The sequence below is a fragment of the Pseudopodoces humilis genome, chromosome 7 (genome assembly GCF_049639895.1).
Source record: "Pseudopodoces humilis isolate 2021_Gansu_Grassland_sample_001 chromosome 7, ASM4963989v1, whole genome shotgun sequence".
NCBI classification, from domain to species: domain Eukaryota; kingdom Metazoa; phylum Chordata; class Aves; order Passeriformes; family Paridae; genus Pseudopodoces; species Pseudopodoces humilis.
The window spans coordinates 40,276,974-40,519,419 of record NC_142206.1 but is presented as its reverse complement, the minus strand read 5'-3'; the positions used below and the strand labels follow the sequence as shown (position 1 = coordinate 40,519,419).

General features: G+C 43.5%; 5 protein-coding genes across 15 annotated transcripts; 1 reads left to right on the top strand and 4 right to left on the bottom strand.

Annotated features, from left to right (window-relative positions):
- Positions 1-8,139: 8,139 nt before the first annotated feature.
- On the bottom strand, positions 8,140-134,426 carry TTLL5 (tubulin tyrosine ligase like 5). Of its 8 annotated transcripts, none has more exons than XM_014249818.2 (33): positions 134,328-134,426; positions 133,056-133,185; positions 129,260-129,369; positions 127,363-127,445; positions 126,375-126,481; positions 125,711-125,841; positions 125,054-125,136; positions 123,019-123,088; positions 122,640-122,724; positions 111,325-111,426; positions 111,112-111,203; positions 108,936-109,043; positions 100,096-100,177; positions 99,150-99,211; positions 98,365-98,456; positions 92,543-92,656; positions 92,077-92,168; positions 91,411-91,473; positions 90,447-90,485; positions 89,381-89,511; positions 88,112-88,403; positions 83,890-84,073; positions 82,176-82,322; positions 79,991-80,085; positions 77,035-77,168; positions 76,339-76,452; positions 75,557-75,955; positions 73,884-74,071; positions 58,900-59,054; positions 32,787-32,961; positions 25,423-25,643; positions 18,371-18,456; positions 8,140-8,701 (listed from the first exon to the last, which is right to left on the bottom strand). In XM_014249818.2, the coding sequence occupies exons 2-33, from the start codon at positions 133,133-133,135 to the stop codon at positions 8,661-8,663; spliced, it is 3,957 nt and encodes a 1,318-aa protein (XP_014105293.2). In that variant the 5' UTR covers positions 133,136-133,185; positions 134,328-134,426; the 3' UTR covers positions 8,140-8,660. The 8 variants fall into 8 exon arrangements, with proteins under 8 accessions (XP_014105293.2, XP_087914309.1, XP_014105294.2 ...); XM_088058183.1 differs by lacking the exon at positions 134,328-134,426 and adding an exon at positions 133,706-133,808; XM_014249819.2 differs by lacking the exon at positions 134,328-134,426 and adding an exon at positions 133,706-133,808 and having other exon boundaries at positions 83,953-84,073.
- Positions 134,026-136,548, top strand: ERG28 (ergosterol biosynthesis 28 homolog). Its single transcript, XM_005520251.3, has 4 exons — positions 134,026-134,249; positions 134,439-134,529; positions 135,762-135,880; positions 136,028-136,548. The coding sequence occupies exons 1-4, from the start codon at positions 134,117-134,119 to the stop codon at positions 136,105-136,107; spliced, it is 423 nt and encodes a 140-aa protein (XP_005520308.1). The 5' UTR covers positions 134,026-134,116; the 3' UTR covers positions 136,108-136,548.
- A 756-nt stretch (positions 136,549-137,304) lies between these two features.
- Positions 137,305-170,844, bottom strand: FLVCR2 (FLVCR choline and putative heme transporter 2). The gene is made up of 10 exons (XM_014249735.2): positions 170,303-170,844; positions 159,532-159,673; positions 158,190-158,330; positions 153,225-153,292; positions 152,387-152,490; positions 146,311-146,421; positions 145,778-145,883; positions 145,194-145,305; positions 144,720-144,775; positions 137,305-138,787 (listed from the first exon to the last, which is right to left on the bottom strand). Exons 1-10 carry the CDS (start codon positions 170,813-170,815, stop codon positions 138,731-138,733), a joined length of 1,410 nt encoding a protein of 469 aa, XP_014105210.2. The 5' UTR covers positions 170,816-170,844; the 3' UTR covers positions 137,305-138,730.
- Positions 170,845-171,697: 853 nt separating this feature from the next.
- Positions 171,698-195,215, bottom strand: BATF (basic leucine zipper ATF-like transcription factor). 4 transcript variants are annotated; one of them, XR_001331281.2, is made up of 6 exons: positions 191,705-195,215; positions 190,546-190,719; positions 185,510-185,861; positions 183,608-183,712; positions 180,866-181,185; positions 171,698-171,724 (listed from the first exon to the last, which is right to left on the bottom strand). XR_001331281.2 is itself a non-coding variant. In XM_014249745.2 (5 exons), the coding sequence occupies exons 3-5, from the start codon at positions 185,573-185,575 to the stop codon at positions 180,979-180,981; spliced, it is 378 nt and encodes a 125-aa protein (XP_014105220.1). In that variant the 5' UTR covers positions 185,576-185,861; positions 190,546-190,719; positions 191,705-195,215; the 3' UTR covers positions 177,105-180,978. The 4 variants fall into 4 exon arrangements, 3 of the variants coding, with proteins under 3 accessions (XP_014105220.1, XP_014105221.1, XP_087914388.1); XM_014249745.2 differs by lacking the exon at positions 171,698-171,724 and having other exon boundaries at positions 177,105-181,185; XM_014249746.2 differs by lacking the exon at positions 171,698-171,724 and having other exon boundaries at positions 177,105-181,185; positions 190,546-190,693.
- A 5,511-nt stretch (positions 195,216-200,726) lies between these two features.
- On the bottom strand, positions 200,727-217,765 carry JDP2 (Jun dimerization protein 2). The gene is made up of 4 exons (XM_005520253.3): positions 217,657-217,765; positions 207,228-207,451; positions 202,583-202,687; positions 200,727-201,813 (listed from the first exon to the last, which is right to left on the bottom strand). Exons 2-4 carry the CDS (start codon positions 207,426-207,428, stop codon positions 201,628-201,630), a joined length of 492 nt encoding a protein of 163 aa, XP_005520310.1. The 5' UTR covers positions 207,429-207,451; positions 217,657-217,765; the 3' UTR covers positions 200,727-201,627.
- Positions 217,766-242,446: the final 24,681 nt, after the last annotated feature.

Below are 242,446 nucleotides of genomic sequence, written 5' to 3'. Positions count from 1 at the left end.
TAATGAAAAATACACTTAGGGATAAGAACCTTTCTATCTAGTAATGAATAATGGTTTCTTTACAGTGGTGATTTATGGCAAACCATTCCTCCCCTCCCCCTCCAGCCCCCCCCATTATTGGTTTCCCACATCCTGAAAACTTAGTGAACAGCTTCCAGGCAGAAACTCTGTCCCCTGTGCTGGTTTATGCTGATACTGTTAACTTAAACCAAGCAGTATCAAGTGGTACCTTCTGAAGACAAAGACTTATTTCTCCTTCTTTCAGGAGGGTTGTGATCTTTGTGCAGGGTGATATTCTTTGCTTCTCATTCCACTTAATTGACTAGGAAAGTTCATAGAATGGTTTGGGTTGGAAGGAACATTAAAGATAATGTAGTTCCAACCCCCTAACATGGACAGGGACACCTTCCATTAGACCATGTTGCCCAGAGCTTCATCCAGCCTGGCCTTGAACATCCCCAGGGTTCCAGCATCCCCATCTTCCCTGGGCAGTCTGTTCCAGTGCCTCACAAACCTCACAGTAAAGAATTTCTTCCTAATATCTAATCTAAGTTACTCTTTCAGTATGAATCCATTCTTTCTTGTCCTGTCACACATGAAGTTGTAAAAAATCTTTTTGTCTTGTAGGCTCCCTTCAGGTACTGGAAGGCCCCAGTTAGGTCACCTCTAAGCCCTCTCTTTTCCAGGCTGAACAAATCCAATTCTCTCACTCTGTCTTCACAAAAGAGGTTCTCCATCCCTGTGGTCATCTGGGTGTCCCTCCTCTGGACTTGCTACAACAGGTCCCTGTTCTTCCTGTGCTGGAGTCCCCAGAGCTGTACACAGCACTGCTGGTGGAGTCTCAGCAGAGCAGAGCAGAGCAGAGCAGAGCAGAGCAATCCCTTTCCTCACCCTGCTAGCCCACACTGCTTTGGATACAGCCCAGGACACATTTGGCTCTCTGGGCTGTGAGTTCACATGACTGGCTCATGCCCAGCCTCTCATCCACCAGCACCCCCAAGTCCTTCTCAGCAGGGCTGCTCCGATCCGTTCATCCTCAGCTTGTGCTGATACCAGGGTTGCTCTGACCCAGGTGCAGCACCTTGTACTGGCAGCTGTTAAAGCTCATGAGGTTCCTTATGGCCCCACTTCTTGAGTTTGTCCAAGTCCCTCTAGATGGCAACCCATCTTTCAGGTGTGACAGAAGAAAAGGAAGATGCCTTATTGCTGTCCACATGGGGCCAATACAGGAAAAAATTAACATGCAGGCATTAGGTGTGTTGCAGAAAGCAAAGTGGACTTCCTTTTTCTGGTCTGCCAGCATTCAGCCATTTCTCACTTGCTGTTTAGATATTCACTCATCAGATTCAGAAATGAGGCGTTATAATAATATATCATAGCTAGTGCATATACATCACTTGATGAAAGAAACCAGCTGGGTCATATCAAACCAGATTTCCTGACATTTTTCAGGAAAGATTTATTTTTTCTCCTGAAGTTATTATCCTCTTCAGGAAGCAGACAAAACAAAGATTTGCTGTGCAGGCAGGGGCATATCTTACAGGATTTGTGCAATGCATGTAGTGTAATGACCAGGGAATGTCATGGTAGCCATGTCCTCGCCCTTTGTTGAAACAAAATTTTGGCCTTTTGAAGTGCTGAAATCCTCTTGCAGGTTGACTAGGTGCTTGGGAGAAATCCACTGTTTTCAAGGATTTGTAAGAAACTCCACTTGCAGAGGAAAGCAGTAGCAGACAGTCTGACTCACAACAAGAGTCTCTGAAAGACATCCAGCTTGCAACAAGCTGCCTTGCATGACACAATTTGACGTCTGCCCCCTCAGAAGAGACTTGCTACATAAATCTCTAAGTATGCTTCAGGATCTGAAGATCTCATTTAGATACTATCATGCTAAGTGCTCTGTGTCATGCTAATCTGAAGAACAGGAAAAAAACCAAACAAAACAAGCAAAGAGAAACAAAATAAAAGAGATGGCAATAAAATGTCAGGAAAGTGTAGTGTGGCAGCAGTTACATTGTGCTGAATACACATTTTAAATTGTCTTAATTTTTGTCTATTTTACCTGCCTTCATTCTAAAGACCTGGGCCACAATTTGGCAGAGCAAGCCACCAATCTTTATTCTTGTATCATTTTCCAAAATTTTACTACACATATGAAGACATTTTGTAGGTTTGTGGATAAGGAAAAAACATCCAGGCTGGTATCACAGAAAAAATGTATTCCACATTGAATTTCTGGAATTAGAAATAGTGGCAAGAACACTTTCAGGAAGGAAGACAACCCCAGATTGAATGGGGGAAGCATCATGCAACTGGAAGCATTAGTAACATAAGTAGTGGCATCAATGGGATGCCTAAAACTTCCCAGCAGATTCAAACTATCTGCACCTTGAAGAATGGTGTATTAAGACATCCTAGGTGTATTAAATATATTATATTAAATATATCTGACACAGCATAACTTTTTCAGAAGATCATATAAATAAGGCAAAACCACATTAAAACCATGAGGTAAATCCCATACAGTAATTACTGGAAACAGTGTGGAAAAAAATCCCTTGTCATTTTTCTTCCCTAGACTCAGAAAAAAATGTTTTATAGTAGAATGAGGAAGTGAAGTCAAGCATTTTGACTTGTCAGTACAGAAACTTTTCAAAGACTCCCTCCCGACTTTTGACATGATAATACTCAAGATATAGGGATCAGCTCAATAACCCCCAAATATTCTTGGGGGAGATTTTATGACTTTGGAACATAACTACACTGAGTATTGTAATTTGTCTCCCCTTTGTGTGCGAGAAGAAGACTACACTTTACCATTGTTATAACTACAGTGAAATAAGATTTTCTAAAATATTCTTGCAGGGGCACCAAATTGAACTAATGTTCTGGGGTTGCCTTCTGTTGCACATCCCAGAACAGCAGAAGGCAAAATGTCAAATAGTGTTGAAATTGCTTTTAGAGATAACAGCACCTCTTTCACCTGCCCCAAACAAATGATAAAAATTTTGTTAATAAAAGATGCATTTTTAACAGCCCCTAAATCGTCAACAACTGAATCAAATTTGGTCTTTGATTTGATTTGTCTGATAGGTCAGATAGAGAAGCCACTCCTTTTCAAAGAATACAAGATTTCTCAAGCTCACTGTCTGTGCTGTAGGCGTGGCCTTGTAGAGAAGAGGCCCTGTTAAGTATAGTCTTTTCCCTTGGGAACCACTATGATTCACTGAATACCACTGACAAAGGCTTCATAGCAGGGTCTCCACAGTGATCAGTGATTCTTCCCTTTTAATTCAAAACAGCAGTGAAAACTCCTTTCCAATGAGGGCCAATAAAATCCTTTTTTGGTAAGGTAATAGAGCAGACTCCTCAGGGCAGACTTGGTGTTACATGTCACCTTCAGTTCAGTGGAGTTGTCCTTTTGCATTGCAACTGTAAAGGAAGACTCAGAATCCAACAATTTTGAGACCAGTCTGCACTTCCTAACTACTCATCTCTAAGTCAGCAGGGAAACTTCATTCTTTGGAAAAGGACAGCAGTGTTCTAAAGCGGGAAGGAACAAGTTACCAGGTTAAGACATGCTGTGGTTGTTGTGTACATTCACCTTGAAGGTGCTCTGCACTCAAGCTCTTTGGAAGACAAAGATGGCAAGAAGTGAAATGTGTTTGAATATGATAACTTAAAAGCTACAGTTAGTGAAAAGTTTTTTTACCATATTTATGCAATTAACCATTTACAAGGATCATATTATGGAAGCCATCCATATGGCAACCTACTTTCCTCCAAAATCCCAATTAGTCTAGAGGTAGATCTTGGTGTCTGTTATGTTCTTTTAAAAGAAGTTTCATAACTGAAAGCCTCTGCCCACCCAGGTGAAAGCAAAGACAAGTTGCACGTGACAAGTTGGCATATGTCAGCAATAAACACTTTTTTTTTTTTTTTCTTAAGAAAACTCAACACCACAGGATGAATTCTGGTGGAACATGCCATTGTCATGAAAGTGGCTTTGTCCTGGCTGTTCTAGTAGTCTGTACTGCAACTGTCAAAATAAAAAAACCCATACAAAGTCAGACTACAAGACCACCTAGTCTAGCTCTTCTTGGACAGAGGTCAACAGCCCATACCTGATACACTAGTAAAAATTTGTAACAGCCCATTGTGAGACTCCCCCAGAATAGTAATTTGAAAAGTCTTAGAAACTTCCTGGTTTTCAGTTTTAATATTTAATATGCCCTAAGAGATTACTTTTTCATGGATTTGTCTACTTGTCTTTTCAAACCACATACTCCTTCTCGCATTCACATCTTGTAACAAGAAATTCCATAGGTCAAGTACATACTGTGAAAAGGAAGTTGTCATGTCCCCCCCACTTTATTTTTTTTTTCTTGGAAACTTGTATCAGTTTCATTTGATGCTCCTACTTCTAGTGAGTATGATTGTGAACAATTACTCCTTTTTCAACTTTTCCCTTATATACCTTCTTGCTCAACTCTTTTCCAATTAACCACTTTCTGCATGAAGAAAACTATGAATGTTAAGCTGTTGGTATAAGCAATCTCAGTTCTGCAAAGGTAAATATGGTTCTCCTGATGTTTGGGGTAAACAAGGATGTCTCAGCTCTAGAAACATCAGGTTCTAAAAGGAAAAAAAGCACAGCCCCAGATTCAAGTAAAGCTCAGAAGATTCTTTTGGAAGAAACTTATGACAGAACCACGAGAATAATGTGTTCAGAAGGGAAATAATTTGAAGAGGATCAACCAGCCACTTACTGCAACCAAAAAAATCCAACTATTTACACATCAGCAAATAACCAATTCAGATTCAAATAGTGAGCCCAGGATTATCAGCAAATATAGGACTGACTGAGGAAAAAAGTCCTTGGCAGTTTTATCAAATAAATCTTAAAAAATAAAACAGGAGCCAGACTACTTTTTTTTTTCCAGCAAATAATCCAAAATTACTAGAAGTGTTGTATTAATACAGGGTACAGGCCTTAGAGAATGCATGCTGAGAATCCAAGTCTGCTCTGTAAAGTCATCTGTATATCACTGAGCTCCTCAGGTAAAGAACAAGTCTAGCACTGCCAACCATTCAACTCCATGCACATGGAGAGTATCTGTTAAGAGGAAAAGGCACAGCATTGAGATTCCTACTAGTAAACAAAGGTCTTGATACCAAAAACTTCCTTCCACAATGTGGAACCAGTATCAGAGATAAATCTGTTGACTTTGCAGACATCATAAAAAGGAACATTTCCAACAAATCATGATTGTCCAAAAACATACCTAGTCTTGAGAACAGAAATTTCAGTACATCTTGTTGGCATCCAAGACTAAGCGGTTTGTCTAGGGTCACAACATAATCTCCCTCTGATGGCACTCACATGCCTTGTGAGGCTGTTTTAAAGGTCAAGATAAAACATATTAAAAGGAAACTTGATACTTGATGTATTGAGCACAAGTCAGCTCTTCTGGAAAGGAGAGAATCTAAAATCCCTTCCCTTAATTTTTATGTAGTGGTATGCTCATCACCTAAAACACAGCACAAAATGCTGTATCAACTTGTCATCAGCTCAGCCTCCAGAACTCTGATGTGCACATTACTGCTATCAAGACTAACAAGCTTGATTCTCTGTCATTAAAACAGGCTCAGTAATTTAGAAGTGATACAAACATCAAAGAAGAGGGAGATCCTTTGACTACAATATTCACTGTCACCACTGAGATAGATGCTGAATGATTGTTGGGGCTTTCTATTAGTAATTTTCATGCAGTGAAGAAGGACACTTCTGATGGAACCACTGATGAATATAGGGGGAAAAAAACCCCACACTTGAGGAACACATATAACTGTACTCCCCTTGTGCAACTATTATATATCCAAAATGGTTTGATATTCTACTTCCCTCCCTCATAGTAGAAAACTTCCTGTAAATTCCTGTAAAATGCCTTCTCTCCCAAGATGGGTGGGAAACAGTTCTATGCTTCCCCACTGACTCTCTTAACTGCAGCACTGAGAGGCTTATGGAAAGGGACAGACATGGAGGTAGCAGAGCTGCAAAGAGACAAAATATACATTACCCTTCAGTACACAGTACCCACCATGCACAAAGACAGATGGACTCCAGGCTGAAGAATACAGAGGAACAGAATATTAAGAGGCTAGAATAGCAGAATTTGTTCCTGATTCTCAATTGCACATGTTCCCAGTATATCAGCATTTGTCTTCAGAGATGGGATCAGGAGATGCTCAAGACAGAGGAATACTGCTATGTCGTCTGATGCTCTGGATGAGCACCTCCTGAGAATAAACAGGAATTCAAGGTCTACGTGTTTGGCTTCAGGCTTGATACTCCTGGGTTGATTTTTTTTATTTGTTGGAAGCAGAAGAAAAATTTTCTCAGGCAAAAAGATGCAAGTCTTCACTGCTCCTGACAAAATTCATCCCTTCAAAATGAGTGTCTTAGACTGCACTGTGCATTTTTCTGAATATTTTAAAAAATCTTACAGACAGGATATTTAATATACTGCTACAAAGTCATCACAGTTACAGATGTGGGGGTTGGCTACATCTAACATGCAATGCAAAGAAGTTCAGGAAAAATGTCTGTAACCAAGTTCAAATCATTATCCCAAAATGAGTGGGTGGGAGACTGTCAAAGCTGACAAAACAATTCCCCTGTGTTCATAATAAGCCAGCACTAATTGGTAATTTTCTTCACAAAGATGTAAGAATGTTGCTTCTGACAACGATTCTTACAAGACAACCACCTTTCCTGAGCTAACTAAATCTCTATCCCACAAACCTCTCTACAGTTTTCAGCAGTGGCTGTGATAATCTGAACAAACAAACTATAGAACAAATGCAGAGATGAGAGGTCCACAAGGATGTATATCCTACAGCTACTCAATCTTGTACATAAAACCCAGTGGAATAAGGATAACTCAGATCCTTTGGGAGGAAGAAAGGAATGGAATTATTTACTGAAGCTAAATCTTCCATGGAAATATCCCCTCCAGCTGAGCTGGAGATGATAGCCAATACCACGCAGAGCAGAGTAGGCTGTGAGAGGACAGACCTGAGGTCTTGAAGCCCACAGCTGCTGAGAATGTGCAAAAGTCTGAAGTAACAACATCTGCAACTAAACTTTCACTAGTCATGAGCCAACAAAAATGTGAAGAAAGTGAATGTGATCGTGACTGTCTAATGGAAATGAATGATAAGGGAACAGCTTTATCAAAGAGCTGCATTTCAGACAAGTGAAGTATTCAATGTGCCACATGTGTGAGTGTACCAGAAATAGAAAAATGAGTGTTCTCTCCCCTGAATTCATGCTTGAAGCAAGTGATGGTGAAACTAATATGAACATAATTATTTAACCTTCTCACAATTTATCTGGTCTTGAGTGACAAAAAATATGTGGAATCCAAGAGTGAACATGAACATAATCATTTCAAGAGAAAACACCTTCCCCCTCTGATACCGTTTCTTCTGTCAGTCCTCTGGGTTGATCACTATCTACTTGTCAACACATGTGAATGATCTCTTAACACTGACTATACAAACTAGAAAAGACAGGGGGAAGTGGAGGAAGAAAAGAGATCAAACAGGATGTTGAATCCAATCTCTGAAGACTCTGATACAGGCAGTCAAAGATTTTTTACCTTTGAGAACTATCAATCACACTCCTTGCTGTTGGACAAGGCAGAAGTTGTAAAATACTGCGTTTTCCTTTAACTTGGCACCAACAAAGAGTCAGAGCTGAAGCTGCTTCCTGTTCATTTTAAGGATGGATAGATCTTCTCTCTCCAATACAATTTCCAGCTGCTGACATTGTTTTCTAACACAAGCAAACTGATTTTCATAACACTAGGCAAATTTTAACTGGAGTGCTTCACCAAGACACTATTGCAACTGATAAGAGCCACCTGGGCCTTGGGGTTCAAGCCTGGGTCTGAAAACATCAGCCAATTTAAAAAGTTTACGAAGTCTAAACAAACAGAAATCGAAATACAAAATAAGCCACACAGAATACAAGTATCCCACAGTGAAACAAAGACATATTTAAAATCCTGTCCAGTATAACAACAGCAAATATTTTGGGCGTGTGAATTAATAACTGAAATTATAACCAAAACAAACAAATGAAAATACTTTATTTAAACTGTTAATTTCTATGGCTCTGTGCCAAAATTCAAGATGGCAACCAACACAGACCTCTCCAGTCGCATGTTGTAATATTTTTCTCTGCTGATGGTTGCCATGTGATGAAAGCATGGAATCTTGGCTATTACCAGACTAGAACAGATTGAAATGGCTGAGCAGGTGAGACTTTTATGTTCAAACCTGGACTTTAGGAAGGGCACCTGCAGGAAAGGTCTCGTGTCTTACACAAATATCTCACAGTTAGTGATCAAGAGGAAATGGAAGGAAGGGACAAAGACTCAGCAGCAGAAGTTCTCAGCAGCATTCACTCATTTCAGCTTGCAGGTACATCACCATAATCTGTTTTCACAGTTGTTTAGACACTCTTCAGTGGGCTGCTCTCTCACCAAAGCCTCCTCTTCTCTCTTTTTTGGCTGATACAGGAATGTGATGGTGTGAAGTCACTGCTGCTGCTTCTTCCCTCATCCCATACCTGAAGCAACTCCTGGGATTCCTCACCTGGAGTTCTGTGTTAATCCATCTCTGTGAGAAGAAGCTGGGGAAAAAAACCAAGGTTTTTTCACTCAAAGATTTCAGGTAATCATGGAGGACTGTTTTGTGGGAAAAAATTGCTGCATTGCTCTGCAAAACTCAGCCATCACCAGAAACCTGGCTGTCCCTATCACACAACCTCTCTGCCACAATAGATGAGATCAAAGACCAGTATAACAAAACCTAACGTAGTAAGTTGCTGTGTGAAAAAGTACTCTTAGTATTCCTTTCAAGCACCAGAATACCTTCTTCACTCTTGCTTTCAACTCATGTGACTCATCTCTTCACAAGCACCCTCCTCTAAATCTTTCTTCCATATCAGTATGCTTTATCTCTTTCTTTGGGTCTTTTACTCATTTGCTTGCACGGGAGTCTACTTCCCCACTCCAACACATGCTGAGGACCTTGGTGCAGAAGAGCTAGGGGTGTGAAAAGGTTGATCTTTAAAAAGGAACAAAATCAGAATATGGAATTTCGACCTCCCCCCACCCCATTATTATAAAGATACAGTTTTGACTTCTACATACTGCAGCATTTTACTATTTAGGCACATTATGGGAAAATGTCGATGTCATCTTCGCTTCTTTTACTTAAACATCCTCAGACAGCCCTTTAAAAAGAAAAATCGAAAACACTTAGAAATGTACCAAGTTTATTTTGGACTGCTTGCATTTTACAGCTAATCTAGTAGGTAAAGCTTGTCCTGTGTATTTGGCACATCAGCTTGCTCCTAAACATGAGTGACATTTGTTGAGAGCTGTTTATTAAAAATATTGCTATATTTAAAGAAAATACACTCTCCTTGAAAGTCCAGCATAGAGCCAAACATCACAGAGCAGAGGATCTGGAAAGATGTTTAGAAAGTGGAAATGCCAGCTATATTACTGCACAGAAAGTTTGAAAACTGAATTAGGAATCAAACTGTCAACCATGTGTATTAAGACAGGATACCAGTCCAGAAACGTATCCCTTGGCAATATGCTGAATTTAAGGAAACAAAGGCACATAAGAGTAGGCAGCCAACTTCAACCTCATTTTCCTGTTTTGAAGATGTTTGAGCCTTCCTATTCTGGAAGAAATGCATAGCACAGTTTGTCTTTTCTCACAAACAGAATTAAAATCACTTTCCTTGTGTTCTTGCATGATTACCTTGAGGACTCAACACAGAGAGGGGCATTCTTATGTCTGCAAGTAAATGTGTAAGTTCCTAACAAGGGTGTGGCTCGTTGACAAATCAGTAATTTCATAAATTTTAATATATATGATTCTCTGAAGTTTTATAATTTCAAAGCTACTGGTGAGCATTCCACCTCCTTGTAGTTGAGTAGATGGAGGTTCCAGTTTAGTAGGGGGAACAGAAAAAGAGTTCATTGCTGACAGCAGCCAGCATTAAGGGTTGATTATCTCCACTGATGGAGTCATTGCAGTGAGTCACCACATACAACAGCATGAGCCTCCTTTATTCTCTGCCTGCCAGGAGGTGTCAAAGTATCTGCCTGTGTGTCTGTCCCCATGTTTACACACTATTATGTCATCCATGACTGCACCTCAAAAACTCAGAACAGTCACAGTGGGAAGCAAAGGATTAACTCCCTTTTATGGATATGATTTTGAGTCACAAGAAAATCAAAGGAGTTGCATGAAGTCATTTAAGAGATATCTGCACACTAAATTCAGTGCCATACAGTGTCATACAGACTTTCCCAGCATAGATGTACATTGCCTTGATCACAAACCAGCACCTAATCTACTGTGCTTCCAAGCTGCAGGAATAAGACAGAGAAGAGCACAAGGCTAGATGATAGTACTGGGTCAGGAATCCATTTTTTACAGCTTTTTACTTACATTTTTTACAACCCATTTGTGGGATAACTGAGCAGCATACTGAAGCCTCCTGAATCTACTGTTGAAAATAGGAACTTATTTTCTCCCTGAAAAGCTAAGATGATCCTAGAAATTCAGATTTTTTTTATCCCTGAATGAATTTCTGATCTCAGAAGGATGCCCAGCATTCTCTTGATAATATACAGTATAACTAAGAAAGGCAATAAATAAATGAGGTTTATTTATATCTATGGGTGACTGGCACTAGCAAGCCAGGACAGCTGACAACAGAAAGCCAGCCTTCCCTCCCCCATATTTTGGGCACAATTTCAACCTGACTTGCTGGACCAGGAAGGTAAGGGAAAGCAGCAATTCCAAGTCATGAAAATTTGCTTTGGGGGTGGGGAAGTGTGGATGTCTGAGTGTGTGTGGGGAGTGTGATGTGTATGTCATGAACAGTACATACAACTGTATTCCAGATAAGTCTTCCTGCATAAAAATGCAGTGAGCAGACTCACTGACAAGTAGAGAAATACCAGTAGCATGAGCCTTCCTGCTTTCCATGTTAAAGACACCACACACTCATCCCAACTGCTAATGCCCTTCTGTACTTGACAGCCTTCTTTCTGATTTCTCTTATTCACCTCTCTACTCCCTGGTTCACTGTGGCTCTTTCTTCTCTGGCTTTTCCCCACATTTCATTTCATAACTTCAGACACACATTTCAGCCTATTCACACACATTTTGGCTTCTATTTTTAGCCTCAATAAAACAATGCCAGATTAAAACAAAATCCAGTTTGGATGGGCAAAGTCATCCCCTCTATAGGTAGCTTAATGCCAAAGTACCAGATGTGAGACAGAAGCAGCCAAAATATTATATAACCTCTCCCCAGTCTTTGCACACCTGATCTTGAATGACATTTCCAAAACAGCAAGGAAACACAGGCAGTTAGCCATCACTTCACTGCTGAGAACAAGCAATGCCCAGCCTCCAGTCAGGCAAAAATGCCAACTGCCTGCAATCATTACTTATCCTGCTTCAGAGTTTGTCAGAAGCAAAGGCTCCTAAAATTCAAGCTGAATCCTAGCTCTTTGACAGGGAAGCTGATTTCTAAAGACTGCTCTTTCCATTTTCTCCTGCTTTCTTGGAAGAGTCCTGAGATGTGGAATGTCCTTTCAGTGGCATAAGACCAGCAGCAACAGGAAAAAGCTCCTTCCTTTCATAAAGGAAAGGCAGAAAGTTGAGTAAAAATGTGAGAGGCAGGCTGCTCTCACAAGTTAAGGAATAAATATAATTTCTGATGATTATAAGTGAACACTGACCCTCAGTTCTATCCGAGAGCTGATGGCTGAGTTGGGTATCTTCTTAACATCACCTAAGAAGAGCCTGGAATGCTGCTTCTGGCAGCACTTTACACTCTGCTGAGACTTAATGAGACTTACATTCACTTTTCTCAGAACTGGGTAAACTCAAACATAGTCATGTCCTGTTCATAACTTGTATCTATTTTAAAGCTACTGATTCGAAACATCAATATTTGCTCATTGTTAGTCATAAGATAATGGTTCCCTGCCCCTCCAAAAAGTACTAAGAAATGGGGCAAAAAGAAAGCCTCTTCACCCTTCTCCTTTCCCTTCTGGCCCATCTGGTACTACAGGTTTGTGTGTCATTATCTGACCTGGAACTGATTCATCAACTAAAGCAGGGAGTGAAAGTATTTTTCCCCCCTTCCTGTATGCCCTCTTTATAAAACTGTGGAATTCAGTAGGGGTAAAAGAGAAATTATTCAGGATGCTTTTGTGATGCATAAAAAGACAATGGCTTTAGGAAGATAACTGTAAGAACAAATGTGCAACTAAATGTCCTCCATTGTAATTGATTCTTTGCCCTCCCAAAAAGGGAGGCACAATAGTAGGATTCAACTCAAGCTTCACTACTTTCCAAAGTATGATAAAAGGGACGAATTCTGTTTCTCAATGATCCTTTCTCAGCATGGAAACACAAGAGAGATACTGACAGAACTGCTATTAACAAAGGCTATACACAGGGCAAGAAACTGCACCAGAAAAGTTTGACGCAAAGTGCTGGATATCACACAGCTCCCTCTTCAATGATGCAGCCAGAGCTTCTCAGCCAGACAGGTGGTTCTGAAAGGATTTATGTGGAAGAACTCATCATGACTCCATTCCTGGACTAGCATAAGTAATGAGGTGACATCAAAAGTTGCTCTTTTGTGTCATAAGATACCTTCTACCTGAGTAGTCAAAGTAGACTGAGGTAGAGGTTACTCGAGGTGCCCATTTGAAGGTCATCTTTTAAAGTGAAGACCATTTGTGCAGTCAGTCACAGCAACAACATAGAGAACCAGGAGGGTGGCAAATGAAGACTGGAATTAACAGGATTAGTGGGAGGGAGGAGGCATACCAGCAATGTGCTGTGTAGAAACCTGAGTGATTTCTTTTCCCAGCTGCTCCTGATGAGGGATTTGGACAGTGTGGTGAGACCAGCTGAAATCATAGTCAAGGTTCCTCCTGGGAATGTGGTAACAACATAAAAATAAATACATTGGTGCTGAACAATCTATTGCTTTCCAAGGCTGCAGGGAACCTGGCAGAAGCTGAGGAAGCCTGGACAAGACTGGGCAGCTGGGAATTCCACTCCACTATAACAAATGGCTGGAAGTCTCACACAGACCATGCACAGTGGTAACAGTACATATTACATCCCATCCCCACCCTTTATGCTCCAAGAGAGTTGAGAGATACTCATGGATAAAATAATCTCCACATTCCACACCTTTTTTTTTTGTTTGTTTAGGTCTGCCAAAAAACACGAAATGATTGTATGTGTCTTGTTTATATGCCTGCTGTGTTTACTTGCCTTTTTTTTTCCTGGACCAGGATAATTTAGAAGCTTGTACCTTTGCATACCTGCTAAAGGAATCTAAAGAGGCTGCATTTCAAGAATAACATTCAAGCAGTAGGTAGACCATGGCCAATCAAGACTTAGCACTTCCAATGCTAACTCTAATTTCAGGTCTCCAATAACAAGACATATAATAACATGACCTTGTTTTGAAGGTCCATACAATAATCTTGGATATAAAAAACTTTAGAAATGCACAGCCTACTTGTAGATTTTCTGTAAAATTAAAAAAATCTAGAGTGTGCTAGATGGTGAGAAAAGTACAGAAGTACTGTCACTAGTTTACAAGCAGGCTCCATTCATTGCTCCATACTGGACCACACTGCTTACACATTCATCATATTTGGATGGCATCCAGACACTACTCTCCACCTTAGCCTAAAGAAGGATATCACTAGAAAATGAAGAATAGCAGCCTGCCTTCTACATGGATTAGATCCAAACAATTTTATTAATCCCCATATTCTTCTAGTCTATTTGCAGCTCAGGATGCAGTTTTAAGCCCTTGAAGATGGTAACACACTATTTCAAAGAGTTGCATACTTTCTGGATGTGGCATTCATGCAGATATGGGGGCAGGTGAATGTCCAAAATAAACAGACAACTGTTCATCACCCTGCAACTAAGCACAGCTACAGAACTGAGAATCATGGGAAATAAAACCAAGTCTTTACCAACTAGCTCAAAATGTTTCATCCTAGTTTCAGACTGAGTTTTGACACTCACTCTCCGTATCAAGTTTAGTTCTCCAGAGAACTAAAACACAAATAAATTAGTTTTGAACTCATGTTTTCAATCCAACTAGGTAGAGATCCAAGATTTTGCATGAATTAGTGGTCTTCACTGTCAAACTTGAAATGCATGTTATTAATTTTTACTTCCCCTAATTCTAATGGGTTTTTTACTCCTCTCAGCAGACACTGTGGAAATGTTATGTGGACACTAGTAATGTAAACATTAGCACAATAAAAGTGCATTACTGTCAATCAGTCTGATTATGGAAAGATGAAGGTCCTGTCAAGTTTGGAGCCAGGCCTCAGTCTTGCCCAGTTTTAATCATGATTCATGTTTGTTTGTGATTATATAGTTTATTAGTACATTATGGTTTTGTCACAGCAAAATAGAACCCCAGAACACCCCAGAGGTTTTCTGTCTTCTGAAGCTTTTAAAATAAAAATGTCACAAACTGTCAAGAATCTGGCAGCAAATGAAGGAGAAAAGCCTAAAGAACATAGGTGTCATTTATACAGCAACTCAACAGTTACTGTTAACCTTTGTAAATCAAACCAAATAAAATCATCTTGAGTGCCTACTCTACAGCTGCACTGAGGGTTTAACTATACTTTCAGATTGTTCCTATCTCCGGGCTCTTGCGCACAGGAGTCCAGTTCAGGAACAGAGAAGCTGCTTGGGACTATGATGTTATGTTTTCATAAAGGGCTCTTCACCTCCTAGTCTCCCTAAAACCTCCACTGTGTTAGCATTTGCAAAAGAAAAATAATAAATAGAATTAATTTCTAACTTTGAGATTTTGACACACAACTACAAAAATTCCTTGATACTTCTTGCTGGCTTGTTCAAAAGCTAAATTCTGGTGGAAAAATGACACCTTTTTTTCTAGATCTTCACTTTCTCAAGAAAACAAATTCACACACTATTCACCTAATGCCACTAGAGAGAAAAGGAAAATAAACCAGCAAAACATGGCAAAATGTCTCCATACACCTTACATTCTTAAAATATACAGGAAAACAAAAAAGACCAGCCTGACCATCATTTGAACTCAAGCACAGCCTCCATATATCAAGCACAGCCTCCTAAAGACAACCTGGACCTGAACAACCTACCACAGTACTTAGCTGTTACTCAGCAAGCTATACTCTGAAGACTTTGAAAAGAGAACTGGTTCAATTTCAATTCAAAACCACCCTTGCTTCAATAATACAAATTGAATTGCTAAATTCCATGAAACAGGAAACAATCAATGTAATGCTGAGGGACCCTCAAAGTACACTGAATAAAAGCAATGTGATAATGGCTGTATTTTCAGAAAGCCACTAGTGGCTGGGTGCTCAGTGAAAACTCAGGTCACAAGCAATTTAAATGTTCCCTAGAGGTAGTAATTTTTAATATTTCTTTGTTAGAATAAATCCTGCTAAACTTCCACAAATTTTGCTAAGAACCTGTCTCTTCAGACACTACAAATAACCCCCATTTGCTGTCTTGCAAATTTAGCTTCCTGTCTGTATAGAGTTATGGGGGTCTCTGCCTTATCTTTTATTACACCAGTGACAGACAGCTCCCACAAATTCTGCCTATGAAATGAGGATGAGGCTACTTTCATTGTAGTGGAGGCTTGTTTCAGAATCCTGATCTACCCTGCAGAAATGTTGACTTTTATTTTCGCTTTTATTTCAAAGGATCTGTTCTTGAGAGCCTGAGCTCACAGCACAAGTGTCTACAACTGCTATTTTACAATTGCAGCGCTAACCACTAATGAACTGTCTTCTGAACAGTCTAGTTAAAAGTTTCCATACTGCCTGACTCTCTCTTCCACTGAGCATCATCCTGGCTTGAGGTAAGATCACTTGTGACATCTTTATGCTTCTTCACAGAGGCCCATAACTATTCTCAGACATGCTGTTAGAGGAGAAGGCCTATTCAAGCTTCTCAGATATTTTTGAATATCTGTATGTTTATACAGAGGTTCTGTCAGGTTCCTCTTTTATTTCTGAAGTTTTTCACAGTCTTCTGTCTTTAAATGCTTGCAGTTTAGTCTGTGATTTTCTTTATGACTTGTGTATCCAACCTCTCTAGTTGGTATCTAAGATACTAAATACATGTGAAACAGTAACCCCAAGTAAACTGCTGCTGAGGAGAAATTGGGGCCCTAGTATAAGCAATCAATGGAGAGAGTGAAGAAGAAAAACAGCTGTTCCTGCAGCAAGGAGTACTACTGCAGAGTAGTTTCTGAGACACATAAACTGGGCACAACAGCCTCTGACACATACCAGTGGCTTGGTGCAAAGCTGAAGAAAATATCTTTCCCCAGTTTCCAAGAACAAACGTTTTGCTCTAGTTAGCTTAATCATGGCAATATTTAGTGCTCTTCTTGGAGCTCTTTTAGTAGCAAGGAAGCTTTGAGTGACCTACCCACCATGGTTCTACTAGCCTACCCCTAGCGAAACCTGGGCTTAACCTAAGCCCTAATACTCCTTGTTAAATAGCAAGGCTAACCCTTTGTTTCAGCTTCAGAGAGGGTAGTTTAACACAATGCAGCTAGACCAGTTCTACAGAAGGAAACATGAGCTGAAGTTCTCAATACTCACTGGATTACAAGTACTCACAGAGAAGTGGCTACCCTGAATTTTATAGTTGTTATCTAGCCTCTATTATTCCTCCAGCTCTGGCTGTTGCATACCATCATTAATATTATCATCCATCTTCATGCATGCACTGCACAGGTATTCATAGAAATGGAAAAGGATAACAAAATGCTACCTACAGTTATCACAGACGCACATAAAGTATTCAGAGGGGATGGAGAGATTCTCTTGGAACAGTTAAAATTACAGGGTGGCAACTGTAACAGTACTCTTGAAAATGTGAAAAAGAAGGCAGAATTCAGCACACAAACACCTTCATGTAAGTCCACTCAACAAAACAGTTTGTCAATACATTGAGAACTTGATTTTTACATTTACTTTTAAATTTATCTGTCACCTTGCTTTATACACTTACTAAAAACTTAAATTACACTATGCAGTAGACCAAAACTTTTGATTCAGCTATGCATATAACACAGGGTTAACAGAATTTTATTTATTTTGATAATCATTATATGCCAGAGTACACTATCACATTCCAATGTACTATAGTGTGTTTTATATTGTCTATGGCCATTCATCCTATAAAATTTCTGGTAGGATAACTGGAATTTTTGGCAGGTGGTAAAGTGTGGGAGGCAGTTTGGAACTGTATGTTAAGTGCATTAGCTGAATGTTTGTGCTAGCAAATCAGCAAAAAAATCACTGACATAAAAAATTGAAATGTCATATTTTAAGTTTCAGAAATAAATATCCAAGAGATGAACTGGGTAGTTCACCTCTCCACAAACTTTTCTTTTCTGAAAACACAGAGGTCACTGCACTAGTGATACTTAAGTCATGTTTTCACAGTTCCATTGCAAAACAGAAGGTCAGAAACATAATTTTTCAAAGCATTCTGGAACATAATGTGTCCGTATATTCCATTATAGCACTACCACAAATTACTGTGAGCCACAGGTAATATGGGTTTACAAGACTATGCTCTACCTGCCAATAGGCCTGCATAAATGAAAAACTGATTGGGTCCTCATTTGCTGAGAACTTAACAGCAGATAAACCTGTCTGAATTAATTAGCCACTAGGGAACGACAAATATTTGATTCTGTAACTCTCCGATTTTCCATCGGATACTTTCACCTCTACTGATTGACTTCACTATGCAGCTGATTCACAAGTCTCAGTTATGTCTTTCTGCACTAAGAGCTTTTCTGCAAGACCAAAGAAAAATGTAAAGAATGTCCTGGCCTTTATTACAAGCCAAGCTTGAACAAGAGAGCATCTTGAGCCGAAGTCTAAAGCAAAAAGGAACCATTTGAGCCAAGGTGGTTTCTTTTCTCCCCAGCCATATTTTAAAGGGTCTTCCAACTCTATGAAACTCAGCCTTTGCTCCCTTCTGTTTAGTCTTTTTAATCCCAGGGGGTATAAATTCCCTGCACAGCTGAACCCAGACTGTTACCTAGGAACCGCTACATGTAGAAGAGGCAGCTGTGTTTCTTATTGCTGATAGTTTTTTCCCTGCCAGTTCTTGAAAAAGATGAAAGCATCCCAGCATGCCCACCCCCACTTTCACAGTCTTTGGCACTGTCACTCACCTGTGGAATATGTTCCCGGCTCACAGGATGCAGCACTGTGAAGGCTGTTCTGGAATCCATTCACTTGCTTTTCAGTGGAGGTGACCCTAAGAGGTAAAACCATAAAATCAGACAGAGATAAGAAGTAATAGAGCAAGGAAGAATAAAAGTCTTAAACAAAAAAATGAGAATTCCCCTAGTTTACATAATCTTACTGGCTCTGTAACCATGAAGCTGTGCCTGAACGTGGTATGAAAAAGGCAGTGACAGCAACTGACTCCAAAAAAGCAGAGCAGGACAAATGAACAGTCAAGCCACCAGGAAAACTTCAGTGTGACTAAAACACTTAATTTTCTCATGTACCTTGGAAGCTGATTCTGGAGAATAAAGAAGATAGTAAATTGTATTGGACCACCAACATACATCACAACTAGTAATGATGTAGTCACCTTAGTCCAATGATTTGAATTAAAGTGATTAGGCAACTGTTGCACAGAAATGCACATGCTGTCAAAACATGCTAAATTCAAGAGTTAATCTTTGCATCTTGCTGCAGCAGAGAGAGCTCATTTTGCCAAGATTTCTCACTTATCTTGCAAACTGAGACACACAGGATGCATCTAATTTTCAGTAATCCAGTGCCATTCCTCAAGCAGATACCTTATGCAAATCCCTCTGCATTGATCTCAGCACTTGACTTACAGCAAAACTATATTCTGGAGACAACTGCATTTTAACGCACAAAGATTCATTACCAAACTGAGACCATGTTCTCCTGCAGAAAAATTTGGTCTACTCACAAGAGAAGGGCAAGCTATACAGCTGTAAGTGTCTATCCTGTCCTTAAAAATCTATACAATTATCCATCTATTCCTGGTTTGTCCCCTCCTCCCTTACTCTTTCTTGCTTTTCTTCCTTCTGGCCCAACTCATTTCCAATAACTACAGACTTGGGTATGTGCACTCATGTCTGCCAGAGTTGTTCTTCACTCTTTCACCTCTGCGGTGTTACAGTTGCTCTCAGCTCTTCTCCTGAAGAGCATCATAATCTCCAATCCCCATGGGATGCCCTGAAAACTAATGGACTGTTATTCACTGTTTAAATCGTTGTTTAAACACGTGCAGTTTCTATGGTTTTATCTGAAACCTTTTGCTTACATGTTTCAAGATCAGCAGGTTGCCTGTAACCCAGGTGTTTCTGACAGCTAAAAGGTCTGTGAGGGACCCCTGAATTTTATTTCAGCTGGATTTCAGTGAAATGGAGTCCACACATGAAGGGAGAGGGATGCAAATACATTTGCATACCACAACCCCTTACTTCAGTCAGCCTTAACTGGAAATGCTATTGTCAAATGAGGTGCCTGTTTCTGTGTTTGTTGTCTCTTGGAGAGAATTATAGATTTGTACTTAAGGGTTTTTTTGTGCTGATATTGCATGGTCCTTCTGGGAGCTGAGAATCCAGATGGATCTTGATGCTTTTTACATAGAAGTTCCATGCTCATAATTAGCTTGTCCACTTTAACACAGCACAACTGATAGCCAAATTCAGCTCACCCTTCTGTAAGCAGAATGCAAGACTAGTAATTGAAAAAGTAATCAAGAATGCCAGCAAGTACAACAATAAGAAAGCTAAACAGGGAACTGTCACTCTTCTACCATATTGTTCAGAGAATAGCTCTACAGACTTGCCCTTCTCTTGTCTACCCACAGTGCTAGGTACCTTGATTCTTGCAGTTTCAACAGTCACCTCATTCTGAGAGCTCATTCTAAGGTCTGCTCCTGGGATGTCCCACCATTCTAAGCTTACTTCCTCATACTCTTTGTGCTGTCCTGGTGGAAGCTTCAGTGCCAGAACATATTCACTGTTTAAACTGATGTCATCCCTTTCCACTTTCTTCCTCCTTGGGTTGGCTGAAATCCTACTGCCTTTTCTCAGTTTCCTACTTTTAATGTCTGTGTTGTTTTTGCTTCCCCTTCTCCAGTGCAATCCATTGTTATGTTCTCTATTTATTCTTCAATACTAACAAAAAGAGTCCCATCTGTCCCCTCCATTTAGATATCTGTCATTGCTCTTTTCCATCCCCTATACAGCTAACTCCTCCTCAAAGCTGATACTGGCTTTCTTAATTTAGGTACTAGACTAGCACTAAGCTGCCCAGCCTTGGACTGCAAATTCTGCTCCACAGGTGAAAGAGAAATACTTTTTTGACTGAATTTTGAACACCTTTGTTTTAACAACCTATTTCTGGGATGCTACAGATCCATCTAAAGGTCCAGTGGAACCAGACAGATATGACACTAACATATTCACATCACAAAAAGCCCAGGCTTGACAAGAGGACAGCAACAGATGTAAAGATGCAGAGCAGTTTACTCCTCTGTTGTTCTTGGATGGGGTACCCCTGCATGCGTAACGTGTGTATGATCTGAGGCTAGCCAAGGGCTACGAGCTACAGGTCTAGTGAGCCCAGCTGTGTCAGGGTGTTAAATCAAGACATGTCTCTCAGATGCACTGCTTTTACTGCCGAAAGTGTCTAAGGGTCAGGCAGCCTGATTAACCCAGACATTCAGGAGCTGAAAAAACAAGCATGCTGCAGTACAGCAGTAGCAAAACAGTCAAAGGGGTTCCAGTAACTGTTAGATGTGTGTCCTACTGCCTGTCCTCTTTTCAGTGGGCACTCAGTTTATGTGTGTGATGTACCTGGCTCACTAAAGACACCTCATGTATGGGCAAGACAGGATACGAAACAGAGCCACAGTGTTTTACAGGGCTCATTCTGTTATTATCATCTGCTTTTGGCACATTTGCTAGGCTTGGCCAGCATATCCTAGAAAAGCTGGCTACTTCTGTGTCCAATTGCAGTCAGGACTCATCCCCACTCTGGGATAGCTTTCCTGAACCTTGAACCCTCTACCCTATTTCTGTACTAGTCACAATAGAGAATTAACTTTGATTCTTCTACTGTTAGCACCATGTAAAACAAAAGAGAACATGGTAGAAAGAAAGAAAGTGCTGTGGTGGTGGGACTTGAAAGGAATATTTAATTCAAAAGGCTTCCTGAACAGAGTTGTTATGACATTTACAGAGATGTTAAGCACAAGAAATTATGCCATGCTGATCAATATCCCCAACAGTTTGTAATGTTCCAGTCTACTGCTGGTAAACTTGGCGATCTTCTTGGTCTCTCCCTGATAATATCTTGAACAGTATATTCCTTTTCCCTACCTAGCATTTCTTCTCCTTATATACAGTGGTCTAATATTGACGGATCAATTTTTCTGAGATGTTTTCTTTGACTGATGGATCTGTTCACAGGTTGTTTAAAGCCTTATTCTTCTTGACACTGTCAATGAGAGGTTTTGAAAAGTTACTATGTGAATGATAGCACAGAAATGTGTATTTATTACGACTTAGTCATTCCTAAAAGCTGAAAGATTTTTCATCTACCACCAGTACACTCTGGTGAACAGTTGAGCTAATGTATTTTTTTACTTTGCATGCTGTCATCTGTAATGTGAAGATTCCATACAACAAATACTGCTTCCAGGGAACATCTGCCTCATTCCACCGCTTATAAATACTGTATCTGTGATTTCTATCTCAAAATATCAGCAGGTCTCTTCATGGTTCACAGACCTGTCAATAGTAGTGGCAACATGAGCAGTGGGAAAGACCCAGTCTGACTCTGGGGAAGAAAAAAGAGCTTGTTGTGTTAGCTGTTCAAAAACTATCTATTAGTGATATGAGCACATTTAATCAAAACTATGGAGCCCCATGAGACCATTTTATGGCACCATATTTCAGCACAGAGCTGCATACTAAACCATTTCTCTCAGTTAGTCTTTTTCCCCACTTTAATATGGGTCCCAGTTTTCCACTCTGTTAGTTTAAGCAAGGAGCCTGCTTTGGACACAATCCATTACAAAGTCAACCTACCACCTTTCACAAAAACAAGAGAAGCCAGGAACTGAAAAGACAAGCCTGAATTGTCTGACTGTTCCATTACTTTTTCCCTTTATACTTCAACCAGGAAAGCATCCAAGTTACTAGACAGTTTTTCAATTAGTCAGTAATGTTCATCTTTAGCATCTTGTTCTGTTTGTAGTTGAGTTTTCTACTTCTTGTTTCTTCCTTTTCTGGAAGCCATGTGTGCTGGCTGGGAGAGAATTGATAACGGATGCAAGGAAGAGATAAGTCAAAGAGACAAAGCTGATTTTAGTTTTGTCATCATAGTCCTGTCTCTGGAGAAATTCTAGAAACAACTTTAAAGAGATGATCTTTATCAAGATGTGAAACAAAAGCCAGGCAGTGCAAGAGCAAACAGAAATAATGTCTGGCTTACTGAAATATACGGGGGGAGAAAGATACATGAGAGCTTTAACAACAGAATGGGATTAGTTTCAATGAGTCTTGTAGAAATAATACATAGCCTTGAGATCCTCTTTGAGGAAAGAGATCAGAAAAACAGCCGAGAAGTATTAGCGAAAGAGAGAAGACAGCAAACCAAAAGTGACCTGACAGGCAAATGAAGCAGCCAAAAAGATGTTATGGAGAGGGATATTTACCATGTCATAACCTATCGGCATGGTAGTATCACTGGAAAGGCACAATTTTGGGTGCCACACTCCAAGCACTCTGCCAAACTGAAGAAAATACAGTAAATTCAAGACAATTAAGGACTTGGCAGGTAGAACTACTATCTGAGGTTAACAAAACCTCAACAAGTCTAAGCAAAATTAGATTACTCCAAGAAGTAAAAGGATATTCAAAAGATGGAAAGTATTTACATGAGAAAGTGTTTAGGGTTCAGGAAGGAGAAACAAGGTACAACAGGCTGAAACAAAGGAAAAATTCAGATAGCACATCAGGAGAAACTAGCTGATTAAAAGGTTGTCTAGATTCTTAAATAGATTCCTAGAGCACACAGTAGAGTTTCTACCACTGGACTTTTTTGAAAGCAGACTACAAAATGTATCCGAGAATACTCTGTACAAATTATCCGGGACTGCACAAAACAGGCTGGAGCATGCAAGACATCTTTTCCCTCTATATTCCTTTGACACATTCACTCCTCTCTGTAGATGTCTATCTGGTCTTTTCCTGACAACAATGAATGGATTAAATTAGCCTGAGACACAGCAGTTTTTAAACTATCAGCTCTCAGAGTGCTGGAAATATAGCTAGGCACTGTTGTTTTCCATGTAAGTGAAAAAATGTTACTGCAAGATCCCATGAATGGCAAGAATGGGTTTGGAGCCTTGTGCTGGAGACTGAAAGGCAACTTGGAAAATATTTCCGGAGTGGTTTCTTGCAGCCTTCAATACTTGGATTAGTTTTCTGAAATTCTGAAGGAATCTTTTGCTTTTTTTCCCCCTTCTGTGCATTTTTGGTGCTGAACTTTTTCCGGTTTTCCCACACTCCTGCCTGTCACAGAGCAGAAACCACAAAAATGCAGCGAAGTAAAGTCTGTCCAAGGAGCTGCAATTCCATCTCACAAGGATAAACATTTCCTTTGCCAAGAAGTGAGCACAGCACACCGGCATCTTCAAATACACATCCCTGCTGCCCAGCAGAGAAACCCACTGACACAGTCTGTCACCTGTACTAACAAGAGTCACCCAACATGAAAGAAGTCAGATAGCAAAGCTACCAGAGCATACCTGCCAGACCTGATGCTCACATCTGCATTTGCTGAGCTGACAAAATTTACTAACATCTTGTTTTCTTTTTAAATAGTTTCAGGGGATTAATTCTGAGTGCTATCTCTTAAGATAGCAAGGGTACAGGCAGCAAACACACAAACTTCCCCAAAGCAGCTCTGTCCAAGTTCCCTAAATACGCCTTGCAATTCCAGATTTGATTCACACACAGTGACTGCATCTTCATAAGGTGTCTTTCATCAGTAATCTAAAACTAAAACTTCTCTCTTTAAACAGGAAGTGAAAACAGAACCAGGAAACCTCACAGGAGCTTGCTCTGAAAGCTTTACAGCTCTTCTGACTGTAGAATAAGTACAAGGAAGGAAGTTATGAAATCAATTTTTCAGGATGAAACAAGTCTGAGGATATATGAGGAAAAACCTGATGAAGGATTTAGACTAAAACATTTCTGCCATTTAAGAGGAGATAAACAGAGAGTTGAGGAAGCTGAAAAAAACCCAGAAGCCTTGCTCACATTTTCTCATAATGCACAAAAGGGAAGACATACCAAGAAATGGTAAAGAAGGAAACTTACAATCAGTAAGCAAAATTTAATGATGAATATTTTTGTTTGTTTTTAAAGATAGCATTTGTTTTTAAAGATAACTGTCAAATCCATCCACTTACCTTAAAATAGCAAGCATCATTTAACTAAAAGCTTACTAAAAGTTAAAAGAAGGATTTCTACAGTTAATGAGAAAACTATCATTACATCAGGCATAATATAAACATTTCAAATGAAATAAACACTTGTGCTTGAGGTCCTAAATACAACGTGGTGTGTTAAATTTATGGGAAAACTTGGCTCAGGGGCAGATTATCTTGTTAAAGGTATTGAATTGCTTTGTTGCTTTGCTTTGGCTTTTTTTTGGCACCCTTTTCTTACCTACCAGATTCAAGCCCCCATCAAAGATTACACAGAGGGAGTGACTTAAGTGCCTCAACATAGATGTAATTGGTGCTCTTAAGTTGAGACATCTGCATAGGACTGACAGATGCAACACAAGATCTACAGAAGACCTGTACTCATCTGGAAGAGCAGTTGGAAGTCAGGTGGAATAGCCCTGGGCATCCAAATGCCACTAGCAACTCGTATTTACCTTACTGAATCCCACTCTGGGATCAGTCTGACAGTTCCTATGTCCTTACCTTTGTATGATGTTACAGTTACCTTCCACACCCTTGTGTAACACAACTGCAACACAGTGCAATGCTTATTTCAGTATGCACAACTCAGGTTATTCTGAGATTTATCCTGGACAGCACAGCCAGAAGGATCTGTCAGAGTCAGATGTAGACAGTTTCCTCTCCAATATTCATTTTCAGAGGAGGCAATGCCAACTCCCTATTGTGGATGGAAGAGAGAAAACTTACTTGGAAATCCTCTGGGCTGCAGCCTTTCTGATCACTGCCTGTCTGTGGTTTGTTGGAGGCTTTGGAACCAGCTGAGGAGCTGTACTCTGGGATGGCATCACTTTGTGCAAACTGGATGCCTTCTGGATACTAGAAGTGGCACTTGACGTCTTGTGGGCATCAGAGACAGCTGGCATAGATATATGACTGGTGCTCGACTGTGAGTAGTTGGCAAAAGCAGCCTGGGTAAAAGAAGAAGAAAATCCCATCGTAATTGGTGATTACCTCTGTGAACATTGCTGAGAATGCTGATGGAGGTGGGTGACATTTTTGTGAGGGATAATATTTGCCTGGTGAAGGCATCCCAGGGCTCCAGGGAAAGTCCCACACATAAAAAGTTAAGTTGTTAAGTCAGTGAATTTTATGCCCTTGGAAGCCAGGACTAGCTTCTAGGAAGGTAGACCACCTCACTACTGCCACAGAACTCTACTATTCTGGAGTTTAAAAACAAGCCAATCCTCAATCTGCAGTGGGCTTCCATCCAGAAAGAAGTAAAGAATTCATTACATTGACTTTCTGCATTATTTTGCTAAATTATTCTTTATGTGGGAGGTAGGGTTGAGACACAGTTCTAGGAAAGAGAAAGGTTATGGGGAAGATGATACAATGCTACTTATTTGGTTATTGAACTTGGAATAGCAGAAAAGCTCTAGGGCACCTTCTTCTGAAAAAGGAACTTAGGTCCACCACTGACAAAAAGGAAATCACCAGTAATATCAGGGAACAGAAAAAAATTTCCATTCCTATAGCATGTGGAAGAGTAAGCATGTTGGAAATATGACACAGGGAACAAAAGGATCTGCATGTTATGAGACACTGGAGAACTGAGCAATGGCCTGGCAAAGCAGGGACTGGGGAATATTCCTCTATGGGAGCTCTGCAGACTGCTAAACTCTTCAGAAAGGAACAACCTGCTGGAAGTTCTGTTTTGTCTTTCCTCAAAGTCAGTCAGATTCCCAGCACAGAGGCAATACTTTAACCTTATAATTTGGCATCTAGAGGTCAGTGATAGGAGATAAGGGGAAGAGCTGAGCCCTCACTGTGACCCTGGGAGCAGCATCCTTCACTGAGTTTGTCCTCAGTTTCTCCTCCTGTGGAAAATACACAAAGCCACAGCAAATGGGCTCCAGGCTCCAGAAAAAACCACAGTCTGAGAGCTGGCTGAGTCTCAGCACACAGACAGGAAAAGCCCCTCTCCCCCGCAGTTCTCTGGCAAATGGCAGAACAGTGGTGTGTGGGAAGGCGTTTCTGACAGGCAGAATTCTAGGGAGAGAAGGAAGTGCAGGAGCCAAAACAGGCCTGTTTCCTAACTAGAACTCACTGACAAGACACCCTTGAGCTCCCAATCCTTCTTAACCTCTCCCTTCCCTAAAGCTCTACCTTGATTGCAGCTTCCAGATTCTCAACAAGGAAGCTAGTACAAGTGCAGAAGTCTGGAAAATAGCAGCCACACCCCACCTCCCCCCAGAAAAAACAAACTAAAATGTAATTTGGTTTAGTCTCTTGCATCTCAGAGCCTGACACATCATAGGGTTGGGATAGAGACCCTCAAGTCACTGCACCCACTTCTTATTCAGTAGTGACATTTCACTGTGAAATTATATTAACCATCTTTCCTATAAATTCTTTTAATATTATGCATTCTTCATGTGAGTTCTTTTTCTTGTTACGAAATACCTAAGATCCTGGAGTTCACAATGCATACGGTCATAACCCTTTCCCTGTGTTAATATGCCTTGATAAGGAGGTCCGTGACTCTAAAGAAATAGCAAGCATGGATGCTCTAATAAAGTCTGATCAGCAAAAACTATTTTGAAACCTGCCTAAAGAAAGGTCATGGATGTTTTTCTTGGGGGTTACAGACTTCTGAAAATGCCTTTGTCTCCACACTGTGCTGAGATTCTGGCTGTCTTCCATGCAAGGATGGGGAGACTGGAAGCTGACAAGGACCACAGCTTCTGGATTCAGCTATACTGCCCTTCTGCAAACTCCACAGGGACAGAACAGGAAACCAGGAGAAGCTTCTGTGCAAGTAAAGAGGACAGCTGAGGAGAACAGAGCCTCACCACACAAAGGAAGAGTTGGGAAGCTCTAAGCACATCCAAAACATAGGAGACAGACCTTATCACTCGGGATTCTTAAGATTAAGGGTCTAGGGAGATCAGAAGCCTAGACAAACCCTGATAGATGCAGTTCTGAAGCAGGTAGCACCCTACAACTACTGCTGCTTCAAGTGAAAAACTTTCAATTACAGTTCCCAGGTTGGCAGATTTAACTTGATATTGAGGAGACATTTGCTACCTTAACAAGTCTCTAGGGCTACAAATCTGAAAAATACTAAAAAAGCTGTAAGATGTTTTAGCTAAAATTTCCATTAACAGCATTAACCCTGTCTTGTCTATGAAGAAAGCTAGCTCCGATAGAGAAAGTATTTTTCCCTGTGTCACAGACTGAAGCAATATCTCCTTGCTTCAACATCTTTAACAACACCATACACAAAGTATTACCTGTACAAATAAAAAGAAAATTTTTAATTAGAAAATCTCAATGTGTACATCTTGTCAATAAGGACAATGAACATCTTTGAGTATTAGTCAGTAGCAGCTATGTTTAGGCTGTTAGTGATTAAAAGCAGAGAGGTATTGTAGTACTTTGAAGAAAAGCTAGATATATTAATGATCTTCAAAAACAGAAAGAATGTTCCTGGCACTTACCACCCCTGTATCTAACACCCATTCCTAGCACAGTAATGGAACAAACATTGCAAGCAAAGACATGTTCATTGTGTGACCAGAGGAGGTAATAAAACTCATTTCCTGTGAATCTGTCTTACACTATCTAATATAAAGCATATCCCAAATTATGCCTCCCTTCATGGGTCTGGACACTCTTGTGTTGATTTTGTGCTGTCTAATTAGGAGTGGTCTCAGCCTCTGCCTTAATGGGAACAGTAGTTGAACCCCCTTCCCAGATATATGGCTCTTGATTTTAATGAAATTGGTATGAAACATAGCTGTGAGATTTCTATCCCACAGTCATTTGCATTCAATTGGATCAGCAAATCTGAAAAAGATGAGATACTCAGTAGTGTACGAGAACTGACAGATGCACGCACATATGTATTGCATAAAGATCCATGTAGCTAGTTCCCAGTCCCTAGGACTGCAAACTGAGATGTTTATAAGCAATAAACAATAATGAGGTTTTAAGTTAAAAAAAAAAAAAAAAAGCAAACCCAACAAAACACAAGCCACCACTTTTAGAGAAAAAATTGTATTTCAGAAAACATTGCAAAAATATAAAGAATCAAAAGGCTTGAAAGACCTTTCCAGTCATAAATTGTTTAGTGGAAATTCTTTTTAACACATACTAATGCATTCAGTTAAATCAATTTGGATACAATGATCAGTTGAATTGAAAATTCAAAAAGTGGCAATAAAGAGCAGGTTCAAAATGTACTATTAACTACCACAGTGTTAAACTGCACTAAGGAGAGTATCTTGGGGTCTTAAAGAAGAACAAGCTCAAGGTATGCACAGACTGTCCTGAACCATGTCCTCTTTGGTAAATTCTTCAGAGCAAGAAAAAAATATACTATATTCAGTTGACTTGCTGCCCTCTGTTTTATTTCTCTTGGTACTGCTAGCTCTCTAGGGCAAGGATTGGGCTGTATTATTGCACTGGAAATATAGTTAATACATCTGGGCGTTACCATAATTCTAATAATAGTGACAGGATCAGAAACACAGGGACAAAGTTTCAGCTGGTATAAATCAGCTCAGACTACTGCTTTCAGAATGGTTGTTCTGTTTTACTTACACTGAGACTTTGACTCATCAGTATCACAAGACTCAAATAGGAAAAATTGCAATTAGCACATTTAGTGGGAAAACAATCTGAGAAAGAAAGCTGAAAACAAGAATGAACAAGAAACTGAAGGAAAAGAGACACTGCAAATCTGACAGCAGTTCCATATATAACAGTTTAGAAAAAAGTTTAATGATGTTTGAGGCTGCATTCAAAGATGCCCTGTAACCACAGGCAGCAATAATATAGTCCTAGGAATACTAGGACTATTATTCACAGCACTCAGCATTTCCAGTCAGATCTAAATAAATGGTAAGGATGTCAGAAGAGATTCACAAATATTAAAAGACAAAAATTTGCTGAACTTCATAAAATGAGGAATATTTCGGGGGACATACAATTTTTAAATGACTGAGAGGAGAATTATTTAAGATTAATTTAGCCTAATCTTCTACAGCATAAAATGTTCTTAAATTTGTAATTGAAAATGCGATCACATAACTGCCCACACAACTCATTAACATGATTCATGTCTTATTTAACATGAGCCTTTTTGATGTAAGCAGTACTGACAGGGATCATTCCACCATACAATTGTACTTCCCTTGTTTTAATTTAGCTTTTTTTCCCATGTGAAATGTTTGGCATGAAATTTTAACCCCAGTAGATGCTAGGCTAAGCAGACAGAACATAGCCACACAAAGAAGGAACCTCCCTAATAGCTGATGGCATCTTTCCAGTACAGGAAACAATTAGAGAATAAACAATGATGGTATATTAACTGTCTTGCCAACTGCAGCAGTGATAATAACATCTAGGTCATAAAGTGTCACATGAAGTCTCCTTTAAACATTAAAAATACTGTTATAAGCCTGTTTTTCTTGTATTTTGGTTTGATTTTGTAATTCTTGTTCCTTGATTTTACTGATATCAGATTTAAGCTTCTTGTCTCTACTTTCAAACTCTTCCCCTTTCTATTTTTGCTCACTTTTCTCAAGGTCTGTACTGTGTCTGTTCCTTGTCCATATCACTCCACCTATGTGTTTGTTAGATTCTCATCCAATCAGTTTGGTGTTTTTCTTTTTGTCCAAGTAATCAAGTACCTATTCTATCAAAGGTCTATTTCTATGGCACTACACTGTGTGAACTAGCTTCTGCATACAGTGAGTGAAAACTATTCATTATTATTTCTCTTCCTCCACCCACACAGTATTTGATATTCTGCAGATTGTTAAATGCCTGGAGAAATCATCATCATTCTTACATGTCTGGAAAGTGCTCAGCCAAGAGTGGGTGCTGCAACAAAGCACACAACAAGCCTTCATGTTAACACACATGGTAGGATAGATCTACTGCATGGTAGATAGAGGGATTCTTATGACACAAATACTTGACTAGAAAAACCCATGATTTCCAGTGCATTCATCTCATTTCTAACATACTGAACTGGTTTATGTACGGGAGAAGCATTTGCTGTGCTATTAATCACAGTGCTTCTGTTACTTGATCACATATATATAGTCATACATGTAACTAGCCCCTTTGCTAGAGACAGAAGGAAAGACTGGCATCTAGTTAAATTGCGTGGTTACACCACACCCAGGGTGTACGTCAAGATATATTAATTAATAGATGTACTTCAGCTACTGACAAATGGCTAGTCTGCCTTCTAACCATAACAAGAATTTGAACAATCAGATGAAACAGTCTCAGAGATATTCTGCATGCATTCCCCAAAAGAGAGAGATGACACTCTTTCAAGAGATAGGCCTTCAGTCTTGGGGAATATATTTCTTCTGCTGAGGGGAGACTGACACTTTGAATGTAGCAGGCAAGACAACAAAGGATGGAGCAGATCTCAACACATGGGAAGGAAGAGAAACAAAACAGCAGGCAATGGGAGATAGGTAGCATAGGTGACACTGACAAGGAAATGTGGTAAAGCCATGCAGGCTAGGATAAGCTACATGAACTCTAGCTAAAAAGGAAGGACAAATGAGGGTCAACATGAAAGGATGGTGCAGAAGTCAAAGCAATTTGAGAGTGAAGATGTAGGTCAGTGAATGCATAAGCAGCAGACAAGGGAAGGCAGTTCTTAGAAAGGCCAAGTTAAAGGACAAAAGTCTGAGAAGCTAACTAGCAGAAGGAAGAGGTCAGTGACAGAAAGCTAGAGAGGGTGTAGGAGAAGACAAAGGTAGTGCCATGACTGGCAGAGTAGGCATCAGAGGATTGATGCAACTTTGATTGGAAGAAGAGGGATAGCTGGCTCCATACAGTGTCTTGGACAGGAATTGTCCAAGAGACAATCATTTTATTAAGATCATATTTTATTCATGACAGAAAGTCTGAAGGTCCCCACGTTCAGCAAGTTTTTTTCTTCATTAATGTCAAACTCAGTGCAGCCTGAGTCCTGCAGCATGGCAATAGCCTCAATACAGCAACTCCAAAATGCTTGGCTCACAAGAATGGAAGGAGAGAAAGGAGGGGGGGCACTGTGGGGGTGAGAGGAGGTTTAACAAAGAATCATTTTAACAGAAACTCCTGAGTAATGGCTCTGCCCTAGGCCAAGAATAACATCAGCTCAATGTCAGCAGTTAAGAAGGCTCAGCCAGGCCCCATGGCCAGCTCCAGCCTCCTCACAGGCACAAGCCAGTTTATGGCACTTTCCTGAGCTCATGAGCAGCCACATCTGCCCACCCAGAGCCCAGTGGACAGAGATGAAAGGAAGACCTCCTGCACTGAGTGGGAGCAAGAAGACTGTAGGTGAGAGAGGCTGAGGATGGAAACTACATGGCGAAGTAAGGGCCTTGAAAGAAGGAGAGCAAGAAGCAAAAAACAGAGGGCCTCTCTTTCAAGATGTTCCCAGAAAAAGATGAGGGCAACGTGCCTATAACCTATTCTCAAGGACCCTGACAAATGAATCATCTGCTTCACAGGGGGGAGAGTGGATGTTCAGACCTCCACATGTTAGGTCTGTTCATGGGAGTCCAGTCATGCCAGACTGCTAACAAACAGCTCCTTGCTATTGAAGACAAAGCTGTTTTGAATGTAGGTTTGTTCACCCAAAGGTTTCCTTCTCCTTTTAGCAAGGAAGCCTTTAGGACATCACTCAGAATACATCTCTATCTCTTTCCCTCTCTCTAATAACGAAGTAAGGTAACAAGTGTATCAATTAAATCATTGTAGCCTTGAAAGATTCTCCCCACAGAATTGAAATGCCGTTCCACACACCATGATCTACCTTTGGCATCTATGAGTCATCCAGAACACCAATAATACAAGCCCTTTTTCATATTTCCTCCAGCTCTTAAGATGTCAACATAATGGAAGAAGCTATTGGAAACCACAGTATCAAAATGCTATCAAAATCACTGCGAGTAACATTGTTTTTCTTGCAACGCACTTAAGAGCTACTTCCTTCACAAAATCTCTGCCATATGTACCGTCTCCAGGTTTGTTCTGCACATCTAAGACTCAGACAGCACTGCTACATCCCAGGCAAGATTTTTTTTAGTTACCTGTTGTCGTGCTTGGCTTTGCTCCAACAGCTGTCTTGACTGAAGTTTCTGCTGCTGAAGTTGTTGCACAGCAAACTGAAGCTGATAGCTGGGATGTGCCAGAGGACCCCGTGTTGTCTTGTAGACACTGGTCTCCATCTCTCCTTCCAAGCCAAAATGATGATTCTCTGGAGCCCTGAGGAAAGAAGAGCCACCATGTTTTTCACTCTGCATATAAGGACTCCTGCCTATAAGGCACTGCTGCTTCCAAAAAATTTCTTCATATTTAGCCAGCTATGAATTTTTATTAAGTGGCTTTAGCAAGTACAACACCTGCTAAAGGTGCCATGTGCCAACTGCTTCCTGCTAAGCACTTCCATGAATATAGGCTGGACTATATTACTAGACATTCTCTTGAGGACAAAAAAGGAAAGGAGAATAAAAACTCTAAACTGGAACATTTCTGAGGCTGATTAGCATTGAAAACAGGCAGAATAGCAGCAGGAAAAAAGCTGATTCCCCCATCACTAGTGAGATAATTATTTATTTGGATTTGTAGAGGCTTTAATACAGTAACACAAGGCTTACACTAAGCACATGCATGCTGCAGTGACAATGGAATAGAAACAGACATGCAGTACAACATACAGAGAGGATGAAGGACTGGTTGGGTGAGGCTGGAACTAGGATACATACTGACTCCATGCAGTTACAATCCAAAAGGCCTGGGGGGAGTGAGATAGGCTCATTTCTTTCATCCTCAGAGAAATGCAAGTTTTTCTTAGAGGACAAAAGGCCTCCTGCAAAGAGACAGGAAGCTCTTACAGCCCAGGCTTACATGGTAGGAGTTCAGCTGTGGCCTGCAACATGGTAAGTACCAAGAGAAGCTCACTAGTTTGCTTTGAAGTTTCCAAGCCTTGGCGAGAAGGCAGCAGCCCCACACTTCTACACAAGGCTGAGGGGCTTTGCAGAGAGCAGGTGGCAGACTGACAGGACCACGAGGTGTCCTGAAGAGGCCATAACAGCCCAGCAATTCACACATTCTGTGTTCACACGACAGATGTTGTACGACCCACTGAATCCTGACACTGGCTAATATAACATTCAAGCCTCGATGCCCGAGCTTCCCAATTGTCTGTTATCTCTGACATGTTTCTCTCAGCCACTCCTTCCAAATATTTCCTTTGGATTCCCAGGGCAGACTTCCCTTATATTTCCTATCTACATCACACGTAACTGGGATGTAAAAGATAATTGGTGTCTTTCGTGCCACAATTTAGAGTGTAGGTCATGGTTTTGGCAAGAGAGTTAACAGCAATCTCTTTGCTTCAGGAACCTATCAAAACTTACAACCTAGATTCTTTAAACGTAACACAGTTTGCCTTGAGCGTGTTGCTTCTTCCCCCAATAGTTTTGTCATCGCAAACCCTTAAAATATTCAGAAATAAGAAAATTCACTCAAGCACTCTTTAAGCTATTCATTCAAGTTCTATTAATTCTAGAAACTAACACCTGTTCCAACTCCTCCCATATCTACCTCCAGCTCAGAACCTGCAATACGTAAAATTCATCCTTTGATTCAAAAGAATGCTTAGAAGCTCAGGATTGAGCAATTATTTCTAAAATGTAACAGTCAAGATAAAATGGAGGAAAAAAACCTGATATAAATGAAAACTCCACTAAAACTGGACCTGCCAATAGCCAGATTTTGTGCCACAGAGATAACATGCAACGACTGCAGTCCACAGTACTGTGTGGGCCACTATCTAAATGGCAACATTTTAGTAACATTTCCCTGATTCTCATTTCTTTTGTTTTGAGATATCTAGCAAACGATTTACTGTTATGAAATTAAAAATACTTAAGTCTGACTTTTTAAAAATGCACCAAGATTGCTGCCTTTCTCCAAACTTTGTCCAGTTCAGTGAACTCTCAGATTCTCTCACTGGGTTTCTTACTTGCTTTAATTCACTTTTTCAGTTTCAACCAATATACTGGACATAATATTGCCCAGGTAAACTTGGCTTAATTTACGCAGGAAAGCACTGTTGAAACTACATTATTAAACCTTTAGGAAGAACTAAATTTAAAAACACCAAACAAAACCACAAATCTCTGGCTAAGATTTTCTTGTGGCACAGTCTTATACACAACTCCCTGCAGTTCCAATACCTTCTCTCCACATGACAGCAAAACAACACTTTTTTTTCTGTATTGCCTATATTGATAACATTGTTGCTTGGCTAAGCAGACTTTATCCTCATGGCCAGCAGAATCATTCTGAATGTGCCTCTGTTGGCTTCAATGGGTTTTCCTTATTTACAGACAGAAATCAAAGTAAATGCATTATTCTGCATTTATGCATTATGTTGCAAAAGACAACTTCAACCTTCTATAATATAAACATACAATACTTGACAACAGAAAGCCAGTGTATTTGCCAATCTTGGGGCCACTTTCATATCGAGATCTTTCATCTGCAGTTTTGTAAAGTCCCCACATAACAAGTTATCAAGTGCTGATATTACAACTAAGGTGATGTTGCCCTGGTACGGAACAGGCTTAGGATCTGAGACTCAAAACAGTGCTGCCAGAGACATGCTCCAGCTCTCAGTCCATTTGCCAAGCTCATGGGAATGCACCACATAGCATCTCCTATTTTCAGTCTCTGCCTGTCGGATGATTTATTAAAGCATGACAACACTTTTGCACCCTGAAGTAGAAATTAGTTCTGCCTAAGGAAATTACAACAGGTTCAGCACCATAATGAAGGCTGCAAAACAACTGTAGAGGACCTCACACCTTAATGGATATTAAAGAGTTCACTTGTTAGGGAGATTGCATAAATACCCCAAACTGAATTAAAAGCTTTCTCAAAACTTACACTGTTTTAGGGAAAGCCAAAAATAACCAGAAAAAAATCTCCACACCCCTAAAGGAAATGAAGATTGTAGAGTCAGTACTCATCGACCTGCTTGTTTTCAATTCAGGATTATTGTTTGAACGCTAATGATTGAATATTCATTACTTCACATGTACAGACAACAGATTTAGGCACGGATGCACACACATGCAAATTGGAAATAGAAATTCCTGCCTGTGCCACCAAAAAAGATTTGGTTTCATTTTGTCAGCCAGGCTGGTTGTGAGCAATCTTCTCACAGCTTGCTCAGAATTATTTATGAGTTGCTTAGTTTAGAGACCTGGCCAGGATTCAGGCCTTCGCTATGCACAGGAAATCTCAGCCTTTGGAATTATGGACCATCCTTTGTAAGCAAGATTCTGTCTTTCCAGCAGCTCTTCAGGCTACTCAGTGCTCTTGGCAAGAAACCCACTGTATGCCTTTCTTTCAACTGTAGTTTTCATAAAGGCTAGGCCAGAATTCTCTCTTCCAAATCACTGACAGCATAAAACCTCTGTGCTGCAGTTTTTTGTACCACAAAAGATACAGGTTTGATTGCGAGATTATTTTCAACAAATCACAATGTGATTATGATTGGGATCCAGTCCAAAAGGGCTGGAACACAATAAATTCATCTCCAGGTTTTCTGGTTCTAAACTACCTTTCTATTCTAGTTCCCTTTTCCGATTTGTTAGCTCTTTTCTGATGTAAGCAACCTTTATGCAGTTAACTACTTACACCTATACTAGAAACTAATGTCAGTGTACTAAAATACTAAACACTAATAAAATTTTAATGCATTTTTTCATTGATGACAGAAAAAAGTCTCTATGACATCCAGTCTCCAAACAGAAGGGATGTGATTATCAGCTCTTACAAGAAAGGAGAGAGCTGTCTTCTGTTTCCATTTCAAAAGAATTTGAAGGGAATTCCAATTCTTGTAGACAAGCCCAGACCCCAGAACACCAGTCACTGAGGACCTCATAGTTACAAAAACTATAGGACAAACAGCAAGTCTGTACTAAAAGAATGACACATCAGGCTTATATTTATATTTCAAATGAAGCCCTCTTCCAATGGCACAGCTGGGCACTTGCTTGATACTAGTTCCTGTGTGGTAGGCAACAATACCAATTCATGAAGTACTCTGATGCTTTCCATATATCACTCACAAAGAAGGCACTTTTGAAATACTTGAAAAGTGTCTACATCTCATTGAAAGGCAGTGCAAACTAGGCTCAAATTACTGTGTAAATGAAGCTTCATCATTCATGAAGAATATTCCTGTTTAACCCTTCTTAGTTTGTGAGAACTGATAGCATCATAGCAGAAATCAGTATGTCTGGAGGTCTAGCAAACTGAGAAAATAATTATTTTCCTACTAAACAAGGAAACAAGCTGACAATGAAAATACTTTGCATCCTTTCCTGTAAAGGCTGGAGCTAAGGAGGAACAAGAGCCATTGCTGGCAATAAGGGAACCCAGTGCATTTATAAATCAGTGCTCTCACCTTGCCATAGAATGCAAGACAATCTTGGGCAGCAGTTTCCTTCCCAAAGGGCATTCACATGGTATGACAAGTCTAGGAAGTTTTCATCCTTAAATCCTTAGTGAGTACCAGCTGCTAGAAAGTAGTTGGCATAGTAACTAATGATTTTGTCTAGTGTGGCAGTTCCCAGCATCCTGCTGACTTATGTTCAGGCACTCAGAAAAACACAGAACATTTTCTTTGGCACACTGTGTGCTTCTTCCATCCCTAACAATAGGTCCTAGATTGGGACTGGCTACAGAGTAATGATAAACAGAGTGGGATGAAGCCCAGGATGCTGGGGTCCTGGCTGGGATGCAGGAGTTTTGGGCCTCTCACTTGCCTTGAGGCCTTTCTTTGTCTTTTTTCCTCTTTCCTTCCCCTCAGCTTCAAAAGCAATAAATTAAAATCTGAAAACCAGAGCAACAAGTCTTTGAGAGTGGTCCACTCCTGGCCTCTGCTGTTATCAGGAGTGTCTATGAAAGAGTGATTTTGGCACAGTTTAGTCAGCAAGAGTCTACATTTTAGCAAGGACTGTAGCTCTGATTGCTGGAACATGTAAGCCTCTAAAAATCTCCTGCTTTGTAACATAGCATGAGCTGTGTTACAGAAGTAAGGAAAAATAGTTTCACAAAACACCAGGGGCGAGCAAAGCATTTTGAATATTCCTAAAAAAGCTAAGCCTGGGAGTTTGGAGATCTGAAGCACTGGGAGCTGTCCAGAACTTGCCATGGTACAGGTACTTGGAGACAGGGAAGGGGCAGGAAGCAGCTGGCCTGTATAAAATGAGGATGCCATCACCTGACCTGCAATCTCCTTTTGTACTCTTCGAGAGAAGCCAAGGAAAAGCTTTTAAAGTTAATGAGCTGCTTGTTAAGGCTGCATTGGCACAATAAACCTGCAGAACTGCATTTCGGGTTCAAATCCAGTTCAAAGTGAAAAGTATGAATGATCTCCCATGGTAGATGTAGTGTAGAGATGCAGCAGAGTTTCTGTCACACACCATCAATCAAACTTTCCTCTATTATTGACGAGGCATCATGAAATAGTTTCAGCCTTAGTTCTTCAGCTCCCCCTTTTCCCAGTAGCTCAAGCTACTTTTACCTACAGAAGGGGCTCTTACCATCAGTATTTTTGTGTCACAAGAAGACAGAAGATGCATAATACCCTTGCACAAAACCTTAGGACTGAGTTGGTTTAGGCAAAAAAACATGAAAAGTTTTGTGCATTTAACTACAATTTCCAAATCCATTCACAGGTTAATGGTAAGAGCTACCAGAGGCACAATTCAAGCATTCCAGAACATTTTAATATGCACAATATCTACAAAATGTCTGGAGTCCCCCTCTGCTATTCTCACAATTCCCCCTTTCAGCTGAGAGAACTGATATTGTTACAAGAATTTTACTCAGAAACAAATTTGTGAGCAAAAGCATCCAGCTTATCTCCTTGTGGTGCAGGATCAACACGTTTCAGTGGCTGTAGGAGTCCACGTGTCACGCTCAGCTGCACAACTTCACAAGCAAATATGCATTCAGGATGAAGAATTTTCCCAAACATTCCCAATTAAACTTTAGTTTTCACTGTTTTATTATATGACATTCCTCTTATTTCAGGACTAAACCTTCACTACTAGAACTATGCCTCCTTTGAGCTCAGCCAGCCTTGGCACACTCAGGTCCCTTCTTTTTCCTCAACTCAGTCCCTTCTGGCCTTGATTGCAAATTGCTTTTCTCTGAACTTTTTCCACTTTATTATTCCAGATGTGCATCCACAATAGCTATATAAGGAAAGCCCACTGCCTCCTTGCTCCTTCACTTTTTTTCTACAACTATTATCAAAATCCACAGGCTTCCTTCTTTTCTGCTGTATGTTGCTGGATAATTTCTTTCCTGCTCCCTAGCTTCTGAAAATTATTCTTGCTGTTTCCTCGCCATTGATAAACCTGGGTTTTGGAACATACCTTCTCATAACAAAGGCAATGAAGATCAGGAATTAAGTGCCTTTGACATCCTAGGTCTTCATATACAGGCAAGGTCATGAGTGTTAAGTGTCTAACCTGCTAGGTTAGAAATGAGGTGCATCAAAATAGCCTTCTGGTAGTCTAGGAGAGGAAGGGAAGAATGAGATTATGGAGCACTGGAAAACCTCTTCAAGAAAGGCCTAACCTATCTCAGCTACTCTTTGATTTAGCTGGTATTATCAATCAGAAGCACTAAATGTGCCAGTCTCAGCAAATTAAATCAAGTATTTACCCTTCAGTGGAGACAATTTTTGTTGGGCCCCTAGTAGCATCCTTGGCCTCATGCCTATTACAAAATACTGTCAGTCTCTCTGATCTGGGAAATACTTGGCAGGTAAACAACACCTTTTTTCCCCCTTCTCTTTACACGTGGCAGCTCTGAAACTCACTAGCAGAAAGGCTGAATCAAGAAGACAACCAACAGCCATCTGACCGCAAAGTTCAGTGTCTTCATCCTATTGTGGCTCACATAAGGTCACTGGAAAGGTAATGAAGATAACTGAGCACATCTCCTCCAAGTAATCTAGACCAACAAAATCACACAGCCTTTCTCCTCTCAATTAGTGCAAACACAGGGTTGAGCTTTACTGAGTGGAAGGCTCTTCTGGCTTCATGTTTCTTGCACCTATTTCCACACTTGCAAACACAGTTAGAGCCTGCAAAAAATATTTTAACAGCAAGAAATACATACAGTAAGACTAAAACAGGCACTTGGTATCATTTTGTTGTCATAATCAAGTTTTGGGGAGGATGACCTGCTTAACTCTGACATGCAACTGCCTGAACTGTGTTGTGTGGTCCCACACACCCTACCCCCAGTTTTAAAGTATTAATTAATTAAGGAAGTTCAGATAGAACAGGGTGGACCCAATTAATTTACCTCACTGTACTGTCTTGATTTTCATTTATTAAGCTAAATCATTCAGACTAAGAACATGTATTAAGCGCCATCTTAAATTTGATCACTTATCCTAGTCCAGGCAGAGTTTCTGGTTTGACTATACACACTTCACAGAACCCAAAGTACAAGAAAATTAGATGTGGTGTTGTATCACTTAGAGGTGGGAAAGGTACTCCTCATTGAGGAGGTTCCATTCTAAAAAAAGCCTAGCATGAATCAAGTGGACCAAACTGATGAACATGAGTTGTAACGACATTCTTCTACTTTTTCTCCTTCACTGTAGACAAGTTTATTGAAAACCAAACTGAAAAAGACTTACAGGCTCTATTTATTTCTAGACATAAAGCCTTTTCTAATGCTTTATGCAAGCAGATTCTGCATTTTACGGGTGGATAGCAACAGTAGCACACAAGGATGAAATCAGTAAATGGGCACTGTTATCTGTCTAGACTATGCTTTTGACTGAGCCTGTAATTAAAGTCACTGATCTCCTCTGAAAATCCCATACTCCTTACCTCTCTCTAGAGAGGCAGGAGTTAAGTCAGGACCACTAAATTAGCCCTGCACCCTGTAATGCCTTTGTAAAGCCGCTAAAAAAGAGTTTACAGGGAAAGAGTGAGACTGTAGCTGCTATCCCAGCCAACATTTGGTTCCTATTACAGTGAATAAATCTCCCCCTCCTCCTTTTCTTGTCTTACCCCTTTTTGTATTAAAAGTCCATCAAACACATTTTTTTCGCTTTCATATTTTCCATTAAGCTTCCTCCTGTGTATGCTTTCCCGGAGTGTGGTGCTCTTTGCTGTATGTGCTCAAGCAGAGCACAATGAGTAAGAAAATGGGGAATGAAGAAAGGAGCTCAGGCTCCTCTCTAAATCCCAAGAGGCAAGTGAAAAGTGACAATTGGGCTAAACTGGTGAAATCTAGAGCATTTGAGAAGAATAAACAAACAAACATAAAACAGGCTGTTGAGTTTTGTAGGATTAGGATTCATGAGATGGGGGAGATTATTCAAAGCCCTACTCCTGCCCAGAGCTAAACGCCCCTGCCACCATTAGTATCCCAAAAGACATAGCACAGGATGGTGTTACACTAGAGGGCCTTCAGGATTCCTTAGGGTTGTGCTGTCCAGATCTCACACTACTTGAGGCCCAAACAAAATTTGTGCCATATGACCAAGTAGTAGAGACATCTCATGCACTTTGGCTATTTTATTGTCTAAATATTAAATATCCAGTACACTAAAACCTCTAAGGAGCATGTCAAGCCTCTAAATTCTACAAAATTTGCGCTGTAATTAATTAAAGCAATTAACTTGGCTTGATATCCAGTACAACTATCACCTTGCTATGTGGTAGATGAATACTCTCTTATGAGTGTCTCTTAGAGAAGACTTGATAAATCTGGCAGTTTAGATGATCTGTCTACGGGGACAATGCAGCTAAAGTATACAGTTGCCTGACATTGTGACTATACATTTCAAGAATTATAGCTAGGTAAGAGAACTTCACATAAGAAGCAATAACTCTACATTTATAATCTATATACCTAAAAGGAAAGCTAGAATTTGTTTGCACTTCCTGAGCAAACATCTACAAATTCACCTAATCAGGGATTGTGGAAAGTGTCACCTGAAAGTCAGCTGGCCACAGTTATATTAAGATAAATGTTCTAGGTAAAAAAAAAGAGGTAGAGAAATAGCATGGCACCAGTAAGATGCATCTGCTGTGCCACCATTCAGTAATATAACTGAAGCTGTGTAATATCTAGCTGCTGAAATCAAGTAAAAGACGACAAAAAATACAAAACAAGAACTGAAGGTCACTTCTCCGGATGTTTGCTGTGAGGCTGGAGGCTTGCAGTTAATAGTCTCTTGTTTCTGAATAATTCACCAAGCACTGATACAAGGGCAAAGATCTTAAAGAGACCTCTACCCTTAAACAACTGAATTTTATCAACCTACATCCAGTGCAATGAAGCTGAGTTAGTTTCCCAATAGAAAGATAGACTCGCAGTCCCCTAAGCCTGACAATACTCACATGCTAGCAAAGTGGTGCCTCTAGCATATGCATACCTAGTCTCTGCTTTCCTTGTCCCTCGAGGGCATTCCTCTAAGGTAACAAGGTATAACATGAAATAGACTGTATCTGAGAGTTATCCCACCTGTTAAACTGAATTTTTTTCCTCCTCAGGTTCCTTTTGCAGCAGTTTATGCTGGAGCTAAGGGAGAATTCTTTTACCTCCACCTCCTGTACAAAGATTGACTCACCTGCTGTGGCTCCCTGAACATTTAACAATGGACTAGAGGAAGAAGTGACTGTGTCTATGACAGCACACACTTTCTAAAGCCTGTAACAATGTAGTTATGTTAAACATAATGGGGATCATCAGGGGATGGTGGTGGAATATGCTCAGATACAGAGAGAATCTAGCAAGGGTTGTTACTTATTGAAGAAGCTGGCCCAGTGACTGTACATGCTACATAGCTGAGACCATCCTATCCCACACATTGCAGGAATTTAAAAAATATAAGAAAAAAGGCTACTTATGCAGAGACCACAGATAGATACTATCATGATACAGACTTTCAGCCACCCTAACAGCAGCATGGCACAGTGACACCAAAGCAACACCAGGTATTGCTTTGTTTTACAGCCTTTTTTTTTTTTTTTTGCTTTTTTTTTAATCACTACAAGCCCTCATTGATGGCCACAAAGTACTGTATTTGTATTGTCAAAAGTAAGTGCTGTTTTTCCCTCACTCCACCCAACTTCCTTAGAGGTAATGGAAGATACTTTACAAAAGTGCTTATTGTTTCAACCAAGGTAGCACAAATTCCTAGCAATAATTTTCTCAGGCTAAAAGTGACAGAAGTTTTCCAGGTCTGTAGTGCTCCTTCTAATAATCCTCAAGAGGCACCCTACTTGGAGGAAACTACTTTTCAGAAAAGAACAAATATGTTGTGTTTTGTTGATAGCTAAAATGCCTAAGAAAAAACTTCAGAGAAGAATGGCAGGTTTAATTTTGATTTAGGTGTTAATGATTTTTAATATGGGAAGATAAAAAATTTACAAATTCTATAGCCAGAACTGGAACAAAGACACAAAAAAAATAGTGACATTTCCTTCCCAAAAATTTCTATGCATCTGTCCCCCTTTATTGCCTGGGTGATGACATACCAGAATTGTATTATAAAGAACTGCAAGAAAATACTAGAGAGGCTTGTATTTATTTATATAGCCTTACCTGGAAAAGCTAGTACTGCAGAGCGAGAATCTTCCCATTTTTTTTGGACTTTGTCCTCCAGAGATAAATACCACAGAAGTGTATTGCCTTGCTAAAAGAGACCATTCCAGTTTACCACAATTTTGGCCTCCTCGTTTTAAACTACACAGAATACAGTCCCACTTCCACTCCTACTATTGGGATCTATCTGCCACTTCATCTGAAAACAGAGCTCAGCCTGAAGCATTCCCAGTAAACCAATATTTCAACAAGCAAAATCAGAGGAGTTCACATTACCACCAAGCAGTTCAATATTAGTAGAATAAATTGAGTCACAGCATCTTATTTCTGGCAGTGAAGAGTTAAGTGAGAAAAGTGGAAATTCCCAGCAAAGTGCCTTCAGCAGATACAGCAGACTGTTGTCTGCTCCTGCTTTAACAGAGGCTTTATATGAAGCCTTGGTTTAGCCAGCACATTTCTCTGTCTCCCTCAATCCTTACTGGAAAGATGATCCAGTCCCTCTAAACTCAGCAAAGAATTCTGGCGCATAATATATGTAAATCGCTGCTTATTTTATGTCGTCATTACAGAACAAAATACTAAAATTACTACAATTATTTTGGAAGCAGACATAAAACAGAAGAGGTGAGGAAAAAACAATTAAAAAGGCAAAGAAAGCTGAAGTGAAATAAATTTCTTACTCTAATAGGCCCAGTTAAGTGCAAGGTACTTCACTGGCATGAGACACAAGGCACTATAACTCAAAGTGCACAATATTAGAAAACAACACTATTGCTAATGCCCATACTCTTGGTTTAATTTATTTTATTTTCTTTTCTCCATTCTGGCAATGTAAAGAAGAATACAATGCATGAAATGCATTGTGGCCTGGGGCCACAAGTGCTGCATAGGGCTGAGGTACTATATCTAGCAGCTGCTAAAACAGAACATCAAAGTCTCCGCTCCCTTTGAAAACCCATCAGGCAAGGACCACTCCTCCCCTTCAGCTTCTTTAGGAGCTGGTACACGTAACCACTTCAGCGTGTTTGGCAATTCTATAACCATTTCCAAAACAGGTGGTGCAGTGGAAAATCATGGAAGAGCCACAAATCGTTCAGTGGTCTCCTTTTCCCCAGCAGGCAGCAACACACGTGCTGACCAGGAAGGCCAGCTGACAAAAAACAATTGAGCATTGAAAACAGGAAATTTGTAATTAAACCTCTGAAACTACAGAAAAGGCTCAGGCTTATCTTGGTAAACTGGGTCAATAAAATCTTTCTCCAGGAAACGGATACATCTGATGACAGACAAAGTCTTTCATTAGAGGAAGATGAGTAAAAGGATGTCAAGATAATTATATTGTATAGTACCAAGGGATGAGACAGCACATTTTAAAACGCAGTTCCCAGACTTGTCCAGCATTCATTTAAAGATCCCTCTCTGTCAGATCCTGTCTACGGAAGATGTTCAAGTTGCACAAAACTCACTTGATCACCCAGTGCCTAAAGTATTTTTTATGATATTTCTGTCTCTACCTACAACTGTAGGATACGAGGTAGATACTGTAAACACTAGTTTTGTTTGCAACACCTAGGAAAAAAGCTTTTAGATTATCTCCATTTGACCAGGCACCTGCATTTGTCATGTTTTCTCTTTCAGCATGGGCAGAAAAGTCTATGATGCAGTTGTACCAGCTCTGCTGGACATTCCAACTGCATGCTATGTCCATCTTTTCCCCTTGGGGTTTGAGAATAGGCATCTAGGAATGGTGCTGTTTCCTTAGAGATGCACGTTTGCTGGATTCACTAATGACAGATTTTGGGTAAGCCTTTCAATTGATAGGTCTTTTTGTACTGTATATTAGGGTTGAATATTTCTACCGACTCTGAAAACCAAAAGCCAAGAGTAGGTATCTTCAGAGGAAGTGCAATAGCTTTTATTTCCAGAATTTGCGGTTTAACATGAAAAAAGTTATGCAATCCTATATTCCATTCCAACCCAATCCCTTCTTCTAGAGCCAAAATGAAATTGTTTCCTACAAGTACAGAGAAAATTGCATAATTAGTCAGAAGCTCTCAAACTTAGGAACACAGATGGGAACCACAGAATCTCTACCCCAGGAATTCCACCAAGTGATTGCATGTAATTCTGAGCATGAACACATCAAAGATGCAGATGCAAATCCCTTAAAAGGGCAGATTAAAATACCCACACTACTCATGGAACAAGGTCCTTTCAAGACCTTCTTCCTATCACAGATAAGAAGCATCAAGCAAGGAAAATAACAGTGTCCATCAAGAAATCTCCATTATATGCTGCTTCTTTATACTTCATGTCTTTCATGATGTTTCAGCAGATTCCTAAATAGAGCAGACTCAAAGACCACAACTGGTACTTCTCAGAGAAAATTCATCTGCAGTACAGCCAGATAAGAGTCCAAACATGGCCTCCAGAAGGCTTAAGGTGAACACAGAAACATTTGCGAAGAGGTTAACCTTCACATTGTATACTCTGTTCAATGCTCTAGAGACCACTTGGAGTATAAGACAGTAAGCAAGCCCTCACACAAAGGTAAGTGTTAAATGACAGGAGTAGTCAGTACCTGATTTTGCTACCAAACAATATTCACATACAACACCATGAACACCAGAGTGAGATTTTGACAAACAATACACAAACAACTATGCCTTGTGTAGCAACAAGCATAACAATTCACAGTGCTACATGATACCAGAAGTTTAGGTAATCTCAGAGTGAAAGCAAACAGCAAAATACCCAGCACCACAGCTCTTTTCCCTTTCACAGAAATGCTTCTCAGTAATGTCTACACTCATATTCAGGATCTGCAATGCTTTAGAGAACATACAATGTTAACATTTTTTTTATATTAAGAAAATATCAAGAGAGAAAACCTCTGTACTACATGAACCACAGTCTGTCCTCTATACCTCAAAACAACCTAGAAACTGATGTATAAATTTTGTTCTCTTTACAGTGGAGGATGCTTTCATATTTAAATCATTGACGTTATTATCAGCAGCAGGAAAGCAGGATTTCAGAAACAAATGAAAACATTACTTGGACCTTTGAAAAAAGCAAAATCGGTTATGCAAACAATGTCCTGAACAGAAAAACAAAATATTTAAATGAATGAAGATGGATTGGATCCAAGTTTCTTTAAATATACCAGAATAATCCAACTATTAAAACTGGGTTTTCAGAATTATTTTACCAGTACCTATTATTTTACTTAATACTTTAAAATGTATTATATGTGCTTACTTACAGAAATTAAAATAATTAAAATATTTGTGAACTTTGATAAGAGAGAAGTTATTACTCCCATTGACTTTTTAGCAAAACTAATTCCACATTAAAACGCAGCTCCTCCTTGAGGTTTTGCAGCTTTGAAGAAAGATAAGCAAATTGTCAATAAGCAAAACCAGACTCTATGAAAGACAGCTGCTCCAAAATAATTTAACTGGCAGCCTTTGTTGAAATTGTTCCTAAGGGATAACTCTAAACTTCCTTGATTTTCTGGTAAGGAATTTTGAAACCAGAAGGCTAGGGGGAACACTGATAGTAGAAACCTAAATCTCACTCTCCTGGAGAATATCCTGGAGAAATTATATGTAGTTCCTTTTTGGAAAGGGATGTGTTCATCAAAGCACTGAATCTTAAGAACAGCAAAGTCTATGAAGAATCACTTTTGGGGCTGAGTCTTTGGGCTTGTGCTTAAATCTCTAACATATATGGTTCAATTTACTGATGTCTTCACAAAAGATGAGATAGCGTTCTCTTTGTCATGTTGACTGCCTGAATCAGAAAGCCTTTAATTGTTGTTATTATGATCCACCCAAAGATATTTACAGAGAAGCCAGAATCTTTAGTATTATGAGACTGTCAAAGAATCACACCCAAGTGTCTAGTAGAGCTGAGATCAGAAATTTATCGAACAGAACATTCTTTCTTACAAGTTATTTCAAGCTTTTTCTAACACCACAGCTTGAGACATTTTAGGAAACTGCAATGCAAAGTATAAGTCACTCTGCTACGAAGTACATTTTCCTTAATAAGTAACGAAAAATTCTCATTTGAAATTCAGAATTTGAATATGAAAAGTTTTTCTGAACTAAGTACCAGTATACCAAGAAACAAAATTCCTAAACTTACTCAATTTCAAATCTCTGCATCTTCACCTTTTAAAATGCTAAATGAAGGTAAGTTGACAACTCTTTACCCACCAGCATCTTTATACCAACATCAAAAAATAAACAGACGATCCACACTTGAGATTTCTTCCTCCTTTTAAAATAGTGTCGTGGTTTTAAAGCACTAGCTAAAAAAATCACTAGAAAACTTACTTATTTCTCACTGTGAGATATGGATTAGAAGAAAGGTAACAAGCTTAAAACTTAAAAGGAATAAAGTTTATTAACAAAGCAACAAGAATAAGAAACCAGAATAAAACCTCCAGAAACCCCTCTTCCCCACCATCCAACCATTCCCTTGTCTAACTGACAACATTTACTAAATACAAAAATTTTCTCAGCTGAATTTTGAGAAAACTCAAATTTTCAGCACTGAAAACATTCATGGCCCAACTTGGCTACACTCTTCACAGAGAAGATTCTATTTTTTTTTTCCCAGCAGCAAGCAAATAAAGAAATTTTTATGTATACAAAAGGTTTGGACCAAGAAAGTCACAGCCCTTTTGCTTTAAAGGATGAGTTTTGCCCAGGCAGCTGCCAATAGCATGTGCAGCACTGCCAGATCTTAGACTTTTCAGTTAAGTCCCATGTGCCAGAGAGCAGAAAGATAGAATGGAGAGTGAAAGACATGTGCTGAGCCAGATGCAAACTGAAATTCAAACGAAGAAGCCAAGCAACACAGAATCACAGAATATCCTGTGCTGGAAGGGCCCCTCAAGGATCACTGACATCCAACTCCTGGCTGTGCACAGAACACCCCAAGAGTAACACCATGTGCCCAAGAGTACTTTTCAACCACTCTGGCAGGCTCCCCACTTCCCTGGGGAGCTGCTCACATGCCCAACCATCCAGCAGAGCTCTCTCAGTTTTAAATTCCTTTTACTAAAGGTTTTTGTCTCAACGCCAGTTTTAAATAGATTCGAATCAGCCAGGCTGGCCTAGCATCTCCCCACCTGGTTTGCTGTGAACAGTTCTTGGGTAAAAAGTATTCATAAAAATGCCATGTATGCAATAGGAGAGTGTCTAGAAACTGGTATCTTTTAGCACTATCTAGGTTTTTTTTGCCCACATTCCTCTGCTTTAAAAAAAAAAACCCATACCTTTCAACTACTGTTACAGAATGAAATCCTAGAAATAACTGCTTGTAATAAAGGATTCTTGACATTTCCATCCTGATACTGCGCAGTCCAGCCTTAACATCACATTTAAATATTCCTGTAATTGGCACTGGTTCTGGACAATCCAGCAACAAGTTTTTTTTGAATGAGCTTTCTTTGCTCTGTACCAATCAAAGTTCTTGTACCCAGAGCATTTTGGTCAAACTACTCAATGGCTGACAGTATCCAGTGCTGGGTAGAGACTAAAAAAGTGCTAGTAACCAAAAATGTTACTCATTATTATAAGCCACACTAGTCCCTAAACAAAAAGTTGGTGCTCCACAGTGGAGTTCTGAGTGCTTTATCTAATTCAGACTATACAACACACCTACCCCTAGGACCGACTGAACAGGATCACCAAGCAAAGCTGTCACCACATACATAGGGGAACTGAAATAATCCTGACTTCTTTACATTTTTCCATTCCCCTTTTTCAAAAGACATTCTTGTTAAACACTGGATCCCTTCATGGTTCACAAAAAGCTGCTGCTTGATACCTGCAGCCCAGAGAAACCCTAGAGAATAACAGACTGACAAAGAGCCAATAGCATGCAATTTGCAAACTCTGGTGTCAGCTACTAAACTTTACCAGTCAGAAAGCTAGGGGAAACTAGGTGAAAGCAGAATCTTCACAGGAAAGGCCAACTAACACTTCCAGGGACAGGAAAGGGGTTTCTTCGTGCTTTTGCAGGGATTTCCCATTTATATCACAGTAAAAAACACCAGAAAGAAGATTGTTTGTCCTGAAGAAGCCAAGCTCAAGCATGACCTTGGTCTAGATGGAAAATATGAATGTGCATTGCTGGTGGAAAGCTCACAGTACAATGGAAGATAGCTCCAAAACAAAGCCTAGTAGGAAGGAAAACCCTTTGGCCCCTTTTGCTACCTCCTGCTCTGGCATTTGTACTTGGTCACTGAAACCCTTAAACTCAACTGAGCTTGATTCCAGGCCCTTTGGCTGCTGACTTCGAAGGGTTGTCCAGAGACTGCCCCACAGGAGGGCTGCCTTCTGGAAGTCTTTCTACATGGAACTCAGATCACACCCTACTCCTAGCATTGGACAGGCTTACTGAGATAGCAGTATAATCCTAATTTAATTTCTCTTCCTCAGCTGTACAACACCAATGCCTTCAACACAGCTGTTCAAGACCTTTGCTCTCACAAGCAACCAAACTTCCTTTCCTCACATACACTTCCATTTTCTTGAAGTGAAAAGGTACAGGGCAGACTTAGAAATCTCCAAAATATTCACAATTAGTTCAACTTCAGGACAGTCCTGGAGAGCATGAGGCAAATGAAGGAAAAGTCACTAACCTTATCTTGTCTTTCATAAGCCTGGCTTACAAAGGGGATCTCCATTTCTATAAAGCAGCACTCTGTATGTCTGATAGGGAGGATACAGAACATGCAGCCCCAAGATTTCATAGTGCCTCACTGTAACACACAGGAATAGCACAGTTCAAAGATGGGCCCATTCAATCCCTCTGTTCTTAGGCCAGATGGACCTGCCCTAAGATCAATGCCAGAAAGGACATTCTTCTGGGAAAACTTCCCAATGCCCTTCTCAGCTGCACAACTGTGAACTAATTCCAACAGCTATGGCATGGTAGCACAGCTTTCACTTGTATTTCACTACGTGCAAGACAGATCAATGGATAAAATTTGAGATCCTTGTGTGAGGAAGAGTCACAGATAGATAAAAATATTGTTAAAAGAATTAGGAAAGGGGAAAAACCAGACATTCGTGGGATTCCCTGACAGCTCTGTGCAGAAGGAAGGGCTGGGCTGGAAAAAACAGGGCCTCAGGTTCCTGCCAAGCTGTCTGAGGCCCGTCCTTTCCAAATAGCTCAAAGAAACAGCCAAGGCTCCCCTGTAACCCTTTCAGAACTCCTTAGGAGAGGAAGCCTACTGTAGCCAGAGCCACTCCTACAGAGCACCAGAATATAGGGTCCCCTCATTCCTACAAGAATGTATGGAGCAGAGTAGATGTCCCCCATGAGAACTACAGGAACATTAACCCTCTGAAAACCACCCTGGAAAATGACTATTGTAATGGTGAATGGGTGGTTTAAATAAATGTGGAGGAAAGGAAGACGTGCTGGTCACTTTGCAACACAAAATATCTAGAACTGATACAGTGTATTTCAAAGACCTCCAAGATCAGGGATAAGTGGGGGAACATTATGAGTCAGGCAGTGCAAGGCACTGGAAGATTTCAATTTGTTCCACATTGAATGAGGCGTTTAATAGAACAGAGAAGATCAAGCAACTTCCATCACAGCCAACAAAATCCACCAGTGCAGGAAAAGAAGAGGTGCCTAGCAAGGAACTGGGAAAGAAAAAAATATCCCTGAAAAAATGAACTACTTATACCTGTTGCTCACTTCAACATTTACTGTAATAATTAAAGGAAAACAACTATGCATAAATAAAAATCTCAGTGTTTAGCATGATCAGAAGCCAATAAGATATTGCTATATGTAAGTTGAGCTAGAAATTAAAGATACACTGGTGTTATTTACATGAAATTAATGTTTTATCCCTTCTTGATGAACTGTTTTCATTTCTTGTCATGTCTATAAAGATAGCCAGGCAATTATTAGAGGGCCAGGAAGATTTCCATTTAGAATTTGAAAAGAATGGAACTGTTTAGTTTAGGAGAGACAAACAAGAAGGGAGATGATAAAAAGATAGAGAATAAATAGTGCAGAAAATAAATCAAGCATTTCTGTTTGCCTTTGTGTGATCTTGTTACAGGTACAGAGATTTTTGGCAAAATTCGGGAACAAAGGAAACTTTTGCATAATGTGCACCACCTGTGGAACTCAAAGCTACAACTCAATGGGACTACATTTTTTGCAGAAGGTAAAACGCATGATTAATGACAATATCTACACTAGACTTCACAGAAAAAAGTATTGCAAGAAATAAATGCCAGCTGTTAGTAGTCTGAGGGCAAAATCTATCTCTCCCTCCAGAAGGGAATTTCCTCTGCTGCCCCCTCAGAAAGGGAATTTCCCTGCTGCCCATCAGAACATTTTGTGCACTGATGACAGTGGAAATAGTTGCTCTGAAGAAGAGGATGGAAGAATTGAGGAGTTTAACAGCCCAGTCCAGGATAGCAAATCCTGTGTTTACATTAAGGTAAGGTCAGAAAAGAGGAAACCCAAAATAATTATGCAATATTGGTCTGGGAGAAGATAGGTGACTCCTGTCACTCCTCTCCACCTGTCAACATGGGCTGCTTGCTCTCCATAGTATGCTGTAAGGAATAGAAGGAAAGATCCTCCTATCTCCTCTGGAAGTCATGCACTCAAAAAGAAGCCTGGTCCCCCTCAAATTTTGAGTTATTTGCAGAAAATGTAACTGTCCAAGGCTGGCAGACAAAGGTAATGCAGAAGCTGCGCCCCCTGTGCTCAGCCAGGGCCCACGCAGGGGAGGCAGCAGGCCGCAGCTCCAGCAATGCTTCCCTGAAGCAGCTGAGCAGAGGCCACACTTGCACAACTCCACTGGTGCCCTGCTCCGCCCTGCTGTGAGGCCCCAGCTTTCGCCTCCAGCTCACAGCCCCAGCACTGGCTCCTACGGTCTCTCCCTGCACACAGCACAAACCTCCTTTGCCTCTGGAAAGGGTCCTGTGATTAATCTCACTTATTACCTCGGAAAAGTAACAGTGTGGCGGCTGCCAGCCAAGTCCGACTCAACAGCGTCTGGGGAGCTGAGGCTGCAGGGCCAGGCCTCAGACTGTCTGGGCAAGTCACGAGCTTTCCGCCTTTCCTCTCCTGGAGGCTCCAGATAGACAGAGCCAAGGCCTAGCTGTGGGAAGCAGAGATCCTTGAGGACTGTGCCAATCCATGGTGCTGAGGCCCAGAGCGATTTCCAAGCAGGAGGGAGAGCAATTGGCCCTGACAACACAAGTTTCCTTAGTGTGACCAATATATATATTAAATATATATATATATGTGTGTGTGTGTGTATATATATACAAATATATATATTAAATATATATATATATGTGTGTGTGTGTGTGTGTATATATATATACACACACAAGGCAAGCCATTAATTTCTGAAGTAAGTCAGCCATCCCACTTCCACACTTAACAAGTTGTCACTGGTGACCCTGGGAGACATGTGTGGGAAAAAAAAAAAAAAACCAACAAAAAATAAGAGGGTGTTGAGGCAGGAGTTACATACACAAACATGCATGGATGCAGAGGGAGAAGAACATGCACAAACTGAAAACAGGGTGACCTGCAAAAATGTACAGCTACCCAGGTAGCAGTTCTATTTTCCACCTGCCCTCCTCAAACCTCCTCTTAGAAGGAATTAATGAACCCCAAATTCTGGGCTCTCAGAAATGCTGCCTCTCAAGGACCACATGTAGAATCAGCATGACAGAGCTGCTGAGGCGATGCAGACAGATGTCACAGAAAAATCACTGAACCCACCCTCAACTACTTCTCCACCTTGAATAAAAAATTTAATTAATTCAGGCATTAAAGTACAGAGAAAAGAGAAGAGAAAAAGCACTGTGGAGAACAAGGAGCAGATATGTGGCTCTGCTAGCACAGGGATAGACTCAGTGCTGTTGGGCTGTGGCTCTGGCACTTCTGTAGTGCCTAGCCAGGGAGGTGTTAAGGTCACTGCAGTTTGCTCAAGCTGAACTGAAGGCCTACTGTATAACCCTCAGTGCTTGCTGCTTTCTCCCTTCATTTCCCCCAGAGGCATCAGCATAGCTGAGCCTCCAAGGTACCTTACACCTAGATGCAAAGATGTGCAAACAAATAGGCTCTGAACACTTGGCAAATGCAGCACCAGAAAGCAGTCAGGCAGCCTCCACTTTGCAAGAAACTTCAGGGAGCTTTAAAAAGTGATTAGGAAGAGAATAAAGTTACCACCAACCCAGAACTACAAGGCAACACATACATAACATACAAAGAGGTTTATTCTTATAAAAACTTGGTGTTTGCTGCCAACGTCCCAGGGAATTTTCTTGTGCTTACTTCTTGCTGCAAGCCCATACATAGTTAACTGTCTCCCACAGCCCCAACTGCAACACCCATGTTGCTTCTGCCATGCTAAACCCACCCTAGTCCAGCTCAAGAGCCTTGCAAAAATGCAAGACTGTCCCATCAAGTGCTCACCCTCTATTCTTGTAAGAATCACCCTGCACATCTTCTGTCTATTTCAGTCTCCCTCTTCACATTGCTCTTCTGAGCCTGTCTAGTCAGGGTCCAAGCATGATTCTTTCTCACATTCCACAACTCCAAAATTTAAAATAAAAACTGAGGAAACAACAAAGCCACTTTCACCTTCCCTTCATGTCAAACACAGCCAACTGCCCCTTTGACACAAAGGATTGAGACCAGTGAACCATAGCTGGTGATTGCTGTCTGGGGTCCTTCTGGCAAAACTCAAAGATTCAATGAAACTACAGAAGCCAAATATTAGAAAAAACTCTCAAAAGAGACCTGGGATTCTTCCTCAGAAGTCCAAAGGATATATACTTGGCGTGATCAGAGCATCTGAAACCTAAAACACATAGTACATGTACCCCTTGCAGTAAAAGGAACTGGCATGAAGCAGCAGTAGGCACCACATAGGGAATAAGGATAAAAAGTATCCACTACCCAGCCAAGGCTAAGGAAGGCCAGCAATTAAAAGCAAGGTCCTGATTTGGGATACTTTCAGAGGATGCAGCACAGCAATCTTACTTTGTGAGCTGGGGTGTGCAAGAGAGGAGAGTGTACAATCATTTTGCTGTAGAATTTTTGGGATATAAATTAACCTATATTTTCTATTAGAGCAGGCGCAGGAAGCTTTTAAAGTAGTACCGGATTTCCTGCACCTACATTGTTCATTTGTACATGAGCAGTAAATATATGCAATGCAACCCAGAAGCATCTGAGATGATAAATGTCGAGACAGCATCTTCTGGTTTTCCACCCTATTTGATACTTCTAGGCAAGGAAAAATAAAAATGAAAATACCCAAACCAGAGATTGTTTGGGAACCTGGAAATACAGCAGGTACGTGCACACAGCTTGCAAGGCTCTAAGAGCTGTTGCTATTACTATCACTGAGAGTGATACCGGAGTAAATTAAACTTAAAAACCCCTTAGATCAGAAAATTGAAAAGGCATGTGTTTATATAAATTTAAACCAGATTAGACAAGTCTACCAACAAAACATTTCTTGATGAACCTGAGCACATTGGCAGAAATTATGAGCTAAGAAGTATTTCAGACACGTCAAGCAAGGAAAAGAGGAGATCCCTTTTCTCTGACTGCAGTAGCCATTCATAGGCTCTCTAATATAAATTTGACTGCCATTCTACCCACTGACTAATGACAAGGAAGCTTGCCTGCCTGCCCTAACCAAATTAGCTAAGTCTGTCAGAAAATCCAAGGAAAAAATATGCTGAGCAGTTTAGAAGTGCAAGGTCGGTCTTCAGGTTTGAGATAGACGTTACGAAAGAGTGAGAAGCTAATGAAACAGAGATCTGAGAAAACACTGACCATTTCACTGCTGAATTCTTGCCAATTTACTGTCCCTATGAATTCTACAAGATGAACATGAGCAAGGATAGCTACTGCTGAATCCAAGGTGCCCACTGAAAACACAGAAATCTGTACTAGCTAGAAAGAAATCTTCCTTGATAGTTTTGGTCCAGGTCTTAGAGATTTAGTGACCAATGGAGCCCATCCTTGGAGACAAAATCCACTGTCTTTTTCAAAGAGCAAGCGGCATAGCAGCTGCAAATTCCAGTGCCAGAAACCTCTACTAACCTCCATCTACCATCCTCACAACTAGGGATTATGCAGCTAGTTGCTAACAGGTACTGCAAAGCTAGTTTATGTTCTGAATCGGCAAGTTTCATTCTGTTAAACATCTGATTTTTTACCTTTATTATGAAACCAAGAATGCTTTCAGGAGAATGCTTTTTCAAGAGCAGCTCTAGTATGGTCTTGGCTTCAGTTGACTCATAGTTTCACTGAATAATGAGGAATTGCTTTTATGGCTGTGGGTCTTAGATTACATTACTAAAATTGTGATAAAAATTATATATGGTAGTCTTTAATAACTCTACTACAAGACATGTTAACTGCATTTAATGCCTTTACAGCACAATGTGAAGGAGTGACAATCCTGCCCAATGGACTGAGTGAGAGGCTGAGACGGAACTGAGATAGGGCACTGAGACAGGACTAGGATTAAAGGAGAGAACAGATCTGGCATAACTTAATTGATATACAAAGGCAGATCTCCAGCAAATGTGGCAGAGGTTGACAGTCATGTCACAGGAGTCAGAAGTAAGGCCACAAACTTGGAACATATCACCTCTTGTGCAGCCCTGCAGGCCTCTCTGTCTGAGGTGCAGCAACAATCTAGGCCATCATTTGAGTGGAAATAGTACCAATGCTTATAGGAAGTGGCAAAAAGAAATCTCAAAATGCACAGCAGCGCAGACTTATAAAATAACATTTTAACATATCTAGAACAGTCCTCTGTCTCTGTATTACAAACCCAAGACCTCCTTTGCCTTTTGGCAAGCAGACTACTAATTTGGCACCTTATCTCATGCAAAGAAAAGGAATCAACAAAATAAAGCATACCTTCTTTTGAGATACATTTAGGTAAGTCAGAACTGGGAGAGTGAGAATTAAAGGGGAAGATGATTTGTCAAAAAGAATAGCCTGAATCCTACAGATTTGCAAGCATCAAGCCAAAATTTTCTAACAATCTTCAGCAGCACTAAAACGGCTTAAATTTACCACACAGGCATACAAATAACAGTGAGGACTGCACTTCAGATACACATGTTGGAACTGGAGCTAAGTGCAAGCCAGATAAGAGATCCATTTACAAAACATTTCCATCCTTGCTGAATTCTGCAACTGATAGACTAGAATCTCAATGGAACAAAACAGGAAGCTTTTCTTCAGTCATCCAGCACTGAGCACAGGCTGACACCCATTAGATGACCCTCTATGAATTGCTTGCTCCAATGTAACAAATCAAGTAGCAAAAAAGGCATTTATAATACAAGATAGCCATCTCCATGTATCATGACCTTGATTTTCCTTTTGGAATTCTCTCATTAAACACAAGTTCACAGACCAAGTAATCCAGCACTGCCTCAAGAATTTTTTTGCATTTCCAGATTTACACAAAACTCTTAACTCCCAGTATTTTGGCCATTCAATAAAAGCAGACATGAATATAAAATAATTCAATAGGGAGTCTTAAGGAATCTTTCTGACTCTTGTTCTGAGGATAAAAACAGAACAACTGAAGTAATGAAAGACTAAATGACTCGTAAAAGGTTTGAAGTTGTAACTGGAAAATTCTGAAGTATTTTCAGATTACTGTACAAAATAAAACAAAAATTTTAACTGAAGACATTAAACTATACACACAATGCTAGATGAGGCACCGCCCTGGAAGTCATTCAGAGTGGAGTTCTGGGCATTAGTGGTGGGGTTTACAGCTCTGTCTGTGAGCCCATGCAAAGGTGCAAAGAGAGCTGAAAAGGGAATGGAAGCTCTAAGACAGCCTGCATGCTGCTGCTCTCCCAAGCCATGTAGGAGGGGAAGGCTATTTACACCTGTTGGATAGGTTCTTTATTTGGATTGGGTAATAGCTTGCCTGGATAGGGTCCAAGAACAGAATCACCACCACTTCTCTCAATAATTTTAAACCCCTGAGGCAAACATTGTGCTGGAACAGAAACCGGCCAGGAATTAATTTCTCACATTCCTCTTCTTTAGGCAGGATGAAAAGTAGTGACTGATGAAACAAGAACAATTTTACTTGAGCTTTCCAAATCCCATTACAATCTTTCTACTGAAGGACCCATTTGGGAAAGGATCATCACTCAGATCACGTGCCTTCTGCACTGTGTTTCTAACTCTCTCACTTCCCTGCATTTTCCAGTAGCATTCAGGCACCAGTAATAAAAATCAGTATTTTCATGCACACAGTGCTTTCCAGACCTAAACTCATGTCTTGGAGAAGGCTCTGCTTTATTATTCTGTTTTAAAAGACAAAAATGAACACTTAGGCAAAGGAATCAATATTATTTACTGGAGTGGCAAAGGAAGAAGTCAAATCTCCACCAGTCTTGGGCTTGTATTCCTGCCTGTGTACTGCAGCAAGTTTGCCTTGTTCCTAACTTCCAAGATTCAGACTCCTGCAAGTAAATCTTGCTGCTCTCTGAATCACAGGAAGAATGGCTTTACTGCAGAATCAGTCCTCTGCCCTGATTCCCAAGAGTGTATAAGCTGCAAATACAAATTCCAATACCCAAAATTAATACAGTATATAAAGTAGACATCTGGAAAATAAACTGTGATAAACACTGCTCTATCTTAGAACAATCTAAACTAAAGCATGAAGATGAGGACTTAGTGGAGATTTCTGCAGCATCAGGTCTAAGTTTGCATTCTGCACATATGTCTCAATGCCAGCAAACCTATACAGATGCAGGGATGGGAAATAATCAAGGAAAAACAGACATTTCCCTCTTATCCACCATGTTCATCTGCCCTTATTTCACCATGAACCTGACAGCTCTGGGAACACAGCTATTTTCATAGGGCTAGTTTCCAGACCTAAGAGGAACCATTACTAAGCCCTTAGAATCATAGAATTGTTTATGCTGGAAAAGATCCTCCTTTTAAGATCCTCAAGTCCAGCTGTTAACCTTAGCACTACCAAGTCATTAAAACATGTCCCTAAGTACCACATCTACACGTTTTAAAAACCCTCAGTGACTCGACCACCTCCCTCAGTAGCCGGTTTCAATACTTGAGAACCCTTTTGGTGAATAAATTTTTCCTAATATCTAATCTAAACTTCCCCTGACTGAACTTGAGGTCATTTCCTCTTGTCCTATCATTTGTTCTTTGGGAGAAGAGATCAACACACACCTTGCCACAACCTCCCTGCAGGGAGTTGTACAGAGCAATATTAAGCCTCCCGCTCCCCAAGACTCCTTTTCTCCAGGATAAACAACCACAGCTCCCTTAGCTGCTTCACATAAGACTTGTGCTCCAGACCCTTCACCAGCTGTGCTGCCCTTCTCTGGACACGTTCCTGCATCTGAGCAAGAAGCCAAACACAAATTACAAACGAGCTGAGTGCATTTCATTCTTCTTCAAGACGCTAGAGCTGTAATTTTAACTTACCTGACTGCTGAAGAGACAGATCTTTTGTCATCTCTATGAGTGTCTGACTGAACAGGCCACAGTGACCCTCTTTTGTTGAGTGGTGACCAATAGCTCTGTGGGACAGCTGCATTCCCTTTGCTTATAGCTCCACTTGCCAAGTCCAGGTTTGTTAACTGGAGGAAAAAAAAAGAAAAAAGAAAAAAAGAGAAACAAAACAAAAACAAATCCAAACAAACTATCAGAAACAATTAAAAGCCAAGAAAAGAAAAAAAGGTATCACTAAGTAAATAGGATAGAGTATGTACTAAGAGAAGTGAAACTGCTAGCAAATAGAAGTACACAAATGCAAAAACACTGTGCTAGTTGCATAAAGCAGTGAGAGATGACACCAACATCCACCATGCCTGAGATGAATTCAGGGGCTAGCATGAAAATTACAACCTTTCCATTCACAGAAAGACACAGGAGGAAAAGGACAAAGATGGGGCAAAAATCCCAAAGTGAAAAAGTTCCTGACATGTGAAAAATGAACTCCACATGCAATGATCAAAAGCTAGAAGCTTATATTACACTGAGCAGAGACCAGAGTACCTCTCCAGTCATCGTGAGTTGTGTCAGGAAGCCAACCATATGCACCTGTCCTGTCTCTACCCGCTCTATACATATAGGCACAACCCAAAAGCTTAAGTACCTTGGATACAAAATTCAAACCAAAACTCAACCAAACATGAAAAAAACTGCTCACACAACCACTTACAAAGTACTGTGTTCACACAAATGAATGCACAAAAAACATGTTAGGTGTACATTTGCAATCTTAAGGTCTAAAACCTGTGAGTTTTTAAGCATATAACATGTATTTCATTATTTCTTTCTATGAGCATTCCTCCTGCATTGCTTATACTCTTGAAAGATCAAACTATGCAAGCAGACACTACCTGTTGATGTACCGAAGAAATACATAATGCAACGGATCTACTACAGCAGTATAACAGTTTACATTTTGGAAAAAAAAAAGTAACAAAACAATAGAAAAGTTGAAAAGCAAACTTTGCAAAGGCCTCCCAGACAGACGCCGACATACAACTACCTTAAATTACATGATCACTTTTTCAGGAGCAGCAAAAACATCGGGGTCTGCATGATGCTTAGGATCATATGGTGAAACTGACTGACTTACTTGGCCCTCCTCACTTCTGTAGCAACTGGAAGGCACACAGACAATGAAACAGGACACAGACAGAAAGAAGAATCTAACAACTAGCCCTGCATCTGCTCCAGATCTCAAAGGTGATGCTTATTAAGGCACCTAAAGTTTGACTTAAGCATAGCTTAAAAATGCTCCTTTAACAGGATTTGTGTGCAATTACTCAAACAAGCACATACCATCTTCATTGGAATACACTACACTCATACTTAAAATGGGCTTGTTGAGGACTTCAGACAGTCCTCTCACTGAACTCTGGACTATAAGCATTGCCATTGACAACACAGCAGGCTGTCCCTCCTGTGTTTTAGTAGTACAAGGCACCTAAGCATTTTGTAAATTCAGAACTCCTACTTGAATTTCTCGACAGGATTAAATTCTAGCGGCTATACCTTAGGCTTCTGCCCACTTCTCCAAAAGCAGCCACTTTCCTCATCCCTTCTCAGCTCTATCCTTCCCCATTCTTGCTCCTCATTTGTGTGTCATTATTCTCAGTCAGTCTCTGCTTCTGTATTTCAGGCGTCATTCTCCTTGTTTTCTTCAGTACAGTTTCATTCTTACAGACTTCCAGCCCTAGCTTCCCCACCACTCCTGGACCCTGATCCACACTATTTCAGGTTTGGAACTTTCCACAGGAGTAGTTACTTGATCCCTCTTTCCACACTTCCATTCTTGGTTTCTCACATGTCCTGTATCCTAGTAGTTCTGGTTTCATTCCCCTCCCCAGCCCACTCCTTTTACCAGCCTCTTTTCTTCATCCAGTCCTTGAATGTGGGCTGCTCACTGGACCACACTTACCACACTACCACTCCATCCATGTCTGTTCTTCCATCTGAATGGTTCTTAGTGTCCTCTCCTAAATTATGTCTAGATATAAATATCACAGCCTCCCTATCCTAGCTGTTCTCCACACCCTGGCAGAACTCCTACTAACTCTGCAGTCAAGTCAGAGAGGTCCCCAACCCAACTTGCACCAAATTACTGAAAACACAGAAGAACAGAAGCTCAAGCCAAAGTACACTAGAGGTGCAAAAACAGAGAAATTCAGTTTAGCATCCTCAGTGTGGAGAGAACTTTCAGGAAGCTGAGAAGGTCTAGCTGAGCATACTACACCTGAAGCTTTTCAAACAGTTACTCTGCAATCAAGCTTCAACAAAATTCTGAATTCCAAATTGCTATTTCAAAGCATGGGAGATGAACAGATTTAAAGGAAAAGTTCTGTAGATATTAAAATGCACAATTTTTTATTTTTTTTTTAATCCAGCCTTGATTTTGGCTGGAATACTTCACCTTGCCTGAAGTATTCTGAAAACTGAATAAGCATAGAGAACATTAATTCAAATGAATAAAGTTTCAGAACACTATAATCAATTTAAGACAAGATCTTACAGTGGGACATTATCAAGCAAGCTTAGTAACAGCTAGTGTTATTCACCTTATATAGAAAACAATATTAGGTGTCATTTTGGTGCTTCTACCTCACCCTGAATGTTGCTGTGTTCTGTAGAATTTAATTAAAATTTAAAGCATGTCCATTGCAGTAACAGAAAGCTTCAAATTAGATTTAGTTCTGATTGTGCCAGGCACTATACAAATACCTAACAATGGCAGTTGCTGGTCACAAAGCATTTATTGTCCGAAAAGAAGGAAGAATGGTAAATGATGCAAACACAGAAGGCAACATGGTAAATAAAATAGGTTATATACAATTCTTAGCTTGTCAGCAACAGTGATCACAACTTTAGCTAACACATCCAATGTGTGAAATGAAGATGACTTCATCCAATTTTCTCTCCTCGTCATCTTGATGCCAAGAACCATTTAGTTTGATGAATTACCACCTCAATCCTACTCTATTGCTGGGACATGCTTTCCTTTTCAATTACCATTGTATCAATGCACCATTGTTTATTTGAAAGCTGTCTTTTTAAGCAGGTGAGCAAATAGCTTAGCATGGGTAATAGCAACATTTCACACATTCCAGATAGACAGGTGTTTAAACTACAGCAGGATTAAACACAGGCAAAGGATTCAGAAAGGGAGAGAACACCAGCAAGAATATAAGGTTTAGCTGCACCCAGCCCACCCAGACAGGTGTTACTGCTTGCTCCTGTGCCATGCTTTGAGACATTTCAGCTGCTATAATTAGCTGGCCAGGATGTTGTTTGGGAGGATTACTGAGGCTCCCCCAACACATCTGTGCTTAGCAGTGGCTTCATTTTCTAGTCTTCCTGTGCACTTGATGGGACTGCATTCTTCCCTTTACAGAGGCAAATAGCAGCAAATCAGTTGGTACTTTAGAGTAAAAGGTAATGTAGAGCACCTGGACCAAAATATCCATATAGAAGAGCTTGTAGCTTCAGAAATAGTACTAATGGAGCAAAACCAAACAAATAAAAAAATCTCTCCAAAACCAAGAAAGGCTAGTGGGGCTCAACAGAGAATGTAGGTATTGGTGTGCATCACAAAGAATTAAGTTAATTTTCAAACTGAGTTGCAACAAGATGGGTTCAAACTCTCCTGCTTGGTAAGATTCCTGTTTTTCATTAGCAGTGATGGACTTGAGAGTATTTTTCCTCACACTGACTGTAAGACAGGATACCTGTGTGGGCTGCACTGCACACTTCAAACATCCAGATTTTCAAACATCTCTTGTCACATCTACACATTCTTGGTGGACCTTGTAAAAGGCAAGACAATACACAGCTAATATCTCTTACGATAGAAGGATTCATAAAGTTTTGCTACAGTTTTTAAACTGATTGAGATAGCAAAGATGTCAGAAGCTGAAAGGAACATGCTGACTGAAGAACACCATGATACAGTAGATCCCCAAAAGCTCTCACAGAAGGAAAAGAACTCACTTGATGTACTTCCATTTATGATACAACATGAAAAAATGGGGGGAGAGGAGAAGAACATGTGGGCTGTCACAGCCATATCAACAGAGACCTGTGTTAGGAACAGTACGTATATGTACTGTTATATTTACTTCAATATAATGCTAATTAGCCAAAAGACAAATTATTGCATAATGCTGAAATACTTTCCTACATTTATTTTTATATTTAAATGTTGCAAGTTAAGTTCATGACTGCAATACACTTGCCTTGCCAACAGAGACACATAAGCTTAAAATAACTGATTTCTATCATCATGCCTTATTCAGAGAAATTTATTTCTGAAAAATCTTTGATACAGAAAACAAGGCCACAACACAGAATGATACCCCAAGTGCTGAATATAGGAGTTGAGGGGTTTTTGTTAATCCGCTTTAAAAATTCAATATGAAATATGAATTCTCCAAGTACAGATAGGAATAAAAACTTCAGGATTGAATTTACTTCCAATTAACAGCAGCCTATAGACAAAGATCCACTGAACAGTAATTCAAAGAAATCACAAGCAAGAGTCAGAAAAAGAGCTTAATATCTTTCACTTTTCTGATTCACACTGTACTAGTCCTTCAGGAGTTTCCCATTATCATATTCAACAATCTTTTTTTCTATAATAAAGTTAGTATTTTCTTTTTGATCTTCTCTAATGGTTGAATTAAGCTAAAGCCATCAATTATAACAATCAGAAAAGAAAATAATAATGAATGTTGCAGATCAGCCTCCATGGATTCAGGAAAAGCCTCCTGAAAGCCTGAATGCTTCTCTTGCTAGTTTGTAGGAGTTAGCCAGGGTGAAACAGGGACACATCACCACTAGAAGCTGTTACTCTGCCCCTCTTGGCAGGCAGTGAAAAAGTGACTTAAATTTTCATTACCAACATCCTGAACAGCAGATCCAAAGTTTCACTGGTCAACATGTTACAACAAGCAATACACTACAAATTGCCTACTTGATCCTCCTCCAGTTAGCAGTACTAGCACTTTTCTGTGGCAGAAGCCAGTCATATCTTGTTGCCTAAAAAGTGGTGGAGATTGGAGATCTACAAAGTCTAAAGATCATTTCTCGTACTTGGAGCCACACTGCATCCTCCGCAGTTCACACATCTCATATTTCCATTTGGATCTTTCTGACTGGTGAGGAGGAAAAGGAGTCCAGAGCTCAAGCTGTATTTCACATGTTAAGCCTAGAAGATATGCCAAAAGATGCAGTAACCATAGGCCTACTTTGTCTCTTCCAAAAAAACCTTCAAAATGATAAAATTTTCAGTCAGAAACAGGAGGAGACAAAGCTTTCAGCACAGTGTACCCTATCAACAGGTTACAAAGGCATACATGAATAAACTGTTTACTGAGAAACCTTTTTGCTTAAAGAAGGATTGGACAAGGATCATGATGAGATACACATAAGATCCTCTGCCTTAAGATCAAATGAGAATCCTTAAATTTTGATGAGTCAGACAGGACAAAATGACACTGTATCATGAGCTCAAAGAGGGAACCATTCCACTTGAAAACTGCAAATGTGCAAAATGTTTCATTATTTTTAGTGCATGTTCTCCTCTGCCTTTCAATCTATTTTTACCCATATGCTCTGTAAGCATATGTATCCCTAAGTTTATTCAGTTTGACTCCTTCAAGACTCTTCAGTCAATCTCTAATTCTCCATTTTATTACTTATTATTCAGCCAGCAATGCCAACCTTATCCAATATCTTGCAAATGAAATGTGCTGCTTCTTTCGTTACCTGGCTTTCATAGTCACATGTATTTTCACTTGCCAAGCCTTCCTCAAACACAGATACCCCTAAGGCTTTCAGAATACATGAAATCTTTAACAGAAGGGAAGAGCTAAGAACTTGCCATGTGGAGGAAAAAAAAAAGAATGAAATTTTGCTCTATTACTTCAGTTATTTTTCTTCCTTCAGCCTTCAAAAATGACTGACTAGATGCTACTGATTACTAGATGTAATACAAATACTCACTGTTAACCTGTCCTTTCCCTAGTGTGTGTTGCATTTTCCTAGCTTTACCAAAGAGCTCCCACGTACATCTGTGATCCAGCACAGGCTGACATGACTCGGTCTAACACAGCTCGCAGTACTATCACTATTGCTAGTACTACTGGAAATAGTCCAGCTGCCTCGACTTCTTTAATGAATCAAGATACTGGAATCCAATAGGCTATCCCAGTATTAGGGGGGGGCGGGAAAGGAAAAAAACAAAAAACACAAGATCTTAACCTGCCTCTTAAGAGGTAAAGGAAACCCCAGATCACAAATAAGACACACAACCACAACCGCTTTCTGAACAGTGTAACAAAATGTACCACTACAAATGCCATGAGGAAATCATGTAATACAAACAGATTTTTCTAGAACCACCTTTATGTTACCCAGGCCATCTTGCTGACCACACCCCATACTAAAGCACTTTCATTTTATGTACAGATTTGAATTTGCAGTAACAGCTGGCCATGTGGGAAGAACCAGGGCTAACAAGGCTAGGTAGTGTGAAATCTATGTGTGTACCAAGGCTGATCTGGCCAAAGGCCTGTGACATTCCTTCTTTGCTCTCTGAGCTTACCAGCTTACAGGATATACATATGCATACAGAGCACAAGTGTTCCAGTCTCCAGAAAATGTTCCAGACAAAGACCTGCCAAAGACATTCCTGGGAAACCTGACAAACTTGCAAATTCCTTTGTAGTGTCTCCAGCATATGCATCCATTTAACAATGAAAAAAGAAAACTCAAGTTAGTGCTGCTGCTGTGGATGGTTGAACTCCCCCTCTTCCTTCTCCTGAAAAAGTCAGGCTTTCATTTAGACACTCTGCCTCAAAACTTCCAGTGGGAGTGATTTTTACAAGGCACAATCCTGCCAAAAGTTTGATGATCAGGGTGTAATCTTTCCCATAATATGAGACCTAGCTGCACAGCCTGGCCTGTTTGGTGACTATCTGCAGATGTTGCTGCAGTATAACAAAACCCTCTGCTTATATTCCCTGTGGAGCCTCAGAGCAGAAGGAGTTCAACATGAGCACTGCAGAAACTACAGTTTCTGTACTGTACTTTCACTTCTACAACCTCTGCTGAGACCAGCCAGTTACACTATTGCTGCTGCTACAAATCAGTAGTAATAAAAGTATTCCAGCTTCTGTGTGAGGACAGCTGGAGTGAGGCGATGGGGCCCTGCAGCACTGCAGAAGTGTGTGAAAGAGGAAAGAAAAATGCCCCTCAGAGGTGATTGCCTGCTTCTTGCTCCTCTTACTAATTACAGTAAGATGCCTTTCTTCTTTATACTTCCCCTTCTCTCCATCAGTGGAAGTGTAAAAACCAAAGAAATGGTCACATAAAGAAACTAAAACTAAGACTCAGATAAAGTGGGTTGAGTCAAACCAAGGGATCATCACCGAAAATCCCCCAAAACTCCTCAGTGGGGAAAACAGCCTCACCAAATTTCTCTAAGTATTTGCTGCACCCTAAATTTAATGCTCTTGTTGTGCTGTTAGATCTAGACAGGAAAGAGCTGATGCCCATTGGGACCTGCACAGTGCATTTGGGCAGACTGACAGTTTGCTCTGTCAAGGACAAGGCAGACGAGGGTACCAAACTGTGTAACTGAGACAGCTAAATGAGGAGTGGTGGGGCTTCCAGTATCACTGCAGCTGATGTTAAGATGGAGCTCACTATTTGGGGATTCCCATAACATATACAGGGTCCCTCTGGGACACCATAAAATGCTCCATTCAATTCTTCCTCACTCCCTCTCCCTGGTCCTAAGGTTTAGTAAATTCATCTGCTTCTTGCTCATTTCCACCTTCTGTCTAAATGAAAAATGTAGAATAAGACAAGTGCGCCATCCTCCACTGGATCTGTCAGTATGTTTGCAGGAATCCTGGCTGCTGGATCTTGGGCACTGACTGGCTGCATAGCACAGAAGGAGGCAGCTCTGTATAGCCCTTGCCTGGGTGGTCTGATGTTATCCCTGTGATTAAACTCCCCGGCTTCAAGAACTGGAGCTATTCCTGATGATAGCTGGGACCTGAAATCTTTCACTCTCCCACACGCACACACACAGAGTCAGAGCTCCCACCAGGTTTCCCCTCCTTCGTCTTCCTCCTCCTCCTCTTGGTCAAGCTGGCCAATTCAACACGTTCTTCAGCTCCCTAGCATTAATAACTACCAAGTACTACAGCCTGCTAGATATCAGCTGCGGCCCCCCTTCAGCAGGCAGTGATAGGGACCTCACACAGATACAGCCTTGCAGAAGAATTTTTACCTTACAGCGTGCTTCAGAAAGAAGCAGCAAGTTATTCACAAAGAAAAACACTCATATGCATCTAGGATCCAGCCACCTGGCTCTGGATGTACACAAATGCTGTGTATTTTCATGTCCTCCTTGCAGAAAGTCTTGAAATGCAAACACATAGAAATATTTTATGCTAAACACACGTGAAATAAAGACTTTGGATTAAAGCCTGGTATAGAATACAACAAAAGGAAAAGTACTCTGGGTAAATCTTTATCCATCTGTCCACCAGGGAAGGCCAATGGCTTACAGTAGGTACAGGTGAAAAAAACCCTCTTAGTTCAGCTGTTCAGAAGACACAAAGTAGTCAGTAAGATCTCTACATCACAAATCAAGGCAAGAAAGGCAATTAAGTTCCTCTCCAATGAAATGGGCTTGCTGAACTGCATCTTCAGGCCTCATTCCCCAACTCAACACCAACACACCTGCCTTGTTTCCCCAACAGTATTGCTGCTGTCTTAGGCTCATGTATGGCAACGGGCAAACTGAACAAGAAAATTTTGGAAAACTGAAAAATTGTATTGTCAACATGCACCATTAACCACTACACTACACACATTGACAAAGACATCATCACTTTGTAAAATTATTAGCAAGCATCTGATTGACCTAACTAGGGAAACCATCAATTTCAGCTACTGAGTTCCTCACAAGTGTCTTGGTAACCCACTTATCATAATGAAAAGACTGACTACAGTAAAGCAATGTAACAAAGAAAATCTCATAAGTATGGAAGCAGTAGCATAGCACATGTTCTTCAGTACAAAAGGTCAGTTCAGATCAATGGCTCAGCAAACTCACTATCCTGTCTGACATAATTCAGAAGATGGAAGAAATTTTGGTTACCATGCATATAACAAACTTCTAATTGATAAGGCAAATGATTTTTTTTATTTCTGTATGATAAAACCTAAGGATCTATCATTTGCAAAATGCTCATTATTCTGTCTGAGGAAACTATGGCCTACTAATTTTTCAGCCTTAATGGTATCCCATTTCAGAGAGTTTCAGAAGGTAAATAAATTCTGTGACAATAACTGTCCACTTTTATTGTAATTTTTTACTCCAATATCTTCCTGCTAAACTGAGTATCCTCTTCTTATTATGAGAAGCATGAATAAAATAAACTTTATTCACCTTGTCTTTCACTGCTCTATGTAATTCCTTCACACTTTACATAATTGATGCTTACACTAAAACATATACTATATATATATATCCTATCCTGTTCCTTAAACACACTAATCATTTTTCTTTGCTGACTTTACCGCTTAACTTGAAACAGCTATCTCCACTGAGCTTTCAATTAATTTTTTTTTTCTTCCCTAATGAAACAAACTTTAGATTAACCATTCAAGAGGCTAAAATTATTGCTAATCATATAGTCAAGTATTTGTAAACACTGAACTTCATCTGCCAGTGTCTTGCCCAATTAACACAGCTCTTAAATTTCTACTGGTTTTATTCCTAAAAATCAAAAAAAGAATGCAAACATAGTGACAAATTACCAGGAGATAAGCTCAAGTTTAAGTTTACAGCACACACCTCACTTCATTGTAACTGAACATGGGACTCTTGCAGCCCACATTATATTGAAAATAACAAGAAATTACCTCATATAGTAAACATGAGCTGCACAAACATGGATGAGCACTACACAGTAGTTAATCTACTGTAAATTCACACCCTATATTACCTTGCAATAACTTGCTTTTTTATTCATTCTTTAAGTAATAAAATGCCTTATTAATGTCCTTATGAAACTCCTCCTTTCAAACCTTTAATTTTAAACTGGATCATGTACATTCTGTATTATGCATCTTCAGTTACCCATTTGCTATACAGTAAATCGACTAGTTACTTTTTTGTTTGCTTTTTGTCTTTTTTTCATCTGTAATAAAACTTTCTTTATCATCCTACAGACACCTGTCCATCTTAACAGCACTTGCTGAAACTTGTCAAAAACTTTTTTGGAAGTCTGAATATGAACCAGCTACACTCAGGGCTATTTTTCTGAGTTCAAAGAACTCTAATAGATAATAGATTACTCATTTTCTTATGGCCATTTGAGATCCTTATTAGTCTACTCAGTTACCGCCTTACCAGATTAATGCTGGACCCTCAAAGGCACATTTACCATAGAGATCTCTGTTGCTTGCTCCCAGACACATTGGGTAGTTAGAGAGGCACACCTTTCTATTTTTGGATGCAGTGGAGTACTATAGTTAGACTGCACATACTGCAAAAAAATAAGGCAGTGTCTGAAATAGTATGGATAGAGGTACCTAACTCCCACTGTTGTCATAATCTCAAAATGAGCTCTATTATTAGAAGAAAAATAGAAATAGTAGAAAAACACAACTTAATGAAAAGCAAATGTTCCTACACATGTTGTGTGACAATCTGCAAAGACTGAAAACTGAGTAGAACAAAACTGCACATCAGTAAGGCTTTACCTTCCTACATCTCCATCTCTCATATGCTAAGAATTGTATATTCTATGAGTATCAGTGTGGAGTTCCTATCTGATGTTTCAGAAGTGAATGGAGAAGACTGACAAGACACAAAGTTGATGTAAACACAAAAAATCTTGTTTTCTTAAGAGAACAGATCTTAAACATGTTTTTCAAAGTTCATCAGATACTTAAAATTTTCCCTTTGGACATTAGTATTTTAGTAGTAAATAATAAAGAAGCATCAATAATATCAATAAAATTATATCAATAAAATAATTCAATAATAAACTAATTTAATAGAGAGGCTAGAAAACAAGAGTGTAAAAGAGGAAATTCGAAACAGGTACTTTGGGCATGGGTAGAAAACAGTGAAGACCAACAGGGATTGGAGAGGGACAGAGGTGGACTCCCAGCCAGAATGACAACGCCATTCCAAGCCCAGCTGCTGAGGCTACATTCCTGGGAACCCCAGAGACTCACACTACTACATGGATACCAGAAGCAATTCTCACAAAAATGGGAATGGAAAATGAGCTTCCCAGCTGCTTTTGGAAGGAGGTATGAATTCAGAGTACCTCAGCCTCCAAGACACAGTTTGGCACAACACAGGGAACCAATGCACGAAGACATTCAACTCTCACATAGAAGTTCTTGCCCTTGGGGAAAAAAACAAAAAAACACACAAACCAAAAACCCCCACAAAAATACAGTCCACAGCAATACCAGTATTTTCAGAAGTCACTCTTTCATATACCACTCCAAATCAATGGTCCTAATCTTATCATGAAACATAATTAAATCCATATATCAAGTCCTTTTCATACCAGCCAGGTACTTTCCAACAAGGTAGACTAACTCCAAGTTTCTGGAATGGCTTTAAACAATTGTACTATTTTTATTATTAGGTAAGTAATGTTCTAATCTTCATGCTAATTTATTTAAGAATGCTTTTTAAAAAAAATACTATCACATTTCAAGTGGTTTAAACACAGAAGTGAAAAGGGGGAAACTAACAATTCAGTTTCCAGTCTAGAAATGTATAGGAAAGTAGTGCCCTATTTAATTAAGTGACCCTGATATGAGCCCTTTCTCTACTCTCCTCTGAGTTTTCAACCCCTTAATTATCCTGTCCTAAAGCCATCAGAGTTTCATAACCCAAAACCCTCCAACACTCCCATCTCAAGCCTTTCCCCCTTTCATCTCATACCAGTCATCTTCCCAGTTCTCTCCAGGTGTTTACTAAATCCTCTCCCACATATTTCTCTGTCTCACCTGCTTCTGCCTTCCCTCTCCTGATTCAGGCTAAATCCTGGTCTGTCTAAATCTAAAACCATGCAGCACTCCCAAGTAGCTTCAACAGTACCTATTCTTCTGCAAATAATTTTCCAAACTGCCAGCCTACTCTGCAATTCCTGCACTTCTATTTATTCAATGCCCCTGCTTCAAATCCACATCCATGTCTAGCCGTTCAAAGTCAGATATCCTGGTTCCAGGTCCCTCAGCAATAAGCCCAAGCCTTGCTGCACTACTATTATGTTTTACTGTATGCTGATACCTCTTATTGCCCTTGTCATGGCAGCCCTGTCTTCTCACAAAACCCCTGTGTCTTTCTTCCAAGACAGGCTTTAAAATCCAGGCTGGATCAAAAAAATAATCAGAGTGACTCTTTAATGACTGACAAAAGAATAGAATGTGTCCATGTGAAAAAAAACCAAAAACATAAGCAGTAATTGCATGCTTTAGTTATGATACATTGGGCTTTGCAGATATATCTGAACCTTCCAAAACATCACTGTTTCAAGTGTGCTTAAAATAATGGTCTCAGCCTAGAAATTGTTATGTGCCATAAATTCAGTACTGAAGAAACAGATTGCCTTAAAAACTGTTCTCAACTAAATCCAAATTCTCATACTAAATTGAGATGAAATTCAGATTTAATCTCTCCAATATATAAATATATTTAAAATATATAATATATAAAATATAAATATATTTTAAAAACATAGCCAGAAAAATCACAGTGGAGAGTAGATGTCTAAAACTGAATGGACACAGGCTCAGGAAGGAAACTCACTGTCAGATAGAACTCCAGCTCTAAACTTCTCATTGACTGGTAAATTCCTTGCTACATGGATCTTTTTCATGATGACAGAAGATGACAAAAATATAACCCAACACATGCTTCTGTATTTCACTACTGAAACAAAGCCTGTGCAAACACTGCATAGATGAATACAAAACATAGCAGTCAGAAAACCAGCAGTGTCTGCTAGGAGCTGAGCTGTCTTTTGCTTGCTTGTTGCAAAGAGAATTAGCACCATCATTTTCCTGCTATGCAATTCCCACCTCTTCTGTGGGAAAGTATCTTGGAAAAACCCAGAAGCAAAAGCAATGCAGACACATTTACTACAGCGAATACATTTCTAGGCTACCCTTCACAGCCACTTTCACTCTTGAGTATACCTACCCCGACTGACTGACTGATGGCTGAACAGATTTCAGCTGCCACCACAGTATGCTCCTTTGCCACCCAACACAGCTGTGCTCAGGAAACTGCACTGCCCTTCCTATGCAGATCTTTCTGAATTCCTCTCAATTCCCCTTTCTATACTTCCAAATTTATCTAGGAGTAACCAGCCATGGTAGGAATACAGGAGTTTAAAAAGTATTTAATAGCTACACAAATGGCTGCAAGAAGACACATTGAGTTCTCTAGACAGACCTAGCAAACCACAGCAGTTGAAGCAGAATGGGTAAGGAATGATTTTAGGGAAAAAGTCTATGAACTTATTTTTCAAAGTTCTTTTCTGGAAAGATTGAAATGAAACAGATGTATTTCAATTTTTTCCCCAAGTATTTGTTTTAACCCTTTTATCCAAGGAGGCAGTTTTCACCATATATTTAGCTTTCAACAAATCAGCACTTCCTGAATGAAAATGTTTCACTACCAAAGTTTTTTGAACAGTTTTACTGACACATTTCACTTAAAACCAACTGAGAACCAAACTGACAGCTCTGAGTATTACTAGACAAGCAAACAAGAACAAATTGTCTAAATAGCATCTGGCTTTGTGCAAGACCAGGCCTCAGCACCATTAATATAGCCAGCACTCACATTCTCTCCCAAGTCCATCAACAAAAAGGGACTTTATTTTTTGACATACCCTTTAAAAATTGAAGGCCTATCTACAAAGAAAAATCTATTCAGCTTCCTAAAGTTATAAATGTACCCTGCATATTGAAATAAATATACTGCCAATAGCACAACCAGATATTCAAAATCCAAACATATAAAAATAAAATTGAAAGAAGCAGAGAAGCAAATACCAGCAGCTGTTGCAACTATTAAACATGCCTCAGAAAACTTAAAACAAACGAAAAACTGTTGAAACAGTCATTCCAAAATACAGGAATCAAACTAAGACATTCAAATTGTTTGTCTCCAGCAAGTAAAGAGAAAAAAAATTACTGTTCAAGGCAAAGTGCCTACGTTAGAAAATCTGCAGTTGGCAGCTTAATTAACTGAAAAATGTTCAACTTGAACAGCTTTGATGAGCTCAACTATAGCATATTAAAAATAAAAAAAATTCTTCGTGTGTAGCCATTTAGGACATAATTTAACAAGAAACATGAAACTAAGTGGAATTCTACGAGAACTCAATGTACATTTCACGTGCATCATGTTTGACAGAAGGATTATCATTCCCCATGCTAGTAAATACTTCATTATGTCTTTAGAGTGTTATTGGAATATAGAATTTACATCAGAACCCATTCTGAAGACTTTCATTGCCAGCACTGTGATGACACACTGGAGGAATGAGGAAGCAAATTGAATGGAAGCACAAATCTAAGACTTGGGTTTATTGTCTAGTAAGACAAAGCATGGATTCCATTTTTTATAACTTATTTTCTAATCCTCTGCCTTTTCTCCTATAAAATGACTTCAAGATATTCTTGTCATCTCACAGAAAATCAAAATTTTAGTGGCTGTAAACACTTGAAAACAACAGGACGGAGATGAATTTTCGTGAGATTTACTGCTTGCACTGTATCTCAGTCCAGCCCAGTGCTCACACAGAAACCTGTAACAAACTTCTCCCTTGCACAGGGACTCTACTTCAGTGCTTACATACCTGCTGTGTAAGGACACTGACGTGGCTTGGTGGGGAATGCTGGCAGGCTACTTGCTTTTCTTCCAGCTGCTGCAGTTCTGCTGCTGCCACACTAGGGCCATGACTCTTGCCCTGGGAAGAAGTATGTTCTGCATCTTTGTGCATCCTGGCAGAGCCCACACACTGCCCACTTGAACTGCGATGGAGACCTACCAAACAAACATTTCAATGTGCTTAATGAGCAGTATGTCAGACTCTCAGCCTGCTGATCACACACACAAAAGCAGGCAAGATACCAAGAAGAATGCAGAATACATCTATTCTGCATGAGTATTGTCCATATGAACAATGAGCAATTCCAAACCTGCATTCTCTTAATTACAATATATCTAATGGCACCCAATTCCACAGACACTGGAAGCTGTTACCCAAGTTAAATCTGTAAAGTTTTTCCTTTACAACAAATGGATCTCTTTAAGTAAGTGTGGTGGGTGCCAAACCACCACATTAAGCTACTCAGTTGAGAAATAAGATGTATTTTAAGGCTAGAAGGGTTGTCAATATATATATACAGCAACTCTAGTAAACATGTGCTGACCCTGACACACAACCTAGAACAAATATACCATCAAAATACAAAAAAAATTAGTATTATCAGGATCACAGCTGTTAGCCCGTGTGTGGTTCCCAAAAGTTTCCAAATTGATTACAGTCTGCATGCAAATTCCTACAGTTTCTCCTACCATTCAAGCTCTTTACACTCTAAAGCTCCATTGCTTAACTGTGTTCTACCACAGCATGACAGATGAAAGGTCTCTAAATCTTATTTTTGGGATACCCTTGGATATGGCAGTGCTGAAACATCCTAGAGAATGAGATATTGTAATGATTCATTCAGATTCTTCTTTTCTGGAGGTCTTGACACACCTTTAAGTATCCAATATGTATGAGGTTTCATTACAAGACTTCTATGCTTGATAGGCAACCAGAGAACTAAAAACAGCACACAGGCTGAGACAGGACTTCTGCTAATGAAAACAACATTAAACCCACTAAAGAAAGATGAGATCAGTAACATAATAAAGAAAATATACAATACTTAATTTCACAGCTCTTTATGAACAAGTTCAAAGGCTGACCTCAAAGCACAAGGCTGAGGGGAGACCTTGTCACTATAACTACCCAAAAAGAGGTTTTTGCGAGGCAGGGGTCAGCCTCCTCTCCCAAATAACAAACAACAGGACAAGAGGAAATGGCCTCGAGTTGCACCAGGGAATGTTTAGATTGAATATTATGGAAAATTTCTCCGCCAAAAGGATTGTGTTCAGTGTCAAGCACTGGAACAGGCTGCTAGGAAGCAGCTGAGTCATCATCCATGAAGATATTTAAAAGACATGTAAATGCAGCTTTTAGGGACCTGGTTAATGCTGGACTTGGTAGTGTTAATTGTTGGACTTGGTGACTTGAAAGGCCTTTTTCAACCCAAATGATTCTATGATTGACTGTTCATTTGGTCAATAACAGGGTGTTTGCCTAACAAGGGCTGCATCCTGCACTCCTGCTTTCTGTGACAAATTTAGCACCATCCAACAAGACTCAATTCGGGAAATGTAAAATTTCTACCTACTCCACAACAAAAATTACACAATCTCTGTACTGAACTAGCAGGTTGTTATGAACCCCAGTACACTTACCTACTTTTGTAGAGGATGGTTGGGACAATCTTTGACTATAGATCTGAACAGCTCTCTGAAAGGATGAGAATGGGCCAAAGCTACCAAAACGACGATGTAACCCTGCAAGGCTACAAGTCTCAGTGGACACTGGGTTTGTGAGGACAGAAGAGCTGTCAGGAGCTGTGCTCTGCAAGGAGGGTAGTGGGGGTGGGGACTGAATCAGTCTGGGACCAGCTGGAGGAGCCGGCAATGAAGGGTGACCAGCCACATTTAAATTTTCAGAGGCTGCAGGCTGAGATGGCATCCAAGAACTGGTACTTCTCTGGAACATGGCAGCAGGAACAGAGGAAGAAGAACCAGGAGGGCTGCACTGAGGTAATTTCACTTCAACATTTGAGGAGGCGAGTCCTTCTGGAACTATACAAAGATAATGAACATATTATATGAGGAAAAATCTGCTTTTTAGGTCCTTTGATAATATCAACACACGAAATGCCTGTATTCAGACACACTGAAGCCAAAATGACCTCATCTACCAGCAGAGACAAGAAGAGGCTCTCCATAATAAATATCTTCTTTCAAAGCCTTCCACATCTAGATCATCCCCCCCCAGGGAGGGGCAGCTAACTCTTTCCCACTGCCTACCCTACAGTATCTGCTCTTGTGTTTAAAAGTAAAAATTGGGCATTTTGATCTCTCAGTTTGAGCCCAAAGGTTCTAACCTTTGTTTAAAACAGTATAAAAACAGTATATGCAGTCAATATTTCTTTTTTTATGATTGTTTAAGTCAGTTCACTTACAGCTTGATTTAGCTTCTTTGGGTTTACAGCCTTTTAGTGCTCCTTCTGCAGACAAATCTGCAACTGAACTTTTGGGTTGATCATCTTTTATTTTCTTCACCATCTCAGGTTGCTCTGTAACAAAACCAAGGAGTTAGGAAGTAGAACATTGGAAATCACCAGAACAAACCTGCAGAATTCACCTGTGTTATAAATGACCTTATTGCTAATACTTCCTGTAGACCACATAACTTCATTGGTGACAATTACGCTGTCATGTACAGGAGCATGAACTACTTGATACATATGGCTAGCACACCCTTCCATGGAATGCCTAATTAGGCTCAAATATACAGTCTCTGCCCTCCCATGGATACACTCACTGCAGGCAGCTTGATTTCATTCATCCCTCACTTTTATTTCATGATTCTCTGCTCATTTCAATTCTTACTGCCTTCAGTTGCACATTCTCATTTCAATCATGAGCTACCATCTCCAGTTCTTTATAAATGCCAGTCTAAGTTCAACCCATTTCACTTCAGGCAAAGAAGGCAGGAGTGAAGTTACTCTAGTCTTCACATAAGAATGAGTTAAGAAAAAGACATGCAACCTCAAAAAACCTGAGTAACATTGTGGAGAGGTTGTTCTCTTTTCATAATTTCAGTTAAACTAGATTTGTCTGGACAACATCATCTCAGAACTGTCTGCAAAACTTACCACCATGGGGCTGCTTCTCTGACTGGTGATTGGTGTTGCTGTGTTTTGTGCCTGTGTTTTTTGTTCCTAGGAAGACACTTGCTGATTTGTTTTTGTGTGTGTAAAACGTCAGTACTTCCTCCAGGTCACTTTCACTGCAATAAGGAGAGAATGGATGTAGATGAGGACATTAAGCTTTTCTGCATTCATGTAACAAAGACAATAAACAGTAAGGAAAGTGAAGAGTGGAGAAAGAAAAAGTAACACTAGACAAACTAATGATTTGCTCAGTTCTACAGGGTAAGAGCAAAGAGCAGAAGGAAGGCAACATGCCCTGGTTGAACCTCAGATTCCCACTAAAACACCATCTTCTTATGCAGTAGAATATTCAAGGCATTCAGGAGCCTTCCCAGGACAAATAAAGAGCTAGTGAATACTCCAAACACATCTGGGGAGATTAGCTCAACATGAGAGATTCCATTCACAGCTGATTTTGTGCATCTTCTGCAGGTGCTCTTTAGAATGAGCAGCTACTTTCTCACAAGTGTACTCAGCTCAGTCTCTATTTTATATTCACCATCAGCAGTTTGTATTCAGCCGTAGGGGGAGAAGAGGAAAGAAGGCAAAAGGTGTTAATTAGCCAAAACTCCAAGACAACCAGAACAGTCAATATTTTTGTGAAACTCACAAAACTTGCATATGTTTCTCATTTTCTTTACAAGAACAAAGTGGGACAGCCCCAATATCCTAAACATCTACCAGTCCCAAACCAGTATCAATTAGTTGGCCATTCTTATTAGAGCTTGTGCAAGCCGTAGCTCCAGTTGTTTGGTATCTAACATGCTTTCCTTTTGCTTTATAGTGTTGCCTCAGCATTAATGAGTGGCTGTCTGGCATGGCAAACACCAAAGCAAGTAGTATAGTGCCAGCAACACTACAAGAAAATGTAACACAGGAATATAAATTAGCAGAGCAGCAGGCAGAATCTTTCAAAATATCCTCTGAATATTATATATTATATCACAATTGTAACTAGTATTAACTAGCCTAAGCTTTGGAAAAAGGCCATGTCTAAAGCTGACACACTGAAATTTGCAGCATACCCTGAAAATCCAAACTTCACTTTCTCTCCCAGAATAAAATTGAAGAGGAAATATAAGAATGAGAAGTTGTTGATGGGAAGGTGCTTTAATCTTTTAAATTAATTTACCAGTATGTATGTGCATTTACAATGCACTGAGGACGTCTAGAATCAATGGTCACAGCATATGCACAACTAAACACAATGACATCCACGCGATATCAGTTAGAGAATCAATGAGACAAAGAAGAAGCAACATTTATTACCCATTTTCTCCACTGTTGAATTCACTGTACTGAAAAATGAACTCTTAAAGTAGAAATCTATCCGCTTTGGTTGGCTCCAAATGACTTGCTCACTGATTTAAACTTGAAACACAGTGCCAAGTAGTGTCAGATATCAGAGTTTTCAAACACACCTCATACTTCATAAGAAGCTGAAAGATCATCACTAGAAATTGTCTGATCACTGGCAAACTATTCTGTATCTCTTAGTCAGACAAACCAGCAAAAATCTCCAGCCCCAGCCTAGACTGCGCATCAGGCCATGATGGCATGGCGGCCAGTAACATGGAAACAGAAGAATTTGCAGTTCCGTTCCATGCAGCTGTCTCTTAACATTTCTGGCAAAAAGCAAAATGACCTGCCCAGGACACAATAGACATTTCAATGGCCAGAACAGTCAGAGAACCAAAAGCATGCCATGGGCCCACATAATGTGCATTTCTAGGCAGAGCAGTAGCTCCTATGGTGTATGGTAGTTAGGCATCTTTATCTGAAGATTTTTCTGCAATCCTGTGAATCTATTGCAGTAATGACACCATCAATTATATTAGCAAAAGGTAAAATACTTGTTTTCATAACAATGTATCAAGACAGACTGAAAAACCACCTGACCTTACTTAGGATGCCCAAGCTACCCCCCACTTCTAATTGCTCACTATTAGTGCTATCCAAACAGATAAAGAAAGAGCACTTTAATGAACAGTCATGCAAAAGAAGAAGTGACCATCAAACTTCACAGAAGAAAGAAGAGGGGCATTAAAAAGGCAGGAAAACTCTGTCCAGATATTGACAGGGCTTCTTGTCCATATATTGATCAAATAATGGAGGCAAGAGGAATTGCTTTTTGTGCTCAACAATCAGAGACTTTGAAAACATAACTGTGGTTCACTGAATTATTCAGACCTCTGCATAGTCAGATAGTTATACCATTGTTTTTCATACAATGCTATAGGCCCTAAGGAATACTTAACTATTTTCAAAATATGTCTCTTACCAGACTCTTTTATGTTTAAAGCAGATAAAGTGCAGTGATAGAAAATGCTGCTTTTCCATTGTGAAAGTAACTGCTTGCACTGAACTGCCTTAGCAGGCCAAATAAGAGGCCTAACTCCCCTCCTTGCTCATCTCAGAAAATCCAGATCTGGAAAATTCCTGAAGAGAGGCAGCAAGCATGAGATTTCTTTCTGAGAGCAGAAACTTGAGTCAGAGCTGTAACAACTGTTCAACCACAGCAGCTCCAGATCATCTGAGCAGCAGTTTTAGTTTCATTCTCCTTCCAAAGTACTGCCTCGTTTGGTCCAGCACCACAGGAAAAGAGACCATTAACTCACTAGCAGCAGTTCGAAATTTATACAGGCCAGGGCAACCAGTGCTGTCCTTTGGGAAATTACTTAATGGTCAAAACATCTATTGTATGTTCTTCTCTATGCACCAGATGCTGATGTTACAAGTCTTTGGTTGATGGAAGAGAGACAAGCTCTCTGTCCCTCACCAGGAACAGGTCCAACAGTCAATAAAAGTATCTAGAGGCTTTAGATCAATCAAATCATCTTTAGAACAATGCTTCAAGGCTGGGAGTTCTTTCATCAAAGGGAATAAAATCTATTCCTACCTTGCTCTGGCAATGAAGTTCTGAAAATCTTCAGGATTCACTCCTTCCTCCTCCTCTTCCTTTTTTGGTTGTTTCTGAGCCATCTGCTTTGTTTCCTGTTAATAAGCAGTATCAGTAAGTGTCTCTAAGTTCCATGGCATAGCTACAGCACCCAGAATACAAAAACCAGTTCCACAGGATCTAAGAAAAAAAGAACATCGCCATGTGCAACAACCTGAGTAAATATGGAGAGCCCCAGAGACAACATCCTAAGCATACACTAAAGTCCATTCCTCCATCTGACACAACTGATTTTCTGAGAAAAGGTCAAGTCTTCAAAAATGTGTGCTGTTCCTTCAGCTACACTCTTTGCTAGAACATAAGGAAGTATGGAAGGGAAAAAAAATTAAATCATTCTTAACAGATATTAGGTGCCCTCTCCACTTTGCTGTTTCTGCCACAGAGTTCCTCCAAACAGCTTTTATTTGTGCATTTGTCCCAGAAGTAGATAGATAGAGGAAAGAAGGGTGAAAGTAAAAAATTCATCTTAAACAAACTGAATGATGTCCGCAAAAAATCAACAGATTTTCTACTATAAACTAGTAGCTCTCTTGAGTTAATTTCTTTTGTCAGGAAGCAAATTACTGAGGGCTTATACACATCCCAAAACCACACTACTTTAGCAAAGACTAAGTAAAATAGTACAGCCTATGGCAAACATGTTTATACACTGAAATATACTGGAATAAATGGTAAGCCTTTAGGGGTGAAAATGGGAGCAAGCTTTCAGAAACAAATGGTCTATTTTACAACAGTAGAATTTGCAGGAACTTGAGGCTAGATTGATACAAACTTTTTTGTTCATTGAAACATCAGTACCAGCTTAAAAGCTTTATCTTGACTTCCACTTCATTTCTTCCTGCTGTTACCCTGAGCATTCTCAGGAAAAAAGGGTCAGATACATCTTTTGCAACATAATTCAAGACAGGGAAGAAAAAGCTGGTCTGAGACATCTTTACCCTTTCCTACTTAAGTACATGTCTGGATAATAAGTGATCTGTTTAATTTGCTGGAGCTGTATTCTTTTCTTCTGTGACATTACAGATGATATGTAACGGCAAGTACGAGTCCCTATTAAATCTGAAGTTACAAGTCAATTAAAGAAGTCTTTATGTTGGAATCAGAAATCAAAAAACCTCACAGCCTAACAAGTCTCTCAAGGGCTTAAACATGTATGCCCTGAAACCTCAAGTGATACGTTCTCACTTGTTTTAACTGAGAAAATATGTTTATGCACTGATTTATTACCAGTTGCACAGCTTTATTTTGTGAATTTATTTAAGAGTTAGCAGAAAATCCTAATGTTTGAATACAATTTGAGTGGAAATTATATCCAAAGCAGCTGCATTCTTCACTCACCACAGAGCCACCCAAGTGTTTTGTGGTTCCTCCTAACAGAGTACTTCAGTGAGCATTAGGCATACAAGGCACTCCCTGGAACAGATTTGGTTCAATACCGACCTTGATTAGACAGATCAAGTTACTAGATGTCAGTTTTGACAAGGTAATGTAAGTGAACACCCTCTCTTAATGAGTAGAAGCTTGGAGGCCTCTGCACAGCAGCCTCTGAAAGCTGAATTTCAATTACCCCTGTTCCAACACTGAAGAAATGCTAGGGGGCAAAGGAAAGGGGAAGCTTAGGTTGAAACCACTATGCTAAGAACAACACCTCCTACATCCAAACATGTGAAAATTATTTAAATTAGGACCTGCATCTCCTTAACATTGAGCATGCGGAGTATCTTACTACAGATATGCAGCAGTCCCTCAGTATACCAAATAAATAATAAAATATATATTTCATGCTCTTCTGTATAAAACAAAATATCTTTAATGAAGCCCCATAAAAATAAGAAGTGGGAAGAGGCATTACAAAGCACTAGAATCAAAGACAAGGCAAAGAAAAAGCACACTACCAGTTAAATTCCACTTCATTTCAGCACTTCTTTTTATGCACATAACTACTGGCCAGCACGTATTATGTAATAATATTGCTGTCCATCTGACAATTTCAGCAACATACCATTATTGGATGCACAGCTGCAAGCAGATCATGTAAATAACAGAAGTGTGCCTTTGAAACAGCCTGCACAAGACAGTTTGTGAGAAGAAAAGTTAAAAAAATAATTAAAAAATAATAAGTCACCTTGTTATAATAAATGATGAACTCGCCCAGCTGGCGAGCCAGGATGCGACGACGATCAACTAGTCCTATGCTGCGGCTGGGGAGCAGCAGCCTCAAGGAGTGACGAAGGTTGCTGGCAGCTCGCCTCAGAAAGCGGATGATGAGCTCCTGGCAAGCAACAGAGATGGAGTTAACAACATGCTATCTCCAACATGTGGGGAGAACAGAGATACTACAGCATCTAAGGATTTGCAGGAACTAAACACATTGTCCTGAGAAAATGAGCTGAAACTGGAAGGCGAAAGCATTCTGCAATATGTTTTTTTAATACAGCCCTATAAATCCAATGTGGGGGAGAAAACCAATGGTGTATCTTGCCTGAGGTGGGTCAGAATTTTGAACACTTAAGAAGTGTTTGTCTCAAAAGTATGGCAGATAAAGGGAAAAAATAGCCAATCAGCAAAATGCAGTAACACACAATAACGTGTGAAGTCCAGTATCTTAGGAGAATTCTTCCAAAAACACACCTGCAACATGTTAAACAAAGCCTATGAAAAAGTACACTGACATAAAACTCTCTCAGCAGTACCACAGGAAAGGGGATCTTGGCCAGATATCTTCATTACAGTGGGTAGCCCCATTTCATGATTTTTCATATATATACATACATACATACATTTATATACACACACACACTATTGCTACATCCTCTCCACAGCAATAGATGTCTACATCTACAGCCATGTAATTTCCAGTCCCTCACCATGTCCGTTTGACCTCTGGTGGGGAAAAACATATGGCAAGGCAGATCCTAAGGCAAGATGCATCCTGTGGGTGTTTTGAACCCTTTCTGTCCCACCTCTGGATTAGCTTTTGCTTAGGAGCTCTGCTAATGCATAAATGAGCAGCCTCACAGCCAAACTATTGGATTTCACAGCTTGCCTCCCACTGCCATTACTCCAGGCTGGTTTGATCTGTTATTTTAAACATTATTCTTCACAGAACAGCAGACAAAGTGACTCTCAAAAAGCCCGTTTTAATTTCCACTTGGAAAGAGCAGAGGTAACATTTTCCACTGAGTTGAATGATTATTCTTGACACAGAATTTTATCGCTGAACTACATTGGCTGTTTCCCTGCAACATGCACTCAGTGAGAATATATGCAGAAAGCTCAAGAGCCTACTGTCCAAAGCTCTTTTAGAAAGGTTTGTGAAGGGATCTGGGCTTGTTGTGCTTTTAAAACGCATACATATCAAACACAGGACTTTAAAATACTGCCTAGAAAAATCCATCACTTTTACTTTCTCTTCTCACTGGCTTTTACTTTAATTTCCTCTATCTAGAATGCAAGTAAGGTTCATAAACACAGATGTCTGGATACATTACAACAGTACATAAGAGAAAAACCTTAGCTGGGTACCTGTTCTATTTGAGTAGATGAATGCTTTGCTTAATGCAGCAGGAACCAGATCCTAACAAGTAATCTTAGAGTATCTTCTAGAGAAGGATTCAAGAGCAGGTAAGCTCAGAAATCAGTAAAGGAGAACCAACAAGTGATCTGAGTAACTTGAATGTCAACAAGATTTCAGTCATTAAGAGCTGTCTGTCATTGCTCTAAGGTCAGTAAGCAGTTCTACCTCATCTGTATGTTTAAAATACAGCACTGGCAGCTAGACAAAAATGAACAACCATCATCTCAGTTGAACTTCTGTACTTGTAAGGATGGGAACTGACCTCAAAACTCTCAAGGTAGATTTCAACTTGGCTTCTCACTCTGGCCAACACAAAGCTTCTTACCATTTGCTCATCCTCTTTGGCAACCCAGGCAGGATTCTGGACCTGCTCACCAGCATTCTTCATCAGTCGGAGCTGAACATGCTGTAGATAGGCAGAGAAAGCTGTACGAGCTTGTACTTTGCTGTGGACAAAAAGAATCCATCAGTTATCTTCAGAATAGGAATGGGAAGTGTTACAGAAGTCAGGCACAGCTTATGGACCAAAGTACAGTCAGCAAGGACCTCCTAAGTGCACCAATGCTGAAGCTCAAAGAAAGGAGGACCCTTTCACCCCATCAGCATTTTTAAGCAGACATTCAGTTCACCAAGAAGGGGTAGGTATTCCAGGAGGTACAAAAGATAGTAGACACTCTCTAAGATAAATTCTAAAAACAGAATGTTCTTCCTGCCTTTTACAGCCTTGGTTACCCTCCTCTAAAAGCCACATGGACATCAGCAAAACTGTTTTTAAAACAAATTCAAGGCTCTACTGGGCCTCTGTTTTCACAAACATTTTGAACACCACAACAACAGACCATAAAATAAACAAAGGACTTGGTACTGGTGCCAGAGTTATAACAAAGGCCCTGTAATTCCCATTGGAAATGAAAGAATTAAATCTGTGAAAGTGAGCTCTTCCCCTGCTGGCTCAGGAATACAAGCCAAATTTCATTGAGCAAGGCACCACTGAGGAATGAAGGAACATCAGCAAAATCTGCTGTGCAGCTGGCTGAACACATTGGGAAGCTGTTAGCATGAACTGAGGAGAGGACTGGGAGGGACACATAGTTTCTCATTTCCTCACAATAGTAGCCACTTTAGTATATGCATCTGTTGTGAGAGAAACTGCTGAAAGCTCTGCCGAATTCTGTTCACTGTCCTCTTGGTCTAAACCTATCCTCAAACATTCTGCTCTCCAAGCTTCTGCTCATCCTCATAGTTTCCCCCAGAGCTGCTAGAAGCTTTTCATAAGGATATAGCAGCAGACTGGCTTTAGTATCAGCAACAGATTTCTCTTTCTTAGGGAAAATCATTAGAAAGTGTCTTAATATGTTCTGTAGAATTTCAAGTTTCGTCTTAAACAAACTAGAGTTTTGAACCCATTACTTCCCAGAAATATTATTCCAGAACTTAATGTTCTAATGAATAGGAACTTCCTCTCCTTACCCAGCCCAGCTTCACTTATGAGTAGTTTATAGTTGCTTTTGCTTTCTCCAGTGTCCTGTATCTTAAATATAATCCCTGATGGGTCTTCACTTTAAATGTCTTTATTAACAGTTACATCCTTTCATAGTTTTCATTTTATTAGTGTGAACTATCCACATCTGCCAGTGTCTTCTAACAAAGCACCCACAACAGTGACATGATGAGCCAGCAGCTCACCTCCACCTGTGTGCCACTCACAACTTGCCTTCCATGCATATGGGTGATACAATACTCCACATGAAGTCTCAGAAGTATGTCAAGTGATAAACCCTGGAACACATTTGGTGTTTTCATGCATGCATGAGCTAGGGCTTCACAAACTTCCTCTGATCAACCAGCATGCAAGATATTTTTCCTTATAATTAATTTCTAGTTGATGAACACCCAGCAGAGAGAACTTCTGCTGTAAATTATTAGTTCTTATAAGCATCCCATTGTACTTTGTGCTACTGAATTTCATCCTAGTTACATTATTTATATCCTCAAGGTCATCCAGTTTTTCTCATATTTAGTCCACCACTTTTTTCTCATGGTAGTAACACCCAAATATTTTCCATCAGCAAATTTCATTGGCTCATTTGTACATTTTGCGTCATTCTTGAACTGATAATCAATATCAGCCTCAGACCGATTCCTGAGGAACTTCACCATATTTTTTTCTACCATATTCTGTTCTCTGCTTCTTACGAATATTCTCAGGTACTTACATGGTCCTTATGACTCCAAGTACTTGAGTCCCTGAAATGCTATTAAAAACTCTGCAGCAATTGTGTCTTTTTGGTTTATAGGTCTGCAAATTTCAGGAACACTATGTTACAGTGTTACACAGAAACCATACTGTAGCAACACTTATAGAAATCAATGCATCAATTTAAGTAAGAACTGAAGTTAAAATGCATTGGAAGTATCCATATATCAGCTTAATCATCAACTTTTGATGCTTCTGGAAGGTCACACAGGGCCAAAGAGGGGCTAAGCCAATGACAAGTACACAAGAGTCTCAAGCTAACATCCCCTGTTAATAGCTGTACTGCAGCAACTCAAACATGATTAAAATACCTGGTTACAATTTCTGTCTTCCAGGAACTTCAGTGAAGTCCAGAATGCACAACAGGCCTTGTAACATCTCTGAGCTCAGTATGCTACTAGTCACTCCATCTACCTTTTCTTTCTCCATGTGTGGAATATTGGGAGAACTCTCTGAATCCTAGAACTGGTACTCTCTATATCAGGCCACCATGTATTAGAAAAGGCTCTCACCTCAGCTCTCCAGAGCTGTCAGGCTTGGTTTAGGTACAACTCAAACATCTCTGTTCAAAATTTGTGCTTGATAAGGAGCCCCCATTATCAACATCAGCACAATAATACAGGTCTTGGCCTGCACCTGATACTTCTATGACTAAAAACTAAAGAAGGTTTTTGTTTAATACTGCCTCTCCTTTGGTGTCAATATCAATCAGGATATTGAAACCTGAGACCTTAAATGCAGGAAAAAGTAACTTCCTTTTCATTTTACTTCCTTGGGAATGGCACAGCTGGGGAAGCAAGTTTCCTTTGACTGTCATTTCTTCACCAGTAACACCCAATATGTGGAAGGTAGATGCTTCCTCATCAGGCTGACTAAAGGAGAAAGAAGTCCTACCACTTACAAAAACTGACTAGAATGGGCCTGGTTTCTCTTGGATGAAAACTTTATTACTTCAGCTCCTCTGCCTGTTGAGCCCACAAGCAAAGCTTATATCAATGACAGATCAGATGGGGTCAAGCCCAGCACAGTCTCAGAACATGAGGTCACCACAAGCCTTATACCCTTCTGTGGGGAATCCCAACAATGCTGAGGTGCTGTGAGGATGCTGAGCAAGATTCTGCCAGGAACATCAGACAGAACTTATGTTCTTGGCAGGAGTCAGTTCTATACATAAGTAGATATAGGCACAGCATTGCAATGTTTATCCTCAAAAGAGGTTTCAGAATCTTCCCCATCACAACAGCAAATGTCCTTGCCACAACTAGACATCAGAACAATCCCCAAACCTATTGAAGAATCCATAGTTTCTCCCAGAAATTAAACTAAGAAAACAACAAGAAACATTTACTCTACCTTTGGACATTTTTCACAGAAAACATAATGCTGCTTCTTATCTAGAAGATTTAAAGCCGTCCTATACAGACATATATGATCATGCTTTCTTTTTGTACTTTCTGTCCATCTGCAATTAGACAGTTTTGCTACCCACATTCAAGGGATCGTATTTCAAAACATCTAGTTAAGACCTTGCTTGGTGTTTTTCTATAGAATCTCCTCCAGCACATCTCTTTTTTTCCAAGAAACAGAGTCATGCACCAGAACATACTCTATTCCACACCATCACACCAACAACATGCAATGAAATATTCCAGTAACTTGTCGCTCTCAAATTACCTCCTAATCTTGTTCTCAGAAGGCAATGACCCTGAGCAAAGATTACTACCAGAGGTAAAAATTCTAGCATCAAAAATAAAAGTACAAAAATGAGAAAACTAATTTTATGGAGAGACAGCACTGAGATATTCCTATCCAACTGTTCTTGGATAATTTAACATATGTTTATAACCACTTCTTGGCAAATACAAAGAACGAGAATAAAAGATTTAGAATTCAGTAGCAGGCATCCTGCATTAAGGCAAAGAGGTATTTTAGAAGCCTGAGCTGACAAAGAACAGCTTACACCATCAGATTAAAGAACAGCAATGGAAACTATAGGGTCATGCTTCACACTGATCCAATAGGTCAGGCATTTAGGTAAACTGTCAAGACTCTGCAATGGTCTCCCTTCTCTGCCAACAAGATGTTAAGGCAGCCTACAGTTAGACAAAAATCCAGGCCACTTTTCTAGGGTCTTCTTAGCTCTTCACACTTGTAACATGCATCCTCCGTATTTTAACTCGCATTAGCTTCAAGTCAAAATTAGAGGCAATATGCAGAAAACTCTCACCTCAAGTTTCCTTGCTTTTGAAGAATCTGAAGCAAGTTAAACTGAGATTTAGAATCTGGTTTTTGCAGAAGCAGCTCTTCTCCATCTTCAGTTTTCTTGCTATGCTTTTTTGGTAACCTCTCCTTACAAGTAGTTTTCACTGAGTCAGAGAACTTTGGCTTGTTTTTCACCGGGGTGTCCGAAAGACAGCAGATAGTTCTATCTACCTCTTCATCTTCATCTGCATCCATCTCCTCTTCCTCCTCACCTTCTGTGTCTGACTTGAGGGACAGCTTTGTTGGTTCTGATGTGCCTGTAGAAGAGGAGAAATCCCTTATGCTGGTGTGGAGAGGACTGTTCTACTATTTATACCCTTTGGTTTACCCCTAAACTCCTTTCTGCTAGAAGGACAGAACACCACCATTTTAGAACAGCATCTTAAGTATGACTGTTCTATATTCATCCTGCCTTTCTGCTTGTGCATCAAACAGTTGTGAAGCCCATTTTCCCAATATTACAGAATACAGACCAAGATTCTTCTTTTAACCTTACAAATGAAAAAAAGAATGCCCACCCAAAATCCAAGAGGCAAAGACATTTTCCTATATTTTATCCTGATTCTTACATGTATACTGACATATATACACCCATACTTGATATATATATATACACACACACACACATTTTTGTGTGTTGTGTGTCAAATGAAAAAAAAATACAAAATCTAAACTTCCACATGTGCCAATAAAGATCATCTACCTTAAGAGAGCAGCAAAAATCATCTTATAACATCCAACCTTTCCTATTGCAGTCAGTATCACATAACTATTAGAAAAAGTTTAGATAAAGGCAGGAACAATCACTTGTGGGGATCATTCACCTCTGTACCCTTTTAAGTTTTCCCAGCATCAGCTTGGATAAAGATTTCTCTCCCCAACAGCTTAAGAGACACAGCTGTCTAGGAGAACTGATATGAAAGGTTCTATCTATCTTTCTCTGAAAAGCTGAAGAATTACAGAGGCACACACACCGTTGAAGTCTTTACCCAAAATGCAACAACAAGCTCATTTCCAAGTAATCACTGATTACCTTTAATCATATACATGAGGGTGTGGAAAGGTGGGAATGTAATTCAAGGCACTAAACAAGCAAGAAGCTCAGAATTAGAATGAAGAAAAAACTATCTACATTTGAAACTGAACAACCCCATTCACAGACATTGCAAATGAAAAAGAAAGTCCTTTGCTTGCTTTTGACTAGCTGCTCATCTAAAACTGTAGCCATGCATACCTGATGCTCTTGTCTGTGCTGCTCTAGCCTTGCCATATCGCCGACGCTTCCGTAACTCCAGTGAAATAAGCTTTCTCTCATAAAAGAGAGCATGAGAGTCCACAGCTTCCAGTCTTCCATTAAGACCTGCTCTGGGAAACATAGTACAGAGACATCCCTCAGTTTCCCTTTGTCTTTCTGTCCCTGATGATACAAGAGACCTAGAAGATCAAACTTCTTCAAAGAACCTTCTTCCTGATACAGGGAAGAAATATTTACCATCAGTCTAATTCTGCTTTTTTTAAGCCTGTACATGTTAGAAGAAAGTCTTGTACATACTTCACAGAACATCATCTCTCAAAGCCCCGAGACACACTCACCCAGTGTCACGCTTCCATGACTGAGCAACATCTGCCCATCACGCAACAGCTCAGGGCACAATTAACAGAGGAAATTGCAAGAGCACAAAACAACAAAGGGGAATGGAAAGAGAGCACATTGACACAAATCCAGCTGTCTGAACCATTTATGTAGACAGCTTGTTCTTCACTGATCAGATATAAGAACTTTAACATAATGTAAGTGGAAAATGCCAAACTTCCTACAAGCTCTACCTAAGTCAGGGGACAAGGAGCCCTACCAGATTCCTTAATGGAATCTGTTACAAAAGTAACAACTTTCTGCCAGGGCACAAAGACCCAAGAAAGTGCTCCCTTATGATATAGGTGGAAACAAGCACAGAAAATGCTCATTGTTTCACTTATTATTTTAGAGCTAACAAAGTGATTATGAGTATATGAAACCCTTGTGCATTACAAGATCTTTTGAGAGAGCTCAGTGATGAGGCTTATCAATATGGCAGGAATACCAAAGTGAGAAACCTATGAGGAGAAATTTTAAGGTGCAATGAAAACATGAGTTCTCCACATGAGGGTACATTCTTTTCTCACTGTATTTAGGTTTCTAACATTATTTTCGTGGATTTCAGGTAGAAAAGGTGTTGACTCACAACCTGGAAGATGAAGCTAAGGAAATCTAAATTTAGAATAAATACTACAAAGCACAAATTAATTAAGCGGCTACTTACCGGGATCTCGCAGTGATGAACTCTCTTTTCATCTTGCCCCTATGAAGAGAAAAAGGTTAAAAATTACTCTCCATACTGGATCAACCTTGATTACAAAGCCTCCCTAGTCTTTCACATATGCAATGGAAAGACCATTTTTACAGAATTACTTCTGAGTTCTATCTTAAAGAAGGAAAAAAAAAAAGGGCTCCAAAAGAGGAGCCCTGAGCAGCTGTACAATTCATGTTTGCATTTGTCTGGCTTAGGCTGGAGAAAGCATCATTTAGAACTACTCTTCAAGACACATCCCTGAACGTACACAGAGAAAAAAAAATCACAGCGTTGATGTGGGAAGAACTTCTGTAAATATTGTCTCCTTTCTCAGCCACTTTGTCTTTACTTAGTAGTTACTTCATAGTGGATCTCAAATTTGCACAAGAAGAATTGTTGAGAAGGGAGGGCATTAAACACGCAGTGAAAGGCACTGCATACAGCTCTTGGTGGGAGCTTAGCTAGTGGCATGAACTGTCATTTCCACCCAACCACAACCCAGAAAAAGAATCATCAAACCATGATTGCACAGGTCAAGACACACGGATATTAAAACACTGGAGAAGTCAATTTCAGGGCTAACTTTACATGAAGACAAGCTTTAATGCAATTTGAAATTTGAAACAAAAGGCAAACCAGGACAACCTATAATCCCTTCACAGAGAAACCTAAGTGCTTTAAGTTTTTTCATGTCTACAGTTATATCAGTACTCCAGTGATTCCCATTTTGAGTATTGTCCTTTTTGCCCTTGGTTTCAGAAGAGCAACACAAATACATGAGCAACAGTCATTGGCACACTAGAGAAGAGACACACAATTATCACCACCCCTATAAATCCCAAACTTGTGTTTATAACATGGGATAAGTGAGGAATCAATCCTTTTTGTACTGTTTGTGCCCTTTACCTCTCTCCCAAACAGAGAAGCTTTCTACCTGTCCTTAAACAGACGTGTAGCCAGCATGTAGTTCATTGATGTCTTGTGCTCTAGAAAAGACCTAGGAAAAAAAAAAATACAGCATTATCAAGACAGAGCTCTACACAATGAAAGGCAGCATAATACAGAAATAAATGACCTCTTAAAAAAAAAAATCCCAAAGTAGATTCATACAAGATGCTGAACCACAACATAAAAGAGGAAAGGAGGAGAGCTCTCATTTCTCAGATGAAGTTCCTGGTGATGCAAGAGATGGAGAAAACATTACAGACTAGAAAAATAAACTTAGGAAAGCGTAATACAGTGTAACCTTCAGAATGAGTGAGTTCTGTATGGTGGTTATGGCCTAATGACAGGCATACACAGTATGCAGCTTGAGGATGTAAAAGTAGATAGCAAAAATCTGAAAGGAAGACACTTTTATTCTAACAGAAAAGCAATACCAGAAATAATGTCCAACAGCTTTCCATGGGGTGCAGTTGTGCAAATCAGCAGCTAATAAAAACAAGTGATCAGATAAAAGAATATTTAACACTTAAACAAATTCTGCCAGAACTTTCAATACATCTTTTTGAATGCCAAGATGGCTGACCTACACACATCTAACACAGAATATCCCTCACCACGGAGCATCAGTGCCATCCTATTAGATCTTTATTCTTACCCATAAAGGTCCCATGTTAATGGAGTAGGGAATATCCGGATGAAGCCTCCTCTCCGTTCATTTTCCTCTCTCACTCGCTGAAGAACTTTGATCTGATTAAAAAGAAAAAAATTAAAAAATAGCCAGCAAAATAGATAACAATGAAAAATGAACCTTTCAAAAAAAATCTCTGAATTTCAGAAAAGAAGACTATTCAGTCCTGCAAATGGACTAGTAGGTAGCAATATCCTTAAGGAATTTTGTCTTGCATTTAATTCTGAAGAGTCTATCACTGCTTCAAGAACATCTCTGCTTGGCATGATTGAGGGCAAGAGCAATACCAGCAGTAAAACTCAAATTCTGTTTCAAAAATTACACTACTTCTGTCACATTTTTCATTTACATGCACTTGCTCTTTGTTGAGCAAATAATCCCACATACTGCATGAAAGCCAAGGTAAATAAAAGCTATTTAATAGCCTCCTTACCTCCTCCATGGAGAGGCCTAGCACAGAGCTGGTGTGCCTTCCTGTTCCTTTTTCCCTGCCTAAGGGCATTGAGCTTTTAAGTTCAGCATCGCTGGCAGACAGAGGACGGGTACGCTGTAGAGATAGTGTGAATCCGGATTTTTTTCCCCTCTCTCTATTTTCATATTTAAAAAAATTGCATTTAAATTCCAGGACCCCATTCCCAGCAGCATCTACACTCCTGAGTAGATCATTCAACAAGAGGTGCTGAAATTCTGCACTATAGCCAGAATTCACAATTCCACAGCCCAGCTGTTGAAGAGTCCACACCCCAGCTGTCACTAAATGTGAGTATTCAGATTCTTAGATTTTAGCACAGAAGGCACAATTCAGGCATCACCACCAGTACTTACACCCCGGCCCCTTCTGGAAGAACAGGAGATGTAGCAAAAGCAGCAAAGTCAGAATGTCACACAGGAAAATCTTCACCCAAGGGGCACTAGAGTCAGCATTCACAGGACCCAAATACACTTGGATTCACACAACAATAGTACCAGAACCATGATTCTCTGTTCCAGCTGTGTTGCTACACTAGAACAACAGAACTGTAATTCCCTGGTAGGATAAATGTTGGAAGGAAAAGTTCTCCACCTGTTATTCTTTTGTTACTATACTGCTGAAGGTCAACTTGATACTTCTCAAACTTAACAGACAAATCCTGCAGAGGCACATAGTTACATTATGCAAATTTGCATAAATATGCAAATTTTTTAAATAAGGAAAGCAATTCATTTGCAGTGTCACTAAGTTTATTTTTAACCTGACGGGTATTCCTGGCCAATTCTAACAAAAGGATAGGAATTCAAAATGTCTTCAAATAATCAGGATTATAAAATTTTAAAATTCAAGCAAGACAAATCTTTGAACTTTTTCTCAAGTACATTTAAAATGGTCTTAGGCTCAGTTTCTATAAACCACCTCCGTAAAAACAGCACTAGAAGAGTCTACTGAGGTCTCAAGCACTTACACTAAATTCCAAGTTTCTTTTAGCTCTCTACTGAGCAAAGAATGCATAGAGAGCCTTAATCTAGAAAGAAGAGAAAAACATGACAGAAACCTTAAGGTGGATATGTCCAGGGGAATACCCCATACTGCTCAGATACAAAAAAAAATCCATGGTAAGATCAGGATGCATCTTTATTTGTAAAGACTATGGGAATTGAAATCCATTCTCTCCGTTTGATTAGAAATGGCAAGTGGCTATTCAGAATCTGTAGATGAAGCAACAGCAAAAAAGCAACAGGCATTGCACTAGAATAGGTTATACTGCAGTTATTGGCACAGAAAAATCCAAAGATAAAACACACATAACAGGTACCAGCTGAAACATTTTGTTAAGCCTAACTAAAACCGATTAAAAAGAGAAAACAAGATAATCCAGATGAGAAAGCAGGAGACAAACATACGCAGAAGAAATAAAAATGCCAGCAATAAAACAGGTTTGCTTGATGCTGTAGATGGCACTAAGTTGAAAGATTTTAGTGTTCCTTTCTAAACTTTCTTCCATTTCAAATTCACAGCTCAAAAACTTTTCTTAACAACTTCCTCTAAAATCTGATAGGAAACCTCCTCTTAAAAACTATTTCCTGGCACTACCATAATAATCCATCACCATGTGAGAACTGCTGCTCAAAGAGAGTATTACAGGAAATTCTTCATCGTATTAAATGATCTGCTTTACTAAGGAAACACTTCAATGGAATCATCTCCATTGACACAATACAACAGAGATGATTTCATTGATTACAAACATTAAATGTATGTCTACATATTGGCAGCTCTGACTCCCCCCGAGAACAAAGCTACATTGCTGTCAAAATGGTAGAGAAAACTCCATCTTTGCTGGACTTCCTGCACAAACAGTTTTTTCCATGTTTCACTTCAGAACACCCTCTGGCTGTAGCACAGAAATGTCTCCAACTTCACGAAGATCTTGTTTCCTCTTTGACCCAGCTTATCTATAAAAGTATAGATAAATCCAACCACACTGGTATGTCTCCAAATTCTGCAAGTATCCTTGGTTCCCAAATCATGATTCTAATTTAATAAGCACTGACAGCAGTTGGCATAAAAATCCTTCCTATTCTCTACAAAATCTTGTTATTCAGTAAGACTTTCCTCTGAGCCTCAGCTAAACTTACTCAGAACGACAAACAGCAGTGAATAGACTGAATTAGGTTCTAAAGATGTTCTACCTTCACTTCCTGGTGGGGAAACCCCGTTTAAAAAATAAAAAAAAGAATAATTCCCACTACATTTGTGCAGGAAGCTTAGTTGCAAAATAATGCCTAACATGTCCCCACATGGCCAGGTGCTTAGATTCGTAAACAAATACTGATTTGTCCATATGGCTTGCAAGAAGGGTGACAAATATAACATAGATCAGTCTCACTTAGGCTAACAATAGTCCCCTATTTTTCCATTAACTTTAAGAAATCTTTCTTTTCTCTGCATCTATTTTGACCCAGTTCAGTCTCCAATTTTTGCAGTGTCCTTCAGAGGACTGTCTCACAGAAAATGATTACGTCTCTTGTAAAGCCACCTGAATTTTGTCTGCATAGATTCTCCTGTCCTTTGGAGACTTGTGCATTCAGACTTGTAGTCTTAAAAACTTGGAGGGATTTGATCCAGCTGACCTTGACTCTCAGCACGCTTCACCTACTTTTTCTTTTTAAGCTGCTAGAAGTGATATAAACATTTTTTCAACATTTGCTTTTGCCACATGGAAACAGCTGGTGCCATCTCCTCATGTTGACTTCCTTCTCACCCCTGCCCTTACCCCAGGCTGCTTTAACTGTAAAATATATTTGGGGACTAATTATGCCAAAAGCATTCTACACAGTAACATTTGAAACCACAGGCCTTATACAGGCAATGGGAGCTGAAGGGTACCTACCAGTCTGCTATTTGTAACTGTGCAGACAAAGGACACTGCAAGACACATAAAGAGAATAAAAATCTTGTGTTCTCCAAGACACTATTGTCAACTTGTTGAGGACTGGCAAGTTCCCTAAACAAAAGAGTATAAGCAGAGGGTGGTGAAACACTGGAACAGGTTGGCCAGAAAAGTTGTGGATGCCCCAACCTTGGAACTGTGCAAAGACAGCTGGATAGGGCTTGGAACAACCTGGTCCAGTGGAAGGTGTCCCTGTCCACTGCAGTGGGGTTGGAATTTGATAAGCTTTACAGTACTTTCCGGTCTGAAGCACTCTACAATTCTGATAAGTAAAGTCCAGAGATAAAGCTAAACATTTATATCATCTCAGTTGTGATCTTCCTCATATCTTTCACAAATGTATCCTGTCCCCATTCCAAACACAGCACTCATTCTAACCTCAGATGTGCTCAACTGTGCAGAATACATCTGGACACATGGTTTTCAAAAGCACACTGAACTCAATGTGATGACCAAAATTCATACTTTTGTAAGAGTCATTCATATAAAAATATTTAATAGCTATGCACCAAGGAAAAACAGATGCTGTCAAGTAAAACTGTTCATAGAGCGGGGGGGGGGGGGGGTGTGAAAGTAAAAATCCCATAATTTTGCAATTTAATTTCATTTAAATATCTGAACAATATTCCAGTTCTTATGGAGAAACAAGATACTATTTAACATTCTAACACAGGTGTAGAAACATCAGAATGTCAAGAAGTACCCTGTATTACTATTCTGGCATCAGGCCTACAAGTAAAACCAGTTAAGGACAGGGACTGGTTCAAAAGAAAAATCATTATTGGAGCTTAGATTTTTCTTGCCTTCAGTGGTATTCAGGCTGTCTTCCTCCTGTCCAACACCCAAGAGGAGCAAATGGTGTAAGAAAGGGTTCTCTGGAGACTTATCTATCATTTCTAGCTGTAATACTGACAAGTCCTTCTCTACTCTTCTCTTTGGTCTATTCAAAACTGATCAAGGTCCCGTCATTGTTTACAATTAATCGAAAGATCTCCAACCCAAATCAACAAGAATTACAAAGGAAGCAGCTAAATTGTCCATTTCCCTAGAGGGAGAAATGCTCAGAGTCAAACCAAAGAAATTGCACAAGAAACTTGCAGTCCAGCTGCTGAAACTCAGAAAAAAGAATAACCATATCAAGATAGTTATTCAAGAGAACTCTCAAGAGCACTGTTACCAACAGTTCTTCTCCAAGCAGCAACTTTTACAATGATTAAAAATGGCCTATGTGAATGAAAAGACATCATGGAGGAGGTAGGAAAAAACAAAAGAGGTTACAAATACTTTTTACAACAGAGAATTGGAACAGGGATCAAAAAATCCAAAAATCTGAGATAAAATGTATTCAGCAAAGAACAAGCTAAGACATTCTGGGACCACGGAAAGACCTAAACACCTATTTACTCATGGGATTTCCATTTAGGTACTTAAGAAAAAAGTGCTGTAAAACTTTATCACTGGATTACAAACCTGTTCCTGTTAAACACAGGTTGGTGGAAGCACCCTAATCCCATCTCATCATCAATGCACTTTCGTACAAATCTTTGCACTTTTCAACTGGCCAGCCTTACATCTCTTTGTGGGTATTTGTTAAGCAAAACAAAGTTGAAAGCCTCCTTAAAATTCAGTGCTTTACAACAGCATCATTTTCTGTCTTATATAATTTTTTCAAATCATCAGGATCTGATCGCATTACTCTAAGAAGGGTACTTTTTTTGGAATGGTTCCTAATTTATCTCATGTACCTTTTGTCTGCTGCAAAGAGCACCTATACAGAGGGATCTGTATTTAAAGCACTATTATATTTGTCTTAGAAGTTTCAGACTCAGACATGCATCCTAAAGATACTCAAATCCCATCTTACCAGCTATTCACCTCTAACGGTGACTAAAGACTCTGAGTTTTACAAGAGACAAAATATTGCCATTTCTGTGAGTTTTCCCTATTCCAAAATGGACAGTGTCTTGGTACACTGTCGCTAAACAAAAATTACTTGTCATTTCCTAACTGAACTTGAGCTACACAGCCATGTTGCATGTCCGTCACAGCACCATTAGCCAATGAGATGTCAGAGAGCAGCGCCTGCCTATTTGCCTGAGGAGAAATGAGTTGAAAGTCCAAGTGATGTAACACATCTCCCTGCCTTTTGTGAATGCTCCATTTCCACAGATATTTATGGAATCCACTTCATAGACAAAAGGAGATAGAGAACAACAGCCCTTCAACATTACAGTGCTGAGAAAGCACTAACTCAACAGAAAAGGCAAGGGGCAGTCACAGCAAGCCACATGAGGCCTCAGTCTAACGATAAATGGGAAAGAGAGATTCCAAAAAGAGAATGGGAAAGAAGCCTTAAACTTCAAATGCAAGAAGTTGTTCATCTAGGAGGATGTCTTGGAGACATTCATAATGCTCTAGGGTTCTGGAAGCTTGTTGTCCACAACAAAATCAAAGTGGTTGAACAGCCCAGAACTCTCAGGTGTATCCCCCAAGCCCCTGAGAACCACAGAATGGTTTAGGTTGGAAAGACCTTAAAGGTCATCTAGATCCAACCCCCCTCCCCTGAGCAGGAAAGCTTCCACTAGACCAGAGTGCTCAAAGCCCCATACAGCCTAGTCTTGAACACTTCCAGGGATACTGAGTCCACAAACTCTTTGGGCAATGTGTTTCAGTGCCTCACCACCCCCACAGCCAAAAATTTCATCTTCTGTAGTTATGCTAGAAATCCAGATCATCTTGCTCACTGCCTCTCTCACCTGTGAATCAAACTCAAGTGAGAATTACTTCCTCCTATGCTCCTCAGCCAGGACTTGTAAAAGTCACTTACCTGAAGCTTCTGATATGGATTTCTTTTGACACATTCAGATGAATGATAAATGTTCCGGCTTGACCGCTGGCCTGGATCCTGGCATACAAAGCCTATGGGCACCAAGAGCCAGGTGAGAAATTTAAGATAGACAAACCCTGAAATATAAATCTAGCATTCCTGTTCACAATCTTAATCTATAAATGACCTTCTTGTCCCTGCCCAAGGATCAATAAGGATGCTTTTCTTTTTTATACCTTGCTTTGTTTAATCCTAAACTGTAACTGCATTACATTTTTTTAATAAAAACTTGCTTCAGGACCAAGTACTTAAATCTATAAATGGGTCACTGTATAGCAGCACAGAGATAGACTTGTTTATTTAAACAGCTGAGCATGGTACCTGATGACAATTCTACTTCTTTCACTATTGGGGCAAATTGCATCAAGCAACTAAATCGAGATGCAAGGGACACTGCGCTCTAGACAGTACTCCAGTTCTAGTAACCCAATCAAAATGCACACATTTGACCTAAAAAATGTATGAATACTAACTCTGAAAGCTAAAGAAAGAGCGGTGTCTTCAAATACCAAATCAGAGACTCTTAAAACCACCTAACCGTCACAAACAGATAATTATTCTGAAGTTGAAATGTCCATATATCACTTCTCAGTGCTAAATACAGCTGCTCTCCTTAACAGGAGTTCACCTCCATTATACTCATCTAGCAACATGCAGCTCACAAACCTACCTTCTCCTGGCTTTAAATTAGGGAAAAATTGAAGGATTTTTTTTGTTTTACTCACCTACAAGAGTGAACATATCTGAGAGCATGCTAGCTTTGATCTTCAGGTCCAAAGGAGCATCACTGTCCCCACATGCAATAGAGTATAATAGGAATTATTTGTCTGGCATTAAATGAGAGGAATGCATCAGTATCCAGTCTATCTCCCAATACAGTTTCTTTGCCTTCTTAAAACAGGCAAAAAAAAGAAACCAGGTGATTTTCACATACACAGGTAAAAATCAGAGAGCAATGGATTAATCTGCTTATCCTTTTTCCGCAGCTTTTAGTGTCCTAATGCAGATACACACAACTTTGTTTAAACTCTCCTTAGGAATAGAAACATTTTCTTTGAATGTATGTATGCTACATTTCATGAAGTAGTTAAAAGTTGCTGTTGCAGAATTCTTAAAAACCACACTTAACTATGCCTCTTCCACATAAAATCATAGCTGAGAGACCTACAAAAATAAATCCTAGATTTCCATTAGAGTGTGAGGGTCAGCATAAGGGCCAAGTCAACACTCACTCTTTAGAATGTATCTGATTAGAGTACTAGACTGAGCCCAAGAACTCCTCTATGTACTCAAGTTAAGTGTAATTAATATGACTCTGCTTGGACTCCAAAATCTTAAAGCTTCTATCAGCCAAGAAGATTGAAATCCAACACAATAGTCTGACAGAGCTCCAAAATTTATCTATGATGAGAGATTATGAAGTGTTAACAATGATGATGGAAGAGAAATAAGTAAAAAGAAAATTGAATCCCAACCAGGTTCTTACAAAACCTATTACTGCAGCAAGTTTGTTTATCCAAAGGAAAAAAGCAAAGGAGTATCCTCTCTGCCAATCAGCTGTAGAACAAAAATCTGCAGGCATCATGAAATCACGCCCTCCTAAGACCACAAGTTTCAAGGACAACCATCTCCAGCAACAGTCCCTGTCTCATTAAATTGGGAATCACTTACCAGGCCAATGATGGGGACAGGTTCACTTCCAACAGCCATGGTTTCAGAGTGTCATCAATAAGGACATCAAAACCATATAGCTCTGAAAACACAGCAGACACTTAAGTAAGCTCACCTTACTTCATCTTTAAGCATTCAGGTACGGTCCAACATTAGTCTCTACCAGGTCATTTCTGTCTAAATTATATATGTTAAATCCAGTAAACTCTCTAGGGATGAATAAATAATAACATTCCTCAAGTGGCAACTTTGACTTCCTCAGAACCAAACTTAAATACATTTTGCCTGTGGGGGAAAGAGGGGAACAAAAACATTAGGAAGTATTATATAGAAAAATAAAAAACTCTTTACAGTCCACAAGCTGTAGCTCACACAGAACTCTTACTACTTGCTTTCACACAGAATTAGCATAGCAGGTTCAATCTACTCCTTCCACTGGATCCCAGAAACAACAAAATTTCATTCTGCTTTCTACTTTTTAATCCCTTTATTCATTGTTCCAGTCAGCTAGAGAAAATCTTGCTTCTTTCAAGCATCAGCTTATTTTCAAGTATTCCTGTATGTTTTCTGCTGCAACCATAGGGTTACAGCAGACTTCTCCTCGGCTAGTTTATACATGGACAACCTCCTATAACTTTTTAGCTTATTGACAGCTTGCCACTTTGCAGCAAACCACAACAGAAATATTTTTTCCTTAGTTTCTAAAACATTCATAACATATTACATCTGCTAGATATGTTCTGCTCTACACAGGTCAGATTGAAGCCAGCTTCTCATTCCAAATCTGATTTTACTATTTTGCTCTCTATACACATTTTCTCTAGTTTGGAAAGAGTTGCAAGAAGGATGCTACACAAAGCTGACTGTAAATCAGAAATTGGCATTAATGCAGTTCCTTCTTCCAGCATTAAAAAACAGACTTAATAATCATCAGGGCAACTTAAGCAGTTTTTTTTTAAAAAACATCACAAAACAGGGTATTGGCAGAGAAGGATTTTCATGGAATTAACCAGTTCCCTAGTGCCTGAAATAAATGGAGGATAACTTCTTTGTCATACTTCTTTCCTTGAATTCTGGCCTTGGCCTTTTGTCGCCTGCCTGATGTTGATGCTGGCTCTGGGGAGCTGGACCGCTTGACAAGATCTTCCTATCTAAGATGCAGACAGCTGTGCAAAAGCTCATGTAGCTTATAATGGGAAGTTAATGAGCTGAGGCAGGGGGGAGGCTTGGAAGGGGGGAAATGGCAGAAGAGTGAGCATTGCCTGCTCATTCTTCTAGAGCCTGTAGTCAGACATTGAACGGGAAACAAAACAGCAGAGAGTTAAAGAGTTGGTTCACTCCAAAGAAATGAGGCTGAATCTACATTTTGCTCTCTTGCTCCCCAGACAGGAATGGCTGCAGTAGAGGGAAAAGGAGAAGGCGGGGATTAGCAAAGCATTTTGACCAGAAGAAACTTCTGATGACTAATATGTTATTTAAAAATACAATCTCAAGTTTGGTGAAGCACAGAAAACTCAGCAGCTCATGCCCAAGGCAGAGAGGCAATGAGTGGGCCTGCAGCAGCTGCTGGTCTGCAACCTCCCAGCCCCAGTCAGGAAGCAGCATATTTTGTTTTGACTAGCTCCTGCTTCTTTTGCTGCTGGCCATTCCCTTCCTTGGCCCCTCAGAGGCCCTTTCCTAGTGTTTTGGCTCCTCTGACTTTGTTCTCCTCTCCCACACAATTCTCTTGCAAATTGCTTGCTCTTTTTAAAGCTCCATCTTTTCCACCCAGTTACTCATTCTGTCCACTTTTTCAAATACACATGGGAAACCTTTCGACCTCAACTAGCTCTAACCAAGCTGCTGGAGCTTCACATTCCTTTCCCTTGTGTCTGCCTTATTTCTTAGGAGAGTAAGTTTTTCGGGGTATTCCTGTTGACTCAATTCCATTGCTAAGCAGGGATTCTAAAGCCACTTGCAATGACTTAGGGTCTCCTAGGAAGTCTCCACTGTTGCTCCATAATGCCCCAAGTTTCACATATTCTTAGTCATACCTACAAGCTCTAGACAGATGTCTCTGCTATCTCAGGGCATCAGGAGCTATGTAATATCCATGTTCTGGCAATTGAATCAAGCCTCACAGATTCCACACAGGGCTTAGCACAAAGATCTGCTCAACAGTCAGAAGCTTACCTAGAAATATCTTGCTGGCCCTCTTCTACATTTGGAAAATGTACTTCCTAGATAAAACACTGTAGATGTAGTACCCTTTCCACTGTGAAATTCCACTACTGCTTGATAAAATAAATACACAGGCAGGACAAAGATGTGGAGTCATACAAACATGGGATAATCAAAAGTATATCCTCTGCAATTACCAACTTCAGCAAGACTGCCATTTCTCTCTGCAGAGAGAGTAAAGAGAACAACTGAAAGAGCAAAACATGCCACATACTGTGGCAATGGTAGGTTCACAACAAGACACCTAGTGCCACTATTGTTACTAAGGGAAGAACAGAAGAAACTAAGATATCAAGTTTCCATAGTCCCTTCTCTTGCTACTAGAATCCACAAAAACATGTTTCACTCCTGCAGTTTGCTAAAGACTGGAATTATATCAGGAGGTACCTACTGCTTCCAAGACTCCGCAGGAACAGCTGGCCTCTTCCTCCTCTAATCCCCATAGAGAAGTCACTGCTGACGGAGCTTCCCATCCTCCCAAAAGAAAGCCTAGCTTCAGAGTGCACTCTAAGAGCAACAGTTCAGCCAGAGACTTTTTTCACCAGTGATATTATCTAAGACAAAGAAAAAGGCTAGAGAGATAGTCTCAGGCTTTTTGGTTCTGGTAAACTCCCATGTATTCCAAGTTTCTCTTATAGTCCTCTCCAAGACTGCACCAGCACTCTCTTTTACAAAATATCCCCAAAGAATTTCTTATTCTCTGTAAGTACAGAAATTAAATCATAAGTGATAGCACAGTAGCATAAACAAATTTTTCACAATTTTGTATAGCACGAATAAGCTCAGTTCTTAAAGGGTCACTGTAATTCTCGTCTTTCTTTGCAGCTTGCTCCCTGGGAAAAAAAAAAAAGCTTTACTGCAAAGTACATACTCTACAACTAAATGGAGACAACCTGAAGTTATGAAAGGACACCAAACAGTGAGGAAAAAAATTGCATAGGACATAACTCTTTTGATATTGCAATAAAAACCCATCTCCTGGTTTTATGTAGGAGTATATTTACAGACATTCTAATGCAAAGAAATTTTGCAACTGAAATTCAAGTCTTCGATTTTTCCTTCCTACTCTTTCTGTTCTTCTATTAAGGTTTAATTCTCTTTTGAAGAGAACTTTATTTTAACAGAGAAAGGTTTCATCTCTATATTATTACAGAGAGGAACCCAACAAGAGGGGACAAAATTATTCCATATGTTTGTGTTCTTGCCCACTTCATGAGATGCAGTTTGCACCAGCCAGAATCTCTCATGCTAGCTCAGCCAAATGTGTGACTCCCCCACTTTGAGGCACCTTCTGCACTCCAGCTAACCAGAGAAAGCCCATCACCCGTAAGAACACTTCTCTGCAGAGAAGCTTCTTTACTTCTACTGAAGCCTGAAGGACAGTTACTCATGTTCTCAATAAAAGCGTTCAAAAGTGGATTAATTTCAAGGTACATACATAGAGAGTAACTTAAGTTGGAAGGAATCCATACGGATGACTGAGTCCAACTCCTCCTCACATGACTACCTCAGACTAAACCATATGACGTAAGGAATCATCCAGACAGTCCTTGAATTCGGACAGGATTTGTACTGGGCTCACTTCCCTGGGGAGCCTGTTCCAATGACTGATTAACCACCCACCCCGTGAAGAATCGTTTCCTAACATCCCACCTGAACTCCTGATGCAGCCTCATTCCGCTTCCTTGTGTCCTATCACTGGTCACCAGAGAGAAGTGATCAGTACATCCCCATCCACTGCTCTCCTTGAGGTAGTTGTAGACTGCACTAAGGTCACTCCTCAGCCCCCTCCAGGATCAACATGCCAAGCAATCTCAGCTTCTCCTCATCACTCTTGCCCTCAAGACCTTTCACCAACTTGGTTGTTCTCCTTCCAGATAAACCGCTTCTTGCTTTGATGAAGTAAAGACTACAGCTGAGCTTAGCTCATCATCTATACCAAAATCAGATTCAGAATAATCCTTCAGCTCTGAAGGCAGTAAAGTTAATAAGGCCACCTTCAAGGCTAACATTAAAGAATGGGAGTCTTGGTGCAAATTGGGCTGCCTTTATAATCCTAATCTTACTGAGTAAATAAATTATCACCCACAAGGTATAAACTTGTTCATCCAGTGTGTGATACCAGAGTAAGCAAAGAGTTAATATCTGAGTAACCACTTTAGGTAATCACTTAACTTCCATTACAACACTGAGAACGTAAGAGTAGATATACAGATACTTAGTCCTCAACAAACTCAAGTGCCCAAATTAACAAAATATAATACTAGGTAGACCAAAATAAAAGCTATCTGACTCTATAGATGGATACATGAGGTGAAGGATAGAGAGCGTTTCCCAACCTCATTAGCCCAAGTTCTTCTGATTTCAAGCTCTTACACTCTGAGAACCTCAGCCCCAAGAAAGCCATGAGACAAAATAACCTAGTGTTCCCCACTTTCATGTCATCTATCTGGTGAAGACCCTAATGCCACCACAAGAACCAGTGGCAGCAGAAGACAGAATGCGAAGCCAGAGTTGATTCTGACTTTTGTAACACAAGTCCATTGATGATAAATTGACAGTGCTGGTCATTTCTTAAGTCTTCCAAAATCAGCCATAAAAGCTTTTTAGGTCTTCCCCAGCCTTCTGAGAAAGAAAACTGGTGCTAGCAAGCTGAGAACAACTTCCTAAAGAAACAGAAAGTTTCTCCAGCAACAGGGATCTTGAATCTTTCAACCAAGCTCTGGGTACTAAATCATCAGTATCACATAGGCACCATTTAGAGCAATGAAGTGACAAGTAAGAAAAATGGTGCAGGGATAGACCCCCTGTTCCTATAGAAGCTATAACTAAAGACCTATTCCTTCAACTCATCCCTTCAGGCTCAGCTGACAGTTTAGTTAAATTTGAAGATATAGTTACATTACAAAATTTACCTTGCCCATGAGATCATCAAAACACCTGTCTTGAAGGGTACAGACCTCCTGAATCTGCATGTAGCCAGATGATTCTATGGATGACCTTTTTCAGATTCCAATGGCATCTTTACATACTGGCTTCAAAGCAAAGATTGACAGTAAGGCTATAAAAATAGAATGGATTAAGCTTTGCAAAAAAAAAGGTAATGGTAACAGGAAATCCCTGTTTAGCTTTTCTGTAACATGTCATGTAAGAAAACATAAAAACATAAGAAATATATATGGTATATGTATGGCTGACTTAAGTGACTAAGCATGGACCTGCCTCACATCAAGTGTATACAGAAAATCCTTAAGAATCTCAAACTCTTAGTGCCCTGCAAAAGTCATAATGGATCAGGTCAGCACCATTCAAAACTACAAAAGGCTTCCCCCAAATAGGTCAACTGCCACCACTAAGGAAGTTAAATGTTCATGAAGAACAGCAACATAGGCAGTTGAGAAACTGGTGATTCGGCACAAATGAAGACTTTTTACAGCATTTAGCTCCAGGTTAGCACCACTCAAGTCATACAATAGTTTATTGTTTACTTTTATCTCAACATAGATGTGATTAGAAGCAAAAGCCTGACCAATTCAGCCTTAGGACACAGAAACAGCTAAATAAGAAACTCATTGCTTTGGTGGGATCAGTATGCCCATAACCCTATCCTGGCCTGCTTTCTTGATTGCAGACAAGCTCAACAGTGTCACAGCTGGGTTTACTAGAACGTGAATGAAACAAGAGGACTTCAGTCTGTTGCTTCTTTAGGCTCACATTTCAGTGAGTGCAGAAAATGGTGCTATACTGGCTGTGGGCAAAAATATGTGCTGCACCCAGCTGCCTTCATTTCATACCCTATTAAACCATCCCACAGGGAGATTTTCCATTCTGCCTGAAAGCAGGCCTTACTGCCTTTTCTAGCCTACCCAGAAGTGCTTACTTCAGGAGGAAGAAAGACGCAGTCTATAATCAGCTTGGGCATATGCAGCCCTACTGTACCTCCTGTTCCCACAATGAGATGTCACATCCCTAAAAAAGTGCAAAATCTGTCTTTCTCTTAAAGAAGGCTCCAGAGGTAACCATCCACTCAGTTGGTGACCAGCTTCAGGACAGTGCAGTGATTTGGAAGCCAGCAACATGCTCTCCTCTGGAGTTGCTTACTAGTTAAAATAATTGTTATTAGGAACTTAATTTTACATAAGGAATTATTAGTTAATCATAAAGAACAAAACAGAGGTCTTGGATTACACTTTGTTAATAACAGTGCATGAACAAGGCAACAAAATCATGCAGTACTTGCAGTGCTTTTGTGATGCACTTCAGAGGAACAAAACTGGGAATCCCAAGTCCTTTGAAAACTGATTATTACTAGAATGCAGTAAATAGCTCACATTACATGGCCAAAGTGGAACTCACTACACTCTTTACACAAACTGTCACCAGCACTATTTTTTGACATTACAAAAAGAACCATCCTGAGCTACCACTCTCACTTTCTGGGCAAGCACTGGCAGCAGGAATCAGCCTGTCTCACTAGTGTTATCTTAGAAAATGAAGAAGCCATGAATAAATTGTCTTAATTTAAATCTAGAAAACAAGTGTATTACATATAAAAAACACTTACTTGTGAAAGAACTGAAGGACCACAGCAGTATTAAACTATTAGAGAAATAAAGTGGGCAACCTCATCTGGACAAATAAGTACTCATGATTTCATTTTTAAGAAGTAAATGACAATTGTACAGGAGTTCTATTCCCTATTACAACATTACAAACTGTAGAGTAAAAAACAAATCAGCTGTATTTTTTTAGAAGTTTTTCAAACAATACCCAATCTCTGCATCTGAATTTCAAATAAAGGTTTCTAAAGTCTGAGATACTTTTCACATCTTAGGACACACACTCAGTTTCATTGTTCACAGCTCAGAATGAAAAAAAAAGAATAAAAAAATAAAAACACCAACCAAAAAAAACCCCAAAAACCTAGCTCTTGTGAGATTCTACATGCTGCCTTAAAATCTTCATTCCTAGTTTTCTCCTTCATGCTAACAGCTATGAGCTGAACCATTATGAATGCTTCCAGATAGAAAAATTGAGTATTTACAACAAAGTTAAAAGCTGTACAACCAAAAAGTGTCAGAACAAGACACAGAGATGACAAATTAACCATACAGCATGATGGAAGTTCAAATCCTTGAGACAAGGACCACCACTAAACTGTGGGGGAAGGTGGCAGAAAGTACTGAGCTCTGGAAATGCCTAAGTCTCCCTAGGGAAGCAGTATGGCTCCTACTTAAGCTCTCTTTCCTGGGAAGCTCTTAATTTATGTTTACACTGAAATAAACGGAACAAAACAGTTTATTTGTGGGGGAGCATCTGAGAGGGTGGTTAGTACAGCCCTGGGGATGCAGCAGGAAGTGGGATAACCTCAGAGCCAGGCCCAGCAGAAAGTACATGAGGAACATTAGTTTCCACATATACAGCTCTAGAGACACAACTAAGGAAGGAAAAGGGAGAAGCCAAAAAAAGAGGCAGCTGAAGTGGTTTTTGAAAAAAGTGCCTTTTTTTCAGCTAGCCAATACAGTGCCATTTCACTGAGACTATTAACTAACTCATAAATCCCTATGTATGACCAGGTCCTTCAACTTTGAACCAAGGCATCAGAGTCAGTCAGGAGAAATTATGGTGGAAGAGGTGGCTAGTTTTGGGAGTTAACTGAACAACATATTAGTCATGGTTCCTTGATTCCTGTCTTATTACCCCCAAATATCCAAAGATGCATTTATGCTGGAGTATTGAAAGCTGCAGAATTGTCAATATCTAAGTGCAACTCAAGGACCACATAAAAGGATGTGACCTGTCACAGCTGGTTCAAATATAAGTTCCAATACCTAAACACAGGATAGCCGAAGCCCAAGCCTTTGGCCTTTGGTTTAAGCCCTGACTGAGACTTTATCTTCCTGCATGCATCCACATGAGTGAAGGACGGCTAGGAGCAGGAGGAGGCCTCTTTAGGGAAGGTTGGGAAGCAGCCACTGGAAAGTGGGAGAAGGCACACTGCGGTACCAGCCGCTGCTTTCTGGAGCCCGTCCCAGCATGTGCTGGCAGTGAGCTCCCCAGAGCTTTGCCAGCAGCACATAGCTGCGCGCAGCTCCTGCCAGGAACGGCCTCGGACACCCCCACGCGGCGCTCTCGCACCAGCACAGATCATCGCCGCCGCTCCAGGCACTGCTGCACACGGCTTCTCCCCATCCTCACACGCACTAGGAAAATGCAAAACTACATTGCTAGATGGCTCAAGAGAAAACAGCAAATGCTCTAAAAATGTGTTTAATCACTCACTTCTTTGCAAGGGCACTAGTAAATCACCAACTTTCCAGCACTTCCCTAAGTTCATTTTCAAGTCCCTTTTCATCATCCTAATTTAATTTCTTGCACGAAACTCTAATCAATGGTACTGACACATGGTGAACTAAGATTCCATGCTCCCTTCCCTCACCAAGGCCTGTGCTGAGGAAAAAAGAAACAAATGCTGAGGAAAAAAGAAACAAATCAAAACAACCAAAATAGTATCCAGCTTCCTTGCACTAGGGTATGCACATTTCTCTCCAGCATGACAAAGCTGGAGGCTTCAAACAGTGGTCAACAGGCAAGCAACAAAGATGTCCCCAGTGTCTTACCAAAGCAGCTGCCACGATGTGAAAGAAAACTTTTACAGGCTGAGGCAATGGACAGCTCAGCAGAAACTAAAGTCTTGATAATCAGGTCCTCCACGCTGGCCATCAGTGCTGCAAGGAGGGGAGGGTGGGGGGGAAAAGGAAAAAAGTAGATTGTGGAGTAAGACATAATATTCAGAAAGGCACAAGAATATGCACATGTCTATACACCTTTGTGAATCAAAGCACATGAGACCCTATGCATGACAAAGCAATGATGCTTGGAAATCCATGCAAGCCCAAGAATATAGAGACATGCATAAGTATCCTAGTGCAAAAGTACTCACAAATGAGAAAGTGAGAATGGTAAATGTGAGTATATATGTACAGTGCAGGTAAGCAGAAACATATGGCAAACACATCAGCACAAGTCAGCTGGAGTCTGACCACTGCCCACTCAGAGTATTAGGATTAAAAAAAAGAGTTAAACAAGAGTGGGTTAGTGAGAAGCCCTCAAACTACAGAGAATAAGCCATACCACCGTGATATAAAAATTTTTCTTGTGAACTTTTATGAGATAACTATTCTGTGACACTGCACCTTCCTCTAAAGCAGCTGTTCCTGTACCAAAATCCGTAAATCTTTTCAAAATTTTATGACTGGTGACAGTTCCCAGTCATGCTGACCTACAGATAACCCAAAGTAAGCTCTCCCCACTCTCCAGCTCCTGAATGAGCCTGTGAACAGAGCTCAGGAACAGGAGTCTGAGCAGACAGAAGAAGCAAAAGGCAAGAAAAGATGCACATTAGACATAGACCTGGATTCTACACTGGACTTGGGATGAGTCATGCAATAGAGAGGATAGCACACTGGTTTTGTTTTCAAGGACAAGCAATAGAAAATTGAGAGAAGGGAGAAATGAACAAATACTGGAGTCATAGTCTCAGAAGTTAGTTAAAGATGAAAGGACAGCCTTCCCCACCCCTCAAAGGGAGCACTAGCAAATCCACACAGACATCTGGCAATCCCTGCTTCAAAGTGTATCTTCTAGAAAACACTTGACTAGAGAGTTTACTTTAGGTCTACAATTACTATTTCTCATGCTCAGATGATGGCATGCAGGGACCTGAACAATTACAGAAAGAGCATGCAAGCAAATTCAGATGTGAACTTCTGTACCAGAAAACAACTAAGTGAAACCAACACAGCATGGAAACATCCCAGCACACATAAACAAACCAGAGAACAAAAACCCTGCCAGCCCAGACAAGGCCAGCACTTTTCAGCCAGCATTCTGCCTCCCTATGACCAGAACCAGATGCATCAGAGAAAGGTGCAAGAAGTCTTGTAATGGATAGTTCAAGAAATCTGCTTGCATTGCTCAGTAGTTTATTTAATTATTTAGAGTGTATATTTTATACTTGAGGTTGGGGTGAGGCATGGAAATATATCAATATTAATAAATATGCATTCACAGCTTGCTGAACACATATGATACAAGGTATTGGACAGCCATGAATGCACATGATGGAAAAACAGTCTACTTCCATCTGAAAGCCAGATTCAAACCCCTTTCTCCAGCATTTGAGTATTCCTTGGCAACATCTGCAATATGGGCCATAGCTGCTATCAGTAATTTTACTGATGTCTCAGTATCACATGTAAATTATCCCTTAAAGGATATACCCGGATTCTGCTCTGCAGATGGAGTTACTCCCAGCAGACCTGGCAAAGGTGTGGAAGAGGGAGCTACTTTATATGAAACACAGACTAAATGAAAACACTCAGCAAAAACCTGAGCCATGGAAAGATGACACCACATCCAAGAGTCATTCAAACTGGCACAGTTGTCCAGAGGTTGGTCACTCATCAGACTGAACAGGTCATGGGAGCAGTAGAGGGAGGGAAGCTTTTAGAAGGAATGGAATGACCTTAAGAAACGGGAAATGTAGGTAAAATATTAAGAAACACACCCCGAGAAAGTCCCAGAATACTAGTTGCAAAAAGGAAGGGGTTAGGCCTTATCTCTGGGGATAGGGAATAAAATGCACAGCTCTAGTAAATAATGAACAATGCTTCCCTCCACCCTGCTCTGGTGCTAAATGGAACTCACTGGGGCTCTTCCTTGACTTCTTAGAATTCACACTAGTGAGATGATCAAGATCCAACAAAGAAATAAAAGAACAAGATTTTTACTGACCTGCAGTATCTCTCCCCTCTTGTTTTAAGTACCTCAGCATTGCACTCATGCTCCACTTGTTTCCATAATCCTCTACTTCAGGATCATCACAGCTAAAAATAAATGAAAGAGGGAGGCTGACACCACTGGCCTACCTCTGTGGATCAACATTAGACCAATTTAGGTAAACTGACCCAACCTCTAAAGAATGAGTTCCATTTTCCATCCAAGTACCTGACATAATCTCCACTCTTCTTGTTGACACTGTAGTTGGTCAGATGCATGAACTGGTTTTTGATGTTCTTGGATGCCTGGTCATACCTCACTGTTGCAAATCTGTAAAGAGGAATAAAAATTCACAGTATTTCTTGAACAAGGGGCATTCTTGCCAGATACAGCAAGTATGCCACTACAAATCACAGACTACCACACAGACCACTCAACAGCAACACCTAGGGAGAGAATGCATGTAAATAAGACTTCATCAAATGCAAAATACAGTTTATCCTCAAAGGACACATCAGGCAAAAAATAATGTAATAGAATGTGAATATAATGTAATAGAATAGTTGCAGCTGGAAAGGACCTACAATAGTAATCTAGCCCAACTGCAATCATTTTCTTACATTACATGTAATCCCGCTTCAATACATATTTTAGGCCTCAGACTTTGGAGAAAAATAAATTTTAAAAAACGAAGGGCAGAATCCAGAGCATCTGGTAGGTAGAATGACCAGTATGAGGCACTGATAATCACCATAGCTCGTAACAGCAAGCACGTCCCAGTTCAAAAAACCCCCCAAACAACAACAAAAAATCAACAAGAGAAAAAACACTTTCACTCTGACAATCATCCTGAGAGAACAAGAGCTTAAAGTGTCAATGTCTCAAAAGAGATAAGGGGAGTAAGAAAAAGTAAGGGGAGTCAAACACATGCTATCCAAAGAAGCCCCAGCAAGAGGAAAAGTATGTACCAAGGAGAGCAGGATTAGCTGCATAAAAAGTAAGTATGGGGGACACCTCAATGCAAGAAAAAGGAGACAGGATTCAGGAAAAATGGAAGAGGGAGAGAAAGTTGGATGATCTGCTTATGCAATGAAATAATATTCAGAAAATAATGCCTCTGCAATTTTTTTCATTAATAGTCATCTCTCTTCATCCTTCCCCAATTATTTCCCATAGTTCAGAAGAAGCTGAACTATACAAAGACAGCTATCAAGTTACACAAAAAAATAAAGTAAAAACACAATCCTTCATTTAGAAAGAACTGCCAAAAAAACAAAGACATTAATTCTCAGTTAAAACGACACCACTACTGCCCTCCCTTGGTAGCCATTTTGAGAAATACCTGTTGCCTTAAGAACTATACCAGCAAATCTAGGTAAATGCTTAAACGTATCCTTAAATACACATGTGGAAACAGGAGGAAAAAACCCAAACAACCCATGATATAAGTAATTTTAAGTGGCAAGGTTAAAAGAGTGAAAAATATTTTGCACTATATTTTTCTCAGCTTTAACTTCATATGAAGTCAGAGCAGCTGGCAACAAAAGTATTTGGAAGTTTGGATCCCCTTTCCACATATTTCCACAGCTTAAACTATTTGAATTTCTTTTCAGTTTAACTGTAAGTTTCCTGGATTTAGCACTTCTATTTTGAAAAGAATGACAAAAGCCCTGTCATATATTTTGTTCTTATTTATGATTTCATCATCTCCATCTTAACAATCATTTACTGGAAGCATACTAAAAGTATTTGTTGCAATATACTTTCAGCCAGATCCTGGAAGATACTGAGCACAATCAGAGAGCCATTTCAAGTCCTCCTAGGTACTTCCAAGCAGAGGGCAATTAGGTTCATCATGCTTCTCAGCTTATGCTTTCAATTTTTCATCCTCAAATATGAGAATAGGAACCCCTGGCAGACACAGACAACATTCTAAACAACAATATTTCTGTACCTTCAAATGCTTGCATTAGCTTCCTTCTACAGAGGACATCCTTAATTATTAGGTGGTCTGAGCTCCATGCTCAGAATTTTATATTTCCATGGGGACTGTCTATTCAGAAGTATTTCACTGTGTTTCAGAGCTCCCAGTACCTAAGCTTTCTCTTTTACTAGGATGCTATCATCTTGAAGGACATCATGGGCAACTTCAGCAATGCATCATAAACTTCCAGAACATTTAATTACTCTTATCTACTATCAAAAAAGCCCAAGCTTTAAATAACATAACGCAATGCTTATTACTACATTCACCCAGAGCTGGTTTGACCAGCCTCATGCTAAGTGCAAGCCTGCAAATGGAAAATCCAAGCTATTTCTAGAGCTTCTATCAATAGCCTCTGGATGTCAGAATAGTAACAGATCAGAATACAATGCTAGCACATAGCCCACACTCCTTACACTTTTGTGTTTTGCACTTGCTTGAGACAGAAGAGTGTTACTATCTCTGAAATACCAGTCACAATCACTTTCAGTACTCTACAGTTCTACAGCTTTTCAGAGTATATTTTACTGGATCTTTCTTCCACTGTGGTAACTGTATGCTCTTCATTCACCACACTTGTCTCCAGGAAGGACAAGAGATTTGCAGGCTACAGAATGTCTTGCTTCAGCAGAAATTTACCATTATTTTAGAGATAGCAAGGTCATAGGAAAAGGCCTTACAGTAACAGTGAAAAACAGAAAAGGAATGCTTGTAAAATTTTCTAGGTGTTAACTTGAAATTAGAATTAACTCTTGAGGAATCTTATAATATTTTAGAAGATGACTTCATTTAAGGGCAATGCTCTTTTCCAATTTCATTCTGGGCCACTACTAAGAATAGAATATATGTTACTTAAAAGATAAGGGCCAAGATCCTAAAAGCAATTAAAAAAACTATATGCTAAGCAGGGACAGAAAATAAAGGGCAAGCCTCATGTTTTCCTAGTAACAGAATTACCACAAGCATATGCTGCAATATTTTGCATGAACAATTTTTCTAAACACCAAAGGCTTCATGCCCAGGTGTCTCATATTGCTATGACCCAGCCAAAGAGTGATGAAGGCACAAGTACGTGAGTCCAGATCACCATCTGCCAGGATAGGACTGTTTGTGAGCCAAAGCATTACTCGTGGATGCTGCTATGTGGGAGCCTGCAATCAGACAGGAATCCAAGAGTACTCCTAAACCAGAGGCTGGACTGTCTACACGTGGAGGCCCATCTTCAGCCAAAACAGACTATTTTATCATGGGAAATTCATCTAAACACTATCTTATGCTTACTAGTACCATCTCTTCTTACTCTGCTTCAAGGAACTGTCATTTTCCCCCACTGTGGTCTGTTCCTGTCCAAGTTCTGGACTACTCCATAGACCTTGCAATGCAGAGACCCAAAAGACTTAACAGGCATCACTGAGAAAGTGTGTGTGGGCCGAGTGGTTCAACAACTAGATCCACACTGCTTTTAATTCTTACATAGAATTTTCCTGTAGGACTTGTCAAGTGGAAAAAAAAACTAGGAAAAGGTAAAATTTTCCACTATTAGTCAGACAGGAAGGTTTTCTGCCACTTCAGTGCATTCTTCTGTCCCCACTTCATCTAAACCAGCAGTTCTTCTTATTGTTAACAATGTGAAATACTATGCAGGTAGCCAAGAAAGGAATGGATGTCTGTTCTGTATCCACCATCTAAAGAATATCAACTCTCTTTTGGCCTGAATTCAGATTTGCTTTCTCTATAACACAAGTTCTAACCACCAGTTTTCAAAGTTGAATGACTGAACTTTCTTTCACCTGCCACCTCTCCAATGTACTTGGAGAGGGTGCAGGAGCAGAAGATGCAAGAGGAATGGCCCTCTCTGACACCATTAACCTGGGTCATCTCTGAGATATGTATTACAGAGAAATAATTACACAGTTCAGAGCAGCAGGAATATAGGAAGCACCTTCCCGTGTCCTAATGTTATGTATTGCTTGCATTCACTGTTGAAAATGAACTGCAAGTGATACTAGAGATATCCACTTTCTTTAACTTGTTTACCTGGCCTTACTGCAGTCACATTCTCTCAAAGATCCTCCCCACCTAATGAATCTTGTCCTTTTAAAGTCTGAGGAAAGGGCTAAGTTAAGAAAATTAAGGACACATTCTAACACGGTATACAAGAGGTTAGATGCCAAAAGCCTCTAAGCAGAAATATTACATGAGAGCTTCTACCCCAAAACTACCGCTGGAAATAGGAAAGGTTAAACTGAGGTTGACTGTGCATTGTTCAGTTTCCACACTAACTGCTGCCTGTAATACAGCCTCCCAGGCAGAAGTATATGCAATCATATTGGGAACAGTCCCAGCAGACTCCCTCTCTCACTGCAGTTTTTCCTCCCCCAGCAGGACAGAGGAGATGCCCTTCATTTCTGAATTCAAAGCTTAGAATAGAGAAGTGATACTTGCACATTCCACTGTTCTCATACATCTGTTCATGTCTCAGCTGGTCACAGACAAGTCACACAGGTGTATTCCAGCTTGGGTGAAGGCAACAACCCATTCTCTATACCAGCAACTATGCACTACTACACAGCTCACCTTCCCCAACAGCACACTTCACTTCCCTCTAGCTGTACTTCATCTTGGATCAGAGAGGAAGAAAGAACAATCAAAAGCAAGCAGAAGGGTGGAAGTAGCAGCAGCAGGTAGCTTGGGCAGCACAAAAAGAAAATTAAGGGAAAAATCCTCACTAATTCCTTCAGACTTCAGAACTACTCTCAACCTCCAGACTAACAGTATAACATCTGGATACATCCCAACTTTCTGCTTCCCCGTCATGCTTCAGGTTCACCTTTGGTACTCAGATACTGACAGATTCCAGTCTTCCTTCCCTTTATTGTAAGAGTTCATTAAAACCCTCATAACCACACTTAAGCCTTAAGAAGGTCACCTTCTCCACAAGTGCCATGCAAGCTTTTTCCCTGCTCACCTAGCAGTCTATAAAACATGTCTGAGCTCACCCTGAAAAATCCCCAAATCTACCACACCAAACTTTGGCCCTTTACCCACATCCCTACACTGCCTTAACCCAAACAACTACCCTTTTACTGTCATAGCTTCAGGCAGGAGAGTACCCAAGGGATTGTACAACGCTCTTTGCCTTATCTTCAGCATTACTTCAGGAGATGAATTAACCACAAGGTAAAGTTTGCAAGTCATTTCAGAAACACGTAAACTGGATCATTAAATATTTACAGAAGATGTTACATGGTTTTGCATGAAACTTGACAGCTCTGGAATGCTTATTTGAGGCATCTAGTCAGAGCCTGGGAAAGGAAGAGAAGAAGGGGAAAGACTCTGGAGTGGGAAGAAGGAAAGAATAGTTAATCCCTCTTCTCTCAAATGACTTCTACAAAAAAGCACACATTATGATAGACTTTTCCATGACTGCACACAGAGTTCCTGCATAAATGTCCTGGAAATAATCAGTGTAGTGCTTTTACAACCATGCTCCTCACGTTTTATGCTAGGAGTCACTTTCCCAGCCCCTCGCTCCTCCCCATGCATTAGACTTTAGCCTCCCTGTTAGTCTATTAGCTGCCACTTTGTTTAGGGAACATAGTTCCCTTACAGTACAGGACAGAAAACAGAAGTCCAAAGACCATCACAATCCCCCTACCTCCACAATCCCCCTACCTCCAACATTAATATGTTTCGCAGCATCCACTTGATACATCAGTTAGCAATCGAGTACAAACATGAGCTAAAGCTTGTAAGGGAATTACTAAACATAAAAAAAGAGTTTTGGTGACACCTCTGTGATGGCAGTTTCTATAATCAAAGCTAAATAAAATTACTCAAACAGTTCTATGTTCAAGAACAAGATCCAGAAGCAGTTTTACCAGATGTTTGCAGGAACAGGGTGGGAAAATAAAGACTTTTTAAAATCTTTTCACAACAAATTTGCATGTTTTCAATTTATGCATTGCCATTAACAGGATTTTGAATCTTCCAAGCACAAGAAAACACCATGAGGACAACCAAGCACTGGCACAGGTTGCCCAGAGAGGTTGTGGAGTCTCCTCCCTTGGAGATATTCAAAAGCCATCTGGACACAGTCCTGGGCAACTAGACCTAGATGGCCCCACTTAAGCAGGGGGTTGGACTAGATCCCTTCCAACCACACCTACTCTGTGATTTGGTGAACCTCTCATGTTCTGTTTCTCACATTTCTCTAGCTTCTCATTGTTCAGACTGTCAGCAGCTTTAACAACTGCTTAGTAGCCTGTCTGTTAAAAGCACAACAGTCGGGTCATGTAGTTATGCACCTTGGTGATTCAGTAGTTATTCGCCTCAGTGATCTGAATCCGATTATCTTAATTAAAAAAAAGAAGCAACATAAAGCCTTCTGGCTTAATGGCCTATCCACTGGCCTGAAGCCCAGCAGGTAAATCAAGTGAATAACACTGTTCCACAGCTTCTGCACGGGACGACGTCTACTGAAGTGGCTGCAGCCCAATCCCAGGTGTCCATGCAGAAATAAATGAGTTGTACTCCCTAGGGAGAGGAGGCTGCTGGGCAGGGGTTACTGCAAGAGGGATGGGGCTGCTGCAGCTGGCTCAGCCAGCTCTGGCCTAAGCACAGCCTGTGAGCTAATGTGAATTCCTTGGCTCAAAGCAAACACCTGAATTCTTTGGAAACCACAGGAATCCAGCACAGAAATGGTGAATATCCCAGAGGAGCCAATATCAATTAGGAAGCCAGGCTACTGAAGGAAGGGTGTCACAAGGCTGAGTGGTGTGAGCTCAAGTGGCAGCACAGCAGCTAGTGGCAGGTGCTGCAAAGCCCAGAGGCCTAACCCCAGAGCAAACACTTGTGTCCCACTGGAAGGTCTCCCCAAGCTGCTGCTCCTTGGGCCTTTTGCAAGAATGTTTTGGTCTCAGCTCAGTTTTACTTCTTTTTCTCTAATCTATTTTTCAAATTCAGTGTAAATCTGAATGACAAATTCCTGATGGTCTACAACCCTTCCAGCTATTAAAGCTCAAAAACAGGGCTGTCTAAACATGGTTTAGGAGAAAAAGCAGTCTATCAAGAAGTCTCCCCAAAACAAGGAGCCATTTCATTATGAATTCCCCACACTATGTGTTGAGCCCTCATCATGCCTGCAGGCACCAAAGCAGAGAGGTCCACCAGGCTCCCTTCTGTCCCACACAGAAGGAGGGGAAGTTAGACAGGAGAGAGAACTAGCAAAACAGGCAAGGCTCACAAACAGCACAAGCTAATCCTGGCCTTGTACTCTCTTCAGCTGTACTTCAGGCACGAGTCAGGCTTGTTATTCTCTACTTACATGAATGCCCCTCCAAAAAACAGCATAATCCACCAATTCAGCAGTTGGCTCTAAATGAAGCCTTGGGACTCCCACATAACTGGGCTTGGTGAGTCACCTTCAAAAGCATGTCAAAGTTTATAATTAAGGCTGTAGTTTATTAACAATCTACCTCTTATTCAAACAATGATATAAAAGGTATGTCAATAAATATATTGCATCGCCTGTTTTGGAAATCTCAGATAAATAAAACTACCAAGATTTTTAATGTATGATCAGAAGACAGTTATACCCTGGACCACGTTTGCCATGACCTATACCTATACCAAACCTATACCTTCAATGCAAAGGTCCCAGCTACAATTCTCCAGGCTCTGATCACAGACAACCAATCTAGATTGTAACTGTCCTTTCCAGTACAAAGTTACTAAATATCTGCCAATTTAACAGATGTATGGCAGCACACTCTGTATACTTTTTTTTAATAAATACTAGAAAAGTGTTCAACACACTTTTCAATCCAACAGGAGGATCTTAAGTCACCCAGCGCTGCTTCATGTCTTACACACAAGCTTCACAGCTTCAGTTGTTTCAAGCCTGAAGTAAGAGAAAAAAATTCCCACCCCACTGCACTCCCTCCAAACAGATCACTGAGTATCTCCAAACTAATCTATTAGCTGTGTTCCTTCTAGAGGTCCACCAGGCATAAAATATGCAACAAGTTTTAACAGAGTTCAAGGGAGGCACAGCTAGAAAAGTTGTATTGTAACAAAAGACAAAAACAGAGCACTTTCACTGATACCACTCTTAATAACTCTCCAAAAGTCTGACTGTTCACTTGAGGCTCTGTCCCCTTATACAGCTTATTCTACACGGAGTGGGGTGGAAATAGCTCAACATATACTCAACATCAGTGCTTCCTAAGCTCTCCTCAGTAGTCTTTTAGAGGAAAACAGAAAAAAACCCAACAAAACAAACAAAACAAAACAAAAAAACCCACACAAAGGACAAAAAAACAAAACCAAAACAAAACAAAATCATGACACAAGCACTTTGAAGTCATTATCTTCCTAAAAAAACTGCATTAAAAAAAATAATAAAAGAGAGAGAACTTTGGCCAGGGCAAACCAAATAGTTATTTAGCACTTCCAACACAGCAGCTGAAGGCTTTGTTACACACATCTGGGTACACAGCCCTCCTACATCCTTCAAATGAAACTTGGAAAGTGAAACGGAAGGTACAAAAATGTTGGATCCACAATCTCTTACTTCTCCTTAGCTCTGAAGCCTCAAATTCCACTCTAGATCATGGCATGACAAGTCTAGCTGTGCCAGAAGAAACAAGGCCTAAGGAAATATCTAGTCAAACATCACAAATATTTGTTATACCAGGTCTGTTCGTTGTAAGATCATGGCATCTTATGGTTTCCTCATAGCACTACTTTTCTGGTAGAGACCACCAAGTTCACTGAAACAGTCAGGTTCCTCTTGGAATATGCAAAGTATAACACTAGAGAGGAACATGATCTTTCAGACAGACTAAGAAAATGGAAAAAAAAAATTAAAACACCAAGCTAGGCTCACCCTTACTACACTTCAGAGACTATCTGCCTTCAGAAAGCAAATTCACAACATGGCAGTGCACCACAAGCACAAGGTGAGATTCCAAAACCAGACTGCTTTCTTCTGCTGGTATTTTTCACTTTAGATTGCTTCTACACCACCTTTGATTACAGACTCTGACATTACCTCCCAGGTCTCTGCTAGAAATTGTTTCTACCTACTCTTAAGCAGCATGGTTGTTCTTTTTTTCTTAAGCAAAGCATTAAAAACAGCTTCTATTTTCCAAGGTTAAAACATTTTCCTCCCCCTGCAGAGCTAAACTTTTGTCCCAGCTTTAAAACAAAGCATTGCACTATATGAGGCAATACAGTGCTCTCTCCCAGCACATAACTCACACTGTAAAATGAATGGCAAAACGGCTAAATAGGAAGCCATAATCCAGTAACTCCAGGTCCTTTACCTCTCACCAACTGAGTCTGCAAATGCAGGGTATGGGGAAAACGCAAATTGCTACAACTAAAGACCACTAGTGCCATCTGGAGGCCACACAGAACAGCCCAGCTAAAGTTTTATCAGCCTCAGCTCACCTTGAGCCTCGTCCTCCAAAGAGATCTTGCCAGCACTTGCAGCATGAACATACCAGCTGCTCAGCCACAGTAGATGGGAAAAGCTTAAGGTACTGGTTGCAATAAACTTAGAGCTACCGTGTGAAAGCACTCAACTACAAGTCCTTAGCCATAGCTGACACTTCGGCTGAAACTGCTCAGTGGTCAGTTGAATTTTAGTAACAGAGCCAGAGCTACTCTCCAGAGCCCAGAGTTACCTCTCTTGGGAGAGAGACAACAACTCATAATTTAATTTCCTCTACACCTCTTCCATAGTTGCACTGGTAGAGTACTATACCACAAAGCAGCATTAAGATACCTAGTGCTACATGTAGTCTCCATATACAATCTACCTCTCACAGAAAGCTGAAGGAGGGGATGCAGTTCAAAAGAAAGGAAAACTTTAGTAAGTAATACTGTGGTGTCCTGTAGATATATGTTCCACTCGTCATGTGTGTAAACACCATGTGCACCAGATTTGATTACAGTTTAAATAAATGCAATCAAAACACACAAAACTGCTAAGGATTTCAGAACACTGAAAAGTGATTTGCAAGTATTGCTGCCAGAGGGGAACTGAGAAGATGAGCATGGAAGACTGAGAGTCCAGAATTGTTGAGACTGATGTTTCTGAATATATATCATATGCACTTCCACACTCTTACCCTCAAGCAAAATATATTACTCTACTGGCAAAAATGCACACTTATCCTCAGAGTAGAATACTTACCTTTATACAGATGAATTTTCTAGAAATTCCTTTGTTACAAGATCAGCAGAACCACCTTTAAGATATTAATGATGGTGCAAATCCTGTTTTTAAAGGCCTGCTATGTACTGCCCATTCTGAAAACATGCCGGAATTCTACACTACCTTGTTTCTCTCTTCACTTTCCATAAACATGCAATATTAGCAGCTAACAATTTAGCTGCCAGTTCCCAAGAGAAAAGTCTTGCATGACTGGCATGTTTAAGGCTCCCTTTCTAAAGTGAACACAGTTGTTTTCGTAAGCTTTCCACTTACGAAGACGAGCTTTCCCCTTTCTGCCTCCTTTTACGGAAAAAATATGTTCATGTTATCTTTGCAGGCAGAAGCACATCACAACATACCCAAAGGGCGTTCAACAATTTAATAGATATTTCTTGTGGGGTCATTATTTATGTATTCTTTGGGATCCATTATCTTCTTGGAGATACTATTATCCAAAGATAATTTGGATTCAGCACCTACCCAAGTCAGAGCCATGTCAGGCATGAACCCCAGAGATATTCCAAAAATCAGATGTGCTTGTAAGAAAGATACAGCGTTACTTAAAATAATTGCTGAAGACAGTTGTGTGGTGTTCCTTTCTCAAACATCACTACAGTTAAAACTCTGATCTGTTGGGAATTCAGAGGGGTGATTGCTTCAAATCCATTACTTACTACAGACAAACATTTTGCTAAACTTCGGGGACAAAGAAAAACAGGTATTTTTGGTAGACAAGTATTGATTCTAGGGAATCTTAGATGTCCTTTCATGACTTACATGCAAAGGAAAATTGTTATCTTGAAGGGTGAAAATAGTGAACTAGCCTAAAACCACATAGTAGATACTGCAGAAAATACAAATGCTGACTTAAAATTTAGAGAAGTCATTGAAATGAATGAGTCACTAAGCTCATTCATTAACACATCTCCAACTACTTTTTTTTTAGGATAAATTTGAGGACACTTGGATTCCCTTCTCCTCAGAGAATAGAGAAGAGGCACAAAGGTATCAACAATCCCAAGTTTCAAGAAGAACTCAGCATTGAGAATGAACATGCCAATGACAACCTGTTTGGCCATTCAACCTTTGACAGCTGAAAACTTGTTTTATTAATTATATATAAAAAAAATAAAATCCCTCACTCAAGATCCTATAATCTATATGAAGAAACCTGATGGGACACAGCATGATGAAGTACCATCTATTTAAACTCTTCAGAATTCCCTAACTGGCACTTTCCTCATTTTACTATTGTTTCAGGAGTAGAGAGGCAATCCAAGAAATGTCTGGATCACCAAGCGCAGGTACACTGAAAAACAAAGACTTCTCTCATACCTGGCCAATCCTTCCTCGTAGAGATAGACGACGAGTGGATCATAGGATGTCACCAGAACATAGAGACGCACATCGAACTTGAAATCTGAAATACAGTTGTCAACAAGTCAGTAACTGCAAATATCTTTCAGACATCATAGCTAGTTGAGGAATTTCAACAGACTCTGAGAGCAATAAATTATTATCTACTGCTGAATAGGTGGCTGAAGCTATTGAAGTTGAAAAGCTTCCAGGTTTTAATGAATTATCTAGCTACATTTGTCTAATGCTAGACCAAGCTAGACCACTCAATTATTCAACTAAACTCCTGCAAAGGTTGCAGAGATCCTCAGATGCAGGGTTGGGGAAAGGGAGAAAAGCAATTCCTAAGTACACTCACCATCTATGAGCAAGGGATTGCTGATATAACGAGACACCAAAATGTTGTCTTCCACTACAATTTGATTTGGCTGCAGAAGAACAGAGATTTTAAGAGTGAAAAAACAGGAGATGTAAAGTGTAAGAAGAAATTAGATCAAATCCACCATTTTTTCCTGCCTTTCCCTCCTAAAGCCACCCTGTACCAATAACGATGTCTGAGGAAGGAAGAAATAAAACCAAAATGAAAAAACATAACTGTCAGTCGCAACACATTTAAGGTCATTAGATCCTAAAGAGAAGTCCAGGAATGATTACATTGCCAAAAAAACCTGCTAATTGAATTTTCCAGTAAAATACTCAGAGTACCAGAGATTTAACAGCCACATGGCAATGATGTAAAGAAAAAAAAAAAAACACATCTAAGAAGTAACTGTTACTCTGTTTGCTTCTCAAGGGTTTAACCAAAGACATGGAGAAGAGGTTTAGAAGACCCAGGATGGAGTATGCAACTACAGTTGGTGATGAAGTCACAAGTGAAGAAAATTACTCAACTTGTGATCTTTATAACTACATTCTGGGCTGGTATCCAACTTTTCTGCCTACCTTCTACTGAGTGTCAGTTCACAGCAGGAGCTCCTGCTGTACCCAAAAGAAGCTATGCTTGTAGGTAAGAACAGAAAGCTCCAACTATGACAAATACACATCACAAAGTTATGGGATCTGTTGAAAAAGCTTTTACTTTTTTCTGTATGCAAGGCTCTCTTGTAATCAGTTTCTTGCACAAGACTTTCTTGCCTTTAGTTTGCGAAAGAGGCAAGAGAATCACAAGATTCTACCTTTATTCAATTTTGAATCTATTCAGCCACAACACCAACATCACAAGCAAAAAACCTAAGCATATAAAATGCTTATACAGAATGTGAGATAACAAGCTCAGTTTTCCTTAGAATATCACACAAAAGTGACACACTGTTCTATATAGATCAGGGAAATGCAAAGGTTTGTTATTTGTTTCGAAGGGTTCTAGCTGTTTTCAAAAACTTTTGTGATGAGATTCTGAAAGACTCTTTTAATGGCATCACACTGAAGGAAACTGTCCTGTAGGCCAAACCAGCTGTAGTGCTTCTCAAACAGAAATACACAAAGGGATATTGGTCCCAGAAGGGTATTTTCTCCAGGTCATGGCCAACTGCCATGTGAGCCTGAGCTCATTCCTCTCTTTCAAGCAAAGAAAAAACTTAGCATAGCTCTGGAAATACTTACCTCATAGACTTGGCAAATTGCTCCCATATTTTATGGGAAATGATCCAAGTAGAGAACAGATGAGGCAGCATGACCCCTTGAGTGCAGGGAAGGCTAAAGGGGTTTGAATGAGTGAAAACAAAATGACTCAACAGTCATTCTGCTGTTGAGCATATTTATTGGAATCCCCTCATGTGTTTGGCTCCAGTTCAGATATATTTGTTACCTATGACAACTTAACTCCCTGCAAAGCCCACAAAGAGCAAAAGACATTAAAACCTGCACATTGATTTCAAAGAAGTACTCCCATTACACCTCAGGCAGGACCTTTAGATAACATAGCTTTAATACTGATACACTTCCTACTCTATCAAGGTTCATTTAAACTCGTCTTTTCCATGGGGAAGTGGGAGACAACAGGTCTGTTTGAGGACTCTTTAGGTCACGCAGGGAAACAACTAAGGAGAGTTCTGGAAATCTCCACAAGGTCAGCCTACTGTCAGCCACAAAGATAGCATGAAGCAGCACAGCTTCCCAAACTGTCTCAGGGAGTATAAACTTGCTCCTAATAAGCTAAGACTTGAAGGTAGATTGCAAGATGAGCAGAGCATAAAAAGAGATAGACAGCTTCTGGTTACACAGCACAAGCCCAGGCATGCCTTCCAAGCTGTTCAGGGCTGTTGAACTGCTCACCAATATATGGCTGAAATTGAGAGTAAGGCCAGTTAGATGCCTCCATACCTCTTGCCTGGAACCCAACATAGTTTTGAGGATAGTGCTACTGAAGAGCAGTCTTTTTAGTGAACACTTACATTATTTATCAGGTAGACACCTCGACCTCTGGAAGAGGCCACAGGCTTCACTATCCATGGGCCTCTGTCCTTAGAAAAGGTATCTGGTTAAAAGAAAACAGCACAAGTCTGCAATATTTTCTGTTTTGCTTATTAACAGGGGAGCAAGAATCAAGACTGTTGCCTATGGTAAACACTTTAGGGAACTCCACAAGGAGATCAAACTCTGCTTTTTTGATGTCCTACTTCACCCCTCTGGAATCACTGCAATTATTCCAGCCCCTCCCTAAAGCCCTCCCTGCTGCTCTGATAGACCATTCTTTGGCACTATGCCTCCTTTCGGCACTTCTCACTTCAGTACTCCCAGGCATTAGGCAGGGATATTGTGAAGCTGATCATCAACAATGCTGTGCACATATAAACTCCTCCATTTTGGAGTCTTAAGCCTACATCAGCTTTCTGAAAACTTACACAGGCATGGAGTAAACAGAAGATTAGAAATTATGTAAAGAAATCACATGGACCTTTTCTACTCTCTTCCCAGCTTTTTTTTTTCCTCTAATTTTGTTGCCTTAACCACTGGCATGATCAAAAAGCTAGGATATTAAAAATAATTCCCTTCCCCCCCACCCCCCATTATTTTGTTTTATGTCTGGGCATCACCAGCCCTTCACTTACTACAGAAGTCCTGGTACTCTGTCGGGAGGATAAAGGTCTGAGGTAAGATATGGAATGTCTTGAACCCATGGGCCAGCTGCATTCGACAGACGTTCTTGTACAGTCTGTCCTTCCGTGTCAGTTCATATGACCTGGAGTCCCAAAACAAGAGACTGAATCTATTTTTTCCCCCAACATTATAGCGACTCTTTGTCCTAGTTACTGAAGTATCTGCAGCATTGTCAGATGTCTAAACCCTAAACTGCAACTACTCTCAAGCTTTACTGCCTCTGTCTTATGGTTGTATTAATATCGTTTGTGGCACTTCTTGCAATTCCCAAGACAGAGTGAAGCACAGCAATCTGTTATAATGGTGGTTACTAACTTTAGCTGGGGACATAGGACTATCCCTCTAACTAAAAACCGGAAGTAACAAATAATTCATCATCAAATAAAGAAAATAAAATTAAAAATCCAATATTTGGGCTACAGACAAGCATTTTAATTCATATACTACTTCCCAAAAATCCCAAAGACCATTAAGAATGATGACAGCATGTGGCACTAGCCCAGTCTGTTGGGATTCTACAGCACCATGTATATTCTATTTCTGGGAGGTATCTATGTTCAGATTTTTGCAAATCACCACAGAGATGTTCAACAAAACATGGTATCAAGGCCTTACCTAGGGAAATGATTGACTTTCTGAACATCTGTAAGGGAACGCAGCAAGCAGGGCTTCAAGTGTGATCCTGTCCACATGAGATTATAATCACTGCTATTAGGGTGAACCTAAAAAGCAACATAAAAAACACCACACAGAAAAACATCAAACTAATGAAAAGCAACACCTTTGTCCCTAGATCTACAAGGCCAAAGCAACTCTAGTTTATGACAGTCTTCTCTATTATCTCTAATACAAGCGCAAGTCCAGCCAGACTGCTGCCCTGAGGTATTCCCATGGTGGGAAGTAACCATGTCAAATTTTTCTAAACAAAGTTGTGAGACTGTTATTTTTGACAGACGGTTTAAACACAGTTTGTAAAGCATTTTAAATCTCTTCAGAAAACTTGTCAGATCAATTCCTTAAGCTGCTGTTATTCTGAAAAAAAAATCAACCCTACACATCCCTCAAATTGTTGTTAGCTGCATACAGGACATTCTTTAGAGCAAGACAGGCGCTAGAAGAAAATTCTACATGAAACATGTGAAATTCTACATGAACACTTCTGAGAGCTTGTAAAGGCTGAGAAATTAAATCCTTCGTATTTTCCCAAGGGTGTCACACTTTAAAAGCAAAAAGAGAAAAAACACATGACCAAACTTCGGCATTCCTTTTCCCCTATTTTTGAAGTCTTAAGACTAATGGGTTCTCCTTTGAGAGAGCAAAATGACATCTTTTCAGTCTGACTAGTACATTAAAAGTACATTAAAAGTACATTAAAAGACAAAGTACATTAAAAGACTAGTACATTAAAAGTACATAAAAGTACAAAATGTACATTAAAAGTACATTAAAAGACAAAACCGAAAACCTCAAGAGGGGCCACAACGACTTCCTGGTTCCAGCCCTGCAGACTTAAAACAAATAAACAAACCCCCAAAAAATCCAAAAACATTATCATTACCTCCCAGCCCAGCACAAAATCAGGTCAGAAGTTCCTTGCACTCACCTCATGGAATCCATGGGCACTCAGAATGCTCCGAACCAGCCGGCTGTCTGTTCGCACAATCTTATACGACATATGGAAGCGCTCTGTAAAGAGGCAAAGAGACACAGGATTAGAGTCTGCACATGGAAGAACAAACCAAAGTCACTCATGCTACCAAAGAAAAGGACTCAGACAGTACAGCTGCACTTAATTCACCGAGAGTAGCAGCACATAACAGGCAAAGGGAGATAGGAAATGCCAACATCAGCATCAGTGAACTGACTTACATCAATCCTTAGCTATTACATAGTAGCATCACAGAATCCCAACATATAATGCACTGGACAGTATAACAAATACCCAGATTTTATCTTTTAAACCTTCCATTATACAGACTGCTTTATAACACTCCAAACATGATTTTAGCTTTCTTCTCTATTCAATATTGGTATTCTTAGCTAAAAGTAATCGTGTCTAATGCCCCTCATTGACATGGCTAGTTTATGTGATCACATTTTAGATCCTGAAAACCCAAAATAAAGCACTGAATTTTTGTTTACATCTCACTCACCTGTACCAATCTTCCAACAAAAAAGCGCAAATACAGCAAGAAATAAAGTAAATAGTACAAGGAAATAAAAAGATAAACTCACTATGCAAGTATAAAGTCATAAAAACAATGTCAGTAAGCAGCCCTGGAGGTATAAGATAAACCAAAAGCAAGTAGCAAGACTAGAGGTCAGTTGTACTATAAAAGGACGTGGCAATCTACAAAAGAGTTCAAAGACAGTGGAGAAAGAAATTGCAACGCTAGAATACAGAACTGCCTAGAAAAGGCAGCTTACAAATTGACTCAAACTGAGAATAAAAGGATGAAGATTTGATTTAACTTCAGGGAATATGTTCTTTCAACAATAGTAAGTCAGAAAAGTAAGAAGTAGCATAATCAGGAACGAAACAAAGCTGGAAGAAATTTAACAAGTTGCACTATTCAGCAGTAAACTTGTTAAACCATGTGAGAAAAAGTAGAAGAGACCCCACGCTCCAGTAAAAATGAGTTACAATTGCCATCAGCTTCTGGCACCATCCAAGTATGTTTTTAACTCACATGAAAAGGACCAGGAGTTTCCACATATAAATCACCTTCTCCACCCCTTACCCCAATGAGCCAGAAGCATTTCTGCTTGGATAGGATAATAGAAACAAAAGCACCAATTACCTAAGAAAGGAAAAAACGAGAAGAAAGAAGTGTCAGCAGCTTCACAGAAAGAAGCTAAGTAGATTTTAGCTTTCCTCCAAGTCAGCACATCCAGAACAAGCTCCCAGCTGTACACACCCACAAGTACTAACTTTTCAAATCCAAAGTGACTGTTTATAACAACCCAGCCTCATTAGAGGCTCTCCATTATCTGTCACTAGACAGGTTTGGTCTCCCAACTCAAGTGCTGCCAGCAACCATTTTGTTAATGGCCTTCTCAGGGTTGTGAGGCTGTAGACTCAGAGATTTGTTACTACAGATTATCATTGTTCAGCTGTGGGGCTGGCTGCTTTATTTCCCAGTGAAATGCTCTCAAAACTCACTACAATGATTGATTTTAAGGTCTTAGCTGTAGTGAATTTGTATTCTGGTTCTAAGCTCTAGCATGGCCTCCGAGTTCAATTTGCAAGCAGACAGTTCCAACTCAAAACACTTCAGGGCCCAGTGAAGGGACAGACACTTATCATAGTCTAAAGACATTAAAAGCATTCACCAACAGATTTAGCATTTCTGAATGTCACAGTGGTCAGAGACTAGAGAAGATTCTGATTTCTTTCCTATCACGTCCTCTTCCCACCACAAAGTGAAGGGAGTGTCAGGTAAGAGACTTTTACCTCGTGCCTTCAAACCAAAAGCTGGCATATAGTAAGTAGCACCCACCTCCAATTAGACGGAGGTAGCTGTCCTTAGTCAGAATGGCTTCAGCATGAAATACCAAGACAGGGACCCGCCTGCAGCCACCACCGGTCCACTTGATACATGGATGATCCCTGAAATGACAGACAGTCAGTATAAGCAACTGCTGAGCCTCATACCTACTGCAGTTAGTTACAATAACGACACAGCAATTCTCCACATTTACTCACCTAGCCTGGGGACAGCACAAAAGCAAACATGCTGAGGAAAATAGTGGAAGATTAGTGAGGAGGACTGTAAAGATACCTAAGTGACTTACAGCTTGGGTATAGAAAAATGCATATGACATTTTAACTGTTGTCTATCTTTGTTTGTTTCACAAGTAGACCATCTGAAGTCAGATAGCACAGCACTGCAATAGACCTCAAGGAACTCTATCAAACATGCTTGAGATTCCTGCCCTGCAGTGGGAAAGGTAAAAGCACAGTGGTAAAATACACCTGCAAGAATCCCTGAAAAAGAGGTGCAAGCAGCAGCTTCAGTGATCCTCTAGGACGGACCAAGCTCCACAGTGCCTGCCTCTCTGCTTGCACACCTCTGATGCTGCTTTGGGAATCCCTCGGTGAGCAAGGTAGCAAAGAAATTTAGTCTTGGCATTTCAGCCAGAGTTTTGTGGTTGTGATGGCTAGATGCCAGGCACCCACTAAAGCTGCTCCATCATTCCCTTCCACAGCTGGACAGGTGAGAAAAAATTTACCACAAGACTCATGAGTTACGGGCAGAGAGGGATCACTCACCCATTACAGTCACAGGCAAGAGTGGGCTTGTGGAAAACAGGCTTTCGATTTGTGGAAACTAATTGAACTTACTACCAATCAAAATCAGAGCAGGATAATGAGAAGTAAATCAAATATTAAAAACACCTTCCCCCACTCCTCCCCTTCCTACCTGAGCTTAACTTTATTCCTGAATCTCTACCCCCTTCCCCTCATCAGTGCAGGGAGATGTGGAATGGGGGTTACAGCCAGTTTATCATACGCTGCTACTGCCATTGCTTCCTCCTCAAGTAGAGTCCATACCCTGCTCCAGCATGGGGTCCCTCCCACAGCAGAGTCCTCCACAAACTTCTCCAATGTGAAAACTGACCATGGGCTATAGTTCTTCATGAACTGCTCCAGCGTGTGTCCCTCTCCACAGGGTGTAATACTTAAAGAAAAGGCTGCTCCAGCATGGGTCCCCCATGGGGTTACAAATCTGCTCCAGGGTAGGCTCCTCTCTCCATAGGTCTGGAGGTCCCTCCTAGGAGCCTGTTCCAGAGCATGCTTTCCATGGGATCCCAACCTTCTTTTGGGCATACACCTGCTTCAGTGTAGGGCTCCTCCACGAGCTGTAGGTGCATCTCTGCACCCCCACAGATTTTCATGGACTTCAGGGGCATAGCTACTTCACCACAGGCTGCAGGGAATCTCATCTCTTGCAACTGGAGCACCTCCTTGCCCTCCAACCTAGGTGGCTGCAGAGCTCTTCTTGTCACATATTCAGACTCCTCTCTTCTCTGAGCACTATTACCCCCATGCAATAACTTTTTTTTCTCCTCATAGATATGTTATCACAGTGGTGTTTCTACCATCATTCCTGGGCTTCATCTTGACCAGTGATGGGTCCATATCGGAGCACTGGCTCTGTCAGACATGGAGGAAGCTTCTGGCAACTTTTCACAGAACCCAGCCCTGTAGCCCTCCCACTACCAAAACCTGGCCACACAAATGCAATACAGCACCTTTGGTACTTGGCTATAAAGGTTACCTTCCAGATCACCCTCTTTACGAGTTGGTCTTGTCAGTCTGAGTTCTGTTCAATCCTGTTTAGTCCTGTATTTATTTTAGTGGGTATCATTTTGGAGAGGCCTCATGAGCTTTCACTGCTACAGTTCCCTGAATTTATAGCCTGAAAACAAGATCTATAATTCATGATAAACCATAATTGCTGGTATCCACACAACCAGACCTTGCAATGCAGGTTCCAGGCTCCAATTTTAGAACTGCAGGTCAGCACAGTCCGCCTGGCTATAATACTGGAGTCTGAAGTGCACAAAAAAAGCACTAATGCTGAGTTTGACAGATTAGAACAGACTTGGCTCAACACAATGGATAAAGCTGTGTATTCTTTCTTTTTAATTCCTGTCAGATACAGTGGAATGCAAGGCCAGAATTCAAGAACGATGCCCCCCAGTGCACAACTCAAGCTACAGGCTCTGAGATGCAGTGATCAGTTCTGTACAAAACAACAAGACTACACTGGGAAATACCATCTCCTCAGAGGAATTAAGGACACACCAATAAAATTAAGACCTGTTATATCAAATTCAAGGATCACACAAAGAAAAACTATCATCCTCCATAGGCAAGTAAAACTCAGGCTTTTTATTACCGCTACACAAGGAAATTAACAACATGAAAAAGTTAACAGAAAACAAAGACTGAGGGGTTGGAGAGACATCTGTACACTAACAAGAAGAAATATAAAGACTAAAAGAGATATACAAAACTATTTGTCTACAGAATATGAAAGATCATCGCCTGCCAAAGGTTTGGAGAAGCTACACAAGACAAAACACAGCTCTGACACTCAGAACAAAGGAACAGAGATAGAAGGGCAGCTTTCTGATGCTAGGACAGGGGCTCTTAAGGGCAGCCTTGGTCCTCTTAATGAAGTTAATATCATTATCACCCAGACAAGTTAACTTCACATCACTTCCACCTCCTTCTACTACCTCTAAAAATAATTTAAAAAAAAAAAAAAATTACAACTGTGGTGTAATTAGATATTCAGACTGGAAGAGACCCAAGAAGCTTCCAGAATTTACATACAGGCCAGAGCCTTATGTAAGTGGAAAATGAGCTGAGGCAACAGGACGAGAGTTTATACTAAGCTTGTCCTGAGGATTTGCAGCAAGGCTCAATCCTCCAGGTGACAGTCATTCATTCCTAGCATGACCCCTGGTCACTTGATGCAGACATACTGATACAGTTAAATTCTACTCGAAATTAGTTCAGGACCTTTCCATCCATGAGGATCTAGCAAATCTAAGCCAACTACTTGCTATCAAGCAACATTCCTCTAAATGTCTTAAGTCACTGTAGTCTGCAGCTGGGCACTCAGTCACAATGTGCACCCAAATAAGCCCTAACAGGACACAGTGAAGTAAGTCCAGGTGAAACAGAAGTGACTCTGCTATGGGAAAGAATAAGGGAGCAATTTCTTCACAAGTAGAGCTAAAAGAAGTTACTAAACAAAGATGGAACAAACATTATGATTTGTTAGTAGTAAGAAATATGAAGTCTAAGTAGTTATCAAAAGACAGTTTTATAAAAATGACAGAAAATATCATATATCAATCTACTGTACAGCAGATTTCTAACTTCTGCAGCAGTAAAAGCTAAAAAAAACAAATGACACATACACAAAAAACCCACCAAAAAACCCCACACATGCTAAAAAAAAAAAAGGAAAATGAAAAAGGGTCAGATATGAACAAAATGTTCCCATTTTAAGAACACGACAGAAAGAAATCCATGAAACTATGGGCTTCAGAGGAGCCAAAGAAAAGCTGCACATCCAACCCTGATGAATGTGGTGGTCTTTTAGGCTGCAGATGGAAGTACCCTGCCCACAGGCTTGAGGCCCAAAAAAATCATCTTCCACTTCATAGGTAGGACAGTAAGAGGGTAAGGAATGCATATGTCTTTTCAAACTACTACAGATCCACCAGAAAACACAGGGACATAGAAACAGTTCAGAGAATTTTTTTTCTACTTACTCCAGTCCATCTAAAGCATCTTCTTCCTCCTCTGCAGATGAGCCAGTTTCCTCCAGATCTTTAGCCATCCTAACTGGCATTTCCTCTGGGAGTTTTCATAGAGCCCAATCCTAGTTGCAAGAGCAGTTACCTGCAATAAGGATTAAAAGCAGGAATAAATAGCTGAGCAGGACAGCGAGAGGTATCAGGTAACTACCACCTCCAGCCAGTACATATTTCTCACAGGACTATCAACAAGTCTGTTAAACATCTGTGATCTGTCAAACATCACCTCCGAGCCACGAGAGCACAGAAAGAAGCATCACCTTCCAGCAGATTATTCCGCACCTGCCCGTGAGAGCCACTCGGGCGCTTACCGGTAACGCGCGTCCCTGCCCCGCCCTGCTTCGCCTCGAGCCGCAGACCCACGCCACGCCAGCCCAGTCCCAACGGGAAACGCCCGCCAAGCCCGCCCCGCCGCCCGGGGCCAGCCGGACACCGTAACGCCTCCACTGGCGCAGGAGCGGCCCTCCGGCCCGGAGGGGCGGCTACGGCCCGGCCTACCCCGCGCCAGGCCAAGCACGGCGACCTCCAGCGGCCCCAGAAGAAGCAAGAATGGCGGGGAGCACCTAAGGCAGCGGGTCCCCGTTCTAGCCTGCAGGTCCCCGTACCTGCTCCCGCGGCGGCCGGGCCGCGCCGGGGCGGGCGCACAAAGGCAACCCCGGCCCCTCCCGCCGCTTCCCCGTTACTACAACAACCGACGGGCGGCGGCCCCGCCCCGGCGTCCAGGCGCCCCCGCCGCCTCACTGCGCAAGCGCACCCGACTCCGCCCCCTGCCGGCGCTCCCACCTACTCCCGCGAGGTGGGCGGGGACGGGAGTGGGGCCGCCTCCCGCGCGGCGAGGGATCCGATTGGCGGGAGGAGATGTTACGTCACGTGGCGCGCGCATGGAGCGGCGCGCAGCGGCCAATCGGAGCGCTGGGCGGTGGCGCGGGCGGGGCTCCGGTGCCGCCGCGGGAGCGCCGCCGGTAACGGGAGGGGGACTCAACCTGGGCCTGGCGGGCGCCGTTCGAGCCGGGAGGATGAGCCGGTTCCTGAACGTGCTGCGCAGCTGGCTGGTGATGGTGTCGGTCATCGCCGCCGGGAATACCCTGCAGAGCTTCCGCGATCACGGCTTCCTCTCAGAGAAGCTGTACACCGCCAGCCCCGGCCTCGGTAAGGGCCGCGCCGGTCGCCCTGGCGCCTGGAGGTCCCCTTCCAGCCGTGAGCCTTGGGCTCTCCTCGGGCTCCTACCTCTGGGGCCCGGGAGCTGCCTACTGCCGCGGCGTGCGCCTCCGCGGCGGGACTTGAGGTGGCAGGCAGAGCCGTGCGTGACCTCCATGTGCTCGCTCCTTCTTTACGCAGTGAATGGGCTCCAGGCTCGGACCTTCGGCGTCTGGACCCTGTTGTCATCAGTGATCCGCTGCCTCTGCGCAATCGACATCCGTAACAGGACGTATGTAAAGCAACACCCGAGAAATCCATTGGTTTGTTTGCTAGACACAGCCTGAGCGTAGGGGGCGGCACAGAGGAGGTGGGGAATCAAAAGCTATTCCTGAACTTTCTATAGTGTTGACAGCATTCCCCTGAAGAAGCTCAAATAGCAATGTGGGATTTGTTTGATAGCTGCTGCCCTGTTCCTCCTCTGTGGGGACGGCTTGTGCGTTTGTGTTCTTAGCTCAGTCAGAAACCGGCAGATCTGAGAACCTCTTACTGTCACCAATTTCTGAGCTCCAGCTTGGAAAGTTTTCTGATTAGTGTTGCCTCTTTGTTAATTAAGCAATTGCTAATGCTGTGGTATGACTATGACTGATGCTCAATACTTCTTTTACTATGACAGCTTAGCTAAAGACTGGGACAGTTTTAGGTGCCCAGTGGTCTTAACTGGTTGCTTTCTTTCCTACACTCTTACCTGCTGCCGACAACAAGGTCTGAGGGGCAGCTTGGTGCTGAGCGGGAGACGCACCATTTCTCCCTGTGCTAACAGAAGTGTTTCTGAGAGGGGTTCCAAGCAAGCTGACTTGAGGTCTGTGCTAGACAAAGCCTTTACTGGAGGTTGCTAAAACGCTTTTGTTACTGCTTCACCATAGCAGAAGTCACTGTTTACCTGGCAGTATGTGCAGTATCCTGGCATGGATTGCCTACGCTTATCTGAGGTAGGGAGGTGCAGGGACTAAACAGTATGTTTTCAGGCAGTTACCAAGAATCAGTTGTTTCTTTGAGGAATTTTGCCTCTTTTTTTTGCAAAAATCTTGCATCTTTTGAACCTGCTCCCTTTTCAACAGCTGTACCCATAGAGGGTAGCAGAGCACAGGTAGGAAGACATTGGGTGATGCAGCCTAAAGTCAGCCAACTCCTGTCACCCTAGTTCTCTGCTAATACAGTTCTCACCTTCTTTTTGCATGTGCACATATTTCACTGGTGCCCTACTTATGTTCTCCCCTCTTCACCTTCCTTCAGGCCAGATAATGCCTGTGACTTTCAATGCACCATTGAACATGCTGCCCCATTCTCCCCTCAGCTGTTGCCCATAGGGATTTTGCACCTCACTAGGAAAGGGGCAAAGTCCTCTCTGTGCTGCCAGTGAGAGCAGATGAAGCAGCATGCAGGTTTGCCTTTTTTTCCACTCAGCCATATTCATGCCCATAGTATGATACAATAACCTGCTTTTTTTCTGCTCTTCAACAGCCTCTATCACATCACACTCTTTACCTTCTTTTTGGCCCTTGCTCACTTCCTCTCTGAGGTCTTCATATACCATACTGCAGCCTTGACAATTGGAGTTATGGCACCCCTTATGGTAGCAAGTAAGTAGAGCTCTGCTTCCTCCCTATGCATAGTCTCCTTGGAGCTATGACACCCCGGAAAAACTCCCCATGCAGCTATGGGCTGAGGGGATGTCTCATCTCTTGTCCAGCATTTTCTACACCACTCATCCTGTATCTCTATCACAGGTTTCTCTATTATGGGGATGTTGATTGGGCTGCAGTACCTGGAAGTAGAAGCGCTATCACAAAACAAGAAGAAAAACTGAAGTTGAGGGCACTTTGTAGGTTGGTGTCATCTGCTACCTTCACTGCCAGACTTCCACAAGAGCTCAGCTGAACTCCAGGACAACAATCCCACTGGTGGGTCAATGTTGGACTGTCAATCACTGTCATTATCAAGTTGTTTTTGTCTTGTCCAGGCAACGTTTCAACTGACTGATGTCAAAGACCCAGAGAAGTTTGTGTCAAAGATTATGCAAGGCAGTTGGTGACTGACTCCCTGGGTAGCAGGCAAAGTCTCTGGCATGCCCAGAACACTAAGGATTGCTCTCCCACTGTACTTTTACAGTGTACTGGACAGAACTGTCCAGGATTTGTTGAACACTTTGGACCAGAAAGAGAGAACAGGTGCTACCCCTAGCACTGCTGTGTAATTTGCATGTGTGTGTTTCCCAGGGACCGTTTCTAATAAATGACAAAAAACTGCAGTGGGCTATGTTTGTCTCTCTGCTACACAGCAGTGGGTTGAAGATCAGAGCCAACAGCACTTTCCACTGTATGTTGCAGAATACATCATCTCTCTTTACATCAAACCTACCTTTCCCCAGCTCCTTGCCACAAAGTTCCAGGCCTGACTGCTCACATAACACACGTGAAGAGGGCTGTTGACACTCTTCTGCAGCATGCTGGTGACAGCAAACTCGAACTATGCATCTGTGAGCGAGGATGGAGCTTCCTGTCTAGTAAGTTATAAATACTGAAGATGGAGAAAATAGGAACAAGTGCCTTAGACCTAGAGAAAATAATGCCCAAAACATAAGTGGGCAGCACACAGAATGCAGAAAAAAGCCAGCAGGAACTAGCTGGGAAGACAATTCACATGCAGAAGAAAGAGGAAACAAAGGGAGGAAAAGAACACAGCAGTAGCACTGGGCAGAAAGATGCTTTTTCCATTCTGCAGAACATTTCAGGCTATTAAATGAGCCACATATAGATCCTTTTCAACCATTTAATATGAATGTATCAGGTTTCATTGTACAGTTGTATATTAATGTTAATATTAATAAAGTAATTAAATCATTAAATTATTTAAAATTAAGTAAATTAATTATTGTCATATTAAATTCATAGTTAATTTGATTAATTCAAAATTAATTACAATAATATTTTTAAAATTATTTTATTAAATAGTTAAAATATTAAATACATTAATATTTTACATTGACATTTCTCTTGAAAATCATTTTAAACCCTCATCCACAATCCCAAACTATCAAAGATAGGACTTCAGTTATAGAATATGCTGAATTAGAAGGAATTTATCAGGACCACAGTCCAACTCCTGGCCCTGCACAGGACCCTTAAGAATCACACCATGTGCCTGAGAATGTTGTTTAAGAACTGCATGAACTCAAGACAGTCTGTATCAAAATATAATGTATCAAAAAAAAAAAGATTAAAATTTCACCAAAAAAAAATATTTTGTCAAAAAATAGTTTGCCAGAGAGGAGTATTTTTAACCATTCCACCTCAGTACAGCTTTTGTACCCTGCCTCAAATGAAACATAAGTAATTGAATGATTTAAGGTGTATAAGGACACTTGATGTCTCCATCAGGGGAGGGATGTTGGAAAGGATGGAGAAGTGATAAAAGGATCTACAGTTGCGTTTAGAAAATAAACAGCATATAGATGGGCAGTGTCTATAAGACACAAATGCTGGCAAGTGGGTACCTTTTCCTGTTCTCTATTATGAAGTGGGAAGCTTCCACACTGGAGCAAAGCTGGATTTCCATCATACCCCTCTCTTGGCTGTGAAGAGCAACACAGCCTTGGCTGGTTTTCTCAGTATAACAGTTCACAAAAAGTTTGTATGTAATGTTAAAACATGTAAAAGGCACTTTCTTGTTAAGGAGGAAGACAAAGTCCTCAGCACAGGGAAACTGGTTTGACTCATTTTTGTGCTAATGTAGTGATAAGCTAGATTTAGATTGCAGAACTAGTCCTTGCCTCAAGCTAGAAGGAGGCATATTGGCAATCTCTTAATTGCTCCTAATATGTATGAACATCAGGGCAACCCCAGTGAATTCTGAGCAGAAGTTTATCCAGATTAAGAGTGCTTCATCTAGAAAAGCCAAATAGTAAAAGAAGAGCTGGCAGCAGCTGGTGCCCTGCTTTGCACTTGCTGTAAATGTACTGAAGCCTCTACTACTACCTATGCAACATAGAGCATCATGGGAAACAGAGCAGAGCAATCCCTAGATTGCTCTAATTCCCTAGAGCCAGCTCTTCCAGGGCTGCTCACAAAGTAGGTGTGGCTGCCTTTCACTTAACTGCTACGTGCAAGGTGCCACCGTCATGCTCAGGGTTAGCCTGGTACCATGGCTTTTTTCAGCACATCCTCTCTCCAAGGATACATGGTGGGACTGGGGGGACACAGCAAATTTCCCCAACTTTTCCTCCCAAACACCAAAACAGCAAGATGCAACAAAAACTCATGAAAACAACCCCCCCTCTTGTTTTGCTCATTCACACTCTCCACAAGCAGTTCACAGGGCTCCTGTCCTGAGGCTGCCCCCTTCCCATGGGGTGCATGTGACAGAAGGATGATGCAGGTAGAAAAGATGGGAATGAGGGAGGCTGTATCTCTCAGCTTTGCCACCCCTTCATTTCACAGCTGTGATTCCTCAAGGACTATGGGATTAGCGTAGGCTTCTGGCAACACTTTCTGCAAGTCAGAGAAAAACAATATGGTTAGAATCCTGGCTGGCCAGACCCAGGCTTCAGAGACATCAGCTGGCCAGAGCCTGGGTAGTTCACAGCTCCCTGCTAGTGTAGAAATCCCCTATAAGAATCACCATCCTCAGAGAGTGCTGCTGGTTCCCTCTTCCTTCTGTAGCCACTTTGCCCAAGCAAGGGGCACTGGGGCAGTAGGGCAGTGCAACGTCTGACTGTTTAGGCTACTTGCTGTAGTCCTCAGACCATTACTAGCTCTGTGGGGCTGATACCACCGAAGGTATCAGACCCACAGCCAGCTCACCAACAACATTTCACTGTGACACAAGCTCAGCCTCAAAGTATAAAGTTGCAGGGCCAGTTCCCTGGGCAAGGGAAGGTGCTGGGAATTCCTTCATGCCATGAAGCAGCACAGTGTCTGTGCAAATGCCAGAGAGAACTTGCTTTCTTCACACCCCCAGGAGGCTCAGCACAACCACTAGTTCCCCTGTGTTCTTACTCCAGCATGTCTGAAGCCTCTCCAACTCCCAGACACATTGCTTACCTTGCTCATCTTCAAGTCTTTCCATCCCCACCCCCATTGCTCACTGAAGTGCTGACACCCCCTGTTCTGCTTCTTCCCCTAGCCCACCTTGGATTTATGGTTGAGATAATACCACAGACCAATGCCTTCTTCAAAGTTCACTACTCATATCTTAAGGAGACATAAGAAATAAGAGGCAAACATACAAAAGTTTTTTCTCCATAAATCCTGTAGAGGAACTAGCCTAATTTCTTGAAACTTTAAGATGGAGGGAGCTTTTCCCAGAGGAAAAGCAAAGAAAAATGGAGACTACTGCCCAATTACCACCCTTACCCTCAGCTTCATGGAACAGTCAAACTGTTGCAATTCCAGTTCAGCTTTCCTGAGTGGAGTTTGACAAGCTCAGTTTCTGAACTTTTCTGGGGTGTGTCAGGATTAAACTTGAGACTTCTTCCCCTAGTGGATTTCTGATACCTCTCAAGTTCTGATTCTGGTTACAATGAGACAGCCCAGCTGTCACCAATTCAGAAGACAGCATACAGACTTTTAATGGTGAATGTGGAGTTCCCTGCAGTCTGTGCTCTGAGTTTACTCACTGTAGGGCAAGACTGACATCTGACGCAGAAATCAGGGGTGCACAGGAAAGAGGTTCGCATCCCCAGTGCAGTTCAAGAGAAATCCAGGAAGCATGGAAGCAAGAGATATGAAACAGTCTCATTTTGAGTAGGTTCTTACACAATCTGTAGGTGAAAAGGTTTTACAGAAGTCAGCAGCAGTATCCCAAAGCAGAGGAGTGAGATAAGGAAAGCTTCAAAGAGATGTCTGGAAGCAAAAGCCAGGAAGTGCAAAGAGGGATCATCAACAAGCAGGAAGGGTAGGGGAGTGCATGAAGTAATGCCAAAGGTAGAAATAAGAGGAAATCTGCATTTAGACTTCTGAAACTCCACCAGAATGCACCATGGAAGCACTCAAGCAACTCATAACAGGCCCTCCAAGCACCTCTGGGATCTCAGCACCAGTCATCTGCTGTGGAGCTACAGGAGCAGATTTAGATCATACAGTGTGCAGGGCTCCACCACCTTGGGAAAGGAAGGCTGCTCTCACAGCTTTGAGTCACAGTACTGGAAAAGGGCATAAATATGGCCTGCCTATGGCTTTGGGACATAAAAAAAGCCTTCTTCAGAAGGAGAAGGCTGCTTGCCACACAGTAAACACAGAAATGGAGTAAGGAAGTTTGGGAAGCAGAGAATGGGTATACATTGTGTCTACTACACAAAATTCCAGCATTTTTTTATTGGTAGTATTTCTCTTGAGGCTAAGCATGGAGCAGCTTCCAACAGAATCCAGTAAGAAACTGAGGGTGGATGGTTGTCCTAAAAAAACTATGGAAGATCAGCAAAGATGCTTTTTCTTAATGCAAAGAAACAATACAAAAAGGTTTGCATGGATGCTGAAAATCACAAGCATATGAGCACAAGCAGTACACAGTATATTCATGAGTATAATGTATGTGCTGAATCAACTGACACTACTATGAAATCTTAAGACACAACACTGGAATGGCTTCAGATGCATTTACAACAAAGGCAGCACAAAAAGAGCCTCATTATTACATAAAACAGGCATTTGATCTAAATGTCCTGAGATAAAAAAGCTAACCCAGCTGGAGCTCTGGAAACTGAGACAGACCAAAGTGGGGAGGATTGTTGGGACCACACTACAGCTTAATTAATAGAGGACAAGGTGCACACAATGCCATTATGCTAATTTAATCTACTAACTGCAACATTTCTTTAATTATAACCATAGCAGATGAGGGAACCAATAGAAGACAAACTGCTACACAGCCAGTGGTACAGTGCTTCAATTGAAAGTGAGATCTACACAACTCCACAGCTCTCCATGCTCTGGAAACTCACAACTGACTCTGAGTCTTCTCCTTGCAATAACCACAGAATTGTTTAGGCTGGAAAAGACCCTTAAGATCAAGTCCAACCATTTACCCAGCAGTGCCAAGTCCACCACTAAACCATGTCCCTAAAAACTGAATCTACATGTCTGATAAATACCTTCAGGGATGGTGACTCTAACATTTCCCTAAGCAGCCTGTTCCAATGCTTGACAACCTTTTTGGTGAAGAAATTTTCCCAACACCCAAACTAAATCTCCCATGGTGCAACTCGAGGTTGTTTCCTCTTGTCCTATCACCTGTTACCTGGGAGAGGAGACTGACCCCCAGCTCACTATGACCTGCTTTCCGGTCACTGTAGATAGCAAAAAGGTCTCCCTTGAACCTCCTTTTCTCCAGGCTAAACAACCCCAGCTCCTTCAGGTGCTCCTCACAGGACTTGTGCTCCAGACCCCTCACCAGCTCCACTGCCCTCCTCTGGATATGCCCCAGCATTTCAAAATTCTTCTTGTAGTGAGTGGCCCAAAAACTGGACACAAAACTCAAGGTGCAGCCTCAACAAGTACAAGGTGGACAATCCCTTCCCTAGTCCTGCTGGACACACTATTTCTGACATAAGTCAGGGTGCCACTGGCCCTCTTGGCTACCTGGGCACATGCTGGCTCATGTTCAGTGGCTGCTGACCAGTATCCCCAGGTCTTTTTCCAATGGGCAACTTTCCAGCTGCTCTTCTCCAAGCCTGTAGCACTGCCTGGGGTTGTTGTGACCCAGCTGCAGGACCCAGCAGTCAACCTTGTTAAGCCTCATAAAATTACCTCAGTCCATGAATCCAACTTATCCAGGTCCCTCTACAGAGCCTTCCAACCCTCCAACAATACTCCTCCAACTTGGTGTTTGGTCTGCAAACTGGCTAAGGGTGGACTTGATCCCCTCATGCAGCTCATCGACAGAGACATTAAACAGGACTGTCCCCAGTACTGAGCCTTGGGGCACACCACTGGTGACCTGATGCCAGCTGGATATAACTCCATTTACCATCACTCCTTCCCCTGCCCATGGGACTCTTTCTCAAACTTCCATCAAAGCATAGCAGCTTCATGGTCCCTGTAGAACATGCCCTAATCTTAGCAGGTTTAAGGCTGGTTTTTCCACTCAACTCACTCTGCTTTTGCCCGTTAGTCCTGTTGGCTGTGGCACTAAATGATACACACAATCTATCACACCTTGAAAAGCAAAGGGTAGCATGAATAGCCTAGTAGACCAGCCTGCCAGTGTGAAGCAGAGGACAGTGAGTAGTAAAGCACACCATACCACCTCAAGCAATAGCTGAGAAAATGCAAAGTACCACTGAGATTCACAGATCAACAAACACAGAGCTTTACAATTTCCAGGCATTCTTATACCACAAGGCACCAACCCATTGACTGTTCCAGCTACGTGTTTTTAAATTTCCTTCTTGAAGTTGGCCATGCACCCTGGCTGTGATCAAAGCAAATTCTTTAAAGGGTTCCTGGTATCACCTCCAGCCAAGAATCTGGACTGTAAAAATAATGTCAGAGAACATGGCTCCAAATGTCTGCACCTCCTCCCCTTAAAAAATGACTGACAGTTCAGTTCTCCATCTGCTCCAGCACCAGGCTTTGCTTTGCTGCACCTAGCTAAATCCCTACATCTCTGTCTGACATGAGTCTTGGGGATCACCACTCTGTTCTTGGAGGCTGTCTTGTCTTTCCTCTCAGCTGAGCATCTGAGAAGACCAGAAAGATTCTTGATTATCTACAGCCACTGCAGTCACCCCAGAAATGCCATTGGCTTGGTGCCTGTGCCACCCTCTGAGTGTTCAAAGTAGATTAGTACAATTATCCTACCATGGTGGGTTTAAGCTAGTGAGCAGGAGTGGGAATTGATGGGGTTAGAGTTAAAAGCTACAGTCCCATAATCCATGATCTGATTGCTGCCTTGAAGTCTCTGTAATGACAATCACAAGTCACCATCCCAGAAAATATGGAGGCAAGTAGGAAAAGAAATGAAAGCACAGCAAAATAAGAAAGGGAAACAGGCAATAGAAGAAACCAGTAAAATCACCCAAGCATGTGTAAGGCAGCTGTGCCACATAGAAAAGCTCCAGTACCTGACTTTGTCAGAGCTCTACACAAAGGCAGCACACAATGCCCGATCCCAGCTGGCTGATCCCAGGGCCGAGGCACCCATCTTAGTGCAGAACACTAGATTCAGCCTACCATCAGTCAGTCGAGCACCTGCAGTTGGTTGTTAAGCTTTAGAATACTCAGCTGAGGTCAGCCATGTGGAGGACACATCTGGGGGTGTGGTGGGGTGTGCAACAAGACTTCCTCAGGGGGAATCCTCAGTGAAATTTTTGACTGAGATTTGTTCTGTGGCATACACCCCTCTGGTTCTTACTACTTTCAGTTCTGGAGACTTTTAGCACCACCTTTGCTCTGGTTGCAATGCTCTTCCCCATGCAGCAGCAAGCTCTTAAAACAGTATTTAGACTGAAGAAGATTTATACTAAAAATGGCTTACACAAAATTGTACAATTCATCTGATGAGAGAAATGTCTGACAAAGGTAAAGTCTAGTAAAAGGCATCACCTTCACTGCCAAAGGACCTTTCTTGGGCCTTCCACATACATGTTATGAATTTAATTCACAGTACCACCAGCACTGGAGGAGGGCAGCACTGTCTTCTGAATAGAGCTCAAGACAGCAGAGATCTGAGATTTCACACTTTTCTAGTCATGGTTGCTGATGGGTGCCTGAACAGTGAGTGGATCTCTCTGCTAACATCCTAGAAGAGGAGCCTAGAGCAATATGGGAAATAGCCTCAAGCAACCAGTCCCTCCCTTTCCCTGCAGGGAAAGCTTCTGACCATCCACTGCAATTGGTTCACACAGGCCTTCTCCCATGTGCAAACAGCTGCATTTATTGCACAGTATGCCACAGGGACATCACACACCAGGCTTTGGTGTGCAAGTATGAATTAGCAGCCTTGTTGGCTGCATTATGCAAAGTGTGAGTAGCCAGGTTGCTCAAGCCCTCACTTAGGCTTTGTCACCTTAGTTTCCTCCAGTAACATAGACTGAAACTCACTTGGCAGCTGATGGCAAGGAGTAAGAGGAATAACCTGCCATCCTAGAGGCCCAGAATAATAGTTACTCAGCTCTGAAAAAGAGCAAAGCAGTGAAGGCCTCAACACAATGTCAAGGGAGAGAAGCAAGCACAGCACTGCCCTACATCTGGCCCTAGCCGGTAAAAAGATGTGTGAAGCCCTGCAGAACCCCAGAGGACCAGAGCCTACAGATTCTGCATGACAATAATACTGAGCAAACAGAGGCCCCAGCAGCTGGCAGAGCCAAGATTACATCCAGTTTGAAAATGCCAACAACAAGCTTCCCCACAAGCCACTGTCTTTCCTGGAAAGGAGAGAAGTTGGGTGTTGAGCACGGCAGGGACTGAAGGGGGGTTTACTCACTGTCTGTTCATGTTCCAAATTAGCCTGTTGTCTTCGGAGATCAGCCTTAATGAAAACTGGAACAGAGGGAGGAAGAGAGATGTGAAGGCAGTCAAGTCACCATGCAGTGCCCAAGTCAATTCTCCCAGCACTTAAAGGTGCAGCAGAAGCCCCAGAAGAGACAGAAACATATTACAATGACAAAAAGAAACCACTCTCCTGGACAAGGCTGAGAACACTTCTGAAACAGGCAGGATAGAGATTCTCTATTGCAGCATGTAGAAGGTACAACTTTGAGACCCCAGCCAGAGCCAGGATAAAAAGCCTTGCCTCTTGTTTGTAACGCAGACCAGATGTTTAAAGAGGAACAGCATTGCTATGGGACTGCTGTGTGGGTTCTGCCCTTTCCTACAGGCACTGCACAAAAAAGCTTTGAATTAATATGCCAAGCCCAAGGCAAAGTCAGACCAGAAGAACACCGAAAATTTTAATTACCTGTCATAACGGTCCCCAGGAACAGGACAGAACAAAGCAAGAGGTTTCCTGCCATTGTCCCAAAGTGATCCATGATTTGCCCTTGGCCAATGGTGAAGGCAATACCAAAAATCTACAAACAAGCAAAGGAAATGTCAAGCTGTACTGTAATTATAAAGCAGCCCAAATTCTTTCCAATCTTTACCAAAGTATCAGAGCATACAAGCCAGTCAAACAGTAGGCCTAGTGAGGGTAAAGTTTGGTTATAAACACATCCAGAGGCACCTCCTTGCAGCTAATGGAATGCCAGATGACCCCAACAGCTGGAATCTCATCTCTCACTGGAGATGAGCCAGGACTGTTAAGAGCTATGTTGGAAAAGGCAAGGATGACTGGCACCAAGAAGTATTTTCTTAAACAGAAACAGAATAACTGCCACTATAGAGATGCCATGAGGAACATGATTCAAAAAGTCAGGTCCCAGAGTGCTTAGGTCTGCAGTACATTACACCAATAATGGACAAGAAATAGGGCTCAAGGCTTGGAACTACAATTTAATCTCTTTGCCTAAAAAGAGGCAAGCAAAGGGAAAACAGCATCCCTACCTGTGCTGAGACATTGAGGAGCCCTGATGATGTTCCTTCTGATTCTGGGTATGTCAACTCTGCAGCAAACTCAAAGCCCAGGGGAAGGTATCCTGTCATGAAAAACCTGTAATGAAGCACAGAAGACTCAGCAACTGCCAGAAGGAAGACTGAAGAGGTACAGTATAGACCGTAACTCAAAGGGGCATGACCCTCCAGCACAGTCAAAGAGCCATTCCAGCCCACATGCTCTTCACCCTTGTCCACCGATCATCTATAGGGCTGTGGGTACCACTTGCTTTCCAAAAGTTTCCACTTAATCACCCGGAACAATTAAGGTGGTTGCAGCTGAGCAGAGTCACAATAATGTCCCTGATTCTAATGAAACACATACAATTGAGAGATGGGAAGGGCAGATAATTTTGCCCTTAAACACGCAGGAGCCACTCAGATGCTATGGCTCTCCCCAGTCCCTCCCACAGCAGGAGTTCTGCCTCCCTGCTCATCCTCTAGCAGTTCACATGCTGAGGAAAGCAGACTGCACATTAACTTACCCCAGCAATCCAGCAGTCACAAAGACCACCCAGAGGTGTCCCAGGCTCAGAGTGAAAGTATAGACTATCATTCCCACCAGAGACATGAGATAGACAGCTAGCGTTGTTTGCCTGCAAGAAAAAGCAATCAGGGTTTTATCTAATCCAGTCCTCCTTTCTGCATACAGATCTTAATATAACTTGTAGCACATGGGTAAAAAAAACTGTTTAAAAGTTGCACAGTCTCTTGACACTCATACCCAGACAAAGGAACTGGGCTAACAGAGAGCATGGAAGGGCCTGCACACAGAGCAGCACAGCAGAAGAAAGATCCTACCACAGCTTGACAGGTGCCTGGTGATATACAGTACATGCCACTTGAGGGGGAGAACAATTGCCAGTTAAAGAGATCATTAATCTTTCTGGAGCATCCATATAGTGAGTTGAATATGCTTACTTACAAGCAGGAGCCAAGGAGATCAAGCGCTCTCAAGAAGGAACATAAAAAGGAAAGAGGTGTCAACACTGCTAGAGTCTTATGGGCCTATATTTTTCAGTGCTGTTTTCGTCGCTTTCATTGCTGCTCCTTTCTGTTGTTTAAACTACCTGCTATATTTGGAGAGGTGACATGCAAGCCAGGTTGCCCTCAGCATCACCTTCAAGCCATGTGAGCATTTAGCAGGGACAGTGCTAGTTCCACAGCAGCTAAGCCACAAGCTCTTGTCTCTGTGTGCAGAAGAGACAAAGAGTCTCAGGAAGTATGCTAGTCAGATCCTGGGAACAGCCAAACCTGCAGCCAGGCCACGCAAGGATCATCAGTGGACTCAGTACGGTGAGACACAGGCAGAAGCCCAGGCCAGTTTCACCACAACATTTAGCAATTGTCATCCTTGACTATACACCAAGAAAACCCTTCCCACATTAAAAAAAAAAAAAAAAGCTCTTTCTAGTACAAAAGGCAGCAGTAGGTCTTACGGTACAAAGTTTTGAGGAGGCAAAGCAGGGAAAGGAGGGAAAGGTAAATACGTTACCTGGCTGAAATTCCACCAGGATTTTGGATTTTGAAAGCAGAACAGTTACCAGAGTTGATAAAACCTTTTGATCACTGTCTTTTAGGAAGAAGTTACATGTATTACCACAGGCTACTTGTGTACTTTCTCCCTAATTTAAGTCTTAATCCACTAAAGAATGTATTTGATATCAGTTCCTGGAATTCTACTGAAGAAACTAAATCTCAAACAATTTCCACTTTTAATTTTTAATGCAAATGATAACTGTCAAAAATCAACCCAAGTAAGCACTAAGTACTACAATGTGTAAGAAAATGTCTCCAGTACACTGAATTACTACAGATAAATCCAGACTGTTCCAGGTAAGTTTCTGTCCTCCCTCACTGCTGCAATGACTGCAGTCAGTGGGGCTCATGCCCATACGTCAATTATTATCCAAATATAAGCCTGAGAATCTAATTTCAGGCTTCAGCTATTGATCCATACTTACAAGGCTCATTTAATGTATTGAAAGGCTAAACAACATGCTGTGGCGATTAATTTTGTTGTGTATCAAAGGAGCAGTTAAATGCCTTAACCTCCAATGCTGTACCATTCCTAGAGTATGTTCTTTCCAAAGTTTTCACTGAGGGAAAAATTCATCTGTGAAGGCAGCATAAAGGGACTGCTTACTTCTGCTATAATCTGTTGCAGAGAGCTGCACAGAGCCTGGAAGCTGCAGAAGAAGAGCTGAAAGAGTGACTGAAGAGACAGAGAGCAGCCCCAGAGAGTGAAAGAGATGCAAGTAAAAGCCTTTTTCTGCTCAATACAGGTTCCTCAGGTCCCATAAGTTGTTATGCCTCCCTTGCCTTGACAAGCAGCCATGGAGGAAAGAGATTATTAGGAAAGGAGGTCAAAGCTGGAATTACAGTAGTGTACTTGGGCTACATGAACCAGTTTGACCTGGTTTGGACAGTTGGAAGTTTGAACTGGGAGCAACTTCCATAAACAGAAGTCTCCAAACGACATAGCAGTCAGTGCTAAAATACTGTGCAGGCCTCCAAGAGGTGGCTGAAGCCCTTGGAAGTTTAGTCACTGCCAGCAGAGACACTCATACCACTGATGACAAGAAAAAGGTGATTTAGTGCTCAGCAGTCCAAGAAAGACACAAAATTTTGAAGAGGGTTTAACTGAGATACTGGTAGACACTGGTGCACAGTGAAACAAAAACTCCTGGGGAAAGACACAGAGGCAGGGTGTTCTCAGGAAGTGGCCTTTGACACCCTGTTCACCAGAGGACAAGAATATTCTGTGGCCCTAGGGGCACTGGGGCATGGAAACATACCCAGTTTTAGCTTAATAAGCCTCTTATCATAGCCATAAATCTCATGGGAGCGAGAAAAGCACAAAGGAGGAGAAGCAGATTCACAGAGCACATGAGCACTGCATTCTGGTGTTTCTAGCAACCTACTCCCATGACACCTCTACAGGGACTGACAATTTTCATTGTCTGGTACAGGGAACAGAGACTGTCTACTTAACAGGCTGATTAGTGCAATGAGTACAGGCTGGAAATTAGGCATCCTGCCATACTACCTTAGAAAAACTGAGGTTAACCCTCAGTGCTCTGGGGTGCGGAAAGGAAGCCCACCACACCCATGTAGAAACATTGCTATGAAGGCACCAGTGCCAAGTCTGTGTGGCAGAGCCAGAGGGAGGCCTGTGAAGGACCTGACACACCTGTCACTTAGATGAACCTAACCAGCCCTGACATTCATCTGCCCTCCCAGTCACATTCCCAAACCTTCTGAAGAGGCAGATTAAAGAGCTTGCACAAGGGACTGTGAGAAAAAAGACACCTTGGGGGAAAAAAGCCAGACAGGGCCAGCACCAGCAGGGAACAGGGCTGGAATGAAGAACACATCTCCTGCTGTTCGGTCAACTCTAGAAGAAGCCTCTGAGTAAGGAATGGATATGGCCCAGCCCAGCCTTGTCTCACAAGGTCACTTGGATGAGGAAAGCAAAAGTGACAGGACAAGACTCAGAGGGGATTGCAGCTGCAAAAACACTAGAGTCAATCAACATCTGAGGCAACAAATGAACAAGCTAGGAGGAGGAGGTGGCATGAGGGGTACAGACATATACAAAAGTTTTAGCTGCTCACAGGGATGTTGTGTGCAGCTCCAGCATGCTCTGCTGTACAGACACAGGAATGACAGATGGCTTCCACAGGCTTTGCCATGAAGACAGCACATTCCAGGTTGCACAAAAGCCTGACCAAAGGCCTTGTTCCCATGCTCCCAGAAGATCTCATTGCTGAAGACATGGAGGTGTCAGATGCTGGAGAAAGGGACAAATTGGAGAAGACTGATTTGGTTTTCACCATGCCCTTATCCTGTGGCATTCAGTTTTATGCTACTTTCTTCCTGTATGAAGTTCAGAAGAAAGGACAGTCTTGGTTAATTATTTGTATAAGATATATGGCAGGACAGGGTGAAGACATATCCACTACACAAGGACTAACCTTGCATAAAAAGGGCTACAATAAGAAGGCCCAAGTTGCAGGTCAGGCTAGGCTGAGAGAGCACTCCCCTTTCAGTGGAAAAGACCCAGGTGTTCCATCCTCCATTATCTTTTCTCTTTCCCCCAAATTTTTGTACTTTGCATCTGTACAGACCTAAAACACCATTTGGGGTCTTCTGCCTAGTCAATGGAGAGATGGATATTTCTGACATCTTGCCTTTTAGAAATGTGGCAATGAAAGTGGAGAGTGCTGACTGCAACCAGCTTGACCTGAGGCCATGTGAAGACGGCACTTGAAAGAAAAGCATAGCCAAAGAGAAGTGATGATTAATTCAGTCCTCAAACACCTCATTCTGAGCCAGACTACCCTACAAATACCAATGCACCAAGCAGTCTCCAGTTGTCACAACCTCATTCGTCCTCTGAGCCAGGAGCTTGATGTCAAAACTTTAAGGGTCTTCTCCTGATTCTATGATTCAAAGAGATGGGCTGTTCTCATCAAGCCATACCACCAAAGCCAACCCCAGTTCTTGCACTGCTCACTTCTGACTACATAATTCATGTATTTATTTGAATGGACCAAATTTGCACCTGCTATTCCAAAAACAAGAACAGTGCAGGGGCTGCTGCAGGGACTTGCCTGCCAAATAAAAGCAAGAGTGTAAGGCCATTTGGTGCCCGAGCATGACAGATGGGGAAAGCCTGACTTAGCACAGCCTCACCCTTTCAAGGAACTGCTGATGATACAGTAAAGATCAAACATGCGTGTAGAGCTCTGCAATTCCTTCTGTTATTAATCTTCCCCTGCTCCCCTCAATCACAGCTGGATCCCATTCATTTGCTTCCCTCTCTCTCCAAGCTGACTAAAAAAAGGATTTGATATCTTTCCTTCCTGATTTTCATGTGCTTACCATTTTATTCTTGACACTATCTCAGCAACAGAGGGAAGGGGGAGGGTACCCACCTAGAACATCTGGCATCTTGACAGTTTTTTTAAATAGACTTTTAAATGGGGCTAAATAAAGACTATGTAGCACTTGGAAAAAAAATGTGCTAGTTTCACAGAAATCCATTTTGTAGGCTGTAATGGAGAACAAATTCTTAGCAGCATTTTTCCTCACCTAAGACTAAAACTATCTCCCAATAGCCCCTGGGGTTTGTAGGATGAACTTCATGGATGACATAGTCCTAATTTTTCTGCACTGTTAGCCAGCTCTGCTTACCTGTGTGATCCTCCAAGGAAGGAGGGTACATGGAACAAATACAGGATTCTTACATTCATCTCTTTCCCATTCTACCATGTTTCAAGTCCCAGCTCTGCATGGTGAGTCACAAAGCTCTTCAAGCCTCCATGCTGCAACCTAACCTCACTTACAGAAAACCAGGAAGATCATACAGTTTAGAGGTGCCAGTTGAGGCTACCTTACCACTAGCCCTGGGCTGGAAAGATACACAAGTCATGTTGCATGGTTAGCAGTGCAGTTCTAACAGTTGTATTTCTATTTCCCAGGACTCCCATATGAGAACTACTCAGTGCCACACAACCATCTAGACACAGCAACAAACAACCTGCCGGTCCCAGGATCCTCACCTACCAATCTTTCATATTAGAGAAGCCAACATTCTGTTTCTGATCCCTGTACTTTACAGGGAGCTACAGCCAGAGGCCACTTCAGAAGTTGCAAGCTCACAGCTATCCAGATTAATCTGTGTACAATGAGAATGTGTGTATCTGGCTAAAGATATGAGGTAGGTTAATGGCAGTAGGACTCCCACAGATTAAAAGCTTCTGCAAAAAATAAAACTCTAAAATTGCTTTCAAGTCATTACCAGCACATTACCAGTAAAGCCCCCTCTCACCCAACCTGCTCAGACAACAGGTTATAGCACAGTTCTCAAAGCCACCAAAGAAGCCAAAAAGATGGTTCAAGCCCAGTATAAGACAGAAGAGTCTCTTTCTATCCTCTGAGATAGCCTACAGAGGTGTTTCAGCGAGATCCAAATTCCTGAAGACTGGGAACTGTAGGACAAGCAAAGACTCTTAACTGTCCCTTTTCAGATGGCAAGATGCTTGGCCAGATCTGCCTTCACAACTCACCAGGCAACAAACACACAATCATCCACCCGTAACCCAAATAACCCTTATGCCTGCCCTAAACACAACAACACACCATCAACACAATGCCTCTGGGCACTGGATTCAATGTGCCTTTCATTAAGCTGGACAAAAATTCACAGAGGCTGGTTTGTAAGGGCTGAGAAATGGTCTGGTACAGTCTTGATTCTGCTTGTGCCAAGAACTCTCTCATCACTGACAAAGCAGTTACTGGGCCATCTCATCTTTTCTGTAAGCCTCCCTAGGGACCACCGACACCAGATCTTGTATGAGCCTAGTGCCAGCTAATGCACACCTCCAAACTTCACTTTAGACTAACTGGGTTTTGAAGTACCCTATTTTTTTCCCAACAAATCTTTCCAATGATTCAGTCTCTAGACTGCCAACTTGCAACTGCACAGGGTTGTTCCTTGCACAGTATAGAGGAAGAGCACAGTTGCCAGGGCACAGAGGCAAACAAGGCACTTACTTGTAGGTTTTGGTTTTGTCCAACCAGATGCCGGAGATCAGAGCCCCAACCATCCCCGACAGTATAATGGTGAGTCCAATCCTGCCAGCATTCACCTCCTCCCCCTGTGGTAAGACATATACACACAAAGGCAGGAGCTAAGTCATATCCAACAAAAAAGCAAAGTGCAGAAAACCCAGAGAGGAAGAGACACCAAAGTTAGTCTTCATACATATTTTTTGCTGGTAACACACTAACCAGAACTAGCCTTTACAGGAACACTTTTGGGCCCACTATGAGCCAGTGCTTTCTGGTCCATAAAAAAAAAAAGTGGTCTGGCAATTGTGTCTGATCCAGCCCTGAGAAAAAGGTGTGCACTGGCCAGTGTGAGCAGAAACTCTATGAACCTTGCTGTTAGGATTTGGGCCAGATTGACTAGGAAATATTGGGACTCACTATAAGGCAGCACAGAAAGGAGATCTGTGGCATGCAGCACCAGCAGTATGCTGTACAATAGCTCAGGTACTGAGGCACTCCACCCTTCTGCCACCAGAGCATGAGCATAGGCAGCCTCCTAGGACTGATGTCCCAGTAGAAATTACAGTCAGAAACAAGGAGAGGAAATTGCTGGAAGATTTTCTCAGAAGTAAATGCTTTTATTTAAGGTGCAAAGGAGCTGTCTTTTCTAGAGCTCACCAGCTTTTGCATGGGGTGGTGTAAACGAAAAAAGGAACAGCCAACTTGTGCAAGAGCCAGCCAGGACTGCTGTGACGTTGCCTTTCTCACAGATTCCGCTTTGGCAGCCAGTGCCAGAGAGCAGCAAGCATCAGAGAGGGCCATGAGGGTTGTATGCACTTACTGGGTAGTGATGGATCACCATGCGGTTCAGCAGAGTGGACAAGGCGTAGAAACAACCTACATTCAGACCTGAGAAGGGGATAAAAATGTAGCACATTCAGAGTCTGCTACTTTCCTGTTGGGTTGTGAAAGGGTAGAAATGCAGAGAGAGAAATCTTTGGGACCATCAGCCCAGAACAAGGCTGCAGAATCTCAGGAGAATGAGCCAGACTGGTTCAACATAGGTTACTGAAAGAAATGCAGACCAACATTCAGGCCTCAGCATGCAGGAGGAAGAACCCTGCAGTTTCAGGATGGTTCTTACCTAAGCAGCTAGAGGAAGGGCTGTGCACATTTCTGGTACTGAAAGGTCTCACAATTCCTTAACAGGGTCTCAACCCTCTCTCACAGCCGGATCCATCTTTAGCACTGCAATTTTCTCCTCTGCCCCCAGCCAAGTCAGGATACTAGAAAAGCATCTGCCTCAGCATCACACCCTGCACAAGGACCTGAGATTCAATTAACAACAGTGTCATTGACCTGTGTGTTTTCCCCCCAGAGAAGAGCCTGTCAGCATTCTCCCTACTAGCAACCAGTAAATAACATTCTCTCCAAGCCAAGAAATGCCCGAAGACAAGTAGAAGCTTATTGATGAAGCACAGACAACACTACCCTCAGGCACCTGGGCTGTGTGTCTGTATGGGAAAAGTCTTGCATTTTAAAAGATATCACTGAGGCCTGAAAAAGCCTGTGAAAGTAACTGCATTTCTGAAAGAGAACTTACATTAACTGTCACAAGGATCAACCACTTGGTGAAGGTTTCTCAGTATCAGCCAAGGTGAGAATGAAACTTTTGGGGTGATACTGGTCAAGCCCTATTCAGACACTCTGTTCCATCTTACATGCAATTCTCGTTGGTTAAATGCCTTCTCAAATGACAGCTTTGTTCAGCAGGCAAGAACATACACATGTGCACTGGACCAGCAGTACTGCAACGGCTACACTCTCACTGTGGATGATACTGAAAAACCTGCCCCAGGTGGATGAGGTCTGTAACAGTCAGCATAACTTTCTTCTCAGAAAGTCATTTACATTTGCAGTAGGTTTCTCTTCAAGGCTTCAGTGATTCTGATGGGTGGAGGGAAAGGGACAGATTTCACCACTGCAGCTCACACGTCTACAGGCTCCAAAAGGAGCCATGGGTTTAAAAAGTCTGGCACAGATGCCTGAAATCCTGACAAAACAGATACATGTCAAGTTCCCCCTTCCTACTTTTCCTCTCTAAGCCTCAGCTAAAAGCAGAAACTAACACAGGATACAGTCTAGAAGTGCAGTCTAGCAGGCAAAGCTCTGACAGAGGGAACAAAGCCCTGAGCTCTCCTGAGCCTGAAGTCCCCTAGTTCCCCTTAAGTAGTCAGCAATCCTGCACCTAGCCCAGTCTTCCATTGAACACTGGATAGCTGTTCTAGTACACAGCACTGTGAGGAGCCACAAGTTTGGCAGCTGGAAGGTGCATCACACTTCCTTCACACACCATCTCTGGCAACATTACTGTGAGAGTGGTGGAACACTTGAAAAGGTTGCCCAAAGGTGTAGATGGAAGTGTTTAAGGCCAGGCTGGACTGGGCTCTGAGTGACCAGGTCTAGGGGAAGTGTCCCTGAACATGGCATGGGGGTTAGAACTAGATGACCTTTAAGAGCCCTTCTAACCCAAACCATTCTATGATTAAGCAAAGCTCACTCCACAGCTCACTCCACAGATGAAGACTCTTATGCAAGTGATCCCAAATACTGCCTGTGTCAATGCTTCCTGCTTCAAAATCACATGTCAGAAGGTTACAGGAGAGGCTAGTAAGTTGAGTGACATGCTCATTAGGCAGGAGAGAATCTATCCAATCCTTACCAAGAGTTACTTAGGAAGGCTGGAAACTCCAGCAGGGACAGCCGCCAAGGATGGGGGAAACAACTGGAGATCTCACAGCAAGGAGGCGCCCTTCAGCCTAGAAAGCTGTCTCTTTGCAACACTTGGCTAAGGCAAAACAGCTAACACACCCTAAATCAGCTTCATCCTATCGCCACCTCTGGAGCACCACGCTCACTAGGTGACACCGCAAGCTGCAGTGCAAGGACATGGGAGTATGGCAGATCAGCACAGTACTGCTTCTTCACTTCAAAGCCGGGCATAAACATTAACTACTCATTTGTGCACCTCTATTTCTCACCCAGCCAAGAGGACAGCAGCCTTGTGAAGACAGTCAGATGCTGCTCTGGTACCTAATACTGCCAGTAATTTTTATTTTACTTTACAGTATACTTTACAGCAGCTCTGTAATCCATGTGATTCCCAAGACAGAGAATGGCCCCTGCTCCCAAGCTGGGCAGAAACTAAGAGTTGGCAGCAACACTTGGCACCAGAGTCAGGCAAAACATTCTAAGAATCAAGACAATGTGTCAAATTTGCATATGTGAGGGCTGAGAAAAGTTGTAGGCACTTCATGTGTCACAGTTGCTCAGCGAAGCTTCTTCGAGAATTACAGCTGTTTGAATGTCCATAAAGCAGTTGATGGTTGTTTCCAACAGAAAAGTGGCCATTTGCCCACCCAGATGAGGGAAACCAGAACTAGTAGCTGGAAGCAGGACATCTGAAAGTCCAGCACAACCCAATTCTTTAGCTAGTTACTATGGTTTGCTTGTAATGTAGAATAACGTTTTTTGATACCTCAGTGTCTCCTCTATGTTATAGAGGCCAGAACGGGGAAGTTTATTGCCTAGAGCTCCAAAAGGAGCACTTATTAAGCCTCAGACTAGAACCCAGGTCTCCCACAGGTAGGCAGCCTATTACCTACATGCCAAATCCTTGGTCTCTCCCTTGTCCACCCTTGTAATTCTCCCCAACAATGGTTCTTTATGCAGTTCTTACTGCCCTGCCTCCTCCTCACTGCCCCATCACCATTCCAAATGCTGATTCTTTACGACTGTCTCATGACTCCCGTTCTACCAGCCTTTCCCAGAATCTCACATCCTTTTCCTGCCTACTGCCTCCCACTAGCAATGTGCCTTCCAGTGCAAAGCCCACCCCCACAGACTTGGAATTCCTTAATGTCCATTCCATGTTATGCCTCAGTTTTATGGAAGCAATGTCAGCAGCCTTGGGGAAAAGGTTCTCTGAGAGCTTTCCTGGAAAGCAGTTCACTAGCACTGACATAGCAGCAGTGACACCACTGTTTCCAGCACTCCAAGTCCTGCCACAAGAAAGTAATCTGCTGGTAATACCAAGAACTAAGAAGTCTACAGACCTGTTGTAACCTGGCATTGTGGAAGGATCCCCATTCTTTCTCCAGCCCGCAGAGATGAACAAGCAGCAGGTTTGCCCCTCCTCCCCTGACACATGTAATGCTAACACAAAAGCCAACAGGCTGCAGATATCTTTGTGTTAGGTAGACAGGATGACTCAATTGTACTCATGTGGATGCAGATGTCTTAAATCTTGGCCAATATAGCTTTTGACTTGAGTAGGAAAAACTGTCACCATTTTAAACCCAGACACGCTAAAAAAAAAAAGTTTCACAGCACAGTTCCCTCTCTGAGTAACAGTCACCATCTCAAGTCATGCTGGAGATTGGCATGAGGCTGACACAGAGAGGAACAGAATAAATGCACAGACCAGAAGCAAGAGAAAATTAATTATGAGCCACTGAACAGATTTTGCACACTGTGACTGCCAGAGAAGACTTCTCACAGGAAGGTCAGATTCTAAACATGCTCTTTGAACTGAGAGCCCTCCTCTCTCCTCTAGGACTTGTTTGTGCCTATTAGAGCAAATGCTTTCCTCATCCCTTTTCCTGAAGGGTGTGAACTGAGCAGATGATACAATCCAACTTCAGACAGTTGCATGACAGGTTTTTGTGTCTTCACTTTCTGAGAGGGCATTATGTAATATGGAAAAAAAAAATAGCCAAACCCAGCAGCTGCAATGGAAACCAGGAGAGTTTAAGAGCAATCTGAGAGGGACATTTCTAGAAGTCTACTGCACTGAGAAGGAAGGGAGCAGAGATTCCAACAACTCCAAAGACCATTAGCATCCTCAGCAAGTACAAAGTACACCATCTGACTCTGTCCAACCTGCCTACTCATCCACAAGGTCTTTCAGATACAATTACTGGCAAAATGTGCAGAACTTCCAGCAATATTTAACTATCCCACTGAGAAGCTTCCATAGCAAGCTGGTAGGAAGAATGAGGGCAAAACTACCCACAGACTAGCTGGCTACAGTATACTCTATTATGCAGCCAGGCACAGACCACAATGGTCTTTCAGCTAGTAAGAAAAAACTTTCCTATATGCCAATTCAGCATCAGGGAATAGATTCAACACATCGCACTGCCCTCAAACAAATAGACTGAGACTGCTGATGAGAAGCAAGCAGCAAATTCAGCATGCAAGAACAGATGGCATAAGATGTTCTCCAGTCCTTCCTTCCAATTGCTTCACAGGGACTGCCTAGGAAGCTGACAAAGTCTGCACATCTGCATACTCCACATGACCTCTACAGAGATGCCTGGCAGTCATATTCATATCCTTGCCTTCGGAAATGACTTTCACTCATTTCTGTGACTTGCACTCAGACACTTCCATGTATTTCTTATGTAAGCACTTAGATCGTGATGCAATTAACTAAATGACTAGAAAAAAAAGAACAGATAAGGAAATCCCCTGAACAGCAAACAGTCAAAGACTGGGCGAACAGTTGTAGGGGCGTATCACCCTCTGTGTGTGTGTGCTTGCCTTCCTTTCATTCTTTCCCGTTGCATTTGCTGCTAACCACTGCTGAAGAGTACTGGGCTATAAGGATTCCTGGTCTGTGGCAGCACAGGGGAGCTATCTTTATATTCCCCTAAAACAACTCAAGCCAGTTACTGCCTCAGCAGAGCAGAGAGAGAGAGGGAGAAGTCATGATAACTGCACAAGAAGAAAGGCCAAACTTTACCATAAGTGGCCATGAGCAGCAAAAAGTTGGCATTGCGGAGCAGGCAGAGGATTGATTGCACGTAGGAATACTCTGCAGCCGGTCTTGATTGGATCGAGGCCTGAGCTTGGCTTGGAGGGTTCGGGGGCTTCTCCTTGAAGACTGAAACCAGACACAAAGTACATCTGTTTGTAATGGTGCAGTTGAGGGGCCTGAGCACACACTGCCACTTGAGGGATGTCAGGGGGGCTGGTAGAACCAAGTGTACAAAACACACCATTTTCCTTAAGCTTTGATCTCCATGCATGAACTTACCCAGGAACAGGAAAGAACAGCTCTCTTCCAACAGTAACTCCTGACACCTTCCCAAGGGAAACATCTTGCCTTCAATTAGTTTTTTGTGTATGCAGTGTCCAGCAACACCAAAAGAGTTCTCAGGACTATTAATGTCTTTGTCTCTAGAACGATGACCAGCCAGGTGCAAAAGTGTTACGTGGATTTACAAATGACAAAGCTGAACTGGACAAGTCAATTGACAAAGGTGGCCTAGTGCTCTGCAGTGGCCAGTGCCCAGGAACAATAACCTTTGCCAGGTTTTATTTCAGGCCAAGCCATCTGCTGCCCCTTACTAGCATTAAAGTAGCATCCAGAAATCCCAGTCACAAGCAATACTGCTGTGTCAGGTGCTAGACAGGCATTTTTGCACCTTGTCTATTCCCTGCCCCACATTATTTGAAGTCTACATCTGATTCAGCCACCAGCAACATGAACAAACTGGCAAGAGGAGCCTATCAAAAAAATTGGATGGAACTCAGCAACTAAACTCAGCTTTCCAGTGAGCGTGCCAGTCTTTCATGCTAAAGATCTGGCTTTGGCTTCATGTGTTAAGCAGGGAAATTGCACCTCTTGTGTCCTGCTATTGTCCTTCATGCTTTATTCTCTCCACTCATAACTGGGAACAGGTTGTTCCTGTGATGCAGTATAATCTGCCTCTTTCTACTCTCCAGAGGTAGTCAGGTCCCAGACATAACCCAAGGCCCAGTACTCTGTTTGCAGGGAAGATGACTATGAAACTTGCAAGATTTCTGTTGGTTTTTAAAGGACTTACTTATGCCTGGAATTTATTAGGCAGGCAATGGACCAAACTAACAATTTGGCAGGCTTGCTTACAACCTCCCTTCTACATGTGCTGTTCATCAACGGTTTGAAGCAGCAAGATACGATATTGCATGACCCTGTCACCTGCATGGTAAGACACATCCCCAGATGGCCTGCCCACCCATTTCCTGGCACACAGGCCCCCGTCACACATTAGCTGATCTCAGTCCCATCTGGTTTCATGTGCACACTCCCACCTCCTTACCTATGATGACCAGGATGAACAGAGCTGATGCCACACCTGCAGTCATAAAGAACATGATGCTGATGTGGTGGGCCAGCTTCTCCACATCATCCACATTAGGAATCAGAACTGGAGGGATCAGAAAGCCTGCAGCAATGCCAAGCTGAGGAGAGAGAGGATAAACAGAGGCATGACATGAAACCAGAACAGTGCCACCACCCTACAGCTCAGTACAGACTCAACTGAGCCTAACCAAATTTCACAACCAAGATGAAAATCTTCTTTACCACCCAAAAATTAAGAGATAAAAGTCAGATACTCATTGCAATTGGGCCATAAGAGAGGTTTCCCCACTGCATTTACAACTGTCAGGATATTCAAAGCAAAGTTTTACAACAGAATTGAGCAGAATGAATACCTGGCTCCATCAAAGTGGTGGTCTTGCCTGCCCTGACCTCCCCCACAAATATATGTTCCTGTTCACACATGCATCCCATTCCTTACCTTGCCCGTGCTCTTGAGCTGGCCTGTTCACCTGGGAATCCAATTTTACTCATTAAAAATGGCAGAAAACAAGACCATCAAAACCAACCACAGTATTTGCTGGGTTAATGAGTTGAACCAATTTGTGTTCCAACCACTTAAGTACAAGGGCCAAGGCACCTGACCACTCCATGTAACTGAGGTATTAATCTGGCTCAGCCAATTTTGATACAGTTTCAAATGAGTAGCCTCCTAAGACAAGGCTCACCCTATGACCACCTAGGTTCCCTTTTCTAGGGAACCTAGAAAAGCATCAAGTTTGAAAGCAAGGGAAGTGCTGATGGCACGCATCCTAGATGTCGAGGTTGTTTTAGTAATGGAGCTCGTCAACTGTCCCTGGATAAACTGCTTTGAAGTGTACAGAAAGCAAGGACTAAGGAAGACAAGTTCTGTGCAGCCCATAAACCTCATGGAAGCATGTCAGCACAGAGCAGAAGACCCAAGAGCCCTGTAACCCAGGCATGAGCTTGGACAACTTTCCTGGGCTGTCTTCTAGCAAAACCTCCTTGTGCTTATTGCATGCTTTCTGTGACACGTCTCTGTGTTTCTGGGATGCTGACAGACTCATTCTGGAAGACTGACTTACTGGTCAAGACAGATCTCAGAACAAATATATTTCAGTTGCCATATTTGGTAGTTAGGCTAAAAATCAGCTTGTGCCCTCCAGCCCCAGAAAACTGTCCACAAAATCCCTACTCCTCCATTCAACTGGTGTATTTTTGAGACAGCAAGAATGCTTAGGATTCAAACTGAGCTATCTGCTACCCTCAGGCACCCTATTTAGCTTAAAAACAAGTGACTTTCAACCATGTCTGGTCAAACTTCTCCTGTGTTGAACAGTGCCCTCCACTGGGACTTGGAATATCCTGGGTCAGGATCAGCAACAGATATCTACACTAAATTTATTCTTGGTGCTCAGACATCACAGGGAGCTAGTGAGAAGAGCCACCAAGAGATTACACATGTGCCCCACCAGTTCAAGGCACTGTCAAGAATAGGAACATTTGAGGTTTGGTTAGATAGACTGAAGATAAACCCAAGCTGTGCCATCCCAGATATCAAGTCAAGGAATGAAAAAGTTTAGGAAGAAACTTGAAAGACCACTAGGGAGGATAAACCTTCCTAACACCCACATGCCACAGACAGATTCTGACAGGACTAAACTTGCCAGAGCTCAGTTTTGTTCATATATGGCCTTTGCCCAACTTCTCATCATTACAAGTCAGGCTGGCTCTCCTCCTCTGCATTGCCCACTGTCTACAGTGAGGACAACTATCATGTTGCTCAAGCTCTAATCTCCATCAAATTGCATGCCTCCCCTTCCCTACACAAGCCTGTATTTGCACAGAAAAGGTAATGGCATTAAACACAGAAGCTCACAGAGATCACTGGTAGAGGGCAGAAGCCTGCTTGTCTCCGCAGCACATTTATTTTGCCCTCTTTGTGGCCAAATGCAGGCCTATGCCTCTCATGTGCCTGGTCAGACCAGGACACAGACAGCCTGGGCTTCACTCCTATCTCCAGAGCATTTCTAAAGATTTAACCTCTGAAGAAGAAATTCTCAACATTGCTCCTTTCCGTTTGAGGGAAGAGTCCTATTGAATCTCATATATCAGGTCTTCCATGTATCCAGCCTCCACCCATTCCCACCTATGGTTTACAAAACTTACCTTACTGGAAACTGACTCTTTGCCTTACCACTGTTTCATTCTTGGAAGAACTACGCTGGATTCCTGTGCTAGGTACTTCTTGGCTTCCTTCTCTCTGCAATCACATGCTAGCCACATGAGCTGCTGAACAGCAGCAAAACAACAGGAGAGGAGAGATCCACACTTTATTCTGACCTCTGACATAAATGTCTGCAAGACCACAGTCTTGAGATTCAATCTGTCCCAGTCTCCCTCCAGCTGCTCCTTCCTGAAAAATGGCTTATCTGATATACGCAACAGAGAAAGTATTGAGAGTCTGTGTTGCAAATTGTTTAGAAATCTTTTTCTGGGAGGTTCCACAGTCATCACTTACCAAATGGGTCATGGACTCACACAGGTTTCTTGAACTACTTGCTGCCTTTTCAGAAGAATTTTCCTGAACAACTTTTCTAACCATAAATGGATGTTTTGTCCTTTCTCTTCTCTCCCCACCTCCAAAAAAGAAGCAACTTTTATCCATTAGGAGTTCATTATACCTTTGATAAGAACCAGGCAGCAGAATGGACAAAAAAATCATAGCAACAGGAGCTACATTTTATATTTCAGAGCAACTCATGCTAATAATTCTGTGACGATGAGGCCCCTTCACTTGACTAAAACTGAAGATTTCCTGAACAACACTCATGGACTGGATTTTTCATACTATTTTTAGCAAAGAAGACAAGCTCTCAACATGATGACTATTACACTGCATATACTTTACCTTTCACAATGAGATTTTTTGCCTGGTTCTCAGCAGGTCAGTGCACACATTACCATCAGACCACAGAAACACGGTAACCAATTAACCAGAAAATTTAGAAGATGCCTTAGAAAGGGAAAAATAACTTCTCTCTCTTCTCCACACCTCGCATATCAGGGAAAAGAAAGGAATGTAGAAATAAGGCTAGTTCTGCAAAAGTCTGTGCTACCCTCCTTACAGACACCATCAGTCATAATGCATCATAATGGACTCTCTTATTTCATTTGCATCTCCAACCTTCATACAGGCAGACAGGTCTCCAGTACCTATATAGATAAGATTGTTCTCAAATTTTGATACATCACTCAGAATCCTCTCACCCAAAATATCCAGCACTGCCCTGATCCCTTGAGGATCTCTCCAGGAGATCAGGCTGCTGGCACTTTATTTTAAAAAGGCTTTGGGGTAATTTTTAAACACACTACCAAGAAAGTCAACAACTACAGCAGACTGCACTGTTCAGATTACTTACTCTTTAGAGATTAGTAAAGGATAGAAGGAATGTATTTCCTACCTGAATTCTGCCAAGGACCAGTCACAATAACATCATATTCAATATTCAAGCACAAGAACAGGCAACAAATCCAAGAGCAAGTAGTTAAGATGGTATAAATGTACCCAAAGTCTTGAAATAGAAAATTACATGTCTAAGGTTAGCTGCTAAGAGTCTCCTGAAGGAAGATAACCAGTGGTGTATCAGCATAAAAATTGTAAATGAATAATCAGTGGAAGAGTGCAGGAGTGGACCTCCACCTCAAAGAAAACTACAAGTCAGCAACAGGAACATAGAAGCCCTGTAAAATTCCATAAGTAGGTACAAATGTTTACAGAGGGGACCACCAAATCCAGAAGGTCAATTAAAATGTTAAAAGACAGAGAGAAATATGCTGCAAAAGCAAAAATATACAACAGTAAGAAATTTTGACAATGCCCTTGCAAGCCAAATAAGCGTCATGACAGGGATGATGCAGAGACTGCATTTTTGGATTCCATAAATACTCTTTTCTGAGGAAAACTTATAGGAGGCAGCAGAATTTGTGATTTAGACCCAGAACAGCACAGTGTGACTATGATCAATATTACAGAATGGTTCTGCACTGGACTGAAATGCAGCTTCCTTGCAGCAGCAATAAAAAAAGGAAACACTCTCCAAAACACTAGAGCAATATATAACTCACAAGAGGAAGCTGTCTAAAAGAAAAGAAGTGTCTTAAATGGAAATGAAGAAGTAAAGCCTAAGAAATCAAATGCTTGCAAGTGGCATTAAGATTGTTCAAAGACACTGAATCAGAGGCTCACTGTAAGCCTAGAGAATATTAGCAACATATTTTAAAATAAAGGAACCACAAGTAAAAAACAAAAATACAAAACAAACAAACAAACAAATACCAACAAGAACATAAACCATCCAGCCCTAAAACTGGACATTATTCCTTCAAGCAAAGAAAAATGACAGCAAGCTGGACTAAGCTAAAGTAAAACCATAATTAGGCCAAAAGAGGCACCAGAACATCTTTACAAACTAAGTCAAAACTCTACAAACACAATAAAATCAGGAAACCTGACAGAAGGGTCAAAAGATGATTAGTGTGGAAGAACATTCAAGAAAGAGGTCTTGGACCATCATTCATGACATGATGCTTTATGAATGGAAGATATTACTCAATTTATTTAAATTAATTTCTTCTAAGAGGCATCAGGACCTGCTAGCATTCATCCAGGAGTTCAGAAGAACAAGTCAACAGAAAATCCACACTACTTGCACACAAACATACCAAATGGTCTGTTACCAAATATTCAAATCAGGAATGGAGGAAGAGAAGAGTGATGCTAAATTTTAGGAGGCTCAGCACAAGCAGGAGTCCCATGAAACACCAAGACCTGCTGGTTTGGCCAAGTGGACAGAAAATGTAGCAATCAAAAGATCTATGTTTGATAAATACCAACACAACAAGTTTTTCAGACACAATGATTTCAACATGGTCTTAGCAAGTTCCCAAGCCAAGACTTTGGAGAGTGAGAAGGATACACTCCAGATTTCCTCTGGATTCACCCAGGGAACCCCTTTGAGGAGACAACTGTTCCAGAGCTTTGGGCAACACAGCGTCCTCTTCTACTCTTGTCTGGGCATCAAAGCTCTGTCCTAGGCCCTCCCCCCTTTTCTAACTACAGGTGCCCTTCAAACTGTAATGTAACCAAGATATTTCACAAGAGCAGCTGAACCTTCTGACCCTATAATTCATATATCACAACCTGCAGAGAGCAGCTATCCCCTTCTCACACCCTGTGCCTCCCAATTGCACATTGGCTTCCCAATACTTTGCTATCAGCACAGATCCCAGCTGTCTTTCCATATAAAAGCCTACAGGAGAATTGAAAACACCCAACTGAGGCACTGTTTAAGCAGAAGCTACCAGCTCCTACACTTTTGTATGAAAAACTTTTGTATGAATTGCTGTCCAGAATATGCTTCTTCCATACCACTGACAGCAAAATTAGAACAGCCTATTGAAATCCAGATAGCCAGGAAGCCAATTTACATATTTGCACAGTTTACCTAACTTTCTTGCAGTGTTTTAAGTAAAAATAAGGAAGTACATAAGTTGTGAAACGAAAAATTGTAATTGAGCCTTGTGATAAGACAGGGCTTAAGCTCTATTTTACTTTCCACTAATGTGGGAGACATTTTGTTTTTCCAAACTGCACTTACACAACCAAAGCTCATCTGAAAAAAAAGCAAACTCCCTTCCACATCACTTCTGCTTCTGTGGCACCATCTCATAATACTTAATATGATGCAATGCTGTACAGTGAAGACTATTCCCCTGTGCAAGTCATTCAGGGCCTGTCAGCCTTGAATGCACCTTCCCCCAGTCTGCTGGGAAAGAAATGCAACACAGCAAAACAGCAGTAGACAAGAAAGAGAACAAAACACAGGGGTTTCAGCTCTGACAGCTACTTCAGCTGCTATTGGAATCCTCAGTGAGGATGTACTTTGGTCAAGGACCTACTCCAGTCACCTCACACAGACAGTCGTGGATATCCTGCAGAGCAAGTGCTGAGGTGCTTGCTGTAGGGGAGGCCCTCCCATCATAAATGCTGCAGACATTCATTTAAACCCCCATGTAGAACTTATCCCAAAAGTCAACTTCTGTGAGAGAGAAAGAGGAGCTGCCTTTGGTGTATGTCTGGGAAGGGAGCACCAGATGAAATGGGTAAAAAAAGTTAATTTCAGGCTATCATGTCCATTTATAGAAACTGGGGCATTCCTGCAAAAGCTACATTGCTATTTGGTCAGCACGCCCTACCACACTGAGCCACGTCCAGGATCTTGGAGAATTGGCCACATAGCACTCCTTGAGATCCAAGTGCTATGATCCACCCTGCCCTTTTTTTTTTCAGGGAGAGAAAGGAGACAGGGCTGGAGAATGTCACCCATTAACTACTGTCACTAAAATCTTCTCCATTCTGATAGCTAAAACTCTGAGAGATACAGGGCCAAGCTGAAGAGCTGTCAGACAGATCACCTCCACCTGTCTGTATTTCTAACACGGAATCATTGGAAGGGAAGAGAATCCTCCATCAGAGACAGAGCAGCCCAAGAAGATCTAGAAGTCCACTCAAAGACTGGAAGACAGGGATCCACAGGACATGATACATTTCCACAGTGCTTCTTAGACTTTAAGATGCTGCTTTCCCTGAAGGGTAAAAGGTACAGAAAGGTACAGTTATCAGTGAGGCATCAAACAATGGCACATGCTCAGCACAAACAGCACTGTAGGATCACCAGCTCAAATGTAATGGCCATTCAGATATTGCGGACCCAATTACATGGCAAAATCCATCTCAGCCACTCAGGCAGACTTTTTCCCCCAGTTCAAAACAGAGGAAAAGACCCACCAGGAGTGAGACAGAGACCATTTCCCTGAATTTCATTCACAGCTTATCACCAGGTTTGTCCATTTCAAAAGCCATCACCTAATCACCTCAAGACTGGCATTCCTAGCAGGCTGCAGATACCATCTAAAACCTCAGCCTCAGGGTGTTTTTGTTCTGGAAGCCCTAAATCTCTGAAGTCACATTGCAGCTACATCAGAACAGGGACAGATCCTAAGATCTGTAAGGTGTTCATGGTTTTTCCCCTAAAGCAGAGCTTAATATGAGGCTGAAGTTTTCTTTCCTCCCAAATCACATCACTTTTTTCAAGCCCTGCTTAAAGGAAAAAAAAAAAAAAAAAGGTAAAATTACTGCAAAAGGATCATTTAACAGGCCCATATACTTACTTACTCCCAAGTCCATCAGCAGCTTGTTTCTTTGTCAAAACAGCAAGAAACAGGAACAAGGTCTCTCTCAATCAACAAAAAACCCAATACTGGTGGCAAAGGAATACAAATCAAATCCACAAATGTTCTTTGTGTGCAACAAACACAGTTATACACTTCTCTCCATGCTGCCCATGCCCCTTGCCCATCAAGTGACAACAGGGAGATAAACTAGTAAGTGAGATATACATAAAATCCAGGCATAGCAGTTCAGCATGCACCATGGCAGCTGCAGGAGAGAGCCGGCACCTGGCCATAAGACTCCAGCTTATACATTTCAAAATGCCATGAAACCTGAACACCCCCACCACCATGTTAGTTCTGTCATGCCAAAGGACCACGTGCATCCTTATCCCCACGCTGCGGAAGAGCAAGTGTGTTAAATGAAGAGGCGAGACCTGCTGCTCCAGCAAGCAAATGCCAGTATCTCAGGAGAGAGTTTCTTCCCACTTCAGTCCCATCACCAGGGAGAATGATGGACTGTCTGCCACCAGCACAGAAGTTTAGAAGCCTGTTTGCTGCAGCCTGTCAGGTCTGAGCCACAGTCCCAAGCAGGGACACAGCTGAGGAATCAATCCAACAAAATGGTAACGGCATGGCCTTACTCAGACTACTCTCTCCTGTCAACCTCGTGTGCGGGACTTCACACAGATATCCAGCACCGAGGTGTTCCACAGGGAACACTGCTGATGTAGCAGGCACACTACTACTGACAGTTGTATTTCATAAGCATGACAAACTCCTTCCAATATTAAAATACATATGAAGAAAATTAGTGAACTCTCCATAACACTTCTGCTTCTTTACCCCAGATCTTCAGCATGAGGAAGAGTCCCCATCTAGATTTTTCCTAGTCTTTCAAACAATGGGAAACCAGTGGTTTTTCAATAACACTAATATATTAATGCCAAAGCATCCAACACTCAAGCTTCATTCTATACCTCCCCACACATGAACTTCCATGACAAGGAAAAAAAATGGAAAAACACCTACACATCTTCCTGTTAAAATGCAGAAAAGTAAAATGTGATGAAAACAAGCAGTAGGTAAACAAGAGAATGTGATCATATCCACATGTTGAAGATGCTGACACTCTTCTAGAAGCTTGCCAGCACTGATTCAAGAGTGCTTAATCTAACCTGTTTTTACACTTCGTATAGCACAGCCAACATACTGCCAGAAATAAGTGAGGAGATTCTGATACCTTACTAGGGATTGTTTGGTTTTTTTTAAAGGGTATTTAATACCTTGGCTGATTGATTCAATGATTTACTCTTCAGGGCTAACTTTAAACTTGAAGGTTACCATCAGTCAGCAAGCAGAGGCAATGTCCTGAGCAAACATGGCCCCGGCACACCAAGATGAGCCAGCAGACAGGGTTTTCCTCAGGACAGCGCTGATGAAGTGCAGCCTGGGGCCAAGAGAGCAAGAGCAGAAAGAGGGCAGGTATAGCAAAGAAGCAGTAACGCTTCCCTGCTTCTTCATGCAGTTGCTTACAATTCTTAATGGAGAGGGAGAACAGTGCTTGGTATTCAATAAAAATAATAACTAAACTAAGTGGCACAGCAAGGAAAGGAAAACCATACAGTTGTAGAGAAACGAGCATATGGAATAATTTACCATATTGCACTTACAAAGCCACTGTATTATACCTTTTGCTAACACTCCCTAATATAGTCTTTAACTGAAGTCAGGAAAAATGTATGCCTCCATTTCTTCCTCCTGCCCAACCTCACCAGTAAAGAAAATAGCTAGTTTTCATTCACTGTGATTATGTTTGACTATGGGAATAAATAGGTCTTCCCTACGGAGTATGCTCTGTCTTTAGTCACTACCATTTCTGACTTCTCCGATTCTCTAAAAGGAAAGTCTGGGCTTACACAGCAAAGACTATGTACTGAACTGAGGTCTCACTGTCACGTCAGTTCAACTGCCAGAGCAGTGTGGAGCACCAAAAGGGTAGCCAAAGTTTGTTTTTTGCAACCTTTACACTAAGCCACTCCTTTTGGGATGATGATGACTCCACACAGGCATACAGCACAGCCTGACAGCCTCATTGTTTGGATTTCTACTGCACACTGTTGAGTAACTCCACCTGAATAATTTTTAAAAAGTCTTGACAGCAAAATGCTCAGTTACTTATTTGCTCATGCCAAGTTACATGCATTCCACTCAAAAGATGCATTTAAAAACACATTAAAACCAGCCCACTAGAAGGGATGATAAGAGCAAAAAGGAAAGCTTAGATGCATTCAAGGAAAGATAAGTATGTTTTCTCTTTCCAAAAGGTGTAAAGTGGTCCCCTTAATTCCCTAGTGGTGCTCTGCAAACTACTATTCCTTAAATACCATCTCCAAGCATTCACCTCTTTTTGCCTCAGCAGTATCTAAATAAATACAGAAACACAGGAAGAAGCAGCCTGCATTAGAAGCTACCTGAATTGAAAACCATTCAAATCAGAATGGCAGCCACTCACAGGCTGAATAGTCCAGGGTGGAGCAGACTCACATGCAGAGGAGTACATTGCATCTCAAAGCAAGGGGCACAGGTCCAGCCCAGCACCTAATGCCAGGTTCCACTTTCTCCTTTGTGTCAGGGCTGCAGAGTCAGGCTCACTTTACTTATACCCCATTGCATCAGTATTGCCTTGTTCACTTCATTCAACTGGTGTGAGCAGGTGTTCCGGTGCAAGGGTCAAGAAGATATTTCCCTTATCCTTTCAAAGCTGTGTAAAAATTTTTATCTCCTCTGGCTACAATAAAAGACAGTCACAGCTTGAGCAAGTGTGGGTCACTGGCCTCCGGGACCTGCATTGATACAAGAGTGCTCAGGGAGCTGACCTCACACTGGCCTGATGGAACTTTTCTTTTTTTCAAAGCAACTGCTTGTGGAAACTCTGTGCCTACTTTTAAGAGATACGAAAGTGCTAAAGTCCTTTTCCTCCAAGGCCCAATGACAATGTTTTTAGCAGACAGCTAACCTCCTTTTTCCCATCTGGTTGGCAGCCAAAAGAGGATATTGCAGTGTCAAGTCCAGATGCAACTGCAGATACAAGATTAGAAGGACACTCTGCCTGAAGCAGTTTCTCAGCACTGTGCTTTCCCCCCAGACGATTCATAGTTCTACTGAATCACAGCCCTGGACTGGAGGTTCACACACAGGAGAAGTGGAGGGCACAGGAGAAGAGCCTGAGCCAGACTTCTCAAAGCCAGAATCATACCTAACCCCCATCCTGCCCCAAACTTTGTAGACGGAGGTTCCACTCGTCTCTGCCACCACCATCAGCCCTCATGCTAACACCAATGGCAGATACCAGCTGCATTTTCCAGAGGGAATTTCATGTAAGTTCGTGTTATCCCTGCGGCTGCCCTTCAGGCCATGTGCATCTCTTACCCCTCCCTGCTTTGCTGCCTTAGCACTCCGGGGCTCCGGCCAGCCCCACACGCGTGGCCAGCCAGGGTGCAGCTGCCCATTACCTGGTTCCCAAAGACCGCAATGGAGCAGGCGGTGGAGACCTCATGGGAGCCAAACCAGACCGAGGCGATGCGTGAGGGCATGCCCAGGATGAAGACCTGGGCCAGGCCACAGATGACCTGTCCCAAGACAGTGACGGGGAAGAGGTGCGGCTTCAGGCTGCCCAGCTTCACCCAGGCACCCATGGCATTGAGGGCCGAGCCAGCCAGGGCGATGGTGCGCAGGCCCCTCTTGTCCAGCAGCCAGGCGACGGGGAAGAGCAGGGGGATATAGATGAGCATGTAGCTCATGGAAAGCCAGTCGATGGCGAAGGTGCTCACGTCGTAGAAGTTCACGAAGACGTTGCTGATGCTGCCGTACTGGATCCACTGGAAGGCGTTGCACAGGGAGTAGCTGCTGAAGAGCAGCAGCACGGCCCAGCGAAGCCGGGACAGCCGTACCTCGGCGACGGCATCACCGACCCCTCCCGCTGCAGTCGACAGATTCGGTGCCCCGACGGGCTCCTGCAACACCATGCCGGCACCGTGGGCCGCGCACGGCACGGCTCGACACGGCACGTCTCGACACGGCTCCCTGCCGGCACCACCTGCCCACACGCCCCGCCCGGCCCCGGCCGGGCTCACTGGCGGCCGCCGCGCGGGGAGGTGCCCCCGGCCCGGCCCGGCCTCCCCGCCCGGCCCCGCCGCGAAGCCGGGGAGGGCGCGGGCTGCCCCGGGGGCCACGGCAGGCCCTCACACCGCCGGAGCGCTTGTGGGGCGGCAGCCCTGGCCCGGGTCCTGCGGGTGCAGAGCCCGCCCCGCAGCAGAGGGGCCGCGACCCCCTCGCCACGGCCGCCCCCCTCCACTGCCCGGCCCCGCCGAGAGGCTCCCCCGGCCTTAGGAGGGCCGGGCGCAGGAGAGGCTTCGGCTGGCGGTGATGAACGGTACGTGGGCTGAGCAGAACTGTGACCTGGGGGAGGCTGTGAGCGAGCGGGCAATGTCCAACGCCGCCAGAGATGCCAGGGTGGAGTCCCGGAGGAGGAACCGGTTTGGGTTTCGTTTGGGTTGGCCTCTGATGGTTTTTTTTCACAACATGGCACAGTAGAGAGTGAAAATATCCAGTGAAATCAAAATTAAACCATCTCAGCGTCGCTGAAGTAAAAGAGCCAAAACCCGTGTTTGTTTCCATTCTCATGGGGAATTCGCAGTTAATGAGTCAGCGCTTGTTTTCCCATTACTTGAGCAACACACCACTGGCAGATGCTTGCCTGGAGATCATTTATGATCTACAGTTCATTTAATTAGCATCATATTACCTGAATTGCATAAACATTCCTCAGCACAAGGACGCAAGTTTGCTGGTGGTGTTTAGCTCTCGTCCAGCATTTAATACACAGGTCAAAATTCATTTTGAAAAATGGGAGGTGTCTTTTGGATGTTGTATTCCTAAAACAAAAGAATACAGAGTATGAAAACGTGAAGTTTCTCGGGCTTGTATTTACTTGATAGCTGCATCATATTGTAGCCTTTTTACATAATTGGTGGAGCACTGTCAGAGGTTACTGCTGCTGTTCTCTAGTTATCTACCTACTGTCAGGAGCAAAAACAGACAAACAGCCTTTATGTTCTTATTTACCATGAAACCAACAAAACCCCAAAACCAAAAAAGCTTTGCGCAAATTATTCCAAGGAGTGCAAATGTCAGTTTAAGTGGTTCTTGCTGTATATCCTCACAGAGCTTGTTTCTTGTCACCTGCTTGGGTTTTCTACTCCTAGCAGTGGCCAGAAGCAGAGCTGGAGATGAGCAGAGCCAGTGTAATCTTCTCTATGTACTCTGCTGAAAGTTCCACAGGGCAGAGCTGCAAACCCTCCTACTCTCTCCTTCCTCAGCCCACAGCTTTGCCAATGAACCTCCAGCCTCACCTGGGATGCTTCTCACAATGGTACAACATAGTCATAATGTCGTCCTTTTACATAATAAATAAGAAAGGCATATTCAGAAGCAAAAGCCAGAAAAGAGGTTTTCAGTTCCGTTTATTATTAAATTAGGCAACCAAAGTTAACTCGAAGCTCTGCTCTGAGACAACAGAAAGAATAGAGGAATTTGTTGTAACAAATTAGTAATCCAAATGTTATCAGGAATGCAATGAGTGCTGGTGGTGCAGCTAGGCAGAGGTGGGAATGGAGCAGGAAAAAGACTTATCATGGTTCAACAACTGCTTAGTCTGAAAACTCCAACAATAAAACAGTCAGATAGTACAGAAGATTAACTTCTAGATTGGTAAGATTTGAAAATGTATTTACAATCCTTTATATATATCCACATTATTATACAGAAATCAAAGTTACACAGAGGTAATCACTATCATTGATTAAAGAGCAGCCGAGAAGCAAAGTCAAGAAAAGAAATGTACAGGCAATTTTTAGGATGGCAATCCTGGTTTGTTCAGAGGACCATCATTTATTATCCCTTTAGCAGTGTAAGGAACAAAATTTGCAGTTGGTTAAGACATTCTTGAATTAGTCAAGCCTAAGTTAAATATGTCACCTACATGTTGTATTAAGGTTGAAATTACTTTAGGACTGTAGCTTTAGCTATCTGCAACTGAAACTATTATCACAGTCCATGGCATCTTTAATTTGTAAACTCAGATAAATGCAGGATAATGGAATTAGGTGTACTGTATGGCAGTCTGCTGTCATAAGGTCTCTGGGCAACAAAGAGGAAGTGACTGAATGTGGTTTTCAGTAAAAGAACAAGCAGAAAAAGTATAAAGAAAACAAATTATGAGTTGAGGAGATACTGTCACACATCAGGATGACACAGAGAACAGTTAAATTTCTTAATACATGACTAAGAAAAGAACACACACACAATAGACAAATCTTTAGCTATATGGGAGATGACTGAGACACACCTTTGCCTCCTGCCAGCTCTACTCCAAACTGGGGTCAAAAACAGTCTGTCATCCTGAGTTTTGTTTTTGTCCCACCTTCAGCTCCTAAATTCCTCTCAAAAATCATCAGGTTTACTCAGCATTAACATAAGATCTGTAGCAAGTCAGAGCCTGCCAAGCAAGGAGCCATTTGCTCCAGTATCATAGTCCTGTCAGAAAAATCAAATGGTAAGTCAAGAATGACTAAAACACAGACTCTGCTGAAAATAACACCTGAAATCAGATGCATTAAAGCAGTGCCCAGCCTCTGATGACTGCAGCCTGGCAAGTGAACAAAGCCAGGCAGGGAAGCAACACTGGCTCCTCAAAGCCAAGTCAGACAAGTGTTTTTCATACCTGTAGGCCCACACTTCCTTGAACTCCTGTCCTTGGATTTCAGAGCTGTTTTGTTACTAACTCTGTGAACTATTCAATCAACCCTTTATATAATTTGCCAATTTCTAATTATAAAATACTAAAATAAAACCCCTGCGCTTTGCATTTCCTCCTCTATTGCTGCATCTGTTTCTACTCACATGCCTCTTTCCCTTCTTGAAGCAACAGAGCAGCTGCTTTTGGATTTCCCTCATCACAGCATATTTATATAAAAATTTCTTAGCCATGAAAAATTATTTATATTTCAGGACAACCCCTTGAAGTGGATTTTAAAGCTAGAGGGAAATCTCCTTTACACGGAGATTAACAGAAGTGCTAAAAAGCTTATAGGATCCTAGAGCCAAAAGTATCTGTGAAGATTGGAATGCACTAAATCAGAGGAAGAAGCAGGACCCAAATTAAGTGTAACAGTATAGGCCATCAGGTAAGAGCCTAACCTCTGTAATCTTCTTCCCTGCTGATCTCAAGAAATCCAACACTGACGGTCTTGGAATATATGCTGCCTTTATGACCAATTAGTACATACAGTTCCATTATGTTATGTAAAGCCTTGCAACAAGCTTGGTATTCTCAGAGTCCACCCAATAAATATAAATGCTAGGGATGGTGACAGCACTGATAATCCAGATGGCAACAGTCCTCAATGACAAGCAAGACAATGAATGCATGAAGATTATGAATGCATGGGGGGTGTACAAAAGGTATTGTAGAAAATTATTGTGGAAAGTATAATTTCTTGGTGTCTTTTCTCTCCACACTGGTTCAGAGATCCAAGGAGTAGGTGAAAAAAGAAGAAAACTGCTAAGGAAAAGTAGGTACTCAAGGATATACCGTGCTTCAATCCATGCAGTTCATTAAGTTCCCTTTAAATGGGAAGTATTTAACCTCAAAGGATCACAGGATGTCCCTTGCTTTCAAACTCTCAGCCTTGTTATTTTTGCCTCTAAATTTGATCATTGCACTTACAAAGCCTAACTAGCTTACCTCTTAGGTGGCTCTATCACCTTTTGACTGATAGCATTTAGGTCTAGAAGAACCGTCAGCAGATATCCCACACAACTTTTCACAACAGACTTTGCAGTAAAGATTACAAGATCTTTGTTAGTGGGGGGAGAAGGGTTTTTTTTTGGTTCAGCACCTAACCTGCTCTAGTGAAGTTCTTCAGAGGTCAGGTAATTGTATCAGAAGACCAAATGACAACACTCGAATAGCTGGCAGAGCCACTCATTTTGGGGTCACATCTGGATGCAGTGCTGAGCTGGAGACACAGTGAAGCATGGCCTGGCAGGGCTGCTGCTCTGGACAAAGGCAGTGGTGTTCCCCGATGTTGCAGGGAGCCCTGCAAGCCCTCTGCTGGCACCCAGAGCTTTCTGCATCCCAAGAGCCACCCCAGAATACAGTTCATAAAGGCAATGGATTCGTTTATTGCTGTCATTTAGATACACAATTATTTTGGTACTGTAAACCCCAAAGAATCTTTCCTGTTATATTTTTAGTGTGAAGATCTGGGTACATGAACAGTGGTGGTGAACTCCATTCATAATAGTGCAGCAGGCAACCTCGGCAGCACTCCAGACTTTGCAAAAATTACCTTCCTCTACACAAAACACAATGGCTTAGTTGCACAGTCTAAAATCTCATCTAGAGAAGACTGCAGACCTCAGAACCAGCAAAGTTGTGCAGGAGCTAACTTTGAGCACTAAACCTGTACTGTCCAAAGCTTTAGGCCTTTCAAAAGTACAACTCAGGGAAGGGAAATAATGTTTTGCTCCCCTTCAGCATATTTCATGGGTAGCTCTCACTCTCTGGGGGCTTCAGAGAGGATTCATCATCTGTGTCTATTTTACAGGGGCACAAAATTACGGTGATTTGTGTGGCCCTGCTAGGGGCAGGATTATTTTCCAGTTTGACACCTTCCAGCCTGGGCTGCAAGAGCAGCTTGTACTTACAACTTCTTTGCAAATCCAATCTCTCTGTTCAAAGCCTAGCTTTAACAGAGCAATGGCTTTAATTTAACCCTGTCCAGTTGAGATGTGATGTTTGTGTGGATGAATGATGTAAGTCTGTGAAGAGTAGATGGGAGGGCACGGCTGAAGTGCTAATATTCACAGCTGCCTCCTTGCAGTAAGAAAAAGACACAAAAGTAGTGCACAGGATGGAAGAGCACTTGCACACAAAGTACCTCAGAGGTGCTGTATTCTGGTTAGTGCACACCCCTCCAGACACAAGGTGATTATGCTACCTCTGCATGGCCTTCTGCAAACGTATCAACTTGCTCTGCCCCATTCTCTGATCAGGCCGGATGAGAACCGGCTCTAGTCCAAAAACTGTGTAACTGTGGTTAGCCTGCTGTGCTACTTGAGTATCTAAGACCAGTTCTCAACCTCTGCTTGTGAAAAGCTGTGGAGACATAGGCAGCTGTGAGGAAATTTGTGCATAAGCTTTGTTATTGGAGCAAACCCACCTCACACCTCTGCTGTGCACCAGGCATGCACATGAGATACGCAGATCTCTTTGTTCAGCTCGGAAAAAAGAAGTGAAAAAAGTTCGAGTTAGCCTCAAAACTCAGCCATAGTCTAGATTTCCATGCCCAGTCCAGATCAGGGTCACAGATTAACCCCAAATACCAAAGCTTGAAGTATATAAGCCCTTCTTACTCAGCATCCTCCAGCCTCCATCTCAGTGAGTCATACCAGTTCATGGCAATGACATGAGAAAAAGATTTTAATCTTCTATTGCTTGCAGCTGACATTAATTAATAATAAAAGAGTGCTGGAAATGTGTATAGCCTCACTGCCGAACTCGGGCATGTCCCTCTTCTTTCTCCCACTCACACTGCAACAAAAAAACCAGACCTGAAGAAAGTTCTGAGGACCATGGCACCAAACCACTGCTGTTGTGACAGGAGGAAAGTTGATAGTGTCTTAGTAAAAAGCACAGAACTGGTACAAGAGTTGGGAGGAAGGTGTGTTGTCACTGCGTGGAGTGTCTGAGGCAGGATAACTCTCAGGAGCTGGTGTCTGCAACCTCAGCTGCAATAAAATTTATAATCTCATGTTCTAAACCCTAACACACTGATTGTAACCCTGCCCTGGCAAGCAATAAATATATGCTCCCTAACATTTAGTTGGGTAGGGCTTTTGAGTAACCTAAAAAAACTTCATGGATACATATAACTGCCTCACTGCTCAAATCTCTTCCAGATCAACAATCAAAAAGGTGGCAAAAACACGGCAGAACACAGACAAAGTGAGCACAGGGCTTTCACTCAAAGTCTTGACCATTTCATGCCATGCTTTGTTTTTTCTCTTCCTGACAGTTTATGATTTATAAAAATACTTTGTCTCTTAGCAGTGATTCCTGATCTTCTTTGATCACTGTGTTTTGAAGTATTAGCATCCAGACAGCATTTTTGTATGACTAGTCCTGCTTTGTACGCTTTGATCATTGCAGGAAGCAGAGAGAGGGTGTCTTTTGTGGGCTGCTGCTTTGGTTCAGCACGAAGGAGGTTATCCTCTTGCTGATGCAGGCTGGCAGCTCTAACAGAAGTGAATTCTGAGATGGGATTGGTGAAACAAGTGCATAAATACTTTGTACCCACAGCGAGATGTGCAACAGAGCTGCTTCATCTGTCCCTTGCCAAACTGGCTCTGCCAAGAGGAGCGCAGGTGCCGGCTGGGAGCGCTCAGCCTTTGCCCAGCAGAGGCCAGCACACACACGCAGTGTTAGGCAAGCTGTGCTTGCGGGACAGCGCTGGCTCGCTCCTGTCTGGCCTTCTCCGTCTGGAAAAGTCTCTCAGCCTCCTGTGAGCCCTTGTTTGAGTGAGGTTTTCAGTGAGGAACTGTAGCGCAGTAGAAACGCGCTGACATCCTACTGGGGCAGGGACAAGCTTCCACAGGCCGGGACATCACCCGGTTTATCCAGCTGTGTGCCCAGAAGCAATCCCCTTCCCTTGGAGCAGCCAGCAGCTCAGTGCTCCTGAAGGCTGGACATGGCCACAACACACACGACACTTGAGAAATGCCAGGTGCCAAGGAAATGAAAGTTGCAGGAACTGCGTTGCTGGGAGGAGCAAGCAATGGAAAGCCGTCAGCACAATGGAAGGCAATCGGCAATGATTGCCCTGGCCACCTCCCTGCACTTTGCTCCTCGTTTAGGCTCATTTGCAGTTCATTTGCGGACAACAGTAAGGGCCACACCAGAGCACGGGCACTTGGCTACTTAGAAATCAAAAGCGTGAGGAGCCTCGAGGAGAGGCCGGTAGCCCGGGAAAGAAAAGCAAGAGTCAGCACCAGTACAGAAGTGAAGGAATCTCCTTACACAGCTGGAACAAGCAGTTTGTGCAGCTCTGCAAATAGCCTTAAGGAAAGTTTTTTTACTTACGCTGTTTGAAAGGGCAGAAAGGATATGTCGTCCCTTGCTGCTTGGGTGATAAGGACGTTCTCCCAGGAGAACTACTCTTTATAACAGAGAGAGACTGCCTCCCAGATACCTCACAATTACAGAAGAAAGCAGAGGTCAAAACCCAAAACCGGCTTGAACTATGCACAGATCATGTTCTGTGATCAGGTTTTTGCGGGCAAGACGGTGGCAAAGCCAAGTCAGAATGGAAGATGTGTCTCCTGGGACCAGCAAACACCAGAATAGCTCAGTTTGGCCAGGATGGTTGAGCGCAACACTGGTCGGAGGCCTTCCAGCTCACAGTCAGCCGTGCAGAGGGAGGGCACATTGACTGATGATGCCAAGAATATTGCTTAGGTTTTGGAGAGGATGTTGTTGCAAACCCATCTCCCAGTCTCACCACTTGCTGCTTATTTTCATTCTGAGTTGCAGTGATATGTCTGAGACGTTACCAGTGACTGGGTCTAGCAATTCTGCGGGCATTACACAGAACCCCACCCAGCCTGAAGACTTGCACAGCTTTGCAGCAAAAATATTGTCTCCATATGTGTGTGGGCACAGGTGACGTACATCACGGTAGGACCTTCTCCATCTGCAGCTAAAACCAAGCTTAGCATTTTATAGCCGTGAGAAAATACAAAGGTCGCAGCAAGGGTGGAGATCGCTCGCTGTAGCCAACACTGCAAGCTTTGATGGGACTCTGTCTCATCCAGCAGTGAAGAGCATGAGCCTGCAGTGCCCTCCACAGCAAACCACAAGCAAGGTAGCAGTAGCTTTTTTCTCTGACTGTAAACCAGGAAGCATGGGAACATCAGAATCCTAAGGACCAACAAAAGTGAAAGTGAAAAATCTGGGAGAAAATCCACCAGAAGCTGAAGGAGCAGAAGCAGAGCCTGTAAAGACAAGCTCATCTAGAACTGGAGTCAGTTGTCTCTCTCAGGCTTAAAGGGACAAATTTTAGAGAAAAGCATCTTGGAAAGAACCTGTGTAGCCTGACTGGCTCAAAGCATGGCCTGTGCAAGGAATCAGCAGCTCTGTTTTTGAACCAATGGTTAGAGTGAAGCCTACTGGTGTGAGCTCTAGCAGAGATGGGTGGTGTAAGACACACTGAAATTGCTCCTGTAGATGTATTCTGCATGTCATATATGCAGAAACCCAGCTCCCTGGCTGGAATAACCACTGTCCTTCCCTAAATGTGCTCATCCCTCATCCCAGAGCCACACAGACAAGGGAGGGCCAGTGCAATCACCCATTGCCTCAGCACTGCTTTTGTAGGTTGGTGACACTCAGGCCAGTGTGCTGACACTAGGCACCTCTGACCACAGTGCTTCCCTTGCTGGCACAGAAACTGGAGGCAGGAGGCTTACGAACATCTGAAAAGACCATGGCAGGAGAAATCACAGTGCTGCCTGCACCTATCCTGAGGACAGCTTGCTGAGACACGGCAGTATTTGGTTATCATCTTGCTAGTGCAAACCAGAGAGAGAAAACCTGCACAGCAAGGCACATTACAGACTTCACCCAACTGCTCTTGAGGGCTATGATGATGGGCCAAAACCCATCTGGAAATAGGCTGCTTCTCTGTGCACGCAAGAAGGATATCTACAAATTTGGTCTATTTCCCTCATTTAAAAGCCTACATCAGCAGCACTGCTTGTGGTACTCTATGCTGAAAAGATTGCAGCTGATGCTCCTTGAAGATGGCAGCAGTTCTGAGCCACTGTTAGCAACAGAACTGTTGGCAGGTGGGCTTCAACCTTCCGTGTAGAGTGGGGCTGATTAGTGGGCTGCTGGCTGGTGTAGGGTAAGAGACTGCCTGTTGGGGCTGGCTTGTGTTTCCAATAAATCAGACTCAGAAGTACTAATCTACTCCTCTCTGACCTTTCAAGTTTCATCTGTTTCAAAGCATGAGGTAGTACAGCAGCCTTTTGTGGAGCTGTGACTGATAAGGGGAGGAAGGGGAAAGAATGTAGGCTGTAGCTACATGCCTTAGCAAGGTACCTTGGAGCAAGAGTCCTGTTGTCCTGTGCGCTCCAGGAAAACACCACCAGCTCCCTCCATGCCATGATGCCCCTTCCCAGCTGTGCTGCTGGCCAAACTGAAGGCTCCACCAGCCCACTAAGACCTGCCTGTGAGCTGACACAACATGGCAGTGCACCTCCACACATGCAAGGGGAGCATGTGGAGGCACAGCCACCAGTAGCAGGGAGCTGAGAGGGTCAGCAGGGACGAGACCTGTGATGCTACATGGCATGTTATACTCATTAGCCAGGTCTAGCCCTGCAGCAAGGAGGGACCCATCCTCCCCAGGGACCTCATCACACCACAAACCATTGCTCCTCAGCCTGCCCAGCCTACATGCATCCTTCCAAATGTGGGGCTCTAGTTGCTGGCCCTGGATTAGACTCCTGTGCATGCAGGGCTGTTTTCTGGGCTCCAAGTTCTCCCCTCCTGCTTGCCTGTGTCTTCACTGTATCATGCCAGGCCTTAGGAGTGACTCAAATCCTATTCTGGAAACAAAGAGTTAAGCATTTTCAATCTTTATTTTACAAAAATAAACCAGTTTTGCCCTGACACTCTGTGGCCCCCAACCTTCCCCTCCACCCCTGCTCCCTTTCCTCTTCCTGGAGGTCTGGCTGTTGCGTGCCACAGCCAGCTGCTCTTATGGAGGCTGCCAGTGCTGCACACTCCTGTGAGTCTCCCCAAGCAAGGACCAGAGAAGGGGGTTGGTGCCCTTTTGTGACTGCCTCTTCCTCCCAGAATCCAAGCTGGAAACTGTCCAAATATGCCTCATAGTGGCTCTGCCATTTCTGCACAGGGAGCAAGTCTTAGGAAAATCACCCAGAATACATACTTTAAGAAGGAGTGTCCATCTGTCCAATTCCTTCCCATGGATGGAAAAGCAAGCCCCACAAAGTTACTTCTTGGCATCAGTGGAGCTGGCAGGCTGCTGTCCTGCTGGCTGGCTCAGTGCTGGAAGCGTGGGGAGCTAATATGGGGCTGGTGAAAAGAGTGTGTGGCATAAATCACTTCTGGAGGTGGTGGAGGGGGTGTCAGGATGGAGCAGAGCGGTTCATGGGAGCTCAGCATCGAGGTGAAGTGTTTCATTTCCTCTGTCAGCTGCTTGATCTCCCGGCGCAGGGCAGCATTCTGTCTCTCCAAGTCCTCACTCTCCTGAGGAGACAAAACCGTAGGGGCTTCCTCAGCATGGGACCCACAGGGATGAGGTAGGGACATGGGGGCTGTGGTCCTTCACCTCTCTGCTCCACAGAATTTCCAGAATGATATATTTCTGGTAAATTCATCACAGATCCACGCCTGGGTAAACCCTCCTCCGCCAGCTGGCCAGGCCGGGTGTGGGTGCGATGCCGGCAGCCCCAGCCACGCTCCCCGGCCCTGGCTTACGAGAACTGACTGTGGCTTGCTCCCGCCCAGGCTTTCTCGCTCCCTCTCATGCACACACATCTCCGGCGCTTCCCGGGCAGCCCAGCCCCCAGGGGAGAGCACGTTGAATAACCGCCGTCTTTAACCAGAAAACCACCTGCCACAGGAAACCTGTCATGGCCCTGGAAAGAAGAGACTCACTGCTTCCTGCTAGCAGCCGAGGAAAGCAGCAGCACGATGGCGAGGAAGGAGACATTCTTGAGTCAGAAGAAAAGAGAAACTAAGGCCTCAGAAGAACTGAATTAATACTGGTATTAATGAGAATAACAACAAAGGGGTTAATAATGACACTCAGCCTTGTCTCAACTGCTGAGAGCATCAAAGCCTTTGCTACCTCTGCTTCTCCTAAAGTGCAGCCAGCTCCAGCCTGAAGCATTGCAGGCATCAACTGACGATGGAGCCAGCAGCCTGGGCAGGACCAGAGGACTGGAAACTCAGCTGAGAGAGCTAAAGCAAGACCCAGCACCTGGAGGCTCTGGAAAGCTGCACCACCACCTTGGCAAAGCCAACCTTCTGCTCACCCCTCTTCTGCCACTCTGATTCCTGGTGGTAACCACTCTGTGCACAGGTTGACATGCATCTAGCAATTACAGCTGCTGTCACAGCAGGAGCTCACACAGCAAACAGCATCTCTCAGGCATGACCAAATGGTTTGGAAGTCATGACTCTTGTTGAACTCAGGAACTGATGGGAATCACCCAGGGGCCAGGAGTCACAGCTTTCCCATGACTCATTCCCCTCAAAACACAAGGTAGAAAACCCTGGGGCAGATGGAGCTGGTGGCTCCTTTCATACCACCATAGCTCAAAACAAGCCATGCTTTTCCATGAAGAACCACATCAGAAAAACAAAGTCCCTGATGCAGAATTGACCAAAGGCAAAGAGTGCTCAGGGAATGAACCCAGGTGCAGCAAGGGTTCACTGTCCACTGGAATTGAAAAAAAAAACTAGCAGAAATTTACCAGCCATCATCTATTTGCCTCCCTGCATTTTTTTTATCTGCCTGTCAGCATCCAAACTGGACTTAGCCCCACTGCCCCATCCCAATGGGAGCAGTGTGCTAACAATACTAGCTGAGCAGGAGTAATCTCATAAGCAAAGTTTGTTATCTGCTCTAAGAAAAGCTGCCCAATTCTGCTTGGTGCACAGCTAGGCAGGATTTTCCTGGGGGGAAGCTCAGAGTCCATACATACCTCTAGGATGACCATGGAGAGAGCACTGACCCCAAGGAAAGGGTATTTTTTCACCTCTCTCAGATACAGTTGTCCAGAGCCATTGCTGCTGGCTGATGTAATGCAATCAGCCTAGAGCCATGTCAGCTCTAGAAGGTTCATCAGCTACCGAGAAAAGAGTGAAATCTCTGTCTTAAACCTAGCTCCAACCATGGGCTAAGGGCACTATGTAAGGAGAAAGCTTCAGAACCGTATTCTCAAGAATGATTTCCAATAATAGGAATATGGAGAATGCTAAATCATAGGATGTGTTTTCAAACATGAGCTCAACTACCACTTTTCAAAGGACAGCCAAGCCCAGAATAGGGATAAAGATGGTTTCTGGCCACTGCAGGCTGCATGTTCTTCATCCTTCCTACCAGTGGCCAAAAATACATGAGACTGCATTTATCAATGTGCAAAATGCAGAGCATCCCAGCCCTTATGCTCCAGCACTGCTGGCATACGCCTGCTGAAACACACACAGCCAGAAGTGACCATACCTCCTCAAAGGCAGATATCTAATTCTTCACACCATAAAGAGCTGTTGGGGGTGCCCACAGTGCCACAGAAAAATATCTTTGTATGCTGTTGCACCTCTGCATAAGCAGCGGCATGAATCTCAAACCTGGGGAGAGCCAGCCCAGGTGAGATTGCGCTTTCAAAGAGCTCAGCCAGAAGAGGTTGGGAAAGGAAATAGGTAATGAATGACCAAGAGATAAAGATGGATTCAAAACTAGCTGCAAAACTAAATGCTTCTGTGGCAGTCATGCTGGGCTGTGTGCTCTCACTGCAAGCGCTGACTCCTACATCCTGCCCTGGCCTTACCTCTCCTGTCCTACGTCCATTGAGCATCTCTGCTCCCAGTCCCAGGGGAAAAGCACGTTGTTGTCTCTTGTGAGTCCTCAGCATCAGGGATGAGAAAGGATGAGAGTGCTTACCAAGTGCAGTGTGTCTGCTTTCTGGGTCTGCCTCAGGCGGCTCTTCTGGGCAGCAATGCGATTCTTCTCCCTCCTTTGGACTTTCCTCATGTCATCAGAAGAGTCCTAGGGAAACAAGGCATGGAAATGACTGGCTAATTCTCTCACTCACCCTTCTCCTGCAGGGCAGCAGTTTGAAAAGGGACACAGCAGATAACATCATTGAAGCACAGGACACACCCTCCACACCAGTATAAAGCTGTAGGCCAGGGGATGTGTGATGCTTTTAGTAGCCCTGTTGCCATGAAGGGCACATCTGACATCTTCGGGGATCCCAGCACAGCTGGGAAATGACCACTCTCCCTTCACCAACACACTGGCCTGGGATATAGTTTGATGGACCAGAATAAAGGACCTCCTTCTGGAAAAAAGACAATTTGAATTCTTGTACAGGACACCTTTTCCTTTCCTGTCTCTCTGCAGGGTAATGACACTGCAGACATTCCAGATCCTTGGATACACCATTTTTTTCCAGATATTCAGCCTGTGTTTTCCTCTTTTCACCCCTGTAGGTCCCTCCATTCTCTATCACCCTTCTGCCTCAGGCTTTATTTGTTACAGACCCTCACAACACAATTTGGCCCCTGCTTTGTTTAACTAGACAGACTCATAGCTTTTGTTTTTAACACAGATCTCATTTGTTCCACCTCTCTGATCTCTGTCCTTGCTCTTTTCTGGAGTCCCCTGTTAGCGATGCCTGCAGTGCTGACTTCCAAGCCCCTTGGGCAGCCCCTTGTTCCTGGAGAACAGAGATCTCCAGGCTTCAGATCATGAGCTTCATGCATCAGCCATTCTCTGCTGAGATCTGGTCCTTCTGCTGCCTTATGACAGTTGAAACTGTCACACATACTTTCATCTTCTGTTTTCATATGGCACTGCCCTTCTTGTGGACTCTTTAACATTCACACCACCACTTCTCCACAAGACTACAAAACTCAGCCACAAAAGTTATCTTCCCAGCCCATTTATCTGTCCACATCCTCTCCCCCCTCCCCCAACCCAAGATATTTTTCTTTGAACTTAACCGTTTTATCCTTGCCTTCAATACCCTGAAAACGTCTCAGATATAGCAGGTTCCATATCCTGCATCAAGGCCAGTCCCTATCTTTTGGAAAACCTTGTACTTTATCCCTGTCTTTACTAGGATGCAAGCCAGGATTCATTCCCATCCTTGTTTGGAAGCTAAAAATCATCTGCCTTGATGAGCCCGAAGATTTCTGAGAAAAGTCTCAGGCACTTGCTCTTGCTGCCAGCCCTAGAGAAATGGCAAATGACAGATAAAGTAAAATTTAGCCAGTAAAGGCAGTGAGAATACCTCAGACTTATGTCTGTATCTGCCCACAAAAGACCTACCATTAAGGTATGCCATGCAACAAAACAAAATCCCTCTGTGAAGCATCACTGACATGAAAAACTGCTGAGGCTGAAAAGTTTAAAAAGCAGATCCAAAGTAGCAGGGCTTTTCTGGGTCCCGAGTGCTGTCCACAGAAGGAGGAAGCAGGCAGATTGACCCTGACCCACCCTGGTCCATAGCCAGGAGGTGCCTGCTCAGGCTCCTCACCAGAGCACCAAGTCATGCCAAAGCTTCCTGCCTGCCTGGCATGTATCACAGGATCCACCATGCCTGGGGGTCCTGGGCCCCCAGCTCCCCTGGTATAACCCCAGGTAACCAGGTTATCTCTCTCTGCCCATACCCAGCTCAGCAGCTGGAGCTTCTGTCAGGCCCTGCATCCTTCTCCCCACAGCCATTCTTAGAAAGCTCTGCCATATTGCAATGTGAAAATACGGACAGTGGGTGCCACCCAATTTCCTGCCCACCCGTGGCCCACCCTGGGGAGTGCTGGGGAAGGGCCCCTGCTTTACCTGCTTACTGGGAGGGGGAGACTGGCTGAAGCTGCTGGAATCACTGCTGTCAGAGCTGTGGGGCATGGCTGCTGTTCCTGGCTCCCAGGTTCTCTTCAGCTTCCTTTGTGCTCTTGGTGTGCCTGCTTTCAGTCTTGCTTCTCTGCCTCTCCTCTGTCCTCCTCTGTCACCTCTGATGTGGCCCTTGGCTCCCTTCTCTCACCCGTCCCAGAAGCACTCTGTCCTCCTGCACAGCACTCCGACACTTTCGCTGCCTCTCCTCTCAGAGCCTCTGCACCTTCCCTTTAGGTCTCAGCCTCCTGTGGTTTCTCAGAACCTCAGGGATGTAAGCTGAAAGTCACGTGGCCGGAAACTTTAAGGCAAAGAAGAAAAGTTACAGAAGAAAAATTTTTTAAAAAACAATTAAAAAAAAAAAAGAAAAAAAAAAGAAAAAAGTACATCTGGGAAAAATGAGCTTCAAAATAGCCTGAAAAACCCCCGAAAAACACCTTCAGGCAGTTGAAAAACAGCACGATGGGTTTCCTCTGAGACAAACAGCAGAGATGGAAAGGAAGAAAACCCCCAGCTCTGGCTGTGAAACTTGGACCCTCAAAGGAGGGCAGTGCGGAGGAGGTGACACTGGGAGCCCCAGAAATTCCAGGGCCACTGTGTCCCATGCCAGTCCTATGTAGGCAGGAAGTCAGTCCAGCCCCAAGCAGCCTCAGTCACCCCAATGCAGCTGAGGAAATTCCCAAGCAGCCACACATCTCCCCACAAGCCACCCACCCCCTCCTGCCACCCCTGATACCACTGATGCGGGTTCTGGGGAGGGGACAGCTACCCTCAGCAGGTGCCACATAAACACTGCTTGTGCAGTGTTCACTTGGGCACGATGTAGCACCAGTCCCAATTAAGAAGAAAGGCTCAGGATCATAGAACATTTGGCCTGGGTTGGGTAGGACTAGTGTTTCCAATAAAGCAAAGCGATTTAGCACTTTAAAATATTCATTAGTATGTCAGCACTGGCCCATAAGGAAATACCAGCCCTGGAAGACCAAGTGCTATAAATATAACAGTCTATGGATCAGCCCATGCAGACAGCAGCAAGGAGAAGCTGCTTTGGATCCCCTTTTTTGTCCCCCAGTCTGTGCTCTCTGGGAATACTTCTGTCCTTAGTAGGAGCCTCAGAAGACTAAAGATGTGCAATCAGCCCCTAGAAGGGCAGCAGTGCTTCAGGGGTACCCTCGGAGTACCCCATGCTAGTGGTTCTGGAGATGACAATGCAGGAGCAGGAAGTGCCAAAGTAGGGACCATTTGCTTCCTGATCTGCTCATGTCACCAGATCCAGCAGGGTGAGCCAGGGCCACATGCCAACAGGCTCTCCATTTACTGACAGGAGCACAAAACTTTAGAGCTGCTAAGTTCTTGCATGTGCAATAAGGAGCAGATCTAGAAACAGGCATGAACCCATCCACAGTAACGTACTCCTGTGGAAAACACCAATTCCCAGTTCCCAACTTAGTGGTTTTTGTTGCCTGTGGGTCTTTTGGCTGAGTTTCTCCTACCTCAAGCAGGAACAGATAGCAAGTCCCAGCAGCAGGACATAGGTAAAGGCACTTGAGATGCTGTCATCATTTGGGAAAGAGTATTGGAAATAATTTCTGTATTGCAGCACAGAAAACACACTTGCAGAGAAGCACATGCTTGGAACACAGTGCAGACTTGCATGGGCACTGCTAGCATTTCTTCCCATCCTTGCCATTCATGGAGCCAACACAGGAGCAAACATGGCCAAAACCAAGAACTGTGTGGGGTTGACTGCAGGCTGGGTGGCTCAGGGAAATCTCCTGACTTAGCTCCAGTAGTGAAACTAGTCCATTTTTACCTATTTCCCTCTTTAGAAACATCCTGTGGCACTGGTGTTCTACTCTTAGCCCTTTTATCCGAACATTTCACAGCACTGAGTGTATTTTTCCCCCCGGTGTGCTATATGGAAATTCTAGGATCCACCACTCATTTTAACATGGCTGCAGGGGTGTGCTTGGCACAACCCACACTGAGGGACACAATTTCCTGGGAGTGCAGCCCCCCTGTAGCACACAGGGCTCTTCTGGTGCAGCTGGCTCCAGAAATGGAGTAGCCAAAGGCATTGGTGAGGTGAGAGGTGTTGAGTTCAGGCCTCCCAAGGCACTGGCTGGCAGCACAACCCCTGACGGATTCATTAGCTCACTGCATCGCTACACTTCCTCTGAACTCTGCAACCCTGTGCGGCACTTCCTTTCCAGGAAGCGCACTGCTGGATTCCCACTCTCCCAAGGAAACCACACTCCTGCTGCTGAGCAGGTCTCAGAGACCGCCTGGCCTGTCCTGCTATGCAGGCTGCTTCATGGATGGAGCTCCTTCCTCAGAGAAAAATATCCTTGTTCCATTACTGGACAAATTAGCTGAACTCCTTCCTTTTGTTCCTAGCAGGGCCAGCGTCTGGGAGGCAGTTGGGAAAGCGATGGGGGAAGCTGAATGTTCTGGCAGGAACTGGACGGGCAGTGAAAAACTGTCCAGAGTGTGGCTATGGCAAAGGCTGTTCTTTGATCCACAGGAGGAAGGTTTTAAGTGCACCTTGGTTTGCCCAGAGCTGGGCTTTTATTAACGGCTGATGAAGATACCTTAGGAGAGAGCAATAGCATGGGAGAGGATTTGGACACTTGATCTTTCTGAGCAGGACTAAGAGAGCATCCCTTTCCTCCCTTGTCCAAACACACTCTTTTCCCTTAAACTGGCCACGATGTTAATGAATTTCTGCCACTTAAGAGTAAATAAGCATCTGTAAGTGAGACAAGTGACTCCTGGTGGGAAAATGGGCAGAGCCTTCACAATGGTTCTCCAGGCTGGGCTGGACCCATGTTGTCTCCTCATAGGCAGTGAGAGGCCCAGCCATTTCTCTGGTCAGAGATGTGATCCCCCAACCCAGAGCAGCAGAAACCACCAGTATGGTTCCACCAGCATCTGCTCACAGCTTTGTGGGAGCTGATGTGAACACCTGCTGCAGGCACAACATGGGGAGCTGATTTCCTGCTGCCCCTGCCCAGGCTCCCCAGCTCTGTGAGGGGGAGTTTCAGGAGCCAGTCTCCTAATCTCTGTGTTTGATTTAGGTGACTAAATTTTCACTGTGAATAACATTCTCTGACTTTCTCTCTGGGATCATTTAGTTTTCTCTGATCTTAGTCACAGGAGCTATGAAATCACTGTCACTGGCACCAGAAAAACTCACCAGTGCTAGGCTACTGCCATACCAGCAGCTTGATGGAGAAAGGATGGTTCCAGAGGTTTTTAGGGGAAGGACAGGGCCAACCAGTCCTATACTTGTCCCTTGTAAATTACAGCAGGCAATACTGAAGGGAGTCTTGTTCTCCAAGGACAGAGTGGCTGCAGAAACTCTGGAGTCTGGGCTTAGTGTGATCTCAACTGCGGAGAAACAGTTTGAGAACAGCAAAATGCAGTTCAGCAAGAAGAAATGCAAATGTAAAACAAAGCAAGCTGTAGGTAGGAGATCTGGGGAATAACCAATGGGGCAGCACAATAGCAGGGAAAAATCCAGGGGTTGCACAGCACTGAAAACTGAAACTTGGCCAGCAGTAAAGGGGTCAGGTATTGACTTGGGGTTCTGGGGCAAGGCAGAGGAGATGACTGCCTTGTGCTGCCTGTGCAGGACCCATTCACAGTCCCAGGCCAAGAAGTAGTCTGGAAGAAAACAATACAAAGGATGAACACACAGAAATATTGCTCTAAGAGAAAGGAGTGAAGAAGCTGGGCCCATTAAGCCTAGAAAAGAGAAGTCTTGGGGGTGGGAAGTGGGTGGTGTGGAAGGAACAGTCTTTCATATGTTGTAATGGAAAGGGTGGTCAGCTGGTTTCTGTGCAGCCAAGGCAGGGTAAAAAGCAACAGACTCCAACTGCAGCAGGAAAGGTGAAGGTCTGACATTTGAAGCAAGATGAGGTTAGGAGACCTTGAGATGGGCAATTCAGGAAAGTTATTCAAGCCCCTTTATATTAAGTGGCTGGGAAGAAACCTCTCTTAAAAGAAGTCCAGGTTTAATCCTGCCTCTGTGGGATGGATTATGAGTTATGTTCCCAGGGTTTAAATAAGGAAAAAATTAAAAAAAAAAAAAAAAAGTAGCTACTTTTTTTTTTGAGGATGGGTTCCTCAGAACCAAGAGAGCACATAGGGTATTTTTCAGCCATGTCCCACCTATGCAACCAGCTTCCTCAGCACAGGTGTGTGCTGGAGTTTCCATGTAAACCTGCTGCTCCAGAGCTCTTGCCTGCAGCAGGCTTATGACAGCAACATTCAAAATGGCATCTCAGACCATCCACCTCATTCACTTCGTTTGCACAGCCATTGAGTGCATAGTGCTATTTAAAAATCCAGCCTAGAGCAGTTACCAACTTCAGCCTCCTGTAAACCACCGAGGTTGTTTCTGCTTCACACGTAGCATTTTATGCAAATAATTTCTTACAGTATTTGGACAATTGCAACAACTTGTTTATAATTCCTCACATGAGTTTGAAGACTTTTGCATAGAAATCAGTGCTGAGAAGAGATGTTAAGTGAATGGTTGTGTTGAACAAAGTCCCTGCTCTCTACCAGATGCTTCTGCCATGTCCCGTTCTGCCAGCACGTGTTGTCCTGTCTGCAACGTGTGCAGCTTCCCCAGTCTCTGTCGCCAGGGCTATTTCATTTTGACTGAGCTGAGTGTGAGAGTGAAGTTGTGCCAGGAGAACTGAAGCATAGTCCCATCAAAATCATCTCACTTGGCACAGAGCAAACACCAACACTTTCAGTCCTTAACAGGTGCAACCAGCCAATGTACAGGAAACAGGTACTTTACACCCAGAATATCTGATAAATTACAAGGGCTGTAAGTCAAGCACTCAAAATTATGGAAATCCCATAATTCAATCCCTAAAGCACACTGCATTTATGGCCTCATGCTATGTAACATGCTGTGATCTGTGGCTGCATGATCCACTAGGGTTTATTCCCTGAGAGGGCCGTGTTACCTTCATCTTGTCCTCAAATCAGTGTGCTCCAACATTCTGGTTTTCCATTTCTTCACAGACTCTTTCTAACGCTCGTCACTTCAGCACTGAGTGAGTGTTCAGGGTTATTAATGAAGCTGTTTTCTCAGCCACCTTTTCAGATCCGGAGCTAGGGATGAGAGGATGGAGTTATGCCTATTTAACAGGTGCAAAATAAAAGAAAAAAGAGATTTAGGTCATAAGTACTCATTCATTTTGGATACACATTTTGAACCAATTAGGGTCTAAATTTTTTTGTTTTTGGCACTATATAGCACTTCGTTTAGTCAAACCCCAGATCCTGATGTCTGTGACTGCATCTGCAAATCTTTAGCACTTCTGTAAAGCAGCTTGGGAAATGAGGAAGGTGCGGCTGCTCCTGTGAAAGCTCTTGCTTATTGTGGCTCACCAATTCACAGAGTAACTTCAAGACAGGGGTAGACATAGACCCAGCTCTCCAGGGAGGCATCAGCTGTCTACCCAGGAGAACCACCTTGCTTTCTGCAGTCTCTTGCTTCACTGACTTGATAGGAGTTTCCCAGCCCTGCTAAGAAATTAGAAAGCCTAGCTGCCCAGCTTATTGCTCCCTTCAGCCAAGGTCCAGCCTGGGTGCTAAAGAGGTTCCAATCCAGGGTAAAATGCAGGAAGTGATCATATGCACAAGACAGCTGAAGCTAGACTGTGAGGGCAAACCCATTTCTGGAAATTTCTAGGTCTTCAGTACTTGGCTTTGCCACTTTTATGTGGGTTTTTTTGAATGTCATTAGTAATGCTTTTTTTTTTTTTTCTGCCCATATTTTAAATGAAGGAAACTGTAGAAAGAAAATGCCAAATGTGCTAGCTTTCCAGATATGGACACTGAGCTCCAGGTAGATGGGGTCCATCTGGAGAGGAAGACCAAGCCTGGCTAGAGCTGAAGGGTTGACAGGAGGTTGGCAGGGTCAGACCTGCACATACATGAATTTCAGTCTCAAGACACCGATTATTAGAGTTCAATCCAGGCTATTTTGAAGGGTTGAACCACATTCTCCTTCTCCTGTCCTGTGCAGATCAACTGGTTGTGTATTTAGTTGAGCAACCTCTAATTTGTTCCCTGCAAGGACTTAGCAACTCATGAGCAAATACTCAGATGTACACTTACAAGAGTCTACAGGTCAGCAGATCTCAAACCCTGGTAGAGTACATCCATTCAAGGCCAGACTTTCTCTCACCGCTGTCTTCACAGGCCTCGTCTACCTTCTGGGATCAGTCAAAAATGAACCAGATCACCCAGCTGTGCTTGGGACACTGAAAAGGTTCAGCTACCAGACGCCCCCGAGTCAACCAGGGTTTCTTTGCTTCCGCTGCCTGGGCTGAGCCCACCAGTTGAACTATCCAAGCGCATGGACGTGGTGTGCGGAGGATGCAGATGTTGTCTGACGGTTTGACTCATCTCGGTGGCAGTCTCGTTCGGTGATGATGGGGAAGGCCCAAAGAGGAAGGGCAGTGACCCGTTTAACCAGAAGGGCTGATCCACCCAGGGGTAGATTTACTGGTGATGGCAGGGGGCCATGGCCCCAGCTTCCTTTGTGCTTCCCAGAGTGTCCATTTTCAGGCAATATAAGAGCAGGAGAGGCACACGTGGCTGTTCAGCCCGGCCATGGTGGCAGCAGGACTCAACCTTGGGACTCTGCTACTGCTGCAGTGAATCCAACCGCAACAACGGAGCAGCACAAATTGTGCTCCCAGGGGATGAACAATGCCTGATGGAGGATTTGATGTGCACAGGACTTTGGTTGACTCCATGATCCATGGCATGGGGGTGGATGGTGTCTCTAAAATTAATACATGACTCTTGAGTGTATTACATTGCTGCTTCATGATTCCATTTAGAGGAAAATATCCTTCAACAGCACCCATCACCACAAAACATGTTCAAGACTCACAAGGATTGAGTACAGCTTATTTAGGACATGTTCTTGCAGATAGACTCTGAGACACCCACCTCGGCAGGAGATGGCTGTGAACAACACTCATGCTAGTATTGTACTTTCACCCCAATGGGATCTGCTTCACTTTTGGATTACGGGGGTGTGTACACCAGTTTTCCCTTCTCTCTACCCCATTTGGCAGGAACAAGAGCTTCCCAAATCCTTCAGCTCACGCAGCATGATTGGAGGAGGTGTTCAGCACAAGCAGCTGCGCTGACAGGCTCACATGCAGTGAGCTTGTGCCCAGGCTTGTGTGATGCTTGTACAAGCAGTGCTGGAGCCCAGTTGGAGGCAGCATGGAGGAGGACAGGCAGCGTGGGGCAGAGTGGCTGTGAAGGAGGGGACAGGGGAGCTGTGCAGGCACACTTGGTGCCGGTGCAAGTAGCACTGAATGGCAGAAGCACACTGCAGAGTTACCAAAACACACAAATGGGTGTAAGCCCCGTTAGCCTGGACAGTGCACTGGCACGTGCTGTCACACCCTGGCACACACAGCTCTCACCTGCTGCCAGCTCTCTGGAAGACAATCCAGAGTCACAAATCAAGCTGCTGAGGGAGGCAGCAGTAGGGCTGAGCCCCTGACCCAAACCTGGTCCATACCCCAGAGCCCCCAGCCAGGGCTCTTCTATGTCTTTTTGAGAGAAACACAAGGAAGGAGGCCCACGGTCAAACACCCAGACACCAAGGGAGGACTCGCTTACTGCTGGCTATTTCAGAGGGCTTGCAAAGTCCCACAGGTTTCACCAGGGAGCTTAGAGCAGCAGATGGAGGGAGGGAGAGGGAGCAGTTTCAGATGATCATCAATCCTGTGCTTTCCATCCTTGCATTTTGGTACACTGGCAAGAGAGAGGTGCTGTGTAATCAGCCTCCTGGGACATGGCTACTTTTCCTACAGTTTTGTATGTGGCTGCCAACAACGTAAGCCATGTCAGCAGTGATGGTACAAGGCCCTGACTTGAAGACTTGGTCCTCCTAGTGTCCCTAATAATGCCAAAATTGGTTTCAAAGAAGGGACAGGAAAATAGAAATTGCTTGCCACCGTTCTTTACCTGAACCCCAAAGTAGGTGTCCAAGAATCATGTCATCTTTTATCTTACTTAAGCCAAACTTTTTTACTTCACTTTTGAGTATCCTTGTTTTTCATATAAATACCTGATCCTTTGTGAGCCATCTGAAACTGCTGGCCAGCAGGGCATCTTGTCCACCTGCACAAACCAATTTTCTGGCTCTGTGAGAAGTGTGTCAGTTTATCAGTGTGAAATGAGTTGTCTTTCCATTTCTTTGAACATCTTGTGAGGGGGTGAGCAGAGGAACAGACTTATCTCTAAGCCAGGAATTGCTCTGCACATCTCTATCACGCGGCATTTCGCTAGTTTCCACTCTAAACTAGTGGGACTTTTAGTCCCTACATAGGGAAATTTCCCTGCAGCCCTAATTTAGGTCAGCACCCATCTTTGGATGTCTACTGATTTCACAGCAGGGAAGACAGAAGCAAACACAAATGCCCAGGGAAGCTTCCCCCTATCTACCATGGCATTACAGTTATAAAGGATGAATCTACTCTTCTTTATCCCATTCCTCATGCAGTCTTCCTCCTTTCCCCACTGCTGCACACTGAGAGGCACCTACCAGGTAGTTCTATCTGGAATTTGGAGCACAGCCTTGAACGCTTTGGCACATCACATCACATCTAAACCATCCAGGTGCCAGCTGGTACTTAGGCACACTCAGAGCATGGCTGGGAGAAATGCAGAGGTGCTGCTACCCCAGCCTGCAAACTCAGCTGCCAAGCAGTGTGGGACCTTGCAGCCACAGCAGATGGTTGCTGTCAGATGAAGAAATGTGCTGCTCCAAAGTCCTGTCTGAATGAGGCTCCATGTCACACGGGGTACATTGGCTGCTTGCCTTGCTCCTAAAACTTGTGCATGTGATCCATCAACCCGCAGGTATTCAACAGAGAGCAGAACAGGTGCCTGTATCCACTTTGCAGACACAAAGAACACTTTGCACATGCAGCTGAAGGGGTTTGTTTGGACCAGTGAGTTTGGCTTTGCCAGCTTATTACACTGGCTGCATGGCGTGCCATCATTCTGTATGACAGCAGTGCCAGCACGCACCAGCACCTTAGCAACTCATCCATTACCTGCTGTCTGGAGCTAGAGAGGTCACTGACTCCAGGGAAGGTCTGCACAGAAATAAAGGGATGCCTGACTTGGCAAACACCTGCAAAATGCAGCAATGCCTCTGCTTGGCACCCACGGAGTTTGCCTCTGTCAGAAGTCAGCAGCCCACATACCGAGAGGTATTTGCCAATACCCACACGTTAGCTCTAGAGCAAACCCTCTCTTGCTGCTTGTCTGGTCACCAAGCGTTCAGCACCACCTTGAGATGAGCTGCCAGTAGCCATTGTATCTTCATGCAGAAACTACATGTTAGCCTGCTAGTGGCTCCATTGGATTTGGGAGCCTGCAGGCCTGCATCACAGCATTGCTGCCCAGTTCTTTCTGACATACCCCATGCAAGTATCCAGCAAATCCAACCAGCCCAGATGATGCTGCTGGAATTGGGGCCATGGCAAAGCAGAGGCAGGAACTGCAGTGTCAGGAGTCAGGACTTCCCCTGACAGTGTCACAGATGACAACTCAGCAGGTTCATTCTGCAGAAACTAGATAACATCAGCACAAGGTGGTGGTTACTGGCAAATGATCCTGTTCCTGAAGCTTCATCTGAGATGTGACAGGCTGTAGTGAAACCCTCTTGTCAAACAGACCCAAACTCTGCTTTTGCTGAAACCCATGTGGGCTTCTGGAAGTACCTTCATGCTGGTATTTCCTAGAAGCTCCAGATCGCAATGCTGGGAGCCAGGGCTGGAAAAGTCCATCACCTTGCTAACACAGGACTTTTTTGTCTAGCAGAGTCCCTTAATTAGACAGGGATGCAAGGCTGTCAGTCTTACCCACAGTGACTCACCTCCTGCCTTGAGCAGCAAAAGCTTTTCCTTCTCCATAGGCCCTAACCTTTCTCCAGTCCCCATGGCACCCCACTTATGCTCTGCACAAGCACTGCAGGACACAGGACTGGAGAGAGAGGAAAGTCGTTCCTTCCTTCTTGGAAGTGACTGAAGTTCAATAAACCCCTTAGCAGATGTTTTTAATCAGCATTAAAGCCATCCTAGTACAACTGGGCTCACTCCCTACCCCCTGGGTAGACTTTGCTCGCAAAGAAATTATCAGCACAGGCAGTCATACCGCTGCCTGCTCCACCAAATGTGTCCCTGGGCTGAGGTCTACTTGAGTTGGTCACTCCACTTTAAAAAGCCAAACCAAAGAAAACCCACTTTAACTCTGCAGCAAGGCATCTGAAGGAGGGTTTTTCACCACCAAATTAGCCCATCACTTTAGATAATTGGGAATAATTTCTTGCTCACCCTGACAGACAAAACCAAAGGTTCAGCATCATTAAGCTCTCTCATCCCACAGTCACACACTGCATCTTCAGCCCAAACTCAGCCCCAGGTGATGTGTGGGCTGCAAAGCCTGGTTCCAGCCTTTGTGAGCTGCTCTGTGTCTCCCTGCCAGCCTCAGCACCAGCTCCTTCACCATCTTCTCCCCAAGTGTGTGATGAGGAGCTGAAATGTCTGTGCTGGGCAGGAGACCCAGCTGCATGCAGGCAGAACCACCGAGGCTGTCATGGGCTCACTGAGGCTTGGAGAAGCATCACAGGCACTGGCTGTGCCTGGAACTACAACTCTGTTGCAGTGGAGGAGTCAGCCTGAGCTGACAGGTGCTCACAAGGCTTCTGCTCCTGGGGAATCAGATGCAGAGAAAAGGCAAACTCCAGCCATGATGTCATAGGTGCCACCCCTTGCCAGTGGCCCTGACCAGCAAGAACTCTTGGCTGCAGGGAAGGATCTTTCCTTCATATGGAAAGTGTTGGTGACAGAGCTGCTGATGGCAAGCTCCCTGCCCATGGGTCTGGCTACACCTCTGACAGCAGCTGCCCTGCCTGCCTCCATCACCCACCTGGGAGATGACCCTGGCAACCCCACCAGCTGCATGGTGTGGGGAGACTCATGTCCTGAACTGGGGATAAGTGACCCACCCAGCTCTGCCCACAGAGCAATTTCCTGAGCCCAGAAGGAGCATGATGCCTCCATGTGAGCATGGGATGCACATGGACCCATTCCCTTTGTTTGTGCCCACCTCCCACCCTCTTGTCCCCCTCCTTCAATCACCAGCAACTGCTGAGCACAAATAAGCAAAAAGTGTGGAAAGCCATGGGGAGCCAGGTGATGCTTCCAGGCTCAGGGAAGCAGCAGCTGGGTTTTTCATTTCTCTGTGAGCATCTTGGCAGCATGGTTTTCCCTGTCCCCAGTCCTGCGCCCAGCCATGGGCCATGCTGGTGCCAGTAGTGCTCAGCAAAGTCTGGCACTCATGGTAATCAAAGCAGTTTCCATGACTCTTGGTAAATATCAAGGCTGGGGATTTTTGGGGCTTGTTTTCCAGCAAGTTGAGTAGAAGAACCAATAAGGACAAAGACAAATGAATACCTGTTGCCCTTGGCTCAAAATGAAACAAGAGAGACAGGTCACTGGCAAAGGTTAGTTAATACCACTTACCACAGCGTTACAGTTGCCCTCAGCCGCTGACAAGAAGGGCAGAGGAGGCAATTTTTCATAGACAAAGTGAGAACCGTACTGTGAAAACTGCAAAGGAATGACCCTCAAGCATCCTCTGCTGCAAGCCAAGGGAGGGAGGGGCTGGATGCCCCTGTCCCCAGGACTGCACACATACCTTGCCTATAAGGGGATGGGGGCAGTTGGTTGGGAGAGGATGAGGAGGAAAGGAAGAGGGCCACAATGAAGCTTTAGGAGCATGATGGCCTGCTCAGCCTTTTCGGGATGAGCTGATTGCAGGAGAGAGGGGTAAGAAGCTGGCAAGACACTTCTGGGGAAACAGAGTTCTCTCTGTCCATGGGTCCTGACACTTGTCAGGGGTCCAGCAAGAAGAGGCATGCACTATAGAGCATTGAACTCACGTTGAACTACTGTAGCTGGACTCCCAGCCCATTTATCCCCCACTGCCTCAGGCTGGGTGATTTTAGGCAAAGTGGTACCTACCTTTTCTTAGGAGTGAAAAGGAAAGAGTGGCTTTGTAGAGGGAACTGGGGTAGTATGCGAAGGGCAGCAGAGAGTTGTTACAAGCATCTAAACAATGGAAAAGTAGTGTGGCTCACCTGCCTGGGGTTCAGGAAAAATATGGTATCACATCACTCTGGGGAGAGCTCTGGCCTGAACTACTAGTGAGTATGAGAAGGAGCACAAGAGTAATGACCTGAATGTGGATCTCACAAAACAGAAGATGGGCATGTCCTAGAGGAGGCTTGCTGGCACCCTGGAAATTCCTGCTGGTGGTCCTGGTTGTCAAGCTACCTCAGGTATCTCAGAACCAGAGATGCCTGCAGGTGAAATGGCCAGGAAGCACCAGTGCTGCCAAATCGGCTCATGTGTTTAACAAGAACCATCTGATGGAACCGTGGGATGGCATCATGAACCATAGAATGACAGAAGTTTGAACTGAATGGGATCTTTAAAGGCCATCTAGTTTCAACCCCCTATCACGCACAGGGACTCCTTGCACTAGACCAGGTTGCTCAGAGCCCTATCCAACCTGGGCATGAAGACTTCCAGGTATGGGGCATTCATCACTTCTGGGCAACCTGTTTGAGTGCCTCACCTTCTTCATTTTGAAAGGTTCTTATATACAATCCAAATCCTCTTTCAGTTTATAACTGTTGCTCCTTCTCCTATCACCACAAGCCCTGGTAAAATGTCCCTCTCAAGGTTACCCAGAGACCTTTAGGTACTGGAAAGTGTTCTGAGGTCCCCCCAGAACCTCCTCCCGGCTGATCAGCCCCAGCTCTCGCTGCTTTTTCGCATAGGAGAGGTGCTCCAGACGCCTGCCCGTTGCTGCTGCGGACCCGCTCCGAGGGCTGTGCTCAGTGCTCGGGGCGCTCTCCCAAGCCGCGGGGCAGAGCGGCCGCTCCGTCCGGCCGCCCTGCCCGGCCCGGCCCGGCCGCTCCCGCGGCGCCTCCTGCCGGCGTTCCCGGCTCCCGCCGCCTCCGCCCGTCCGCCGAGCGCACGGCGGCTCTGCCCGGGTCGGGGCCGGGCCGGGCGAGGAGCCACGAGAGCTCAGGGAGAGGGACCGGCCGCTCCTGCCCGGTGCCCGCGCACTGCCGCATCCCGCCCGGTTCCTGCGCGCCTGGCTCCGGACACCTCGTGTGCGGGTTGGGGTGAGCGCGGGGAGCCTCAGGCTGGAGCAGTAGCGAGCGAGACCAGAGCTGTGTGCCAGTGGCGACTGCCGTACTCAGGGCTCCTGCGCCCAGGGCCAGCAACTGCGGCTCTACAACCAGCTACAGCTATCCACGGGAGGGATCCATGTGTGCGTGTGCCCACCAGGAGGAGGGATGCAGCCCGAAGGCTGGCTGGACCGGGGACGTGGGGCTGGCAACAGCCCCACAACTACCGGGCTACCGGCTCCAGCACCACCGCACCAAGCCCTATCCCAGAAGTACGAAATCCCTTCAGCTCTGCTCCAGTAGTGGTCCACAGTGCACCTAACACAGGATGGGGTGGTGTGGGATGGCCAGGAGGTGGCTTCCTAGCCCTTTGAGAAGTGCCAGTTGACTCTTCTGAGCAAATCCACATCGCCAGTCCGTGCATGAAGTGGATCCCAGTGCAAGGATACTGCCACAGCACAGGTAGAACCATTGCATTTTAAGTTTGAGAGCATGTTCTTGCACTGGCAACAGAAGGCTGTGCCTGGCACGTGCCCTCTGCTCCTTCCCAGGAGCTGTCACTGTAATGCACAAGCCTGGCCAGTGGACCATCTGTCCCAAAGCAAAATTTTTAATTCTGAGAAGATGGGAGCTGGGTTTTGAGAGGACAGATGCTACGGGAGTCAAGAACATCAAATAGCCTGTCCCCTACAGGAATCAGGTGGGGTTTGCAGAATAGCACACTGCACAGAGATGGAACCTTTTCCATTCAACAGTCAGAACCTGTGGCATAAAGGGGAAAAGGGCCCAAACCCTCTGCTTTAACTTTATTGTGTTACAGCCCAAACAAGTCACCTGAAAAAGAAATGCCCTAAACTTTGAGTGTCAAATGCCTTGGTGCTGACTGGAATACAGTAGAAGGCTGTTTGGGTGACAGAATCAGGGAGTGGCTTGGATTAGGAAGGACCCTAAAGATAATCTCATTCCAACCCCTGGGCAGCTAGGATTCAGCTCCAATCCTTGGCTGGAATAGCTGAGCATTAAACTGATGTAGATATATCACTCCTCTGCTTCTACCTTTGCTAGCTGCTTCTAGCATGCTGGGTTTCAAAGGGCACGTTTTATTTATCTTCCAAGCCAGCTGTTTCCACAGAAGAAATTTTTACTTCAATGTGGTTGTCTGCCAAAGAAAGGCCATTGCCTGCACCCACAGCACTGCCGGTGCTGCTGGAAGCCATGTAGCAGGGGAGTGAGAGGTCACCAGGGGAGCAAAAAGTCCACGATGCCTGTGGACAAGATGCGTAGACCATCTGGTATCCACAGGGAGCTCCCACTGACCACCAAAGAGGGAATTTATTACCACATACACTTTGCAGAAGGAAATAAAGAGAAAATGTAAGGAGGCCCAGGACATACTCTGCAACCTTTCAGCAGAGTTTGATGAAAGGCAGAGGTATCACGTTTTTCAAAGAATGAAGATTGGCTCTTGACAGCAGCGGAGGAACGGGTCAGATCTGAGCCATGAACTCCCCAGTCTGGGCAGAAGGAAGCACAAAGGCACATAAAGGGATCACCAAGACAAGGACATTGTGATAGCCCCCTTATCTCTTTCTCATCCCTGAAATGAGTTCAAACTGCTGTATTTGAAACACAAAGGACCAGTTAAGGATGACATGGTCTCCCTCTGCCTTTCCAAGTGGCAAGCTATGCCTCCCTATCCTCTTTGGTGCAGCATTGAGCTACTTCTTGCTTGCAGTCAGAGCTGCCTCCAAGTTTCCCAGCTTCCTAGGGTGAATTCTCCTTGCCCACAACTGCTAACACAACCACCAAAACCAGCTCTGGGATCTGCTCCACTGTGCCACTCAGCCAGGAACACACCTGGCCTGTTCAGCCCTGCAAATGCTGCCACAGTGCTGCTGAGCCAAAGAGAGCTACAGGAGGACAGCATACACAAAGGTAACATTTACTGAGAGATACAGAACTGAGTATTATGAAGGACATACATGGATGGAGAGGGTAGCGACACCACTGCAGAGGGCGGCTTGGACCCCTTTCCCAGCATGCCAGGAAAGGAGCTGGATGCTACCAGACAAGTAACACAATGGAGATAACTGTGGCGTATGTGTTTGTAACAAACAGACCATTATAACATACATTTCTATGGGATCACATCTAGTGATTATATAAATCCATATAGAGATCACTGTATAAAAACTTTGTAAAAAATACTTTAAAAAAGTGTAAAAATGTGCATTCAAAAGCACGGCCGACACGGACAGCTGGGCTGTAAACATTATACTGAGTGTGCTTGTGGGGGGGCGCCTGCGCCACCGAGCCCCGACAGGCCTGCCCACCAGATGGGGCTGCATCAAGTGTTTGTGGTTCTTGGGTTTGGGTTTCCCTCCGGAGCGTGTGCCAGGAGCAGCGGCAGCCTCTGGGCAGGGTGCTGGTGGGCACTGCACAGCTGCCACTCCTCAGCCTGCAGCCCCATGCTACCCATGGGCTGCGTGCCCCTTGCAGGACACACAGTGGCTTTGTGGGTCCCAGGGCTGAGAACAGGCTGAAGGGCTGTGATGAGTATCACAGGGAGGTTGCCCTCACTGGCACCACCAGCCCTGGTCCCAGGTTCAGCCTCAGAGTACATGGTTGGCAGGCTCCTGATCTTCTCTGTTCCCATGTTTGGTCCATAGTTCCCAAGGAAGCCCACTAGGTCCTGGCTGCACCAGGCCTGGGTGCACAGTTCTTCATACAGTACATACATTAGAGACCCTGGAAGACCCTGTTGCCACTGTCTCCTCCTCCTGGCCCTGTGCCACCTTCACTTCTTCTCTAGCTGCTCCAGCAGTGGGTTGGCTTCACTTTCAGGCGTCTTGATGCTGTCTGTCCGCACGATGCAGGTGGGACGGTGCCGGTTCAGCATCAGGATGAGCTGCTGCCTCTCCTGTTTCAGCTCTTCTATCTGGGCCTTCAGCTCAGCATTCATGAGCTCTAGACGCTCAGACTCCTAGCAGGACAGGAACACAACCGCATGTGACTTTATCTAGCAGGACAAGATATAAGAAACATTTTGGCCAACATGCCACCTCTGCTCAATGCTGTCCCACAGCCCCTGCTGCCTTCTGCTACTTAGTCACACAGAAACACACAGCCATCACCTGGGGCAGGTCTCTGCAGCACCCCAGCAAAAACTGCCTGCCTGGCTGCTTTCTGTGGTCTGGTAAGGTGTTTGGGAACAAACCCATGTTTAAGTTTTCACCCAAGCCCATCTGTAAGGATCTCCCCTTGTGAAGTGACTCCTTGTCTCATGCTGTGTCATCTGCCCATGTCTCACCACTGTTTTCAGAAAAACAGCAAGGTGCTGTGACAGTTTTTCTGCCTTGGGGTTAGAGGTGGAGTGGGCATCTGGCCTCTGAGTGGGAAAATCTTTAGGACTTTGGTCAAGGGGCCAGCACACTGCCAGCCCCTGTCCTGTGCCACACTCATATGGGTGTTCCTGCTCCAGCACTGAGGCAGAGGCAATATCATTCCTCTTTCTCCACAAGCCCAGAGCCAACCTCCAGCCCTCTCCAGCCCTGGTACTGGGTAAGCTCTGCCTGGGCATGTACATGGCCACCACCTCCACAGCCTCATGAAAAGCAAGGGCTGTATTTTCCAGATAAAGGCACTGGAGCAAGGGGAGGCAGAGGGGCAGTTCAGAAGGCAATGGTGCCTGCAGCTGGAGCACTGTTCTAGTGAGGTCCCTGCTGTGTCCTGGGACAGACTGGGGCACCCACCCGCTGCAGGAACTCCGTCCTCTCCTTCTTCTTGTTCCGACATCGTGCTGCTGCTACTTTGTTTTTCTCCCGGCGCCTTTTCCTCCTCTCTTCTTCCTCATCCAGCTACAACAAGACAGAGAAACCCAGGTCAGAGCCAGCAGGTGTGGGCTGGGGCAGGAGGAAAGGGTGAGCATGTGGTCACAGGCCACCAGTAACATGACTTAATCCCATGTGTGTGTGTGCCTCTGCTACAGGCTCTACATCCACTTTGTGGGAACACAGAGACGGAGACCTGTACCCACAGCTGAGGACATGGCTGGTAGGGGACAGACAACCCTTCACAGGGCTGCCCCTCCCTGAGACAGGGAAGAGACAGAGAATAGAGCCCCCTCCCAGGAACACGGGTGGTTTGTCACACAGACATCTACAGGCTCAGCTCTGTGAGCACAGACATTGAAGCATCACTCACAAAGCCAAGAACAAGAGGCAGAAAAACCCGAAAGATACTACAGCTGGGCCTGCCCCTTTCCAATACCTGGGACTGTCTGAGTCACAGGGCCACCACAGTAAGGTGGGGACAGATCCTGCATCCCCTGTAAGGAGGCAGGACACAGCAGTACCTGCACTGTTCACCATGACTCAGTTCTCTGTGCTCTTTAACTCAAACCACAGGCCAGGCCAATAGGCCCTATGGGTTAGAAACCCATAATCGAAGTATTTATTGATATATGCTGCAAAGCCTTTGTAAATGGCCTGTGGCATGCCTACATCCAAGAATACAAACCAGCTCCTTCAAGGAAAAATCTGAGTGCTGGAAAGCCCTGTGAAGTCAGGTTATACTTTGTAGCATGGATAGAGAAGAAAAGGTCCCCAGTGCCTTCATCCACATTTGGCCTGGGTCTCTGAAATTTGAGGTTGTCAGACTGAACTGCCTCATTCCTATTGACTGATACCTGGTGGCCACAAGATCACCCCACATGTAAACACACCAGTGGTGCCTGATAGTAATGAAGGCTGCAGGTGCTATCATCCACAGTAGACCGTGCACACAGCTAACAGTCATCAAGTCCAAAACCCACTAATCAAAATATCCCAGTGTGATACACAGGGGCTCAATGAAACGTGGACTCAACAAAGGTAGGGTGAAGGGGTGCCTTAAGTAAGCCACATGTCCAATATACAGCACACAGCCTGCTAGAGAAAGCAGTGTTTGAGCTTCATAGCACTAACGGTTTTGCATCTTTTCTACCTTATTTTGCAAGCATTATACCAAAGTTGCTGTTTTAGCTGAGGCTAAAATATTAAGCAAAGCCAGCACAAGCTATTGACAGACTTCCATAATGCCAGGCTGCCACCATTCCTTTGCCAAGGCAGTGTCATGGGGCACCAGCGTACCACACTTGGAAGAGCTAGGATGGGAGCTGCACTAATACCCCCAAGTCCGGTTAGAAATGGACAGCTCACACTGCACCCACATAACTTAGATGTGACAGGTTAGCAGAAGTAATCTGGAAGGCATTCACTCTACATTCCACTGCCAGGTCTTAGAAAATTTCCTGACAGAAATTAAGAGGAGGTAGACATCAGGGTAGATACAATTCCCCTCTGCACATTTACCAACTACTCATCTACCCCAAGACAGCTTCTTGGCCTTTTAGTTCAAGGATTACTAGGAGGGTGCAGAGAGGTAATGTGCACACAGCTCAAAGCTCAAAAAACACCCCCAAACTTGGCTTCAAAAGTACATCTTGGGGTGGAACAGCAACTGGAAGAGCAACCAGCAATTGCACCAGCCCTGGGAACTGCCTGACATTTCCATGCCCCACTAGTCCACTCAACTAGAATTACAGAATAAATGACCTGTCTCTGACCCTGCCTCCACCCCACAGAGGGCCCAGCAAAGATCTGTATCCTTTCGATGGAGTACAGATGCCCAAGGAAGGTGGCTCAACACAGAGAGAAGCAGCTTGAGCTCTTGGCTCTGCTTTTTGACCACAGCTCCTGTAGCTTCATAGAAATATAGAAAGATTTGGAGAGATATTAAAGATCACCTAGTTCCAACCCCACTGCCACAGGCAGGGACACCTTGCAGTAGAGCAGTTGCTGAAAACCCCATCCAGCCTGGTCTTGAACATTTCCAGGTATGAGGAATCCACAAATTCTCAGGGCAGAGGTCTCCTTCTAAAGAAAGCAAGTTTTCCCCATCTGCTTTTCCTTGATTTTAGTTCAAAAAGGTGACATGGCCCTGGTGTTGAGGGTTAGGATGTTATTCAGAGGCACATGAAACAATGATGATGTATCACCCAATAGCATGTCCCAGCAGTTGATCTCCAGGGGATCCCTGTGGGTAGAAGGTCTGGGGATGCCGCCTGAACTGCTTCAATCAGCAGCCTCAGAGACCAAGGTGATCATCTGCCTGAAGGGCAGGGCTCAGTCCCAGAGGGACCACCCCAGGTGGGATTCAATGGTGGAGGAACACAGCAGCATCTGTCTACACCTGTCCAAGAGGAGAGCAGCTTTCCCAGTGGGGCTGTCCATCACCCTGCAGAGAAGCTGGCACCAAATACCCCTGGGTGGGTTTTGTGTGTGCCCCCAGGCACAAATACCCCAATGCCAGGAGATGCTGGTGCCCCCAGCAGAGCAGAGACAGCTGCTTTGCCCAGGCTCATGGCAAGCAGCCTGTCCTCCCAGCACCACAGAGTGGCATGTCGGCACCCAGCATTCCTGGGCTCCAGCGCCCTGCACGAGGAAAGCAGCTGCAGGCTGCATTGCAAAACTGTGCGTGGGCAGTTTCTTGGCTACTCATGGGATAAGCAGCTACTGCTTCAGCTCCCTCAGGCTTTTGCTGCAAAGCCTTGCCAAGGGCAGCTCCATTTGCTGTCTTCAACTCCTCAGCTTCACAGGCCATGCAGGGGAGGAACCAGCTGCATGGAAGCTGTGCAGGGGCTATCAGTGGGTTTTCTCTTATCTTTCCTCCACATGGTGCCATAACAGCTAGCTCAGAGGACACTCAGCAATTCCAGTACCTGTTGTGGGACAGAACTGCCCTGTCCCTGTTACACAGATGCCAGTTACATCATATACCCATGCCCACAAAAAGCAAAAGCAGCAGTTGCAGGGCCAGCTCAGAGGTGCCTGAGATGCCCCAGGAAAGAAGCTGGACCTGGGAAGACAGCATAGCCACAGAGTTACCCTCCTTCTTCCCCAACCCATGGAGCAAGGCAGGTACTGCAGACCATTTGCTGCATTAATACTCAGGCCAAGAGCTTGGAACAGAATTTGGCTTCAGCTGCAAATCTGTGACTGCTTTGCCCATAGAGGAATGGAAGCCATTAGCATTCCCCAGAGCCTTGTGATGGCCTCCCACAGTATCCTATCCTCAGCTCTTCCCATTGCAGAGCTGCCCAGTCCTTCCCAGGCAACCTCCAGACTGCACAAGCTGACTGGACACTCTTGGGCACAGAGCTCCTGTGCAAGATGATCAGATGGACTACATCATACCAGTTCTACCCACAGGAGTCCACCTCAAATGGCTGAGGGGAAAGAACAAGGATGCTCTGCACAGGTGGGCCTGGCTACTGCTGAGCTTCTCCCAAAAAAATTGGATAAATCAAGTGCCAGCATCATTTGGAGAGCAGGTTACTCCCTGGAATTCCTATCTTACTCCCTTCAACTCACAGCTCATCACAGGCAGCTTTTCACATCATCTAGCAAATCCTTGCTCACACTTCCAGAGAACAGAGCCCAGCAGCATCTGTCTACACCTGTCCAAGAGGAGAGCAGCTCTCCCAGTGGGGCTGTCCATCAACACAGAGAACACAACCCCATCCTCATACAGCATCATCTGAGGTAACCTCACACAGAGCAAATGCTCTGTTCAGAGGGCTGTCTATTGGACCTTCTAAGAGCAGCTAGCACCCTCCCCAAAGTGGGACCTCTGTAACAGTGGGTTCCCAGCTCCATCTGCAGGCAGTAGGAGGTGCAAACGCTCACCACCAGTTCAGCCAGAGTCAAATACTGGACAACCAACACGTGGGACAGCCACATAAGGAAAACACTGTCCAAGCATCTCCCTAGTCCCTTCAGCCTGCTTCTGACATGGCAGCCTGTGGTACCAAGCAGAAACCACCCAACTTCCTCATCCCAGGAAACTCGAGGTGAAGCCAGGGCCCACCCCAAGCAATGGCTCCCAGCCAGCAGCACCTGTGGCACAGGCTGAGTCACTGCTCCACACTGCTTGTCCACATACCCCTTCCCTGCCAGAGAGGCAACAACAATGCCAGAAGCACCAAAGGCTTGTTGACATGAGTGACAGGTTGTGTGACTTCTACTCTGTGTGTGCCCCAACCTAGGGATTGGCTGCACCAGACCTCACTCCACATGCTGGGTTTGAGTTCAGATGGCTGCCAATTGTTGCATTGGACCAGTCAGGTCTGGGACACTGAGGCTACCACTGCCAGTCAAGGACAGAAAATCAGGCAGGGAGAAAAGGCAGCTAGTGGAGCAGCTGCCAACATGCATGCACATCACCAAGCAGGGAGCTTATAAAACATGCTGCTGGCCACCCTGCTACGACAGCCAAGCACGGGCAGGAGGGAAACCCAGGCAAGTGCAAACAACAGCTCTGTGGGGCCACCTGCAGCCAGCAGCCCCCAATACTCACCTCGCTTTTGACAGGCTGGGGTCTCTTCCCAAGCTTCACCTCCAGGAACTGGAGCGGCGAGATCATGGCCCCGATGTTGCGGATGTCAGCGCACTTCAGCTCCTCGGCGGTCAGGGCCGTGCCAGGCAGTCCTGTCAAGGGGCCGAGCCCAGGCAGCGCGCCAGCCGTCAGCGACGGGTCGGGGATCTGCCCTGGCATCATAGCAGGGGAAACAGCTTCCTAGGCTGGAGGGGGACAGAGATCCCATTACAACCCAGCTACAGGGCCTCATGACACAGCACAAGACAGATTCATGCTACAGTCCCATCACCTACAGGGCTATGAATCAAGGAAGGCAGACATTCTCCCCCAGGAAGAGCAAAGGCAGAGAAAAAGCAAAATCTGTACGACAGAAACCAAAATGTATGAATCCTGACAGGAAGAATAGGCTACTGGGATGCAGATCAGGAAGGGAAGAGACCTGAGAGGCGAAGCACCAGAAGAACAGGAGCTGCTTGCAAATGACAGTGATGTGATCCCATGGACACGTTCTTCTGGAGTGTCTTCAGCAGATTAAGGTTTGCTTTTAATTGAGTTTTGATTAATTATTGTGTGGATTATTAGTACAAAAACAAAATGGCACAAAGAGGACCATAATATGCCTAGGCTGGATTTCTTCTGGGCAAGCTCAGCCACTGGTCAGGGCTGGGACACAGCAAACAAAGACCATGGATTAAACTACAAGAAAAAAAAAAATGCCACAAACATCTCTCAGCACAGACATGAGGAAACAAAGGCTGGAGGGGAAGGGAAATAGTGGAAGGTTCAAAAAGGTTCAAAAGTCTTCTTCTATCATGAAAGAAGAAAGTGAAAATAGGATCAGGGCAACCTTCAGCAAGTCACTTATGGGGAGGAGAAAGGGAGTTCCCAATAAGTACAAAGAACAAGCAGCAAAGAAGTAATAAAATTAAACCTAAAATAGGAAGTCCATGGAGCTGGAGCTGTTACATTAGTCCAAAAGCCATGGGAGCAGATGGATGTTGGCTGCAATGCAGGTACACCCCTGCTGTTTAACTGGCCTGGGACACTCACAAGTTACCTATTTTACAACATTTAGAGTCAACCTCTGTCCACACAGCAGCCATTTGCCACTCTTCTTCAACTCAACCACATGTCCCAGCATGTGTGCACTCTCCTTGCTCTGCCCATCCAGAGAAGTCCCAGCACACTGTAGGAGCCTCCAGGTATCCACCCCATTTTGCCCTTGTGCAGGAGGCACCAACACAGCAGGGATAAAGACCAGCAATGTCAAAAGAGAAACAGACTAAAGGAGTGGACCCAAAATCTCACTGTGTAGCTTCCTGCAACCACAACAGCCAGTCACAAGGCAGGACTCAACAAACATTAAGGGGAACTCATGGAGGCTCTCGCAGCACCAAGTGTCAGAGAAAGGAGGAACATTAAATGAGGGATAACATGCAGTTGCCCTGCTCTTTCCAAAGCATCCACCCTCATCTGCTGATAAGGGTGGTACAGACTTTTGGCCCAGGCAGTAGAGTCATGCAGACACATGCACACACACCTAGCCAAGCCAGCTGCCACAGCTGCTCATCCTGGGGTGACAAATCTATGTCAGTACCAGGCTGAAAACTCGAGTAAAGCAGCATGTGAGATAGAACTGCTGGATCACAGAATCACAGAACAGCTGAGGCTGGGAGGGATCTCTGGAAATTGCCTGCTCCAGCTGCCCTGCTCAGGTAGAGTAGTGGGAGCAGGCTGAACAGGATTAATCATGACAAACAGAAGTTAAGGATTTCTTGGCGCTGGCACATCTTTTTACCCAAGAGATTATTTAATATATTTTTTAATGTGAAGGAACCAGAGATAAGCAGCAGAAGAGAAGGAAAAACAGGCACAGAGGCTAGTTAAGGGCAAAGAGGCTAATGCAAGCTCCACAGCATCCAGCACGGGTGCTGTGCAAGCTGTATTGGTGTGACAGACAGAATGATTTGCAGCAGAAAGTGCTTACAAGCTGCAATGAGCTGTGAGCTGTCATACAGTCTAATCTGCCAATGAAGAGGTCCAGGTGTCGGCATGACATGTCCCCTGGCAGGGTTTGCTCAGCTGTGACCAAGAAGACTTGAGAAAGACCAGGGAAAGCAGATGCAGCAAGACAGAAAGAGGTGGCAAGCAAGAATCAAGCCCTCTGCTCCAGTCATCCTTTAGGAGACAACAAGGGGGAGAGCAAGCCAGTGCTTGGCAGTGCTGGGAGCACTGCTTAGGGGAAAAGAAGCTGGGCAGGCGGGAGGTGATCTGCATAAGGTCATTAAAGCCTGAAGAGAAGACTGGAAAGACAAGTCACTTCTCAAGAGAAGTGATACTACCTGATGAAATGAACTCCTGCCCATTTGGTGACAGAAATGAAAAATACTTGGTAATGATACTTGTCAGAAAAGATTACAGGTCAACTCCTTGAGATTGCAAGGACCTAAACAGATGCAAAATATTCATTCTTCCACAGAGATCTCTAAACAGGAAAACTGTAATTCCACATTTGCAGTGGAATCTTGTACTGACATCTTGTACCAGAATCTGCACCAACATCTTGTAAGGTGTCCAAAGATGCCCAATGCAGTTGGGCTCTGAAGCTGCATGCTATCTCCCTCCCCCTTCCTTTCAGGCCTACATATGGCTAAGATGCTTCACCCCCCCCAGAAACAAGCACCATCACACCCTTAGGCTGCACTCCTAATTTTGCACTCCTAACATTGCACTGTAACTGCAATGAGGTCTCCCCTCAGTCTCCTCCAGGCTGAGCAGACCAAAGAGACCTCAGCCTTTCCTCATGCAGTCTCCCCTCCTTTCCTTCACCATCCTTGTGGCATTCCTTTGGATGCCCTCCAATGGTTTAATCTCTTTTCTCTATGGTGCTGCCCAAAACTGCTCACAGTATTCAAGGAGAGGCCACACATGTGGAGCAGAGCAGGACAATTCCCTCCCTTGACTGCTGGCAGTGCTGTGCTTAATTGTCATTCATCACGACATGCAGTCGACAGCACCCAAGCTAGACAGTCCAGGTCCTCAGGCAGACTGCAATTTATGAAATAAGGAGCAAGGAGAAATCCATTCTTCAGACTGTGGGACAACCTGACCACTCAGCACCCTCCTCCATGCACTCCTGAGCCTGGGACAGGTCCCTGGGGACAAGTAGCTAAAGGTTTGAGAGAACACTGTGTTTGCTCCAGCACATCTTCTCCTTCTGCATCTTTGATTTGGTAGCTTAATATGCCTTGAAATAGCCTCTGTACCAGTGTAACACACAACACAGGTCAGAGTGAAGGGGTTGGCCCAGTATCCAGTATGCTCTAACAATTTATCCTGGATCCAGGGACTGCAGTGCCAAAGCCCACATCACACCTGTATCATATAAACTAAATTTTAAGTTGATCAAACCAAAGTGCCAGAAACCTTCTAGAAAACCATAAACCTGCACATTAAGATGAGCTGAGGACTAGGTGGAAAGAGTGAAGAGTGTCTTCCACAAGTGAGAGCTTGCTCAAGGGTCAGAAAGCTCAGAAGCACATTGAGAACTGCCAAGAGTCAAGTAGTTGGGCCTTTGCAGAGGAATGCAACACCATTCCCAGCAGGGCTATAATCATGGAAATAAAAAGAAATGAGGAGAAGTGCCATCCCTCTCTGCAGAGCAGGGGTGCAGTAACAGATCATCCCCCCAGTTCTTGAAGGCTCTCAGCCCTATGCACTGTCACTCCTGTTGACTGGAGGGACTCAGACTTGAACAAACTCCAAGTTTGTTCCACTCCTTTGCTTCTTCCTAATGTAAGCACAACTTCCTTTTCATCCCAAGTCTCAGATACTTTCCTATTCTTTTCTGGTCAGTGTCAGAGTTGTACATTGATTATGTAAAAAAAAAAAGCCAGAATATGGAATTCTATTTAATACTTTGGTCTTCCTCCCAAAGCATGGCAGACATGGACATGCCTACTTATAGCTTCATCATATTTGTATCATATTCACATGGTTGGGCAGAACTTGAAAGTTCAGGATCTGAGTTTGACCTTTAAGTTGCAGCTCTTCAACAGCCACATCTTGCAGGATGGGGTGAATACAGCTGATGCCTTGCCAATTTTTAATTCCTTTCTGGATATTCCCTTACAGCATTTGCCATTTCTAAGGCACATGAACCAACTCATCTCTTTATTCCTTCACTTTCTAACATGGTAATTTAGGTGGGATTCTTAATAGATTTTTTTCTTTTCAGAATTAATAACATAGTATTTTTCCCTCAGTCACAGGTGGTCTTTCAACATTTTCCTACATGAGCTTGGAAATGCTGTATCTTCAGTAAAACCTAGTTTTCTGGTGTCCTACATTTGAACCACACAATTTCTTTGTAAGCATTGTATCAGGTATGCTTTTTCATGTACTGAAGCCAACAGCAACACAGCAAGGGGAAAGAGAATGTGCAGTCTTTCATATGACCACTGGATCAGCACGACACCAGTTTCTTGAGTTTACATTCACCGTAACTACCTTCTGCACCAAGACTATCCATCATTTTGTGCCATGACATCAAGATGATCCAGAGTGAATTAGGAGACAGAGAAAACTTTCTTACAACTTCAGTTCAATGATGAGTAGCTTATGCCATTCATTGCTCTGTTTAGCAACTATCTTTGCAATAAAGATCTGGTCAACATGTGATTTCACAGGTCAAAATTTAGTTTTTATTTCCTTAGCTTTGCCTCTACACTCCCTTATTCTGGTTAAAATGCTGTAACACAAGACTTGACCTCTTGCCGAAATGTCTGTAAACCCTCCTGATAATTGCAGCAACTTTTGCATCCTCTCTTCGGCACTGTTCTTCCTGTGGCTTCAGTCAACTCAGTTATTTTATCAGCAGTCTCATACCCAGAAAGCTGACAGCAGTACAGCTTTCTTTGCTCACCTTGGTTTTGCTCCATCTTTCCCACCAGTTTCAAGTGTTTGTGTGCTTTGTTCCCCAATTACGTCCTTATGGCCAGCAATCAGTGACACTGGTTGATTTAATATTTCTTAAAGGCAGCTCCCATTACTCTCAGTTTTTCTCCTATTGACAGTCTGTCATCTTCTGGAAACCACAGCCTAGAGGGTAGAAGCTTTACCAAGTTGTTTCTGTCCCATACAGTTGCTCAGTTTCCTCACTCAGGGACCCTGTCTCCACATACCTTTCTATTCTTTCTCCTGCAGTTCTGATCTTCAAGTTCTTGGGCTTTTTTTTTTTTTTTAAATGGGTTGGGTTTTTTTTTCTCTTCCTATACTGATTCGGTTGCTGCTTTTTCAGGGGACTCTTTGTTTGGTTTTGGGTTTGTTTTTTTTTAAGAAGCTGATGTTTGCACAGCAGTTACAGCATAAATCTAACGTGCGTAGGCATAATTTGTATAACCCAGTATCCCTGGGGGCTTGTACTCCAGTTGCTAGCCTGTATTCACACCCCTCCTGCCACCTCTTCACTGCTATTCTTACCCACAGACTAAAACTGGCACAGGAATGCCTACCTGTGTTGAAATCATACATTCAATTCCCTGTACACAGACTGCCTCACCATCCTATGCACCCCCCTTATCCACAGGCCCTGTTTGTTTCTTTATAAACCAAATGCATTTGCTGCTGTTGCATCAAGATCATCATCCTGCAGAGACAACCATGACATACCAAAGCAGGATCTGACAGTCACACTTCAATTTAACTTGCCATTACTGCCTTATCTCTGGTGTCAGCTTCCTTGGTGAGAGTGAAGGCTATCTGCAGCCTTATTTTCAATTTTGCTGTCTATAATACAATCACAGTTTCTTACAACATAAGCTATTTCACATGTGCTGACATCTATAATGGTTGATGCAAGTACCCTTCAGATGCCCAGTCTAGCATCTAATATTGTCAGCCAGCAGATTTTGACACTCTGTACCTACCTGTATGTTTCTCTTTTGCCCATGTTAAGCACTGCACTAAGGCATAGTCTGTCCTGCCAACCCCTCTCCATGCTGCCTGCAGAATAAAGGCCATGCCTGCCTGGTATTCTCTCACCAGGCTCAGCCTGGGTGCCTGCCATTACCTGTTAGCTGCCACACATCAGAGCGCTGCTGAAGCCTGTAAGCCACCATACAAGCAATCTTTGATCTCTTCATCAGTGTGTTAGCACCTAGCACAATACTGCCATTTGTGTGTACTGTCTTGGAGCACCCAAGTCACAGTAACTGGCCTGTCATCTGCCCCTGGCCCACAGGAATAATAATTCTGCTTTGGAGACCAGAAGCAGTGCTACCAACTTCTAGTTCCTTAGATTCTACTTTGGCTTTATTGCCATTTTAAATTTGTTTTTTTTTTTAAGCTGCTGGCTATCAAGCTACCTCAGTCCGTATGTCATGCATTGAATCTAGTTCATTCTGTGAGCAGAAGGATGATTTATATGAAAGCCCTTTCCTGACATACCCAACTTCTCATGCCCCAAGAATGTAACTTCCTAAACAAAGACAGGGCAGTTGGCTATCACTCCTTCTCTGAAGCTCTGAGCCACTTGCTTTTTTCCATCTGGACTCTTCCAAGAAGACTGCAGAGTGCTGATGGTCTGAAGCCTACAGACCTTCCACTTCCACTTTGAGGTTCAGGCCCCAGCGAGGGAAGATGAAGGCAGAAAGACACTACCCCATATTCCCAGTGACACAAGTACTTTGCCATGCAATTAGAGCTTTCTTCTGCTGTCTAAAATACGATACTCTCCCACTGCCACACAATTCTATCTGTTCTAGATGTATTAATTTTGAGTAGCACCTTTTATCTTCTGCCTAGCTGCTTCTGCTCTGCACTGTTAAAAGCAGTAACTTCCAGGGCCAGTGCCAAGCACCACAGTGATCAGTGTCAAAGTTATTTACCAAACATCAGAACACAGCAGCAGACAAGCCCTTTGGGGGTAACCAGTCTTTTCAGATCCCCATGCAGTAGCTCTGGTAAACATGGACTTTAACAACAGCCACGGTGTGTTTAGTCATTCATTCAGTTGCTGAACCTGTTGATGCCAAGGAACCTACCACCTATAGCATACTGAAAAGCTGCAGTGACACCCACTGGGATAAAAAACGTGCATGCTCTCTCTTTACTGAGCACCTAACATTGCTTAATGTTTTATGGCATCACAGAAATTCCTCCTTGTTTAAAGACCAGTTAAAGGCACATGGCCATCAAGTGCACTGAGGTGGAGCACGCCACCTCAGAATGCAAGACACTGTAGTACCTCACTACTCACTGTAGGACCTCCACACTCCATTTCCATCCCAGGAGGGACAGAAAGCTCCTACAATCAGGTTCTAGGTTTGCAGGTCCAAAGATGCATCTGTGCCCTTCCCACAGGCACTTGGAGCTGCCACTCCTGCTGTTCCTTTCCTCCCACAGGCAACCCCATGTGGTGGGAGAAGAGTCGCAGGGTTTGTGAACGCACATACATGTAACCTCCCACCCCCAGTTCAGAGTGGGAGGCCACAGTGCTGAACAGAAGAAGGAGCTATGAAGAACTGTTCATCAGGAGGTGAAATTCTAAACCTACTTCATGAATGGGAACATTCTGGCTCAGTCCTGCACATCTAGCTGGCAGGAGGAACATCCGAGTCATTGACAGACAGAGGGCTGTGAAAAGCTTTCTAAAAGCAGGAATGCGAGGAGCCCTGCTGCCCTCCCTCCTCCACCAGGGAAGCTCAAAGCTTCCTACACTGTGCACACTGGGCAGCCCAGAGCAGACAGCATCTCCTTGGCAGAAATGCCACTTTGCAATCCCTGGTCCAACCAAGTCTCACCATTAGGTCTCCACACCTGCCTGTCTAATACTTTGACTTCTCATCCCTTTTATGAGGAGGGCGTACTGGTTCTCCAATCCTCAGTTTTAGAAATAATCTCCATTTGCCATTAGCAAAGCAGGCAGCTCACTGTCCTTTCTCCCTGAGCATTTTCCTCCATACCCTCACAGGGCAGCAAAAAGCAGTTTATCTGCTCCCACCACTGCAATGCAGCGATTGACTTCCAAGCAACCTGTGACAGCAAGGTTTTGTACAGCACCTACCATAGCAAGGCTCCCCTACTGCAGCAGTTAATTGCAATAACTGCAAAAAAATGCTATTAATTATCACAGTACTATTAAGATTGCAATTAATTATCTGAGGTTGAACCACCCACTGGACACTAGTACAGAGCAGGAAGGTAAAAGTTACCCTATTCACACCTGAAGCAGCTCAAAGGGATTTGAGAAGGAAGGAATATCCTGGTCTGAGAAGACCTTGATGTCTGAGCTGCAGCCTAACAACTGACTTCTTGAAATTACGCAGGACCTTCCATAACCACATGTGGTCAGGGCTAGAATCTTCTTCAAGAAGACAATCCTGCTCCAGCACAGAGCTGTGCCCTTGGGGGCCAAGGATGGCCTCAGAGACAACAACCCCCACCCCCACTATAAAGTCCTCAAAATTATGCCCTGAATACCAGGGTCATCCACAAAGACCTCTAATCCATATAAAGACCAGCTCTGACTAGTTTGCAACAGCACTGCTCAGCTGAGAGGCCCATATGTGCCTTCAGCTCCCTGGCTGCATGTTAAAATAGCCTGCAATGTTTGGATTGATACTCTGGACAGTCCAAGCAACTGAGAAATGCAGCCAAAGACAGATGACACCAGGTTTGCAGTGCCCCCTCCTTGCTGCACTGGCACTGCAGGACACACACATGCTGGCAAGGGGTCCCATGCCTCACCACAGCTCTACCTCCCTTGCTCTTGGGGCCAGGCCCACCACGAACATCCACTGCAGTGAAAAGAGCCTCTTACAGCTTCACATTCAAGACATTGCATGCTGCCAAGTACCTGGCCCAGGCAATGCAGCTGAAGTAGCAAACACTAGCACAGGGAAGGAGACCACAGAGCAGATGCTCAGTGCTGATTGTGCAGTTGGACACGCTGCTCAGATGGACAGGGCAGGGGGAGGCAAGAGGTCTGAGGGAGTATTTACTCTTCCTTGGCAAGGAATGTAGCACAGAGACCTTTGCATCCTGTAAGGAGGGAAATACTCAACTGAGAAGATGCAGGGAAAGAATCCATAGGCATCTCAATGAGGAAGCAGAGGCTATAACCTGCACACTAAGTCAGCAGATTTTGTTAATTCCCCAGACACCAGGGGCAAACAATTGCTGTATGACCCAGTAATGGTGCGGATGGCAGCTCCTGCACCCAAACACTCATTCCCTAGATGACCACTGCAGCAGGTTTTTGCATTTTTAAATTACTAGGACTCACACCAAGAATCTGAACGCCAAAGACTGGCATTCACAGATGCCTTCACACAAGCTTTTACCAACAAATTCCCAGGGCAGACTCTGTCAAGAGCCTCCAGACAGAGTTTTTAATGCAATTTTTCTCGAAACTAGCTAAAAAATCCTGGTCAGAGCTGCAGAAGCATTTGCTTCTGCTGAGCTCTTGGAGCCCAAACACACACACACACGCACACACACACTCACAGTTTGGCAGTGGTTGTGTTCCAGGGCTGGTAATGCAAGCCACGGAGCAGGCTGCCAAGACAAGCAAGAGAACGAGCCAGGCCCCGTTTCATTGGCCACCATACACTGCATATGGCCCTGGAAGCAGCCAGCACAGTGTTCTCACCCTCCTTGAAGGCATAGGAGACCCTGTGTTTTCAAATACACCTCCACAGGGCCTTCATTAAAGGAAAATGGAAACATAATGTGGCTCTTGCTCCCCTGGTATTTCTCCCTTTCCCCCAATTTGCTCTCAAACCTATTTCCCTTCCATGGAAAAAAGAAAAGTGCCTCTTGGAGCAGAGCGTGCAAAAGAATGCAACTTCCATTCAACTCCATGCCTGACTGCTAAAGCGGACTTGGGACCGCGCGGTGGGGGCACCTCCAGGGCCCCTTTCCTTTCCCCGGGCCTCCCGGGCTGGAGACACGGCTGGCGACAACCAGCCCGCCCGGGCCGGGCCGGCAGCCGCAGGGAGTCGGCGCCCCTCACCTGCGCGCCCAGGCGGCAGGTGAAGCGGAGGCAGGAGCTCCCGAAAGCGGGGGGAGGCCGCCCCCGCCGCCCCTCCGTGCAGCAGCAGCCCAGAGCCAGGCAGTCCCAGCCCCCGCGCATCGCCGGGTGCGGGGGTAGCAGCCCTGCTCTGAGCCGCCCGTGCGGCTGTGCCCGTACCCGTAGAGGGTCTCCCCGCATCTCCGCGGTGCGCCCGACCGCCCGGGCAGCAGCCCCGTGCCCGCTGCCGCGGGATGCCGGGATACTCCTCCGGGCGCCCCGCAGCCCGGCCCCCGTCGCCGCTGTCCGCCACCCCCGCGGAGCCCCGCGCCGCCGCCCGCCCCCTGCCGCAATCCCGGCCCGCCCGGCACGTCCCCCGCCCGCGCCCACACCCACCGTGCAGGGCGACCGGGCTGCCGGGGTGCCCGCGGGGCCCGGCCGTAGGGGCCGGGCGTGGGCTGCAGGCTCAGCCCCGCCGCCTCCGCCGCTGCCCCGGCCCCCGGGCCCCGCCGGGTGCCGATGTCGGTGCCGGCCGCCGCCGGGGCGCCTCGGCCCGCCACCGCCCGCCGCCCCGGTGCGCGCCTCCCGCAGGCTGTGGCAGGCGGCGGGGTGGGTTGCATCAGCCCCGGTTATATAGCGGCCCCTGGGCTGCGGGGAGGGGTCGGGAATGCGGAACCGGCCGGGCTGCCAGCGCCACACGTCAGGGAGGGCGGGGGAGCGGGGCCGCGGGGCGGGGAGCGCCGCGCAGGGGTGGGACCAGCCGGGGCACCCCGACATCCCGCGCCCCGGCATCCCGCACCCCACAGCCCGGCATCCCCACACCTCACGGCGCGGCATCTCCGCATCCTGCGCTCCGGGACTCCGCACCCGCCACCCCTCGGCAACCCTCTGCCCTCGCAGCCGGCGTTCCCGGCACGCTCCGGCACCTCTTGACCCCTCCGCGCCCCGGCACCTCGCTCCACCGATCGGGTGCGCGTCTTCCCCGCGCTCCGATTTGCGCCCCTCCACACACTCTGTGCCCCCCTCCACGTCGCTCTCGTTCCCCGGTGTACGCCAGGACACCGTCCCGGGCAGTCCCGGCGACGCGGCCCGGTGCCGCCACAGCCGTGCCCGAGCTAGCCCGATTTGTGCGGAGCCTCCGCTCCTCGGTCCTGAGCCTGCGAAGAAGGAGGCAAAGCACCAGAGAGAGGATCCAGTGCTCCCCAGCATCAAACCCACCTCACCCAAGGTAGCAAAGGCACAGGAGCAGGGAGGGCTGCAGGATCACTCCACTGTCCCATGAGAGGCAAGAACCTTCTCATCTCCTCCTCCCCCCAGCCTGGCCTACTCATGCCCCACACAACGCTATCTCCCTCATACAAGGGCCAAGGACTGTCAGCCCCTGCTCCCCCACTCCCTTGACTGGCCTGGAGAGTAATCAGGAGGAAGCAGAGGGGTCCAAGGCTCCTCTTCACAGCTGTTTTGTTTTCTTATCATCAGTAGGACATCAGGGAGGGACATTGCCTGAAGCACAGGTACACTCATGGTGCCCAGTGTTCTAGCACCTCGATGTCAGACAGGGATCATGGAGAAGATGACAGGCTGGGGCCTTCCTGATAACTGATTTGTGTTTTTTTCTTTCCTCTTTCTCTATAACACTGGCCTCTTCCCAGCTGCATCAGCCAAACTGTTCTGGGGAAGCAAAGCTTTGCACAACAGGAGGACCATGCTAGACCTACCCTCCAGGACCACCTGGATTCTCCAGGGCTGTTGCTCCTAAAGCATTTTCAGGACAGAAAGGCTCATTTTCCTTTGGAAAGACAACATTCTAAGAGTAGCTAGCAAAACCACCGGGCTGAGCAGCACTTCCCAGCTAAGTGACAGTGCCACCTCCCTGACCCACCTAACACCACAGAGAGGCACCATCCACCCTGCCTTGTTTTCCTTCCCCTGACTTTTCATTGTTTATTTTCAGCATTCACCAATTCAATTTCTTTTCACAACTGAGGATTCACACTATTTATCATCTACAAGGTCTTGCCATCAGCACTTCCAGCCATGTTCTCTTCATCTGTACCTCAGCAAGAGAAAGAGAATTCATTTGGAGGGATCTGGGACTGAGCAGGAATATGGGATCAGAAATGCTGTGTTCAATATAGGGTATAACCTGCCCAAGTTGTCCTACAGAAATAGGTAACATCTTGGCTTGGCAGGACACTGCACACGTATCTTCATTACTAATCTTCTCATGCTGTTGTTCTTTTGTTTGTTTTGTTTTCAGAGAGGCAGAATACTTTTTATACACTTTTGCATACAATCCCAAAATTTCCTTAATCTTGGCACCTCATCTTGGGGGGAAAGGAGAAATGTCAGCTAAGATATATTTTTTCCATATGCATTTCTTCCTGTGTCAGATAGGACAGACTTTTCTATTGCCTTAAGCTGCTGGTATCCCAATGGGGTTGACAAACAATATCTCTCTCTGGCAAATCAGACAAGTTGCCTTCAGGGTATGGCAGCTTCCTCACAACTACTGCATCCTCGGGGAAGGGAAGAGGACAAACCAGAGGGATTTCAGAAGAGGTTGATTACCTGGTTGAGCAAGGTCCAGTCCAGCACATGGTTCCTCCTGCAGCCTTTCCCTACCCTGGAAAAAGTGGGAAAGTGCCATTTCCCCTCCTTTGCAGGGAGTTGGAAGAAAGAGAGCTCTCCCTGCTCTGTCTTTCACCGTTTTTGCCTTTTTCATTTCCCTTTCACTGGTGGGCAGAGCTGGGAGATCTCATTGCAACATAGACATCTATTGCCCCAGCCTTGAGTACTGGCCCTTTTTCTCCCAGACAGCCTCCACAAGAGGAGCAGGGATCCAAAATCCACCAGTCTGTAAAAGACCAGCACTTGCAGCATGTTTGCAGTGCACCAATTTCAAGACTGTGCTGAAGAAGGTTGGGAAGTGGGAAGAAGAGCCCATCAGCCTAAAATTTCTTTCCTTCCCTGCTCTCCCACTGCAAGTCCTGGAGGCAGCTGAGCCTCCATAATAATAATAATAATAATAATAATAATAATAATAATAATAATAATAATAATAATAATAATAATGCTGCAAGTTAGTCCTAGCTAGGACTTAGTTAACTTAACCATTGAAGAGCTAGTTCCAGGGAAGCAATCCTTGTCTGGGACAGTACTTACGCACATGTTTAAAGGGACAAACTTGCATCATTCTTCCTTGACTTGGGAACTCTTGTCTCACAGGGGAATTTTCCTTGCTCTTGCAGCCTGTGCTTGAACTGTTCTTTTCCCAAGGTGGGTTTTGCCTCATGTAAACACCAAATATGTTTACTTTTCAGATAGTTTCATTTTGGCTAGAAAAGGCATAACAATGAATTAAGCATTCATGGCTTCAGTGGGTAAAAGTGAACAAAAAAGTCACCTACAACAGGCTGTTTGCTGAATGATGCAGATAAACACGTCTGGCCCTACCAGGGCTGGTCAGTCTTGCCACTGCTGTGGAAACATGTGCTGACAAAGACAAATTAATCAAATGTGAATGGCAGCATTTGAAATGGAAACAGGAGCTGTTGAGAAAAAAGCAAAAGTTCCACTGCACAGAACATAAAAAGCTGTCAGTACCTTGCTGCTTGGCAGATGGCTTTCTCTTCAGATGAAAGGGATGATTTGCATATTTTTGTCCAAAATAAAGTGTGTGGAAGGTGAAGGCTCATGGATGTGGAAACACAGCCCCTAGAACACAACATAGGGCCAGAAAGTTATCAGGAATAGAGAGAACTCTAGAGCAAAACAGAGCTGCACCAGCACAGATGTTTGACTGCAAAGGAGTTGCTCTCAGTCCTCGGGAAAAGTCTTTGCTTTTCGCCTGCCAGCATGCATTCCTCTGCCTTCTCTACATGGATGAACTGTGCAGCTCATCAGCTGGATTTAGGCCTAGGCCAGGACACCACAAAACAGCACTGTGTTCTTTCAACCCCTCTTCTGGACTGTCTGGTGGCCCTCTCACAGCAGGAGTGGACGCTGCCCTGGGGCAGGCCTGTATCTTCTGAAGGTGGGCAGGGGAGGCAGAGTCAGTACTGCTCCCTCCTGCCAGGTTTCTCTCTGAAACCTGTTACAGCCCTGTCTGTGGCACAGCAACAAGAGCCACAGCAGGGACAAGGCTCCTGAGGGTCCTGGACATTTCATGTGCCCTGTCCAAACGCCCTGAGAGCATACTTAAGACTCCAGCAATGGTAGTACTTTGCTTGCCCTCTGCACCCTCCTCATGCCCCTGTTAGTAGTGATGAGTTCACAGTAACCTCTCTGAGACATTATTGGCCAAGAAAGCCAATGATACACTAGACATAAACATCTCTGTTGCATGACCAAGCACAATTTTATGTGCTTGAAATTGATCAATACTCTAAGTCTAAACAGGATGTTAGCCATTCCAGTTTACCTCCTTTCTGCAATCTCTTCAGGGCTGACGAGCACAACAACATACACGTAGGACATGCCTGGCAGATACAAAGTCACACTGATACCCTACACATAAAATTCTCTCTGGCATTGCATCTTGGTGCAGGCTGACAGGGTTAATGATCCCCTCCCACCCACAGAGAGCTGTGCTGTGTCTCTGCCTAACTGGGATTCCTCAGACCTGCTGCTTGCTCGCATACTTGCTGTATCAAACAGTGCATTTCATCTGTTACCCATCCACTTCAATCGCCCAAATCCCCATGAATCTGCTTCCCTTTTTTCTGATCTTTGTCTTCAGTATTAGTATGCAATCCTGATGGCCAATTCTGAAAACCATTCACCGAAAGATGTGACCTAGGACTTCTGCATTCAAACTCCTGTAAGACACAGTACAATACCTATCTGCAGCAAGAAAGAGCTTTGCCCTGCAGGAGAGAATGGTGGTGATACAATGAAAGACATAGTTGCCATTTGGCCACCTCTGGCTTCATGTCACACCACCCCCTTGGCCATTAATCAGTTCTGATTTAACTGTTCCCTTCTTGAATCCCTAACTCATTTCCAGTCTTGTTCTTATTTTAAAAAAAAACATTACTTCCAGTCATTTTCTAGAATTGGGCTGCGAAAGAAAAATCACACAAGCAGTAGGAGTGAGAAGATGGTAAATTGCCTTGAAGTCACTGGGGGAAAGCAGCTGTGTCTGAGCTTGTGGAAGTGCTAAGGTCTGAGCAGCCACCACCACAGTGGTCAGACAGTGCCACACAGGCTCATGGGCTGACTGATCCCCACATTGCTTGTTTATAAAAATAGGACTGATTAGATACTGGGTCTGGAAAATGCTGTGCAAGAGCTTGTCTCTGACAATGACAGATCCTTAAGTCAAATAATCTTTATGTTGGACAGTTCGACAGAGTGTAATAACCTCTTCAAAAAGGAATTTCCTTCTTATCTTTGTCAGTTAGACATTAGCCTAAACTTCTAAATATATGTGTCTCCTTAAAAAGTTACAGTTCTATCTAATTCATATCCATTCCCCACATATCTGCTCTGTAAACTGACGTGTTCCTTGCAGTCCCTGCTCATGTGGAAGGAGTTTAATCTTTTTAGTAACTTTCTTTATCTGCTTTATTTCCCCTATTTTGCCCAGCATGGGTGCTAAGAAGCATCCAGAGTATTCCAGCTGGAGGTGTATTCCAGCTGAAGGTCTACCCCAGACTCACTATTTTCCGAATTAGTTTTCATTCTACTATAAAGTCACCCCTGCATGGGTCTCAGAGGCAGACTGCTCTGAGCCTTCAGGGCCCACAGTTTCTGCCCTGCAGTATTTCAGCACTGCCAGGACAAATCACTTTGTAGCCAGTTAGCCTCATCAAGAAGTTCCTATGAAAGACAGCGCTCCTCACTTTTTTGAAAATCTACGTCCTGCTGTTATTTCCTACAGCTGGAAATACTCCATAACTTCTAGCAGCTCCAGGAGTATGATTTTTCTTAGCAGAGAAATTGAACTGTAATTTTCTTGCTGCATTGTAGCCAATCAGGTAGATGGGGACCTGCAGATCTGTAATGAGCATCCAACAGTTTACCTGGGATGGAAATAAGACCTAAGTCTGCAATTCCTTAGCTCTGTCTGCTCTCCCCTATAGCTGCACACAGCTAACACTCTCTAGCACTCTGCTCCTCTGCACTCTGCTGGTGCCCAGTCCTGAGGACTATTGTTTTTTAAGACACCAGCCTTGCTTTTAGAAGTTCTCAGTGCCGGAAGGTGCCTTATCTGAAGCAACTGAGAAGCACTATTAGGGGCATTTGTCCTTTTCCTTTTAGGTCTAGGAATTACTTAGCTTCTCTGCAGAGTTCTAAGCTTCCTTAGCTACTCTTTCTTCCCTGTTCCCAAAACACATCAGTCTTCTCCCAGACTTCCTTCTTTCTACAGGCTGAATGAAGGTCCTATAATTTTTACTGTGTCGTTGTGCTTCACATTCTCTCCCTCCCTGCCAGATCCACATATAACATATTCCCTACTGCAGCCTATGCACCTACTGTCTGCCTTAGGCATAAATGTTCGTTTTCTGAAGGATGTCTCATGCCTTGTGTCCTAAAGGGGTTTGGGGCAGGGAGAGGTGGGGGTTCCTTGTCTTCCTCTGGATATCTTTGTCTATGGCAATAGTATTATTGATAAAAGAACCAATAAAAAAGATCTCCTAATATTTATCCAGAACTCTTTCTCTCCTCAGTGTCCCCAGTCCTCCTTCCCCATTTCATTTCTCCACTGTCTCTTCCTTACCCTGCTCCCCTGAATACTTTTCTACTTTTCTTTCTCACTTTTTTGGCTTTCTTCATTCCCCCCCTCCCTTGTACTCCCTCCTTCTTTCACTGCCTCTCTTCTTCCCTCCCTCTCCTTGGCTCAGTATTCAAAATCCCTGCCCATAGCGACGAAAGGAAAAACAACAACACAACACTCCAGCCTGAGGAGGCCAGAGCACGGGATTCCTTCCGAGAAAACTCAGAAACCAGGGAAAGGAGGGAAAGCAAACAGTGAGACCAGGAAGAAATCTGAAGAAAGCATGGATATTTCAAGGGGGAGGGATGAACTGGTATCTCAGGGAGACTTGGTGGGGTTTGAGACAAACACAGAGACACGATCACAGGTCCAACCCAAACACAGAAGAGCAAGTTCTGCTTTCTGGGGGAAGGAGCTGGGTCATGAAGCCCAGCACACACAGAGAGAGCCCCAGCACATACCTATTAAAAGGCCAGAGATAACTGTACAGATGGCAAAAAGAAATAAAAAATCCGTGACTTGCTTTAGGGAGTAGATGGGCCAATGCTCTGGGGACAAGCAGGAAAAATCCCTGCAGTGGACATAGAAGGGCTGACTTTCCCAGGGATGCTGGGGAATTCTTCCTACGAAAGGTAGACTATGGGCCTGGGGCTGAAGGGTTAATACCCCACAGGAGGGCCCTGGGGAATCCACTGTAAATAGGTGTGGTTTTCTCTGAAACTCCAAGAGGCATTTTCTTTCTGTACCAGTCTGGACAGGTGAGAAATCGGAAGAAGTTGGAGCCTGTGCTTCCCACTAACACAAAGCAGGGCTGTTAGTACAGGTCTCACTGTTTGTTTGCACACTCCAGCCTGGCTGCTTAACTCTGTAGTACCCAGTGCCAGGAATCTCTGGCAGTCAGCATCGTGGTCCCCCGGGTACAAGCACCTGCCTGTTAATGGAAAGCCACAGATTAATGGAGCAGCACAAGGAGCCTTAGTCAGTTACTCATTGAAGAAAGGATAAGTTCAGTGATAAGCAAAAGAGCCAGATAATGGCAGCAAAGGAACAGAAGCAACTCTCTTCCCTTCTTCTCCTCCAACATCTCACAGGCCTGCATCCCCTACTCCAGTGCTGCACTTAGCCCTCCTTCCTAGCCTCATCACTCAGGACTGCCGGCCCCAGGGCCCAGCCTTGCCCTCCCCAAGCCACATCTCTACACTGAACTAGAGCAATTTTGTTTCTTTCCATAATCCAACCTCCTTTCCTGACCTGGCTCTGCAGCCTGCCTGCTGCTAGGCAAGAACCAGTTTTCAATCTCCTCTGCTCCATTTTCCATTTTTAATGCAGAATATTTTAACCTGGAGGATAATTTTCCCTACTTCAAATGAATTTTAAGCATAGCTGTCTCCCAGAAAGGTAGAACTAGAAGAGACACTGAATCACTAAATCCAGCCATAAGCACCAATGGCGTTATTTATATAATTCTCTTCATAAACTAACCAGGCTCAGTCTTGAAACCAACTGGAATTTTGCTCTCCCTGTTCTCACTAGAAAGCTACCTAAAGATCTTACAACTTGGAAAGAAAAAAAATACTCTGTTGATCTCCAGCCTAAATTTGCTCAGGCAAGGAAAGATAGCACTCATGCAGCGAAGTGCTGGGTAGGACATAAGCCTCAGAACAGAATTCAAACAAATCTGATTGAATGGCAAAGAATAGCACTGAGGAATGAAAGCAGAACTGTTTGCAAAGTAATTCATCTAGGCTTGGAAGTGCTCATTCCCCCAGTCATTTCAAATCCTGAAGGCTCCTCAGCCCTGTAGAATCACCACATCTCTTCCATTCTCCAAGTGCATAGTAGGGCCATGACACCACTGTGTCTCTAGACCACCAGCTCTTTTGAAAACTCCTTCCAAGCAAAGGCATTTGCATGAAGATCTAGCCTCCATGCAGTTCCCTGAGTCCTACCTAGCACAGCTGCTGCCAAACTGCAGCTTCAGCCCAGGAGAGCTGCAGGAAAGGAGAATGCCGGTGTCTACAGAGAGTACAAGGTGTATATTGTCTAAAGTTCAACATATAAAACAGTAAAATCAGATTGCAGATGGTTGAAAGCTTAAGGGTAGATACACAGAGGCCAGGGAAACAGAAACTGCAGGTAGTGAACTTTCCTTCTGCCCCCTGATCCTAGACACTACTGAAGTAAGCAAGAAGTTTGGGTGTTTTTGCTTTTTGGTCAAGTTCCATTTGGAGGAAGCCAAAATAGTGATGCTAGACACAAAGGCATGTCACATCCCAGCAGAAACATGGCTCCTCAGCTTACATGGGTAGATGCAGCCGGGCCACAGATACTTGCACTGAATCATAGATTCCTGTCATCCAACTGTGAATGAGGATAACGGGAAACACAACAGAAGAGATGGGGTAACCATCTGCTCCTCTCGCTTGATTGCGCTGTGAAACTGTAGGCTCTGTTTGGGATAAACCAGTGCTTATTTCCAAGACAACAAATTGCAGTATCATAAACAGAGGACCAGGAGATGTCTGCAGGTTGGAAGCTGAGAGAAAGAACATCCTTCACGAAGGCACAGGTGGACCGATGAGGCAGGACTCTTAGCTCTTGCCCAGGGTGCTGTTATTGCCAGTGTGACCATTTGAAACCTCTTCCCTGCTCCTCCCAACTACAAGACATCCTGACCATGGAGTACAGCTGGATTCTGTCACAGCTGCAGAGGGGCTAGATTGCCTTCCAGCTTTGTGGGTATATGTATCTACAACCTGACTGAAGGAACAGCCATAAAAACCAGAGATGCAGAACATCCTTCTGGTGCCTTGGATCTAGAGCTACAAGTCACAGCAGAGGCATGGCTGGGACAAAACCCATGCATTCTGCTGCATCTCCATGTGACAAGTGCTCAGACCCAAGCAGGGGATTGGAAAGCTGGCTCTGATGGTCTGACACAAAGAAGACAGAGCTGGACAGCTATAGGCTAAGGCACAAAGAGGCACAAGATAAACATAAGCAAAACACATTATATTGCCATGACTTGTAGGATTATCCCCTTTCCCATGTGGTGATCTTTCTGGAAGCATAGCTCCCTGACTTACATAGAAGACTAAGTGCACTTGAACGTGGGGGAGACCAAGATGGAGAAAAGCTGGAGAAATAAAACTGCAGCAGAAAGATAAGCCTTCTTTAGTGAAGGAATGAGGCTGAGCAGGAGCAACAGGAGTGACAGCATAAGCGACACCCATTTAGGTAAGCCATTGAGTGCCAAAGAGATAAAGCCCTACAGAAGAGCATACACACCGTTCAGGAGAAAAGAGATCAAAAGGAAGAGAGCTGAGCTATTTACTGATGATGAACTATTTTCTCTTTGGGGCAGATGGACCAGATAAGCACACTTAGGTTCAAATCATGGGGCTAAATGTGGGGTGCAATGAAGAGAGGGGATGCTAGTGGGAACAGACAGAGAAGCCAGTTCAAGAGGAAATAGGAGTGAGATTCCAGTAGCTGATGGCAGAAGCTGTAGTCACAGCAGATATGAGCTGCAGGACTCTTGACAGCTTAGATATCTGTTTAAAATGCAGACTTGGGGTCTGAAAGAACTAAGTAAACCCTTCTCTGTACATTCAGCTGCAGAATGGAGGTGCCTTAAACGCCAAAAAGCTTGAGGACTGATGTGCATCTCCCACTGCATCACTGCTGCAGTTGCCAAGATGCTCAGCCTGTATCCTCCCAGCAGTCTTGGGACTCTCAATCCTCATATACAGCACAGGCACTCTCATAGTGGGGCCAGGTGAATTCTGCTCCTACATGGCTGAGAGCAAGCCACAGAGCGAAGGGAGGCACTCTGTGCAGAGGGTAGGAAGAGCAGGAACAGCGGGTTGGGGAAGCTGCCCTGAGAGGGTGCTGAAGACCTGTAGGTGAGAAGAGGTTCATGCCCAGGCATGGACACAGGAAGAATCCCAGGAAGGATCAGAATGAAATGGAGAAGGCTAAGGGCCAGAGCTGACCTGCTGAGGCTGCAAAAGCAAACAAAACACCCTAGAAACTGGAGAATGAGAGAGGGAAATGGAGGGGTTGCAACTGCCCACAGAGAAGGGAAGACAGCTGGCCAGGGAGGAGGTGCACTTGCCCACAGTCAACTTTACTGAAGGCTCCGCCAAGTCATTAGTAGCAGAGTCTCAGAGTAAGAATAGTTAATGAGTTACAGGAGAGATCCCAAGGCAGAATCAGCATGATGCAAGCAAAAGCTCCCATTGTGCGAGTTGGTAAGTCTGAGAGTGGATCAAGGGGCAGAGAGAGAAGAAGAATGACATCCCTCGAGATTCTTCAGTGATCTGCGTGCTCTGGAATTAATGGGCTACCAGTAGGGACTGTGTGAGGCAGCACTGTTGTGGTTGTGCAAACCGGACTGGACTTTCCAGGAACCAAGGAAAACCACAAACTGCCTTTGTGACGTGGACAAAACTTGTGGAGCAGACAAATGGCTTGGCTCATTCCAACTGATGGCCATCAATCAGTTCCCCCAAAGGCTGCAGCAGATATAACCCATATAAGACTAGATTCTCCACTGCCACCAGTACCTAGGAACAGTGAAACTAATTTTATGGCAGCAAAAAAGGACTCACTGGCCCCTTATGGGTTTTTCCCCCGAGCAACACACTACATCCATTTTAGAGTGGCAAATGTTTCTGCCCTTTCTTTCCCTGCTCAATTCTTCCACACAAACATCTTCCTCTGTGCACTCTATGACTCCATCAAGGCTTCCTATTAACAGACACTGTGAAAAAGGAAGTCTTCCTGTTGTACACAGTCAGCCCTGTGTCTCTGCTGGTTGGATTCATGTGTCACCAGCAGCCCTGAGGAAATCCAGCCTGGGATGTGGCTACACAGTCAGATAACATGACACACATACAAAATACAGCTTGCCCTCAGGTGTGTTAGGGGCTAAGTCCACCAAGAAAGTGCTGCTTAAACCAAATTTGCTCTTTTTCTTCTCTCTCTCATTTCTTTTAGCTTTGTTTGTTTGTTTGTTCAGTGTGTTTTGGTTTTTTTTATTTTTGGGGGTTTTTTTGGGGGGGGTTGTGTTTTGTTTTGGGTTTTTTTCTGATTTTATAATTTTTGGAGTTTTTTTGGGGGGTTGTGTTTTTTTTGGTTTTGGGTGGGTTTTTCGGTTTTGCTTTTGGGTTTTTTTGGTTGGTTTTTGGGTTTTTGTTGTCTGTGGGTTTTGGGTTTTTTTGAGGAGCTAGTGAAAAGGAAAAAAAAAAAAGAAAAAAGAGCTACTATTTGTTTTGCCCCTGGAGGAGCCATGAAGGGAGCTCTGCAGAGTGGACAGTACAGTCACTGTGGCATCACAGCAGTGAGGGAGCTGAACTGGGAGCTGTGAGGTGAAGGTCCCTGTTTAACAGCTTTCCGTTTGTTTACCAAAAAAATATTGTTCCATCATAAAAATTCCCAAAATAGTTCACGTCTTGACAGACTGACTGGCAGCTACCCAGCTCTGCAGGATCCTGCTAAATGAAAGGAAATAAAAAGAGCTAATCTGGTACCCGTGTCCCAGTGCTTGCAGCTTGGGAATCTGAGGAGTCTCAGGGCTCAGCTGTCCCAGTAGGTGCAGAGTAGGGTAGACAGTCCTCCAGTCAGGAGGCTGGATTTGCTGATGGCACCAGCTTTTCCATGGCTGCTGGGTAGGCTGATAAGGAAGATAGCACTCACCTTTCAATGAATGATCAACTTTTCTTTATTTTTATACCAAAAGTTATTCCCCTCCACCCAGCTCTGTAAAGCTTTACCTTCGTAAGACAGCCATACTATGGCTTTCAATTCCTATCAGTGGCTTCTTTGGGGAATTTTTTTTCATACAGGTTTTGTTCTGGACAAGTGGGATTCCTGACCACCTCATATATTGCTTGTTGCTGAGAAGATCTTAGTATAACAACCTACAGTTGCTGCAGATTGTGGTGATCTTATTAGATATAAATGGAAAGCATCAAACAGCACATGACAGCAAAGTCAAAGACAGTCATGATCCGCAGGAAGAGCAAAAGGCCATTGTGAAGTCCTGCAGCCTGCCACAGTGACCAAAGGACTGTGCACACTGTGACTCACAGTGTAGAGAAGCAACAAACCCAGATTAGGTCATGCAGAATTAACAGCCTTTGTGGAAAGAACCTATCCTCACCAAATTGCAGATGTCTCCCCAGCTGCAGAGTTAACTTCTCCCTGGCCCTCATGGCACCCAGGGCAAGTCTGTTTTAGGGAGGGAATGAGGGAAATTTGCACTCCAGACCATTCTCAGTATTTGCCTCATGGGACTCTCCATTCATTCCTTAGAAATTTTAGTATCCAGCCTTTAAATCAGGCCAGGCTGTAGCAGCAGACTTGAAGGAGGGTGGAGGAATTACCATTCCCCAAGTGCTTGCACTCATGAATGGTGTGCAAAGCCAGGCTGGCTGTGCTGGCTGTGGTAGTTCCTCTTCTTGTGACACAATCAGTCTGGCCTCCCACTGTGCAACATTCCTGAGCAGTGCCACACCAGTTCAGGAGACAGACGTGGGAGCCCTTTCAGTACAGGTGAGCTCATGCTTGCCAGGCAAAAGCGACAGGTGACACTGCTAATGGATTTCACACAGCTCTGGGGTTCCTTTCATGCTGCACATGATGTGCATGCTGCCAGCTGGGGCTCCCTTTTCCTATTTGCTGCACCTGAGAGAACAGCTGACCACCAAATTTTGCACTGGAGGTATGCTGCCATTACAGGCTCATAGAACAGCCCCCAACCAAAACACACATTTACCTTTCTGCATTCTTTGCTGGGAGATCCTTCCACTCCAAAAAGCATGTGAATGAATCACGCTGGTAGGGGCAGGTGTCTAGGATCCCACTGCCAGCAAATGAAGCACAAACTGATCACTGCTGTACCAGACTTCTCCTTCAAATGAAAAACCTCAGAGAAAGGGCCAGGAATCAAACTTATCTCTGAAGTATTAAGTGAACAAAAATGTAAATACAGGCCTTGTGGCTCAAGGAAATCAACAGAACTCCTAGGTGCACACTTGTCAGCATCAAACACCTGCCAAGTCCCACCCTGCTCATCCCTGGCTTGTGCATTTAGTTGCTATGAGAGACAGCTCTTTATCAAGACTCATTTTACATTATTTGTTATCATTACATAGCAAGTGATCAGAATCGTTATTACTGCTGTTTCCATCTTGGCAGTTACGGGACTCCCACCCCCTCCCTGTGGAGACACAGTTCACTTCTAGCAAGCACTTTCCTGATGCTAAGCCTAAATTTTCCCCGTTTGGTAACGCAATCCCCATCTCCTCACAGATGTTTGGAGACAGCAATGCCTCCCCCACCTATGTCATCTTTTGGCTAAACTGGTTAGCATTATGTTCAATTTATCTCCCCTCTCTGTCAACACCTCCAATTGCCCTCAGTTCAGATCACAATATTTGGTAAACTGTTCAAGAGAGATCCTCACTCCCCACCTCAAGAGGAAAATCATACTAGCCTTTCTCACAGCCCTAACATAACACAGAACCCCTGCCTGATTTGCTCCCCACTGCCATCCTTTGGACTTCACTCCAAAAATTAGTGAAAGTTATTAGAAAATTGATTCCATATCTTATCTTTTGGTTTCCATAAGGGTAGGACCTTGCTTGCTACAAGCTGCTGCTCACAAGCATAAACACACTATCACAGTCCTTTTTCAGCCAGTTGGCAGACAAGTCCGTGCTGGAATCTATGAGTCCAGGACACAAAGTTTTGTGAAAGCCACAGTTGTTACCTGCTTTGCCCCTTCCTTAAATTGCCCACGACTTCGCCTCTCTTGCATGCAGGAGGGCAGGAGCTCCACACTGATCTCATCCATCACAGATGGCAGAAGGAAGACCAGCCCATGCACTAGGGAAGGAGGGAAGCAAATCTCTATGCACTGGCAACGAGCAGCTGGCCACAAGAGAAAGCTCACACAGCAAAGCAGATTAACAAGGATTATTTTCACTTGTTGTCAGTACGACACACCAGCCCAGTCAGTCTATAAGTCTTATTGCATTAAGCTCTTCTACACATTTTGGTTGAGAAAAATCACAGAGATGATCACCTAGTTCATGCAGTCACTGGTTGACACCATTCTTCAAGCTCTTTGTGCCGTGTGGAGTACTGCTCACTTAATTCACATTAACTGGCTCCAGCTTTGGACTTCTACTTCCCACTTGCCCAAGGATCTTGCGATAGTGGGTGGATCATGATAAAAAAGCAGAGCTGAGAGCAACTAAGCAATCTCTGCATGATATCACTCCCCACTTCCAGGAAAGAGATGTTTTCTTAAGCAGGAGGCTACAGCCACAATGAACAAGGAATGTCTTGCAGTCAAGCAGGTCTCCATTGCAGGATTTGGAAGGGGCTCTGATGAGGGCTGGTGGTCATGCTGGGTTGCTGTGTGGTATGGAGAACTGCAGAGACAGAGCAGCCACAAAGGAGAAGTAGCATGGGAGAGCTCCTGCAGAACTAAATCTCTTTTTTGCATAATCTGTGGCAGCACTAAAAGCACCATTGCTTGTTTATCTCTTCTGGAAGTGGACTAAGCAAAACTGAAGGATGGTATGCAGAGTTCAGTGTCCTCACACGGAGCTCGTGCAGAAGAGCTACTGCTCTCATACTCTGCCCTCAACACTCACTGCTACATGTGGTAGGGAGATCGCAACAACAAAGAGAGGGAAAAAAAGGGAAAGAACCACCCCTTTTGATGTCTGGTAGTGAGAGAAAGCCATTTCCAAACAGAGAAAGGGGCATAGGAAGAGAGAGTATTAATTCCTCTCGATTAAAGATCTGGAAAAGCCTTGTGAACATTTCCTTTCCTGCATTATTAACAGTTCTGCAGGGTGATATCATCGAGGCTTTTTCCAAACTCAGAGCGTCTCAGACATTACACCACCAGGTTTTGGCTGCTGATACATATGACCAGCTACACCCACCCCAGCCCCCTCCCTGAAACACCCCCAGAGGGACCAGTGAACCCCCACTGCCAGATTCACTAGACCCCTGTTCAGCATCTCAGCAGCCACAAAGCCTCCAAGATCTCATCCCTGGACACTGTACCTAAGCAAATGCCCTCACAAGCAGCTCAGCTAAAAATAGACTCTAATTGCTCCTAGGAGCCTAACATTCTGAGTCCCACTGTTTTTAAGACCAAGAAAGCAAGCAGTTCATGATGCCAGGCAACTGGATGCTGACAGGTAGGTTTGGAAGTAGGAAGAGGAAGGAGGAGAGCAGGTGCCTCTGAAGGATATCTCCAGGCCAAGGTCAATGCAAAGGTCTGTGACCCTAGTGCTGCAGAGAAAGTCCTGGACAAATTAACAGCTCACAGTTGAAAACCTGCTCTTGGCAAAGCCACTTGCATGCTAGAGGAAGGAGAGCAGCTCTTTCTAGTCCCCAGCAGTTATGTGCTCACATTCTGCACTCCAGAACCTCTGTTGCACATACCTTGATAGCTGCAGCTCTCCTCTAGTTATGGCGGGGCTCATGTCCAAATTAGCTCTGCACCAGCATAAAGAGGAAATGTCTCCACTGACATTAATGAAATTAGCCCAGAGTGTCAAATTAGGCCAAGTGAGAGCAGAATCTGGGTATGGTGGAGATTTGCAGCCATAGAGAATCCTACCAGCACAACAGACAAAAACAGTGTGTCAGCAAAGAGGTTTTAGTTTCAATTTGTCCAAGAATCACAAAAAAGCAGCAGTCATTTAAAAAAATGCCTGAGCTGGGTTCCTCAAAATAGTGGAAGTTTCGTTTAGTGCTTACCCCAAGCAGTGTGTTAGCAACGCACTCCGGGCGCCTTCTGTAGATAAAGTGCCAAAGGCAGAAGAAAAATAAACAAACCAAATGCCTGGGCTGTTCCACTGGCCAGCACAGATGTCAGATTTGCTGTTAATAATGCCGATGGTTTGACCTGCTTCCCTGCCTGCAGTCACGCCCAGGAAGGTGTGAGGAGCCCCAGAGATGCAGACAGCATGTGCTTGAAATGTCCCCCAGTGGGTTTGCACGACAGCCTGGCAGCTCTGCTCTACAGATGTGCTCTGTCAGTATAAAACATCCCAGGGCTGTCAGCCTGCTCCCAGCAGCCTCATCTACTCCCTTTATGCTTAAGGATCACAGAATTGCAAGGCTTTCTTCTGTTTATTGTAAGGACATGTTGCCTGGATCCTTTTTGGATGGAAACTCTCTGCTACATTGCTCTCTAGCAACCTTAGTCAAGGTTCCCCAGAGTTTTTTCCAGCCCACCAGACAGTTCAGTTGCTCCAAAACAAGACTGGGTTAGTTCAAATCCAGTATTTGATCAAATGGCTCAGCTACATTCCTGCTAGGATATTGCCCTCAGTATCACCACTCTGCCTATTTAGCAAGCAGTCCATGGATGAGAAAGACAAGTGCATGCCAGAAGTTACTGGGTTTACCAAAGCAAACTAACCACAAAGGTTCCGAGCTGGCAGCCTTTCACTAGGAAGAGATCTGCTCCTAAGGCTCTACTCTTCCATCACTCTGGCAAGCTTTCTGCCGCTATTGTCTCCCCTCTCTCTCTCTTCAGAGATTTATTTTAGTACTGACAGGGACACTGCAAGGACCTTTCTTTCCTTTCTCCATTCTAAGGCACTTCCTTTTCTCTCTCTCCCACCCTCTGTGCAGATGAGAGGGCCCATTTCCCTGCAGTGATTAATTCCTTTTGGCCCTTACAACTCAGAAGAGATTTTCTGTTACTGCTGGTTTTGTCCCTCTCTGATTCAACACGCACCTTGCATCATATAAAATAGCTCCAAGCACTTCCCATTGGGAATATGGGTTAAAAATCCAGCCTGAGTCCTCACAGCAGACAGTCAGAGAAGAACACAGTGGGTAGGGGTAAAGGAAAGTACATGGATGCCAATGTACAGCACTACCAAAAGCATCACTTCCCTACTTTAAAAGGAATGTTGACCTCTGGGGAATGGAGGAGGAAAAGAGACTGCAATGGCTGAGAGCTGCACTATTTGCCCCACAGTAAGCTCAGCCTGTTTAGCGTCTTGAATGCTAGAAGAAAGTGTCTTTATTCCACTGTAATCCCAGGGAGTAAACATGGAGCACTCAAAAAGTCTTTAATCTCCTGAAGAAAGGAAGAACGGGAACCACAGCCGGATGCCATTACCAGGCAAGCTCCGATTAGAAATAAAACACCGTTTTGTAGAGTGGGGCTGATCAATCTGTGCACAAATTCCTGGTCTCCACTGGACTCTGCACTGAGGCTGGTTAACCTCCCAAAAGCACTGCTGGCAAACCCGTATTATTGGGTGTGGGACAGAGGTAACTACTTGAAATGAAGGGGCCAGTCTTACACAAGAGGTGAGGCTGGATGATTGCCTGTCAAACCTGGGGAACTTGTGAATTGCCAGAGCTCTCGTTTTGCCTGTGGCATTTCTGTAAACCTGCCACTGGTCCTGGTTCAGTGCTGGCATGTGTCCTGGAAGCACACCTTCTCCAAGCTGTTCATTGTTCCAGGTCTGCCAGAGACTGAATTTTCTCCCCTGCCTCTGGCAAGAAAGTTTCAGCTTTCCTTGTATAACCTTGCAGAAGCAGGGAGCATGGCAACCAGAGGGGGCTGGCTACACCCTCAAACCACAGACCAGAGGCTGTGTGCTCCAGATCCAGAGAGGAGGGGGGACAGTCAAGGTGACCTCAGAGTCACAGAGCATACAGCCAACTCAGCAAATCAGCTCAGATGACACTCACTGCAGTGTGGCACAGATGAAGGAAGAAGTCCCAAGGTATGCAAATAATTTCAAGGATCCACTGGCAACAGTTGTACAGCAGATCACCTTGCAAAACTGAGCTACAGCCCTCCCAGGGTAATGTAGTAAGGTGCTCCATAAGGCAAAATCTCTGGTTCCTGCTTGGGTATGAGGCAAAAAAAAAAAAAAAGCAAAAAAAAAGCAAAAAAAAAAAAAAAAAAAGCGCAGACATAAGGCTGTGGGTCCATGAAGCTTCTGCATAAGCTGTACCCAAAAGAAAGAAACTTCAGCTACTATGTAGCACCCCCCTAGTCTTTGATGACCCTTATACTTGATGCAAGGGGACAGCATATACAGACCAGGCAGTGAAGACTTCCCACAAAAAGAATCCATGCCACCTTGAAAACTTGTCGAGAGATGATGGTTTGCATCTAAATCCCTGCAATGTCTCTCAGGATGCAAGCACTGCTTTCAAGCTTCAAGACTGATTAAAGAAGAGCTTAGAAAATGCAGCCAACTAAGTGACTCTTACACTCAAGTGCATGAAGCTACAGAGGTGTATATAAATCTTCACTCACAACCGCAGACTGTCAAGATTTCTTTCCAGTATTAAGAAGCATAAGCCAGTCTAGATAAGGATCTTGGAAAAGAAGAAAACATCAGGTGAACCAATTTCCACACTGGTGTCCCCTGCCTTTGAACACCTCTCCCACATGACATTAATCCTGGCTTCCTCTTCCCACCTTTCCCATTGCCAGTTCCAGCTAGTTCTGATGCGTGTGTGTGCTGGCTGTGATACTAACACAACACCCTGCATACACAGGGTGTCTGTACATCCCTGGACACAGGTGCCAGACCAGGGTCCAAACCAGCTGCACTCTTCCATGTCTCTTCCATGGCATGGCACTGGACCAGGCCTGATTCTTCTGTCCACCTGCAGAACTTCACAAAACCTGTATAAAGGTTACAATCTTGGGAATTTCTGCTCTTCTCTCAAATTTGGTTGAAACTGTTCCACATGTTCAAAAGTTGGCAGAAGGGCCCCATGGTAAACAGCATGATTACATAAACTTTGTCACCTTAGGAAAACATCCAAAACCAGCCAAGAGCCTCATACACTACATCCACAATCCTACAGGTATCTTGCTGCAACAGGACAGGCCAAGAAGGTGCCCTTTGTGCATGAAGCACAGGCAGCTGTCTGCTACTCGTGCTTTGCTGCCTTTCCAGTTCACTTGCACATTGTAACATGGACAAAAAATAAACTGCTTATTAAGCAGCAACCCCAGGTTTGTCTGGTTTTGCTAATGGTGGGTGTTGATCCTCACTGAGATGATTCACGAGTTGACACTATTTTCTGTTCTCCCCTTCTGTCTCCAGCCAGAGCTCTGATATCCCTGGCTCACAGCCAGGGTGCAGGGTGAGTCTCTCACTTGTTTATAGCAGGGCTGGGGGATGTTTAAACGACTGTGGCAATGGGAATCTTGGAAACTTCACAGCACACATAACTGCAGCTACAATCCTTCCTGCAGCTGACAAGTTCCACTCAGGCCAGAGTATAGAAATTTCTTTATCTAAAGACAAATCCATTGACCAGCTACTTCTGGAAATGAAGGCACTCTCAGGGATCATACTAGCTCCAAAGCAAATTTAAAAACCATAATCACTCAGCCTCATCTTTAAAAGCCAGGGATCCAAAATCAAAAACTATATGTGCAGCTGCATGCTTAGTCAACACATGCAGTTACCATGATTGCCTGCAAAAAGAAACACTTTGACAGGGGAGGGAGAGTCCAGGCTGACCTCTGCGGCGAGAGCAGGTCCATGGTGAACTGTGCAGCTTCAGCAGTGATGGTGTCAGAGTACAAACCCAGCTTTAAAATAAAGAATTCTCTAGTCATTAGTTTAGCAAGGAAGCCCTACAGATTATTACTAAAGCTAAAAGAATTTGTTTAGTTCCATGCTGTGTTTCACTGTGAATGTTTATTTTCTTTCAGCACTTCATTCAGCTTGGACAATGACAGCAAGCTAATTAGTTTCATATTTTTCCGTACTTTTAAGCCTTTCTCCTTGACAGGATTTCATGACTGCAATACCAAGATTGTAAGCATGATGAGCAAAGGCATGTTTGGTTTTTTTAAAGAAGCCTAAAAATCTTAATTTGATCACTTATTTTTTTTACTATCAAGTGATTCCAATAGGCTTGCTACTAGCTAATGACGAGACCAGAGGGTCAAAACTGACCTGATCATGTTTCCTTACAAAAAAAACCCAAAAAGAACAACAAACAAAAAACCACCAAAACCAAAACCCTGAAGCCTAGCTTAGGAAACTGAAATGTAGATGCAGAAACTGCTTGCAAGCAGAAAAACTCTTGGAGTCAGAGGAAGCGGAATCAACTCTGATATGATAAATTATTATTTTTTAATGCCTAACAACTCGAAGGTCAGTGGTAGACTTGATGATTGGATGGGAACCAAATGCCAAGACCCAGCAACATCTCATCTACCTATGTTTGCAGTTCAAGACAACAAACACATTCAGGGGTCCTGCAGGACTGTCTTTTAATGACCTTTTTAAAAAAAACTATTTGGACTCCTCACAAGAGAGCCTCATACACAGGAGTCCGGGAAACCCCAAGTCAAACAATGCACTGGAGTGCCTGGAGCTCATTTTTGCAAGGGCAGTTCTGCCTGAGAGTGCAGCTAAGCACTGGCTCAGTGCTGAACTGCTTTTTTTCTGAGAATGCAGCATTAAGCATAGGATCCATCATTGGCCACAAGTGCATCACACAGGACCATTTAAGAAGAGAAAGAACCTGAAAGACAGAAGGAGCTGGGCAGCAGCATGCTCTAACTCTGCATGTTTCCCACACTGGCATCACAAGCACCACTGGCAGGAGCAGTGGCACAGCAGCCTGGGTGCTGATTGCCTCATTTAAAGGTCTTGGTTCACCTTACCAGGGACCTGTAACTGCTGGGGAACTCCTGGAGCAGAGCTGGGTTCCAGCCACCATATAGCACCCTCAAAGTACTGACATGGATCTAGTAATTCCACAGGACAATTCTCAGCTATTCCTCCCTGGACTCACACTAGTAACTCCCTGTAAAAGCCAATGTCCCACCTCCCATTCCCTCCCACAATTACCCTGTATTAATTTTATTTTCTTCTTTCTACTTCCTTCCCATATTCTGCCCCAGCTTCCGTATCTCCTCTTCAGTAATTTCTACTATCAACACCAACCTTTTGAAAAGTAAAAACTCCATACATCTATATCACAAGCAACCAGAGATCCTACATTGCATCCATGCAAAACTTAGGGAGCAGCAATTGCTGCTGTCATTACACACACCACGAGAGATGATCCATGCACTGGAAACAGCTGCCTATCTGCATATCAGCAGGCTCTGGGCTGCACTGCTATTGTTGCACCGCAGTGACTTGTGCCACTGCTCTGGCCAAAACACTCAGCTCAACAGATTCTCCACAACAGCCACAGAGCTGGCGAGTCTTACCAAGCGATGGCGCAGCGCCAGGGTGACAGGCTGCATGGGAGATGAAGCCAGGTAAATATGTAACAGCTGAGACTGGGGATAACTTGGAAAGAAAGTCTACCTCAGCACCACAGTGATGAGAAGCTGCTGAAGCTCTAGAAAAAACGGTCCTTCTGACTTGCCTAAAACCCCCTAAATCTTCCTTCTGTGCTGAAGCCTAAAATAAAGAAGAACAGGAAAGTAGGTTCCTTACAGCAGAAAGCAAGAGACAAAATTCCCCTCAGAAGAAGTGCAGTATTTTCCACACTGGTGACTGTCTTATCATGGAAAGACATCTGAGACACTTCATTAGTCACTGCCTGCAGTGTGCCTCCTTAAACATGTCCCCAAAGCAGTAGAGACCAAAAATAAAATGAGAAAAGAGGAATCTCTCTATCTCCTCAAAAATGTGGAATTAACTGAAGTGGCAGTTTATATACCATGCAAAGCATTTTCTTTGTATATTTTACCATCTTTTCATCTGCTATTTTCATCTGCAAATAAATCCTTTAAAACGGGAGCCAAGTCCAGAACTGCGCTACTAAAAAGGCCCAGAAGTAGTTTTCTTCAAACAGGTGTCTTCACTATTAAGTCCAAATCCTGAAAATATCTTAAAAACTGCCAGTTGTCACTGGAGCTTCTCTCACAAGTTTGAAGATGTGTTGGTAAAGAAGCACACATGCAGAAAGCTGTGCATTGCATGTGAATACTCAAGGTCCTACCAACTGTGCCCCTAAAGGGGACTGCAAGTCTTCACTGGCAGGGTCAACAGAGACCACTGGGAGGAGCCAGAAGAATGGAGAAGGGAGGGATGGAAGAAGGTACTGCAGTGCCTAAAATACTTCTTTGCAAATATGACTTGTATTTAATTCAAATGTTAAGAACCAATAAGGTACAGAACAGGTATTGCCCTTTCAAATCTCTCCTAGAACCTAGTCTGCACATACAGCATCAACCCATGCATGAGAGAAACAAAAATGCCAAGTGAAGTATGGAGAAAGGCTCAGTATATTTTCTGAGCTCTGACAAACGGCAAAATCACTATATGAGAGTCTTCTAAGCTCACTGGCATTCTGTGGTTCTTATCTGTCACACACTCATCACTTCAAAATCAAGGAATAGAACTGGACCTGCTCTTCCAGCTCTGGCAAAAACTGCGTGTAAGAATCAGAATTGTTTAGGCTGGAAAAGACCCTTAAGATCATCGAGTCCAACTATAAACCAAACACTGCCAAGTCCACCACTAAACCATGTCCCTAAATTCCATACCTACATGTCCTGTAAATACCTCCAGGGATGGTGATTCTAACATTTCCCTAAGCAGCCTGTTCCAATGCTTGACAACCTTTTTGGTGAAGAAATTTTCCCAACACCCAATCTAAATCTCCCATGGTGTAACTGGAGGTTGTTTCCTCTTGTCCTATCACCTGTTACCTGGGAGAGGAGACTGACCCCCAGCTCACTATGACCTGCTTTCCGGTCACTGTAGATAGCAAAAAGGTCTCCCTTGAACCTCCTTTTCTCCAGGCTAAACAACCCCAGCTCCTTCAGGTGCTTCTCGTAGGACTTGTGCTCCAGACCCCTCACCAGCTCCACTGCCCTTCTCTGGATATGCTGGAGCACCTCAATGTACCTGCTGTTGTGAGGGGTCCAAATCTGACACATGACTCCAGGTGTGGCCTCACCAGTGCCAAGTACAGGGAGACAATCCCTTCCCTAGTCCTGCTGGACACACTATTTCTGACATAAGTCAGGGTGCCACGGGCCTTCTTGACCACCTGGGCACACGCTGGCTCACGTTCAGCTGCTGTCAACCAGCACATACAGGCCCTTTTCTGCCAAGCAGCTTTCCAGCCATTCTGCCCCCAGCCTGCAGCACTGCCTGGGGTTGTTGTGGCCCAAGTGCAGGACCTGGCACTTGACCTTGTCAAACCTTGTACCATTGGCCTCAGCCCATCAATCCAGCCTGTTCGGGTCCTCCTTGCAGCGCCTTCCTAACCTGCAGCAAATCAACACTCCCCCCAACCTGGCGTCATCTGTAAACAGGGGGAAGGCGTCTCCAGAGCCAGTCAGGCTTATCAGAGAAGCCAGATGGTTTGGCAAGGGGAAGGTTAATTCACCTGTCCTGGCAATGACGCCTGGCCAGCTCTTGCTCGGACATCCCTCCCTGTGACTGGCGGAGGGAGCGCTGGAGCCAAGCCGGGCTGCAGCGCACCCCCAGGCCGTGTCCCGGCCGTGCCAGCAGCTGCGGTTCCGGGCCCGCCGCAGCAGCCCGGGCCAGGCCGCGCCGCCGCCGGCGCCCTCTGCCGGCCACGCCGCCACCGCCACCGCCCAGGCCTCGGGCCGCAGCGAGCGGGGTACAACGGGATGGCGGCCCGGGCCCCGGACACCGCACGGCAGTGACATGCCAACGCCGCCGCCTCCAGCCAAGCCTCCCTGCCTCCTCTCACTTCTCCCTGGGCCGGGAGCACTCTGCAGACAGACAAATTCCTTATGCCTGGACTCTTCTTTCAGAAGAGCAGTAGGCCCACTTGTATCAGAGCAAAGGGCTTTGTTCTCTCAGCCGCTGCAGGTTCCTGGCTTTTGTCATCAAATCTTCGTTGTGGGTACTCATCAAGCCCCAAATCAGCGTGATTTGCTAAACCGCAAGGCTTGGAGTTCCCTTGAAGAGCAAACATTCTGCCATCGGACCAAGAGTGTTCACTTTTGTACGACAGCCTCCACCAGCACAAAGACTAAACCTCAACTTAGGCACCTACAATGCCCTCATTGCTATGCAGCCTCAAAACAGGATCCAAAGAGCTTCCAGAAAGAAAACGGGGAAACAAACATGGCAAAGAGGGCAAGGGAAACAGTGATGAATCATTTTTGTGGTAAGCTAACACCCATGAATTGATCAGCTACAAATTTCTGGGGTGGTGGGAACCTGTACAGGTGGACAGCACTCCCCACAGCTGGCAAGTCACGGTCTCTGCAGGACAGCAAGCTGTGAGACACATTATCAGCCTCAACACAAAAAGATTTGCCGTTTCCCTCACAACCACAGAGCAGCCTGTAATTCCCAGATGCAGCTAATAGCAGTCAGTTATGACTAGTTGCGGTTTCAGGCTATGATAGATGCCGTTCACTGGTAACCCTTCCCTCCCTCTCTCCATTAATAATCCTCCTCCTCCCTCCAGTTA

What these genes read in the sequence shown, in the direction of transcription:
- TTLL5 (XM_014249818.2), bottom strand. Translation starts at nt 133,135, where the DNA reads ATGCCAGTTAGGATGGCTAAAGATCTGGAGGAAACTGGCTCATCTGCA. An exon ending in CTACCTCCGTCTAATTGGAG is followed by an intron (nt 127,446 to 129,259) that starts GTGGGTGCTACT and finishes GCCTCTTTACAG; the next exon opens with AGCGCTTCCATATGTCGTAT. An exon ending in GCCGGGAACATATTCCACAG is followed by an intron (nt 8,702 to 18,370) that starts GTGAGTGACAGT and finishes TTTTTTCCCCAG; the next exon opens with CTTCTTCTCACAGAGATGGA.
- ERG28 (XM_005520251.3), top strand. Translation starts at nt 134,117, where the DNA reads ATGAGCCGGTTCCTGAACGTGCTGCGCAGCTGGCTGGTGATGGTGTCG. An exon ending in ATCGACATCCGTAACAGGAC is followed by an intron (nt 134,530 to 135,761) that starts GTATGTAAAGCA and finishes GCTCTTCAACAG; the next exon opens with CCTCTATCACATCACACTCT. An exon ending in GGCACCCCTTATGGTAGCAA is followed by an intron (nt 135,881 to 136,027) that starts GTAAGTAGAGCT and finishes TCTCTATCACAG; the next exon opens with GTTTCTCTATTATGGGGATG.
- FLVCR2 (XM_014249735.2), bottom strand. Translation starts at nt 170,815, where the DNA reads ATGGTGTTGCAGGAGCCCGTCGGGGCACCGAATCTGTCGACTGCAGCG. An exon ending in GCTGCTCATGGCCACTTATG is followed by an intron (nt 153,293 to 158,189) that starts GTAAAGTTTGGC and finishes TCCCCTTCTCAG; the next exon opens with GTCTGAATGTAGGTTGTTTC. An exon ending in TGGTGATCCATCACTACCCA is followed by an intron (nt 152,491 to 153,224) that starts GTAAGTGCATAC and finishes GTCTTACCACAG; the next exon opens with GGGGAGGAGGTGAATGCTGG.
- BATF (XM_014249745.2), bottom strand. Translation starts at nt 185,575, where the DNA reads ATGCCCCACAGCTCTGACAGCAGTGATTCCAGCAGCTTCAGCCAGTCT. An exon ending in CTCCCCCTCCCAGTAAGCAG is followed by an intron (nt 183,713 to 185,509) that starts GTAAAGCAGGGG and finishes TTGTTTCCCTAG; the next exon opens with GACTCTTCTGATGACATGAG. An exon ending in AAGCAGACACACTGCACTTG is followed by an intron (nt 181,186 to 183,607) that starts GTAAGCACTCTC and finishes TTGTCTCCTCAG; the next exon opens with GAGAGTGAGGACTTGGAGAG.
- JDP2 (XM_005520253.3), bottom strand. Translation starts at nt 207,428, where the DNA reads ATGATGCCAGGGCAGATCCCCGACCCGTCGCTGACGGCTGGCGCGCTG. An exon ending in CCCAGCCTGTCAAAAGCGAG is followed by an intron (nt 202,688 to 207,227) that starts GTGAGTATTGGG and finishes GTCTTGTTGTAG; the next exon opens with CTGGATGAGGAAGAAGAGAG. An exon ending in GGACGGAGTTCCTGCAGCGG is followed by an intron (nt 201,814 to 202,582) that starts GTGGGTGCCCCA and finishes CTGTCCTGCTAG; the next exon opens with GAGTCTGAGCGTCTAGAGCT.